This window comes from Mustela putorius, unplaced genomic scaffold (genome assembly GCF_011764305.1).
Source record: "Mustela putorius furo isolate JIRA1106 unplaced genomic scaffold, ASM1176430v1.1 tig00003913_pilon_pilon_pilon, whole genome shotgun sequence".
NCBI classification, from domain to species: domain Eukaryota; kingdom Metazoa; phylum Chordata; class Mammalia; order Carnivora; family Mustelidae; genus Mustela; species Mustela putorius.
The window spans coordinates 6,203,485-6,475,718 of NW_025422060.1; the positions used below are offsets into that span (position 1 = coordinate 6,203,485).

At 39.6% G+C, this 272,234-nt stretch overlaps 1 protein-coding gene, 1 long non-coding RNA gene and 1 other non-coding gene across 12 annotated transcripts; 1 reads left to right on the forward strand and 2 right to left on the reverse strand.

The window, feature by feature from the left end:
• Window positions 1–21,433: 21,433 nt before the first annotated feature.
• On the forward strand, window positions 21,434–206,489 carry ZNF438 (zinc finger protein 438). 8 transcript variants are annotated; one of them, XM_004777855.3, is made up of 8 exons: window positions 21,446–21,533; window positions 30,472–30,520; window positions 57,550–57,608; window positions 63,947–64,119; window positions 96,298–96,375; window positions 178,688–178,755; window positions 202,088–203,918; window positions 205,294–206,488. In XM_004777855.3, exons 6-8 carry the CDS (start codon window positions 178,719–178,721, stop codon window positions 205,910–205,912), a joined length of 2,487 nt encoding a protein of 828 aa, XP_004777912.1. In that variant the 5' UTR covers window positions 21,446–21,533; window positions 30,472–30,520; window positions 57,550–57,608; window positions 63,947–64,119; window positions 96,298–96,375; window positions 178,688–178,718; the 3' UTR covers window positions 205,913–206,488. The 8 variants fall into 8 exon arrangements, with proteins under 8 accessions (XP_004777916.1, XP_004777912.1, XP_044925151.1 ...); XM_045069217.1 differs by lacking the exon at window positions 30,472–30,520 and adding an exon at window positions 191,728–191,813 and having other exon boundaries at window positions 21,452–21,533; XM_045069216.1 differs by lacking the exon at window positions 63,947–64,119.
• A 22,605-nt stretch (window positions 206,490–229,094) lies between these two features.
• Window positions 229,095–257,899, reverse strand: LOC101693205. Of its 3 annotated transcripts, XR_006603349.1 has the most exons (6): window positions 257,736–257,899; window positions 256,775–256,889; window positions 237,720–237,908; window positions 236,955–237,184; window positions 233,281–233,390; window positions 229,095–229,902 (listed from the first exon to the last, which is right to left on the reverse strand). It is a non-coding gene; the product is annotated as an uncharacterized LOC101693205 (long non-coding RNA). The 3 variants fall into 3 exon arrangements; XR_006603348.1 differs by lacking the exon at window positions 257,736–257,899 and having other exon boundaries at window positions 256,775–257,063; XR_006603350.1 differs by lacking the exons at window positions 237,720–237,908; window positions 257,736–257,899 and having other exon boundaries at window positions 256,775–257,061.
• On the reverse strand, window positions 234,590–234,693 carry LOC123388862. Its single transcript, XR_006603384.1, has one exon. It is a non-coding gene; the product is annotated as a U6 spliceosomal RNA (small nuclear RNA).
• Window positions 257,900–272,234: the final 14,335 nt, after the last annotated feature.

Sequence of the window (272,234 nt, forward strand, 5' to 3'; positions counted from 1 at the left end):
ACAGTGTGACACTATCAGCAGTGATTTTTTTTCTGGATATTTCCATTCCACTCATGGGTGCGAAATGCATCAGGGTCCTCCACAAATATTCTCACACTATTAGAGAACTTCGCAATGAGGACACAGTCTCCCCGAAAAGTGTTGCTCACTAGGAAAGCCCACAGAGATCAAATGGGTGTTTCTATACAATTCCCACATCATCCTGTACCTGTCCACTGACCTGTTTGTCAAGACAGCTTGTTCTCCACAGGTTTCCATGCTTCCTGTGATGGGAGTAAAGCAGAAGTTGTTGGACAAATTCAGCCCAAGACTATGTTTCTAGCCTAAGTTAAGACTTTAAATTACCCCTTGCCAATATTAGAAAATTGGAAGATTCTGTATTCAACTTCTAGCTTTTCTTTAAAAAAAAATGATCATATTAGTTCAAAATTCGCACATGAGAAGAGTCTATAAAAGCCTCCGAATGGCTCCCCCTTTAGATGAGGTATGTACCTCTGGTTTACTACAGTTCCCACGGCTCCCCATTTGCCTTAAACCTCATATTTCTTTGTCTCTTTTCTTGATACTCTTCTCTCCATCCTTCCTTTTCTTTCTTTCTTTTCTATTTTTTTTAAGATGTATTTATTTATTTGTGACAGAGAGCAGGAAGAGGAGAAAGGAAGAGGGAGGGAGAGAGAGAAGCAGACTCCCCCCTAAGTGCAGAGCCCATTGTGGGGCTTGATCTCAAGACCCTAAGATCAGGACCTGAGAACGTGACCTGAGCTGAAATCACGAATCAATTCGGACCCTTAACTGATGGAGACACCCAGGCACTCCCCCATCCCCTTCTATATATGCTGTTTCCGTGCCTGAGATTCTCTCCCCAAAGGCTCCTGTCAACTTACCCCTCTGTACAGCGTACCCTGTTCAGTTTTAGAATCCTGTTTGGTTTCACCCCTTCTTGCAGCCTTTCCTGACTGCCCACTAGCACCACTACCTAGTAAACCATTAACTCCTCTCCATACTCTCTGTGATGGGTATACCCAGGTGTATTTATCTATTAATACCGGGCAACCAGTGTATATTGAGAACCTAGCATGCAACAGACCCTCTACGAGGGGCTGCCCATAGAAAATCAACTCAAATATGGTGGTGGGAAGCATGGAGGACCCAGTTTATGGAAACTGCTAGAAGAAAAGTTTGAGCACAGGGTTGTGAAGAATATAGGAAAGGCTACTCCTTTGCAATTCAGCTTTCTGGAGCAAGTGAATTTGAATTACTTGATCTGACATTTGAAGGACAAGGAGGAATTAGCTTAGCTAATAAGCTGAGGAAAAGTGAATTTCAGGGAAAGAAAGCATAATCTGTGGAGACACATAAGCATAAAATACACAGTGTAGACAGGGAGTGGTAATTAGCCCTGTATTGCCACAGATGACAGCGCACCCCTGACGTAGCAAAAAATGAGACAAGAATCACTTTAACGTATTTCCTTTGTTTGAGACCATGGTTTCTTTAGATTCCATTTTAAATGGGGGAATGAATTAAACATCACAACTAAAATAAATAAAAACCATTTTCTTTTAGAAGAAAAATTTAATTTTTAGCATGAAGCCTACATTTGAATTCTTTGTTGTGTGATTTTATGTGCATATTGAGCCTGCTGTTGAACTTTCTTTAGAAATAAGACTTTGGAAGCAAGACCACAACATAGGCCATTTTTTTTTTTTAAAGATTTTATTTATTTATCAGAGGGGGCCGAGAGAGCGAGCACAGGCAGACAGAATGGCAGGCAGAGGCAGAGGGAAAAGTAGGCTCTCCGCCGAGCAAGGAACCTGATATGGGACTCGATCCCAGGCACTGGGATCATGACCTGAGCCGAAGGCAGCTGCTTAACTAACTGAGCCACCCAGGCGTCCCAACATAGGCCATTTTTAACACCAAGGTTCTCATACTACTTTGTTTTCATAGCCAGAAATATAAAAATTAAAGAAAAATGTTTCACAACTAGAGTGAATGAAAATTGGATTTGGGCATGCAAGGTCTGCTTACTTATTTTGGGTAAAAAAAGAATGTATTTTATCCAAAAGTTTTCCAAATTACTTTCTGGAAGTTACAGCTAGATCAAATTTGATTCCCCAAATCCCTTGGGGATCGTTTGGCAAATACAATATGTTAGCGAGTAAAAATTCCCTTCTAAACTTCCAAATGGATTTTTCTGTCACAATATCAGAAAAATATTACCTGAATTTATCTTGCAGGCAGACTAAATGACATCTTACCTTTTTCCTTTGAAATCACTTTCAAGAACTAAGTCAGAAAAGAAGAGACCATTTTTTAACGATTTGGTTATAACTGCCTGAAGTATATTTAACACACATTAATATTGGTGTTTACCTCTTAAAATGTCAGGTTCTATAAACAAAACTCTAAATGTACCTGCCAAATATGCCAAGTACCAATGGAAATTATTACTTCTGAAAGTTTTAAGTAATTGGTAGTTTCCTTGATGTTCTAAAAATAAGGCCCCTACATTCTTCAGCCAAATATCTTTCCTTTTGATAACTAATAAACGTCAGGATAGAACATAAGAACTTTGTCATGAACATCCAAATAATCACAAAGTAAAACATAACTCTAGTACTTTTCATGGGGCCAATTCAATATTTTCATGGGGTCTATGAAAATTTTCCATGAATTTTCCATGCAAATTTTCATGGGGTCCTTGAATAATTCTCATAGTTTGCTGGGTAGAGTTTTATGTGGTTAGCAGCGAATAATTCTCATTTTCTTTCCCCCCTGTGGAATTCTTCACTATGAACCCTGTGTTGCTGGAGCAACATCAATGCACATTCCTATCAATTTTTTTTTAAAGCTCATTTGTTCAGAAGAATTTTGACAGGGCTTCAAAGATATTATTAGGCTGAGTTGTAGCCCAAAAGGTTTGAGAAACAGCTTCTTTTCTTCTTTGCCATCCTTAACCACAAGTCATGCATTAACACATGATCCTGGCCATAGTTTTGAGGGGGCAGTCATAAGATCCATGAAACTAATACTAAGCAAAGGCAATGATTGGATCTTCTGCAAAATTTAATGTTGTGATATCATCAAGCTAGACATTCTAAAACCTGACTATAACAAGGACAATTCTGGAAAAGCTTCAAAAAATCCTCTCAGATGAACTTCAGGCAGTGTTCAGAAACCATAGTTCTTGAAAATTTCTTCAGCATTGTATAGTTTGGTCCTCCAGTGATTAAAAAGGTACTTTGTACAAACTCTTAGCAGTTATTATCGTTTTTTCTTTAAATCTTTTCTGATATTATTTAATAGTAAATACTGCAGAGAACTGCACTCTAATAATAAAGGCTACCCATATAAAAATGAGCTTTGTGTGAATTTGATTTAAATATCATTAAAGCTAGGATAGATGCAATATGGTTGCTTTGATTCGTGTTTTTAGGTATAAAACACACCAGGGAATTTACACATTTGTTTGCAATAAACCTAGCCTTGATATATCTGTGTTCTTGCTGCTATCTTCAGCTGCCTTATAGAAAAAAACAATTTTTTTTTAACAAAACATATTTTCAAGACTACCAAGCTAATGTGGAAGACTTAAGTGATGTTGATAGCAGAAGATGGCTGCCTTCCTAAGCCCAAAGAGCAAAGTATTTGTTCATTCTATACATAAACTTAAGTCAACATCCTAAAACATGCCACCGTTTAATGGAGACCTAGACAAGATTTAAAATATTTTCATGAATTTCTGATTTTCCTGATTTGCTGTTGGAATAAACTCCATTGTCAAACATACTGAGATACATGAAGAGAAAAGTCATTCCCCTAGTCTCCTTACAAACACATCCCTCTGATGTAAATCAAGCTATCTATCCACCCTATTCTTCATACTCCTACAAACATACATATTCATATTTATGTTAACACACATTTAGTGTTTTTATTTTCTAGTAGTACTATCTTGCACATTTTCTTGCAACTTGTTTTATCACTTAAGGATTTCTCATGGATGATCCAGCTGGTCCATCCACAGACATATAACTCATTTTAAGGAATTCACTTTGAACTAAAATGTATTAGAATGGAGAAAGAATTTTTAATCGTACTATATTTTCATCTAGTTACATGGCACAAGTTTTCATTTATCAAGTTTTTATGTCTTCCAAGAGAAAAAGTTTTTCATACAGCTATTATAATTTTTTGTTAAATTTATATTGTTTTTGGTTTTGTTATGAAAAGGTGTGTTTTATTTTCTATTTATAGTTAACTGTTATTGCTAATATGGTGAGTTTTATTGATGGTCATTAGCTATTCCCTCTATGGTAAAGAAGATTATACATCCATGCTTATTAGGTATAATTTGCAATACCTTCTTAGAGATGAAGCACACTTCCTTCTCCCAATTGGGCTGGCCATATGACTTCCTTTGGCCAATGAATGTGAGTGAACATGATATAAACACATCCAAACAGAAGTTCTAAATTCAGTTGTGTGATTTCACTTGGCCTCTTGAGCTTCTGGTTTTTGGCATAAAAATGACCAAGTAGGAGCTCTTCAGCCTAGATCCTGGAATGAGAATTCTTGTGAAGAAGACCTGCAGCCAACCCATAGCTCAGAGTAGAATAGCAGCCAACTGTCAAGAACTGTGAAAAGTCTCATATTTTATCTACTTTGAGGCTAAGAAGGTACCTTACTAATTTCATGGATACTTCCTGGGTCAGAGACAAAAGCTATTATAACAAAAGAAGCATCCAAATGTCAGCATGATGTTTTTCTTCCCTGAGTCTCCATTCTCACATTGGTGATGTGAAGGGGTTCAGATGGATGCCTAAATGCACAGTAAGTTACATTACAGAAGAACACTGAACTTGGAAGTCCATCATTTCATGGCAAGCAGTAAGCAAGCTTACTTTTTACCCCAGAGGTAGAAATTATCTCTTCCCTCAAGGCTGTCTACTGCAAACACCCCTATGAAATGGCTGGGTTAAAAAGTGATCAGGCTAAAAAAGGTCTTAAAAAAAAAAAAGTGATCAGGGATTTTCAGATCCAAAAGCATGTAGGAACTTGAGACTTATAGAGCAGTGTTTCCCAACACCAAACCTCAGCCCCCAGGTAATGTCAGTGAGAAATAAATGTTTGCTATTGTATGCCTCTGCAATATTAAGTTTATTTTGTTGCACAGTAAAGTGAACCAAAGCAAAATGCACAGAGAAAAATCCATTGATGTTTGTATATTTATCTTATATCCTGCCACCTTACCTAATTCTCTTACTTAGAAAAATAATTTACTGTAGTTTCTTGGGTTTTCTAGGTATAACATCTTCTGCACGTAAAGTGATTTCTCCCTTTTTTCACCCAGTATTTATACTGATCATTATTAGTTTTCTTATCTTCAGTATTAGCCTAAATCTCCAAAACCAGTTTTGAATAATAATGATGACAGTAAATATGCCACTTATTAAGCTATTTTTTCTCTTAGTTCTAGACCTATCCTTTGATGCTTCATTTTTGATGCCCGAACTGGAACTCTACAAACCATGTTTTGCTTTGCAAGGTGGTTCCCTGTTAATCTCTGCTGATAAAGGTACTGCTGGGAGATCTCAGGCTGGAGAAGAAAGACTTGTTTCTTCCTATTTGTTTTCTGGGAGCTTCTTATTTGCTCCCCATTCTTATGGCTGTCATCTCACCAATGCCTCTTCATCACAGTAGCAGATTTCCTTCCAATAGCAGCAGGAGAATCTCATAAATGATTTTCCAATATGTGCAGAAGCCATCTTATTGCACTCCCCTCCCTTCACTCAGAGGTACCAGAGGTCAGAGTTTCATTGCCACAAGGGCCTTTCTTCAAGCTTCTAAGTTTTCATAAATCCAACCTCTCTTCTTGATACCATTCAATCATAGGATGGTAGGTTCTCTCTGTAATTGCTACCTCTGATTCCAAGTTTTCTCTCTTTTTAAAACTACCTTATAAATAATTTGACACCTAGTTAATAATTCCTCCTATTAAGTTTTTTCTGCAAAGATAACTGGTGTGATTTCTGCCTCCTGACAACCTCTGATTGATAGTCAGGCATTTCTATTTATTTTCTGATTTTAATAATGATAACTGAAACCACTCACCTTTTAGCACGTGGTTGTTGGGTTTTGGCTAATTGCTGCTGAATTTTATCAAATGTGTCTATTATATATTGACATATTGACAAATACATTTTTCTTTAATTGTTAATGTAATAAGCTAGGTCTTTTTCACAATGTTGAATCTTCTTTATATTTCTGGAATAAATAGCTAACGCTTTTGTAGCACTTCCTATGTAAGAACTTCCAATGTATAGATTCACTTAACAAACCTACTTGACCATGGCTTATAATTACATTGCCAAATATGAATTGCCAAATGTTTATTTAGGACTTATATTCATAGCTGAAATTGAGCAAAACTTAGAGTTGTATATAATGTATGGTTATTGTTTCCTACCACCTTATTGTCTCTATTAAACTGAAGATCCTTGAAAATCATGCTTTACTGATATTTTTCTCCTATTCAGTCAATATCACACAAGACCATAAGACTGATAAGTGCTACATGAATAAACACATTTAAAAGATTTTAAAGTAAGTCTTCTCTTTGGAATATCAGTATTTATTCTGTAATAAATTTTAATTTTACATATTCAAAGTATAAGAAATTAAGACATATAACAATAGATATATTTAATATTAATTCAACTAGATCTTTCAGGGCATATATGTTCATATTAGAACACTGAAATTTTGTAAATTTTTGCTGATGCTCTCTCCTTAAACATGTTTTCAGAGAGTTTTTAAATTTTCAAACACTTAATAGCAATAATTACTTTTGCATACTTTTTAGTTACTGCATTATGTTATGTAGATTATATCAACATTATTTTTCTTTCCAGAAGATTAAAGACAAATTAGTAAAAGATATGCATCAAAGATTCTTAATGTATGAAACCATTTTAAACAAAATGCTTTTTGTTAAGGTCAAAATTGGATTTCCATGGTTTGGGGCTTCAGGGCTTCTCCTGCTTTGCTCCCACAGATTCAAAACTTGAAATAGACATCAAAGGTTATCGTGTTGCTCCTGTAAGGTACTAGCTAAAGGATTTGGCAACTATTTCTATGACTTAGTTTTGCTTGGATTTTTCCCAACAAAACATCCATTAATATGTCTTTGTAATTAAGTTTTAGGACAAGATATGTTATTATTTATTTGTGTCTTTTAAAAATTGCATTTTAATGCAATTTTAAAATTGCATTTTAATTTTGATGTGTGTACATCAAAATCTTGGTGGACAGATAAGTAAAAATGTATCCTCTATCACTAAAGATCTTGAAATATAAGGGAGAAATCATATACAGACTCAAATTTTATATAGAAATATTAGTGTAGGACAAACTTTTTTTTTTCAATCTCAATAGCAATAGGAAGAAAAACCTATCAAAATTAGAGGAGCACATAGCAAAAGTGGTAGTCTGAGGGTTTTTTTCCTATTTGTTTTTGTTGTTTTAATTCTAGGTTCTAATTTTATGTGGTTTGGGAGAGGATTGGGCATTTTGTAATAATAATCCAGAAGACTCTTTTTTTCATGTTGTCATGTCATGTTTAGGTGTAGTAATACAAAGATTATAATCAGAACTTTTTTTTTTTTAAAGATTTTATTTATTTATTTGACAGAGATCACAAGTAGGCAGAGAAGCAGGCAGAGAGAGAGGAGGAAGCAGGCTCCCTGCTGAGCAGAGAGCCTGATGTGGGGCTTGATCCCAGGACCCTGGGATCATGACCTGAGCCGAAGGCAGAGGCTTTAACCCACTGGGCCACCCAGGCGCCCCCAGAACTTTTTTTTTTACCACTATTTTTGTTTTTACCTTCTCTACTTTTTGAAAGTTTATAACTCAAATTTTCATTGTAAGGAATGAATAATATGTACCTTTTTACGAAAATACAGTGTTATAAAGTTTGGGCTGGATTTATTTAAGAAAAGACTATTTTATTTTATTATATAGTCTGAAAATGACCTCAAATACCTCGTACCAGTTTAATTCTGTTTGTATACCTCAGCTTCGGTGGTGTGTGTGTGTGTGTGTTTGTGTGTGTGTGTGTGTGTGTGTATCATACTCCCAATGATGGCAAAAACCTACACAAAATTTTTGAAAACGACAAACATGGGGAACTATTTTGATGATATTCATCTAATCTTAAAATGAAATTATGTCAAAGAATTATAGTTTGATTATATTAAATACAGTCTATATTACTATCCTATATTTTTATCTCAGTTTTCTGGAATTATGATTTAAAGACAAGGAAATAAGAAATACATATAGTTTATAGGGTGTTAAGTGACAGACATGGAAATCTACTTCAGGAAATTAAAATGGCAACTTGGAGGAATTAGTGTTTCTTTTAAACTAGGTTTATTAAGAAATATAAATTGTCTCATTCACATCAATTACGTGATATTTAAAAACATTAGAAAGTTTGTAGTTTAAAATTGACTTATAGAAAAGGTTTGTTCAGTTTTTCACCAACAGTCTGGAATGCTAACCAGAGGATAAAATATAAAACCCATTATCTATTTTTAATATAATGTTATCAGCCCCTTTATTGTATTGCTTACTTATTATACAGTTTTTTTTTTAATTTTTTTGTTTGTTTGGTTGATTTTTTGCTTTGGTCCTTTAAAAAATGTTGATGCCATTTTCACAGGGAGGAAAAAAAAAAAGCATAGACCAGAGGGAGCAAAATGATGTTGAACAAATGTTAGTGGAAAATTACTTAGGACACTTTCTTGGTTTTAAAATTGAAGTTGACATCTTTGAGTTGTAAAGTTTTTTTGTTTGTTTTGTTCTGTTTTTTGTTTTGTGTTATTTAAATTGAAATCTCTAAGATTTTAGGAAAACAATTGAAGTCAGGAAATGATCCTGAATGTGTAAAGATAAAATATGGGGAAAAGGATGAAAAGAGAATAGTGGAGAAATTTCAACAAATGTCTTTGTTCCACAGCAACATCTTTTCTGTTTTGCAAATGTCTTTGCAGGTGTGTTTCCTATCTTCCTTTTTTGGTGAAGGAAGAATGTTTATCATTTTCTGAATTTACCAGCAATTGGTGTGTGCTGAGGGCTCATTTATTTCTTACAAAATGTCGCTAACCCACTCCTGTCCTCTTAAATTTAAAACAGCTGCTACCCACTGGCAGGATCTAAATCTTAACAGAGACAGAATTCCAGATTCTCTGTATGCCTGTATTACACTATTGTTAATAATAATCTCTGTCCGTCAAGGTAACAAGAGCACAATGTGTGTCTATGCACATCATTTCTCTCTTAAGTATATAAAAAGCTAAGGCTTTTATTTTGTTAATAAAAACTCATGATTTAATTAAAAAAGAAACCTCTGATTGTTGCTGACATTTAAAGTCCTATAATTTAGTTTTGCTTGAAGCACCGTATCTTTCAATGTTGTTTCCTTTCTCTGCAGTTATTATTTTTTAATATTATCTATCAACTAGAGTGGCTTATTTACTGAGAGAAAAGAGGAGAGGGGTCCCAGCTAAAGGTTAAAAGGTAAAGCAAATTTGGAAAAAGAAACATATTTTTAAATTTTTTATTTATAAATTTATAATTTTATTTTTAGAAGACATTTCATAATTTAGAATTTGTAATCCTCTCCACATTTATTTGTAAAGACAGCTCCAACTTTTTCAATGAATGCTTCACTGTTGAAAATATGAATTTTGTCATAATCATTAAATACCTGGATTTTCAATGATACACAACTTTTTTTTTCATTTTTTTACTTGTTTTTACATTATCTTACCGAAAAGAATAATTTTGTTTTTTCCTCCTAGATTTTTCCTGCAGAAGAACTGTTCAATTTCTATAAAGGTAGGTTCATCTGTTTTGAAAAATGCTAAAGCTTATTTTCATTTATAAGATAAATCACTGAAAGAGACAGTGAAGAATTCAAAAGGTACTTCATGTTCTACCAGAGTGAAATCCAAATCATTCTTCTCCACAGTGGATTCATGGTTTCCTGCAAGATAAGATCTCATCCTGTTAAAGACTTCATCTCTGAAGAAAAAAGAACATAATTTCTCAAGGGAACTCTAGTATCATAATTCATAAAATCAAATATATCAATAAGCACAGCTCTTACTTTAAAATAGTCATCCAAGTCTCTGGAAACTAGAGTTTAATGCATTGATGTTACATTGTAATATTCTATAATAATATAAATATGTAAAACAGAACAAATAGTTGTTTAATTATTAAAAAGTTTTCATTCTCATGAATAAAATTAAAATGCCAGTAATCCTTAATTAATACATTTAGAATCCCTTCCTTAGTGATGAGAATTAACTTTGCAATTTAATTTGACACTTCACGGTGTGAAAAAGAAAGATAAAAAATAAGCCTCTTGGGAAAGGGAGGAAAATTTCCAGTCTCTAACCAGCCAATCCAATTTAATCAGCTCTTTCTCCACCCTTCTCTCTTTCTTTCTCTTCCCTCCTCCCACCCAATGAAAGCATTGGTGTTTCCACCTCAAGCGTTTCCCAGTACCCCCTCTCCTTTTTTTAATAAACAGAACTAACTTTAAAGATCTGTGGTTTGAATTTTATTTCATCTTGAAGTGTTTGCCTGGATTTGTTTCCAGCCAGTATGGTAGTCCAGAATCTTAAAAAGATTGAAAAAATATATAGCCTCTATTAAAGATGATACATGGCCTTCTAGATATAAGACACATGAACCAAATATGGCAAAAATTTCCAAATATTTAATACCTTTTTACAGTGCCTCACTTAAAAAAATGTATTGAAAATCTATCCATGATGGCATGAGACCCCGGATTCAGTCTCTGCCTAGAGAAGTTCACAATTTAGTACAAGAGTCAGATAGGCAAACATTGTAAGATAACAAATTCTTACATAAAGAGTTTTATGGTGTTGTGAGGAAAAAATATGAAGGCTTCCCAGAGGAGGTGACATCTGATCCAATCTGATCCAAGGCAGAACAGAAGGATAAGCAGGAGGTGGGAAATTTATCGTTGGCAGAGAGAAGTCCACATGCAAAGAAGTGAGCAATGGGGAATTGGGGGATATAAATATATAAATCTTTCTGAAGGACAGAGTCAATGGTGGCAGAGGAAGTTGAGGAGAGAAAGATAAATTGGAGCCAACCTATGGAAGCCTTTGTATGTATTGTAGGCTAAGGACTTTAAGCAGAGAAATGACATAATCAACTTTAAGATGCTAAGAGTTCAGGCTCTCTGAGAAATTGTCACACAAGGCCTGAGATTTGCATGCAGCAATTTATATAGGGAATAATTTTGGGAACAGTTTTGGGAACTCTCTTTTACAGAGTAAAAGGGAAGAGTACCAGGAAAAGGGGAAGTTGGGCCTTGATGCAGATGCATCAGAGGCTGCAAAGGATTCCATGGAGCCACAGTGGCTATTCAGAGTTGTCCTACCTGAAGCCAAGGCCTCCACTGAGAATCACTGAGCACAAACTGACCCCAGGGACGAGGGATAGCCTTGGGCAAGGCTGATTCCTGCAGATGATAGCCATTCCTGGAGAGGGACACAGCTGTGAGCCATCACCAACCAACATGTCCAGAAGCTGGAACAAATGTCTCCATTCAGAGGAGGGATCTGAGCAATGTGTCATAGAATCCACGACAGAGAGAGACTTTATGGTTTTTTGCTGTTCTTGGTGGTGGTGGTGGTTTTTTTTTTTTTTTTTAGCCTAAACCTGACCATAGTGAGAAGGTTGGCCTTGAGTGAGTGAGTTAGGAAGAGTTCAGATTGAATTTTGTGGGGGAAAAGAAGATAATGTCAGAGATGATGCCAAAGGTACTATGGTAATTCAGTTGGGGAAAGATAGCTGTCACATAAATGGCAAACCTGAAACAAAAGCAAAAATGAACTATTGGGACTTGATCAAGATAAAAAGATAAAAACCTTCTGCACAGGGGCGCCTGGGTGGCTTAGTGGGTTGAAGCCTCTGTCTTCGGCTCAGGCCATGATCCCAGGGTCCTGGGATCGAGCCCCGCATCCGGCTTTCTGCTCAGCGGGGAGCCTGCTTTCTCCTCTCTCTCTCTCTCTGCCTGCCTCTCTGCCCACTTGTGATTTCTGTCTGTCAAATAAATAAATAAAAATCTTAAAAAACAAAACAAAAAAATAAACCTTCTGCACAGCAAAAGAAACAACCAACAGAACTAAAAGGCAGCCTATGGAATGGGAGATGATATTTGTAAACGACATATCTGATAAAGGGTTAGTATCCAAAATCTATAAAGAACTTATCGAACTCACTAGGTAAGCAATCCAGTTAAGAAATGGGACAAGGCATGAATAGATACTTTTCCAAAGAAGGAATCCAAATGGCTAACAGACATATAAAAAGATGCTCATCATCACTCATCATCAGGAAAATACAAATCAAAACCATGATGAGATACTATCTCACACCAACTGGAATACCTAAAATTAACAACACAAGAAACAACAGGTGTTGGTGAGGATGTGAAGAAAGGGGGAACCTCTGGCAATGTTTTTGGGAATGCAAACTCGTGCAGCCACTCTGGAGAATAGTATGGAGATTCCTCAAAAAGTTAAAAATACAACTACTCTATGATTCACCAATTGTAGTACTAGGTATTTACCCAAAGGATACAAACACAGTGATTCAAAGGGATGGATGCACCCCAATGCTTATAGAAACATTATTTGCAATAACCAAACTATAGACAGAGCCCAAATGTCCATCAACTGATGAATGGATAAAGAAGATGTGCTCTCTATTTATATATATATATATATATATATATATATATATATATGTATATATATATATATATATGATGGACTATTACTCAGCCATCAAAAAAGAATGAAATCTTGCCATCTGCAATGATGAGGATGGAGCTAGAGAGTATTATGTTAAGCGAAATAAGTTAGTCAGAGAAAGACAAATACCATATGATCTCACTCATATGTGGAATTTAAAGAACAAAACAAATGAACATTGGGGAAGGGGAAAAGAGAAAAAGGAAAGAGGAAAACAAACTGTAAGAGACTTACAGAGAACAAACTGAGGGTTGATGAAGGGTGGTGGGTGGGGGATGCGCCCAATGGGTGATGCATATTAAGGAGCGCATTTGTGCTGAGCACTTGGTGTTTTATGTAACTGATGAATCGCTGAATTCTACTCCAGAAACTAACACTGCACTCTACGCTAACTAAAATTTAAATAATAGTAAAAAAGAAACTGGTCTGGGGGGCCTGGGTGGCTCAGTGGGTTAAGCCTCTGCCTTCCGCTCAGGTCATGATCCCAGGGTGCTGGGATCAAGCCCCACATCAGGCTCTCTGCTTAGCGGGGAGCCTGTTTCCTCCTCTCTCTCTGCCTGCCTCTCTGCCTACTTGTGATCTCTCTGTCCAATAAATAAATAAAAATCTATTTAAAAAATTAAAAAAAAAAGAAACTGGTCTACTTTACATGACAAGAGTAATATATTTCCAATTTAAAAAGAAGTAATATATACTTTAGAGGTAATATATGAAAGGAAAATTCAAAGCAACTTAGTGTAGAATGGATGTCTCTTTTCCTGCATGTTTTTGGTGTGTATATAAGTAAAAATGTGGTTAGGTACCCATTCAATCAGATAGATATAGCAGGAATGAAAATTTTAAAGTGAAAAAATTATTTTTGCTTCTATAAGTAAGAAGATACTGATAGCAAGGAAAATCTCTAGTTAGGAGTATACTTGACATTTTTGTCAACTGTAAGAGTCAGAAACCACAAATATTTTTCTGAGTTTCACCATCTTTATCTGGGGTTCTTCAGGTATTATCCTAAATTTCTACTGATATCACCTCTCTGTTCTGTATTCACTCTAAAGGGTGGCTTTGTAGTTATAATCAGATAATAATTAGAGCATGGAACAATATAAGACAATAAACTATTGTTTAAATATAAGGTATTTTCCTGCACATATTATCAGCTTTTGTCACATCTACAATTTTGGTCCATAAGATTTGAGTCATAAGAACCATCATATGTCTTTAATTCTTCTAAATTAAATCCAATCTGATTTAGCTTCCATACTAGAGAGGTTGAAAATGCTTGCTATCTCTCTCTGTCTGTCTGTCTTCCTGGCTCCTATTCCTTCTCTCGGGGTTGTACACAAACCCAGAAATGATGGCGAAGAGCCTCAAATCCTCAGTGCCTGGTGGCTGCCACTTCTGGTCATCCTGGCCCAGGGGTTTCTGTCATCCATTCACAGTTATGAAGCCTCATGCCTCTGCATCATGCTTGGCCTCAGGACCCTCTATATAGAACCCTAGGCTGATATTTAGCTTCCCTGGCACACATACTCCTAAGTGAGCCCCTGACAGAACCTACAACTGGTGTGAATCCCCTCTCAACAACCCCATTCTCAAAGGTGGTCTTCTTCCACCTTTGCAGATGTTTTCCAAGTATAGATCCTGGACCAGTGGCACCTGAGGACTGTTTTTCATTTTACAGTTTGTCAGGCAACTCTAATGTGTAACCAGGGTTTAGAATCATTGTTAAAGATTTAAGAACGATGATGACGACAGAGATGTTGAGAATATTCATAATATAAATACATTTTAAGTATTTAAACAGTTACAGTCCAGTACAAATAGGTTTTAAGGGAATTTAGAAGAGAAATCAATTGATCAGTCTCTTCATTTGCTGAGAAAAGCTTCTTTGAAAAAGTGGGATTTGAGGAGTACTAGCTGCAGAATATTCTGGAGCTTCTCCTTCCTGCATGCTGAGGGATTATTGGAGTTAGGCTGCCATCTTGGACTGTGAGATGACTGGGAATCTAGGTCATACATGACTGAACACAAGATAGAAAGAACCTGAGTTGCTGACATTTGACATGGGCAAACTGGCCCTTGGATCACATATATCCAGACATTTTTTACACATGAAATAAATAAGCCAATCCCGTTGAAGCCTGTTATCTTGGGGTTTTTCTGTCATTTGCAACCAAGGTCAATAGCTGTACCTACTACATATCTAAACAAGAGAGCCAAAATAACAAACTGATGAATTACTCATATTCTATATAACCTCAGAGCTTGAAGTATAATGTAAAAGTGACTGTGACTACCGTTTGTGGTATAGAACAAAACATAAACCTGATAATTTTTTTTTTAATTTATTTATTTGACAGAGAGAAATCACAAGTAGACAGAGAGGCAGCCAGAGAGAGAGAGAGAGGGAAGCAGGCTCCCTGCTGAGCAGAGAGCCCAATGCAGGACTCGATCCCAGGACCCTGAGATCATGACCTGAGCCGAATGCAGCGGCTTAATCCACTGAGCCACCCAGGCGCCCCAGACAAACCTGATAATTAACAGATATGCACTTCCCTTCTCCCATGTGTCACAAGAGAACTGTGAGGCCCGGGAAAGCTGCATGCTGGGTAACTGTATTCTGTGAGTCAATCAATACAACAGTCACACATGCCATGCCATATTGTGAACCCGACTGTGTATTTTGCATTTCAATTTCTCTTAAATATTTTTCTCTTTTGTTTACACACCAAAAAGCAATACAGTATTGGAAAATCCCTAATGCACAAGAATATTTCTTCTCTAGAAGAAAGATATAAAAATTGTGAAAACTCTATTTATAAAGGAAAATGTGACTATTGACTATCATTAATTCGCTTACAGCATTACCGAATTTCTGGGCAAAGCTGTTCATTTTTAGGTTTTATGATCCTTCTTAAGCTAGAAACTTAAATGGTCAAGCCCTTTACTTTCAAGATCCGTCATAAACTCAAGTGCCTTTAGGGGCCAAGTGGGTAGGTTAAATAGTCCCCAGGTGGGGTAATGGGAAAATGGGGAACATCTGTGCCTCTGAACCAGGCAGCTTCACTCCAGTGATGAATGCCCTGGGTGAATGGGCAGCCAACATCATCAGAGCTTCTGACTTTTTGGAAGAAGTCAAATGCTTGCTTTTAAAATGTGTTATCTTCTGACAGTTAAGTCAAAAACGTAAAAACATAAATCAAAGAATTTGGTGAGCTGAATATCATCTCCAGTTTAAAGTCTAAACACAACTGGATCTGTGTTTGCTGAATCAGATTTTAAAACATTGTTTTGATTTGGCCTTAGTATAACTGCTTTAATTGGTTAAAAATTGTGTAAGCCCAACATAAAGGGTAAGTAATAAATGGCAATTTGTCAAGTGGAGAAGAGACATGCTGAATTAATTGCCCAGGGGGACTGTCACATACCTTTAATGCCAGATAGAACTTAACTAGGACAAAACTCAGAGGAAGTTGTGACTTCATTTTCCCAGGCTAGTGAGGTCTTAGGGATAACCACAAATTTTGGTGATAAAAGTCTATGACTTTTGTCTTCTAGATTGCACCTACCTGTCAGTCCATCAGGGAGATGACATTCCCTCTTCAACTGATTGCGAGAAGTCTGTCAAATGTTTTTTATGTGCCAGGAGCTACATTAGGTGCTAAGGACGCAAAGTTGAATAAATCCCTCTCGTCTTCAAAGAATTCACAGCTTCGTGGGATAGAAGGAAGCACATACAAATGTAATACAACACACTATTTGTTACTAAACTGAATATGCCAGCAACTATAAGATGCACTATTAGTTTTTGTACATCTAAGAAAAAATTAATAGTTGTCAAGATTAAAGTTTTCATTGGAGAGTACACCGCTTTAGATCCAAGCAAGCGCTCAGTTAATGTTGGCAGTTATTAGCAGAGGTAATTAATGATAGAACTTGAACTTGAAGAAAGAGTAGGTCTTTTCCAAGAGATAAGGGAGAAAATAGATTCCAGGGAGGAAGAACAGAATACACAAAGACCCAGAGGCCTGTTTCTGGAACATTCTGCCTGCTGGTTATGCCGTAGTAGGTGAGGTTTTTTCCTTGAGTAATTGTAAATCTTTTTGACATCCTCTTCTTTCTCCTGCATCTTGCTCCCCTACCCTTCAATCGCAACACACACACACACACACACACACACACACACACATGCAGCTTGATTTTTTCAACTTTATACTCAAAAAGCATGCACCTGGCCCTGTACTCAATCATGAACTTGGCTCCTGAGAGCAATGACACTAGTTACTTGTCTTCCATTTCCCTCCTCACTCCCCCATTCCACCCTCTTGTTGTTGGGGGAAGCCTTTGTCCAACATCTTTTGTTTAAGAGGATTAATTGCCAGCTCCCAGTGCCTGTCAGTTTCTTTCAGAGAACTTCATGCAAATAAGGCTCCAGGTGGCCTGCCCTGATTTCCCAGAGTTCCCCCAGGGTAACACTCTATTAGGACATTCACTACAAATAACATTTATTGAGCCCATTAAAGACTCAGAAAGTTATTGGACTTGCACAAAGCTACCCATTTAACAACAGAGCTGACCCTGATCAGTGTTTTGCTATGATATGCTTGCATCATCATTCTGAATGTTTTTTCTGCTTAAGCATTTTTCTTCTCAGTACTATTTCTATTAACACAATGCCTTCTTTTAAAAAAAGAAACAACTAGCATCTTGAGTAAGAAATCTAGCCAGTCTTAAAATTTGAGTTCATCTGTCCATTCACTCCTCCCTCCACACACAGTTCCTGAGTCTCAACTTATGGTATGTTCAGCTTCAAGCAGAGGATTCGACTTTGAACAAGACCAACATTGTCCCTACCCTCACAGAGCTTACAGTCTAGCAGAGAAGGAAATGAAAATAATTTTCAAGGCCAGGAGCAAAGAGCACTTAGGGAAATCTTCTCAGAGGGAGTTCCTGCTAAGAAGAGACTGAAAGAATGGAGAGAGTTAGCTAAATAAAGGGGTTGGCAGGGAGAACTGATAAAATGAAATACTTTGCAAACTCTGTGCCAGCAGACCTGTGAAAGATTATGTGGTTCTTAATCACACATACTTCTATAGCTCTCCAATCTTTGTCTCAGGTCTTCCTTCCACCAAGCTCCTTATCTCTGCCCCCTTTTCTGAACGACCTCTCTTTAATTCTGTGTAACTCTTGGCTTCTCGATGCTTACTATACCGTCAAGTTATTAGTATACTTTTGTGCTTGTGCTGGAGACTGCAGCCTTTCTGGATGTAAGAATGACCTCATCATTTGTCTTGATTGCCTGGAGAGAGACCTCTCAGACCAGATCTTGGAGCTGAGACTGATGCAAGGGGGTTATAGAGTTGGATTTGGTTTCTCTTGGTCTTGATTCTGAAGGAAGAAATATGCATAGAAGTCAGGCAAGGGGTGGTTGTAATAGCGTTTTTCACACTTTTTTTTCACTGAGACCCACAGGAAGAACTACATCAGCACAGCAACAAATGTGTGTGTGTTCTGAAACAATGGTTTCTCCTAATTTATGCTTTTGGAAAAATTACACTTATCACATGCAATACAGTTTGATATTTTATATTTTGGATTCTAATGAGTGTTTCTCAGGGTGGTAATCTATTAATGGTTACAAAATCAACTCAGTGGGTTATGATGAGCACCTTAAACAATGATATAGAAGTATCCATGCAAAGACAGGCTGAGGAATAGTGAAGAAGATACCCATGGTATCAGTCTTTGTGAGCTAGAATTTATGTATCTTGGACCTTCTCAGTCTCTGTTTCTTACGTTGTTACATGAAACTTCATATAGATCAGTGGTTATGGCTGTCGATTCTGGAGTATGGATTTAAATCTTGACTTTGCTACTTAGAGGCTGCAGGATGTGACATACTTAGCATTGGGAACCATGCTTGTCTTCTGTGTCAAATGGAGATAATGGCAGCATTTATCTCATCCAGTTGCAAGGATTAATCAGATAATGCAGGGTTGGGTATGTATAAAACCCAGTAAATAGTAGCCATTGTATTTCCACCTTTTATTTTTCCCTAGTAGTACAGTTAAGGTTTTCTCAGTTTGCAGTGTAGGACCAAGGGAAGAGTTCTGAAGTAGAGTGCTCTGGGGGCTAACTTGCTTAGGGGCAGCAGATTTTAAAGTGAAAGAACCACCAGTGGAGAGTGAAGGGCCGGAGTGGAAGCCCTTAGTCCCTCCGGTGCTAACCACTGAATGTCTAGGGTTTTATTTTCTTAAAGTAAGAAGTTCTTCTCAGAGTTCCTCTCTCTAATATCAACACACTTTTTTTTTAAAGATTTTATTTATTTATTTGACAGAGATCACAGGTAGGCAGAGAGGCAGGCAGAGAGAGAGGAGGAAGCAGGCTCCCTGCTGAGCAGAGAGCCCAATGCGGGGCTGGATCCCAGGACCCTGGGATCATGACCTGAGCCGAAGGCAGAGGCTTTAACCCACTGAGCCACCCAGGCACCTCTATCAACACACTTTTGACCCTACCTCCTGGCTACTTTTTTTTTTTTTTCTGGCTACTTATTTAGATCAGATTCCAGTTTGTCACGGAACTTGACAGAATCTGAATGTGTATATTTCCACAAATTTGACATTCCCTGAAGTTCCTCTTTGTTTGGGTACCCTTTCTGCTTGTCATTCTTTTCTTGAACACGTTACTTCTTTCCTGCATCTAGCAATATAGGAAGTGGGAAGTGTTTGTTTTTGTTTTAAATCTTGGGGTAGCAAGGGAAAAAACATACTAAATAATAAGACATTTGTCTTCTTTCCCCCCACCCATCTTATTGAAGATATTTGTCTTCTTTCTTGTGTTCCTGTCTCCAGCACAAGCTCAAAAGTATACTAATAACTTACCAGTATAGTAAACATCCAGAAGCCAAACCATCTTAGAGAAGCAAATGTACTCTGTGTTAAAAATGTTTAATGGACTTGATGTGTACTTCTTAAAAACGAGAGATGGCATTTACTTGTGAAATACTCCCATAGGTTTATCTAGAATCTCAAGAGAATTACAACTTTTGGCATGATACACATAAAACATTTTATAGGTATGTTAACAAACGTACAATTTAAAGTTGTCTAAAAGTTGTTGTTTTACAAAGAAAAATATAAATATCATTTTTAAAAAAATGTAGCACTTTTAAAACGTGCTAACTTTTCTATAACTCTGCTCCACAGAAAAATACTTTACTCTTAAATTATTTACACATTTCTTACATCATTTGATAATAAAGATCTTGTATAATATTATATTAACTAAAAATATATTACCCAAATCAGAAACTTTTCAAAACTTTAGATTTTTCCTGAACAATACACATACTTATTTTTAACCCGCTTAGATGTCAAGAGTTAAAGACTAATATTCTCCTGTAATCACTCGTTCCTATGAAAATACTACAATATTTTCAATGGGAGTGTAAACAAACCATTGTTTCAGGTTTTATTTATATTGGAGCTGCCTGGCAAAATCCCATGCCTGATCTAACAATTTGTCGTGATTCCAAATACGTTTTTAAAAGAGATTATTGGCATCTTCAACATTTCCTCCTTAGGGTCTATTTCCAAGGCCTGTTTTTCCTATTATTTCCCCCCCAAGAATGATTTGCCTGAGCCACTTTTAACCAAAGCGTTTATTTTTTCCCCCTGCTTCTGTGTGTAATGTAAGAATCCTATAAGCCAGAAATAATCTCTTACTATATCGGCGTTAGTTCTTCGAGCCTTCATTTTCCCTTCTGCTGAGCTATCTTTTAACACCAGAATTCGCCGTCGGTAAGAGCATAAAGAAGAGCAGAGACCCAGGGCACAGGAAGGCATCATCACGTGAGTGGGAGGTGGTGGAAAGTTCACACTGGCCAAAAAGTGTACGTATTTGTTTGTTAAATTTAATAGAGGTGAACGGTAGCCTGTAAGTAGCTTCACTGAGCCCAAACGGGAAATCCAGTAGGAAGAACACACTAAAATTTCCTAGCGAGCGCCGGGACAGGGCGGGGCAGGGGGAGCCTGCTGGAGCTCCGAGCGGGAGCCGGAAGGGCGGACTCGAGGGGAGGGGTCTAGCCGGCGTGGGCGGGGCGAGCCGAGGCAGGTCCGGTTGGGGCGGAACCGGGGGCGGACCCAAGGGCGGGGCCGGGTGGGAGCGAGGACCCGTGGGAGAGCCGACTCCTCCCGCCCGAGGGCTTGCCCGCACCTGGTGGGGAGCAATGGTTGTTTCCACACGTGGAGAACTTTTAATGAACACGTGAGGGAAAGGAGGCAATGTCTGCGGAAAATCTACCTCACAACCCTGGTGTCCGACTCCAGCTCCCTGGGCGACAGCTTGTTTGCTGCGCTCCCGAGGGTGGGGGAGATGGTGGGGAAGGGGTGTATGTCCACGCCCCCTTCCATTGGCGCCCCCGCCACAGGCTTTCGGCGAAAGTCTCTCAAACAGTCCCCGCTCTAAAAGGCGGCCACGCAGGCCGTGTGCGCCTGCGCCTAGCGCTACAAGGTGGAGGGCGGGGCCGCTGAGGAAAGGGGCGTCTCTCCCGCCGTCGCGCACGGGGCGGAGCCGTGGGGGTGGTGCGGCCCGGCGCCCAGCGGCCTGACCTCCCTGAACGCCGGGTCCCGTGACGTCACCTCGCCGTGACGCGCACGCTGTAGGAAAACTGTAAGTTTCTGAGGATTCCTGCAGCTCTCTGGGCCTGCGGGTCTCGCCCTGCTGCTCACATTCCCGGTGTCGGTGGTGGCTGCGGGCGTTTGATTCTTGGGCGATCGGGGAGCCGCCGAACGTGGTGAAGGGACAGGTGCCCGCCCAGAGTGGGAGCGCGCCCTCTGGGGCGGGCGGGACCGGGAGTGCGAGGAGGCGAGGCCGCGCCCCGCGGGGGCAGGCCCGCACTTCTCCCCTGGGGCCGAGAGGGCTCTAGGGGCTGGCGAATGAGGACAGGGAAGGAACGGGGAAAGTCCAAAGGGGAGCGACCCCCTTTTTTCTTCTTCCTTGATGAAGGGGCTTAGTTTCCCCCTCAGCCCTGGAGTTTGACATGAAGTCTGGAATGGAGGGTTTCTTCAGACACTCCACATCTAGGCTTTCTTTGGGATCCTGCAAGTGACCAGATCGCTGAGGACAAGCTGTAAAGATAACCACCTGCTGCCTCAGTTTCCTTTTTGTGTAAAATGGAGGTGACGCAACCTCTGGCCTAGTTAACATTCTCACAGAACCGGGAACATTGTGAGAGCATATGAGGTAACACAAGCATGTAAACTTGCTAAGTGAAGGTTCAGAAAGATAGTCGTTATTCTGAGAATGTGCCGGCCAATGGCCATTTAACCAAGGTCTTGTAGGTAGGGATCTTCACGATTTGCCCCCTCAACCCCCTCGCACCCACCTCCCATCTGATCATGGACAACATTTGAGTCTGATGGGCGACCTGAACTGTTGTCACTGAACTTTGTGGAACAGGGATCAGGAAATGACTGCTGCCCTTATCACAGTGTTTTTGACGAGTATGCAGTCTCCTTGGCTGGGTTTTTCAGAGAAAGGTTTTATCCTGTTGGAACTAGTACATTATAGTCAACATGGATACACTTAATTTTAGAGGTTGTTTCTGTGTGGACTTGGAATATCCCATTGTCATATCGGACTTTGAATGTTTTGGCTTGCCAAGGGTTAGTACATTTATAGAGGAGTGAGTACTCTAATACTTCTCAAATGTAGAGGTAAGTATTTGTTAGGAAGTTTGAAGGGAAGACTGTTGTACACATCTCAGAGAGTATTTATTCCAAGGATTGAGAGGTCACATTTCTGTAAAGTCAGTTTATCCTTCTTTGAGAAGCCTTAGAATTAGAAAGCGGAGGTGCTAATTTTGGTTCTACCAGCTAATAGTTTTGTGTCCAAAGACAAGTCACCCAAATTTGGGATTTCCTTTTTTGTTCTAAATTGGGAGATGATGGTGTATTTGCTGTTGCTTTTTCAAGGATCAAAGGAGATGATAAGTTTAAGAACAAAAGACTAAGTATGGTCTTGTTATTAAGAAATTCCCATAGGTCTTCTAGCCTGGATAAGAGGTATGTTTATTCAGAAGTCAGGTTCTGAGTCAGAACCAGAAATAGAGCAGCAAACAAGATAGTCCCCAACCTGGTGGAGCTCATTTTCCAGTGACTGGGCTACAAAGATTAAGTACATAATATTATTTCAGAGAGTGACTAAGTATAGTGAGGTAAAGGAAGATAAGGGAATGACAGTGGGGGAAAAAGGTAGGTTGTTTTAGATATGATCTATAAGGGAAGGCCTTTCAAAAAAGGTGACAGCTGAATCAACTGAAGTGAGAGGAAGAGCCTGAGGTAACATTTCAGGCAAGGATCATAAGAGCAGTCAGCACTTACGTGGAGCTTAAATACGTGAGGCAGTCTTCTAAACACTAAATTTTTATACCGACCTTATGCTGTAAGTACTAATACCTCCATTTTTATAGAAGAAGAAACTGACACACAGGAAGCATTGCTCAAAGATTGTACAGCTAAAATGTGATAGAGACAGTATACAAATTTGGGCAATCTGGCTTCAGAGTCTCTGCTCCAGATGACAGTCCTGTAGAACAGGAGCAACAAAGAAGCGGTGGTCTGAGGGGGAAGGTAGCCTGAGGTGGCCAAGGCAACGCAAGGTGAGTGTTTAGATCACTGCAAGGGAGAGGGAAAGTGGTGGCAGATGATGTTGGAAAACCAGGCCAGATTATGGCGGCTATGGTGAAGTAAAGGTGTGATTCTAGGTGTGATAGAAAACCACTGGAAGTTTTATATCAAGGAAATCGCATTTGATTTTACTTTTATTGGTTGCAGAATTAACTTGAAGGTCATGGAGTGGGGGAGGGTATCAAAAGTGGGGAAGTAGGAGGTGTGGCTCTACCCTGGAGGAGAGCTGCTGCTGTCTTGGCCTTGAAGAAGTAGTTGCAGAGATGATAGTAAATGATCAAATTCATGACAAAATTTGAGGGTAGAGCTACTGGTGTGGATTTACTAAACTGGAGAGTGAGGAAAAGGAAAAATCATGACTAACTAGGTTTTAGGCTGGAACACCTGGGAGAACAGTAGTGCAATTGACTGAGCAGGTAGAAAGGGATTTGGTGAGAAAATCATAAATTCTGTTTTGGACGAGTTTTAGATGCCTTGTAGACATAGTAATACTAGAGCTAGTAGTAATAGTAAGCACTTTGTAGGCATAAACTGTACTGGGCAGGGTTTTAAGCATTCTTAGGTGTGTTAATTAATTTAATCCTTAAAACGGTTGTATGTGCCAGGGACCATTGTAATCCCCATTTTGCAAATGAGAACACAGAGGCACAGAGAGGTTGAAAGTGACCCAGCTTGAGAGTGACAGAACCAGGATTCAAAACCCAGCAGTCTGGCTTCGGAGTCCCCACAATCAATGTCTATAAAGACCTGTAAGTCAACTTGTTGAGTAGGCGGTTGGATATATGAATATGGAACTCAGGGGAATGGTCAGAGCTGGGGACTCACATGTATATTTCTGAAGAGAAAGCCTGGTTTTATTCCTCACCTAAACCTTGGTTAGCCATGGAGAAAAAGAAATGGGCAGTTGGGCTGTGCTGACTGGGCTTTAATTCAGTTCACACAACCAATATTCAATATCCCCCTTCCATGAAGTTCTGTGAAGGTGAGGTCTGTATCTTTTTTACTTCTCTGTCTCTAGTTCTTAATCCAGTGCCTGCCGTGTAGTAGCTGTTAGGGATGACTTTATATGTGGGACATTTGGTTAAGTTTTGGGAGTTTAGGGATGAATAATACATAGCACTCTCCTTGGAGGAGCAGTCTGAGGAAAAACCTGTGGGAATAAAACCAGAGTAGACCAAATGCATAAAAGCATGCTGATCATTTCATTTTGACCTTTGCAGCCCCCTCCATCCTATATACTGGAGGGGCATGAAGGGGTCAAAGGAGCAAAAGAATGCCTAACCAATTTCACAGTGAATTTGAGGCTCCCCAAGAGTCCTCTTTAAGAATTACTCATAATCTTGCATATTTTACTGTATTTGCATTAGCTTTATTTGGCAACGATATAATTTTTACCAAATGAAATAAATTCTGATATTTTAGTATCATTGTGGAGTGATGAGATTTTCCAGTTCTATTACCTCAGTGTTGACAGGATTTACTAGTGAAATAAGGGAGTTGGCTTGAAATGTTGCAGCTTGCATAATACAGAGTGATGGAGGGGCTGTGTGAGGTATTTAGGCAGGTTTCCATTGGTTTAAGTGTATCACGCCAAAGTTCCATATGTTGGAGTAGGCTTCAGTTTCTCTGCTGCTCATCTCTCTAACACTGAACTATTTTTTTTGTCATAGAAAGGGGATCTTGTCGTATATGTCATAGGTGGAGTTATAGATGACCTCTCCCATCTGGAACATTGTAGAACATGGAAACTAGAACAATATGCACAAAAATTTGGGTCTTACTTCTGTACATCTCTTTAAGAGTATACTCTAATGTCAATATATTTGTCATAATTTTATTACTTCCTACCATATTTCAAATTTGAACCATTAAAACATTTTATAGAATTACACCATTGTAGATTTTGTGATTAATTTCAGAGTTTTTTTTTCTTACAATATATAAAATATCTTGTTTAGCTTTTTTAGCTGTCAGTGGGATAGCTGATATGAATAACCAAATCCACCATCACTCTAAATTGGAACCCTCCGCAAATAGAAATGCAGAAATGTGCCATTTCATTTTGCAGTTCACAGAACCTTAAGTCCCCTACCATGGCTTCCCTAAGTTTAGTAGGGTTGAAATGGATTATTATTCTTTATCTACAGTTGCAGCTAGCTTTCCCAGGAATATCAGATATTCATATATAGTATAAAGTATCTTGAAGGGGCTCCTGATTGCTCAGGCTTTGTCATTTTTTAAGTTCAGGCTTAGTGAGGGCATTGTTTGATCATTGTTTAATTGTGCTACCCGCTCCCAGCAGGGTGGGCATAATGGTTAAGTCTTCCTGTTTGAAGACAGGAACCCCTTTTTCTAACACTGACCGTTCTAGATAACTTGTAAAATCCAAATTATTTTAAAAATCTATATTTACATGAACAAATTTAGAATCTACTAGTTAAGAATAAAAATGCAAGTGTCTGGAAATTGTTTCTTTTAGAAAATTATTTATCTCGCCCACTGATAACATGTAGTGGGCACTAAATATTTTTTAATATTTAAATGTCTTATAGTTTCTTTTTTTTTTTCATCTTGTAGTTTCTATTAGTCAATTCTGTTATTACCTTTAAGTCATATATGTATGTGTGTATATATGTGTGTATATAGTGTGTATGTATATATACACATTATATGTATATATACATATATATACACACAGAGTGTACTTGCAGTAAGAGCTAAATATACTAGTTTGTGTACTTTTCTTTAGCATTGTAAATGTTTAAATATATTTAAATAATGTAAACACTTAAGTGTCACTTAAATTTGATTCATTTGATACATGGTTACTTAGAAATTAAGATCTTGAAGCTTGATTTTTTCCCCCACATAAATAATGACTATTAATTAGAAGGACTGGGTGGAGACTGAGCTTTAATGACAGATTAACCAAATTATTATCCCAAAAGAACATGCAAGAAGAAAATACTTAGAGAGTTTAAGCAAAAACTACATGGTGATGGAAGGGATATGTTAACCATAACTCCCTACCATAGCTATAATTGTTAAATATTACTAAATATTACTATCCTACAGATAGCATTCTTTTCTTTGGTCCTAGCAAAGGTGCTAGCTTGAAGCTGCATTCTACATAAATGTGATATAAATACTGGAATATATGGAACTATGGATTTACCTCAGTGGTTCTCTACTGGGGATGATTTTGTTCCTTCCCCCAAGTCACTCTGGAGATATTTGGCAAATGTCTAGAGACATTTTTGGTTATTACAACTATGTGTTGGGGGCACTGTACCTGTCATGTAGTCAGTGGAGGCCAGGGATATTCTTAAATACCCTGTAACGCACAAGACAACCCAACAAAAAAAATTATCCAGTTCAAAATGTCAGTACTGCTGATACTGAGAAACCCTGCAATATGTAACTTTTTTCTTTCTTCCTTACTATTTTTTTTTTTTTTTTTACAACTACTGCCTCAGCCTTTAGAGGTTGAGGCAGTAGTTTTAAGTGGCAAATACCTGACTTGAACAAAAGATTGTGTTCAACTGCTTTTAGTTTGTTGAAGAGCTGAGCCAATTTGGTTCATTTATTGCAAGGAAAATAGTTTTTGTACCTAATAGCCTTGAATTTTTTTGGTTGTCAATATGTCTAGTGTTTTGGGTTTGGTATTTAGCTATGAATATTTTTTCTTAATAAAGTTAATTTAATTTGGGCATTATACAATTCTGGGTTGTAACAGGTTTGCTAATATAAATCTCATTCATATATTGAATTAACTATCTCACAGTTACATGGTGGTTTATATATTTCAGAAATACTTTCACATTAATTTTTATATGTGATTTTCATGAACACCCCATGGAATGTGTAGGACATGCATTATCCTCACTACTTGCCAGATGGGGAAACAGACTTAGATCAAAATGACTTGCTATATATATTATAGCAAGTTAGGGACAAAAGCAAATCTAGGAGTCTGCGAGGTTTTGATGCTTAGGACATTTTTAAAGTTACTAGTTGTTTCATTTGATCTTCCTGTCTTATAAAAACTAGGAATTTACTTAAGATCACCTAACTCATAATAAAGTTTTGACTATTTTTACTATCCTGTGCTGCCTGTCTGGATACCCTCTAATAAAGAAATTTGACAATTTCTGGATAAATTCACCAAATCCATTCTTAACCTAACTAAGTAGGTCTCTTGACACCGTAAGGGAGGAAAAAGTCTCCATCATCTTTGGGTCTCAGTCTGGGCCTCAGTAGTAAACTGATACAAGACAGATTAGCAGTAGAAAAACATACAAACTTTATTAAACTTATACAGGGGAACCTTCATCAAGACCCAAAGAAGTAACCAGAACAGGAAGCTTTTACACATTTTAGGCAAAGAAACAATAAATTTGTGAAGAACTGACAGGATCCAGAAGAGTCTGGGCTAGGGGTAGTAAATAGTGAAGAAGTAAGGAGGAAGATAAGGATTAGTTTAATAAGATTTTTTTGTACAGGTTTCTCTGCTCCCAGATCCCTATCTCTGGTGGTAAGAATGTCTTCCTCCTGGTACAAGGGAGGATACCTTTCACAGGGGAGTTTATCTTTTACTTTCAGGACAAAAAAAAAAAAGGAGAGTCAGAGTATCCTTGCACCTGCTGTTTCTTAAGTACCTTTGATTCAAAATAATCAAAAGGTCAAAGTGGCATATTTGGGGGTGACTACAACACCTAGTCAGATGTTCATGTTGTCACTTGAATCAGTTGGTAATTCAGTGTTTGTACTGTTCTTGGAGTTGAGTGGGATCTTTACTGAGTTTTGATAAAGCATAAGGTAGTGCTGCTTGCTATGTAGAATTTATTTTTTTGAGCACACTCAGGTCCAAAAGCAGTGTGAAGAGATGGCTCTCAGCTGTATTTGAGTATACTTGGGTGAAGTAACCTACTTGGCATGATTCTCTTTGCCATTCTGATAGAGGGATTTAGATTTAGAATAGGATTTCCATTCATTCTAATTTTTAAATTAGAAACCGTATTATTCTCTTTAGCCCTTACCATCTTTTAGTCACATTTGAGGCTCTCTTACTTTCCAAAAGAATATCTACTTAAATTTTTGATGAGTTATTATTTCGTTTGAAGATTATTTGATGATACTCAGTTCTCGGTGTGAGTTTCAGTGATTGGAAGAAAAATTTTAATACCCAGAAGTGGAATTGCTGGGGCATATGGGAGTTTTAGTTTTCTTTTTTGGAGGGATCGCCACACTGTTTTCCACAGTGTTTTCTTTGGAAAAATGTTTATTCTGATCCTCTGCCCATTTTTAAAATCAGGCTGTTTGTTTTAATGAAGTATAGTTGACACACAGTGTTAAATTAGTTCAGGTATACAAAGATAGTGATTCCTCAGCTCTGAATATTGTGCTGTGCTCACAGCAAGTGTCACCATATAAAGCTATTATAATATCTTGACAATATTCCTCATGCTGTCCCTTTCATCCCTGAGATTTACTCATCCCATAACTGGAAGCTTATACTTTCCATTCCCCTTCACCCATTTTTACCTATCCCCGCACCTCCTGCCCTTGTGGCATAAAACAGTTCTGTGTTTTTAGGTCTGTAATTGGAAATTTTAATGTTTTCTGTAGAATAGAATAGAATAGAATAGAATAGGCTGGATGTGGACAATTGATAGTATGAAACTGTGGGTCTGGGATTAAGAAGGGAAGGAAAAAGACCTTTGTTAGTGCATTTGTATATTGGGCCATGAAGGATTATAATTATATATATATATATATATATATATATATATATATAATTACATTTAAAAAGTGAAGATTTTCAACTTTCCATACAACTGACTTAGCATAAAAATATTTTTCTTACCTCCTTGAAGAAAAATGCTATATCCAGGTTAACATAATATTTATAGTATTATTGAGGGGAGAGACCACCATTAAGTGTAACTGAAACAGAGCTGGATTTCATACTTGCTAAGGAAGGGAGAGCTATGCTTGTAGAGTAGAATCCTCGAAACAGGCAGAGATGTACTTAGATAGGGTTTTGAAGAAGCATGGAATTTTAAGATTGGCTTACTTTCAGTGAGACAATTTAGGCATTGGCCAACTTTAAACTTGGACTTTAGGAACTGGCTGGCATTGAGAAGCAAGGGTACAGAAGCAAGGCAGTTACTGACCGGCTGACTTTCTCAGCTGAGGGTTTAAGTGGAAATGTTGACTAGAGTTTAAGGATTGATAGATTGGGGCATATTTAAAACTGGTTCTGTGGTTACTTGTTTCCAGCTTGGAATAGAGCCAAAGAATAATCTTTTCCTTTCTTGAAACTGGAGAATAGGTACTTTTATTTTCCATTGAAATTTATGTCAAATATTTATATTAGCAGTTGAGCTAATATACACTTCTGATTTTGCTTTTCTTCTGAAACTTTTAAAAAAAGAAATGAGTGCTGTGAATATCATTTGTTTTCTATCTACCAGTCACAGGATTATATGTTATTTGGGACCCAGGCTGCTTCAAGGATTATTTTTATATATAGTTAAAAGGTAATATGTTATTTATGGAAATACTTTAATGTTTTAAACACTGTGGTAAAAGCTGTTACTTTTATGTCTGTTTTTCTCTCTTGTGGGAGTGTGTTGTATCATATGCTGCCAAAAGCAGTCTTGATGGATGTTGAATTATAGATCTAAAAGTTTATTGTTTTTGCTGTTGTTAGAGATACATCTATAAGTGATGACTTTTTGAAAGTTAATTAAGGATTTTTCTTATCAGCATTTTAGAAGGTTCATGATTATAGTGTATGTCTTTTGTATAAGGTAGGCTGAATTATTTTAGTATCTTTGAATCATTTTACCACAATTATAGTACCATTTTTATAAAGTATTTTGTTTTAATTCTTATTTTACAATATTTTTATTCAGAATGAAATAAAGAGGTATTTACGACGGTTTACTGGAACTCTGACAAAAAGTATGTATTTTTCTAAAGTGATCTCTCACATGATATTTTAGTTTTAAAAATGTTTTCCTTTGAGATGCTAAGATAAACTCAGAGGGCATTCTTTATATTAGAAGTTAGAGAAGGCGAAATTAGTTTTTGGTATATTTTCTTTGTTGTATTGAAGTCTTATTAAAAATACCCTGTGTACTGTATTTACATATGAAATAAGCTCATAGTACTTAAAAAAAAGAATGGGTAACGGGTATTGTCATGTTGATATGCAGCCGGTTTCCTTTTGTAACCTATAGCTGTGCTATCCCTCTCTGCCCTCTAGACAAGTATTATCCAGAGATAAAGCTATATTTATGACTTAGATAAGTCATAAATGTTTGGGAAAAAGAAATTTTTATGTGAAAGCTCTTTGCAAATGTGAAGCCTAATTCTTGTATTTGTTCACAGTCCAAATTTCTGACCTGCTATGATAGTTAACCTTAAGAGCTTAATCTCAATCCAGTACTAAAATTAATATTGTTTATGAATCACTGTTGTTTAATTACTAAATGATACTCAAACATTTTTATCCTCAACATTTACATTTTATAAATTTATACTAAATAGGTACTTAGATTTTCTAGGAAAAAGATGTCTTTGATACCTGAATGTGGTTACTGGGATTACTTATGTGCTATTATTTATGTGTATGAAATAATGCATTTGAAATATGGTTTTTCTCTGTGCATATGCAGTAAATAGTTAGGCTTTTATTGCCCAGTGATATGATCAAAAAAAGAATCCTGAGTTAAGTGATCTTCTGTCGTAACAGGAAAAAAACATCATCTGTTAATATAATGGGTATAAAATGGTATCTCATAGTTTTATTTTGCATTTCTTTCATAAGCAGAGAGGTTGAGTTTCTCTTCATTTACTTGTTAGCCATATGGATTTCACTGTTAATTGTCAGATTTAACAAATAAAAATACAGGACAACCTGTTAAATTTGAATATTAGATAAACAAATAAATATTGATTATAAGTATATACCCTTGCATCAGTTGGGATATACTTATACTAAATATCTTTATTGCTTATCTTTAGTTCAAATTTAATGGGGCATTCTGTATTTTATTTTTACCTTCTGTAAATTATCTGCTGCTGTCTCTTACCAAATTTTTAATTTCAGTTCCTATCTTCTTGTTATCTTAAAGAGTTCTTGGCATATACTGGATATTAAATACTTAAAAAAATTTTTTTTTTGAGGTTGCAAACATATTTTTCCAGTCTTCTGTATAGCTGTTAACTTTATAATGTTTTTTGTTGATTAACAGCCCTTAATTTTGATGGAGTTAATTCTTTCAGTTCCATCAGAATTTTCCCATATTGTTAATACTTTTGGGATCTAAAGAAATCTTTTATCACTCCAAGATCCTAGATATATCATCCTACTTTTTACTTCATTAGCTTCATAGTTTTACCTTTCACATTTAGGTCTTTTATACATTTGGTGTTTATTTTAAGGGAAGAGTATTAGGAAATGAAATTAGAGAGGTAATGGAGGGAGCAGATTGCATGGGGATTGTAGGCCATTGTAAGGACTTTGGTTTTTATGCTTAGTGAAAGAGGAAGCCAGTGGAGGTTTTAAACAGAGGGTACCACTGTCTGAAATCTGAAATATGCTTTTAAAAAAATTTCCTGATGACTCTTGAGAATAGATTGTGTGAGGTGTGGCAGAGACTATTGTTACTTCTTTGCTGGTATCTAGGATATCCTTTTCTCTATTCGTATCTGAATCTCTCTTAGAGACTATATTTTCCAGCTTCCTCTGACTATGGGAGATTGTCTATGTGATTAGGTTTGGGCCAATTAAATGTGAGCAAAAGTGATATGTGCAACTTCTGGGTTACTTTATTAAAGATGAGGTGCTAGTCCTGTTCTCTCTGTGCCATACCCCCAGCCCCACCCTGACTAGAAAAAAAACAACTAGAATGACAACAGCTGCCTTGAACCCAGAGGTAGACCTCCTGTGATGAGGATGGGAGAGCCATCGCTAGTTGGCCTAGGTCCCCAGATGGCCTTGTGGGACAGAACCAACTACTGCTCACCTTCCCCTAAGCACCGGCCTATCTCTGTACTATTTCCAGGAAGAGAATAAACTTTCTTGTTTGAGCCACTGTATTTGTCATTGTTTTATCACAACAGCTTTCCCAATACCCAATTTAGTGCCAAAATGGGTATCTGCAGTGGGGTGTTTCTGTAATAGCTAAAATGCATGGCACTGGCTGCGTGGTTGGCCAGCAGACAGTAGACATCATGTTAGAGGCTGGAAAACTAGCGACCCTTGTTACGCTATAGCAGAACCCTTGCTGAAGCTGTCACTTCTGATAACTTGGAAGAGCATGGGTGTGTCTCTCCAGTTTGTAGCTCCAGGAGAGTGGTTAGACTGCTAATGTGAGAAGGCTCACATGAGTTGATTAGCTGCTTTAGCAAGGAAATGCAGGAGGGTATCAAGTAAGAGAACAGTTAGCTAGTTTGCACTTAGAGGTGGGAGGGGATATAAATTTGCTAATGGAGTTCTGTGTGCCCATAGCCTATGCCTCCAGCTGACTAAAAGGACAGTAATATGCGGTATTGCAGGGCCGGAAAAAGTAGTTTCTTTTTCCCAAACAGCAAGAGGTTAGATTTGTTTTTAGGAAACTTTGTCATATTTTCTTGGCCAGAGAAAAGTGGAAGCCAGGCTAGGCAAGGATCGTATTAAGGATTTATCTTGCCACCTGAACTAGTCACATAAGCTAGGTAAAGCTCCAGTTACAAATACAAAGTCTCCGTAGGACAACAAAGGTTTATTTCTTACTTAGGACATGTCTATGGCTCTGTTCCACCATCCTCTACCACTCGAAGCCAAAGGAATAGGCATTTTGGGGACATTGCTGTTCTGTTTCAGAGGGAAGGGAGACATGGCAGAAGCAGCTGCTTGTAAGCCGCATGTGTTACTTTTGTTCATCTTTTATTGGCCAGAGCTAATCGAGTGGCTGAGCCTGAAATCATTCAGGCAGAAAGAACATTTTAGGTCACATGGCTTGTCCCGATGTGAGTGGGGTGAGGTGGTGGTATCATCCCACCGTGTGAATCAGATGCTCTCAAGTTAGCTAACCTGAAATCAAGGGAGAGAGGGATGCATCTGCCTCAGAGGTCAGCTAATAATAGGAGGACAGAACTGACAAGCTTAGCATCTACCATCAGACTAAATTTTGAGTTGTGGTCCCTTTCACGTGGCACTGGCCTAAGACAAGAGACTTGTGGAGGTTTTGAGTGGATTATATTGCCAAAGATGCCACAAGTTTAGCTTGCCAAAACCTGTGATAGTTTGCCATTGTTTGACAACTAAAGCAATCTTTGACCCCCAAACATGTGCCCCCAGGAAATAGGCTGTTAATTCTTTCCGACCTCTTTGGGAGCACATACTTTCTTGTGTTCACTTCATATATTGCTGGAAAGGATAACAGAAGAAAGTATCTTCCAGAGACAAAGCTGGTTTCCAGCAGGCAAATGGACAAGGGAGTCTGTCTTCTCCCTAAGGTCCCCCTGTCCCCCTGCCCCCCACTCCCACCCCAGCACAGAACCTGAGTTTAACCAAGAATCTTGTTTCCCTGGTAGAGTGGGGACTCTCTGCCATTCCTGTCCAGCAGTATTTCATCATTGGTAAGAATAGTATTTGCCATTCTTTTCAGAATGGAAAACTTAATTGCATTAATCTTATTTGTCTTCTGTTGTACTTTGGGTGTAATTGTGGTGGTAGAGAGCAAAGTTACTTGTCTGTTAGCTTGTAGGTCACTGGACAGGGGACAGGGACACAACTGGTATCTCTTGAAAAGTTGTGTATCACCCAGAGATCTTAGACTTTGAGCTGAATCCAATAACTGGGTGAGACTTCAGGTTATCCCTTTAGAAAAAGAGGAATGTTTCAGAGTGGGAAGAAGGATACACTCCCACCTCTGATATTTGCTGCCACATAGCTCCGATTTCTGAGGCTCCTCGTAGCCAGAGGAGACCACATATCTTAAGTTTTGGCTATGGATGGGAGTGGAAGTGATATGTGCACATTGCATTTGTATTAAAAATCAGCTGTCTGTCATATTCTTTTTGCCCCGCCCCCATGGATGACTTGTGGTTGAGCCAGCTACCATCCTACAGACAAGGGCAGTCCTCCAGGGAGAGTGGCAGGACAGGAGAGAAGGGACCTCAGTCCCCATGACCACTACATGAGAGAGAAGTGAACTCCTTTTTTGTTGGTGTCGCTACATTCCTGGTCTTGTTACAGCAGTTTAGCCTATATCTTGGCTAATACAGATGGTGGTGATGGAAACAGGAAACAAACATGGAGAATACAATTTGGAATTGTTCTTAGTGGTTTTTTTCTCACATGACACTTTTTGTTTATATATTCTTTCTGTGAAAGTTTATCTATCAAATTGTCTAATAAAGAGTTTAGAAATAAACTCCTTTATTTGAACATCATTCCTGTTGTGATTTTCTTTTTATTTCATATGCATAACATATTCTTGTAAAAATTTTGTATCCTGGTATATCCATGTGCTGTCCATTTTCTTTGTTGCTGTGGAGTTCTTTCACTTGTATAGTTATTGTTGTCATTTAACATTTGGTTTTTACCATTCTTGTCTTACTGTTGGCTATTATGGACAGTATTGTGTCCTCCCAATTCATATTTTGAAGCCTTAATCACCCACCTGACTATATTTGGAGATGGGGATTTTAGGGAGGTGATTAAGGTTAAATGAGGTCATAAGGGTGATCCATTAGGTCCAATGGAACTGGTGTTCTTATACAAAGAGGAAGAGACACCAGAGCTCTCTGCCATGTGAGGATACAGTGAGAAGGCAGCTATCTGCAACTCAGGAGGAGGGTTTTCACCAGACCCATACTATACAGGCACCTTGATCTTGGACTTCCAGCCTCCAGACTGTGAGAAAAATACATTTTATTCTTTAAGCCACCCACTCACAGTATTTTGTTATGGCAGCCCAGGTTTTTAACTGCCATACCACATGCAAGGGGCTTTTCTCAGATCACAGTCAACAGTAAAGCAAACTGCAAAAAAGAGTCCAAAAGAGAACACCAAGAAAGAGTAATGTTACTGAAGCCAAGAGATAAGCATTTTAAAATTGAGACTGTCAATATTAAATTGACAAGTGTAATAAATTTGGAGTGAATTTTCAGTTAAGAAGTCATTCGTATTTTGGAGAGAGTGTTGTGTTTGCACAAAATCCAGATTGCAAAGGTTGAGTAGTGAATTGGTGATGGTGGTGGGAGCAGTAGAAATAATGAGTTTAAGCCCTTTTTTCAAGACATTTGGCTGTGAAAGGGAAGGCACAATTAGGACAGTGGCAAGAGAGAGAGACATCACATCTGGGGAGTTTGTTAGGTTTGTTTGTTCATTTGCTTTATAATGAGAGAACTTTAAGCATTTCTGTACAGTGGTACAGTGGGGGGAAAGTTGTAAAGGAGAAGTGGAAGGTTTGGAAGAGGGAGGTGGGTAAGTGATGGCTTTGGATCCCTTAGGAGGTTGGATGGCTTGAGTTCTGGAGCCTGGTTGAAGGTTACCTTTGGGAAGGATGAGGGACATCCTTCCTCCACTTTCTCAGGAAGGAGGAAGAGTGTGGTTGTTGGTCACCAGGGGTGGAGGAAACCAAAGGAGTCTGACCTAATAACCTCTCTTGGTTCTGTGGAGGTAATGTCATTTGCTGAGTAGAGGGAAGAATAGGAAGTATAAGAAAGTAATGGAAGTTTGGAATTGATTCTGTGAGATGTGAGAGAGGGAGTTGATAGGGAGCCCACAAAGAGACTGATGGGCAGTAGCAAGCAAGGGCCCTGTCTAGATGTCTAGATGATCTGAGACCATGCATTTGCAGAGTCTCTGCTCCACTTGGTTGGGGCTTCAACAGTAGCAATCTCTAGTATAAGTGTGGGAGTGGAGAAGATTGGTTTAGGGGAAGGACAAGCTAGCCAGAAAGCGAAGTATAGGCAAGACAGTGGGCAACGCTGGATGATCAGATCCTACGTTTATAGTGCGTAGGAAGTGAAGCTTGGAGCATGGCTGATGGATCAGGAAGAGAATAGAGAGTGTATGGGGAGAAACTGAAATCTCGAACATATTAAGACCAAATATGATTCATTCATTCATTCATTCATTCAATAAATATTGAGCATTTATCTTCCAAACACTGTTCTCAAAACAAGGTCCCTGCCCTGCTGGAGCTGGCTTCTAGAGGGGAGGTAGATAAACATATATATACATGAAAATGTTAAAAAGAAAAATGAAGGATAAGGGGGTAGAAAGTGATGCAGATGCTATTTTAGATGATGTGAACAAGAAAAGGCTCTTGGAAGAGATGCCCTCTGAGCTGAGACTGGCATGTGGTTAAGACACAGCTGTGGGAAGAGCACCCCAGGGTATGCCAGAGCCCTGGCCCAGAACTTGCCTGAGCAGTGGCGGGGTAGCCGGGGAGCGTGAGTGAGGAGGAGAGGTAATTACCCAGGGACTGCATGCTGCAGGGCTGCAGTAGGATCTGGGATTTTTTCATTCAAGTGTCCTGAGAAAGCTGTTGGAAGGTTTGAATCAGAGAAGTGACATGATCTGCTTTACTTTTCTGAAGGCTCACGTTGGCTGTGCTGTGGGGTTTTGATTGGCAATGGCAGGTAAGGGATTGAGAGAGCTAGAAGGGTAGGGGATTGTAGCCTCTAAGTAGCAGACTGGAGTTTAAGATTTCAGCAGTTGAATCCTTCTGGGTGAAGGATCCCATTGCTGCTCTTTTCAGCAGGCACACCCACTCCACAATAGGCATTATTTTCAGTGGATAAAGGTCTGACCCTGACCCTTGGCTTCTGCTGCACCCTTTCCTGTTTTTAACTCTGCCCCTCACCAGCTTCATTATTCATTCTCCCATTTTGTCCCTGCCAGTCTTTCAGATGTGATGCGCCCTGTTGTCTGCCGAGCCAAGACTTCCTCTAGATTTAGATTTACAGACCTTTTTGTCAGAGTCTGATTTTAGTCTTTGGATAACTTCCCTGGAAGCCCAGGATATAAGATAGGTGAAAGTAGGGGAAATGGAAGGCTGCGTGCTGTGTTCTGCCCTCTTAGGGCGGTTCCCTGGCTCCCTGAAGCAAAGCCCAAGCCTTTCAGTTCACCGTGTGGAAGAGCCCTGCGCTGGTCTGTGGCTGCTGCCTCCCTTGTAACATGCCATCTCCAGGATCACCTTGGGTACCCCTCTCCAGGCTCAGCCTGTGCTGCCTTAATCTGCAGGCACTTAGCTGGAGGAGGGCACTATGCATGCCCTCCGATTACAAAGTGGTGTGCAGTGCCATTCAGAGCTACCAGTAGGCGTGGTACTCTTTTCCCCAGTGGTAGTTTTACTAGCTGTTACTTGATTTACTGAGCCTGCACAGCAAAACTGAATGTAGTTCTAATTATAAACCATCTTTCTCAACAAATTCTTTTATTGACTCTAATTAAATATGCTAACATTTTTTAAAAAAGAAAATAGGTATATTATAGTTTGGAATAACAATTCTTTGGACAAAACACAAGGCCAAGAAATGTCAAGTTGGTGAGGGCCATTTAGTGCTATGCCTTCAGTCTCCGGGGGCTATTTAGTCCCTCTGCTTTGCCTTAAGGATACTTTGGTAGGCCAGGTTTGAACTACCTTTTTAGATGGTTGGATTTATAATTTCTGTATTTTTGTTTTTATGTTTAATGGAGCTATTATAACATTTTTATTCACATGGGGTACGAACTGGCTATGATATAGATTTTGAGCCTTTAGGCTTCTGGTTAAGGTTAAAAATATGAGTATTTTCCTCTTCTACTTGGATTTCCTTTTGACAGATGCCATTAAAGTAAACATGGCTGCATTAGAAAAAGGATTTATGAGAACCAAGTGATGGCCTAGTAAGGTCAGTACTCAAACAAAGTCATTTTGGGCCACAAAATAAGTTTGACACTATGGATTTTTAAAAAAAATAGGATATTCCTTGCATTAAAATCTATAATGTTTCTTCATGAGAGTTGAGGGTAGATTTCTGAGCACTAGGATTTTTTTTTTTTTTTTTTGGGTGTTTTGCCATCAGGAAATTGATTTAGCACTTGGGATTTTGTATAACACTGCCAAATTATAAGGTTAATGAAGGACTTGGTCGTGTTCACTGATGCATCCTGAGCACAGCACCTGCTACATTAACACATAACTATTTTTTGAGTGAATGAATGAATCATCTCTGATATAACTGTGGAAATAATACTGTCTGGTTATTGATACAGGCAGCATCAGGATTGAATGAGGGCGCCTTTCTGGGTATGCTGTCAACACTGTAGCCATGAATATATGGCCCCTTTAAATTAATAAAAACAGGAGCGGAGCTATAAACATTTTTTTTTTTGAGTCTGTCAGTTGTCAAGTCTATTTAATCATATAAAAATGCCAATTCTACCAGTAAAACGGGGATAGCAACACAGACTTTGTTTATTGAGTATAAGTAGCTCCACTAAGATTAGATGAGGTACATAGAGTGGAAGAAAATACATACATGCAAATCAGTTATCTGACAATGGACTTGTATCCAGAATTTATAAAGAACTCTTAACAACCTGGTAATAAAAAGAACAACACAATTAAAAAATGGACAGAGGACCTGAATAGACATTTCTCCAAAGAAGATTGGTAAATCGTACATAAGCTTATGAAAAGATGCTCAACTTCATTAGTCATAGGGGTAAGCAAGTCAGAATCACAAAAGATAGCACAGAGTCCAAGACAGATAATAATGTGTTGGTAAGAATGTGGTGAAATTGGAATGAATGCTCATACATTGCTGGTGGGAGAAAAGGAGGCAGCCCCTTTGGAAAACAGCTTAACAGTTCTTTAAAAGCTTAAAACATAGAGTTATCATAGGTTACCCAGCAATTCCACTCCTAGGTCTATACCCAAGAGAACTCAAAACACACATCCACATAAACGTTTATACGCTAATGCTCATAGCAGCATTGTTCCAGATAGTTAAAACACAGAAACAATGCAAATGTCCATCTGCTGATGAATGGATAAGCAAAATGTGGTATATTAGTCACACAATCCAATGGGATATAATTTAGCATGAAAAAGGAAGTGCTGACACATGCTATAACATGGACAAATCTCAAACGTGTTAAGAAGTCAGACCCACAGGGACGCCTGGGTGGCTCAGTTGGTTGGACGGCTGCCTTTGGCTCAGGTCATGGTCTCGGAGTCCCGGGATCAAGTCCCGCATCGGGCTCCCAGCTTCGCCCTCTGACCTTCTCCTCGCTCATGCTCTCTCACTGTCTCTCTCTCAAATAAATAAATAAAATATTTAAAAAAAAAAAAAAAGAAGTCAGACCCACAAATTGCCCTGTGTTGTAGGACTCCATTTATATGAAATGTCCAAAATAGGACAATCGTAGGGGACAGAAAGTAGATTAGTGGCCAGGAAGGGTCATAGAAGGGAGATGGGGGAAAGACTGCTAATGCATAGAGAGTTTCTTTTTAGGATAATGGAAATGGTCTAAAAAATTATTTGCGGTGATGGTTTTACAACTCTCTGAATGTACCAAAATCAGAGAATCATCTACGGTGAAAGGGTTAATTGCATAGTATGTGAATTATATCTCAATAGAGCTATTATAAAAAAGAATAAATTAGGTAATGTGTGGGAATATACTTTGAGCTACTTGAGAAGATATTATTGTAGTTTGACTGTGAGTCCTTTAAATAGTAGCAGGATGACTTAGATATTTTCCCTTGCTTGCAGGTCTATGATTTTTATGCCATGACTCAACTTTATAAGGCTATAACTCAGCAATATAAAATATTGAAAATGTTGAAACATTAAATGAAAACTGCTTGGCTTACTGTTTTTATTTAATAGGATTTTCTGAATCTGTTAATTAGCAATAAGTAGAATGTCATTAAGGAATTAGGTTTTTGAATCATAAAATTTTAGAGCTGGAAGAAACTTTAGAAGTCATGTATTCTAGGCCCCCTCATTTTGTTTTATAAGTGTGAAAATGAGTCCTATAGGGTAACTAAGTTTAGCTAAGATGTCTTAGGTCATAGCACTGTGTAAATTCTAGAACTGAATTAGTGTTCTTTCTCTTGACTACCACTGGTTTTGGTGCTATGATGGTATTAGCACTAATAATACTAATAATACTAATAACAGCTATTTAAACATTCCCCATATCCTAGGCATTCTTTTTGGTATTTTATACGTATATTTTCTTGGTTATACAGATAAAGAAGTTGATTCATTTTTCCTGGTGTTAGTTTCCTATTCTTCTGTAACAAATTAAGAGAAACTTCATGGCTTAAAACAACACAAACTTATTATCCTATAGTTCTGGAGGTCAGAAGCCCAAAATGGTTGTTACTGAGGTCAGAAGCCCAAAATGGGTGTTACTGAGTGTTGGCAGGACTGCATTCCTTCCTGGAGGTTTTAGGGGAGATCAGTTTTCTTGTCTTTTCCAGCTTTTAGAGGCTGCCCACATTCTGTGGCTTGTGGCACTCCCTCGATGTACAGATCAGCAGTGGTGGGACAAGTCTCACAGGCAGTCTTTTTGGTTCTGACTTTTAACGCTTCTCTCTTTCCCTTTAAGACCCTTGTGGTTCCTGTGGGTCCACCTGGGTATTCCAGGATAGTCTCCTTATTTTAAGGTCGTTTGATTAGCAACCTTCCTGGTTGCCATGTAACATAACATATTCACAGGTTCCAGGGATTAGGATGTGGATATTGTTGAAGGGGATTTTATGTGCCTTCTGGTGCCTACCACATTCTGTTAAGTAAAGAAATTTAGGATCAGAGAGGTTAAGTCAGTCATCCAAAGTTGCAGGGCACCTGGGTAGCTCAGTGGGTTAAAGCCTCTGCCTTCATCTTAGGTCATGATCCCAGGGTCCCGGGATCGAGTCCCGCATTGGGCTCTCTGCTCAGCGGGGAGCCTGCTTCACTTCCTCTCTCTCTGCCTACTTGTGATCTCTGTCTGTCAAATAAATAAATGAAAATCTTAAAAAAAAAAATGGTTGCAACATGAGCAATGAAAACACCAGTATTTTAACCCATGACTCTTATTTAGCATATCTTTCATGATTACATGGTCTTTTCCACAAATGCTCTTTCCTCCTGGTCTGGTAAAGTAAATAGGACCCTGAGCAGTGTTCAGATAGTAAATAGCTCTTTCTTGTTAAAGTAAAATCACATTTACTTTAATGTATTAAGAGAGATTATATTAATATGGAACAATTAAAAGCACGGTAGAGGAGTATATTTATTGATAGGGAAACATGGTTATGACTCATCAAGAATTTCAGTTCAGGGGCTCCTGGGTAGCTCAGTGAGTTAAAGCTTCTGCCTTCAGCTCAGGTCATGATCTCAGGGTCCTGGGATAAAGCCCTGCATCTGGCTGTCTGCTCAGTGGGGAGCCTGCTTCCTCCTCTTTCTCTGTCTGCCTCTCTGCCTACTTGTGATCTCTGTCTGTCAAATAAATAAATTAAATCTTAAAAAAAAAAAAAGAATTTCAGTTCATTAACCCCCTCCCCCCACTCTTTATTCATTAGTTCCCTTCTCTCATCAGTTCTTCCTTATCCAGTCCTAGCTGCCCCAATTCAAATTGCTGTCCTGCAGATTCCCTTATGCACCTCTTTGATCTCTCCCATCTGGCAAAGCCAGAGGGCTGGAGGAGCCGGACTGCCTGCCTGTTGGTTTCACTTGAATGATAAACCCTGCAGCCTCATTTGCCTGGCAGCCTTCCCGTGTGCCTCTGTTCTCTTTCACCCACAGCACACCTCCTCTATTCTTTCAGATCTTACCCAGACTGGTGTCACTTGCCACCTTAGCTGTTTATCCTGGAATGGACAACTGTTGAGCATTGCTTCCTTTCAGGAACACTCTTCTCTGGCCTTTGGCCTACCACCCTTTCCTGCATTGCCTTTTCCCATTCTGGCTGACCCTTTTCAGTCTTCTGTGTTGGTCCTTCCACTTTTACCTGAGTGCTGGAAGAGGAGCACCTCAGGGTCTCTCATTTTTCTCACTTTGCGCTTTGGGTTTTAAATATGATCTATTTGAATAGTTCTCCCTTACTTATTTCTCTGGCATAGGTTTTCTCAGCCTTAGCACCTAGTAACATTTTATATAGGGTCCATTTTTGTCAGGGGGCTGTCTTGTACACTGTAGGGTGTATAGCAACAGCATCTCTGGCCTCTACCTACTAGATGCCAGTAGAACCCCCTCTATCCCACAAGTGGCAACCAAAACTATGTCACACATTGCAGAGTGTCTCCTGGGGTGTCAGAATCACCCCCAGGTGAAAACCATTTAGCCTGAAGCTCTTGTCTGAAGATCTAAGAATAACACCTTTCTGGCAGCTCCAGTGGAATGTCTCCTAGGCATCTCGTACTTAACATGACCAAAGTGGACTCTTGTTTTTTCTTTCTGGTACACTCTTCCTCCAGATTTCCTCATTTCATTTATGGCCTTGAAGACCATTGGAAATACTTGGCTTTTATTCTGAGTGAATTAGGGAGCTATCAGAGGGCTTGGGGCTAAGAAATGATAGATCACTGTTGAGAAGAGACTACCAATTATATATAAGGTTGAAGCAGGAAGACTTGCTAAGAAAATGCTGTGGTGGTGCAGGTAGAAAGATGGACCAGGGTGGTAATAGAGGAGATGGTAAGAAGTGGTTTTGGATTAAGTTTTCAATACGGATATCCCTGGGAAAAAGAGTGTACTATATTGTCATAAGATTTCATATTTTTTTTTCATAGTGTGATTTGTTTATCAGGTATTTGCTGAAAATTTGTAGGAAACATGTTTGGGTGGATCAGAGCAAGAACAGTGTAGCTAAAGCCCAGGAACTTCTAGGGATGTTACTTGAATGACTTCAGGCCAGAAAGGGTGGTAAAGTGAGAGTCCCCATAGGTGGAGTAAGGAGGACATCCAGTAAAGCCAGGTACACTTCACAGTCTTCCTGGGGCAGACCCCATCACTGTGAAACAAGTACCTAAGGCAGTCAGGAGAAGTCAGTACGGAAGTCAGGAGAGATACCTTGACTAGATATTGGAAGCAAGTCACCTTGGGCTATAAGCTAAAGTGAGGTAGCCATTGGCATATGGGGTGGACATTTTTGTTGTACAAGATTGCCTTATATGTAGTGGAATACTTCAGATCTCTGGTTTCTCACTGATAGCAATGTTTGCTCCCTCATTGTGACATCTAGAATGTGCCCTTTCCCCTCCAATTTCCAAACTCCCATGGGAGTCAGAGGTGCTCAATGGCAAACCGCTTGACCAAGCCCCTCCTTTCTAATTTTAAAAGTGCTTGCCATAACATCAAGTCAAAAGGCTATGGCATGCCAAGCCCTCAAAGAAAATGCTGGTTGTTTCTAGTTTTGGGGATGTAGAAGGTATAGAAATTAAATGTTGCCAGCAGTACTTCAAAATTAGCACTGGTTTTAAGGGAATTTGAATTAAAAGGAATGAAGAGTTTGTATACAAATGAATTCCCTAGCTGTATTTTGGCAAAGGGAGTGGGAGTAGGATAGAAGGAGGGAGATTAATGGCTATGTGTGAATGTTTTTGTACATCATGTCTTTATCAGGTCTAGATAGTATCAAGAGCTAAATATTTTAAAAATCACCCTTTAGAAAATTCAGTAGAAGATAGAATGTAGGTGCACCTGAGGGGCTTCGTTGTTTAAGCATCTGACTCTTGATTTTGGCTCAGGTCATTATCTCAGGGGCGTGAGCCTCACATGAGGCTCTGTGCACAGTGGGGAGTCAGCTTCTCTCTCTCTCCCTCTCCTGCTGCTGCTCCCCCCATGCTTGTTCTCTCTCTCTCTCTCTCAAATAAATAAATAAATCTTAAAAGAAGAAAATAGAATGTTACATTTATCAGATTTGGGATAACTCAGTAATTCAGTACAATAATTCAATATTGGAGCAATGAAAACCTCACTAAAGAATTGGTCAACAGTGTGAATATATAACATTTAAGACTTACTCACAATGGAAAAGTCATGTAACAGATTGGGGAAAATGCTCGTATCAAGTGTGACTAAGGGTTTATATCTGTAATACCTTAAGAGTTCTCTTAAACTTAATGAGGAAAAAAGTATCAAGACTTAGTACATAAATGGACAGAGAATTTTAATGGATGAGTAATACAGTTAGTAATCAAAAAGTAGGAATATGTTCATCATCATAGGTAATCAAAGAAATGCATTTTAAATCTACCTTGAGTCACCCTTTCTATTCTCTTGAAAGTACTGGAAATCAAAACAACTTCCAGTTCTGGTGAGATATTAATGAAGTGGGCACCATTCATGTTTGTTTCTTGTGCTATACTCTCAGCCACTTCCTGTCTCTGAATGTGTGTGATTTTAGGTTCTTATGCCTTGTCCATATTACATTTCTCTCCCTCTTCCTTCTGACCTCGTGTTGACTTCTCATCCTTTGAGAGTGGCAGTCAGATGGGAGAGTCATCCCACCCCACTTAGCACTGCTGGTGAGCCATACTTGATTTGCATTTAGCACACCACTGCAGTGCAGGGTATATGGGTCAACGCCTGCCACTTGGGTAGGGGATCCTGAGGTTGGGGTGGTCAGCTATCTCAGGGCCTGGCACACAGCAGTTGTTCAATAAATTTAGAACTAAATTAATGAAATTTGATGAATGTTTTAATGAACTACAGATATGTCAAGATGATAAAATAATGTGGTCACCAAAAGTGTAATTATGAGTGTAATTTATGGCAGAATTTTATAACTGAATACAAAATGGTATGTTTAGTGTGATTTAACCACCTTTGAAAAGTAATATGCAAAGCTGAAATGTTAATGATTTTAAATTACAGATAATAATTTTCTTTGTTACATAAAGATAACTTTTTAATCTTTATGATAAAATATGTAATTTTTCAAGTAAACTGCCAGGATTATCTCTCTCTCTCCTATCAAAAGCTAAACTTTTCTTCTTGTCCAATTATCTGGTTTAACTATCAGGAAGAAGGGTAGACCTACCCAGGTTGTGGACTCACAAGGGTAGCTGCATCTATGTGACTGTGAATTAAGTCTCTAAGCATATTTAAACTTTTACTATACTTGGATTTATATAGCTTGAAAGGTATTTTTCTTTTTCATTTTATTTTCTAAATGATTCCATCTTATAGATATATGGTACTTAGTATTTATAGTTTATAAAAGCATTCACGTTATCAGTGAGAAGTTCTACAGCTTTTGATGATGTCAGATATAAATGGTAATTGACTTCTTTTACATTTTTTGAGTATCTACCATCTGTCAGTGACTGAGATACAGAGTGCCTTCAGGGAAGTCCTTGTCTGGCAGGGAAGATAGGCAGCCGCGATCACGTGATGAACATATGGTGAGGAACAGGGGGAGGGGGAAAGCAGTTATTTACCAAGAAAATTGGCAGGGTAAGATGACTTTTTTTTTTCCCCCCAGTGAGTTGATTCTTGAACAGGACTTTAGAAGATGAGCAAGATTTTTGCCAAAAGGAGAAAAAAAGGAAAACATGAACAGAAAGGGGGAGGTGTGGAAGTACATGATGTGTGCAGAAGCCACTGAAAGACTTTAGAGAGTGATTTGATATGATCATATTTGTATTTTGGAGAGAAAACTGAGGTCAGTATGGAGAATGAGTGTTTTGAGGAGACACAAGACGAGTGGTTCTCAGTCTTCTGCTTTTTATTTTTGCATGCTTTCCCATAAGTAAGCATCCCTAGATTTTGATTGCAACATAGGAAAGATGAGTTTTATATTATGCACAGTTCTGGTCAGCCAACCATATGGCTTTTCTTAAATTCATAGCTTTATAACAGAGTGTTTCTTATAAACTTCTGGGTGAGAACCAGTGGATTAGAGGAATGAGATCAACAAAGAGGTCATTGCAATGTTTCAGGCAAGAGGTGATGGGTTAAGTCAGGACAATAACAGAAATGGATGGGAAGGAATGTATATGATACGTTTTCCTGTGTAGACTCAGTTCTTGATGTGTGGGATAGGTAGAAAAAGGAATTAGAGATTAGTGTTTCTCAGATTTTAATATGTATATGAATTCCCCGGGGATTTTGTTAAAAGGTAAATTTTAATTTACCAGGTCTAGGGTGGGGTACAATGTTGTGTTTCTAAAAAGGTTCGAGGTGATGAACAACAAACACTGTTGGTCCATGGGCCAATCTTTAAATAACAAGAGTGAGAGCACTCGAGTATCACGTTCTAGTATTCAGATGGTAATGTCATTATCTGAAATGGAGAACATAGGAGAAATATTAGAGTGAAGTCCTTATGGGACATTCAGGTATAAAATTATGGACACCTGGAAATTTGGATTTTTAAGGCAAGAGACAAATCAGACCTAGAGATACAAATTGGGGAATTAGCATTTCATCGATTGTAGTAAAAGCCATAAAAATGAATGAAATTACCTTAGTCTAGTACCCTCTAGTTTCATCCAGGTTGTTGTAAATGGAAAGATTTCATTCTTTTTGATGGCTAAGTAATATTCCATTGTGTATCTATACTACATCTTTATCTATTCATCTGTTGATGGACTTAAACAAGTCATTCAAAGACAAATACCATATAATTTTACTCATATGTGGAATTTAAGAAACAAAACAGATGACAGGGAAAGGGAATGAAAAATAAAATAAGATGAAAACAGAGGGAGGCAAATCATAGGAGACTCTAACTTAAAAGAAATAAATTGAGGGTGGCTGGAGAAAAGATGGATGGGGAGATGGGGTAACTGGGTGATGGATGTTAAGGAGGGCACATGAAGTAATGAACACTGGGTGTTGTATGCAACTGATGAATCACTAAATTCTTCCTCTGAAACTAATAATATAATATATGGTAATTAAATTGAATAAAATATTTAAAAATTTAAAAAACCAAAACAAACACAAAAGTGAATGACATTACCTATAGGAAAGAGATAAAGATAATATTAGAATACATACTTCTGTTTGCTAGAATTTTAATGCTCTATTTAAGTTACTTTATGCAATGGGGAAGAAATTGGATAGGTAGCCTCCTCTCTGTGAACAAATTGTAGGTATAAATTCAAGAGTGAAGAAATCTTTGGAAAACTGCTTCATCTGTTGGTAGTGACCATAGATCAGGTTAAATATTCCATGGGTTAGGTTAAAAACAAATTGAAACACCTGGTTATGTAAATTCATTCATACAAACAAATATGTATTAAACATCTTCAAAATACCAGCTACTCATCTATGTTTAAAAGAGTAGCAAGTAAGATGTATCCTCCAAATATGGAGGCTAAGCAAAGTAATTACAGTACAGTGGAAGAAATACTGTGGTGAGGGGTTCAGCAGGGACAAGTGACTCAGTGTGGAGAGGAGGAACTGTCTTCTTGAGGAAGTATCATTTAAGCCCCAGAAGGCTGAGGGAGGGTGACCTGGAAGAGGTCGAGGAGGGTATGACAGCAGCGACTACAAGGAAAAAAGACCTTGCAGGTTGAAGGAGAGCAATTCAGAGAACATGCAGTGTGGAGAGTAATGATGAGGTTGGAGAGGTGAACGGAGTCCATGGCTAGGCCCACTCTCCTGGGACTTGGTAGAGGGCGGAGGGAGAAAATGGTGTATTTTCCAAAGGAAAAAGTATTATTCTGTCTGGGTGTAATTCAAACAATAGTCTTCTGTGTATAGTTTTATAAGGGTTTTATAAACTGGCCCAGTAATGGAATGACTCACAGTAGCATTGTTTCTATAGGAAAAATGTTTGGGGCTTCAAAAACTCTTAAAATTCAACTTCCAATTTTGTTTTTCACCATTTGGGGACTGGTTGGATAGACATACAGTTCTATTGCTTTTTGTTATTTGTGCTCAAATTGCATTTTCTCTAGTGTTTATCTACATGGCCACAATGTTGATTTTCCACCCCTTGATATGAATCAAAGGTATCATTCCATAGATGCAGTTGAAATGTTTTCTTTCCTTGAACAGATTCAGAAAATATATGGAAATAAAAATAGAAATCTTTTTAATATATTTTTTGGTTTTCAGAGTTTCTTTCAAATTAAGGGTTCCCTCTGTAAACTATATTGTGTTATATACCAAGAAAGTTTGAAAAATGAAACTGACCTGAAAATTGTTATAAACAGAAAGTAGATGATTTTGGTATGATTTCACTGTGGAAGTCAAATAGAATGCAGAAGCCAAACAATACAAGGACAAAATGCCTAGCTCTTAAAAATATTTTAATGGCCATGAGCTTATCACCATTATCTTCTTCATGACTATTGTTATCATTAGAAATACTAGATATTTTAAAGTAGAAAAGAGACGTTAAGGCAGTCCCTTTATAAAATAGATCTATATGAGCTTCATTTTGTCTAATAAATGAAACCTTAGTCTGAAACTCCCTCAAATTCCCATGTCTCCAGTAGGCAAAGTTAATTTCATTTACACCCATCTCAGTGAAAATGTCTTTCTGTATCAGAATGCCTTTCGGCTGGCAAGTAGTGGAAGACCCAACTATAACTGAAAATAATAAATAAATTTTATGATTTCATCTAACTAGAAATTTGGAAGAAAGATGGTTTTATAGTTGGTTCATGTAGCAGCTCACTGCTGTCATTAAGCTCTCAGGATCTGTCTTTCCATTCTAACATCCTGCATGAGTTAGCTTTTGTCCTCAGGCTTGTCCCTTGGTCTGAAGATGACAGACAGCTTTAGCTCCAAGATTATACCCAAGTACTCAAGATTGTAAGAAAGGAACGTGTTTCTTGTCTTGAGCAGCAACAGCTGCTATCATAAAATACTATAGACTGGGTAGCTTAAACAACAAATATTTATTTTGCACAGTTCTGGAGTTTGGGAAATCTGAGATAAAGTTGCCTGTTTCTGGCTTGAGGTCAACCACCTTTGTGCTGTTTCCTCACATGGCAAAGAGAGCGTTTTCTAGTCTCTTTCTCATTTTGTAAGAACACTTAATTTGGGGCTCCACCTTCATGAACTAATGTAACCTTAATTACCTCCCAAAAGCCCCACCTTTAAATACTATCACACTGCAGATTAGGGCTTCAACCTGTGCATTTTGTGGGATGGGAAGCACAAAAATGCAGACCATAGCATTTCTTTTATGTCTTTTTGTAGAGTCAAAAAAACTTAGCAGACTTCACTGCCTGAATCTGCATCATATAACCCATTTCTAAACCAATCCATGGCAGGGGGTATAGAAGTCCTGTGATTGGCTTAGATTAGTCAAGATTCATGGCCCTCCAACCCTCCCAGAGAAGAACTAAATCAGGATTCTGTTTTCCAGGAAGGAGAGTGGACTGGGAAGGCAGCCACTGGTGTCTGCCTTACCTCCCAAAGCCAGTTGCTCTGCATGGGCTGTGAATCATTTTCTTCCTTTTGGAGGACTTTTTTCTGTTAATTATTTTTTGTTTAATCACCTCTTCCTCTTCTCTTAAGGCTGTATTGAAAGAAGAGTCTACATGTGCTCTCTCTTCTTATAGTGTATCCCTGAATTCTTCTGTGATTGGGATTCTGCTCCTTCTACTAATAACCTTTCCCTTCTGTCATCATCAGTGCCTACCCGATTGCTTGATTCTTTGCCGGTATTACCAGTAATGTTTGGCAAGACTAGTGGTTCTGCAGGTTTAGCAAACACCAGAATCATTTGGAGGGTGATTAAAAATACAGATTGCTGGGCTCCATCCGTAGAGTTTCTAATTCAGTAAATCTGAGCTGGGGCTTGTAGATTAGAGCTTATTTTTTGGGTACTATTGATTTTACTGATTACTGCCTTCTTCCTTAGTTTCAAAATTCCCAAAATTACCTCTCAAACCTACCTTCTTGTTCTTCCTATATTCTGTTCTATTGATGAATACCAGTGTCCGTTTTCTCAAGTAAGGAACTGGAGCTCACCCTGTTTTTTTTTAATTCTTTCTTATCTCCATATACAGTCAATTCATGTTTCATATTCTAAATACCCCACAAATGCATAATTTTGTCACCATCTCTATTGCCTCTCCTTGAGTTTGAGCACTTACTTCTTTTCACTTACACTACTAGAATGGTCTCTGATGTGCTCGTCCTATATTCCATCTCTGATTTTCTCTTATTTATACTTCCTATTGTTGCAGACTGATTTTTTTTTTATGTAAATCTGATCACGTTATTCCTGAGCTCAGAATTCTTTGGGCTCCTGCATCTTCCAGATAAAATCCAGTCTTCTCGATGCAAGCAAAGAGCTTCAGGGTAGAGTCTCTACCACTTGTCTAGTGCTCTTTTCTGCTCTCTTCTTTACTGTATTTCAGTATTGAACTTGTCTCAATTCTGAGTTCTTTTGGGTTTTTGAGCCTTTGCTTGTTTTTTGAGCCTTTACTTGTTTTGAGTCTTTACTTGTTTGAGCCTTTACTTGTTTGAAACACTTCTCTTTCCTCCTTGACTGCTTCGGTAAGTCCTGCTTATCTTCTAAGACTTTGCTTAGGGATGCCTCTGCTATTGCCTCACTTCCCTGATACTTTTTCCTTTCTATTCCTGGGAACTAGGTGTTCCTTTTCTCTGCTACCATATAGGTATACAAATGGTACTCATTTGGCCCTTAATCATTGTTCAGTTCTGCTGGTTTATTGAGTGCTTGCTCTCTCTAGACTATAATTTCTTTAAGGACAAAGATTATACTTTTCACCTGTTTCCTAATGTAGCCCCTAACATGATAAGAAACGTTTGGAAAGTGACTGAAAGTTAAGGACCGTTTTTAGTGATAAAAACTGGCTGTAAAAATCAAATCTGAAGAATTTAGGACTGGGGAACAAATAGGGTGACAGAAATACCTTATACTTTCACTGGATTTGTTTAAGATTCTGGTAAAATTCACAGTTCTTACAGTTTTTGACTGAGTAGGGTTAGCGATTGTTGATAGATTATGGAAAAACACTTGAGTGCTATTCCCATTAGGTTGACTTTTTCCTTTCCTTGAGAGTTTGGATGAAATCTAGAAATAGGACTGCTGTTAAGAGTTCTTCAGCCCATTAAGAACTCTATCCGGGAAGATGAGCACAACTGATTCCAAAATTTTCTGATATATATATTTACATATATACACACACATATACATTATATACATACATGTATGTATATTTTATACATATATACACACACACACACACACACATATATATATATATATATATATATATATACACTCCCTATTTCATTGCTTTTTGAGAAACCTTTTTTTTTTTTTTAATTTTTTTTTTTGGTGTTCCAAGATTCATTGTTTCTGTACCACACCCAGTGCTCCATACAATACGTGAGCCTGGTGGTGAATATTAAGGAAGACTTTTTGAGAAATTTATGCAAACTTAAAAAGGGTTATATTTACTTATTTATTTAAATTATTATAAAGCTGCCATCTCTGTGATATATAAATTTTATTTTTAATATTTTAAAGGTTAGCTTATTTATCCATTTTTTAAAAAATACATATCTGCCAAAAATTTCATAGTGGTTGTATGCTCTAAGCCTGCATTGTCTGGGTGGTAGCCATCGACCACATGTGGCTATTTAAATTTGAATTAAAACTTGTTAGAATAAAATTTAATTCAGTTCCCAAATGATGGTAGCCACATTTCAGGTGCTCAATAATTGTATTGGACAAGACAGATATAGGATTAAAACAGTGAATTTGTATGCCATTTTCAACCAGATGAGCTTAACAGATACATATACAAAACATACATATTCAGGTGCACTGGAACACTCTCTAGGATAGAGCACATGTTAGGCCACAAAATTAGCTTCAAATTTAAGAAGACTGAATTCACATTGAGCACTTTTTTTTTCCAACCACAGAAGTATGAAATGAGAAATTATAAGAAGAAAACTGGGAAAAAAACCACAAATACATGGAAGCTGAACAGCATGTTACTAAACAATTAGTGGGTTAATGAAGAAATCAAAGACGAATTTAAAAAGTGCATGTAGACAAATGAAAATGGAAACACAACAGTACAAAATCTTTGGGACCTACCAAAAGCAGTTCTAAGAGGAAAGTTTGTAGTAATAAAGTCCTAGATAAATAAGCAAGGAAAATCTCTAATAAACAATCTAACTTTACACTTAAGGGGACTGAAAAAAACCAAAGCCCAAAATTAATAGAAGGAAGGAAATAAAGATCAGAACAGAAATAAATGAAATAGAGGTTAAAAAAGAAATAGACCCATGAAATCAAGAGCTGGTTCTTTGAAAAGATGAATAAAATTGATAAACCTTTAGCCAGATTCAACAAGAAAAAAAGAGAGGACTCAAATAAAATTAGAAATGAAAGAGGAGAAATAACTGACACCATATCAAGGTCATGACATCATGAAATAATAATAAAATATATATTATATATGTTATAATATATAATATACTATGTATTATATATTATATAAAGGATCGTAAGGACTACTATGAAAAATTATATGCCAAGAAGTTGGATAACATAGAAGAAATGGGTGAATTCCTAGAAACCTATAATCTTCCAAAACTGAATCAGAAGAAATAGAAAATTTGAACAGATTGATTACTAGTAATGAATTGGTAATCAAAAATGTACCAACAAACAAAAGTTCAGGACCAGGTGGATTCACAGGTGAGTTCTACCAAACATTTAACGAAAAGTTAATACTGATTCTTCCTAAACTATTTCAAGAAATAGAAGAAGAAGGAAAACTACCAAATTAATTTTATGAGGCCAGCCACTACCCTAATGCCAAAACTTGACAAAGACACTGCAAAAAAAGAAAACTACAGGCCTGTAATCTCTGATAACCATAGATGCAAAAATCTTCAACAAAATATTAACAAACTATGTTCAGTAATATATTAAAAGGATCATTCACGATGATGATATAGGATTTATTCCTGGGATGCAGGGAGGGTTCAGTATCTGCAAATCATACAACATGATTCATCACATTAACAAGACAAAGGGTAAAAACCACATGATCATCTCAGTAGAGCATTTGACAACATTCAACATTCCTTCATGGTAAAAACTCCACAAAGAGAGGTTTAGAGGGGACATACCTCAATGTAATTAAGACTATATATGACAAACCCACGGCTAACATTATCTCAGTTACAAAAACTGAAAGGGTTTCCTGTAAGATCAGGAGTAAGACAAGGATGTCTGCATTCACCACTTCATTCAACATATACTGGATTCCTAGCTGCAGCAATCAGACAAGAAAAAGATGTAAAAGCCATCCAAATTAGTAAGGAGGAAGTAAAATGCACCAGTTGCAGATGACACGATACTATATATAGAAAGCCCTAAAAAATTATTAGAACTGATAAAAGAATTCAGTGAAGTTGCACAATACAAATTAACATACAAAAATCTGTTGCATTTCCATACACTAATAACAAACTAGCACAAAAAGATATTAAGGGAAAAAATCCAATTTAAAATTGCAGCAAAAATAATAAGATAACTAGGAATAAATTTAACCAAAGAGAGAAAAGACCTATATTCTGAAAACTGAAAACACTGATAAAAGAATTTGAAGATGACTCAGACAAATGGAAAGGTATACCATACTCTTGGATTGAAAGAATTGATATTGTTAAAATGTCTATATTACCCAAAACAATCTACAGATTTGATGCAGTTCCTATCAAAATACCAGCAATATTTTTCACAGAATAAGAACAAACAATTATAAAATCTCCATCTCTTATAATTACAAATTTTTTTTCTTCATTATGTACTGCTGATATTTTGAGTGATTTTTTTTTTTCAGATTCCTTAAGTACTAAGTAATACACCAGTAGTATATAATGGTAATTAAAACAGATTTACTTCCTGTCCTCAGGGACATTATAGTGTAATGGAGGAGGCAAGACAGACAGTGAACACATCAATAAACTATATAATTACAAAAAAAAAATCTAAAACTTGTGTAGAACTGCTAAAGACCTCAAATAGCCAAAAAAAAGAAAAAAAAAAAAAAAAACCAAAACAAAAAACTTAAGAAAAATCTTGTTTTTTTTTTTAAACCAAGCTTATGATGAAGCTTTGTGTTTGGAAGTTAGAAGATGGTGGTTGTACATTATTTCACTTAGAAAATATAAAAACTCATTTTGTTTTGAAGCTAGGTGTTAAACTGGAATAGCTCTGATACCCCAGAGAATAGTTCCCTTGACATTCCTTTGTTGTTTAATTCTTTAGAACCTTAATTAATTTTTTTTTAATCCTGAGAGATTAAACAGTAGACTTGTTAAGAAAACAAAAATGAAACTGAAACCAAAAAGTTTTTTTTTTTTTTAAATCTTGAGCAAGAAGAACAAAGGTAGAAACTTCAAAATCCCAGATTTCAGGGTACCTGCATGGCTCAGTCAGTTAAGCCTCTGCCTTCAGCTCAGGTCATGATCTCAAGGTCCTGGGATCTTGCCCTATGTAATGCTCCCTGCCTGGCAGGGAATCTGCCTCTTCCTCTTCCTTTGCCCTGCTCCCCTGCTCATGCTCTCTCTGTCTCTTAAATAAATAAATAAATAAATAAATAAATAAATAAATAAAACCTTTTAAAAAGAAAATACTAAGGAAAGGAAAATATATTTACAGTACTGTATTTATTTTAAAAATCCACATTAAATGGACTTGTGCAACTCAAACCATGTTGTTCAAGGGCTAAGTGTCACTGGTTTTTTAAGAAATATAATCTGATGATCTCTCCTTTTTGACTGGGTTAGTATGTTTATGTTTAATATTATTGACATGATTGGATTTACATCTGCTCTTTTGCTTTTTGTTTTCTGTAGGCCTCATGCTTTTTAAAAAATTTCTCTTGAATTCTTTTAAATTTAAGTGAATTCTTTTGAATTAAGTGAATATTTTCCACTCTGATATTTTGAGTCCCTTAATCATTTTTAAATTATACAACTTGAGTTTTCTTAGTGTTTGCTCTAGGTTTTAAAATACGCATTTTAACTTAGAAGAATCTACTTCTCATTTTTACTTAAATTCAGCAAAATAAACTTTTCTCCTGTATAGCTCCATTTTTCTCTTTCCCCACTTTTTGCTACCATTATTATATGTATTATGTCTTTGTGTTGTAAAAACCCAACCATATATTGTTATAATTTTTATTTTATGTAATTTCATGTCTTTTATTATTTATTTATTTATTTATTTTCTTATTTGAGAGAGAGAGAGCACACAAGTGAGGAGAGGTGCACAGGGGGAGGAAAAGGGACAGGCACACTCCCAGCCGAGAATGGAACCTGCCAAACTGAGCTCGATTCCAGGATCCTGAGATCATGATCTGAGCAGAATTCAGATACTTAACTGACTGAGCCACCCAAGTGCCCCTAATCTTATGTCTTTCAAAGAAGCTGAGAGAAGAAAGGAGAACAAATACATATTTATAGAGTTGATTATATTAGCCTTTCTATTTTGCATTCTCCTCTTAGATTTCTGTGGATTTGAGTTTCCATTTGTTGTTATTTCCTTACCCCAATACAGCTTTCCTCTCATTTGCTTCATCTATGTGGTTATTGCAAATATATAAAATTTATGGTATTAGGTCATCAGTACATTTGTATATGTATTGTTTTATTGAATTACTTTCTAAATCAGTTAAGAAAAAGGAATTAACTGAGTTTTCTTTTTTTTCTTTTTTTCTAAAGATTTTTATTTTTTTATTTATTTGACAGAGATCACAAGTAGGCAGAGAGGCAGGCAGAGAGAGAGGAAGGGAAACAAACTCCCCGCTGAGCAGAGAGCCCGATGCGGGGCTCGATCCCAGGACCCTGGGATCATGACTTCAGCTGAAGGCAGAGGCTTAACCCACTGAGCCACCCAGGTGCCCCTTAACTGAATTTTCTGTTTGATGTATCTCCTTACACCAGTAGAAAGCGGACATCATTTAAGTGTGAATTTCTTCTGTTAACAGAACCAGGAAAGTAACAGCTGTCCCTTAACTTTGATTGTATAAACAAGATAAATTTTAATTAGAATTGAGAGATAAATTTAAAGAATAGTCATTTGATCTAAATGAAAAGTCATGCTTTATAGAGTAATACGTAAAACCTCTCCATCTGTTTTTCTTAAATTGATCTTTGAGCTAGTCATAAGCAGTGGCAGCAGCATTCAGTACTTCCACCTCCATCTGAGACTGAAGGAGTTAATTATCTCTAGCTAGTCCTGTCTGAGTGAGCTTTTTTTTTCCCCCCCCTTCCAATGGCTTTGAGTATTGTCTTTGAGAATGAGGTATCAGCTACAGCACATCAAAAGAGATGGGTTACTGCTCAGGGTCTTTCAGATTTAACCAGGTTAGATTGGTAGCTGGGTTCTCTGCACTGCATCTCATACTGCTTGACAAGATAATGGCAGAGCCTAAAAGTGAAAATTCAGGCTTATTAATACTGCTACCATTAACAACAACAAAAAAAGGGCACCAGAATAAGAAAAATACAAGAGAAATAATAAATTTAGTGGGACACTGTGACAACAGGCATAAGCTGGTACTGTCTCAGGCAAACTGACACATGCGGACACTTAACTGGACATGTATTTTTTCAAAAGCCTCCTAACTCCAAACTCTGGATTACTATTGTTCCATCAAAAGGCTATGCCCTCAATATGATTCACTTGTTTGTGACTATTCAGTAATTTCTACCGCAATTATGTACATGGAAAAGAATGTGAAGAATTCTTCCTAGTCAGTTTCATTCATTTGGCATTTCTTTTTTTTTTTTTTTTTGTAGAACATTTTCTGTACATCTCAAAACTTTTATTAAGTTTTGCATGCCTTCACTTTTAAACTAAAGACATGTAACAGATTTCCCAAATTATTCTCCCTTAAATTAGTTCCTTTGTTATCTTAAAAAAGAATATAGTAATTAAAAAATTTGGGAATGAAAGGAAGGCAGTTTCTTTATGTTTATTAAAAATGGGTTATTTGAATATGAGTATAATAATACTTTACATTCTATTACAGAATTAATTAAAAGGATTTACTGTATATCTATGGCTCTTTACCAGAACCTTGGGAGACAGGTAAGTGACAAGTATTTTTTGCAGAGATATCTCTGACACATTAAATAATTTGATCTCATAGCTTCCTGACAAAGTGACTTACCTCTTTTTCTCTTCAGTAAAACATTAGTAGAAATATATATTTATATGAGTCTTAATGGACCATTTCTCTAGGATCTGATAAGTCATATTTCCAGGGAGGGAAGGGTTATTTTCTGTCATATTTATAAGGAAGACATTTAATAAGACACACAAGTTTGGCACATTCCAAAACTTAAAGCACTATAAACAAATAAATTAAATAAATAAAATCAGTAAATGCTATGTGGTATCTGGATTATATCTTGCAACTGCAAAAAGCCATTAGTGGAAAAGCAGGTGAAATACAGATAAAATGTGCAGCTTAATTGGTATCAGTAAAACAAGATTAATTCCTTTGTCTTGCCAAAACCATGATTATGTAAGATGTTAAAATTGAGTGAGGGGTATACAGGAGCTCTATGGTATTCTTGCAACTTTTCTGTAAATCTAAAATTTAAATTTATAATAAATAATATTTATAAAAAATATTTTAAATATATATATTTATAAATAAATATATGATAAGTATAATAATCTAAAATTATTCCCAAATAAAAATTCACTTAAAACAGTTGATTTATTTGAAAATTATAGTTTAGAAGTAGCTTTTCTCTGTAATTGTTTGAAAAATCAAAATTGTTGCGTTTTATTTATTTTTTTTAAATTTTAAATTTTTTATTTTTTATAAACATATATTTTTATCCCCAGGGGTACAGGTCTGTGAATCGTCAGGTTTACACGCTTCACAGCACTCACCAAAGCATATACCCTCCCCAATGTCCATAACCCCACCCCGCTTCTCCCAACCCCTCCTCCCCCCAGCAACCCTCTGTTTTGTGAGATTAAGAGTCACTTATGGTTTGTCTCCCTCCCAATCCCATCTTGTTTCATTGATTCTTCTCCTACCCACTTAAGCCCCCATGTTGCATCACCACTTCCTCATATCAGGCAGATCATATGATAGTTGTCTTTCTCCGCTTGACTTATTTCGCTAAGCATGATCGCTCTAGTTCCATCCACATTGTTGCAAATGGCAAGATTTCATTTCTTTTGATGGCTGCACAGTATTCCATTGTGTATATATACCATATCTTCTTGATCCATTCATCTGTTGATGGACATCTAGGTTCTTTCCATAGTTTGGCTATTGTGGATATTGCTGCTATAAACATTCGGGTGCACGTGCCCCTTCGGATCACTACGTTTGTGTCTTTAGGGTAAATACCCAGTAGTGCAATTGCTGGGTCATAGGGCAGTTCTATTTTCAACATTTTGAGGAACCTCCATGCTGTTTTCCAGAGTGGTTGCACCAGCTTGCATTCCCACCAAGCGGAGGAGGGTTCCCCTTTCTCCGCATCCTCGCCAGCATCTGTCATTTCCTGACTTGTTGATTTTAGCCATTCTGACTGGTGTGAGGTGATATCTCATTGTGGTTTTGATTTGTATTTCCCTGATGGCGAGTGATATGGAGCACTTTTTCATGTGTCTGTTGGCCATCTGGATGTCTTAAAATTGTTGCCTTTTAAAAAAATCCAAATTCTATTAATAAAGATGCAAGGAAATGTGTGACTATGGGTTTCATTTTTCAGTTTGTAGGAGGCATGGGATTTCAGTTTTTGGATATTGGCATGGTGTTTGTGGCCATCTCCTTACACCTGAGTATAGACTTGCTCTTTGATTCTATGCTTTTTGGTAGTTTAGTACAGCACTTTGTATTAACATAAGCACTTTCCCTATGCCCTGCTTTTTTCTTTTTCTTCTTTTTACTTTGATGTACTATTGGAGGCCAAAGGCCAGTGATGGGCCTTCATTTTGGAGTTGAGACTCTCTCAGTGTATGTTCAGTTACACCTCTGTGAGCTTCTAGGTCAAGTACAAGACACAGTTGACCTATTGTTAAGGAGTATGAATAAAGATGAACATAACTCTTAAATAGCCATTTCTGTAATTGAGCTAAAATAATTGATCGCTGTCAGATAATAGAAATTCTCAGTTTCAAAAATGAACTCTAACTGTATAACTCTTTTAAATTTCTATAAATATTAAAAGACTACAAGAATGGAACTCTGTAGTTTGCTGAAACTATTACATAAGTTTTCATTAATAAAAGTAAAATAGCCATGCTGGTCTTATAAATGGTTTCCTGCTTCTGTTGCCAACTTTAATGATTTTAGTTAAACTTAAATTTCATAAAGGGAAATAGAAATATATTGTACTTAAAGGATATAGACATTTAAAATAACAACAGACCTGAGTGGCTATTGTAGAATAATTATTAGGCTCCGAGATTTCTGTTTTGCTTGATGGTATTTATTCATCGATCTCATAGTGGAATTGACTTCTTTATTTCTTGGTCGTGTAACATAATTTCACCAGATCTTGGTAGGGAAGTTCAGAAAAATGGAAGACCGTTTTCTCAGGAGAAGTTTAAATTCCTTTGATCATGTAATAGTTCATATATAAACAAACAAAAACCCTCTTTTATCAATCCTCTGTACTGGAAAGCCTAAACGTGTTGTTTTTAGAGACATACTTTATCATTCAGCTGTCATTTTGTGGTCATCTAATGTATAAATGAGAATACCTAATAGGTATTGAACACTCTATGTACCAGGTACTTAGAGTGATCTCATTTAATCTTCACAAATACAAAAATAGTTTGAAATCCCCTTTATAGATGTAGCGGGGGAAGTAACTCATGTCTCCAGGCTAACCCTGAGGCTTTGGTGCAGAAAGAGCAGGTCCCCATTGTGTGCAGTACCTGCTGTTTGGTTCATAATGTTACCAGTGTCCAGGAAATCCTTAATCCATAGACACTTGGTAAACTTGAGAGAATTTTAATTCTTCTGGGGAAAAGGGTGTCTGATCACACTGGGTGACCTAGAGCAGATTGCCCTGGGGTGACTAGCCTGGAGTACAATCTCTTGTTCCCTGTTCCAGCCTTGATTTGGCTCATTCTGTGATTCCCTAACATGTCATTTGTTCTCTGTCACCTGATTAACTGCTAAACACTCACTCATTGTGTGCTTCATTGATCATAAGCCAAGAACTTTTGGCAGCTCTGGGGAACATGATCTCAGCGTGCTTCCTGGTCAGTGTTGGGCAACTAGGAGTTGTTAGTTGGGGTGAAAATTTGGATCCAGAAGCCAGGGCACACGCCAGAGGCCAGAGATGTGGTAATTGAGCAGCTGACATGTGAAATGCAGCTATCCAGACTCAGCCAATAGGGCAGGAGTTAGAAATAGAATAGGCACATGACTTTGAAAGATTATGATTGGTAACTTTGAACTTTGTGCATATAAAATACAGTTAACATTTGAACAATGTGGCTTCAGGGGTTCTGGTCCATCCCACAGTCAAATCCACATATAACTTTTGACTCCCCTAAAACTTAACTACAAATAGCCTATTATTGACAGGAAGATTTTCTAATAATGTAAACAGTTGATTAACACATATTTTGTACACTATTATATACTATAGACTTAAAATAAGTTGGATAAAAAATGTTATTAAGACAATTATAAGAAAAATACATTTAGAGTATAGTATTGTATCCAAAAAATCCATGCAGTTCTTTTTTTTTTTTTAAGATTTTATTTATGCATTTGACAGAGCACAAGCAGGAGGAGAGGAGGGAGAGGCAGAGGGAGAGGCAGAGGGAGAGGCAACCTCCCCTCAGAAAAGGAGGCTGATGTGGGATTCCATCCCAGAACCCTGAGATCATGACCTGAACCCAAGGCAGACACTTAACCAACTGAGCCACCCAAGCATCCCAAAATCCGTGCAGTTCAAATCCGTGTTTTTCAAGGGTTAACTGTAATTCTGTTTTGCTGAGAGGATAAGAGTTATCAACTTATTCATCAAAGTGCTCACTACACCATGCAGAAATCTCCCCGTAACTTCTCCCTATTGGTTCTAGCCATATCTTTTTGCATAAAATACACCTAAAATTACATTCTCCTTTGCTATATTGTCTTCTCCATGGTCTCCAAAAGCTGACGTTCTTCAGGGCTTGGTCCTTGGCTACCTTCTACATTTATTTCCTATGTGGTCTTACGTGACTCCTTGCTTTAAATGCCTCCTGTTCTCCCAGATTTATTTTTAATTTGTATCTCTCCTATGAGCTCCAGGCTCATATCTATGGCTGCCTATTCAACATTTATTTGAAAGTCTAATAAACATTTCAAACTTACCATGGCTGAAATAGAACTCTTGGACTCTCCTCCCCAAATGTGTTCCTGCCCTCCTTCTTCTTCAGCTCAGTAAATGGTCCACACAGTTGCTTAGGCCAAAAATTAGAGGCCATCTTGAGTTTTCTCTTTCCTTCTGAACCCATTTCCAGCCCATCAATAAGGATTATTATATATCCTCCTTTCAACATAATCCTTAAATACCCCTGTATTGCCGCTACCCACTACTTCCTGATATACTACAACCTATCATCATTACAAGTTACCTGGATGATAGCAACAGACTTGTAACTGACCTTCCTTATCTCCTCCTTGCACCTCTCCAGTCAGTTCTCCATACAGGAACAAAAGTGTTTTTTGAAAACTGTTTAACAGTTCCTGTCACTTTCCTATTCAGAACCCTTGAGTGACTACCCATCACACTCAGGATAAAACCCCAAGTCTTACCATGTTCTACCAGACCCTGTGTGTTCTGCCTGCTGACTTTATCTCCTACCATTCTCTGTCTTGCTCACACTGCTCCAGCCACAGTTGCCCTTTTGCAATTCCTTAAATTCTCCAAGGCCCCTGGAATCAACTAAATCCCTCTTACTCCCTACCCTGCACCCTCATTCCAACCAGCTCAGACTCCAGTCTGATAGCAGCGGAGGTGGATTTAGAGAGAACAAATGTACATCCCCAAGGCTCTCTAGCGTATGTAGTAAGTGAGGTTACACTAGAAATTTTGCAACTTTATTATTCCAAGTTTCTGTCATTTGCATTGCTTTCAAGTGGAAGAGGACTTGGAGATTCAGAGCAACAGAAAGACATAGATAGTATCAGTGGGAGAAGTCACAGAATTTCTGCTTAGTGTAATGAGCACTATAATGAATAAGCTGGCAACAGTTACATTTACTTGCGGATAAACTGGGCTCCTTCACTGGACAGTGAGTTCTCCAGCACTGGCAGCGTATGTATCTTTGAGGCTGATCAGGTTGGGGCTCCACAAGTTGTGGAGGAAAAATGTGCTGGAGTGAAGGGTCAGAGAATTGATTTTTAGATCTAACTCAGATTATATAAGTTTTTAGAATCTTTTTTTTTTTTTTCTTCAGGGCACTCTTTCCAAGTCTTCCTCAGATTTATTCTCCTGTATTTGTATTGGAATCTTTCACCAATAAAGGGTAAAAGTTTCCAATATTTGAAGAGAAAGAAGAGCTGCTTTTAGGGTTGACTCCAATGAGATTGCTCAAGTCCCCATCTAAAGGAAATTACTTTGAGAAGTTTTTCTTTCTTCCATTTTTTATTTAGATTTTATTTTGATTAATTTTTACAATCAAAATTAATTAAATTATTAATTAATTAATTAATAAGCAATACATATATACACAAATTCCCTGGTAGGTTTTACTTGTTAAACGAAAAGTTCACTGAATTGCAGAAGTAGAGAGAATAATATGTGGTAATGTCTTTTTTTTTTTTTTTGTGGAAATAGCCTTTTGATTAAAGTTTACTAGAAATGGAATATTCACCTCATAGTTTCCCTTACATCAGAAGCCTTTGAGAATTAGTGATCATGTTTGAATGTTTCCTTGAGGGTGATGTAGCCATTCCCTTATCTTCTCTTACAAAGGCAGAAGTAGGATTTTGTAGTAGAGAACTTTGTTATAAGTGCTTTTAGTTAGACCTGGATAATGCTATTCATGCAAATCCCAGTTGCTTATAACCCCTGAACTGTGGAATTTGGAATCAGTGATATAAGAAAGAATAATTTTCAGGATCTCTGGATACTGAAGTACTTTATATTTGATTGCTTCTGGTAGCTAGGACCCAAATAATAGGATAGCACTAGAAGTTGCCTCCAGCCTGGCAGCTTCGTGTAGCACCAGGGCCTGCCCCAACCAGCATGGTGCTTGGCAGATCAATATGAAATCAGCAGTGTGATCAATATGAAATCAATATGAAATCAGCAGTATACGAATATACGGTTCTAAGGAAGGCCTGAACTCCTTACCCTGCTTTCACCTTGAATCTCCTCTTATTTCTCAATTTTTTCTGGGTTTCTGACTTTGCTGCCTCCTTTCCCATTATATATATCTCTGTCTTTTAGGTTTGACTGCTCCTTCTTCATGATTACTATGTCGACTTTGCCCAAACAAAACTGCTCCTCTGATTCAAAACATACAGTTCGGATTATCTCCTGTATTGATATTCCTGTCTTGACTCGAGCCAGGGATTCTCCTGGAGGAGAGAACTGATAGCAGTACCTCCTCAACTATAAAGGTAACATGAGCATTACATACGTGTCATGGTTCTTGACCACTTGCACCTGGCAATTAAGATTAATTTTTGTATCTGGCCTTAGCAGAAGACTGACATATCCACATTTCTTTTAAAACTAATAATGAAGTACTAAAGAAAGAAAAGGAAGAAGCAGTTCTTAAATGTAATGCACTTTTTTCTGTCAAACTCATCTACTTAGGACAGATCCAAGAATCAAGGATAAGAAGAAAGAGGCTTTTAAACTACATATAGATGATGTTTGAAAATTCAGACCTTAAAAATACATCAGGTTCACTTAGAGCCTCTTTATTTACTAATTTTTCCTCTTAATTGCAAACACATATGTTTTCTAAATGCTTTATCTGTCTTTACTTAACTTATCCTCATAGCAATCCTGTGAGGCTATTATAACCCCCATTTAACATCTGAGGAAATTGTCTTGGACAGGTTACATCATTGCCCATAGTTACATGGCTAGTTTTGTCAGAGCTGGGATTCAAGTTCATGTGTATAGCCACTTTTTATCTTGATCTGTGAATTTTCTTAACTCATAATTCTAGGAAGCCCAGTTAAGTGGTTTCTCAGACCAAGCAGCTTAGAAGTTTCAAATTTGAAAGAAAACATAATGACCTAGGATTCCCAATTTAATGTATTCCTTTTAATAAGATAATTACTCAAGAACACAAATACATGTACAGTGGATTTCTATGATAATGTTATCATAGAAAAATAGTTATTATGGCAGAATAATTGAAAATAATACAGAACTTCAATAATAGAAGAAATAGATAAACTAGGGCACTGCTTTTGAAACTTTAATGTATATATGAATCACATGGAGACCTTATTAAAATGAAATTTTGATTAAGTCTGGGGAGGACAAGATTTTACATTTCTAACAAGTTTCCAGAGAATGCTGATACTGATTTATGGACCCCACTCTGTGTAGCAAGGAATTTCAGTACCTTCCTATTATGTTTGTTAAGAACAGGCCTGGGACTAAAGAGAGGTAGGTGCCTCACTCATCTCTCCTTAGTTCCATCCCTGGATAAGGATCATGTTTTTAAAGACTATTCAATGACTCTTAGTTATTCTTATAACATAATGAGAGAAAATTCAAAAATGAAATTTGCACTATTACTCAATTTGACTTAAAAAAGATATAAACTGGGTTTATGACAGCCTAGCTTTGGAGGAAACATTTGCTTCCTGCCACCCACATGTCTGTCTTCAGTCTCCCCCCAAAATCTCATTTTTTCCCTCAGTAAACATGTAAAGTATTTAATGGTATAGTGGGGGCTTTAGTCAGGGCATCTTCCAAAACAAATAGTAAAGGGCAAATATTTTTAAGAAAAAGGGTAGAGAAATAAATACGTTTTTTATGCAGAATTACGGTTTAGAGTAGAGAATCCTACTTTTTAATATTTATTGATTTGCTGCTTTTTAAGCGTAAGTTTACTGAGAAGCAAAATCTGTGCTTTTTCTGTATTCTAAACAATGTATGTGTGTGTGTGTGTGTGTGTGTGTGTGTTTATATAAATAAACACCCTTTACATTGCTGCCTCCTTTTTAGTAAGGTAGGCCAAGCAGGTTTTTAAAGGGAGGATGGTTTTCCTTTCAACCTTTAAAATTCAGTAACCTGAATCTAGAAATGAAGTGTCTTTCACTATGGAGCAGGGAAGGAAGTAAAAAGGAGGCAAGATAGGAAAGTCTGATATATTTAAAATTTCATTCTCCTGGAGAAGGGGGTGTTCGGCACAGAAAGAATTCCTGAAATCTGCATAGGGGTGTTCGTGAGGATTTGGCTGAACATCACACTGTGCATTTAATTTGAAACCCCTAGAAGTTGGCAAGGATAACTTGTAAAGAATGAAAACTTATCAGTTCTTCCTGAGAATGAGCCCTAGAATAAAGGTTCCTCTACATAAGTTCTAAAAGGGCTTAAAATCAAGCCTCAAAAGAATCTTGTTAATCTGCAGGTAACTTTACTTTCTGGCAGTTTAACACTCTTTAAATTAATACAAAAAAATCTAGCACTCAGCAACATAAAATTCAAGTAAATTCTATCTAGTTAAGCCTTACTTGATAAACAAAGGAGCAAGAGAAAAGTCTCAGAACAAGGACACAATAAAAATAGATCCTCAAATGGCAGAGATGGTACAATTAGCAGACAAGTACAGTGAAGCAGCTATTGGAAATATGGCCCATATAAATAAACATAATGAGAATTTGAATATCTAGAGATTTAAAAATGCAGTAACTGGGTGGGATTAAGTGCAGATTAGATCCTTTGGGAGAAAAGGCCTGTGAACTTGAAAATGGCGAGAATTCATCCACAGGATAGAAAAAGGACTGAAAAAGATGAAAGTAATTTGGTGCCCTATAAGATAAATAACTATGAATCTAACATAAGTGTAAGTGGAGTCTCAGAATTTTGGGGGGAGGGCAAGAGAGAAAAAAAATTTAAATAAATAATGGCTGAAATTACCCCAATTTGAAGTAAGCTCTAAACCCATAGGTCCAAAAAATTAAACAGACCCCAGGCAAGATACATACATCCCAAGGCGCAGCATAAGAAAATCGCTGAAAATCAGTGATAATGAAAAAATTTTAAAAGCTGTCAGAGGGGGAAAGAAATACATTGCATACAAAGGAATACAGTTAAGAATTTAGACAGCAGACTTAAAGGAAACTATTCAAACCAGAATGCAGTTTAATAGCATTTTTTAAGTGCTAAGAGATTGTCAACCTAGTATTCCATAGCTAACAAAAATATTTTAGGACGTTAAGGAGGAAAAAACATAAGAGAGGAAGAGCTTTTTTAGACAAAAATTAAGACAACTTATGGCCAGCAGACTTATGTTATAAGAAATATTAAAGGAATTTCTTTAAGCAAAGGGAAATGGTAGCAGATGGAAATTTGGACTAATCAAAGGAATAAAGATTCCTTAAAATGTCTCATATGTCAATAAACATAAAAATTTTTTTCTTTGTATTTTAGTTTTTTTTTTTTAAATGTAACCCTTTGAAGCAAAAAATAATAACAGTGTCTGTCTAGTGGAGTTATAACATGTAAAAGTAAAGTGTGTGACGACAATAGCTCAAAGAATTGGATGGGGAAAGGAATCATATTATTGTAATAGTCTTAGACATGAAGGTGTAATGTGTTTTGAAGGTAGAGAGCATCCCCTTAAAAGGTTGGAAAAACAGAGTTTTAACTAATAAGAAACCATTGGTGAATATGAAATGAACTCCTAGAAAAAAAAAATCCAAAAGAAGATGAAAAAAAAAAAAAGGGAAAAAGGAACAAAGAACAGAAGGGACAAATAGAAAACCTGCAACAAGATGGTAGAGCTATATACAACCATGTCAGTAATCACATTAAATGTAGATGATGTACTCTAATTAGAAGGCAAAGATAGTCAGATTGAATAAAAAAGGAAGAGTAAACTCTATGTTGTTCTCAAGAAATTCTTGAAATAAGTTAGAAAAAAGTTGGAAAAATATATACAATGTGAGTCCTAGGTAACAGAAAACTGGAGTGGCTATATTAATATCAGAGTGGGCTTCAGAACAAATGATGTTAATAAGGTTAAAAAAGGACACTTCATAATGATAAATAGATCAGTATTTCAAGATGAAATAATAACTTTAAATGCAGCCAATATGCTACATTGTCAAAATACATGAAGCAGAAACCAATAGAGCTGAAAGAATACATTGAGAAATCTATTATAATTGGACATTTTAGCACTGATAAAAGTAATTGATGGGACAAGTACAAAGAATATCAGGAAAGATATAGATTTGTGTATAACAACACTAAACTAATGTAATTTGATTAGTATTTATGAAACATTTCACTCAAGAAGAGCAGAGTTTATATTCTTTTCAAGTGCATGTGGAACGTTCATCAACATAGACCACCACATGCTAATATATAAAACAAGTCTCATTAACTTTAAAGTACTGGAAGTTATGCATAGTATGTCCCCTGACCCCAACAATTAAGTTAGAAATGAGTATCAGAAAGGTATCTGAAAAATCCTCAATATTTGTAATTACACCAAATGCTTCTAACACATTGGTTAAAAAAATAATAATAAAACAGGGAAATTAAAAGTTGTCTTGAAGTGAATCAGAATGAAAACACATAAAAATCCGTGAGGTTTAGCTGAAGCAGTGCTCAAATATTTAACTTTAAATACGTGTATTAGAAAAGAAGAAAGGGATAAAATAAGTGATCTAAATATCCACCTTAAGAAGCCAGAAAAAGAAGAGCAAATTAAAGCCAAAGTAAGTAGAAGGAAGGAACTAATCAACAAGAACAGAAATCGAAGAAATGATCAAGGAAACCAAAAGCAGGCTTTTTGAAAAGATGAATAAACCTGTAGGTAGTCTAATCAAGAAAAATAAAGAAGGAGGAAAACACATGTTAGTAAGTAAAATATCAGGATTGAAAGAAGGGATGTCATTACATATTCTACAGAAATTAATAGCATATAGAAGAAATATCATTTAGAAATAAGTTTGACAACAGTGATGAAACAGATAAATTCCTTGGAAGACACACATTACTGAAATTTGACTCTAGAAGAAATAAAATTAGGGTAGTACCATATCTTAAAGAAGTTACATCCTTAGTTAAAACCCTTTCCATACAAACAAAGCAAACCAGAAACAAAAACCGAAAGAATTCCAGTCCTATAACTGGATGTTATAATGTTGTAACTGATGAATTCCATCAAACATTTAAAGGAGAAATAATTCAGAAAATAGAGAAAGAAGGAACACATCCCAACTCATTTTAGGACATCAGCATTATGTTGATATCAATCAAGGTACAGATATTACAAGAAAACTATGAATAAATATCCTCATGAACATACAAGAAAAGTTTTTTAAAGATTAGTAAATTAAATCCAGCAGTATATAAAAACATGGGTTTTTCCTGGGTGTGCAAGCTTGGTTTAAATTTAGGATATCCCCCAGTGTAAGTAATCACTTTAACAGGAAAAATGGGAAAAAGCTATACAGTACTGTAAATAGTTGTAGAGAAAACAATGGACTAAATTCAAGAGCCATTCATAAAAGGAATCTCTTGGGAAACTAAAAACAGGAGGGAACTTTCTCAACTTGAGAAAAGACATCTACGTATAATCTCTAGCTAAAATCTCATTAATATCACAAGTTAGAATGCTTTCCCCCTAAGATAAGAAACAAGGCAAGTATGCCTACTCCCCTCCTTATGTCTGTCTAGCACTGTGATGGAGACCCCAGCCAGTGTAATAGGCAATAAAAAGAAAGAAATGGCATACAGATTGCCAAGGTATACATAAAACATCTTCATTTGCACGTGACATGGTCATGTATAGAGAAAATGCTGAGCAATCTCTCAAAAGCCACTAGAATTTGTAATTGAATTTTAGCAAGATTATAGGACACAAAGTAGATCTACAAAATCAGTTGTATGTGTATATACTAGCAATGAAAAATTGGAAATTGAGATTTTAAATCTGTATGGAAATACAAAGGACCTAGAAAAGTTAAAAAAAAAAAAGACTAACAAGAACAGAATTGGAACTTTCAAAACTTCCTCTACTTTTTAAAAAATTTATTTATTTGAGAGAGAGAGAATCTCAAGCATATTCCCTGCTGAGTGCAGATCCTGATACAGGGCTCAATCCCATGACCCATGAGATCATGACCTTATCCAAAATCAAGAGTTGGATGCTCAACAGATCAAGCCACCCAGGTGCCTCAAGACTTTCTCTACATTTTAAAGCTTCCTCTTTAAAGCCACAGTGATCAAAGCAGTGTTGGTTTAAAGTAGACATGTTGGGACGCCTGGGTGGCTCAGTTGGTTCAGCAGCTGCCTTCGGCTCAGGTCATGATCCCAGCGTCCTGGGATCGAGTCCCACATCGGGCTCCTTGCTCAGCAGGGAGCCTGCTTCTCCCTCTGCCTCTGCTGCCATTCCGTCTGCCTGTGCTCGCTCTCTCCCTCTCTCTCTCTGACAAATAAATAAAATCTTTAAAAAAAAAAAAAGATTAAAAAAAAATAAATAAAGTAGACATGTTTATCAATGGGATAGAATAGAGAATCCAGAAACAAACCCACACTATATAGTCAATTGATTTTTGATAATTATGCCAAGGTAATTAAATGGAGAAAAGATAGTCTTTTCAACATGTACTAGAACACCTGGATATCCAAATTTTTTTAAAAAATTAACCTCAACTGTTATTCTTCATATATAAAAATATCTTGAAAAGAATCATGGATCTTAAACTGACTGAAACTGATTGAAACTGAAACTATAAAACTTTAAGAAAAAATTTACAGAAAATATTCGTGAAGTTGGGATAGGCAGAGATATCTTAGGATACAAAAAGCATGAATGATAAAAGAAAAATTGACAAATGGGACTCTATCAAAATTTAAAACTTCTATTCTTTGAAAGATATCATTAAGAAAATGGAAAGGTAGCTTTTAAACAGCGAGAACGTATGCACTATATATATATACATATATATGTATATATATATCTGACAAATGACTTGTGACCAGAATATATAAAGAACTTTTATAACCCATTAATAATAAGGCAACCCAGTTAAAAAAATATGCACAAGAAAATAATGAATGGCTGGTGCAGCACAGGAAAAGAGATTCAATATCATTAAACCGCAGAAAAAAACCCAAATCAATACAATGAGATACCACTATGTATTTGTCATAATAGCTAAAATTAAAAATTAAAAAAGAGCACCTGTTAGCTGAGATGTAGACCAGTTGGACTTTTCATGTATTTTGCCATGGGGAAAGTGAAATGATAAAACTATTTTAGAAAACACTTAGGTAGTACAAGGTAAATATTATTGCCATAAGATGCAACAATTTTACTCCTAAATATTTACCCCAAAGAAATGAAAGTCGGTTTACATACACACCTGCACATGAATGTTCATAGCAGCTTTATTCATAATAGCTACAAGCTAGGACCATCAACTAGTGACTAGATAAACATACTGTGGTATATCCATGCAGTGGAACATTTCTTGGCAATAAAAGGGGCTAAAGAACACACAGCATGAATGACTCTCAGAAACATTATGCTGAGTTAAATAAGCCGGACACAAAAGAATCCAAATTCTATGATTCCATTTACTGCCTTGGATTACTACATCAGAAATGTTAGAAAAGGCAAATTTAATCATTAGTGATAATAAGCAGACAAGTTGTTGCCTGCAGCTGAGAGTTCAGTGTAATTGACTTGGATTGGGTATGAGAAAACTTTTGGTACGAGTGTGTTCTGATGGTGATTATAGGGACATATGGATATACATTTGTAAAATGCATTGAAATATGCATGAAAATGCACACATTTTACTGTATATAAACTGTAGTTTAATAATGTTTTATTTTTTTAAGATTATTTATTTATATGAGAGAGAGTGTGAGCAGGGAGAGGGACTAGAAGGGGAGGGAGAGGAGGGGGGAAGAATCCCAAGCAGACTCTGTGCTGAGTGCAGAGCCCTTTGCTGGCTTGATTTCATGACCCTGAGATCATGGCCTGAGCTGAAACCAAGAGTCAGATGCTTAACTGACTGAGCCACCCAGGCAGCCCTAGTAATGTTGTCTTAAAAAGCATTCCACAAATATTGAAAGTTATTTAACTAGCAAAAGATTAACTCTGTCTAATAGTAGAAGACCTCTGTATAAGACTGATACTGAGTCAACCTGAAAAGTCTGTTCAGGTTGTTTCTATACAATAGAAACAATAATACATGAATTAAATATCCTTAAGCAAGGAAAGAGAATAAATGAATTCTCGGTATACTTTCTAGCCTGTGATTTGATATTGGAATAGGACCCGAGCATCCTTCGATTTCACTGATGTACTTTTCTCTCTTCTTAAATTGATATTTGGTAGTGTCCTTGGCACTAAGATGAATCCAGCTAAAATGAAGTGATTACACAGAATTCATTCTGGGTTTTGTTTTATTATTCTTTTGCATTTTTCTAATCAGAATATGTACATAATAACTCCAGTGTCTCTTAGAATCTATTCTTCATTTTAGAAACAGGACCTCTAGATTTTACCTGAGCATATATATGGCCGTCCACCTAGACACTACATTGTTCTGCTTTTCTTGCAGCAGGGTATGACTTTGTGGCTAATAATAGTTAAAAGATGATTGTATAAGGTAAACCCCTTCAAAACAAGCCACATGTCCTAGACTTTCTCTTTTCCCTTTCTGCTTGGCTGGCATGTTATATCAGGTGTAGCAACCATCTTAGGTCCAGAGCTGGAGGTCCTGTACAGGATAATAGAGCCAGTGTAGGTCCATGGTGATCTTGTACAGCATACCTTTCCATGTCACCCAATATTATAACATGAGAAAGAAGAATTTCTAATGAGCTACTGTATTTTTTTAATTTTTTTTTCAAAGATTTATGTATTTTAGAGAGAAAGTGAGCACGAGCAGGAGGGGCAGTGGGAAAAGGAGAGAGATTCTCAAGCAGACTCTGCGCTGAGCACAGAGCCCCACACAAGGCTTGATTTCATGTGACCCTGAGATCACAACCTGAACCAAAACCAAGAGTTGGACACTTAACTGACTGTGCTACCCTAGGCGCCCCTGAATCTCTTTGTTATAGCAGAAAGTTTGTACACTAATTCAAAGGAAAGCATTTAAGAATTCTATTTTTCTCTGTGTACTTTTGGATATATCCAGTATATTTTAGGGGGCAGTCTCAATTAAAATAATTGTTTAAGAGAGTGTTTCTCAAAGTTTAAGTTACTTTTAAACTTTACGTACTAATTATTATTAAATTGATATACAGGTTTTCTTCAACTTACAGTGGGGCTATATCCTGATAAACCCATTGTACATTGAAAGTATCTTAAGTTGACAATGCATTTAGTACATCTAAGCTACCAAACATCATAGTTAGCTCAGCCTACCTTAAACATGTGTGACATTCATATTAGCCTTCTGGGCAAAATCCTCTAACATAAAGACTGTGTTATAATAAAATGTTGAATATCTCATGTAATAAATTGAATGCTCTATTGAAAGTGAAAAACAGAATGGTTGTATGTGTTTTAAGCCTATTGGTCATTTACCCTCATGATTGTGTGGCTGACTGGGAGCTGTGCCTGCTCGGCATCGTGAGAGTTCAGTGTTACTGTTACCAATTTTTCAGTGTTATTTTGTTATCCTGGGAAAAGTCAAAACTCAAAATTTGAGGTACAGTTTCAGCTAGAATTATTTATCTGTTACCAACTTTTCTATAATTTTTTTGTCTAGTCTGTCAGGCTTAAAGATATAAATCATTAATTTATTAATTTTTCCTTATATTTGTATCAGCTTTTGGTTTAGAATGTGTGTTAATGTATTAGTTGCTTTAAACATCTCAATTGATAATTATACTTTTGTCAGAATAATATGCTATGTGCTTTGTATTTTAGCTGACATGAATATTGCTACCTTAGTTTATATTTCCTTATATGTCTTTATACTTATTATATTTGCTCTTTCTTTGTCATGTCTTTTAGATATTTCCTAAAAGTAGAGTATAGCTAGATTTCATTTTTTAACCTAGTGAGAACCTTTTCTTTTAAGGATATTTTAAATCATTTATATTTATTGTCAGAATTGATCTAGTTGGTTTTACTTCATTGATCTTGTTTGAAGATTTCTGTTTTAAATTCTTTTTTGTTTCCATTGTGTTCTGGACTTCTTGTTCTTTGATTTAAAGTTTATCTTCATTTAATTTGGTTCTTATTTTTTCAATTTTTGGGAATATCTCCAGTTATTTACTAGTCAGCTTGTTTCTGAGATGTCCCTGTCATTACCATGTAAGTAACACAGGGCATGCAGTCACATTCTCATTGATGTTAGCGTCGTGAGAGAAGCTGTCCTTTCAGTGCTTTGAGTCTCTAATAGACTGTTAGCCTATCTTGAACATTCCTTGTCATGAGAGGGTACCAGCTCCATTCCCTTTCTATAATAAGGAAGCTTGAATATGGAGCTTTCCCATTTTTTTCACATTATGCTTAAAGACTGTTTAGGGGAGTAGGGGCTTAGCACTCAGTCTTATCTTGGAAACAGTGTGGAAGAAGAAGCCTGTGGCAGTTGCTAGGGGTAATATCTTTAAGAAAATAGTGATGTTGCAAAGTTATTTTTAGAGTTATTTTAATTATTTTCATTCATGTATACATATATATGAATGAATGACAAGACTTCCATTTTGTCATATATATAGATAGATAGATATCCATATCTATCTACCTATCTATCTATCCATCTATCTATTTTTAAAGCAGGTAATTATGTGACTGGACTACCAAGATGTAGGGAGTGAAGTGAAGCTGAGAACCGCTTCTCCGGGATTGCGGGTTATAGTGAAGTCTCTTGCCAAGAGACTCATCTTAGTGTGGTATGTGGATGGCATAAGGGCTGAGGAGGCAGGAAGGCCTTTTCCCCCCAGCTTTAGTTCTCTGTTTTTCTTTGTGACCATGGCAAAACACTCAGCTTTTCTGGGCCTCAGGCTACATCTATGAAATGAGGAAGATGACTCTCTGAGATCCTTTCTAACTTTAAAATTCCATGACTGGCCAGAACCCCAAGGATAGCAAAAAAGTTTCCATTTGACAGCAGTTTTATTTTTAATTTCATTAAGCAAAGAAATCAGCTTAATTTCATCTTGCAGAGTCAAGAGGATTAAATCACTTATCTGATTGCTTTGAGTGCAGAGAGTTAGAAGAAGGGATCATATATGACTTGTTTATGTTCTGACCTAATATTAGGTAAATGACACATGCTGTGCTGGAGATCCCAGTTATAACACGTGGAAGTAGTCTTCTCATAGAATGACTTAGAGGAATGTGAAATCACTCCTTTTCCCTGAGAAAATGTGGAAAGATATTTATCTAGACTCCCAGAAGGTGATTCTAGGATATGTGCTTGTCTTGAGATTGAGGGTGCTGGGACTTGGGCCCACTGGGTGATAATAGTCAGACATGAGACTAAAGGTCACACTGAAGGTCTTTCATTGATGAGCTGAAATCAAAAGTGGTCAAAAGGCCACTGAGTGGTCAAAAGGCCGCTGGCACTGAATTCATGTTTCACAACATCAGCGAGAGGATGCTTCCCAAGCTGGCTTTTTGTCATAAGCTAAGCTGGACATGGTCACAAGCAGGGTGGGCAGATAGAATTTTGAAATAATGAACATGTCACAATGGTAAGAGAGCGAGGAAACAGTGCTGACTGAATAAAATCTATATAGCAGTCAAAGGGTGATTCTTTTTTGAAGAAAGGCTTTGTTCTGGCTCGGTTCTGGAGGCTGAGCCACTGACAAAGGCTTCATCTGGGGCAGCCTGGAAAAGATCATGCAAGCAGACATTAGTTGCTTCTCTTCTCTAGTCATCACTTTGCGGACTTTCATTTCTCTCTCTACCAAGAGCTTCTGGGGAAAAAGGAGAATTGTTTCATTTCAGAAAAGTGTTTTATTCTAGTAAATAAAGACATGTCATGAATAAAGCAAGTAAAATACAAATAAGTTAGAAGCTTGGATAAAAAATGCAAGCGATAGGCTTTTATGAAGCGCCGTTGTATGGTAGGCCCATCTAGGGATGTGGAGGTCAACATTCAGTGGTTTCTGTCCTTAAGAACCTAACTGGAGTAAGGCAGACGGATAAATGGTTAGTACATTTTTTTTTTTTGGTAGAGGAAGACCTTTGTTATTGGTAGTAACAACCAGAATTCTAGACTCTTCTGTGGGACACAGGATTCCTCTTCTCTTCAGCCTATACATAGAAGGGTACTGTATGTCATTATCATATAGAAGGTTATTCACCTTCTGCTGGACTACCTGGGTAAAGAGTTGCAAAACACAGCTTTTCCACAAAGGAATTAATGTCATGGCCATGGACTTTCAAGGTTAAATTGCTAAGACTATGTTTCATTGTTTTTGTAGAGCATCTGCTCTATGCAAGGCTCTGTGCTAGATGTTGAGACTACAAGGTTAGATAGAATCCCTGTTCTTAAGACGTTTATAGTCCAGAAGGAGATGAGTAAATGGATAAGTAGAGCCCAGGGTACATGGAGACATACAGGAAGGAATAAATCATTAGAATGCACAGAAGAGAATGATGCAGGGAACTTTCCATGTGTTCTAATAGAACTAAACAGTCTCAAAGAACCTATTTCTTTAATGGTTGTAGTGAGCTGTGCTAAACGTTCTTTTTTTTTCTAAGAGCTATACATTTCTGATGTTAGGGATAATAATAACAGCCAAAAAAATTTCACAATGTTTTACTCTGTGTCAGGCACAGTTCTGGTGCTTTATGTATAACCAGTTAAGTAATCCTAACAGTCGTCCTATAAGGTAGGTATTAGTATTAACCTAGAAACTGAGGCACAGAGCACCTGAGTAACTTGACCGATGACAATTGTTATGAAGTAGATCTAGGCCTTGTTTCCAAAGCTGATGTTCTTAACTACTATGTGAAGTTAAGCTGTCTAAAATTAAGAGAGTTGACTACTGGGGGAACCATTGTACATTTTTGTAGGTCCAGCAGCTTAATATTAATGAGTCCACAGCTGAGCATCTAGGAGGAAAAAAAAATGTCAGTACATGTGCTGCTTATTTTCTAGAAATAAAGCTGTACATTATTATTATTATTATTGTTGTTGGAATTGCCCTGTGGCAGCTACAAATGATAACTAGAATACTTTATTTGAAATTATAGGAAAATACCTTTTGATCAAATACTGTTCCCCATTAATTTACAGAAAGGGGCTTTCTTGAATTTTGAATATATCTAAAGAGATTGCATAGCTTCCCACAATTCCTGAATCTCACAGCTCTTTGAGATGGGGATTTCCTATTAAGCCCAGTGTCTCCTGGACAAGGAAGAGGCTACTTTCTCTAGTGTTCATCTATTGAAATGTCGGTCTCTTTTTTACAGCAGTGGAGGCCTTTAATTTATAAGCTGGATTTGTAAATTGAAGGGCCCAGGCTGGCTGGGTCTGTGGTGCATGTGGGTTACCTCCGTGCCTAAACCACAGGAGGCCCACTATTTGCTGCACTGAGGGAGTTAATAAGAGCTTTTGTGACCCACTTTGCCCACAGTTTATGGGCTCAAATCTAGATGATCTGAAAGAAAAAAGAATGGGATGAAAAAGTCAAAGTTATGGTTGTAAACTAGAAGGAAAGTTAGAATTTTAAAACCAGCATTGGTATGGCACAGAAAAGAATTACAAGTTAAGAAGAACCTAGAAAGAAAGATTTTTAATTAGAGCAGCAGTCAAGACATTTGAGATTGTTATGATGATTTTAAATAGGCAACCCTTTGGCTTTAAAAAGAATCAAGGACTTGACTTTCTGTCTGTAGTTTATTAAATGTAAACAGAAAATTTAAAGAGAAAAGGTAATCTTTTTATTTAAAACTGTTTTGATTTATGGCTTCCTGGACTTTGAAAGACTCCTTACATTGAGTTCTAAAACTTAATAAATATATTTTTTGTGCACCAGCTGGTATTTTTAATATACCAATTAGGAGTATCATTAGGAAGATTATTGAAAGCAGTATGTAATATAAAACTTAGATGGTAATCCTAAAGAAAATGAGGTTTCAGACATCGTTTGGATACATTTCCTAAAAATAGAAGTAAGCTTTTCATGTACTACTGAAATCAACTATAGGAATGAAGATAAGATTTTATGTAAAGATATTTTCTATTTTGCTTTTTAAAAAATTAATTTTATTACCTATCAAAGTTCCCTTTGACCACCCCCCATCCTCCCAGAGGTCATCATTTTGTCATTCATTCATCCAAAAAGTTTTTTTGAATATTTATAGGCATATGTTTGTATACATAGAACGGATGTTTATGTTTTGCGTAGATTTTAAAAAAAACAACCCGCGGAATATATTGTTTGCTTGTTCATTTTAAATATGGCCTTCTGTCATGTTTTGTTTTTAGTTCTTCAGTTTTTTAATTCTTTTAATTCTTCAGTTTCTTAATTCTTCAATGTTACTAATTATAGCTGACATTTATTGAGTAGTTACTCTGTGCTAGATGAGATATTTAGCATTTTTCATATAATTTAGCTTAATAATCTTTATAATAAGCTTCAGAAGTGAGTAAAAATAGTTGGTTTTGTAGGAATACATTTTTACCTTCATTATACCTCACATTTACATTAAATTACTAATGCCAGTAGTTTATCAGTCTTTAATAAGGCTTCAGAAATAAACGTGAGGAATATTCTGTACAAGTTGGTAAGAAAATAACTTTTAGTTTTGTTAGTTTTGTTACTCTTGCGCAGTCAGCCTTTCACTACCAAGTCCCCAGAGGGGGTGTTTTTGCTAAGCCAGAAGGAGGGAAATGTGAGGGGAACTCCTGCTCACCTTTTAGGAATGCAGAGGTAATTTTTGTCATATTTGACTCATTCTCAGTAAAGAACAGACAACCCCAGACATTCCTCACTAGTTAATGGTTTTAAAAGTCCTTGCCTGTGACGATATCCTTATTTTGGGGAAAGTTGTAGGTTACAAGACCTAAGTGACAGGAGGTTTGTTTTTGGAAGATGCTTCTTTCTGTGCCCTTAGTCATTCTGGTATGAGGAACAGAGAGAGGCTGCTGCAGTGGGAGCTTGGACAATTTTTTTTTTTTTTTAAATGGGAATTGGTAGAAAGGGAGTGATAGTGAGTGGATTGAAAGGGAAAAAAAGTTTGTGTTTATTATGTCTTTTCTGATTTTGGAGTTTGGAGGAAATTTTCAGAATTTCATGACAAAATAAAGCCTTTAATGAATGAGATAGCTTTTTAGAAAGATTTGAATCTCATCTCTGCTATTTAACTAGCTGGGTGATCTCGAAAAAGCCACTTTCTGCTGTTTGAATCAAATGATAATAACATCTGCTTTATAAAGTTGTAGGGTTGAAATTATATAAAATGTTTTATATATTGGGAAGTACTGTACAAATGTGCAGATATTAGGTGACAGTCTATTTTTATTATCATAACTCTTGTCAAGGCTGTCTACAGTTTGCCTCTTTTAACTATATTGCCTCTGTACTGAAGATTTAACCTCCTTGTTGCTTCTATCCTTTATTACTTGCAAGAGAGTACTATATTAGGGCTCTCTTATTTTACAGATAGAAGAAGCGGCCTTACTGCTGAATCATTTAACAAATATCGAAGGCCTAATATGTATCAGTCAGCATTTCTTTAGGCCCAGTTTAAGAACTGAAAAGATCATTGACAGTAACTCAAAAGAGGAGATATGCTGCAGGTCCCAGTAATCTTCATTTCATTGTCATTATACATTCATGTTCACAGACATTTTTGATCTTTTGTCTTCAAGATAAAAGTAAGCAAATATAAATTAACATCTGTGTATTTTAAAAAGTGTAATTCTGTTGTAGTGCAACATTGTTTGAAAACAGTCAAATTATCTTGCTGTGGTTTCTTTTTGGTTATAATACTTAAATTATTTTGAGATCCCAAAGAACATTCAGTGGGGGATATGAAGTGTTTATGTTTATCAGAACAAGACTTGGGTGAATGGTGGTTAAGAAGTGCTAAGAGTAAGTTCTTGTTTCCAGATGGGGAGGTGGTTACACTGAGTTTCTATTTGGTGCCCTTCAGGGTCCTCATTTAATGGGGAACTGATCTTTGTGTGAAAGCCCCCTTAGTTGTGTGGTTTTTTATTCAGAATTTGTTTATTATTTTGCTCCCTGTCATCCCCCTAATGCTTCTCCTAACATAAAGGTTACCATAAACTCAGAGTCCATGGAAAGAACAAGCACCTTTAACTTATTGAAGAGTTATCAGATTGCCTCTCTGGGAGCTTTAAGAAATCAGTTGTTTAAGGCAACTAGGAAGTCTGCAGTTTAAATCTCATTTGCCATTTGACTGATGTGCATTTATTGTACAAAAACACTACTGGTATAGGCTGTTTCCTGAAGAAGATATGTGTACTTTGGAGGAGGCACTTTTCTGGAAGAAATAAAATCCTTTGATTTTATTATTCCTTTTCTGGATAGTTCTAAAAAGCTTTTGACTTTTACCTGTGGTTTGCTTTGTCATCTCTGTTTACTTTCATTTATTTCTTAACCTACTCTTTGTGGCAAGCCACCTCTATCTATCCCGAAGTTATACCAATGAAAAAAGTTAAACCTTATTTCAAAGTGATCTGTGAAATTCCATTCCATATTTTAAGCTTAGCCCATTGGAAATATCACTTTTTTCTTTATTTATTTTTCTGCCCCACCCATGCCCTCACTGTCTGAGGACCATGGATAGGGTTTGTTTGTTTGTTTGTTTGTTTTTAATTAATCTCTTTTAAACTAACCTGTCTATGGAAACTAAATATTTCCTCTTTTCTGAAAGGAAGGCAGTTGTGTAAGAATAGCTTGTTTTCTTGAGATCCCAAGCCAGGGGGCTCAAGAGGAGTCTAGGATTGCACGTTTGTTTTTCCAGATTAGAAACAAGAAATATTTAATTTGCCTTGACTCCACCTAAACTTTTTAAATAGAATTCAAAATTAGTTGACTTCTCTGAGCTTCTGGTTTGAAATGCTGAAGAACTTCTACATAGAGCAGATAAAGGATGGAGTAAGAATTTCTGATTCGGTTGCGTATTATTTATTGTGGAAAGAATGTTTTCCCTACAGACTGACTAGGAACAAGATGTTTAAACATAAGCCAGGGTGGAGACCTATTTGTTTGGTCAGCTTCAGAGGAGCCACGTTTCCCTACTTGTGATGCGTCTGCCAACTATTCTGTCCCCCCACCCCTGCCTGATTCTTCAAGTTTCTTTGGAATTTTTACTTAAGGCTCCGTTGGATAAGGCTGTGATACAGTGCATACGTGGCAATTAGAAAGGCTAAAGGCAGTTTTCTGGAGCAACATGATTTTAGTATGGCAGAAAGCTGGGCTGAGAGAGAGAGAGAGTGTGTGTGTGTGTGTGTGTGTGTGTGTGTGTATGTTTATAAAATGGCTTCTTTCCTTTTTCCCAGTCCCCCTCTGCTGTTGGTCTGTGTATTCACATGGCTGGATGGCTGCAGGAGTCCATTTATCACAGGCAGTAGGAGGGGGTGTGGAGATATGAAAGGGTTACTGTTCACATTTCCTGTGTAATTCCCTCTGATCTTACTGAGCTGTAATTTCTTTCTTGATGTTAAACATTCCCAGGCTCCTATAACCTTCTAGCCTGCTTGCTCTGGCCAAGTTTGTCCCAGGTGATCATGTAGGCGAACCTCCTGTTTTAAAAGGCTAGAAATCTCTCCTTCCTTCGTGAGATAGGCTACATGCTCATTCCTTTACAATCCCAGAAGAAATCCCTGTGATTTAACACAAGAACAGAGCATAACCTACTAGTTTTAAAAATCAAATTTAGTATCCAAGTATGTTGTCCAGTTAACTGTGTAGGTTTTAAAATCTCCTGATTCCTGGTTTAGTGAATTTCTAGTTAAATGAAAGCCCATCCATCTGTTAAAGATTGCATTCTTTCTTCTTAACACACTTGAAAAATGGGTTCTGATTCTAAAAGTAAAATTTGTCTCTACCATGTTACTTTCAGCTTGCTTAATTGCTAGATCATTTTAAGTTGCCTCAAATGCAAAGCTGCTTAACTGAAACTGCCACATTTCTGCTTCGGTTCTGTTCAGGTTGTAGTTGTGCATAGGGAGGCTACTGGTACTTGTAATTTTCTCCTTTTGCTCTGGTTTTAAAAGTATATAGCAGCTCATTTTTATTCCACAATTTTTTAAATATACATTTTAGTGGTTGCCAAAAGGTTTTCTATTTTTGCCTTTCCCCTTAAGTTTTAGAAGAAAATGCTGTGCTCCTGTGAAGCCTAAGACTATGTCAGCAGCTGCTGGCGAACTGGTAGGGGCAGGGGGTCCCTGGGCTAGCACTGCCCTCATTGTTAGGTAAGGAGTGTTTCTTTAGACAGGGCTCTGGGGTCAGTTTGCTTGTGTTGCTAATAGCACATCTCTGTGTCTTCATTCAACAACTTGGGAACCTTAGGGTTTGGGGACAGACTAGAAATGAAACAACATCTCTTGGAAGGAGCTTCTAGGATAATTTAAGCTTGCTGGTGTTTAGGCTGAAAAACTATTTGTATTGCTTAAAACAGTGAGATAAAATACTCTTTATGCATCTTAACCATGTGTAATACGGTTTTACACAGAGGTGGGTAGATGAATTTTTAGATTGATTGTGTTTGGATTTGCCTTAGAGAGCTTACAGGAAAGGTTGATATTTCTCATTCACCTTCAGTTCCCCTAAACGAAAAACAGAGCCTGCCACGCCATGGGCTTTCAATAATGGTTTTTTGAATGAGTGAATTAAACTGGCAGATTATGTTTGTGGATCCTTACTTGTTCTGTATATGCATTATTATGTGTATGTCTAATGTTTCTCTCACCCTTTTTGTTAGTCTCTAATGAAAGATCTTGTTCGAAGTCCTTTGTTATTAAACATTTAATTCTCTCAAAGCATTTTGTGCCCAAGTCCATAAAAGTGTTGTACTCCTGGCTGGTCTAACCACGCCACTGCTGTGTCATAGAAAACAATGAGATTTAGTTGTAAGTTACTTAAATTATAGATAGTCTGTTAACATCTCCTAAAACTGATAAACCTGTTCACTGTTCTCATAATGGAAAAACACTTACATTTTCTCCCAAGGACTCTCTATTCCTAAGACCATCGTAAAGCACTGAATAGTAATGTCAGTCATCAACAAATACTTACTAAATAAATCTGAAGTTTTTTAGACATTTCAGTGAATAGAATACGTACACTAGTCAAGTTGAACAGCAACTTATGGTACATTAAATATGGGGATGTGCTAAGTGAGCGGCCTGAATGAGACTCATGTAGCTTAGTGGAAGGAAATATCATTTTGACTTTAACTAGAGAGTGTGCGAGATTTCATAAAGGAAGTGTGAATTGGGTATTAGACAAATAGTTGGGTTTTAACTATAAAGGAATGAGGCTGTTTTACATTTATAAATACTGGTATTAGTTATCACACTTCCTGTTCCCAACAGCAATGAAGAAACAACAAAAACAAAAAAGCTGAAGTATATGATGGAGCCTTTTCTCCATTGGTGATCTATTTATTCCTTATTTTTTAGTGAAATACAATTTCAGAATAGCTTCCACTAAGGACATACAACTCTCTTAGTTATCGTAAGGATCCACTTCAATAAAAAGTTTTCCCTAATTAAAATTTCAGTGGGAAGACAGGATATATATTGAAAAGTTATCATTCATGATTATACTTTGGTGTTAAAGGCTTCATCCAATCTCAGTGGCAAGTTTTTAAGAGATTTCACTGCTGATTTATACCTTGATTTGAAGTCTGATGTTTAAGGAGATAGATCCAAATTTACTGTTTTTTTTTGTTGCACAGATATAGGTAGCTATAGTAACTTTGTAAAAATACAACCTCTCTGCAATTTTTTATTAACCTCTTAAAGATTCTTCTACAATAAAGCAAATACTGTAATACTATCCCAAACAAATCAGTTTTGTGAAGCAAATTAAAGTATGGCTAGAATTTACATTGAAACCCTTTGATTGTATTTACTTGTTACTACTCACTATTAAAAGCAAACACTTTAGGGGCACCTGGGTGGCTCAGTGGATTAAAGCCTCTGCCTTTGGCTCAGGTCTTGATCCCAAGGTCCTGGGATGGAACTCCACATGGTGCTCTCTGCTCTGTGGGGAGCCTGCTTCCTCCTCTCTCTCTCTCTGCCTGCCTCTCTGCATACTTGTGATCTCTGTCTGTCAAATAAATAAATAAAATCTTAAAAAAAAAAGAAAAGCAAATACTTTAATCCATTTAATTTTAGAGCCAAGCTTTTATCTCTAGTTTTATTCTTTTATTTCATAAACAAAGGAAAAACAATACAACAAAGAAATGAAATCAGTTTCTTTAACATAGTAAAGATAGAATTTTAAGACAGTTGCCTGACTTTACTGTTTAGTCTTTTGGCCTTAGCACATTTTTGTGACTGCATGCACATCTCTCCATATCCTTATTTGTTCACTTGGTGCTGCCAGTGTGGTGATGAATGGAAACTATAACCTATGGTTATTTCCCACATTGTATTTTTGCCTCAGTCTTTCAGGGCATCGCAAAGTGATCTATGATTAAAGAGTTTGGTGGTCAGCTAATTTTATGAAAGGTAGGAGCATCTCAGTGAATATTGATATTTCATTTAAGCCAGTATTTCCCAAATATATTTAACTTTGGAAATGCCCACTGCTTGCCTGCTTGCCTTCCTTTCTGCCCTTCTTCTTTCCTTTCTTTTAGCTTCCTTCTTTCCTTTTTTAAGAATATCTGTTAAAATCTCCTGTAGAACAAGTTTCAGGAATCATTACTATGAAGGTTATACACACAGACACAGACAGACACACATAGACATGACACATACACACGCAATTTAGGTCTGTTGCTTATGTCCATTTTTCTCTTAATCTCTACCTTTTCTAGAGCATAGGAAGGGATATAGAAGGAAAAAGAATAATAATGCTTAGTCTTGCTAGCTGTTCTGGTATTGTGTGAGTGGGAAAGAGGCTCCTTTATAAAACAAGATTTGAGATTGGTGTGAGGATTTCAAGAGTTCTTACTCTCTGCATTTTATATAGCTCTGAACAAACAGGAGTTGATCAAGCATAACAGAGGTTATTTCTGGGGAGAGGAGAGGATGGATTGAAGGTAAAATGGGGCTTACACTTCCTACTATACATATTTCTGTTTTATTTGAATTTTTTCCTTAGTGTAAATTTTTTTGGTAAAAATTATAAGTTTCTTAAAAATAAGGAGTGAAGTAAAAGACCTTACTAGTTGAGAGAAACTCTATAAAAATAATTTCTTACTCTAAGCTTTTGTAAGTAGTAGTCTCTGATGCTTTCAAACTCACTTTGTTTAAAAAAAATACCAAAAATCATAAGCCATTTTTTTTTCCAGAAACAAGATTATATGAAGTAAGGTAAATCTGTTGGATGAAATTAATATACCTTTCCCTTCCTACCCCTGTTTCTTTCAATTGTTGCTATAATTCACTATACCATCATTCTCTATTTTTGTGCCAAGTTAGGGACTGTGTCTTGTCTTTGTATCTTTAGTGCTTAACTCTGCATCATGCCTAATAACTTAGTAAGCATTTGATTAGTGTGGATGTGGGTGTTTGTTGCAGGAGACTTAATACCATAATTATTCCTAGGAAAATGCATTAGTGCTTGTAACTTTCAGATCTTTTTTTTTTTTTTTAAGATTTTATTTATTTATTTATTTGACACAGGGAGAGAGATCACAAATAGGCAGAGAGGCAGACAGAGAGAGAGGGGGAAGCAGGCTCCCTGCTGAGCTTGGAGCCCAATGTGGGACTTGATCCCAGGACCCTGAGATCATGACCTCTGCTGAAGGCAGAGGCTTAACCCACTGAGCCACCCAGGTACCCCTCTTTCAGATCTTAAGAGGAGTATACTTTTTTAAAAACATCCTTAAAATATACTCTATTTTGTTTTTATATTATATCTGTCTTCCCTCAGAAAGAATTTAAGATAGTATTCATTAGTACACATAAAATAAAATAATGTTTTAAATAAATGAATAAAATAACAAAGTTGGAGGACTTTGTTACTTCCCAGATTAAAAATTCAATATCAGGTGACGGTAACCAAAACAGTATATCATTGGCGTGATGATAAATTTGCAGATCAATAGAGTGGAATTGAGAGTCCAAGAATAAACCCTTACATTTTTGGTTCATTGATTTTTTTTTCTTTTTTCTTTTTTTAAAAACTGCTAAAGACTATTCAATAAACAAAGGGTCATCTTTTAAACACATGGTTCTGAAAAAACTGGCATCCATATGTGAAAAAATGTACTTTCTCACAAAAACAATGGTACAAAAAATTAGCTCAAAATTAATTATGAACCTAAATGTAAGAGCTAAAACTATAAAAATCTGAAAGAAAGCATAGAAGAAACTTCATGACCTTGGATTGGGCAAAGAGTTAGTAGATATAACACCAAAAGCACGAGACATAGAGAAAAAAAGGGATAAATCTGACTTCATTAAAATTACAAACTTGCCTCAAAAGACACTGTTAAAAAACTGAAAAGACAAGCCACAGAGAAAATACTTGCAGATCATATCTGATCATACCAAGAACGGTTTCCAGAACATATAAAGAACTCCAACAGATGAATGATGAGAAGACAGACAACCCAGTTAAAAAATAAGCAAAAGAACTGAAAAGGCATTTCATAAAAAAAAGACTTAAATGACTAATAAGCACCTGAAAATGTGCTCATCGTCATTAGTTATTAGGAAAACCCACATTAAAAAAAAAAAAAACAAAACACAGTAAGATACTACTCCATGCCCACTGGTAAGGCCTCTTGTCAAAAAAGACACATAATATCTCCTATCTAGGATGTGGGGAAATAGGAAGGCCCATACATTGTTGGTGAGAATATAGAATGGTATACCCACCTTGGAAGACAGTTTAACCATTTCTTTAAAAATTAACCAACATGGGGAGCCTGGGTGGCTCAGTTATTAAGGATCTGCCTTAGGCTCAGGGCATGGTCCCAGGATCCTGGGATCAAGCCCTTCATCAGGTTCCCTGCTCAGCAGGAAGCCTGCTTCTCCCTCTCTTACTCTCCCTGCTTGTGTTCCCTCTCTCTCTGTGTCTCTCTCTGTCAAATAAATAAATAAAATCTTTTAAATGAATAAATAAAATTAAATTAAAATAAAAATGAAACCAACCTAACATATGCATTAGTCAGGTTTCCAGAGAAATACTCAATAGGATTTGTCTATGTATAGAGAGAGATTTATTTTAAGGAATTAGTTCATGTAACTGTGGAGGTTTGGTGGGTCCAAAATGTGATAGGGGAGCTTGACAGGCTGAGGACTCAACAAATAATTGCAGTTTGAGTTCAAAGCTAGTCTGCTGGAAAACTAGGAAGAGCTGATGTTGCAGATGAAGTGTGAAGGCAGTCTTCTGGGGAATTTCCTCTCCATTTGAGAGGTTAGCCTTTTGTTCTATTCAGGCCTCCCACTAATTGGAAGAGACCCACCTACAAAATGGAGGCCAATCTGCTTTACTCAAAGTCTACCAATTTAAATGTAAATTTCATGCAAAAACACTCTTCAGTATAATGTTTGACCAAATATCTGGGCATTGTGCCCAATCAGGTTGACACGTAAAATTAACTATCATACCATAAAACCCAGCAATTTTACTTCTCAGAATCTACCCAAGACAAATGAAAACATATCTACCCAAAGACTTGTTTGCAATTGTTCATAGTACCTTTTTTCATCATAGACAAAAATGAGAAACAATTCAAATGTCCAACTAATAAATGGATAAACAAAACATGGTATGTCCATATATTAGAATACTCTTCAGTAACTGATAAATGAAAATACTGATATATGCTATAATATGGATGAACCTCAAAAATATTATGCTAAGTGAAAGATGCCAAATTCAAAAGAATGAAATATCTGTTTCTCTTAAAGCTTCCTTCAGTAAAGTCTAGTGGCCTTACATCAAAGGCACTTCACTGAATACTGGGTGAATGGTAATGCTGGGTGAATAAGAAGGAGAGTAGTAAAAGGACAAAGCCAAGAATGCTGCTCTTTGGTGATATGTCTTAGTCCAGACATGCGGTTTTAGAAAAATGAATGGGTGTACCAATAGATATGCAGCAGTTCCGCAGAAACTTTTTTGTAAGAACTGAGTAATGGTTAAGTTTAGCATTTTACTCCCTGGCAAGTATCTAGAATGTAGTAATTCTCAGTTACGGATTAGATATGGAGCCATTTGCTTTAATAGCTAGATTGAGAGTACGGTTGGCATCCTCTGGGGATGCTGGGGAGCCTGAGGAGGAAAAGTATCAGAATAGACTGTCTACTGTATATGAATAGGGGTAACCTGGAGAAATATGTGCTGATGGGTTATGATTCTCCCTGAGAAATCATTCTGGCTGTTCTCCAGTGTTTAGACCAAGGGATCATTCAGGCTCTGAAGATAGTATAACATGGCCATAGACACTAAACTTGGAATAGTGTGGTGTCCATTATAAATTTTCAAAACTGATACATAGGTGTTGTAAAGCATTTCTAACAATTCAATTCATATATGAAGTATAGACTATATAGAATAAAAAATTAGACTTCTTTCTTTTCTCTATTCCCTTATTTTCCTGTTAATATATATTTAAATTAGTTTTTAGCTGTAATAAGGCTGTAGTAAACATACTGGCATAGGGCACTCCTCCATTTAAGTAAAGATTTGAGTGCACACATACATACTTACACAATTACATATACATACATGCATGTATATGTGTCTGTGTGGGTGTGTGTATATATTATCACTTTAGTAACAGCTATTACTTGTTCTGTATTTCATAATTTATTTTAATATAGCAGTATTTCTTCATTTTATATTTTAAAATCACTGCTTTAGACCACTACCAGTATTTGATTTTATATTTGTAATTCTGGTCTTGCTCTAATCATGAGAAAGTATCTAAATAACCATTTGTTAAATTAACTAACGGATAACCTGAGCATGAATCTTTTGGCTTGATTATATATGTACAATAGTTTATTTAGTAAGAAGAAAATGTTAATTGCAATAACTTAGTTGAAGTTTATGTTTAGAAAATTGTTTATTTTATAATATTCCAGAAAATGTTGGCTTTTTTTTTTTATCTTCAAAGAATAATTTCACCTTGTAATTATCTTTGTACATTACTTCTGAATAATATCTAAGTTTAGGCTTTTGCTTCCAGTTGGGTTCTAGAAGGTGGTGACAGGACATTGTGGCCCCTGTAACAACTTAAATAAATTACAAAAGTCATTGTTGTGATGATCTGTTATTACATAATAACTTGCCCCAATACTTAGTGATTTAAAACAATAATTGTTTTATATAGCTTATGATTCTGTGGATTGGCAGTTAAGGTCGATCTTAGCTGGGTGATTTTTCTGTTCCATGTTGCATTGAATGAGATCACTATATAGTATTTAGCTCATGGGTGAATTGCTTTAGAGGGTCTAAGATATCTTTATGCATGGATATGGTACCTGGGCAGAGGTGGAATTCTGGCTTTACCTGATCTTTCTAAAAGCATGGTAGTCTTAGAATGGTCAGACTTCCAACATTTGAGACATTTTATACCAGAAGTAAACTGATTAGATTGAAGAGATCGTTTCCTCACTCTACTTGTCTAATAATGGAAAAGATGGGTCCTATATGGGAAAAAATATCCACTGCAGTTTTATGTTTGTCACATTCACAGTATTAAGAATACACTAAAAAGTTATATAAGATATAAAAAGGAAAAATCAATCCAAGGAAGAAGTAAAAGTATACTTAGATACATCAATGACACTCTAAGTAGGAGTTAATCAGACAAGGATTTTATCAGTTATAAATATATTAAAGGAAATAAAGGAAGTGGTTAAATATGGAGGAAAAGACAAAGAACAATAACAGAAAGTTGAGATATATAAAAAAATACTCTAGAGCTAAAAAATACAATATCTGAAATTAATATTTGATTTTAATAGTAAAGTAGACACAGCAAAAAATAAACTAGAATTAGTAATCTCAAAGAGAGTTCAGTGGGAAAATGTACAAGCTGAATCACAGGGAAAAAAAGAATGTAAAGAACAATATAGGATAAGAGATATATGGACTGTCATTTCATTTAATATACATATAATTGGAGTCATAGGAGATGCAAAGAAGCAAAAACAATACTTGAAAGGATAATAACCAAAGATTTTCCAAGCTGATGAAAGATAGCAATCTACAGAGTCAAGCAATACAGAAATCTTTTGGACCTCAGGCAAGATTAATATAAAGAAAACCACACGTAGGTACAACATAATGAAACTTGAAGAAACCAGACTGAAAATCTTAAAATAACCCAAGGGAAGAAACCACAGTAACTTCAAAAGAGCAATGATAAGATTTATGGCAAACTGTTCTATAGAAATTTTTAAAATTAGAACACAGTGGAATGACATCTTTAATTTTAAGCACAGAAAGGAAAACTATTGCCAAAAAAACTTCATGTCCAGTAAAAGTATTTTTTAAATGAAGGCAAAATAAAGATATTTTTAGACAAAAGATGGGAGACTTTATTACAGGTAGCACCAGAGTACAATAATGCTAAAGGAAGGTATTCAGTCTGAAGAAAAATGATCCCAGTTGGGACCATAGAACTTTGGAAAAAATGAAAAGCATAAATATGTGAGTAAATAGAAAATATTTTTGCCTATTTAAAGCAATAACAGTATCTTTCAGGCTTAAAACATATGTAGAAATAAAATAAAACAATAGAACAAAGGGCAGAAAAGTGTAAATGGAGTAAAACCAATATTTTTGTCTTGTATATGAAGTGGTTAAAAGGTAGTAACTCAAGGAAGTATTTGTAATGTCTAGGATAATTGCTTTAACAAAGTACAAAGGTATTTGAACAAAAAGCTAACAGAAACAATCCTAAAATCTATATAGAACCACAAAGGCCCAGAAGAATGAAAGCAGCCTTGAAAAAGAAAAGCAAAGCTGAAGGTATCACAATTCCAGAATTCAAGTTAGATTATAAAGGTGTTGTTATCAAAACAGTATGGTAATGGCACAAAAATAAACACATAGATAAATGGAACAGAATAGAAAATCCAGAAATAAACCCACAACTATATGGTCAGTCTTTAACAAAGCAGGAAAGAATATCCAGTGGGAAAAAAATAATTTCTTCAACAAATTATATTCAGAAAACTGGTCAGCAAAAGAATGAAACTGGACCATTTTCTTACACCACACACACAAAAAATTCAAAATAGGTGAAAGAACTAAAAGTGAGACCTGAAACTATAAAGTCCTAGAAGAGAGCATAGGCAGTGATGTCTCCATTGACCGTGGAACATTTCTCAGATATGTCTCCTAAAGCAGGGGAAATAAAAACAAAAAAATTAACTATTGGGACTATGTCAAAATAAAAATCTTCTGCGCAGTGAAGGAAACAATCAATTAAACTAAAAGGCAACCCACTGAATGGGAAGAGGTATTCACAAATGACATAACTGATGGAGAGTTAGTATCCAAAATATATAAAGGACTTAATACAACTCAACACCGAAAAAACAAGTAATACAGTTAAAGAATGGGCAGAAGACAAGAACAGACATTTCTCCAAGGAAGATATCCAAAAGAAACTTGAAAACATGCTCAACATAACTCATTATCAAATGTACATCAGAACTACTTTGAGATATCAACTCACACTGGCCCTATTGACTAAAATCAAAAACAAAAAATAACATATGTTGGCAATAATATATAGAAAAAGGAACCCTTGTGCACTGTTGGTGAGAAAGCAAACTGGTGCAGCCACTGCAGAAAACTATATTGTATACCTGAATCTAATACAACACTATATGTTAACTATATTGGAATTTTTAAAAAGCTAACAGGAAATAAAATGCAATAATAACCATTTATTAATTAAAAGAAAAGAAATTAAAAGAAAAGATTAGATGGAATGAATTGAAACAAGTTCTACACTAAACTCACTTTCCATATAATTTCCTTCAGATTGATTTCCATTTATTCAGTTTACATACCTTTTGTTGGAGTTTGAGTAGGCCAATTAAATACACCATCTATTCCTTCTTCCAATTTCTGAACCCTTTGAGAAGTAGACATCGCTCAGAATAAAAAATACCAACTTTATTTTGGAGAAACTGGATAAAAGAGTGTGCTTAGGTCTCTGTGGAGTCTTCCTGCATATTCAAATTGGATTGACTTGACTTGCCCTGTTGAGTTTGCTATACGAATGAGAAGAGAATATATATAGTTTTGGGCTTGCAATGTCTAAGAGGGAGTGAGAGATTGGTGACATATGTGGCCCATCTTTTACCCTATCTCACCAAACAGATAAAGCAGAAAGAGAACGAGTGGTGTTTTGTCACCTGTCATCCTGGGCGAAGCCCTACTCTTAATCATGTTCTTTTTTCCAAGGAGTCAGACCTGTCTTATTCTCATGGAACCCACAGTTCCACTACTGGCCTACTTCCAGTTCTTCATGTCATCTGGACCCTCTGCTCTATTTTGAAAAAGTTTTATAACTTTGATCTTTCCCTAGAACTCTTCTTCCCCGTCCTCCTTAGAAATTTAAACTTGGCTTTTATGGACAGTCCCCCATTTGTTTTGTGGGTTTTTTGTTTGTTTGTTTGTTTGTTTTTTGGGGTTTTTTTGCATGGCCATTTGAAGAAAATGTATTGAATTTTTCTCATTCTAGATATTTAATGTACAGTGTTAAATTAATTCCAGGTGTACAATATGATCCAGCACTTCCATACATTATTCAGTATTCATCAAGATATTTCTGCTCTTAATCCACTTTATCTATTTCACCTCTCATTGCTCCACCCACCTCCCATCTCGTAACTGTCTGTTTGTTCTCTGTATTTTAGAGTCTGGTTTCTTGGTTTTTTGTTTTTATTTGCTTGTCTCATTTTTCCTTCTGTTTTCCTTTCCTTTCCTTTCCTTTCCTTTCCTTTCCTTTCCTTTCCTTTCCCTCCCTTTCCCTTTCTTTTCCTTCCCCTCTCCATTTCCCTTTTCTCCACACCCAGCATGCAGCCCAACACTGGGCTTGAACTTACAACCCTGAGATCAAGACTTGAGCAGAGACCAAGAGTCAGATACTTAAATGACTGACCCACCCAGGCACTCCAACTTGTCTCCTTTTTTCTGTTTGTTTTGTTTTTAAATTCCACCTGTGAGTGAAATCATGTGGTATTTTTCTTTTTCTCATTGGCTTATTTCACTTAGCAATAACTCCTAGATCCATCCAATGGCAACATTTAATTTTTTATGCCTGAGTAATATTCCTGTGTGTGTGTGAGTGTGTGTAGTACATCATCTTTATCTAGTCACCTATCGATAGATCTAAATTTATTTTTTAAAATTTTTTAAGATTTTATTTATTTATGAAAGAGAGTGAGAAAGCGAGCATGAGTAGGGTGAGGGGCAGAGGGAGAGGGAGAAGCAGATTCCCTGATGAGCAGGGAGCCCAACATGGGGCTTGATTGTAGGACCCTGGAATCTCTACCTGAGCTGAAGGCAGACGCTTAACTGACTGAGTGACTCAGGTACCCCTCAATAGATCTAATTTTAGATTTAAAGGACAGTTGATGTGTTCCTTTGCTGTCCACTGTCAATTCAGTCATTAGTGTGCCACCTTTGTGCATCAGTTCCTTCTCTCTTAACACTGCCACCTCCCCTTTCTAAGTCTTGGTATTGGTTCATTTAGAGGACATTGCTCCAACTTCCTCAATTATGTCAGCATCAGACCCGGAACTGTCCTCTCCACCCCACACTATGTGATTTATAATCTCTTCTTAATTCATGTTTTTGAATTTCTGATACTCAGAACTCATTATTTTTTAACTTGCTCATCTCTGTCAACCAGAAGCTTTCATAGATCTCAAATACTGAAAGCCCTCTCTTTTCCTTACTCCTCTGGCAATTTTTTTTTCTCTCTTAAATTCTTAAATTCTAATATTCCTTCATTCATATACTGTCTCTGTTTTTATCCTTCTTCCCCTCCCTCTTTGAACCTCTCTATGTTAATAGATGGTCTTGCCATTGGATCTTAACTACCTCAACTTTACCTCCTTATACACGACAGTTTTTCTTTATATTTATCACCCATCCTTTCCTTCATTTCTAATCATAGGGAAGAAACTGTCTTCTCTCTTTAACAAGGCTAACTCTACCAGAGTTTTATTCCCTTTTTCTCTTGTATTTGCCACTCTTCTTCTCCATGTCCTCCTTCTACTAACATTAAAAATGGAAAACAAAGCAGTAACAACAGCAAAAATCCTTGTTTTTTAAAGACTTTATTTATTTATTTAACAGAGAGAGAGAGAGATCACAAATAGGCAGAGAGAGAAGGGGAAGCAGGCTCCCTGCTGAGCATAGAACCCGATGTGGGGCTAGATTTCCGGACCCTGGGGTCATGACCTGAATCGAAGGCAGAGGCTTAATCCACTGAGCCACACAAGTGCCCCAGCAAACATCCTTGTTAAAGATTCACCTTCACTTTTAAACTATGCCAGCCTTCTTAAAAGAATAAAATTTGCTAGTTAATGTCACTTGTCCTTACTGGAAGTTTTTGCTTTCTTCTATTGCCTTCCTGAAATTTCTTTCTAAGGTCATCAGTGACTGTTAAGTGCTTAATTTTCCTTCTGCCCTTAAAAGGTAGGACAGGGCTCTCCCTCCTTTTTCTTTTCTTCCTTGACTTCACTGATGGACATCCATCTTTTGTGGAAACCCCCTTCTCAAATAAATACACCTTTTAGGGGATAGGCAGACTGTTTTATTGACTTGCTGTAGCAGGAGAGACCACACAGATCATTCTGAAGTGGTGCCTCCTTTGAGGAAATGAGTTTAAGGTTTTTACTGACGATAGGTTGAGCTCTGAAGTTCTAGGATCAGATATTAGAAGTGGGGCAAGTCTTTGGATTGGTTGATTTTTTAAGGTAATAGTTGATGCACACAATATATGGTTGTGATTGAGAAGAAAGGCCTGTTGAGGGCCAAGACACTGCATTTGTAACTATAACTGAATGGTGTTAGTTGTTCCAGTTCTCAGTCATGCATAAGTGATGGAGTGGTTATTCTGGTTTTCGTTTTCAAGCACATCTTCAGTGAATTTTTAACTTTTAATTTCCATTACAATTGCCCTGGTTTCTTATTTTGACTATGGCAGTAGCAAAACAGGTCTCACTGCCTTGGGGATCTTTTCATAGTAACTCGTATTCCAAAACTAGAGCCATCATTCCAAAAATACAAATTCAAACGTGTTTTCTACTGAAAAACCACTGATGCTTCCTTTTATGTCTAAAATAAAAGCTCATATACTAAATACAGCATTCAGCTCCTTTTACAATTTGACCTGAACTCCAAATTCTAGTCCTTATCTATCTGTTGACCTATCGGTTCCTATCTTTTCTTCCCTCTCTCCTCCCCTTCCCCTCCATTCTCACTTTTCTCTTCCTTGTCCCCAAGCTATACTCATATTATGGAAGTATAGTGATTTATTTCACACTGTACATGTTGGCCCGTTTGCCTAAAATAATTTTTGTTTCTTAGAATGTTGTTTCCAACCCTTACCTTTATCTGATTATTACCTTTACAGAGTATGTTAGGCAAAACAAAAAACTACAGACTGCATGATTCAACAGAAATGTATTTGCTGTTTTAGAAACTAGACATCTAAGATCAAGGTGTCCACAAGTTTGATTTCTTCTGAGGCTTTTCTCTGGGCTTGTAGATGAACATCTTCTTGCTGTGTCTTCACATGGTCTTTCTGCTGTGTGTGCACATCCCTGGTGCCTTTCTGTGTGTCCTAATCTCTTCTTATAAGACACCAGTCAGATTGTATTAGGACCCACTTTAGCAGCCTGATTTTAACTTAATTACCTTCCTAAGAGTCCTGTCTTCAAATAAGTCATGTTCTGAGGTACTGGAGATCAAGGAGTTACTACATGAACTTCCGAGTTGCAATTCAGTCTGTAATACAACCTTCCCACATATTCCCTATAGTAATTAACCTTCTCCACAATCCCATATACCTTGTACCACTTGCACACTTATTATTATCTGCCTTGATATGGAGTTTTTCATGTTTGTCTCCTTCTGTAGTGTGTGGGTTTCTTGAGGACAGAAACTGTCTCTTACGCAACTTCATCTTTCCCTGCTCTCCATGATATTAGAACTGAAGAGGGTTTGATTATTGGCTAAATGAAAGAATTCAGTGTGAATCAGGCTTGAATATCTAATAATATATTTTTCAGAATTTTGAGGAGATTGACATAAAAATATATGAAAGAAATATATCTCCTATTTTAGAAGCCTTTGGGCATAGCTTGAGATTTTTGTCTTACATTCTTAAATTATACATAGTCTAAGTAATGTCAGTTTTATAGGACTTTATATAACTCTTTAATGGTCTTTAAGTTGTAATCATATAATTGGCTTCTATAAACTACCTATCAATTCTTTCAATTTCATTACTTCCATTACATTTTTTTCAGATAAAGATGAACGCTGTGTTTCATCCAGTACTAAAAATTTGAAGTTTTGAAGATACTTGCTAAGTCAGATCACTTCAAGTAAGTCTGCTCGTATCCATTTTAACGCCAGCTTAAGATTGATTTAACATGTAAAGAATTAAGTCCAGTACCTTTGACACTTTTTCAACTGTCAAATTACCTCTAATGGTCTTCTGTCTCCATTTACTCTTCCTCTATCCTGTATTCCAGTGCTAGATAGATCGGCATATAGAACTCTAATACTTTTAAAATACTTTAATGGCTCCCCACTCATCACTGGATAAATTCCATGTTTCATTGCCTGGTATTCAAAGCCCTCTACCCAGTTCCTAAAAATATGCCTCATCTTAGCCAACTGGACTCTTTCCTCTTCTCTGAATTCTCATCATTTTTCATGCTTCTGTGGCTTGATGTGTTCTGTATTTCTTGTTTTTTTCTGTGATGTTCTCTTCTTCACCCTGACTGTGCTTGTTGAAATCTTGTGCAAACCCTGAAGGCTCAGCCCAGGTGCACGGTCATCTGTGGAGCTTTCCTTGATTGCTCCAGATAAAACACTAGCTCTCTCTGCTGACTTTATCCAGTATTTTGTTTTTATCACTGTCATAGCACATTTTACCAGGCAGCTTTATTATTTGTGTTTACTTATCTCACATCTTAGGTTGTAAGGACTATAGAATAGAATCAGACTTCTTGTCTGAGTAATTTTGGTCTATCTCAGCATTCAACATAGTCTCAATAGTGCTCAGTAAATACTTGCTTAATAAATTAGTAATGTGCCTGGATTTTTTTTTTCATCATCCTTTCTGTCTTTCATCCTTATAGCCACATATGGTCCATATTCATGCAACTTTTCATTCCTGGTACACACTTCTGGCAAGCCTCCACACTGCCATTTTATCCTAGGAAAATACTAACCATAGTGTAATTAACAAGATGCAGTCAGTTCTTAATCTGTGAAATAAACTGGATTCCAAAAGTTCATATCTAATTCTGTTGTTTGGAATGCAGAAGACATTTTCCTACAAAAACAATGTTATAAATAGTGGTTCGGTTCTCAGCAAGTCCTCCCAAGACTATTTAACTTGTAAGTACCAGTGCTACTTGAACTACAGGAAGTCATCGCATGACACCGTTTTGTAGAGAAATTGTAGCTCTGAGAGTGAAATCACATCTCCTGTGCTGTAGAAGCAGAACAGTACCTTTCTGGCCAGCTGGAGCAATAGGAAAGCCTGAGTTGGACCTCTGGCAGTGGCTCAGCATATTGGATGCTCTTGGGCCAGTTGTTTTTGGTTTTCAGTATTTGCATAAGAGACATTTACTGTAGGTTACTGGTACTCTCATGTCTTCTAAATTGAGGGCAAGGGAACACTTGCTCTTGTGGTCCTATTGCAGTAGATAAGGATAGTCATCAGCTATCCTGATTCTATCCTGAGTCTTCAACTGTTTTATCACATGGGTGGGTCACTCTAAGTCAGGTATTGGCAGATTCAAACTGTTTTACTACTTCTTCCTTTCCTGTGAACTTATGAGAATTAAATATATAAATATGGAAAATACTTCTGTCTGTAGGAGGAACATGTTTATTAGGGATCAACCAACCCTGTGTTTCCCATCATATCAGGTTTTATGGATAAGAGATTCTCATTTCTGCATGGGAATACTGATGCTTCCCATGAAAAACTCATCAGTGTGTGCATAAACAGTCCGGAAAGTTGATAACTTACGTTTTCAGGCTATAAGAATACACATCATAAATTTTAGAGACTTTAATTTGCTTAGTCATTATAAGGTTTGAGCATATGAGTGAATGTCTGCTTTATGTTTAATGCTTTCATAGGTGCAAGGGGCTAGGGAATGAGAACCAAAGATATCATGAAAAGTTTACTTTCCCTCCAGGAGCCAGGAATACAGGGAGTGAAGTATGAAAAAAACAAAACAAAACAAAAAACTCACTCACGGTACAAACAGTGTGTTATTAATTGCCATACAGTACTTCATTAAGCTAACAAACACTCTTGGGGTTATCAAATGGCAATATTATTAAGATTCACAATAGTTGTAAAGATGGTGGTGGGAATTCAGTTAATCTTAGAGGAATGGTAAAGATTTAAATTTAAATAAAGAGCTAGGAGAGGAACTGACATTCCAGGTTGGATTAACAGCATGAATGGAGAACTAGAGATACAAACAAACAAATCAGCATTACTGGCTGGAACAGAAGGTTCCTTCATGTTGGGTGAAATAATAGGTGGTAAAATTACACCAGTGGTTCAACACTGGCAGTGAATAAAAGTCATCTAGAGATATTTTTAAAAATACAGGTCCCTGGATCTTACCCCAGAACTAATAAATAGAATTTCTGGGACACAAGATGTAAACCTGTTTATCTTTCAAAGTTCCCCTAGCGGTTGAGAACCACTCCATTAGAAGGATGGGCCAAGTTTAGTAGAGCCATGAATGCCTTGCTGAGGAGTTGGGCCTTTGTGTGTCAAGCAGTGGGAAGCCCTCAGAGGTTTCTGGGCCTGGTGACATGATGGAATTCGAGTTTGCCAAGATAAATGATTCACCAACTGCATGTGAATGGAAAAGAAATAAGAAACAGCTTGAATTAGAGCAGTAGTGGCAGCGAAAACAGAGAAGGTCACATTTTTAAGGGTACTTAGATGAGTGGGAGTTGGCGATGTCAGCCTTGACCTCGGCATGATTTGTTTTATAAACTGATTATACAACTTCACCCTCATTAATTTGATCTCTTCTCTCTTACAACCTGGCAACTTAAGCAGTAATTTCAGCCAGTTTGCATTTAATGGAAGGAGACCATTGTCTACTCATGTACACATCTAACTCATAATAGTAAGTGAAGTTATGTGGATGAGGAATATGACCTTTAACATAATCATTATAAAGCATTTAATAACCACCCACGTATGCAATAACACAACCCCAGTTCTGCAGGATTGTGCCAAGAGCTGAGGTCACAAATATAAGACAGCTATTGGCACATAATTCCCTAGCATTAAGTTGAAATTTGAAGATACATTCTAAATTGTGTTATGCATTTTAATATTTTTAGCATCATATTTGCTAATTGCTTAATTTTTGTGGTAGTAGGTAGGCCTGTGAATACCTCCTGATCCTAGCAGCTCTGAGCTTATGTTTCTCGGCTGCCCACATCCACAATTAGTGGTTCTATCCAGGCCCATACCTTCCTAGTGTCGGTCACGCATGCCCCTACCTCGTCCTCACCCAAGTGAGCCAGCAGACAGGAGGTGTAAAGGAGTCAGCATTGTAGTTCTTTGTGGCACCGACAAGCTACATGATCCTGAGGACTGTTACTCCTGGCTGCCGTGGGACATGACAGCTTTTGGGAGTCTCAAACAATGCCATGGGTTGAAAGCATTTCATACCTCTTGGAAATGTTTTGAATATTTTGTATTTGGAAACAACGAACCATGTTTATTATATGGCAGAGAATAAGTTCAAGGTGTGACGTTTTGATGTGACCTGTTTGTTTCCTTTAAGAAAAGACTCCACATCGTGGATTTTTTTTTTTTTTTTTTTAAACCACTCTTTTTGGCTCTTCTGTGGTAACAACCTCTCCTGTGGTCTTTGCCCGTGATAGTGAATTTATTGTTGTTTCTTCAGTGTCTTGAATTACTTTTCTTTTCTTTTTTTTTTTTTTTTAAGATTTATTTATTTATTTGACAGAGAGAGACACAGGAAAAGAGGGAACACAAGCAGGGGGAGCGGGAGAAAGAGAAGCAGGCTTCCCGCCGAGCAGGGAGCCCGATGCGGGCCTTGATTCCAGGACCCTGGTATCATGACCTGAGCTGAAGGCAGATGCTTAACGGCTAAGCCACCCAGGCATCCCTTGAGTTACTTTTCTGTGGCTACTTAGGTTTTCACTAATCATTCAAGTGTTTAACTAGAGAATGGGTGGTCTGCTTAGATCTAAGGGATCTTGTCGGAGGAAGTGAGGGAAGGGGATGGACATCGGCTGAGTGCCCGCTCTGCGCCATGGAGTTTGCATGTATTTTATAATTTTAACTCCCCTTTACAAGTGAGAAGTTTCCAATCTACAGAGGGTTGAACAGTTTCTCTCACATCACAAGTTAAGGGTGGTTTTGATCGCAGCTCTGGCTATCCTAATGGCTCAGCAGTCTGGTCTTCCAATCCTGCATGCCTTATTTGTGGGAAAGGTCACTGAACTCAGCATCAGGCGCTGTGCGTGCAAGCTTCTCCCTCCATCACAAACAACCCTGAACAAGTTACTTAAGGCTTTCAACTTCAGTTTCTTCATCTGCTATGGGGGGACAAAACTGGCTTTACTGACCCTTTGAGGTTTTGTGAGAAACCTGTTAGTGACTTTCAGTATGACTTTACAGGTTTGGAAAGAAGATTGAGATATTTTTAATTCAAGCAAAAAATAAACTTAAAAAACCCAAACCATTAAATGAGATGAACTTGGACGGATTTTGTGGTATTTCACTTCTTGACACGCTCTGCAGACTTTCCAAAATAATGTTTGTCGATTTTGCAGGCCCCAAACACCACAGTGTGCCAAACTGCATCACTGACTTTAATATCTCAATGTAGCAGAGAGAGTCCTGGCAACCTGTCAGGTACTTATTTTCTCTCACCAGCAATCAGTAGTTTCTGTACCACATCAAATAGGTCTGAGCTCTGGTAGATACTGAATGAAGACAGATTCGTAGCCAATGAGGACTCAGAAGAGTCTCAGGCTACCACATAGTAATAGACTTACTGGGCTAGAGTGGATGTTCACATTATCAGAACAATTCTTTATATTTTAGGAGGTTTTTTTGTTTTTTGTTTTTTAAATAAGCCTGAGTAGTAAAGTCACGTTTTATAAAACTGATTTCACAGAACTTCTTTTCAAAAATGTTTCCAGATCTCTGGACAACTTTCATAGGTTATAGGATGGTGAATACTGAAAGGCAGCTGTGAGCTTACAACCCACTCAGCGCTTCTTTCAAGTGTACATGTGAGAGATAAGAAATTTAGGGTACTCATTAAAGTGTAAGTACAGCTCCAGCCAGGAGCCTGGAAGTACCAAGGTCGTGTCCTAGACTTACCCAAAACCTGTACCCGCTAAAGCTCTAAGTCTCTTATACATCAGACTAACAAAGACCAAAAAAAAAAAAAAAGAAGAAGAAGAAGAAAAAGAAACAAAAAAAGAAAGGAAAGCTTTCAGAAGACTAACTGACAAAATAAGAGGAGTAGCGTTAGACTCCAGATCCAGATCCAGAGGAATGTACCCATTCTGTCTTGTATTCAGAAGTGTGGAGAACTCTTCTGTATCTTGAAGAGAGTTCCCTAGTTCTAGGGTGCTGACTTCCACATGGCTTCTCATGCACCCATGCTCTGCCTACATCCTAGGTCTGGTGGCTGGATGGCCCCAGTTAGGTCCTGGTCAAGGGGAGTGAAAGGGAGAGTGGACACAGGAAGTCAAGCAAACATGCAAAGCAGAGATTGTGGTCAGATTTGGTCTGCAGATGTGCCATGTTTGCCCAGTATTTGTTTTAAATGCGAATTTGTTATTAACTAGTGTTATTTTAACTAGTCACCAGTTTAATTTGTTGTTGACTGATTTAATGTACAAATCCACATTTCTGGGTTCCCATGCAAACTGGAGACCTGGCAACTTTAGTCCTACCTTTCCATGTGACAGTACTCTGCTGGAGTGGAAAAGCAGCTGCTTGTACTAGATGGGAGGCTTTACTTTCCCATTCTCACGGTCCCACCCCTGGCTATTGATTTTCTTTACATAGAATTAAGAAGAAAGCTAAATGGTACTATTTCTGCCATCTATATGAAAATTGGAAATAACAGGTTGATAGGTTGGTATATTTCGGTGTAAGTGAAAGACAGTGTGTTAGTTTCCTAGGGCTGTCATGACAAAGTACCATAAACTGGGTAGCTGTAATCAACAGAAATATATCATCTCACTGCTCTAGAGGCCAGAAATCTGCAATCAAGGTGTTGGCAGGGCCATGCTCCCTCAGAGACCTCTAGGAGATGCTCCTTCCTGCCTGTTCAAGCTTCTGAACAATCTCCGCCCACCCCATCGTCTCATGGATGTTTTTCCTCTGTGTCCAGGTTTTCCTCTTCTTATAAGGACAGTAGTCATATTGCATTGGCGCCCACCCTAAAGCCAGTATAACATCATATTAACCTAATTACATCTACATAGACCCTGTTTCCAAATAAGATTACATTCACAGGTATGAGAGGTTAATACTTCAACATAACATTTTGTGGGACACAATTCAACCCATAATAATAGGATGGCATATTTCTTTGGATGGTGCAGAGTAATAGTTTAAGAACAGAGATCCTTGAGACAGAATGCCTGTTTTCCTATTTACAACTTACTTTCTGTGTGCTCTTGGATAGGCTGCTTACCCATCTCAGTGTCTCCATGGTCTCATCTGTGAAGTGAGGATCATGGTACCTACCACATAGGGTTAAAATGAGGACAGAATAACTTAATATGTGGGAATCATTTAGAACAGTACATGACACATCCTAAGTGCTCAATAAACTGAACTATTATTATCATTTATTATTATTAGTTCTTATTCATACATGATCTCTTTGCATACAAAGAATATCAGTGCCAGAAATCTGTTATTTATGATAGCACTGTGAAACAAACCATGGATGAAAGAGGAACAGTAGATAGAAATGATGCATGAAAAAAAATACTTGAACCAATCAAAAAAGAGAAGTGAGAGACACTAGAATTTTAAAAGGATATACTTTTTAGTGCAGATAAAAGAATGTAATACATTAAAATTCCTCAGCTTCTTCCTTCTTTGAGATTATCTGCCTGGCCTGTAAATGTTCTTGAAACCAATAAAAACCCAGGCAATATCTTCAAACCCAGAATGGACATTGACCATTGGATTGGAGAGCACACGGCATTTACATAATAAGAAGAAAGTTACTCCAGGGAGAGCGTCCAAGGAACACATGACTTCTAAGCATTCCTACCTATCTCCTTGGAAGCATGTTATTACTGTCTACCTCCTTCCCACAAATACTTGGGTTGAAAATATCCTTGTTTCCAGTCCCTGGGTCAGAGATTGAGGCTGAATAATTTTTTTAATGTAAACCAAATTTTTCCTCCTAAGGGAATGAATATTTTGAGATATATTATTTTCTTTTTCCACATAGCCTTTAGGTAAGATAACCATGCAACTTGAGTTTTATTAAAAACTGAGAGCTCTGATAGAGAAGGTTTTAAGAAATGACCAGACTTTCTGAAGTACCTGGAAGAAAATTATTTTGTAGGTCAGTGGCTATAAGATATTTACTATCTTACATATCTTATCAGAGTATATATTCCTCATTCTCAAAGATACTGTTATCCCGAAAACATGAGAATATGCAAATAAAAGAGACATATGTGTGTATTATTTATGATTGTGATTTTATTTTAATAAAAAGTTGGGCTATTTAATTTTTGGCAAAGAAGTAGTGTTTTATAGTTCAAGTATTAGTAATTTGGAACATTTTGATGAAATGATGAATTCATCAGGACCTGTTCAGTTCTAAGTGAAAGAAAGCCAGCTCAAGCCAGCTTATGAAAATAAAAGGAACTTAATTATTTATATGACTATGGTTTCCAGAGGTGCATCTGGTTTCAGGCATGGTTGCAGCCAAGAACTCAGATGATCTCATCTGGACCCTTTCTCAGCTTTGCTAGTTTCTTTATTCATCATTATGCAGACAGGTATATGATCAGTAAAGTGAACACCAGCATCTTGAGACTGTTGTCTTCCTGGTTTACCAAAGCCAACAGGAAGAGAACTTGTCGGGCCACCTCTCTAGCTATCAGCCTCAGAGAAGATACGGAACAGCTCTGGCCACATGTGTGATGAATAATCACTGTGGCCCAGGGAATTGATTATTCTGGTGGACCAGCCTAGTGCTGCAACAGAGGTGCATTGTCCAGTGACTGAGGGCCCCTCTGGGATCTCAGGGTGTGAGAGAGTCTTTCTCCAAAGGAATGAGAAGAAGGGATATGGGAATGTGTGCTGAGCAGACTAAAACTGTAGTAAATTCAACCATTACAAATGGTATGTGTGAACTAGCTTAGAAACTGTACTTTTGCTCTTAAGATGGCATATAAAGAATTTTCTGCCTTCTCCTATTAAAATATCTATCCAAAACAAAAGAAATGGGAAATAAAAATTCCAGCTCTCTCTTTGATAAGAAGTAGATGACATCAGTAATTCTCATAAATGCAAACACAGAAAGTGTTTGGTACTATGACCTAGTAGAGAATGTGAAACCTTAATTATTGTCTTTGAAAATGTGAGAAGATTTTACACAGAAAATAGTCTTTTTTTAAAAAGGAGAATTAAAATAAAAGTAAAAAACAGGAAATAACTCTCAAAAATTAGAAATATAAAGGCTGAAAGAAACTCACTGAGCTGTTCAAGGCTAAATTTCAGGGAGAAATCATTAGCGGCGCACCCCAGCAGGTCCAATAGCAGCTCCCTGATGCAAGAGAAAATAGGAGAGAATCATTCAAGAAATAATAGAAGACTGTTTTCTAGAACAGAAGGAAAGATAAGCCTGAAAGTTTCCAGAGAAGAAAAAAAAATTGTCATATGCAAAGTGTTTTGGATAAAACCAAACAAGAGACTTCTCAACATCAGTGCTGCTATGGAAACATCAAAATTTGTGAAAAAATTTTAAAGGTTTATTTATTTATTTGAGAGAGAGAATAGTGGGGGAGAGGGAGAGAGAATCTCAAGCAGACCGCCCCCCACAAAATCATGACCTGAGCCAAAATCACAAGTCAGACACTTAACTAACTGAGCTACCCAGGCATTCTGTGAAATGTCTTAAAGGGGTAATTTTTATTATAACAAAAGCATGTCTTTGAGAGTTGTTGTCAAATATCTCTAAATAGTTCTCTTAAATGGTTTTTAAAAAATATTTCTCTTATAACTTTCCATCATTTAGACTTACTGAAATTTTTATATAATCAGAGGTATACCTGTAAATTTTCCATTCAGAGATTTGAGGCATGTTCATGGTCCTTACTCTTGTTTTTCTTTTTGATTCATTCACTAATTCACCCAAGAGTATGAGTGTGAACTTTTTTCTAGATACAATGGAGTTGATGTTTCTTGTTTTATATAGTAGTCCAACATCTATCCATAATTGTATAATCAGTAACAATAACTGTGATTGCGTTAGAAACTCACTGATAATACTAGGGTATGTGATAGCAGGACTTGCAAAATATTTGCCATTTTTCCTTTGTGCCATCATCTAGTGATTTCAAGTGACAAAGTTTGGGCCTTACTCTCTTAAAATGTTTGGCATATATATATATATATATATATATATATATATATATAGTTTATGAGTAACAACGTATCATATAGAATATTAGTTTTTGTCTTCTCTCAATAAGGAAGACAAAGTCCTGAATGGAATTTCTTTTGAAAATTAGAAGGTGCGGGGTGCCTGGGTTGCTCAGTGGGTTAAGCCTCTGCCTTCAGCTCAGGTCATGATCCTGGGATCCTGTGATCGAGGTCCGCATCAGGCTCCCTGCTCAGGCGGGGAGCCTGCTTCCCCCTCTCTCTCTGCCTGCCTCTCTGCCTACTTGTGATCTCTGTCAAATAAATAAATAATATCTTTTTTTTAAAAAAAAAAAAAAAAGAAAATTAGAAGGGGCTTCAAAAGTTGAAATTTAGCAGATATATTTTCAAAATTTTAATTATTTGAAAAAATAATATTTTTAGGATTCTGCAAATATTATTGTTGACTATGTAACTTATATTTTGTTATGGTATCTTTAGATTAAAAGTACTTCAAATTGCATTTTTGTTTTTAAAATATTCTAACTTTTAGTCTGTACGTACTATAAAAAAATTGAAATTTTTAGGTGCAGTGCAGTTTTCCCTTTCTTTTTGGATTAGTTTCTAAAACCTAATGAAATGGAAGGTAATTGTCTTTTCCAGTTTTAAAAAAAGTTCTATTTTATTCCTTAATGTACTATAATGAAACTAAAATAATATAGAAAAATCAAGAAATGAAAGAGTGCCAGGATTTTTCTTGCCAATATAACTTTTTAGAATTGTGCTGAGTTGCTTTTGCTATAAAACCACACCAACTAGTTTATTATGTATTCTCTAGGTAATGACATTTTATAGAGGATTTTTGTAGTTCTTTTGGCTCAGTGAGGTCAGGAACTTTAAATTAGAATTATTAGAGTTGGAAGGCATCCTCTTACTCACTTTCTAAGTGAAGGAACTGAAGTCCTGAGAAATCATGATTTATCCAGGGTCACACAGCTAATAGTGAAGGTTAGAAGAGAATCATGGCCTCTTGGCAGTTAGTTCAGTGATCTTTGTGAAAGACTTTTTGGACTTATTCTTACCACCATCACATTATGTGCAATGCCCATAATTTATTGCACTGGGCCCAGTTATCAAATTACAAGTTTATGTTTAATTTCCTAAAGCTGAAGGAACATTTAGAATTAGGAATATTGACAGTGACAAAAACAGGAGATGGCAAGGATTTTTGCCCAGGATAGAAGCTATCTCTTGATTAGACTCTGGTCCCCCTCCTCTCTAGAAGGAATTCCATTATTCATTATTCTATAGGACATAATTCTGCCTTCCGGAAGGTTCTTCCTTGTTTATTTTCCTCCAAGGTCAACTTGTGTGAACATTGGGAAATATGTCTTCCTTGAAGGTTATGTAACCTTTATATCTTTCTTTTTGTCCCTGCAATTTTGACTGTGTGAGCATTGTTTGAAGTGTGAAAGGCTTATAGGCAAGGCTTATGGGTTTTTTCTCAATGTTATTCCCTCAGAAACTTAATTGGCCCTGATCTATCATTTTGTAATTAATTTCCTGTACTAGTAATAGAGTGACTTACATGTCCCAGTCTGGCAGAGGAAGTTATTAGTTTATACATATCTCTCGTGCATGGTAAGTAATAATTCCTCCTTTCATTCTCAAAACTATCCCAGTTTGGACAATAAATTATATGGTTACTCTAACCAAAAAAACACACCAAAAAATCCCAGTATCTTTAATTTCTTTGCTTCCTTACTTCTGTTCTTACCTCTCTTATCTTTCAAAGGATGCTCTCATGTGGCCATCTGAAATAGGTTTCATGGGAAGTAACGTACTTAACCTGATTTGTAACAAGACTGACTTCACACTGGTTCCATGAGAAAAACTAATGGCCATTTTTGCTCAAAGCTTTTTGGCCTTCTCTCTTACTGAAATCCAGAAACAATCAGTGTTTCTAATCCTTGGGGCCCCCAAATTTCTGGGTTCTCTATTCCCTGCCATTTCTGCTGTCCATTCAGTTAGTTGTTGCCTGTGTACATTCCTTGCTTATAAATTCTCAAGAAAAGCAGCAAGTAATACTGTTATTCTAGTGTTCTGTTTTCCTTCTCATTTACGCTACAGCTGTACTCTTGGTAGACACCATTGTGTCTTTGAAGCTATCTCAGGCATTCTAAAAAATTGAGATATAATTTATACACAGTAAACACACAGTAAAAACCACTACCCCCAATAAGATATAGAACACTTCCATTACCCCAGATGTATGCTCTTTCCCAGTTAATCCCCTGCTTTGCTCCCCTGGAGGCAACCACTTTTTTTTATTTCTATAACAGTTTCCTTTTGACAAACAATATTTTTACTAAGTTTTTGTGACTGTGTGACATAACTATCTTCCCATCCTTTACTCAGTTTATCTCATGCTGCCTGACTGCTAAGCAGTTGCCATGTCTTTTATATTTTCTGTTTGGTCTGTACCCACTTGAAAACTACCTGCGACAATAAATGGACTCCAAAAAATATGATAGATTAAACCTGAGTGAAGTGTATTTATCACCAATAACCAGTATATTGAAGGCATTCCTTATTGGTAGGTAACTTTCTGTAATGTGGGCCTTTGAGTCCTCCAGGAGTTGGGGAAAGAGCAGGAACACACAACACATGCTCTGAAAAGTTCAGCTTGAACCTGAGAACTGACACTACACTACTTGCTGCACTGACATCCTTCTGGGGAATACTATTCACAAAGCCACACCTGGTGTAATGGGGTGGGAGGCAAGGTTTGAAAATGTAGGCTCTACATGTAGGCTAGGCAGCCGCTTCTCAGTGACAGCTCCACACTGTGTCACAGGGGAAGGTAAAGTTTGGGCAATGAATTGTCCACGGGTTAACATGGTTAATGGCACAGCTTTTATTTTGTGCTAGTAACATAATACCATATTGTTTTCCTTTTTTGTCTTTGTGTTACTTCCTTTTCTTTGTGTTACACTCTTTTATGCACTTTGAACAAACATTTCAATATTTAAAACTAAAAAAACCACAGTGATACTGCTATCTCTGTGGGAATGTTTGAAGTAAAAGCAACTAACTGCTTTTTATATTATTCTGATGAAATTAATATTATCTCTGGCCATCAACAGAGATAATTAAATCTTTTTTTAAAGATTTTTATTTTAATTCCAGTATAGTTAATATACAGTGTTATATTAATGTTTCAGGTATACAGTACAGTGATTCAGCAAGTCTATATACATGACTCAGTGCTCATCAAAATAAGTGTACCCTTTAATCCCTATCACCTATTTCATCCATCTTGCCCATTCATCTCCCCTCTGGAACCCATCAGCTCTCTATAGCTAAAAGTCCGTTTCTTGGTTTGTCTCTTTTATTTCTATATTTGTTTTGTTTCTTAAATTCCACATTTAAGTGAAATCACGTGTATTTGTTTCTCTGACTGACTGACTTTGCTTAGCTTTGTATTGTCTGGCTCCATCTATGTTATTGCAAATGGCAAGATTTCATTCCCTTCGATGGCCGAATAATATTCCATTATGTGTGTATGCGATATGTGATAGGTAAATAGATATATCTATATATAAATAGATATATAGAAATGTGTGTGTATATATATATATATACACACACACACAACACAACATTTTTATCCACTCTTCTATCAATGGACACTTGGGTTGCTTCCATAACTTGGCTCTTGTTAATAATGCTGCAATAAACATAGGGGTACATATGTCCTTTCAAATTAGTGTTTTTGTATTTTGGGGGTAAATACCCAGTAGTGCAATAATTGGATTGTAGGGTAGTTCTATTTTTAATTTTTTGAGGAACCTCCATACTGTTTTCCACAGTGGCTGCACCAGTTTGTTTTCCCACCAACAGTGCACGAGGGTTCCTTTTTCTCTACATCCTCACTAACACATGTTACTTCTTGTGTTTTTGATTTTAGCTATTATGACAGGTGTAAAGTGGTACCTCATTGTAGTTCTGACTTGCATTTCCCCAATAATGAGTGATGTTGAGCATCTTTTCATGTTTCTCTTAGCTACATCTGTCTGTCTTCTTTGGAGAAATGTCCTTCATGTCTTCTGCCCATTTTTTAATTAGGTTATTTGGGTTTGGGGTGTTGAGTTATGTAAGTTACTTATATATTTTGGATACTAACCTATTGTTGGGTATATCATTTGCAAATATCTTCTCCCATTTAGTAACTTGTCTTTAACTTTTGTTGATTGTTTCCTTCACTGCACAGAAGCTTTTTATTTTGATATAGTCTCAATAATTCATTTTTGCTTTTATTTCCCTTGCCATAGGAGACATATATAGAAAAAAAATGTTGCTACAGTGATGTCAGAGGAGATAATTTAAGTATTAAAATATAAAGATCCCTGATATCACCATTTGTATTCAATATAGATTAGAATAGAGATCTTAACCAGCGATGCTAGCCTGCAGAATAAGATGGGCGGTGATGGGAGGGGGAAGACGATTATGAAAGAAAAGGTATAAGAATGGAAAGGAAGAAAAAAACACTGTCATTGTTGGCAAATTGGTGTAATTATCTGTGTAGAAAATTTCCAAAACTCTACAGCTGAATTCCTAGAATTGACTAGAGAATTTAGCAAGGTCTTTGGATACAGAAGCAGTATAGGTAAGCCAATTACATTTCTATGGACTGGCAGTGACAACAAAAAAAGAGAGTATAATTTTAAGAACATTTTATTCTGAAATTATTAACATCCCATGTGGCCATGCTATATTTTTTTCAAAACTAAGAAATTGACTTTGGTACAATAATGTTACTAAACTATGCCTTTATTCAGACTTTCCCAGTTTTTCTACTGATACCCTTTTTCTGTTTCAGAATCAAGTCTGGGTAGCTATATGTCTGTAGTCTGCCCCAATTTACAGCTATTCCTTGCTCTTTTCTTTTCAGAACCCTGACACTTTTGAAGCGTAGTGGTGAGGTCATTGTTAAAATGGGCCCCATGATGTTATCATATCATATAACATAACATTATTCTTAATGTTAACCTTGACCACTTGGTTAAGGTGGTATCTGCCAGGTTTCTTTATAGTGAAGTTACTATAGTAAATGTAATTTTAAAACTACAAAATTTACAATATAGTATGAAATATAGAACACAGTATAGATGACATTTGGGTAAATCTAACAAATAATGTTTATGACCTTTATTGAGAAAGTTATAAACTTCTGTTGAACATTAACTATGATCCAATTAAATGGAGAGAAATGCTGTATTAATATATTGGGAGGCTAAATGTTACAAAGACATTAATTCTCTTAATGCACTTAGAATCAAATTCCTAACAGACTTGGGGAGTTTTAATGTTACTACTACTACTTTTGATTATTATTACTGTTATTGTAGTTGTTATTTTGGTGATGACTGACATATTCTGGACTTATATGGAAGAGGAATGGTCCAACATACATATGAAAAGATGTGCAACATTACTTATTATTAGGGAAATGCACATCAAAACTACAATGAGATATTACCCCAAACCTGTCAGAATGGCTAAAATCAACAACACAAGAAACAACAACTGCTAGCAAGGATGTGAAAAATAGGAACGCTCATGCACTGTTGGTGGGAGTACAAACTGGTACAGCCACTGTGGAAAACAGTATGGAGGTTCCTCAAAAAGTTAAAGATAGAACCACCCTATTATCCAGTATTTGCACTACTGGGTATTTACCCAAAAAATCAGAAAACACTAATTCCAAAGGATATATGCACTCATATGTTTGTTGCAGCATTATTTACAATAGCCAGATTATAGAAGCAACCATCAATAGATAAATGGTAGTTTATGTATAGAATAATCTACTATATGCATATACATGGATGTGATATATATATAATTATAAATTTTATAAATTTTATTTTTTATAAAAATAAACTTTTATTTTTTTAATTTTTAATTTTTTATAAACATCTATTTTTATCCCCAGGGGTACAGGTCTGTGAATCGCCAGGTTTACACACTTCACAGCACTCACCATAGCACATACCCTCCCCAATGTCCATAACCCCACTCCCCTTCTCCCAACCTCCCTCCCCCCTGCAACCCTCAGTTTGTTTTGTAAGATGAAGAGTGACTTAAGGTTTTTCTCCCGCCCAATCTCATCTTGTTTCATTCATTCTTCTCCTACCCCCTTAACCACCCATGTTGCATCTCCACTTCCTCATATCAGGGAGATCATATGATAGTTGTCTTTCTCTGGTTGACTTATTTCGCTAAGCATGATACCCTCTGGTTCCATCCACGTTGTCGCAAATGGCAAGACTTCATTTCTTTTGATGGCTGCATAGTATTCTATTGTGTATATATACCACATCTTCTTTATCCATTCATCTGTTGATGGGCATCTAGGTTCTTTCCACAGTTTGGCTATTGTGGACATTGCTGCTATAAACATGTGGATGCACGTGCCTCTTCGGATCACTACGTTTGTATCTTTAGGGTAAATATCCAGTAGTGCAATTGCTGGGTCATAGGGTAGTTCTATTTTCACCTTTTTGAGGAACCTCCATGCTGTTTTCCAGAGTGGTTGCACCAGCTTGTGTTCCCACCAACAGTGTAGGAGGGTTCCCCTTTCTCCGCATCCTCGCCAGCATCTGTCATTTCCTGACTGGTGTGAGGTGATATCTCATTGTGGTTTTGATTTGTATTTCCCTGATGCCGAGTGATATGGAGCACTTTTTCATGTGTCTTCTTTGCAGAAATGTCTGTTCATGTCCTCTGCCCATTTCTTGATTGGATTATTTGTTCTTTGGGTGTTGAGTGTGCTAAGTTATTTTGGACACTAGCCCTTTATCTGATATGTCGTTTGCAAATATCTTCTCCCATTCTGTCAGTTGTCTTTTGGTTTTGCTAACTGTTTCCTTTGCTGTGCAAAAGCTATTGATCTTGATAAAATCCCAATAGTTCATTTTTGCCCTTTCTTCCCTTGCCTTTGGCGATGTTCCTAGGAAATGTTGCTGTGGCTGAGGTTGAAGAGGTTGCTGCCTGTGTTCTCCTCAAGGATTTTGATGGATTCCTTTCTCACATTGAGGTCCTTCATCCATTTTGAATCTATTTTCGTGTGTGGTGTAAGGAAATGGTCCAATTTCATTTTTCTGCATGTGGCTGTCCAATTTTCCCAACACCATTTATTGAAGAGGCTGTCTTTTTTCCATTGGACATTCTTTCCTGCTTTGTCGAAGATGAGTTGACCATAGAGTTGAGGGTCTATTTCTGGGCTCTCTTTTCTGTTCCATTGATCTATGTGTCTGTTTATGTGCCAGTACCATGCTGTCTTGATGACAATTTTGTAATAGAGCTTGAGGTCCGGAATTTTGATGCCATCAACTTTGGCTTTCTTTTTCAATATTCCTTTGGCTATTTGAGGTCTTTTCTGGTTCCATATAAATGTTAGGGTTATTTGTTCCATTTCTTTGAAAAAGATGGATGATACTTTGATAGGAATTGCATTAAGTGTTTAGATTGCTTTAGGTAACATAGACATTTTCACAATATTTGTTTTTCCAATCCAGGAGCATGGAACATTTTCCCATTTCTTTGTGTCTTCCTCAGTTTCTTTCATGAGTACTTTATAGTTTTCTGAGTATAGATTCTTTGCCTCTTTGGTTAGGTTTATTCCTAGGTATCTTATGGTTTGGGGTACAATTCTAAATGGGATTGACTCCTTAATTTCTCTTTCTTCTGTCTTATTGTTGGTGTAGAGAAATGCAACTGATTTCTGTGCATTGATTTTATATCCTGACACTTTACTGAATTCCTATATGAGTTCTAGCAGTTTTGGAGTGGAGCCTTTTGGGTTTTCCACATGTAGTATCATATCATCTGCGAAGAGTGAGAGATTGGCTTCTTCTTTGCTGATTTGGATGCCTTTAATTTCCTTTTGTTGTCTGATTGCTGAGGCTAGGACTTCTAGTACTATGTTGAATAGCAGTGGTGATAATGGACATCCCTGCCGTGTTCCTGACCTTAACGGAAAAGCTTTCAGTTTTTCTCCATTGAGAATGATATTTGCGGTGGGTTTTTCATAGATGGCTTTGATGATATTGAGGTATGTGCCCTCCATCCCTACACTTTGAAGAGTTTTGATCAGGAAGGGATGCTGTACTTTGTCAAATGCTTTTTCAGCATCTATTGAGAGTATCATATGGTTCTTGTTCTTTCTTTTATTGATGTGTTGTATCACACTGATTGATTTGCAGATGTTGAACCAACCTTTCAGCCCTGGAATAAATCCCACTTGGTCGTGGTGAATAATCCTTTTAATGTACTGTTGAATCCTATTGGCTAGTATTTTGTTGAGAATTTTCAATCTGTGTTCATCAAGGATATTGGTCTTTAGTTCTCTTTTTTGATGGGATCCTTGTCGGTTTTGGGATCAAGGTGATGCTGGCCTCATAAAATGAGTTTGGAAGTTTTCCTTCCATTTCTATTTTTTGGAACAGTTTCAGGAGAATAGGAATTAGTTCTTCTTTAAATGTTTGGTAGAATTCCCCCGGGAAGCGGTCTGTCCCTGGGCTTTTGTTTGTTTGGAGATTTTTAATGACTGTTTTAATCTCCTTACTGGTTATGGGTCTGTTCAGGCTTTCTATTTCTTCCTGGTTCAGTTGTGGTAGTTTATATGTTTCTAGGAATGCATCCATTTCTTCCAGATTGTCAAATTTGTTGGCGTAGACTTGCTCATAATATGTTCTTATAATTGTCTGTATTTCTTTGGTGTTAGTTGTGATCTCTCCTCTTTCATTCATGATTTTATTTATTTGGGTCCTTTCTCTTTTCTTTTTGATAAGTCGGGCCAGGGGTTTATCAATCTTATTAATTCTTTCAAAGAACCAGCTCCTAGTTCTTTTGATTAGTTCTAATGTTTTTTTGTTGTTGTTGTTTCTATTTCATTGATTTCTGCTCTCATCTTTATGATTTCTCTTCTCCTGCTGGGCTTAGGGTTTCTTTCTTGTTCTTTCTCCAGCTCCTTTAGGTGTAAGGCTAGGTTGTGTACCTGAGACCTTTCTTGTTTATTGAGAAAGGCTTTTACCGCTATATATTTTCCTCTCAGGAGGAAAGTTTTTTGTGCCCCACAGATTTTGAACCGTTGTGTTTTCATTATCATTTGTTTCCATGAATTTTTTCAATTCTTCTTTAATTTCCTGGTTGACCCATTCATTCTTTAGAAGGATGCTGTTTAGTCTCCATGTATTTGGGTTCTTTCCAAATTTCCTCTTGTGATTGAGTTCTAGCTTCAGAGCATTGTGGTCTGAAAATATGCAGGGAATGATCCCAATCTTTTGATACCAGTTGAGACCTGATTTAGGACCGAGGATGTGATCTATTCTGGAGAATGTTCCATGTGCACTAGAGAAGAATGTGTATTCTGTTGCTTTGGGATGAAATGTTCTGAATATATCTGTGATGTCCATCTGGTCCAGTGTGTCATTTAAGGCCTTTATTTCCTTGTTGATCTTTTCTTGGATGATCTGTCCATTTCAGTGAGGGGAGTGTTAAAGTCCCCCTTGTATTATTGTTGATGTGTCTCTTTGATTTTGTTATTAATTGGTTTATATAGTTGGCTGCTCCCACGTTGGGGGCATAGATATTTAAAATTGTTAGATCTTCTTGTTGGACAGACCCTTTGAGTATGATATAGTGTCCTTCCTCATCTCTTATTATAGTCTTTGGCTTAAAATCTAATTGATATGATGTAAGGATTGCCACCTGCTTTCTTCTGATGTCCATTAGCATGGTAAATTCTTTTCCACCCCCTCACTTTAAATCTGGAGGTGTCTTCGGGCTTAAAATTAGTTTCTTGGAGGCAACATATAGATGGGTTTTGTTTTTTTATCCATTCTGATACCCTGTGTCTTTTGACAGGGGCATTTAGCCCATTAACATTCAGGGTAACTATTGAGAGATATGAATTTAGTGCCATTGTATTGCCTGTAAGGTGAGTGTTCCTGTATATGGTCTCTGTTCCTTTCTGATCTACCACTTGTAGGCTCTCTCTTTGCTTAGAGGACCCCTTTCAATATTTCCTGTAGAGCTGGTTTGGTGTTTGCAAATTCTTTCAGTTTTTGTTTGTCCTGGAAGCTTTTAATCTCTTCTTCTTTTTCAATGATAGCCTAGCTGGATATAGTATTCTTGGCCGCATGTTTTTCTCGTTTAGTGCTCTGAATATATCATGCCAGCTCTTTCTGGCCTGCCAGGTCTCTGTGGATAAGTTTGCTGCCAGTCTAATATTTTTCCATTGTATGTTACAGACTTCTTTTCCCGGGCTGCTTTCAGGATTTTCTCACTGTCACTGAGACTTGTGAATTTTATTATTAGGTGACGGGGTGTGAACCTATTCTTGTTGATTTTGAGGGGGGTTCTCTGCACCTCCTGGATTTTGATGCTTGTTCCCTTTGCCATATTGGGGAAATTCTCTCCAATAATTCTCTCAGGTATACCTTCTGCTCCCCTCTCTCTTCTTCTTCTGATATCCCAATTATTCTAATGTTGTTTCATCTTATGGTGTCACTTATCTCTCGAATTCTCCCCTTGTGGTCCAGTAGCTGTTTGTCCCTCTTTTGCTCAGCTTCTTTATTCTCTGTCATTTGGTCTTCTATATCACAAATTCTTTCTTCTGCCTCATTTATCCTAGGAGTGAGAGCCTCCATTTTTTATTGCACCTCATTAATAGCTTTTTTTATTTCAACTTTGTTAGATTTTAGTTCTTTTATTTCTCCAGGAAGGACTTTTATATCTCCCGAGAAGGTTTCTCTAATATCTTCCATGCCTTTTTCGAGCCCGGCTAGAACCTTGAGAATTGTCATTCTGAACTCTAGATCAGACATATTACCAATGTCTGTATGATTAGGTCCCTAGCCTTCGGTACTGTCTCTTGTTCTTTCTTTTGTGGTGAATTTTTCCGCCTTGTCATTTTGTCCAGATAAGAGTATATGAAGGAGCAAGTAAAATACTAAAAGGGTGGCAACAACCCCAGGAAAATATGCTTTAACCAAAACAGAAGAGATCCCAAATCGTGCGGGAGGAGAAAGGGGATAAAAAGATGTTCAGAAAGAAAAAAAGAAAAGAAAAGAAAAGAAACAATTTAAAAAAAAAGAATAAAGAAAAAGTATAAAAATATATATATTAGATAAACTAGTTAAAAAACGTTAAAAAAAGAAAAGGATAAACGTTAACAATTTAGCAGAAGATGAGAAAAAAAATTGAAAAAGAAAAAGAAAATTAAGTTAACTGCAAGACTAAAGAATCATGGGGAGAAAGCCATGAGTTCCGTGCTTTGCTTTCTCCTCCTCTGGAATTCTGCTGCTCTCCTTGGTCTTGAAACTGCACTCCTTGGTAGGTGAACTTGGTCCTGGCTGTATTTCTTGTTGATTTTTCAGAAAGTGGTTGATTTTCTGTTTTTAGAATTGCTGTTCTTCTCTTCGATCTGCCGTTGGATTTGTAGGTGTTTGCCATCTTTAGATCTAAACTTTTATTTTTTATAAAATTTATAAATTTTATAAATCATATGTATATAATGGTAAATTATACTAATAATTATATATAATTATAAATTTTATAATTTATTTGTAAGTATGTATAATTTATATATATAAATTTTATAATTTAAAAAATATAAAATGCTTATATATAAGATATTCCCTATTATATATATTATACATTACAGTATTTTATTGTATGTATTATATATATATATAAATATATATACTATATAAGGGAACATTATTCAGCTATTAAATCTGAAATGTGAAATCTTGCCATTGCAACAGCATGATTGGAACTGGAGAGTATAATTCTAAATGAAATAAGAGAAAGACAAATACCACGTGATTTCACTCATATGTAATTTAAGGAAAAAAAACAAATGAGCTAAGGAAAAAGAGAGGGACAAATCAAGAAACAGACTCTAAGCTATAGATAACAAACCGATGATTACCAGAAGGGTAATGGGTGATGATAGGTTGTAGGTGGTGGAGATTAAGGAGACCACTTGTTGTGATGAGCACTGGGTGATAAATGGAATTGTTGAATCACTATATTGTACAACTGAAATTAATATAATGCTATGCCAACTATACTGAAATTAAAATTAAAACTTAAAAAAAATAAATGAAGAGAAAATGTCATGTGATTATGTTCACAGATTTGAAAAAAGACATTAGAATAATTCTATAGAACATGTTTATTTTAATATAATTTCCATATGGTTGAAGTTAATAGAATATAATTTCATATATATAATATAATTTATAAATATAAATATAATTTCATATATAATATAATATAATTGAATATAATTTCAATACCAGTAAGATACTGGTGTAATTTATTTTGAAAGATGGTCCAAAAATTACAGAGACACTCCTAAAGAACAAAGTGTTTTTCCTGCCTTATTTATTTAATATTTAATATAAAACAAATTTAAACCAGTGTAAGGATATACATGTTGGTCAGTGGGAAGAAGAAAGAATTCAGAAACATCCATTTATACTCAGAAGTTAGATTTTTCAGTGTAAGGTGCTGAGGCAAGAGATTGCTCAGATGAAAGGAAATAATACTGGATTCCTGTCTCACATCACACACAAAATGGGAAATGGTTAAACTATAATTTATAAATTAATTATAAGTAAACTTAATTATAAAATTAGAAGCAGAGGGATGCCTGGGTGGCTCCATCAGTTAAGCTGCTGCCTTCGGCTCAGGTCGTGATCCCAGGGTCCTGGGATGGAGTCCCACATCAGGCTTCTTGCTCAGTGGCGAGCCTGCTTCTCTCTCTGCCTCTTCTTGCCATTCTTTCTGCTTGTGCTCTCTCTCTCTTTCTCTGATAAATAAATAAATAAATAAAATCTTTAAAGATTAGAAGCAGAACTCAGAAAAGAAGTTGAAGAAAAAAATACAAAACTACCAAAGAAATGAAAACAAAATTTGAAGGAGTTGGTGTAGAAAAGAGAAGAGAAGAGTTGGTATAGAAAAATAGTGAAGTCATGGAGATTAGAAATGAGAGAAGTAAGGGCACCTGAATGGCTCAGTTGATTAAGTGTCAGACACTTGATCTCAGTTCAGTTCTTGATCTCATCCACACTGGGTGTGGAGCCTACTTTATGAAAAAAAAAAAAAAAAATAGAAATGAGAGAAGTGAGCCACGTCAAATATATATTTAAAAGGTGATGTAACACTTTTAGTTTTAAAATATTAGTGTTTGCAATATGCCAGAACTGCATCATTCATTAACTTCTCTCATTCTGCTGAGTTAGGTGCCAGAAATCATAAAATAATCTATAAATTATTATAATGATCTATCTACTGGCAAACTCAATTGCTCAATCACTTATAGAAAGCAAAGAATTGGAAACCACCTGACTTGCAGAGGGATTCATTATCACTTTGTCAGTTTGGGGAAGTTTATCAAAAAGGGTTAATTAAGACTTATCAAAAGAATATTAAAACGTATTACTCTTTTACTTACAGGTAACTTGTTTAACTCAAAATACTTAGGAAGGACTGTTTAGAGATATTATGAATTTTAAAACACATTTTTCCATTATACAGTGAGTTTTTGGGAGTAATTTTTGTCTTAACATACATCTGAAATGTATTTCTTTAATCCAGAACCTTGCAGTTATAAATGTAGATCACTCAATTTAAGGAAAATTGTTGTCATTTAATTGACAAAGCTAGTCTTCAGTTACAAGTTTATCTTTCAAATCAGACTTCCTCTGTGGGTAAAAGTCCAACTTGATTTTTCAGCTCAAATAAATATGTTAATATATGTCTCCATGACAACCATCACACAGCTGAATTCTAATTCTAATATAGATAAATAGATAAGGTGCAGAGCCTTACTATGCGTTGCCTGGATACAGTAAGATACTGCTGCCTTCAATATTTCTTTGCTTTGTATTCACTAGTCTTCTAAAGTTGAGATGATTCTTTTGCTGTAATAAGGATATGGAAGATGTAAGGTCCTTAAGTAAAAATACCCTCCTTATTGCTTCATTCTGCTACATATCTGAACTTATAATATACTAACGTAGGCCCACATAGTCCGTTTCTTAATAAAATATATGATATATGTATCTACATATGTATAGATATATATATGATGGGAGATAAACAAACCCTTACTGTACTGGTTTGATTAAACAGAGGATTTACAGGTTTGACATCCTGGAGTGTTTATATTCCAGGGAAATACACTAGTTGGGATTAATGGGTGGGATGCATTTCTTTGGAAAGTGAGAAAAGTGATTGTGAAGGAGAGGGGAAGGAAATGCGAAAGAGGTTGGCTTGATACCTTAGATACAGGTGTATTTGCCAAAAGATCAGTAGTAGAAAAGATGGAAGCTGATGATCTGGAATTTGATTACCTTAAAACTGTACCAGCATATCTCTTGGAAAGTCTTCATGTAGCCCCAGTGTACCTCAATTTATAGACCACTGATACAGAAGACAGGCAGAGAAGATCCATCATATGTATAATTGCAGACATGATAACCAAGCTAGTGTGGTAAAATTAATGCTTAGAGATTAAACTTAGAGATAAAAGACAACTAGCATCTGAAGATTGAGAGGGCATACTGAGTGACTGGGTTTTTATAGTAAAGTGCTGGACTTCAGAGGTCAAGAAAGATTTTGGTAGGAAGAGCCAGGCAAATAGGTTTGAGTTATTTATAAATAGAGAAATTATGTTGGCTTCAGATTTCATTCAGTGCAAGATTTCAAACAATGGAATATACGTAAAAGATTTTCAAGAAAAGAATACTTAAGAAAGAACTGATCTATTTCTCAAGCCTTTGGGTTTTTCAAGAACTAAGGAAGAATCACTTTTCAGCAATCTCATCCATAGGACGGATCTAAGACAAGAAGTTTGAGAAAATCAACATGTAAATATACTTGTTTTGCTGCCAGTTTGACTTCTTAAACATAAAGATGAACCAATAAGTTTACATGATACCAATCTCCAAAGATTAACTCATGATGAAGTAGAATCTTGGGCATAGACTTTGCTGGTAACTGTGCTCTGAGTGCTTTATCAAAAATCTTCCCCAGAAACATTTACTTTATTTTTTTCTAGGCAAAACAAATGAAATCTGTAAAAGACCTTTTATGTTTAAGTTAGAAAAAGTCTGAATATGTTTGGGTTGGTGAGAATATAAAAAATATACCACCCCTGTCAATTTGGAACAAAAACTACGTGGTTTGTGAGCCTGTGGTAACAGAGTGTCCTACATTCCTTTTTGAAAAGCCATCTTAAGAAGTGTGTTATATAATGTGATTTGGTGAGTGCTGTGAAGTGTGTAAGCCTGGTGATTCACAGACCTGTACCCCAGGGGATAAAAATATATGTTTATAAAAAATAAAAAATTAAAAAAAAAATAAAAAAAAAATTAACAAAAAAAAAAAAAAAAGAAGTGTGTTATATATATTTTTTCAGTTGTAAAAAGGTTCAGGGTCTAGATCAAGTGTTCTACTGCCTATACACTCTAATATTTCTGTTCTTGACTTTTATGGTTGACAGCAACATATAAGAAAAATGGAAGACTGCAGTAAGTTTATCTGTAAGAGAGCTAATAGTGCTCTCTGCTTTTTGTACTTCAGCCAGTGTGTTGGATATCCAGGCCATGAATTGGATTCTTTGGTTTGATTATCTGGAGGCTGCCAATTCATATTTACAGAACAGATAGGCCTGTCAAATAGATGATGAAGCTTTCTTAATTTTGCTTCTTCCAGAAGGGAAAAAAAAAAAAAAAAAAAAAAAAGATGGTATAGTGACTTCTTGAGAGAAAGTGCCTATGAAGGAAATAAAAATCTGGATATCTAGAAGGAAAAAAAATATGGAGTCATTTTTAGCCCAAGATCAACAATTAGAAGAATGGGCTTGCAGGTGTTTTGTTTTCTACATGTGTTAGTATATATGATGAATGATGAAGAAACAATTGATTTGAATAAGTTACCTTTACCCAGATGTGTAATCTTTCGGTCTTGCTGTGACACCAGGGATAAGATTTCTTCAGAAAATGTAGAAAGAACTAACTAAAGAATTAATGAGCCTAGCGCTCTGTCTCTTACTAATGACTAAGTAGAATTTAGAGCTTATTTTGGTGAGAAAATGTCCATTCTTCAGGCAGGTAGAAAGAGACCAGAAGCAGAAGAGTTCAGGCTGGCCAGTGGAATTAATAATAAAGGAAAGAGGAAGAGAGGCAGATGAGGGGCAAACCGGAAGAAAAAATGATAAAAACAAAATGGTCCCCTAATACTGATGAGGCACAGAAAATCAAAGAAATCACAGAAACAACGTAATGAAAACACTTCAAGTGAATAATGTTTACTAATGAAAGGAAGTTGGCTCACCAGTGACCACCAATGTAGAAATGCATGTGAAAGATACCAAGGAAGAGGATTATACCAGTAACAGCCTTAATAAAGCAGAAGAAAGGCCTTTAGGAAGAGGACAAATTTGAGAAGAGAATATGAAGAAAGTTAAGGGAAAGCATATGGAGAAAGACTTAAATAGAGAAGCCAAGAAGATAACAGAGTGAGAGAACCCTGAGTTTATTACCCTGTTCCACATTTACAACTAGATATCATCCACATCCAAGGCAGTAAAGCAGAGAGTAATCCGAAGATTGGTGGAACAAACTCCACATAAATATAGAGAAGAGGCTGCATCTGAAAGGTTAGGAAGGTTAGAAAGATAGAGGGGGAGGCTGCCTGCAAGGGGGAGGGAGCTATGTGCATGGATAAGGCAGAGAAATGGGCTCTTGAAACAGGAAGCTCACAAAAGGAAGACTAAACCCATAGCATTTGACCAGAGAGGCTGAATTGGAATTTGTAAAATGAGTGGGACTTGGAGCCTGGAGCTTTAAAAGTCAGTGGACTTAGTGTGTGAGCCAAGAGGCTGAGTGATAGCTGGGTCTTTGTCCTTGAAGACATAGCAGCCTACATGGAGAGGCAACATAAAAACAGCAGTTTACACAAAGCCAGGGACAACCAGGAGACAAATCTGTTTATATTGAGTTCAAAGCGTATTGGGGGACTTCTCTGAAAACAAGGGAGTTGGCATGTGCCTTTTTCCTCCACAGTCCCTCAGCATAAAAAAGCCACCTGTAGGAGGCAGCACTACACAGACCCTAGCTTCCTAACCTGCCAGCAGGTAAGGGTGGTTCAGTATTAGCAAATCAAGCAATGTGATACATCCCATCAAGAAGAGAAAGGATAAAAAACATCATTTCAATGGATGCAAAAAAGGCATTTAACAAAACACAACTTCAATTCATAGTAAAAACCCTTAACAGAGTAGGTTTAGAGGGAACATATTTCAACATAATAAAGGTTATGTATTAAAACATCAACTTCAGTGGGGAAAAACTGAGAGCCTTTCCCCTAAGATCAGAAACAAGACAAGGATGGCAACTCTCACCATTCTTATTCAACATGGTAGTGGAAGTCCTAGCCACAGCAGTCAGTAGAAAGAAATAAAAAGCATCCAAATTGGTAAGGAATATGTAAAACTTTCACGACTTGCAGATGACATGAGAGTATATGTAGAAAACCCAAAAGACGTAACAAAAAAAAAAGCTAGAAGTGATACACAAACTCAGTAAAACTGCAGGATGCAAAATTAAATTACAGAAGTTCTATACACCAATAATGAAGCAGCAGAAAGAGAAATTAAGAAAACAGTCGCAATTTCAGTTTTATCTAAAACAATAAGGTAGCTAGGAATAGACCTAACCAAAAAGGTGAAAGAACTGTACTTGGAAAACTATAAAATATTGATGAAAGAGATTGAAGATGACACAAAGAAAGACATTCCATGCTTGTGGAGTGAAAGAACAAATATTATTAAAATGTCTGTACTACCCAAGCAGTCCACACATTTAATGCAATCCCTTTTAAAATACCAAAAACATTTGTCACAGAACTAGAATAAACAGTCCTAAAATTTATATGGACCACAAAAGACCACAAATAGCCAAAGCAGTCTTGAAAAAGAAAAGCTGAAATCATAATTCCAGACTTTTATATTATCAAGCTATAATAATCAAAACAGTATGATACTAGCCAAAAATAAACACCTAGATCAAAAGAACCAAATAGAAAACCCACAAATAAACCCACAACTTTATGGCCAACTAATTAATCTTCAAGAAAGCAGGAAAGAATATCTAGTGGGGGGGAGGAGTCAAGATGGCAGAGAAGTAGCAGGCTAGCCAGAGATCAGCTAGATCAGCTAGATAGCTTATCTAAAGATTGCAAACACCTGAAAATCCATCGGCAGATCGAAGAGAAGAAGAACAGCAATTCTGGAAACAGAAAAACAACCACTTTCTGAAAGGTAGGACCGGCGGAGAAGTGAATCCAAAGCGACGGGAAGATAGACCCCGGGAGGAGGGGCCGGCTCCCGGCAAGCGACGGAGCAACGGCGCACAAAATCAGGACTTTTAAAAGTCTGTTCCGCTGAGGGACATCGCTCCAGAGGCTAAACCGGGGCGAAGCCCACGCGGGGTCAGCGTGGCCTCAGGTCCCGCAGGGTCACAGAAGGATCGGGGTGTCTGAGTGTCGCAGAGCTTGCGGGTATTGGAACGGGAAAGCCGGCTACAGAGACAGAGCCGACAGTAAGCTCACAGCTCGGTGTTACCTTGAACCGGTCACAGGCTCGGTGAGCTCGGAGCGGGGCCGGAGGTCAGGCAGACGGGAGTAACTGGGCGCTGTTCTCTGAGGACGCACTGAGGAGTGGGGCCCTGGGCTCTCGGCTCCTCCGGGCCGGAGACCAGGAGGCCGCCATTTGTATTCCCCATCCTCTGGAACTCTACAGAAAGCGCTGAGGGAACAAAAGCTCCTGAAAGCAAAGCCAAGCAGATTACTCACCCCGGCCCCTGATAAGGGTGGTGCAATTCCGCCTGGGGCAAAGACACTTGAGAATCACTACACCAGGCCCCTCCCCCAGAAGATCAATAAGAAATCCAGCCGAGACCAAGTTCACCTACCAAGGAGTGCGGTTTCAATACCAAGGAGAGCAGCAGAATTCCAGAGGAGGAGAAAGCAAAGCACGGAACTCATGGCTTTTTCCCTGTGATTTTTTTTCTTTTTCATTTTTTGTTTTTTTTCTCGCCTTCTGATAAAATTTTTTTTAACTTTTACCTTTTTTTTTAATTTTTTTAACTAGTTTATCTAATATATATATTTTTTCTTTTTTATATTTTTCTTATTTGTTTTCTTTTTTTAAATTCTTTTCTTTTGTTTTTTTTCTTATCTCTTCCTTTTTGAACCTCTTTTTATCCCCTTTCTCCCCAGTCACGATTTGGGATCTCTTCTGTTTTGGTTAAAGCATATTTTCCTGGGGTTGTTGCCACCCTTTTAGTATTTTACTTGCTCCTTCATATACTCTTATCTGGACAAAATGACAAGACGGAAAAATTCAACACAAAAAAAAAAAAGAACAAGAGGCAGTACCGAAGGCTAGGGACCTAATCAATACAGACATTGGTAATATGTCAGATCTAGAGTTCAGAATGACAATTCTCAAGGTTCTAGCCGGGCTCGAAAAAGGCATGGAAGATATTAGAGAAACCCTCTCGAGAGACATAAAAGCCCTTTCTGTAGAAATAAAAGGACTAATATCTAACCAAGTTGAAATCAAAAAAGCTATTAATGAGGTGCAATCAAAAATGGAGGCTCTCACTGCTAGGATAAATGTGGCAGAAAAAAGAATTAGTGATATAGAAGACCAAATGATAGAGAATAAAGAAGCTGAGCAAAAGAGGGACAAACAGCTACTGGACAACGAGGAGAGAATTCGAGAGATAAGTGACACCATAAGATGAAACAACATTAGAATAATTGGGATATCAGAAGAAGAAGAGAGAGGGGAGCAGAAGATATACTGAAGAGAATTATTGGGGAGAATTTCCCCAATATGGCAAAGGGAACAAACATCAAAATTCAGGAGGTTCAGAGAATGCCCCTCAAAATCAACAAGAATAGGCCCACACCCCGTCACCTAATAATAAAATTCACAAGTCTCAGTGACAGTGAGAAAATCCTGAAAGCAGCCCGGGAAAAGAAGTCTGTAACATAAAATGGAAAAATATTAGACTGGCAGCTGACTTATCCACAGAGACCTGGCAGGCCAGAAAGAGCTGGCATGATATATTCAGAGCACTAAACGAGAAAAACATGCGGCCAAGAATACTATATCCAGCTAGGCTATCATTGAAAAAGAAGAAGAGATTAAAAGCTTCCAGGACAAACAAAAACTGAAAGAATTTGCAAACACCAAACCAGCTCTACAGGAAATATTGAAAGGGGTCCTCTAAGCAAAGAGAGAGCCTACAAGTGGTAGATCAGAAAGGAACAGAGACCATATACAGGAACACTCACCTTACAGGCAATACAATGGCACTAAATTCATATCTCTCAATAGTTACCCTGAATGTTAATGGGCTAAATGCCCCTGTCAAAAGACACAGGGTATCAGAATGGATAAAAAAAACAAAACCCATCTATATGTTGCCTCCAAGAAACTAATTTTAAACCCGAAGACACCTCCAGATTTAAAGTGAGGGGGTGGAAAAGAATTTACCATTCTAATGGACATCAGAAGAAAGCAGGAGTGGCAATCCTTATATCAGATCCATTAGATTTTAAGCCAAAGACTATAATAAGAGATGAGGAAAGACACTATATCATACTCAAAGGGTCTGTCCAGCAAGAAGATTTAACAATTTTAAATATCTATGCCCCCAACGTGGGAGCAGCCAACTATATAAACCAATTAATAACAAAATCAAAGAAACACATCAACAATAGTACGATAATAGTAGGGGACTTTAACACTCCCCTCACTGAAATGGACAGATCATCCAAGCAAAAGATCAGCAAGGAAATAACGGCCTTAAACGACACACTGGACCAGATGGACATCACAGATATATTCAGAACATTTCATCCCAAAGCAACAGAATACACATTCTTCTCTAGTGCACATGGAACATTCTCCAGAATAGATCACATCCTTGGTCCTAAATCAGGTCTCAACTGGTATCAAAAGATTGGGATCATTCCCTGCATATTTTCAGACCACAATGCTCTAAAGCTAGAACTCAACCACAAAAGGAAGTTTGGAAAGAACCCAAATACATGGAGATTAAACAGCATCCTTCTAAAGAATGAATGGGTCAACTGGGAAATTAAAGAAGAATTGAAAAAAATCATGGAAACAAATGATAATGAAAATACAATGGTTCAAAATCTGTGGGACACAACAAAGGCAGTCCTGAGAGGAAAATATATAGTGGTACAAGCCTTTCTCAAGAAACAAGAAAGGTCTCAGGTACACAACCTAACCCTACACCTAAAGGAGCTGGAGAAAGAACAAGAAAGAAACCCTAAGCCCAGCAGGAGAAGAGAAATCATAAAGATAAGAGCAGAAATCAATGAAATAGAAACCAAAAAAACAATAGAACAAATCAACGAAACTAGGAGTTTCTAGTTTCTAGTTCTTTGAAAGAATTAATAAGAATGATAAACCCCTGGCCCGACTTATCAAAAAGAAAAGAGAAAGGACCCAAATAAATAAAATCATGAATGAAAGAGGAGAGATCACAACTAACACCAAAGAAATACAGACAATTATAAGAACATATTATGAGCAAGTCTACGCCAACAAATTTGACAATCTGGAAGAAATGGATGCATTCCTAGAAACATATAAACTACCACAACTGAACCAGGAAGAAATAGAAAGCCTGAACAGACCCATAACCAGTAAGGAGATTAAAACAGTCATTAAAAATCTCCAAACAAACAAAAGCCCAGGGACAGACCGCTTCCCGGGGGAATTCTACCAAACATTTAAAGAAGAACTAATTCCTATTCTCCTGAAACTGTTCCAAAAAATAGAAATGGAAGGAAAACTTCCAAACTCATTTTATGAGGCCAGCATCACCTTGATCCCAAAACCAGACAAGGATCCCATCAAAAAAGAGAGCTATAGACCAATATCCTTGATGAACACAGATGCGAAAATACTCAACAAAATACTAGCCAATAGGATTCAACAGTACATTAAAAGGATTATTCACCACGACCAAGTGGGATTTATTCCAGGGCTGCAAGGTTGGTTCAACATCCGCAAATCAGTCAATGTGATACAACACATCAATAAAAGAAAGAACAAGAACCATATGATACTCTCAATAGATGCTGAAAAAGCATTTGACAAAGTACAGCATCCCTTCCTGATCAAAACTCTTCAAAGTGTAGGGATGGAGGGCACATACCTCAATATCATCAAAGCCATCTATGAAAAACCCACCACAAATATCATTCTCAATGGAGAAAAACTGAAAGCTTTTCCGTTAAGGTCAGGAACACGGGAGGGATGTCCATTATCACCACTGCTATTCAACATAGTACTAGAAGTCCTAGCCTCAGCAATCAGACAACAAAAGGAAATTAAAGGCATCCAAATCAGCAAAGAAGAAGCCAATCTCTCACTCTTCGCAGATGATATGATACTACATGTGGAAAACCCAAAAGACTCCACTCCAAAACTGCTAGAACTCATATAGGAATTCAGTAAAGTGTCAGGATATAAAATCAATGCACAGAAATCAGTTGCATTTCTCTACACCAACAATAAGACAGAAGAAAGAGAAATTAAGGAGTCAATCCCATTTACAATTGCACCCAAAACTATAAAATACCTAGGAATAAACCTAGCCAAAGAGGCACAGAATCTATACTCAGAAAACTATAAAGTACTCATGAAAGAAATTGAGGAAGACACAAAGAAATGGAAAAATGTTCCATGCTCCTGGATTGGAAGAATAAATATTGTGAAAATGTCTATGCTACCTAAAGCAATCTACACATTTAATGCAATTCCTATCAAAGTACCATCCATCTTTTTCAAAGAAATGGAACAAATAATTCTAAAACTTATATGGAACCAGAAAAGACCTCAAATAGCCAAAGGGATATTGAAAAAGAAAGCCAACGTTGGTGGCATCACAATTCCGGACTTCAAGCTCTATTACAAAGCTGTCATCATCAAGACAGCATAGTACTGGCACATAAACAGACACATAGATCAAAGGAACAGAATAGAGCCCAGAAATAGACCCTCAACTCTACAGTCAACTAATCTTTGACAAAGCAGGAAAGAATGTCCAATGGAAAAAAGACAGCCTCTTCAATAAATGGTGCTGGGAAAATTGGACAGCCACATGCAGAAAAATGAAATTGGACCATTTCCTTACACCACACACAAAAATAGACTCAAAATGGATGAAGGACCTCAATGTACGAAAGGAATCCATCAAAATCCTTGAGGAGAACACAGGCAGCAACCTCTCCGACCTCAGCCGCAGCAACATCTTCCTAGGAACAACGCCAAAGGCAAGGGAAGCAAGGGCAAAAATGAGCTATTGGGATTTTATCAAGATTGAAAGCTTTTGCACAGCACAAAATCAAAAGACAACTGACAGAATGGGAGAAGATATTTGCAAATGACATATCAGATAAAGGACTAGTGTCCAGAATCTATAAAGAACTTAGCAAACTCAACACCCAAAGAACAAATAATCCAATCAAGAAATGGGCAGAGGACATGAACAGACATTTCTGCAAAGAAGACATCCAGATGGCCAACAGACACATGAAAAAGTGCTCCATATCACTCGGCATCAGGGAAATACAAATCAAAACCACAATGAGATATTACCTCACACCAGTCAGAATGGCTAAAATCAACAAGTCAGGAAATGACAGATGCTGGCGAGGATGCGGAGAAAGGGGAACCCTCCTACACTGTTGGTGGGAATGCAAGCTGGTGCAGCCACTCTGGAAAACAGCATGGAGGTTCTTCAAAATGTTGAAAATAGAACTGCCCTATGATCCAGCAATTGCACTATTGGGCATTTACCCTAAAGATACAAACGTGGTGATCCAAAGGGGCACGTGCACCCAAATGTTTATAGCAGCAATGTCCACAATAGCCAAACTATGGAAAGAACCTAGATGTCCATCAACAGATGAATGGATCAAGAAGAGGTGGTATATATACACAATGGAATACTATGCAGCCTTCAGAAGAAATGAAATCTTGCCATTTGCGACAACATGGATGGAACTAGAGCGTATCATGCTTAGCGAAATAAGTCAAGCGGAGAAAGACAACTATCATATGATCTCCCTGATATGAGGAAGTGGTGATGCAACATGGGGGCTTAAGTGGGTAGAAGAAGAATCAATGAAACAAGATGGGATTGGGAGGGAGACAAACCATAAGTGACTCTTAATCTCACAAAACAAACTGAGGGTTGCTGGGAGGAGGGGGTTTGGGAGAAGGGGGTGGGATTATGGACATTGGGGAGGATATGTGCTTTGGTGAGTGCTGTGAAGTTGTAAACCTGGCGATTCACAGACCTGTACCCCTGGGGATAAAAATATATGTTTATAAAAAATAAAAATTAAAAAAAAATCTAGTTGGAAACGGACAGTCTTTTTAATAAATGATGTTGGAAAAACTAGACAGCTACATGCAAAAAAAAAAAAAAACCACTTTCTTATACTATATACAAAAATAAATTCAAAATGGATTGAAGATGTAGGTATGCAGCCTGAAACCATAAAAACCCAGAAGAGAACACAGGCAGTAAATTCTTTGACATTAGCAATTTTTTTTGATATAGCAACTTTTTTCTAGATATGTCTCCTGAGGCAAGGGAAACAAAAAGCAAAAATAAACTATTAGGTTTAGATCAAAATAAAAAGTTTTTTTTGAAGAAGGGAACAATCACCAAAAGTAAAGGGCATCCTACAGAGTCGGGGAAGATATTTGCAAATGACATATTCAGTAAAGGGTATCATATTCATTCTCATCATATTCAATAAGGTATCTAGAACATAATAAAGAACTGATACAGCTCAACACCCAAAAACCAATAATTCAATTAAAAAATGGCCAGAAGTCATGAACAGAGAGATACATGAAAAGATGTTCATCATTACTCACCATTATGGAAATGCAAATCAAAACTGCAATGAAATACCATCTCAAACTTGTCAGAATGGTTAAAATCAATAATACAGAAAACAACAGGTGTTGGCAAAGATGTGACGGAAAAGGAAGCCTCGTACATTGTTGATAGGATGCAAACTGATGCAGCCACTGTGGAAAACAGTATGGAGGTTCATCAAAAAGTTAAAAATAAAACTACCCTATAATCCAGTATTCACACTAGTAGCTATTTACCCAAGTAATACAAAACTAATTCTAAGGGATGCATACCTGTGTACCTGTGTATTTATAGCAGCATTGGGTACAAGAGCCAAATTACAGAAACAATCCAAGTGTCCACTGATAGATGAAAGGATAAAGAAGACATGAGGTATATGTACAATGGAATATTATTCAGCCATCAAAGGGAATGAAATCTTGCCATTTGTAACAAGATGGATGGAGGTAGGGAGTATAATGCTAAGCAAAATAAGTCAGAGAAAGATAAATACCTTATGATTTTACTCATGTGGAATTTAAGAAACAAAACAAATGAACAAAGGGGAAAAGGGGGGTGCCTGGGTGGCACAGTTGGTTAAGCATCTACCTCTTGGTTTGGCTCAGATCATGATCTCAGGGTCATGAGACTGAACCCTGCATCAGGCTCTTTGCTCAACATAGAGTCAGCTGAGATTCTCTGTCCCTCTCCCTCTTCCCTTCCTGCTCACTCTCTCTCTCTTTTCCAAATAAATAAATAAATCTTAAAGAGAGAGAGAGAAACCAAGAAACAGACTCTTAATTATAGAGAACAAATTGATGATTACTGGTGAGGAGGAGGATGAGGGATGGGTTAAGTAGGATGATGAGCATTAAGGAGGGCGCTTGTCTCGATGATGCCTGGGTGATGTATGGAATTACTGAATCACTATGTTGTATACCTGAAACTAATATGACACTATATTAACTGACTGGATTCAAAATTAATAAAACGAAAGGAAAGCCAAGAGGGATACCTTTTACGGTTGGTGTTATGATGGTGAGAAATTTGATCTATTCATTCTTAGATCCTGATAAATACAGATGTCTGAAGAATCAGATAGTGAAGGTATGGAAGATGACATTAGTGATGGCAGGAAGAAGCAGAGAATGAGGAAAGGGGTAATAGTGAAGTGAAAGAAGTGAAACAAACAGGTTGCAATAGAAAGAAGGCCTAGTGGGAAACCTAAGAGCCTTTGGATACAGGTCTGTCTTTACCAAAGACCACAGAGATGTTACATCTACTCAAAACTCAAAGCTAACTACTACTTACTTTACTCTTTTTGAAATGCTTTGTCATGATTATATGGGCCACCAGTCAAAAAAAAAGAGTTGGCTTTGGAATAGTTAACAAAGAGTCCACGCTTCAAGGATCTAGATTCTAAAGAACTCTATACAGAGGTCATCATATAGCTAACCACCTTCTTGACCCATCAGAGAATATACTTCAAATGAGAGTGGATTAAAGAAATTTCCTGATCCTATTTCCAGCATGTATGCTCTTAGACTATATCTACTTCTTTATTTTACTGCCAAGTTGTAGAGTTCTTGTCCCATTTTTAGAAATTCTTATCTTACTATACAGAATGTACTACTGTTAAACAAAATTGCTCAGAATTTGATGTATTTAATATTTACAAAGCTAGAGTATGTGATGGAGTGGCCCTAATAAGTAATGAGTATTTTTGAATTGAGATTATCAATAATAATCCTGTTTCCCAATTTTAATTAAATTATACAGTATTTAAGAAAACATTAAATAGGGCTCTTGGATGGCTCAGTCAGTTGGGCATCTGCCTTCTGCTTGGGTCATGATCTCAGGGTTCTTGGATTGAGCCCCTATCAGGCTCCCTGCTCAGTGAGTCTGCTTCTCCCTCTCCCTCTGCTTCTTCTCCCTGTTTGTGTTCTCTCTCTCTCAAATGAATAAATAAAATCTTTTTAAAACTGCATTAAACAAAAGACCTGTAGGATCTCTACATGGGAAACAATAAAACATTACTGAAAAATTAAAGAATACTTGCATAAATGATGAAATATGACATATTCATGGATTGGAATACTCAATTAGAGGACAATTATCTGCAAATTGATCTATAGATTGAACATAATCCCTACCATATTCACATAGGCCTTTTTTTTCCCATGCAGGCTTTTTATTTATTTATTCATTTTTCATTATATTCATGCAGGCTTTTTAAATAAAATTGATGAGGTGATTCTACAAGTTATGTATAAATGTTAAAGATTGAGCATTTCTAAAACAATCATAAAATCATAGTTGGAGACCTTGACTTCACAACATAACTGTACAGGAAAATAACCAAAAAACAGTGTGGTGCTGCTGTAAGGATCAACAAAAAGATAAATACAGTTGAATAGAGAGGCAAGAACAGACCCATATTTATTTGGTCATTTGATTTCAAACAAAATTCAAAGGAACCCAAGGGGGAAAGGTAAGTTTTTCAGTACATACTGCTGGAACAACTGGATATCCATATGGGGAAAAAAAAATTCAACTCCTACATTCTACCAAGCACAGAAATTAATTGAGATGGATTATATTACTAAATTAAAAAGCTGCAACCATAAGGTTTGGGGGCAAAAAAAAAAAAAAATCAGAGACTATCTTCATGACTTTGGGGGTCAAATGATACTACTCGGCAAGAAATTGAAACACAGTACTAATACCTACAACAGCTTGGATGAATCTCATTATATTAGCTGAAAGAAATCTTATACAAAAGAATATGTATGGTACAGTATTACATTTTTATGAAGTTCTGGTATAAGCAACTTTTATGAGGGAAAAGAATGGAGTGGTTTGTCTAGGGAATAGGCAGGAATTGACTGGGAAGGATTACGAAGGAACGTTCTTTGAGGTGATGGTAATGGTTTGGGTTACAAGGTGTATGAATTTGTAAAAACTGATGGAATGGTACACTCAAGATTGGTACATTTTATTTTATGTAAATCTTACTTCAAAAGAAAGGAAAAAAGAACTTTAAAAACATCACAAGGAGATACTATTTTATGTCTGCCAGATAGGCAAGTGTTGGCAAGGGAATATCCTGACCTCTCTCACCCTTGCTAGCGGTAGTGTAAATTAGATCAACCATATAAAACAGTTAGTCATTATCTAATAACTAGTGCATATGCCAACAAAGTGATTCCATGTTGAGGCATAGAAACTTCTGTAAATGTACACAGAGAGACATATATAACAATATTCCAGTAAAGTAAAAAGAACTGAGAATACCCATCAACAGGAGAAGGCATAATTGTGCTATATTCAAATACACTATTACAGATGAATCTTGTGAACATATAAGAATGCTCCCAATATGATTCCAATCAATATAATTTCATTCAAAATCTTGAAAAATTGCAAACTATGTTGATTAAGGATACATTTCTTGTAAAGGAAAGCAGAGAAAATAAATTCAGTGTATGGGATGAAGGCATGGCAAGGAGAATTAGAATTGGAATGAAAAGCCCATAAAGGCAACTTCAAAATTACTAGTAAGGTTTTATTCCCTAAAATGGCTAATGGGAAGAGTGTTTATTATTTTTCTTTATAGCTTGCACATGTTAAAATATTCCTTGATATAATTGAATATTTGATAATTCCATGAGTAACAAAATATACATTTTAAAATTAAATCTAAGAATTTTTCATTAGCAGTAAGATGAAAAGTTAAGCCATTTATTCAGATATTTATCAAATGCTTGTACACAGCCTGATAGGGGTGCAACATTAGTTAAGCCCTTATTGGGAGGCTATCACTTTGGTAGCTGTATCTTAAAAATTAATTTAAAAACCAGTGAGATCTAAAATGATGACAGTCATATATAGGTCCAGCTTTGACCTCACTCCCCTAATGCTACTCCAGGGGACTTCTGAAGGTATACTTTTATGAATTGGAGTGTCAGGTATATTGATCATTGACCAATCATAAAGGTACCTTATAATCAGGTCATGGAGAATGTGTCCTGTAATTTATTTTCTTGAAACTTAACTATGATAAAAATTCTTAGGATGCTGTGGCTAACACACATATCTTACTGTTCTTTTGTTGAATATTAAACATTTTTGAGGTATTTATAGATTTTTCATTTCAACATTTCCTGCAAAATCCGTGATTATTTTTCATTACATCAGCTTGCCAGAAAACAAAGGTTGAACTCTGTAGCTCTAATGTGGTCCTGAATTTGTAGCTTAAAATTAAAAGGGCTTACCCCAACCCTTTACTCTTTATAAGTATTCAGACATTCCTTTGATGCCAAATAATAAATTCATAGTGCTACATATCCATCAGGATGACAGTCCGCTTGCCTATATGAAGTACTTAAATATACCCAATTGCAATTCCAAAGCCTTATTGCTTCATTTATCACAGGAAGTGCCAGAGTTCTGAAATATTTTGTAAGAAAAGCTACTCTACTTGCATGAATTCTCATAGGAATAACCAAGAATATTATGCCAATTCAATCCTAAGTATTGAAGTTAAGGTTCTAAATGACGTTTAATATTATGATTTATTTTCTATCCTAAACTTTATAAGGCACAAAACAAGATCCTATCCTTTCATATTGCTTTTTATTTTTAAAGCATCTGAGTGATGATAAAAATCCAAGCTTAAGAACTGTCAGATGATTTATGATATTTCATTTATTTTTCAAAGGATTGGGGTGTCACCAGTAAGCCTATTAGAATTGTAGGTTTAAAGTTCCTCAATTTTAAAAAAGACCAGCTGCATAAACAAATGTGTTAGCTTTGTAACTTAATTCTGTGTGATTTTTTTTTTTTTTAATTCTTCAAAGTACCAAAGGAGGCAGTTCTTCTTAGGTCATAAATACTTGTTTATGTCATTATGATCTCAAACCTTCAAATACATTTCAAGATCTACTTTTTAAAATATTAATATGGTTTTATTGCATTCTTTACAACCTCAAGACATTTCTTCCTTTGTCTGCTGAAATCTGCCTTTCTTCATGGGCTGACACCAACTAAAGTGAAATGTAGATAAACTGAAGGAAAATTACTTTAGGAAATTGGAATTCTGTAGTCATGGATAGATTCAATATCTATTGAATTGTCATAGACAATTCAATAATTGTCTTTGAGAATGCTCTGAGTATCTTGAAGCTATTTTTTTTTTTTTTACTAAACTTTTAAGTTTGGGATAGTTATAAATTCCCTTGTAGTTATAAGAAATAATAGGCACCCAATGCTATCTTTATGCATTTTCCCCCAAAAAGGTAACAACATCTAGAATACCATACAGATGATAGAGCGATACAATTTGGATTTCCCTAGCTTTACTTGAACTCATATGCATATGTATACATTTAGTTTCTGTGAAGTTATCACATGAGTAGCTTTCTTTATCTACCACAGTCAAGAAGAGAACAGTTCGATCACAAGGATTCTTCATATTGCCCCTTTTATAACCATGCTCACCTACCCCATTTTCCCATCCCTAACCCCTGGGAACCACTAATTTGTTCTCTATCTCTATAATTTTTTCATTTCAATGATGTTACATAAATGGAATCTTTGGGATTGATTATTTAGCATAATTCCCTTAATATTGATTCAAATAATTGCATTCATCATCAGTAGTTTTTTATTGATGAGTGGTATTTCATCAAAATGTACTTTGATTTTTAGCATTCACATAAATACACATAAAATAATAGATAATTGAAATATCAACTAACAAGTTTTTTTAGATGTTACAATTAACCTGTTTAAAGTTATAGGTAAGTTTTTAGTGTCCTTTTAGTTATTTAGATTGGATTAGCCTCTGTCTTGTCATACCAAGACCAGATGAATTGCTACCTGTGTACTGAAGATATATTTGCAGTAGGGGAAAAAAAAGATAATTCCATGTCCTACAAATAAGTCATTTGAATAAAAACTGACAAGATTGGAGAAAATACACTTACAGGAAATCCTGTCATTTGTGGCAACAAATGAATGGATAGATCTGGGGAGCATTATGCTAAGTGAAGTAAGCCAGAGAGAGAAAGACAAATGTGGAATCTAAGGAAATAAAAGTTGAACTGATGGACAAAGTTGAAAGTAGAAAAATGGCTGCCAGGGGTTGGGGTGTCTGGAAAATAGGGAGAGGTTGGTAAAAGGGTACAAACTTTCAGCTGTAAAATGAATAAAGTCTGAGGATCTAATATATGGCATGATGTATCATTCTGAAATTTACTGAACGACTTGAACTTAAATGTTCTTGGCAAAAAAAGGGGGAGATTACATGTATGAGATGACATGTTACTTAACTTGATGGGGGTATCCTTTCACAGTGTATTCATGTATCAATCATTACTTGGTATACTTTAAATATCTTGCAGCTTTGTCAGTTGTACCTTAAATCTGAAAAAAACAACATTTGTGGTGGTTTAAATTGCTTTCAGGAAAGAATCTTCTGGTAATTCACATGTTATACATTTTATTTCTCCTACAAGACCTTTTTTCCACCAACAAGATTTAACTAGTTTTTTAAGGGCAGAACCTGTATATATCTAAGCAAGCTGTTCACTGTGTATACCTCAGAGGTAGTCACTAAGTAAATAGTGAAAAAGTGCTGGATATTGCAGTTCTAATGGTACTATGGGACACATTTTATTTGATCAGGGATTTTTAATAAAATTTTATACTTTTTTACAAACATTTACTAAATAGATAAATGTTCTTATTTGAAGTAACAGTGACTCCCATCTTTGTGACCTACCAAGAGAATTACTTTCTCTTACCCAGTTAAACTTTATATTTATTTAGGGTGCCTGGGTGGCTCAGTTGGTTAAGCAACTGCCTTCGGCTCAGGTCATGCCAGGATTGAGTCCCATATCAGTCTCCCTGCTAGGCAAGGAGTCTGCTTCTTTCTCTGACCCTCCCTCTTCTCATGCTCTGTCTCTCTCTCTCTCAAATAAAATAAATAAAATCTTTTTTAAAAATCTTTATTTAAAGTAGCTGAGAAGTATGGATCATAGTTGATATATTTATTCCTTAGTTCAGATTTTTAAAATTATGAAGATTTCTGTTTACGGGAACCAAATTACCTTAAGATTTTGATACTTTTTGTAGTGATTCCCCTGGATATTTTCAATTCTAGAATATATGAAATTTTAGCCTTGATTTTTTATATGAAAGAAAATTGAATATAATAGCTTCAGTTTTAATGCTATTAATTTAGAATTGGCTTAACAAAAACAGTGTTTATACAAAATTTCTTTAAAAGGTACTTTAAAACTATATATATGTATATATAAAGATTTATTTTAGAGAGAGAATGCATGCTAGTGGGGGGTGGGGCAGAGAGAGAGGGAAAGAGAATCTCAGGCAGACTCCTTGCTGAATATGGAGCCACATGCAGGGCTCCAGCCTATGACCCTGAGATCATGACCTGAGCTGAAACCAAGAGTTGGCTGCCTGACTGACTGAGCCATCCAGGTACTCCTAAAAATATATATTTATATTATCATTTTTATCAAGAATAGTCTGGATGAAAGGATAATACGTTTCTGTAGGTCTAAGTATATTTTACAAAAACACAACTAAAGACTTGGTTTAAATCAGTGATTTTCAAAGAAGAGTCCTGTATTAGTACTAAAAGATAAAGTTCCTCTCTGCTCCCTTTATAAGATACAGTTCTCCATCCAATATGCTACCAGATCCCTGCTGAGAGTCTTTTGTACTGAATAGATTTTTTCTTTTTTTATTTTCAGTCTGATCAGATGTGGAAGTGCCTGCTACTGTTTTCACTATATTTTTGCCTGTTTTCCCACTTGTGTCTGTAGGAGGCTTTTTCCTGAAAGGGGATAAAAGAATGTTTTGATATTACCAGATTCTTCTAGAGGTGTACAGAACTAGAGGAATGTGGACATTTGCTGAAGCACAGTCCTCTTTTCTCTTCTTAAGCACCCATCAGCTCTTGCCTTCCTTAACACTAAGATTCTTCATCTTTCTCTCTAGAGATTCATGCTGCCTGCTATCTGTAACCACTTTAATTATGACTTTTCCTCTTTTCTGTGCTTATAGCCTCTTTTTTGCTGTTGAACATGGTAAGCATGTTCTAGGAAAGCCTTAAGTCTTTCTGCATCCAGTGTGTCCCAGGCATGGGTAGAATATGGAGTGTTCTAGGACCTTGCTTCTTCAGAAGTGCTTAGTTGAACCTAGGGAGCCTCAATAACTAATGTGAAGAAGACACAGCCAGGCAGACTGTGCATAAGAGTAAGTGTGCCTGCCATGACCTTTATTTTGGTCATAGCGACAGTTTCAAAAATCTCTTCGCATCCCTGTTGTTATCACTGCCTTTTACATGCACCATAGCTGTGTGGATATATTGTGCTGTGGCTATCAAAATTGGAAGAAGGCGTGATGTAACAGCATGGCAAATATAATATTAGATTCAGGCCTGTGGTCTGTGATGATTACTATGACTGCATAAGCCACAGTTCCTTCTATAATACCTTTGCTGTACTTGAATTTGTTCACCTAGTTAAATCATACAGTCAGTGTCATTAATTTGGGATGGAAAGCACCCTCTTATCATTAACACTACCTCTTACAAGTTTGAAAATGATTCAGTATGTAGTATTAAGAAGAGAAGTGTTTTGGGAACACCTAGGGCGTTCAGTTGTTTAAGCATCTAACTCTTGGTTTCAGCTGAGGTCATGATCTCAGAGTCATGAGATGGAGCCCACGTTAGGCTTCATGCTCAGTGTGGAATCTGCTTGAGAGTCTCTCTCTCCCTTTCCTTCCCCCTCTGCCCCTCCCACTGTGCTCACTCACTCTCTCCCTGAAAAAAAAAAAAAAATCTTTTTTAAAAAAGGAAAAGAAGTGTTTTTATTACTTTCAAATAAGAGGATATGTGATGTAAGGCTAGGTATAAGGTAAAAGTGAAGAGGAGTGAGTAGAAATAAGGACTAGGAAAAGAAAATTAAAGGAAAAGTTATTTTCTGACATTCATCATTTCAGTTATTGGCTTGGACTTTGAATTCTGTTTTTTGGAAATAGAAAATATCAGCCCAGAACCATGAGTTCAGTTAAAAAATTTTTATGTACTTTGGAGTTTGATTTTTCTGTTACCAAGTAAAAATAAAGATGGCAGTGATTTAGTAGCAGCTCATGGATAGTAACTGTGAGGTGCTGAGTGTATGTTACATAAATAAATAAAATCTTAAAAAAAATCCTCAAATCAGTGACTGAACCGTCTACCTTAAGAACCTAGAAAAAGAAGAGCAAACCAAAGCAAATAAAAAGAAAATAATAAATAAAGGTGAAAGCATAAATTTAAGGACTAGAGAATAAAAAAAAATAGAGAAAATCAATGAAAGCAAAGGTTGATTCTTTAAAAGATCTTAATAAAACTGACAAATCTTTAGACTGACCAAGAAAAAAAAGAGAGAGAACATTCAAGTTAGTAAGATCAGCAATGAAAGAGGGTGCATTACTACGGATCTTACAGAAATAAGAAAGGATTTTAAAGGAACATTAGAAATAATCGTATGCCATCACTTCTTGGCCTTTTGGCTAAAATCAAGTGTAGAAATAATTGTATGCCAAAATATTATCAGGTGACTTAGATGAAATAGACAAACTCCTAAAAGACAAAAACTACCAAAACTAACTCAAGAAAGAAAATCTGAACTGACAAGTGATTGAATTATTTTAAAAGTTCCCACAGAGTAAAAAAAGCCCAAACCCAGATGTGAAGTCTATCAAAGCTATAAAGAAAAATTAATATCTGTACTTTACAAAGTCTTCTAAAAATTAGAGGAGAAAATACTTTCCAATTCATTCGATTAGGCTAGTATATCCTGATGCTGAAACCAGACAAAGAACACAAGGAAAACTACAGACCAATATTCCTTAAAAATGTAAAAATTGCCAACAAAATACTAGCAAACCAAATCTAGTAACTATAAAGAAGATTAGAAACAAAGGCCACATGGGATGATTTTATCAGAAATGCAAGATTATTTTTAATCAATGTAATACATTAATAAAATGAAGAAAAGCTATGTGATCATCATTTAATAAACACAGAAAAAGCATTTGACAAAATTGATATTCCTTTTATGATGAAAACACTCAATAATGTAGAAATAGGTGGGAACTACAAAATTTCCACAACTCACATCATACTTACCAGTGACAGGTTGAAAGCTCTCTTCCTAAGATCAAGGTGAACATGAGGATGTCTTCTCTTGCCACTTCTATTCAGGGCATTTAGGCAAGGAAAGGGTAAAAAAGGATCCAAAACCAAAAAAGAAAACTTTTGGTATTTATAGATAGTATGATCTTGAATATGGAAAACCTTAAGGAACCAACTGAAAAAACTTAGAATTAATAAACAAGTTTTAGCAGGGCTAAAAAATACACAAGTATGAAAATCAGTTGTATTTATGTACACTAGCAGTGAATCCTTCAAAAGTGAAGTTAAGAAAACAGTTGCATTTATAATAGCATCAAAAAGAATAAATACTTAACAATAAGTTTAACAAAAGAAGTACAAGACTTATGCGCTAAAGTTTAAAAATGTTGTTAGAAAGTAAAGACAAATAAATCGAAAGACATCTTACAGTTTTTTAATTGAAGTGTAGTTGATATGCAGTATTCTATGGATTCCATTGTACAACATGGTGATTTGACAATTATATACATTATGAAATGCTCACCACAATAAGCATAGTTACGATGTGTCACCGTAAAAGTTCTTATAGTATTATTGGCCATATTCCCTATGCTGTACTTTTCATCCCTGTGACTTACTGATTTTACAATTGGAAGTTTATACCTCTTAATCCCCTTGAATTGGGAGACTTAACCTCATTAAGATGGCAATACACCCAAATGGATCAGCAGATTCAAAGCAATCTCGGTGAAAATCCCAGTTGCCATTTTTTGTAGAAGTTGACATGCTGATCCTAAAATTCATATGGAGATTCAAGGGACTTATAATATAATAGGCAAACCAATCTTAAAAAAAGAAAACAGAGGAAGACTCGCACTTCTCAATTTGAGAACTTACTGTAAATATACAATAAACAAGATAGGGTAGTACTGACAAAAGGCTAGACATAGAGGTCAATGGAATAGGATTGAAAGTTGTGAATAAACCCTCACATGTATGGTAAATTGATTTTCAACCAGCATGTGAAGACATTTCAGGGGGGAAAAGAACAGTCTTATCAACCAGTGGCTTGGAACAACTGGGTATCCACATGAAAGCAAATGAAAGGGGATCTGTACCTCACATGATATTCAAAAATTAACTCAAAATGGATAAAAGATCTAAATGCAAGAGCTAAAACTGAAACTATATAAAACTCTGAAAGGAAAACAAAGTTTGAAATCTTTATACCTTGGATTAGGCTATCATTTCTTAGTTTGACATGAAAAGCATGAGCAATAAAAGAAAAGTTCAAAATGAAAACTTTTGTGCTTTAGATGATAGCAAAAAGGCATCTTTCAGAATGGGACACCATCATATATCTGCTAAGGGACTTGGACTGAGAATATAAAATATTTTACCTCAGTAACAAAAAGGAACTACAATTTTAAAGTGATCAAAGGGTTTACATAGCTCTTTCTCCTAAGAGAAGATATACAAATCATCCGCGAGCACCTGGCAACCTTGCCAACATTAGAGTGATTAGAGCCACAGTGATATACAACTTCACACCCAGTAGGATGGCCATAATTTTTTAAATGGACAAAAAAGATTCAGTAAGAATATGTGGAAATTGGAAACCTCCTATATTACTGATGGGAATGTAAATGGACAGCTGCTTCTGACCATTCTTCAGAAGATGAAGCATAGAGTTACCCTGTGACCCAGCCTGTAATACCTGTTCTTTTCCTAAGTATATATCCAGGAGAAGTGAATATGGCCACACAAAAAACTTGTGCACAAATGTTCATAGCAGCATTATTCATAATGGCCAAAAAGTGGAAAGAACCCAAATGTCTATCAGTTGATGACTAAACAGAAGTGGTATATCCATACAATGGCTTATTATCTGGCAACAAAAAGGAACAAAGTACTGGTACATTCTGTAACACTCATGAATCTTGAAAACATTATGCCAAGTGAAAGAAATCAGACACTAAAAGGCTACATATTACATGATACCACTAACATGAAATTTTCAGAATAAGTGAATCTACAGAGACAGAAAGTAGATTAATGATTTCCAGGGCCAAGCAGGTAGTAGGGTGACTGCTGATGGGTATGAGGTTTCTCTTTAGGGTGATGGGATATTCTGGAATTAGATGGTGTGGTGGTTCTATAACTTTGTGAATATACTATAAATCATCGAATTGTATACTTCAGAAGGGTGAATTTTATCACAAATATAAGTAAATGGGTATTAACTGAGCTCCTCCTAGGTATTCTGTTATTGTGCCAGATGTTTAGGGTGCCAGATGAACACAAAGGGATATGACCACTGCCTTCTGGAGCTTCTTATGTATTGAAGACACCAGGTATTATCTAAGTAAAATTACAATTGTGGTAAATGCTCTAAGGAAAATGGTCTAGGGTTCAGTGAGATTATTAATAGGAGTATCTGAGCAGACTAGGTCAGACAGTTCTCCTAAAGAGCTTATCCTGCATTGAGAACTGAAGGATGAAGCCACGTTATCCAGAAGACAAGCAGCATTACAGGGAAAGGGAACCAGGATGTGTAAAGACTCTGCCAACAGAGCCATGCTGTGTTCAGGAAACTGCTGCAAAGCTTGTGTGGCTGGGACACAGAAGGTGAGGGTATAGATAGGGTGCAGGTTGAAACTGAGGAGCAGGCTGAGATGAGACTATGCAAAAATTCACGGACTTGCTATGGCGTCCAATGGTTTTCATTCTGGGATGGCGCATTCTAATTGATGTTTTGAAAACGGGACTGTGGCCATGTTGGTTAGAGAAGGAACAAGAGAGGAAGCTATTAGAATATTCAGTGGTCTCTGCAGAGAATGACAGAGCAACTGGCACCAGGTAGTTTGCAATAGAAATGAGAAGATACGGATGTATCTGAGGGCTGTTTTGGAGTTAAAATTGACGGGATTTGGTAAAAACCTAGAACTAGGAAGTGAGGGAGATGTTGGACTTTTCCCCGTGAATGGGTTGGAGGGTCATTGCTAAGCCAGAGATTCCTTCAATATGTACTTTGCTATGAACAACTTCAAGTACTGTAAAGGGATTTTTTTTTTCTGTTAAGCAATAGCTCTTTCTTGCCGAAGTAGTCACATCGTATAGAAGTATGCAATTTACTGGTAGCAAATATTTGGGGAAAGCTCACAAATATTTGAGAAATTAGACAAATAATTTTTATATATTTTCCAGACAGGTTTTTCCTCTGGGAGTCTCTCTCTCTCTCTCTCTCTCTTTTTAAGATTTTATTTGACAGAGAGAGAGAGATTACAAGTAGGCAGAGAAGCAGGGAGAGAGAGAGGGGGGAGCAGACTCTCTGCCAAGCAGAGAGCCTGATGCGGGGCTCGATCACAGGACCCTGGGCTCATGACCTGAGCCAAAGGCAGAGGCTTAACCCATTGAGCCACTCAGGCACCCCATCTGGGAGTCTCTTTTGTCCTAGTCTACATCCTCAGTGTCTTATTTTAATGTACTTGGCCTTGCTGATGATCCTCCCAATGCTGTAGAGATCATCTGGTTTCTTCAGTTTGATGTAAGTAATAGAAATAGACTTTGAAATAATTTTTTGGCAAGTGACTACCTTCCAGTGAGGAATAATTGGAATGAATTCAGTTTTAGCAATTCTTATTTCCTTGGCCAGCCAAAGTCTTAAAATGTCAGGTTCTTCAAAGATGTTTTTATTCTGCAGTTATGTAGAGTGGTAGTGTTTTATTATAATTTCTAAAAGCCACTTAGGCAATTTAAGACTACACTGAAATAAATACTAGTCTGTACCTTAAAATTGTTTTTCAAATGACCCTTGAAGAGTTAGTCATTGGGCATTCACTCGGGTTTGGAATGTCAGCACACAGAACAAACTGACAAGTAAAGATCTGGAAAGAAAAGAGATCATACAAATGACTTGTGATTTAAATTGTTATACTCTAACTGCTACAAGAAAGACATGTCCCTTTTCATTAGTATTTTACTGCTAATGTACAAGTGATAAGAGAAACATTATAAATCTGTAAAGGCCATTGTTTATAGCAAACCTTGAGGCACATTTAAATTGGGAGAATCAAGGGTCATTTAGAGAAAATCATAATGACCTGCCTTTTGCAAACCTCTTCTTGGACATTCTCACCAATGTCTGTTCTCATCAGCCAGCATACACAGGAGGGAGTCAGGAGCCATTTCTGCTAATTTTTCCATGAAAACACCAAAGCTTGAATCCACTTGTCTGAAGTTTCCATTTTTCTTGCTGTCAGTATAGGCTAGACCTTAGGATTAGTGCTTTATTTATCAGCATTAACTATGTTACTTGTTTTCCATACGTGCTTATTTCATTGTGAGTTTTAATTTCTGAAAATTGTCGTTTATTTTTCATATATGCTTTTTCCATTGCATGTCTTAATTTCTGAAAGTTGTCATTTGAAATGGGAACTTTAAGAAAAGAATGGGGAAATATCTGAGGTTAGGACATTTGTGGTTAAGAGCAGAACCCAAGGCCTGTCTTGAACTTCAGCTTTACCAGATACTAGTTGTGTGACTTAGATAAATTAATTAACCTCTTTGTGCCTAGTTTCTCATTTGTAATATGATGGTCATAAAATATCTATCCCAAGACTATGATTAGAATTAAATGAATTAGCACACATTTAAAATGCTTAGGGTCACCTGGGTGGCTCAGTCAGTTAAGCATTGACTTGATTTTGGCTCAGATCATGATCTAGGGTTCCTGGGATGGAGTCCCCAGTTGGGCTGTGTGCTGGGTTGGAGAGTTTGCTTGGATTCTCTCTCTCTCTCTCTCTCTTCTTCTGCCCCTCCCCTGTTTGTGCACTGTCTCTCTCTCTCCCTCTCTCTCTCTCTCACTCTCTCAATTAAATCTCCTAAAAAATGTTAAGAACACTATTTGGGACATAGTAAGCTCAAGATAAATGTTAGCTGTCACCACTGTTGCTACTAACTCCCACCTGCAAATTAAGATATTATAATTCAGTTGTGGTTGTTGTTTTTGCTGGTTTTGTTTGTTATCTGGGCTTATTTTGGTGGAGTAAGGACAAGGTTACATGGCTAGCAATTGGTATAAACCAGGTTTATTAAAGAGTTGGTTTCGGTCAGGAGTTAGTAGACTGTGGCTAAGCGGCCACATTGGGCCTATTTTTATATGGCTTGCAAACTGAGGATAGTTTTTACATTTCCAAATTATTGAAAAAAAGCAAAAGAAGATAATGCTTTGTGACAAATGAGAATATTATAAAGTTCCAATATCCATAAATAAAGTTTTATTGGTACATACCCACCCTTACTCAATTACATTCTCTGTGGTCGCTTTCATGCTACAACAGCAGGAAGGAGTAGTTGTGACAGAGCCTGTAGGGCCCACAAAACTGCAAATATGACCTATATAGCCCTTATTCAGAAAAAATTTTCTGATGGCTGGCTTGTGGGGTTGTTAGTTATATTGATATGATGAATGAACTGCCTTTTATACTGTCCTGCTTTGACAAAAGATGTAAGCTTGTGTAAGAAAGCATATGACTTTGATTAGTTATCCTTGTGGCTAGGGAAGTTTTGTTTTGTTTGCTTAGATTTTTTTGATTTAGAAAAAGTATAACCTTCCATTTTGGTTAAAATTCTGCTGAAAGTGGACTTAATTCAGCTTTAGTAGATGACATAAGTATGGACATGCCAAAAACCATACATATTCATGAAGAGTATTAAGATTTGGATTTCTGTCAAGAATGGTTAGAATGGAAGTCTGGTTCTGTGTGTGTGTGTGTGTGTGTGTGTGTGTGTGTGTGTGTGTGTTAGGATATTCGGCATCTCGTGATTCTTACTTAAAGATAATTGAGGGGCGCCTGGGTGGCTCAGTGGGTTAAAGCCTTTGCCTTTGGCTCAGGGGTCCTGGGATTGAGCCCCACATCGGATTCTCTGCTCTGCAGGGAGCCTGTCCCCCCCCCCCTCTCTGCCTGCCTCTCTGCCTACTTGTGATCTCTGTCTGTCAAATAAATAAATAAAATCTTTAAAAAAAAAAAAGATAATTGAAACAAAATGAATTCCGAGAGAATCTTCTAATAAGATCACATTTCCTGTGATAACATACCTTAAAACTGTATAATATTGTAATCCCATTTCAGAAGTTACTTGTGGTTTTTTTTTTTTTTTTTTTTTTTTTTTAAGGCTTTGGTTTTGTGACTCAGAGCCTAATATTCATAAGATAGCCAAGCTCTGGAGGCTTTGGCAATTGTGCTTAGAGAACATATGCTTTGATTTTGTTGGACTGATTGTTTAGGCAAATAACTTTTTCTTCTATCCTTATGCTATTTTTTAACTATGATGTGGATCTTTTTTGGTTGGTTGGTTATATAATCTTTATCTAGGATCTGTGTTGCCCTTGAATATCTGTAAATCTCACAACTCCTTTTATTTAGGTTTATATCTTTCAAAGTCTGTTCCTCAGATACTTCTGGAAGACTTTTCCCCCTCCAAGGCTCTGGGTCTAATGGGAACAAGACAAACCTGGACCCTGCCCTCGAGAGTTTTGAGTCTGTCCGGGAAGAGACATGGAATCAGTAGACATGTAGTCAGTTCAGTGTTGGAGAATTAAATTGTGCATTAGGAAATAGGCTAATTGAACCTAAAATGTAAAACAAGTCAGAGAATATTGCTTCTTTATAGAAATTTTTTTGTTTTGTGCTGATTTTGAAAATCCATCCTGAAGTACATGTCTTGTTACTAAGCTGAAATCATCTTAAGTTGAGCCAAAAGTATCAAAACAAGAATTTTGAGAAGTTACATCTAGTATCCCTCCAATTGATATAGGCACAATCTACTAATTGCTATTTGTTACAGATATTAGATGGTTGATTGGTAAATCTTGTGCATTTGTTCTTGACAAAAAAATAATTTATTGATAGTAATGGTCATTCTGAATTTGGAATGAGGAAAATACAGAAAGTGAAAAAAAGACTATCATTTCGTTTGTTAATTTACTACTTGAAAATCAAAATATCAGGGCACCTGGGTGACTCAGTCATTTAGGTGTCAACTCCCTCAGCTCATGATCTCAGGGTTCTGGGATCAAGCCCAATGTCAGACTCCATGCTCAGTGGGGAGTCTACTTGAGATTCTCTCTCCCTCTCCCTCTGCCATCCCCTGCCCTGCGCACATGCATTCTCTCTCAAAAATCAATCAATCGATCTAAAAAAATATATATTTTTTTCAAAATATCCATTTGTCTTTCTTAAACAGGTGTTTTTAAAGTGGAATCTGGGGTTCTTTCCTCTCTTTCAGGATAGTTGTTTATTGTTTTTATTATTAAAAAGATGGTAATGTGGTTATATGCACTGTGTATCTATCTGCATGCATACACACATGCATCCTCCCCCCCAAACACACACACAATGTACAAAGGAAAAAGGAAAGTTCTACTAATCCAAAGTCCCCAGGGCAATGGCTATTGACAGTTTGAAGTTTCTGTAGGAATACACCTTTTCTTTTTCTAACAAGTGGGATCAGAGTATACCTATTGTTCGACAATTTGCTTCACTTAGAATTACTTCATGGACATTTTTCCCTGCCAGTATTTCTTGAGAACCACCTCTCTCTCTAAATCTACTCATCCTTCTCATTGTTCTTATTGTTGATAATGTTGTCTTAAGTAGTGTATCCAACAAGGTAAAATTTTGACAAGATTTACAAAGGAGCCCATGATGGGAAGTCATTCTCCCCCACCAAGTGTGCCTATCTCCCAGTACTCTTCTTTCCAGAAGTAGCTGCCCTTAGCAGTTCCTTCTCCTTTGATATCATCCTTTTATTTTTATATGCCTTTACTTAGACTAAAATTAACTCCCTGTCCAGTCCTTTACAGGGAAACTGAATGCTCAGTGAATTTACAGCAGCAACCAATTGATTTTATAATACCAGTGTTAGAGATTGTATGCCAAAATGAGAAAATATTTCTGATTAGTGGTGTTTCATTTTTGGATTTCATGCAGTGTGGTTGTTGGAGGATATAATCTGTAGGTGTACAGTCGTTGCCAGCATTTTAGATCCTTCAAATGTAACTGAATATCCCCGGGAGAAGGCCCTTCATGCGGATGGGAGAATACTGCCTCGTGTTGTGAATACAGCCACAAAGTCTTGGGGTGCCCAAGCATCAATGGCCTTGCTGCTTTAATCTCAAAACTAATTGAAGGGTTTATAGCTAAACTGTGATATACCTGTGGCTATTTTAATCTAGAACCACTTTCGTTAACTTAATTCTCTCAACTCAACTTTGGTAATACCAGAGCCTGGGGAGTGGGAAGGAGGTAACTGTGCATTGAAGGAGGAAGAATAGACTCACCCCTGCCAGAGCCAATCTGGAGCTGAGAAGATATTATTATTTATTGAGGCACTTTCCCTGTACCACTAGGTCTTTTGTCAGCTGCTAATATTAAGGTAGCCTCATTAACAAATGTTACCTAGAAACCCCCTGCCTCTCTGATATACTCACAAGAGTACATGGAGTGATATGTGTTTGGGTAAATAGAAATAAACCAGATCATGGGGTACCTGGGGGACTCAGTTAAGTGTCTGCCTTCAGTTCAGGTTGTGACCCCAGGATCCTAGGATCAAGCCCCATGTCAGGCTCCCTGCTCAACAGGGAGTCTGCTTCTGCCTTTTCCATTGCCCCTCCCGTCTCCCTGCTCATGCTGTCTCTCTCTCAAATAAAAATAAAAAGTAAAGTAAAAATCTTTAGAAATGAACCAGATCCAGTCTTCAGAGTAGCTTTGTTCATAGCCCATGGCCTGAGGAGCCCTAGACTAGTACTTCCTGTTTATAGATAGTATTTAATTTTGTATAAATTATGTTCCTCAAAAAAATACACAAAGTGTGTAATGCTGTATAAGAAGATATTCTGTCACCAGCAAACTACTAAAACATTATCTAATTCCTTAATGCATCATTTTTTTACACAGATATATGTCTAGTATAAATAATGTGTATTCCATAAATATTCTTTATTTTTTTAAAGATTTTTATGTATTTTATGTATTTATGTATTTATCTGAGAGAGAGAAGGAGAGGGGGAGAGAGAGCACACAAGCAGGGGAAGCAGCAGGCAGAGAGAGAAGCAGACTTCCTGCTGAGCAAGGAGCCCTGTGTGGGACTCAATCCCAGGACCCAAAGGCAGACGCTTAATCTACTGAGCCACCCGGGTGTCCCTGTTAATATTCTTTCGTTTTATTTTATTTTTTCTCACAACTGGACACATATGTGCCTGGGCAAAGTCCAGCATGCTTCCAATAAAGACTAAAGATTTGCCCATGTAAAACACTCTGAATGATTGCCACTTTTGTGTAAATTTATGTTGCCTTTAAGATTTATTCTTTTTTGTTGTTGTTTAGAGAGAGATAGCATAAGCGGGGTGGGGGGTATGATGAGGGGCAGAGGGACAGAGAATCTTGAGCCAGCTCCACAGTCAAGTGTGGAGCCTGATGCGGAACTCGATTTCAGGACCCTGAGATCATGACTTGAACCGAAATCAAGAGTGGGAGGCCTAGCCAACGGAGTACCCAAACTTATTATTCTTAATACTAGTATAATGACACTTAATTTTTTAAAAATTATAGTAAAAAAACATATAACATAAAATTCATCGTCTTAAGCACTTCTGACTGTACTCTTCAGTAGTGTTAAGTATATTCACATTGTTGTGCAACCAATCTATAACTTTTGTCATCTTGCAAAACTGAAACTGTATACCTGTTAGACAACAAATCCCTCTCTCCCCACATCCCTCCAGCCTTTGGCAACCACCATTCTACTTCCTGTTTGTATGAATTTCACCACTCTAGATATATCTTTAAGTAGAATCACATAGTATTTGTCTTTGAGACTGGCTTATTTCACTTAGCACAATGTCCTCCAGGTTCATCATGTTGTAGCAAGTGTCAAACTTCTTTTTTAAGGCTGAATAATAGTCCATTGTATATATACTCTGTGTTTTATTTATCTATTCATCCATCAATGGATACTCACGTTGCTTCCTGGCTATTGTGAATTGTGCTGCTAATGCACGTGGGTGTGCATATGTCTCTTCCAAGATCTTGCTTTCATATCTTTTGGATATTTATCCAGAAAGGAAGTTGTTGGATCAGATGATCATTCTGTTTTTAATTTTTTGAGAACCCACCATACTGTTTTCTAAAGCAGTTGTACCAGTTTTCATTCCCACCAACAGTGTGCAAAGGCTCAAATTTCTCCACATCCTCATCAACACTTGTTCTTTTCTTTTTTTTTCCTTTTGATAGTAGCCATCTTAATGGGTGTATAGTGACATCTCATTGGGTTTTATTTGCATTTCTCTAATGGTAAGTGGTATTGAGCACCTTCTCATATACTTGTTGACCATTTATATAACCTCTTCGGAGAAGTGTCTCTTCAAGTTCTTTGCCCAGTTTTTAAACTGGTCATTTGTTGAGTTGTAGGAATTCTTTTTATATTCTGGATATTATTCCCTTATCAGATATATGATTTATGATTATTTTCTACTGTGTTGTAGGCTGCCTTTTCATTCTCTTATTTACTTCGATGCACAGTTGTTCTTAATTCTGATGCAGTACAAATTGTCTATGTATACTTTTATTGTCTGTGCTTTTGGTGTCATATTAATCACTTTTACTTTTCATGTTTTGAGTTCTACTAATTTTTCTAAAACAGTAACTGCAAAATGCAATGAAACATTGAAATGATTATAAAATGGAGATGACTGCCTCGAGGCAGTCAAGTAATGCTATCACGCACTAGCTGGAAAAGTTATTTCATCAGTTCCTGTGAAAATATACATGTTTTGTAAAAGGGCAGTTTGACTGTGGGTCTCTAAACTGTAAAATGATAGGTTGTGGGAACATGGTCAAATACATAAAAACAAAAGATCAGGGAAACACTCCTAATCATATCCTTTGAATTGGAATTCGTGCATGTCCGCAGTCAGCCATTGTCGAAACCCTTCCGAGAGAAAATAGTTCTCTGTTGGCCTTCTGCATTCTGATTTTTCTCAAGTCTTTCCAGCATGGTACTTCCCCATAGTCCCTTAACACTAAATAAAGACAATTAGAAAATCTTATTTTATTTTTTTTTTAATTTTTTATTTTTTAGAAAATCTTATTTTAAAACTAATTTCAAATTTAGAGAAATGAAGATGCTATTAAAGTATTTAGTTTTAGGGGTACCTGGGTGGCTCAGTCAGTTAAGCATCTGATCCTCGATTTCGAATCAGATCATGATCTGAGGATCCTGGGCTGGATCCCTGCATCAGGCTCCCCACTTAGCAGGGAGCTGCTTGTCTCCCTCTCCCTCTGTTCACTTTCTCTGTCTCTCTCTCTCTCAAATAAATAAATCTTAAAAAAAAAATAGACACGTAAAGTATTTAATTTTAGTCACCTTAAGTTAGTATTCTGTTGCCGTTGATCAGCAGCAAAAATTTAACAGTGAGTCGGTAGTCAGAGACTGACTATTAGGACTATTGCCAGAGTACAGAAGGTCCTGAAAGTGTCTTTACTAATTGCCAAGAGAGTGTACGAAGAACTAGCTCTTAAATGGTTTTCTGTATCTTCTGAGATATTTAAGGAAACTGGAATTAAAGTGATTTTTTTTCCTTTCGCATGCCATTTCTCCTTTTAAAATAATGTTGCCATTGTTCCTTTTCCCTCCCACTTCCTTTTTCTTTCTTTTGTGATTGCTATTTATTCACCTTTCCCCTGCTCTTTAGTCTCACGCAAATGTTGAGAGTCCTTCTTCTTGCCTAACTTTTCTTCCCACCCACTCCAACTCATCATTCACTGCCTTTGGCCCTCATCTCTCCTCGAACTTTTGTAAGAATTAAAAGAGCCTAACAGAGTCTGCATGGGTAATCATTCCCATGTCAGGGCGCTCGAGGACACACACAGCAAACACTTCCTACTTGCCAGGTCAAGCAGCTTCCTCTCCCACCTGGAGCCCAGGCCAGCTGTTGGTAATGAGGTGGGAACATGAACTCTCAGGAAACTCAAACTTACATGTTGCCTCTGAACCATGTTGTCCTCCAAACACCTAAAGCAGTTTGAGTTTCGGAAATTTCAGCAGGAAAAGAAGGTACTGAGATAACTGCCCACCCACCCCACCCCCACCCCCGACACACACACACTTTATTTTCTCTTAGGTTTAAATAAATAGTAATAGGAGCAAATCCCTAGTTCACAAAAGTATTAGACCACAGAAAACAGTGGAGATAAACTCTCTGTGACAGATATGACTATTCTGCCCATGTAAAGTTTTTACTTTTTAAATAAAGCTTTGTAAGAGCATTTTATGCAAAAAGATTCCATGTATGCTTTTTAAACTTTTTAGTCAACTTTAAATGAGTGAAAATTCAGGTTTTGCAGGGGTTACTTTGTTCTACTAGTCCTCTGGTGAATAAGTTTGCTATATGAGAGGATGCAGTAATCTTATTTGGGAAGTTTTATTCATTAACAGAAGGTACCACGATAAATTTAGCTTGGGTCACAGTGTTTAATTTAATAGTATTACAATAATAACTACCATAATTAGTTTCAGATTTGCCTTCCTTCCCAGAGGACAAGATTTTTTTTTAGTTTTCTGATGCCTATTTAAAGCATGAGAATGACAGGAAAATTAATGTCATGACCTTTATAGCCTGTTTATGGTTTTCTATGTTGTACCCTAAAGGATTTAGGGAGTAGTATACATCTAAAATAAACCACTTAGTACGGACAAGTAAAAATTGGGTTAATTGGGTTCACCTGATCCTCAGCTGGTAACACCTCAGTCAAGACACCATTTCATATTAGACAAAGGAGCACCATTTTTATGCTATAAAATTATCCTTTAAACTACACCTATACATTCTGTGGTGTCTTGTAATGAAAAGCATTTTTAAAAGGCTCTTTTTCATATATGTAGGATTTTTTCCTGCTATTATTTTATCTGGTTTGTCTTTTTCAATTAGGAAATCACTTTGTCTTCTCGTTTCATGGCAAGAATGTACTGACACCAACTAATGGGTGATGGACCATGACATTAATACCCACTTCCTTTGGGTGATACTGGGCAGCAGCACTTTCTCTTACAACTGACTCTTTTTTCCTCTTTAGTCTGTCAGGGATTTTCCATAAACAATCAGCTTTCTAAATCCTTGAGCTTTGAAACTTGATTTTCATTTTATTGTCAGTGTTTGTATATCTCAACAAAGAGCAGTGTTTTTATATTCAACTAGAGCTGAGAAAAATATCTAGGCATGCTGGACACTTTGAAACTTTTGGATAGCTGACTGAAAAATTCCTGTGGCAATTTTTGCAAATAGTGCTTAAGAAGCATTCTCATATGTTGTTGGCTAAGTCAGTATAACTTCTTTGAGTGACGATTTGGTAATATCCATAAAAATTTTAAATCAACCTAAGAAACTCCTTACTGTGCTTTCATCCCACAGATGGACTTACATGGTGTAAGAATGCACACAGTAGCTTTGTTTTTTGAGAGCAAAAGACTGAGAACAATCTCATTGTCAGTCAGTGGGTAAATGGTTAAGAAGTTGTGGGTCTATGCAATGAAATACTAGACAGCCTTTAGAAAGAATGAAGAGGAGGCACCTGGCTGGCTCAGTCAGTGGAGCGTCCAACTCTTGATTTCAGCTCAGGTCATGATCTCAGAGTCATGGGATCAAGCCCCGCTTTTGGCTCCATGTTCAGCATGGAGTCTGCTTGTCCCTCTGCCTCTGCTCCCCCATTCCTAAAATAAATGAATAAATAAAATCTTTAAAAAGCTGAATCTTAAAAAAAAGGGGGGGATGAAGAGGATCCATAAGTGCTGATATGGAGAGCTCTTGAAAATATATTAAATGAAAAAAGAGTAGCATATATCATCTGCCCTGATTTGGGGAGAGGAGAAAGTCATACACAGACTATTTCTGAAAGGAGACCCACACTGGTGCTAAGAGCTGTTGCCTCTGAGGAAGGAATACAGGTTTATAGAATGAGAGGGAGGCTTGTTCATTTTTGTTTCACTTTTTCCATTTTGGAGATAATCATTTTCTGATAACCTAAGTATTAGACAAATGCCATGGGGGGCATAAAATAACAAAAATTTAGCTGATGCTGAAAAGGTAAATCTGTGACTAGAGTGCTCCAGGGAAAGGATGAAAGTTTGAATTATTTGAGAAGAGGAAGAAAAATCACAGAATCATTTGTTAGCAGCCGCTCACACACCCACAAGAACATAAAAAATATGGATGAAGTTAGCAGGAAATAGAGCAGTGATGTGGGTTTTTTTCTTTAATTGAAACAGTCATTGTAAAGCTAATTGATGGGATTTTAATTTAATGCAGACACTGTAGAGGAGGAAGGCTGAGATGGGAGCAGGGCTGAGAGAGAAATGGCCTTTCCTGGCAGTGCTGCAAGCAGGTGAGAAAGGAAGAGACACACAAGGTAGAACTAGAGTCTGTTGAAATCACACCAGTGGGTCCATGGTGATGAAACCAAAACACAGTGGAGCTTGGCCACAGGTAAGATTTAGGAGAGAAAAAGAATCTGAGGAACCTAAAATGATTTTGAAATTATACTAATTTGCTGTAAACCTGCTTCATTTAAAGATGATTGCATCACTGAATGTAGACAGAAGAGCACTAATGGCGGAGATACGATTATTTCTAAGTAATGAATTAAATCTAAACTGATTGAAGCACCACCAGCCTGAATGATCCAAGGGAGTGAAATAATGAACAGTTTCACAATATGTATCTATATCATGAATGTGTAAATGACAGCATCTTTATTTTATGCATTTCTTTTACTGATGAGTGTCATTTATTACCAGATGGTGCAGTTCTTTTCACGTTGCTTTCATCTTCTTCATAATACTAACTTCACTGGCCTGAACATCTTCATTCTTTGAGCATTGAGAATCCAGGCGGGAAATTCTAAGGATGCTCTCATTGGTGTAGAAACACCCAAATATTTTTCTTTTATCTGTATCTTTTACGTTTGAAGAAATAAGAAATGGAAGGATGCCTGTTTGTTAAAACTTGCCAAAACTTGAGTGTCTTTAAATTGGACTAAAAAGCACTAAGACCGAGGCACCTGGGTGGCTCAGTGGGTTAAAGCCTCTGCCTTCGGCTCAGGTCATGATCCCAGAGTCCTGGGATCGAGCCCCACATCAGGCTCTCTGCTCGGCAGGGAGCCTGCTTCCTCCTCTCTCTCTGCCTGCCTCTCTGCCTACTTGTGATCTCTGTCTGTCAAATAAATAAATAAACAAAATCTTTAAAAAAAAAAAAAAAAGCACTAAGACCTTTTAACAAGGGGCACCTGGGTGGCTCAGCGGGTTAAAGCCTCTGCCTTCGGCTCAGGTCATGATCCCAGAGTTCCGGCTCTCTGCTCAGCGGGGAGCTTGCTTCCTGCTCTCTCTCTGCCTGCCTTTCCGCCTGCCTGTAATTTCTGTCAAATAAATAAATAAAATCTTTGGAAAAAAAAAAAAAGACCTTTTAACAAAAAAGCTGCAGCATCAGCAAATTGCACTTAGAGATAAGGCTGGGAATCATTTTTTCCTGGGACTTTTTATTGGTAGGTGATGACACGTAGAACAGTGTTGATCTGTCTGAAAGGCCCCAGCCTGGTACTAGAGAAATTGAAAGTGGGACTTTTTTCTTTTTTCACAGTTATGTAAGATAATTTTTAAGTCATTTTAGGAGTGTTTCAGTCCTTCTAAAAACACAACCAGGCAATCTGTCATGATCAAAGAAAATTTACTACTGAAAAAATTAATTTAGTCAATTATCTGTCACTTTAAGTTATGGAAAAGTATAATAATGGCAAAATTAAAAGATACTGCTTCAGATTTTAGAAATCACTATTCATGAAAAGATTACTCAGAATTTTAGGAACTTACTATTGCAAACTGAAAGATTTAAATGGTATGAAAAGCACTAGATAAAACTGTGCATGTATTATTAAATAATTTTTAGCACTATTGTTTTTATAGGACTAGTGACTTTTATTCATTCAGTAAATATTTACTAAACCTTCTTAAGGACCAGTCACTTCTAGATTCTGGAAATACAGAGATAAATATGACATTGTCCCTGCTGTCAAGAAAATTACAAAATTAAGGGGAAAATAGACAGGTTTAAACAGATGCTGTATGCTATGAGAGAGCCAAAGTGTGTTGGAAGATAATGGACAGAGCAATAAAAATAACTTGAATTGGCCAGGTGGACATTGCAGAGGAAGATAAATAGGAATTATGTAACAAGACAGGGGAGAGAAGGCCTTTCCATGAAGAATTGTGGAGACCTATGAGTGAGTCGACCCGTTTGGTTGCCTTGGAGATGCAGCTCTTAATAATGTAGCATCAGTGACCCCACAAGCCAGTGTGTGGAAGGCTTCATGTGCTGTGCAAAAGAGGTTGGACTTTATCTTGTGAACAACAGGGAGCCACTGAAGGAGTTGAGGGCTAGGAAAAGCAGGATTTGCATTAAAAAGACCATTCATGGTGGGTGCCTGGCTGCCTCAGTAGATGGAGCATGGGATCCTTGATCCTTGGGGTTATAAGTTTGAGCTTCAGACTGGGTATGGAGATTACTTTAAAAAAAAAAAATTGTGGACCACTGGGTAAAGATGACAGTTGGAACTCTGTTGAAACACTGGAAGATATATTTTTCCAGGAAGAGAAAAAATAAAAGAGAGAAAACATAGGAAGAAGGGGAAACAAAGTGTAGCTGTCCAGGGAGGGTGGACATCTGAATAATAAGAGTTTGGGGCGATGGGCTGGGGGAGGGGGAGAGACAGAGAAAAGTAAGTTAAGAAATCTCAAAAAACAATTGGATAACCAAGGATCTGAATATAAGAGTTTCCAGATTGAAAAGGCCCACCAAGCACTTGGCAAATGGATGAAAATATGCTGAGATACAAAATTGTGAAATTTCTAAACATTGTTTCCACAGAGAAAAAATAAAAACAGACTGCATAAAAAGGACCACAAATAACTTTGGATTTGTTAACACCAACATTGGAAACCGAAAGATGGTGAAACAATGCCTTTAAATTTCAACCTGCAATTCTATACTCAGAAAAATGATTAAGCAGGATTTTTGTTGATGGGGAGAGAAAAATACAGATAGTCCTCCCTACTCCACAGTGGAGCAACAGTAGATACTGCCTAAAACTGGCCAGTCAAGAAGTAAAATCATAAGCATGTTATCCACAGATACAGAGATACAAATGCCAGAAAAATCAGCTCTGAGAATTGAAAAGTGCTTGTCTCTGGGGATCTAACGTACAACATGGCAGCTATAGTTGGTAATACTGTGTTGCTTCCTTGAAATTGCTAAAAGAAGACCTTAAATGTTGACAGTGCACGCGCATGTAACTATGTGAGATGATGGGATATGTTAATTACCCTGATTGTGGTAACCATTTCACAAAGTATATACATGTCATGTCATCATATTGTACACTCTATGTACAGTTCTATCATACCTCAACAAATCTAAATAAAATAAAAATTGTTTTCATTAAAAAGGAGGAGGGAGATTTCTAGCTATATCACAAAGAATAGTTGAAAAGATGGAAGCCAGGAAGCAAGGAGACAATTGAGGAAGCTATTATAATAGCAACAAATCCTGACCTAAGGCAGTAATGGGTTTGGAGTAGAGGCGATAATTTTGAAGAACATTTTCAGAGGAAGCAGGAGCTACATTCAGTCTTCAGGTAGGCAAGTGGAGATACGTAGTAAGCAGAGAACATTTCACCCTGGCACCTGGAAACTGGAAATCTAAATGTAGAGTTGTACTTAGAGCCATAGGAGTTGGAAGAAATTGTATAGAAATCCTGTGAAGGGAAAAGAAATGAAGGTCTCAGGCTAGAACATATTTTCCTGAATAGATTTTGATTGAGACAGAAAAATGCCCTCCTCAACATCCTGCATTGTTCAGTCATATGTACAGCACGTGGTAAGGAACCTGAGTATTCTATATCTACGTGCACTTTATGAGAGCAAATGGTTAGATCTTAGAGTTGAAAATAACATTGTTGGGATGCCTGGATGGTGCAGTGGGTTAAGCCTCTGCCTTCGGCTCAGGTCATGATCTCAGGGTCCTGGGATCAAGCCCTGCATTGGGCTCTCTGCTCAGCAGGGAGCCTGCTTCCTCCCCTTTCCCTGCCTGCCTCTCTGCCTATTTGTGATCTCTCTCTCTCTCTCTGTCAAATAAATAAATTAAATCTAAAAAAAAAAAAAAGAAAGAAAGAAAGAAAAGAACGTTGTTTGTGTTTCTAAATATATTCTACTGTATCTCCTTTTTTCCCTTGGAAATGCCAAAGATAGTATAACCATTTCTTTACTTTTGGAAGAAATCCTGGAGAACTTGGTTAACATAGAACGCACTGTTTTTTGGAATAGTTGTTTTGTTTTATTTTGTTTTGTTTTGTTTTACAGTGTATTTTCAACATAAGATCTAGTTTAGTGTTTTCTTTTTTTGTTTGTTTTCTAATCCATATTTCATGTTTTTCTTTGGTTTTATACATACAATATGTAGTTTTTTTTAATTAAATTTTTTTTAATTTTTTATTTTTTATAATCATATATTTTTATCCCCAGGGGTACAGGTCTGTGAATCACCAGGTTTACACACTTCACAGCACTTACCAAAGCATATACCCTCCCCAATGTCCATAACTCCAACCCCCTTCTCCCAGCCCCCCTCCCCCCAGCAACCCTCAGTTTGTTTTGTGAGATTAAGAGTCACTTATGGTTTGTCTCCCTCCCAATCCCATCTTGTTTCATTGATTCTTCTCCTACCCACTTAAGCCCCCATGTTGCATCACCACTTCCTCATATCAGGGAGATCATCTGATAGTTGTCTTTCTCCGCTTGACTTATTTCGCTAAGCATGATACACTCTAGTTCCATCCATGTTGTCGCAAATGGCAAGATTTCATTTCTTTTGATGGCTGCATAGTATTCCATTGTGTATATATACCACATCTTCTTGATCCATTCATCTGTTGATGGACATCTAGGTTCTTTCCATAGTTTGGCTATTGTGGACATTGCTGCTATAAACATTCGGGTGCACGTGCCCCTTCGGATCACTACATTTGTGTCTGTAGGGTAAATACCCAGTAGTGCAATTGCTGGGTCATAGGGCAGTTCTATTTTCAACATTTTGAGGACATGAAAAGACATTTCTGCAAAGAAGACATCCAGATGGCCAACAGACACATGAAAAAGTGCTCCATATCACTCAGCATCAGGGAAATACAAATCAAAACCACAATGAGATATCACCTCACACCAGTCAGAATGGCTAAAATCAACAAGTCAGGAAACGACAGATGCTGGCGAGGATTCGGAGAAAGGGAAACCCTCCTACACTGTTGGTGGGAATGCAAGTTGGTGCAACCACTCTAGTTTAGTGTTTTCTAATCAGTCAGTCCTGTTATGTATTATCGTCTCTCCCTTCCTAATTTGGGGAAACTGAAACAGGAAAAAGGATAAAATGACGTCTCCAAGGCCACACAATAAGAAGTTTCCATTTAAAACATTCATCTTCTTACTCAGTTTGCTGATCCTTTTACAGCCTTTAGCTCATTACATTGGACTTAACTCATTGAGATTGGGCTGGGACATGGTCCTGATAATCAAGGGTCAATCTAGTCTTGTAGGGTTTTTTGGTTTGGAGAGCAGTAGTGAGCATCTGGTGAGACCACCTTAACAACACATCTAAAAAATTGGGGGAAATGGGACTTTGTACTTCAAAAGTTTCCCCAACTCTAAGTAGAAAAGAAGTTACCTTGAGGGGTCTTAAACAAATTAGTTCCCCCAGGATGACTCTGTAAAGCACTTGATTCTGTCAGTGGCTGACATTCAGAAATATCTGAATTTAAAGAGAGGCTTTCTTACTGAACTCATTAGCAGTATGCAGTCATTTAGGGAAGGAAGGAGATTGTCAAATATTAATACATTATATTAATGAAGCATTAAGAATTTTCTAAGTGGATCAAAATTTATAGATTCTCTTTCAGCTTTCCTTTATCCTTTAGTACCAATTTGAGAATTTTATTATTTGTTTCTTAAGTAGGACAGAGATAGGAATAAGCTCTTATTACAATTGAGCAAATGCAAATGATGAATACTGCTATTAGTCAAAATTTATGTACTGTAAGCTTATATTATTTTAACAAAATGGAACCTTAAGGGATTCAGTTCCTCTTACTTATGTAAAGATCTCAAAAAACATGAATTCGATCATTGCCTACAAGAGGTAGTTTTTTAAATCAATGGAATTGATAACTATTTTGGAAAACAAGCAATTGATTACTTATAAAGTTAAATATACAGTTAATATACCACCCTCAGCTAAATTCTACTCATAGGCTTTCATCTGAGATGCGAACACATTTATCTACACACAGACTTGGACACAAATATCTGTAACAATATTTACATGAGAGCCCAAAATTGGCAACAAGAAAAATGCCCATCAGTGTTTATGGATAAACAAGTAGTGGTACAGACATAGGATGGAATACTGTTCAACAAGAGAAAAGAATGATTAGCTGTGTACAAGAAGAGAATTCCTACTGTTTGATTGATATGAAGTGATATAAAATCCTTGAACAAGCAAAGCTAATTATAGTGACAGAAAGCATCAGTGATTGCCTGGGTCTAGTGATGAGGAGTGTGGAGATTGACTACAAAGAACACAAGGGAACGTCTTCAGGTAATGAGGGAACTTTCCAAACTGATATTCCCATTCTGTTTTTTCTTAAAATATATCTGGGATTTGTTTCAGATATGGTGGGGTGAAAGACACAGGGAAAACCACCTTTGAAAAAGGAATTTCTCTCTTAACAGCTCCTAAGAGGAGAGGGCACAGGTTGGGAAGTTCCAGGGTTGGACAGGAGGCAGAAGGAGCTATGGGAAGGCATGGCTTAGAGCCTTTATTGTGGTTTTCCTGGGAGAGGTAAGGCAGATAAAACAGTTTACGATTGGCTAGTTTGAATTATTTCAGCAGCTCCAGGCTGTAAGGTTGTCTGGTACCTGGCTGTCTGGTACCTGGCCCTGGTGTGATTTAGGCCAGGGAAAATGTTGGCAAGTTGGGTGACAGTAAAGTAATAGAGTTGTTTGGGGATATGAACTCTGGATTGATTTGTTTGCATATGAAATGAGTGTTCACAGGGGAGTTGTTTGCTGTCTGCAGGATTAGCGAGTCCTGGAAGGGGCACTCTGTCCTACCAGCTGGGTCCCTAATATGAATAAAGAATGTGATTAGTACACAGGAGTATATGTTTGTTCTATGTAAATTATATCTCAATAAAATTGATTTGAAAGCTAAAAAAAATAGAGATATGTGGTAGACACATGAAATTACTTAAGTCAAGCTAGGAAAATTCATCCTCAGGTGCATTTCATTTGTTCAAACAAGACCTGCGCATATAAAGGACAGGAACAGCATTGAATACTTCACAAGTATGAGTTCAGTCCAGCAGTTCCTTTTTTTCCTCCTCTGTAGCATGATCAGTTTCATTTCCTTAATACATAAAAGAAGGTGGCATTTTCAGTTATGTGTTGTTTGGGGTTATACAACCTTTCTCAGTCCTTCGCTGCTATGTTCCTAAGGTATAGTGTATGTATTCTTAGGGTGGAAAACCAAAGCTTCAGTCAGCTTCTCCCTGAACTTCTTGGGTAACAGAATTTAATATGTCTCATAGCACGCCTTGCGCTAGGTTCCAGAGTTGAATATCAGTAGTCATGAGGAATTTCTTCCTTATATGCAGGCTAAATTTGCCCTCTTATGTGTTTCCCTCACTGGTCTTTGCTGGAGCTCCAGAGGATCCCTCCAATCCTTCTTCCAAGTAACTTCTCTTCATATTATCGAAGATGACTATCATTTCTCTCTGAATTTTTTTATTCCGCAAGTTCACTCCTTTCCCAGCTTCCCTAAATCACATTTCCCCATTACTTTGTTCCCATTCTTTGTTTCCCTGATTTTTCGTTGATTCTAGTATCTAGCACAAAAAGGTTCTCTGCATATTTCCATTGACTTGGTGCATACTTGTGTGTGCATTCATGTGTGCATCAGAAAAAAAGGGAGGAAGGGTGGAGAGGGAGGGAGAAACTGCATGTAGGAGAGCAGGAACATGTATAAGAATTTAGGAATCAGGGGCACCTGGGTGGCTCAGTGGGTTAAGCCTCTGCCTTCGGCTCAGGTCATAATCTCAGGGTCCTGGGATCAAGGCCCGCATCGGCTCTCTGCTCATCAGGGAGTCTGCTTCCCCCCACCCCTCTGCCTGCCTCTCTGCTGACTTGCGATCTCTCTCTGTCAAATAAATAAATAAAATCTTTAAAAAAAAAAAAAGGAATTTAAGAATCAGACACACACCTGAGGACATTAATTCTGGCTCATCCTAGTGACCTGGCACATGTCACTTCATTTCTTTGAGCCTGCGTTTCTTACTTGAAAGATGCTAACTGCTGATCCTCAGGTGAGGCTAAGAGGTATGTGTGAATACCTGGTAGGTCACAGCATAATAGGCACTCAGTGCAGAACAGTTAGTGTTGGTGAAGCTCTCACCTGTGGACTTACCCACTCCAGTTCTAGCATCAAACCTAGCATGTAATATTATTTTTTCAGTGTTCCAAGATTCATTGTTTATGCACCACACCTAGTGTTCCATGAAATGCGTGCCCTCCTTAATACCCACCACCAGGCTCACTCCTCTCCCCTCCAAAACCTTCAGTTTGTTTCTCACAATCCACAGTCTCTCATGCTTCACCTCTCCCTCCAATTTACCCCAATTTACTTTGCCTTTCCTTCTTCTAATGTCCGCAGTGTTATTCCTAATGCTCCACAAGTAAGTGAAACCATATGATAATTGACTTTTTCTGCTTGACTTATATCACTCAGCATAATCTCCTCCAGTCCTGTCCATGTTGATACAAAAGTTGGGTATTCATCTTTTCTGATGGCTGCTTAATATTCCCTTGTATATTATCAACTGTATTTTCTTTATCCAGTCGTCTTTGAAGGGCATCTTAGCTCTTTGCATAGTTTGGCTATTGTGGACATTGCTGCTATGAACATTTGGGTGCATGTGCCCCTTCAGATCAACATTCGTGTCTTTAGGGTAAATACCCAGTAGTGCAATTGCTAGGTCGTAGGGTAGCTCTATTTTCAACTTTCTGAGGAACCTCCATGCCATTTTCCAGAGTGACTGCACCAGCTTGCATTCCCACGAACAGTGTAGGAGGGTTCCCCTTTCTACACATACTTGCCAACATCTGTCGTTTCCTGACTTGTTAGTTTTAGCCATTCTGACTGGTGCGAGGTGGTATTTCATTGTGGTTTAGATTTGTATTTCTCTGATGCCAAGTGATGCTGAACACTTTTTCATTTGTCTGTTGGTCATTTGGATGTTTTCTCTGTAGAAATGTCTGTTCATGTTCTCTGCCCATTTCTTGATTGGATTATTTGCTCTTTGGGTATTGAGTTTGTTAAATTCTTAATAGATTTTGGATACTAGCCCTTTATCTGATATGTCATTTGTGAATATCTTCTCCCATTCTGTCAGTTGTCTTTTGGTTTTGTTGATTGTTTCCTTTGCTGTGCAAAAGCCTTTTTCTTGATGAAGTCCCAATCGTTGATTTTTGCCCTTGCTTTCCTTGCCTTTGGCGATGTTTCTAGGAAGAAGTTGCTGCAGCTTAGCTCGAAGAGGTTTGCCTGTGTTCTCCTCAAGGATTTTGTTAGATTCCTATCTCACATTGAGGTCTTTCATCCATTTTGAGTCCATTGTTCTGTGTGGTATAAGGAAATGGTCCACTTTCATTTTTCTGCATGGGGCTGTCAAATTTTCCCAACACCATTTGTTGAAGAGGCTGTCTTTTTTCCATTGGACATTCTTTCCTGCTTTGTCAAAGATTAGCTGACCCTAGGGTTGAGGGTCTATTTCTGGGCTCTCTATTCTGTTCCATTAATCTATGTGTCTTTGTGTTTTGTGCCAGTACCATGCTGTCTTGATGATAACAACTTTGTGATAGAGCTTGAAGTCTGGAATTGTGATGCCACCAACTTTGGCTTTCTTTTTCAACATTCCTCTGGCTATTCGGGGTCTTTTCTGGTTCCATATAAATTTTAGGATTATTTGTTACATTTATGTGAAAAAAATTGATGGTATTTTGATAGGGATTGCATTAAATGTATAGATTGCTTTGGGTAGCATAGACATTTTCACAATATTTGTTCTTCCAGTCCATGAGCATGGAACGTTTTTCATTTCTTTGTGTCTTCCTCAATTTCTCTCATGAGTACATTATAGTTTTCTGAGTACAGATTCTTTGCCTCTTTGGTTAGATTTATTCCTGGGTATCTTCTGGGTTTTGGTGCACTTGTAAATGGAATTGGCTCCTTAATGTCTCTTTCTTCTGTCTTGCTGTTGGTGTATAGAAATGCAAGTGATTTCTGTGCATTGATTTTATATCCTGCCACTTTACTGAATTCCTGTATGAGTTCCAGCAGTTTTGGAGTGGAATCTTTTGGCTTGTCCACATAAAGTATCATATCATCTGCAGGAGTTTGACTTCTTTGCCGATTCAGATGGCTTTTGTTTTTGTTGTCTGATGGCTGAAGCTAGGACTTCTTGTACTATGTTGAATATCAGTGGTGATGGTGGACAGTCCTGTCGTGTTCCTGACCTCGGGGGAAAAGGTCTCAGTTTTTCCCCATTGAGAATGATATTCGTTATAGGTTTTTCATAGATGGCTTTGATGATATTGAGGTTTACACCCTCTGTCCCTACGCTTGAAAGGGTTTTGATCAAGAAAGGATGTTGTACTTTTTCAAATGCTTTTTAAGCATCTATTGAGAGTATTACACATTTCTTGTTCTTTCTTTTATTAATATATTCTATCTCATTGATTTGCGGATGTTGTACCAACCTTGCAGCCCAGGAATAAATCCCACTTGGTTGTGGTGAATAATCCTTTTAATGTACTGTTGGATCCTATGGGCTAGTATTTTGGTGAGAATTTTTGCATCTGTTCATGAAGGATATTAGTCTGTAATTCTCCTTTTTGATGGGGTCTTTGTCTGGTTTTAGGATCAGGGTAATGCTGGCCTCATAAAATGAGTTTGGAAGTTTTCCTTCCATTTCTATTTTTTGGAAGAATTTCATAAGAATAGGTGTTAATTCTTCTTTAAATGTTTGGTAGAATTTCCCTGGGAAGTTGTCTGGCCCTGGGCCCATGTTTGTTGGGAGATTTTTGATGATTGCTTTCATCGCCTTACAAGTTATGGGTCTGTTCAGGTTTTCTGTTTCTTCCTGGTTCACTTTTGGTAGATTATATGTCTCCAGGAATGCATCCATTTCTTCCAGATTGTCAAATTTGCTGGCATATAGTTGCTCCTAATATGTTCTTATAATTTTTTGTATTTCTTTGGTACTGGTTGTGATCTCTCCTCTTTCATTCATGATTTTATTTATTTGGGTCCTTTCTCTTTTCTTTTTGATAAGTATGGCCAGGGTTTATCAATCTTATTAATTCTTTCAAAGAACCAGCTCCTATGTTTGTTGATTTGTTCTACTGTTCTTTTGGTTTCTATTTCATTGATTTCTGCTCTTATCTTTCTTATTTATCTTCTTCTGCTGGGTTTAGGCTTTCTTTGCTGTTCTTTCTTCAGCTCCTTTGCTGTAGGGTTAGGTTGTGTACTTGAGACCTTTTTTGTTTCTTGAGAAAGGCTTGTATCACTATATACTTTCCTCTCAGGACCGCCTTTGCTGTGTCCCACAGGTTTTGAACAGTTGTGTTTTCATTTTCATTTGTTTCCCCGAATTTTTTTTAATTCTTCTTTAATTTTCTGCTTGACCCATTCATTCAATTCTTTAATAGGATGCTCTTTAGCCTCCATATATTTGAGTTCTTTCCTACTTTACTCTTGTGATTGAGTACTAGCTTCAGAGCATTGTGGTCTGAGTATATGCAAGGAATGATCCCAGTCTTTTGGTACTGGCTGAGACCTGATTTGTGACCCAGGATGTGATCTATTCTGGAGAATGTTCCATGTGCACTAGAGAAGAATGTGTATTCTTTTGCTTTGGGATGGAATGTTCTGAATATATCTGTGATGTCCATCTTATCCAGTGTGTCATTTAAGGCCTTTATTTCCTTGTTGATCTTTTGCTTAGATGATCTGGCCATTTCAGTGAGGGGATTGTTAAAGCCCCCTACTTTTATTGTATTAATGTCAATATGTTTCTTTGATTTTGTTATCAATTGGTTTATATAATTGGCTCCTTCCATGTTAGGGGCATAGATATTTAAAGTTGTTAGATCTTCTTGTTGGACAGACCCTTCAGGTATGATATAGTGTCCTTCTTCATCTCTTATTATAGTCTTTGGTTTAAAATCTAATTGATATGGTATAAGGATTGCCACTCCAGCTTTCTTTTGATGTCCACTAGCATGGTAAATTATTTTCCATCCCCCCCCTTTAAATCAGGAGGTGGAGGTGTCTTTGGGTCTAAAATGAGTTTCCTATAGACAACATATCAATGGGTCTTTTTTTTATATCCATTTTGATACCCTGTCTCTTTTGATTGGGGCATTTAACCCATTTACATTCAGGGTAACAATTGAAAGACATGAATTTAGTGCCATTGTATTGCCTATAAGGTGACTATTAGTGTATATTGTCTCTGTATAGGCTCTCTCTTTGCTTAAAGGACCCCTTTCAATATTTCCTGTAAGGCTGGCTTGGTGTTTGCAAATTCTTTAGTTTCTGTTTGTCCTGGAAGCTTTTTATCTATCCTGTTTTCGGTGATAGGCTAGCTGGATATAGTATTCTTGGCTGCATAGGTTTCTCATTTAGTGCTCTGAATATATCGTGCCAGTTCTTTCTGACCTGCCAGGTCTCTGTGGTTACGTCAGCTGCCAATCTAATATTTCTAGTATTGTATGTTACAGACTTCTTGTCCCAAGCTGCTTTTAGGATTTTCTCTTTGTCACTAAGACTTGTAAGTTTTACTATTAGATGAGGGTTTTGGACCTATTTTTATTGATTTTGAGGGGGGGGTTCTCTGTGCCTCCTTGATTTTGATGCTTGTTCCCGTTGCAAATTAGGGAAATACTCTGCTATAATTTGCTCCAATATACCTCCTGCTCTTCTCTCTCTTTCTTCTTCCTCTGAGATCCCGATTATTTTAATATCATTTCTTCTTATGATATCACTTATCTCTTAAATTCTACTCTCATGGTCCAGTAGTTGTTTATCTCTCTTTTTCTCAGCTTTTTTATTATCTGTCATCTTCTATATCACTAATTCTCTCTTCTGCCTCATTTATGCTAGCAGTAAGAACCTCCATTTTTTATTGCACCTCCTTAATAGCTTCTTTTATTTCAACTTGATTTCAATTTTATTTCAACTTGATTAGTTCTTTCACTTCTCCAGAAAGGTTTTCTCTAATATCTTCCATGCCTTTTTCAGGCCCAGCTAGCACCTTGGTAATCGTCATTCTGAACTCTAGCTCTGACATATTACCAATGTCCGTATTGATTAGGTCCCTAGCTAGCAGTACTGCTTCTTGTTCTCTTTTTTGTGGTGAGTTTTTCCACCTTGTCATTTTATCCAGATAAGAATATATGAACCAGAGAATAAAATACGAAAAGGGCAACAAAGACCCCAGAAAAATATATGCTAACCAAATCAGAAGAAACCCACAACTAGGGGAGAAGAATGAGGGAAAAAATAAAAATTAAAAAAAGAATTTTTAATAATAAATAGACTGGTGAATAGAAGAGAACTACCTTCTTGATTCTGGGTGTATTCTGGTCTTTTAGAAGGTACCAGCTCCCAAAATTTTAAAGAAAGAAAAATTATACATATACAAAAATAAGGGTAAACACGTTGAAGGTATGGAATGTGACTGTAAAGATGAAAATTTTTTTAAAAGTCCTAAAAAAGTAATTGATAAGTTGCTTGGAAAAAGAAAAAAAAGAAGAGAGAATGTGATCAGGCTGGAGACTAGAACAAAGCCATGTGCTAGATTTAGGGTATATTTTGATCTGTTAGAAGAAATTGTATCCCATAATTTTAAAGAAAAAAACTCTATATGTATATAAAAAACAAGGTTAAATACAATGAAGGGATAAAATATGACTATAACAATGAAAATTTTAAAAGATTTTTTTAAAAAGGTATTGTTAAGATAAACTAGTTAACAAACGTTAAAAGAGGAAAGAGGAAAAGTTTAAAAAATAGAATAAGAAAAAATTTTTTGTTTAATTTAACTTTGCAAGACTAAAGTATCATGGGGGAAAAGCCATGAATTCTATGCGTTGCTTTCCCCTAACTCTGGAGTTCTGCTGTTCTTGTTAATGGTAAACTTTGTCTTGGCTGATGTTCTTGCTGATCTTCTTGGGGAGGAGCCTATTGCAGGGATTCTCAAATGTCTTTTTCTGAGCTGGAATTGCATTGCCCTTTCAGGGGCCAGGCTAAGTAATCTGCCCAGGTTTGCTCTCAGTAGCTTTTGTCCCTGAATGCTTTTCATAGAGCTTTGGAGGATGTGAATGAAAATGGCAGCCTCCCAATCTCCAGCATGGAGGAGCTGAGAGCTCAGGGCCCGACTCTTCAGTGTGCCCTCAGAGAAAAGCAGTCAATCCCTCCCGTCTCCCTGGTCTCTGGCCTCACTCCATGCTCAGCCAGCCTGTGACTGAGTGTTTCTTTCTCTGGCACACAGCCCTGTTTGGAGTCTCCAAACCCAGCAGATTCCTGCTGTTCACTCCTGTGCCACTTCTCCTAGAGGAGGAATGAGGGGGGTCTCTCCAGATCTGCCACTTGTGGGGTACCTGCTTGAAAAGCATGGCCCAGCTGTGCCTTGGATCACAGTTAAAGTCACTGTGAGCTATGAACTCACTGCTAGCCAGGTTCCCTGCTCCGATACCTGGGAGCTCTGCCACACTCAGAAACTCTGGTCTTTCTGTGACCCTGCAGGTCTTGAGACCACATTGTCCTCCCAAGGGCTTCACCCCTGCTTAGCCTCTGGAGCCATGTCCCTCAATGGAGTAGACTTCTAAAAATTTTGATTTTGCAATCCACTGTTCTACCGCTTGCCAGGAGCCTGTCCCTGCCCCTCCCCCCGCCCCCGTGGTCATTCCTCCTGTATATTGCTTCAGATTCACTTCTCTGCACATCCTACCTTCCAGAAGGTGGTCACTTTTCTCTTCCTAGAATTGCTGCTCTTCTCTTCTATCTCCTGTTGAGTTTGTAGGTGTCCAGAATGGTTTGATGACTACCTAGCTGAACTCCTGGAACCTGATATCATTTCAGTCTGCTACTCCTCCACCATCTTACTTCTAACTCTAGGAGTTCTTTATAGATCTTGGATATCAGCCCTTTGTTTATAGTGTCATTTGTGAATATCTTCTCCCATTCTGTGGATTGTCTCTTTGTTTTGTTGACTGGTTTGTTTTTTTGTTTTTTTGCTATGCAGAAGCTTTTTATCTTTATGAAGTCCCAAAAGTTCATTTTCACTTTTGTTTCCTTTGCCTTTGGAGACATGTCTTGAAAGAAGTTGCTGTGACCGATGTCACAGAAGTTACTGCCCCTGTTCTCCTCTAGGATTTTGATAGATTCCTGCCTCACGTTGAGGTCTTTCATCCATTTTTAATTTATTTTTGTGTGTGGTGTAAGAGAATGGTTGAGTTTCATTCTTTTATACAATAGCTGTCCAATTTTCCCAGCCCCATTTATTGAAGAGACTGTCTTTTTTCCACTGGCTATTTTTTCTTGCTTTGTGGAAGATTATTTGATCATAGAGTTGAGGACCCATATCTAGGCTCTCTACTCTGTTCCATTGGTCCATGTGTCTGTTTTTGTACCAGTACCATGCTGTCTTAGTGATCACAGCTTTGTAGTAAAGCTTGAAGTTGGGTAATGTGATGCCCCCAGCTTGTTTTTTCTTTTTCAACATTTCCCTAGCAATTCGCAGTTTTTTCTAGTTCCATACAAATTTTTAAAATCAAAAGTTACCCTAGAATCAAAACAGGAAGGCCTGTAGGAGGAGCACCTGCCCAATCACATTATTTTAACATACGAAGAAGAGCCTTTCATAAATTACCAATGGTAAGGCACCCAAAAATTTTTAAATATTTCACATTTCAGGTTCTCCTGGCCACTTTTCTGCATTATGGCATTTATCTAAACGACAGTGTATCAGGCAGGCATGTTTCTTCTCTAGGAAATGGTTCCCTAGAAATAATAATCTATATGAACAGCCACATTGCAGCTCTGGTTGGTGCCATATGCACACAAAAAAGTATGCACTTAGTCACATACTCACACCGGGGTTAATGTTAATGAGTTCACTGAGCATGGAGCCAGTGATTTTCATGTATTGTGTATGGTTCTTTATCTAAATTAATTTTTAAGGCAAGCTAGCATAACGAAGACAAGGCAACGTCTGCCTTAGCTTTCCTTAACAAGTATATATGGGAGATTTCCATTTCTAGAACCATCAAGCTGTCACTTCTCAAGTAACCAATTCACCTAATCTTCATTTTTAATCAACCCTTAAAAAATGACATATTAACTGAGATTAAGAGTACTCATATGAGTCATTTAGAAAGTGTATTATATTAAATCTTGCTGTAATTTATGGCATTCACTGTTTGCATTTGTTAATATTTTTTCCTCTCAGGTAGATTTTTCTATTTACTGTATCTTTCAGCATTCAAGTGAGAAAGTTGGGTTATAATTATCCGAAATTGTACTTACTGTGAAGGACCCACTGACTGCTAGTCCTGTGTCATGGTGCCTTGAGTAAAGATGCATATTGACTTTGCTTATATGATATTTGAAAATTACTTGGATCTTATGTGACTTTTTATGCCACTTTTCCTCTAGCACATTTATATAATGCACTTTTATTTCCAGCCCAATCAGAAGATGCAAGATTATGATTATTCATAAGTTTTCTATAATAAGCATAGGTGCATTTATTACATAATTTGTTCATTTTTCATAATTACAGTAGAATTCAATACAACAGTGCTTTATATGGTAGAGGAAGAAATTAGATTCCATTTGAGCAAATTTTCTACTTTAAATACCAAAATATTGGAGATACAGGTATAATTATTTTAATAGCACTCCTTATCTCATATAGCATTCCATAGCAACAATATAAAGAATTGGCTTTTTTTTTTTTCTGATGGTAAAGACAGTATTTGTTCATTTGGGAAACTTAGTCATATATCCATAAGCATAAAAAGGAAAGAAAAAAACAGTAATTTAATCCCCCATTCAGAAATAGCCCCTTTTAGAGGTGCCTGGATGGCTCAGTTTGTTGAATATCTGACTCTGGATTTCAGCTCAGATCATGGTCCTGGGGTCCTGGGATTGAGCCCTGTGTCAGGCTCCATATGGGGAGTCTGATTGAGATTCTCTCTCCTTTTCACACACACTCTCTCTCTAAAATAAATAAATCTTTAAAAAAAAAAAAAGGTAAGAAATATTCCCCTTTAATATTTGGTAGTTTTTCTCATACATACATGGGGAAAAGTATTGAGCCATACCTCTCCATAACCAGCCCCTTTCATACAAAAATGTATGATAAGCATTTTTCATATTTTAAATACTTTAAGAAACATTATTGATAATAGCTTTATTGTAAAATTGTATGTTAATTTACTTAGGGTTTTACTTTTGGTGTGTATTTTAAATGGCACCCTGAAGAATTTTAAAAGGGTACTAAAGATGATGATAATTAAGATTGATGGCAGTATAGCTTTGCACATTATAATGATAATTTTCCAAGTGGAAGGAAGGTCCGAATCAAAAGGAATGTGGAACTTTAAGGCTCAGGATGCATATTGCAAAAATAACCCCCAAAGAGTCTTCACGCAAATATCTCCCATTAAGTAGGCTGCCTTGTTCTGTTGGTTTCTTTTGCTGTGCAAAAAGCAAAATTTTGGTGTACTTTCTTGTTTGTTTTTGCTTTTGTTTCCCTTGACTGAGGGAAAAAATGCTGCTCAGGCCGATGTCAAAGAAATTACTACCTATGTTTTCTTCTAGGAGTTTTATGGTTTCACAATTATTTCTTTAATCCATTTTGAGTTTATTTTTTTGTATGATGTAAGAAAGTGACCCAGTTCCATGTAGTGGTCCAGTTTTCTCAACATTATTTATTCCCTATTGTATATTTTTGCCTCCTCTGGCATAGATTAATTGACCCTATAATAATGGGTTTACTTCTAGCGTAGTTTGTTCTTTTGATCTGTTTGTCTGTTTTTGTGCTGCTGCCATACTGTTTTGATTATCGTAACCTTGTAATATAGTTTGAAATCTGGAATTGCAATACCTTTAGCTTTGTGCTTTTTTCTCAAGATTGCTTTGGCTATTTGGGGTCTTTTGTCACTCCATACAAATTTTAGTATTATCTTTTCTAATTCTGTGAAAAAATGCTATTGATATTTTGATACAGATTACATTGAAACTGTGATTGCTTTGGGTACTGTAGACATTTCAGTAATACTCTTCTAGTTCATGACCATGGAAAATCTTCTCATTTGTTTGTGTTGTCCTTAGTATCTTTCATCATTGTTATAGTTTTCAGAGTATAGGTCTTCCAACTCCTTGATTGAATTTATTCCTAGGCATCGTGTTCTTTTTGGTGCAATTGTAAATAGATTGTTTTCTTAATTTATTTTTCTGCTACTTCATTATTAAGGCACAGACATGTAACAGATTTCTGCATATTAATTTTGTATCCTTTGACTTTATTGAATCCATTTATAAATTCTACTAGTGGAATCTTTTTTATTTATTTATTTTTTGGTTGGAGTCTTTAGGTTTTCTATATATCATATCATGTCATCTGCAAATAGTGAAAGTTTTACTTCTTCCTCACCAGTTTGGATGCCTCCTATTTCTTTTTCTTACCTAATGGCTGCAGCTAGAACTTCCAATACTATGTTGGACAAAAGTGGTGAGAGCGGATATCCTTGTCTTGCTTCTGATCTTGGGGGAGAAGCTCTCAGTTTTTCCTTTTGAGTATGATGTTAGCTGTAGGTTTCTCAAATATGGCCTTTATTATGTTGAAATATGTTCCCTCTAATCCACTTTGTTGAGGGTTTTTATTAGGAATGGATGTGGTATTTTGTCAAATGCTTTTTCTACATCTATTGAGATGATAATGTGGTTTTTATCCTTTCTCTGGTTAATGTGATGTATCATATTGATTGATTTGCAAATATTGAACCACCCTTGTATCCCTGGAATATATCTTACATGATCATGGTGAAAATTTTTTTTAATGTATTGTTGAATTCAGTTTGTTAGTATTTTATTGAGGATTTATTGCATCTGTGTTCAACGGGGATAGGACCTGTAGTTTTCTCTTTTTGTATTTTCTTTGGTCTAAAATTTAGTTAGTAATTTTTGCATTTATGTTTTGAGGGAGGTTGGTCTGGAGGTTTCTTGCCTTCTAGTGACTTACCTGGTTTTAATATTGTGTAGTTCCTGTATAATATTGACCTCATAGAATTAGACTGTTAGAATTCCCCCTCTTTTTCAATTTTCTAGAAGAATTTGTATATAATTGATAGTGTTTCTTCTTTTAATATTCAGTACATTCCAGCAAACCAACCACTGCAGACTAGAGTTTTCTTCAAGGGAAGATTTTTAACTAGAAATTCAGTTTTTTTAAAAATATAAGGTAACTTCTTGAATGAACTTTGGTAATTTGTCTTTCAGGAGAATTGTTCATTTAGTTTAAATTATCAAATTTATTGCCAAAATGTGTTTGTAATGATCCCTGTTATCTTTTTAATAGCAGTAGTATCTATAATGAGGTCACTTCTCCCATTCCTGATACTGGTCATTTGTGTTTTCTTTCTTTTGATTAATTAAGCTAAAGGTTTATCATATTTATTGATATTCTTGAAGAGTCTGCTTTTGATTTAATTTATTTTTACTTATTTTTCTGTTGTTCCTTTCATTTATTTACTCCAGTCTCTTATTTCTTTTCTTCCACTTGATTTGGGTTAAGTTTGCTTTTTCTGGGTTTTAAGGTAGAAGTCAAGTCATTGACTTGAGGCCTACTTTCTTTACTAAAAGAGATGCTTAGTACTCTAAATTTCTGTGTACTGCTTTTTGACATGTTGTTTTTGCATTTCATTCAGTTCAAAAACTTTATTATTTTCATTTTGATTTCTTCTTTGAATCCATAGGTTAGTGTGTGATTTAATTAACAAATATTTGAAGATTTCCCAGGAAATATTTGTGTTTTTTTTAATTCCACTGTGGTCAGAGAACACACATTATATGACTTGAATCCTCTTTAGTGTATAGAGACTTTCTTTATGACCCCAAATATGGTCTGTCTTGATAAATATTTCATGTGCACTTGAAAACCATGTGTATTCTGTGATATTGGGTGGAATGTTTTATAAATGTTGGGTCAAGTTGACCTCTAATATCTTTAGTGATTTTCTATCTCTTACTGAGTATTGATTATGAATTATTTTCTACTTTTCCTTACAGTTCTATTAGTTCTTGCTTTATGTATTTTGAAGCTCAATTATTTGGAACATAAACATTTGGGATTAGTACATCTTTTTGATGAGTTGACTTTGTTTAATTATGAAATGACCTTCTTTATGCCTGGTAATATTCATTATTATATAATCTACTTTTGCTGATACTAATATAACCACTTAACTTTCTTTTATCTAGTGCTAACATGATATATCTTTTTCCATTCTTTTACTTATAACCTATTTGTATCTCCATATTTAAAGTGCCTTTCTTATAGGCAACATATAGTTGGTTCTTGTATTTTTATCCAAACTTTATCTTTCATTGAGATATTTGTATCACTTATAATTAATGTGATTATTGATATGATTAGGTTTTAGTCATCTTGATATCCCATCTATTTTATTCTCTTCTATTCCCTTGAAAAACAGTATTTTTGTGATTCCATTTTTTTAATTCTTGGTTTTTAGCTGAAATTCTTTTTTGTATGTGATTTTAGTTGTTGACTTGAGATGTATAATATACATGTTCAACTTTGCATAATGTACCATGCAGTTATATTATACCAATTCACTGATAATAAAAGAACTTTACAATTGTATACTTACATTTTTCCCTTCTCAACTTTTGTCTGATTGTTATCATATATCATTTTACATATGTTATAAACCCCACATTGCATCCTTAATTCTTTTAATTCAAATAGTTATATTTTTAGGAGATTCAACTATTAAGGGAAAAAAAGCCTTGTATGTTTACTGTACAGTTCCACTTTCTATTATTTTTCCTTCCTATTTATAGATCCATATTCTAATCTAACATTCCTTCTGCCTAAAAGACATTGTTCACATTTTTATAGTGTGAGTGAACTTGTAATCTATTTTTCAGCTTATATATTTATAAAATATCTTCATTTCTCCTTTATTTTTTAAAGATGCTGTCTGTGAACATAGAATTCTACATTACAGGGTATTTTTTTTTTTTCAGTATTTTAAAAGATGTGGCTCCACTATCTTCTCACTTGCATTGTTTCCAACAGGATATCCTCTGTATGTAATGTATCTTTGGAATGCCTTTAAAAATATTTTATTTTTAGCAGTTTTGAGCAATTTGGTCATGATATGCTTTGGTATAGTTTTCACTGTTTTTTTAATGCTTTGGGTAGTTTTGAGCTTTTTGGGTCTGTGTGTTTATATAGTTCTACTCAAGTTTGGAAACATTTCTGCCCATTATTTCTAAAATGATTTTTTTGTCCTTCCATTTTTCTTCTCTCCAAATATATATTGGGCTGTTTGCTTTGAATTGTCCTATAGCCCTCACTAATCATTTCTTCCTTTCTTCTCTTTCTTTTTTACTCTCTTCTCCCTGAGTTTCATTTTGAAAAATCTATAATTACTGTGTTTTCAAGTTTGCTAACATTTTCTTTTGACATGGATAATATGCTGTTAACCCCATCCAGTGTATTTTCTTTTTATATGTTAGAGTTTTCATCTCTGGAAATTTTATGTGGGTCTTTTTTATATCTTTCCTGTCTGTATTTAACTTTTTGAACATATGAAATACAGTCCTCACTTAATTACAGTTAGAACTTAATGTTCTTGACTGCTTATTCTAATGAATGTCAGTTCAGGGTCAGTTTTGATTGTTTTCTGCATTATGGCTCATGTTTTCCTGCTTCTTTATATGCTTGATAATTTTTAATTCTATGTCAGATATGAAGTTTATGTTGTTGGGTGGTGGATGTTTTTGTAGGTCTGTTCTAAATGTACAGTTAAGGCACTTGGAAATAGTTTGTTCCTTTTCAGTCTCGCTTTACAATTTGTTACATGAAATCAGAGAAATGCTTGGTGTGGGGCTTGATTATTTCCTCTGCTAAGGCAAGACCTTCTTTATCCTCTACTCAACGTCCTGTGAATTAGGAGTGTCTTCAGTCTGGCTGGTAGGAAGGGGTGATATCCCTGTGTTTCTGTGAGTGTAGAGCAGCTTGGATCTTCCCCTGACCTCAGGTAGTTTATTTGCATGTACTGATCTGTTACATGTGCGAATACCTGATAGAGACCCTCTTCTTTGCTCTTTCTTTCTCTTTCCACAGCTCTCTTTTCTCCATTACTCTGGGAATCTCCACCAAGTTTCTCCTTTCCTACAACGTTATCATATGGCTCTTCTCATTTGTTTCCTCTCCCCCAGGAGAACAGTCTCTTATGATCTGATGTCCAATTTTTTGAAATATTGTTTCACATATTTTGTCTATATTTTGGGTTTTTTCAGGCAGGAGGATAAATCTGGCCTCTGTTACTCAGTCTTGGCTGTCGTAGAAGTCAAGCCTCTTAACTTTGGCTAATTTTCTATTTTAAAACACTTAAAATTTTAAATAGAAGAATTCATCCATCTTTACCTTAATGGCTTCTGTCTTTGTTGTCATGCTTGAAACACTTCTGTGTTTGACGGCTTATAAAATATTTACCTATATTTTTTTCAATGTCTTTGACTGCCTTATTTTTATATTCAGATGTTTTGAATATACATTATATTGTAGACAATTCAGAAAATAGCTAATTTGGAGGCAGAAAGCCCTGAAGTGCCTCAACAGACACATGGCCAGTCCCCATCTTAACCTATTTCCTGTCCTGCATTTTGCTATCCCTTTTATTTTTTATATAGTTGTAATCCTAGGGTGTATGTCATTTACCATGTTCATTCAGTACATTTTCCATCTTCCTACATAATCTTTATAATTGTATCTTAATGACTGAATTATATTTCATCCAATGAATACACTGCAATTAGTGCAATTATGCTAGCTTTACCTATATTGCTAAACATTTGAGTTATTTCTTCTTAAATAGAGTATATGAAACATAATAATCTGGCAGGCATTTTTAGGGAATCTTAATTTTGCCTACTTTTTTTTTTTTTTTTTTTTTTTTTGCTACGGTGGACAGAGATGCAGGTACAGTTCCTCTCTCGCAGTGTCATTGCTTCCACCTCCAGGCCTACACCAGTACCCTCCGGGCATCCCTTTCTGTGTGCAAATGAGAAGGAAATAAAAACATGAGTTTCTTAATAGTACAGTCCATTTCTTATTACTCAGATCATTAAAACTAGGAAGAGTTTTTAAAGAGCTATAATGTACATTGTTTGTATGTATTAACAAGGCATGTGAATTGGTTTCTAATTATTATTTGTGCTTGGTTCTTTCTAGGAAAGTTGCTATTCACGTCCAGCATATCATAATGCAGAATTCTCTCTCAGTACCACCGAAAGATCAAGGTAAGATAAACCATGCTGAGGAAAGTGGTAATGCGTGTGTTATAAATAGTGGAAATTGACACATTCAGTGCCACTGTCCCCCAACCAGAGGTAATTTATTTCCTGGAACTGAGAACAAAATTCTAATTATATAAGAAAGTTGATTTCCTTTGGTAAATTATTGAAGTGTATGAAGGACATGTATGTTTGACTGAGAATTCCCCGAGAGCAGGACCATCTCATCCCCACACAAAGCTCACAGAACCCACGCCATGAGTTAGCAGTTAGTTGGCACCCATTGAAGTCAACGGCAATTATCAGGTATTGATTTTGGTGAAACAGAATGACATGTTTTAATGAGAAGACTATATATGTGTATATATATATTCTTACACACATGCACACGTACAACACACATGTAGAGAGAGGGGATATTCACTAATATATTTCTTTGACTTGTTTCTTCTCATAGTCATTTAGAAAGAAACAGGAATTACTTTATTCAGATCCAGCCCCACGTGATTTGTAAAGAAAGTCATGGCTTTTTTAAAAGGAACTCTTGGAGGTTTCAGAAAAGCAGTTTATAGGTGGAGATAGAGTTTTTTCTGAATAAAGAGTAATTAAATTTCCGTCACTGTCAAGGGCAAACTCTAACCTTTAGGAAGAATTCAAGTCTTTCACCTGCCCCTACATGTTCTCTTCTACACAGAAGAGAAGTTTTGATATGTATGTGAGAAAAATAATGTCTTTAATAATGTGAATTTGGGCTTCCTACAAGGAAGACATAACTTTTTTTTTTTTTTTTTTTTTAAAGATTTTTTATTTATTTATTTGACAGAGAGAGATCACAAGTAGGCAGAGCTTTTAATGAATGAGGGAATTCGCTATAAAGAACCCTTAACCGTAGCAAACACTCTTTGATCTCTCTACCAAAAGGAAGCATCATAACTGTTAAGAGCATAGAGTTCAGGTCTGACATTCAGTTCTACCACTGAATTGCATACCTTAGTTATGTCACTTGACTCCAATTTCTCCTCTATAAATCTGTAAAATGAACATAGTAAGTACTACCCTATGGTCACATGGAGATGAAAGGAGATATGCACATGAATCAGCCAGCATATTCCTACTTGTGTACAAGGCACTGTAAGATGATAGTGGCTATCCTCTTAATGGTCATTATTGATATCTGGGCTCTCTCCATCTGAGGAGGCTGATGCAATGAGATGAACATGGCTGCCTCCTGCTTCAGGTACCTTCAGGTACCAGGTACCTTAAAACACCAAGCATGATCCATGGGGACCCAAAGGAAGTAAATACAGAGTGGACCTCAGACTTACTTCTGGTCCAGACATTTGACCAAAGGAAGATTAAGTGTCCTTAAGACTCACATGAGATCCAGTCCTGAGCACAAGGGCAAGAAAGGGCATGGGGTGAGAGAGAAAGGAGAGAACCCTAACTAGAAACAGAAAGTATGCATTTCCTATGAGTGTTTTCTGGTGTATATCCTTTGGAAGATATCTGTAGTAGTACGTAGCTGATCAAGGAGTTGGAAACTTAGTGTCCTAGCTGATATCACCTTGTTCATCTGGGCTAGTGGTGTGACTGCTTAGAAGGAAGAGCACAGGACCGAATGTCCGGAAAACTGTCCTCCTTTCCCACATCTACTGCCAACTAGCTGTGGAACTTCAGACAACTTATTTTGTTTGTAAGCCTCGGTTTCCCCATTAGTAAAGCCAGGATTACTAGATATTCTTCTCCATCTCTAAAAGGTGGTAAATCTGTGTAATGAAGCAATGAGCTGCTTGGTTTCCATCTAATATGGGAGAGTCATTCATGTCACCTCTCATGCCTCCTGCCTCCTTTGTTTCTCATCAGGCCTTATTCTGGTTTTTTGTGTGTGTGTCTACTTCTTGAGCCTCATGAGCTTAGTTACCTCCATGGCCCTAGCCAAAAAATAAGATACCTTCAAGCCTAGCAAGGAGTTCAGTAGCACTCATAAATACTTTGTCAGTCTTTTCTGGGACCAGAGATGCTTGAGCCCCAAGCCCAGAATTTAAAGAGAAAAAGAAAAAAATAACTAAAAGAGCTCAATTGATCGAGTGCCTCCAGTGTGGTAGTCACTCTGCCCACAACTTTGTTTTCTTTAATCCTCACCATAAATTAGGTATAATCTTTGACAGGTTCAGGGAGATTGGTTACTTTTACCAAGATCACCAATCAAGGAAGTGACAGCTAAAACTTGAACACAGAACTATCAAAATCCAAAACTCACTATGTGTTCCCTGTGTCACAGGGTAAATCTATAAAGAGCATTTCTAGTTCTATTTTTAGATCATTCCCCTTTTTCTTCTTTGATCAGCCATATGAATTTATGTTTCTATCATCAAATGTAATCAGTTATGTGACAAGAGACATGTGCTAAGCACATGTCATTTGTTAATTAAATGCTGAGTAATTTATTTAATACATCATTGATGGCTATCTAAAATTATGGTACTTAAACATTTCAGACTTATAAACACACATGAACATATATTATACATATTAATATATGAAATTCAGGTTAAGATATTACTAGCAGAGTTGTGGAGCTTAAGAAAATCCAATGTGTCACATAGTGTCTCCTAACAAAATTTCCATGGTGGAAGCAGATTTAATATCACCAGTATAATAGTTAACCAGTCAGATCCAAAGATCTGAGGGATCTTTGTGCTTTTACAAAACACAAAATCCTATTAGAAGAGCAGACATGTATGTAATTAACTAAACTCATGGCAAATGCTGTATTGAAAGTATGACATCCTTTGTGAACCTGGATGAAGGGATCATTGGTTAGGCCAGAAGTTTTGAGGCTGATGTTTTGGGGGGGAAACACACCAGAGGAGATGACATTTGTTCAGGACATTAATCCGTGTGTAGAACACTAAGAAGTGGACTTTAGGGGTCAAGGGATATGGGCTTAATGCTGAGAAAGAACTGGAGGAAACTAATTAGAAATTCTAGTGCCTTCTATTTAAATGTTTTCTAATTTTGGATAAGGGGATTTAATATCATAGTATCACTCTAATGATAATCTGTAGTATATTAAAAGCTTTCCAGTATAATTTAGTGTCATCATTATTCCTTTTTGTGTGAAAGTATTACGTATCAAATCTCCAGAAGTTCATTAGACTTACTTCATTACAATATTCTGTCTTCTCATGCATTTGGGATTTGGAAATAGGATTTATGGTTTTCCCATAGCTTTCTGGTTTTTTGCTTGATATTTTCAAATGGTAAGATAATAGAACTATAAGGGTGGATATTTCATGTTGGAAAATAGCAAATTGTAGCAAGTAATAGACCATGTTTTGAAAAAAAAAAAAGGTATGAAAACAATGGAATAAAGCCAAATACAGCTGTTGTAATGTCTACTTTAAATTTGTTGAAGGAAATCAAAACCACCACAGTGATTGAAAATGCACATGAATTTTTTACTTGCCAGATAAGGAACACACAAATGAGCAGCTCTGCCCCATGGTTCTTTGACAGGACAGTTTATGCTTTCCATGTGCCAGAAAGTTCACTGTGGTGATGCCAATGAAGGATTGAAGTTTGCTCCTCAGAGAAGACAGGATGAATTGTTGGTCTCCAGGTAGTTGGTTGAAACAAGTCCTACTGTTCAATGGATAGGAAAGAATCTTCATTTAAGCCCAGGGAGGGTCTGTTTTACTGGAGTCGTTCGAAAATTCACAATTCAGTTTTGCCACTAAGGAGGCAAATGTGCTGCAGGTAGAGGGTCTTCTTACGCAGATCTTCCAACATTCTTCTCAGCTCTGTCATAACATTTGCATTGTTCAAAGGTAGTTTTCCAATTGTGGGTGCTATTTTTAGTCAATGAGACTAATAATAAGTGGGAGTGAGGACACAGCAGAGGGAAGAGGCAAGAGGGTCTTAATGACCCCCTTTGGAACCACAGCAGTTAGCTAAATATGCAGTCAACCCCGACTCATTTCCAAAACCTGTACAGTGTTTAACACTGCAGTCATGGCCATTACCATTTATCATGTGAATTCAGATTTAGATCTAAAAAAAAAAAAAAAAAAATACAAAAAAACATGGATTTTCTGATTTAATAAAATACTTTTAAAATAATTATGGTATGGCTTAAAAATGTAGACTTAAAATATATATATACTTACATTCAACATAAACATTTTAGTATTTGTGAGTATAGCATATTAGAACTAAGGGAACAGTTAGGGAAAGTAGTGAATTTTTTTTTTTTAAGTTAAGCAAAATTTTCTTCTAGGCTCCTAGAATCAGGTTCTTCATAAACTTCTTGATGAATTTTTTTATCTCTGGCAGGCTTTCAAGCACTTTGGCATGTAATGGCTTCTCATATATACATTAACTTTTGTTGAAAATGTTTTAAACTCAAACTTCAAAAAAATTCTTAGACTTAGATGCTGTGAAAACATTTTAATCTGTGCTTCTTGACAAAACACCAAGATGGAGTTCCCAAGTCTGCGTGTTCACTTAACAAATACGTACTGCCTTTGGAGAGACCGTGAGGAAGGAGCACAGAAGGAAAAAGGAAATCCAAATGAAGCTCTACAATTTCGGCTCAGTTTCAGTAAAGCTGTGCTGCCTATGAGAATAGTTTACTTTCTGTGAGGACTTAACCTAAAAATGGTTTATTGTCTTATCTAACTACAGTTTGACTCTTTACATCATGGTATTAAGCCGCTTCTTAAGTTCGGCCTATCTTCTCTTCTCCTCTCCCCTCTCCTTCCTTCCCCCTCTCTTCCTGCTCCCTCAGTCTGGGGAAAGAAAACCGAACTAAGAGCTGACAAGCTGAGCTCTCTTGACCCCTCCACCCTTCTTTTCAGGCTCTTTGATCTTGGCCAAATCAGTGAGCCTTTCTCTTCATCTCTCAACTGGGAACAGTAATTCTTGCTCTGGACCAGCCAGATGAGATAAGATACAGTTGATGCTCCTCATTCATGAGAGCCCCGCGCTATAAGGTCGTAGCTAATACGGAACTGCTGCCCCACACCATTAGGTTCCTCTGAGGCTCTGGTCTCAGCACAATATTTTCATCAACTATCAGTACAGAACCTAGCTTTCTGTGGAGTCCTTAACCCTGAGCTCACAGACACAGCATGATCGCTCATGCCTTAAACAAAGCTTATCTAACACATGTCTTTTTTCTATAAAGCACATCCGTGTTTTCTCACACTTAGGAACACTGGACAGCATAGCAGCCCTGTGCTTGACAGTGAAATCACCAACCAAAAAGGGAAAAAAATAAGAAAAAGGTGACACTAAATAGAGCACGAAAATGACACTTGTTTGTAATAGAAGAGCTGCAAGAAGGCAGAGAGCATCAGCCACGGCTGAGAATGTGTGTGGCGTGACTCGTGTGTTTTGCTTGTACGTGTCCACAGATGACCATGCAGGCATCACCAGTATGCATTTGGGGACTGTAAAGAAATTTTAGCAAGCAGGCGAAATTTGTACCTCTAGAATCTGAAAATAATGAGGATCAACTATAATTTACCTTGTAAATTCTTTTAAAATGCAATGTAAATCTCAGAATAATGTGCCAAATAAGTTACTTTGGGTAACATTTAGCTCAAATACAAGAATTTTGTGCAAAGTTGATTTTTGGTATTTATGAGTATAGCATATTAAAACTTCGGGAACTGGGACGCCTGGGTCCTCTGCCTTCGGCTCAGGTCATGATCTCAGGGTCCTGGGATCGAGCCCCACATCAGGCCCTCTGCTCGGTGGGGAGCCTGCTTCCCCCTCTCTCTCTTCCTGCCTCTCTGCCTACTTGTGATCTCTGTCAAATAAATAAATAAAATCTTTAAAAAAAAACAATAAATAAAATTCAGGGAACACTTTGATGTTATCAATACACTGATAACTGATATCATCAATGTCAATTTCATAAAGTAATAAATATAAGGCACCTGTGTGGCTCAGTCTGTTAAGTGTCTGGCTTCAGGTCAGATCCTGATCTCAGGGTCCTGGGATCAGGCCCCAAGTTGGGCTGCTGGCTCAGTGGGAAGTCTGTTTCTCCCTCTCCCTCTGTCCCTTCCCACCACTTGTGCTCTCATGCATTTTCTCTCTCAAATAAAATCCTTTAAAAAAATAAAAATAAAGTAATAAATATATTATTTGAAAGAGACCACAAGTCTTTAGCTCAGTAAAGCTTTGAATACAATTAATGCAAATTCTTTAGCTCTTCAGCCCTCACATTTAATGCACAGTAGCAAGGAGAACCACTATAATCTGATGCTTTGTGTTTAGTGGTTAACATGGCTTTGTCACCTCATTATTGGGGGGTGGGGAATCATTCCCTATGTATTACCAACATATTAAGTTTTTAAATATGTAACATTCATATGGAAACATTTTGATCATTAACTAGTGGTATAAATGCTGTTCTTGGACTTCTGGTACCATTTTATGTCGTAGACCATCTACAAATTGACATTTTCAAGCTGGTTTTGGTTAACTTACTTAATGTTGGAAATTGGAACTTTCCAGTGTAATAACCTCTGCAAAATACCACTATAGACTATTGGTATGTTATGCTGTTGACAGCATTACAAATGGAAAACACACAAATACCCATAGAAATTTCCTTATAGAACAAAATGGAAATGACCTGGGTGGCCTGCAGCTTATCAGGTAGACGTTATATTGGAAGTTATTTTCCTATTTTGAGCTATCATGCTAGGGTTTAGAATATTCTTACTAGTAAATTCAGATTATGAGTTTGTTGTTTGAAATAACCGTATTTCCCTGCTTAAAAAACAGGCTACTAATCAGATAGTCCGCTTGGGCATGTATCAATGTCATTGCGGCCATTTGGCAGCAGAGTCTCTCAGAAGCTCCAATTAACCATGCAAATATATTTCATAGCATCACATTCCACTTTGTCAGAACCCCCGCTGCCTTTATATTATTAACATAAATGCAGGTGCAAATAGCATTTATGTTCTTTGATAGAAAGCAGTTGGAGACATTTCACTGAGGGACACAACACTTTCAGATTGTGTACATCTGTTCAAATAATGTATCTAGCCCCAGTGACATGAACACAAGGATGGAAACATCTGCCCCTGAGACCATTTGCCATATAGCAGATGCTTACATCTTTATTTATGCAGATGGTTGGTATGATGAGTTGAGCCGAGATAAAAGCAAAGAAGTTTGACAGAGGTATTTAGGATGCTTTGCAAGCCAGAAAGGTAGGCTAGGCATTTCATGTTTGTAAAAGTCTAATACTAATAAGAACAGAAATACATAAGTCTTACAGTGCTTTAATGGATAAACATACTGTCCTATCTGTAAAGTAATTGGCACCAAAATTATTAAGATCCTTACAGAAATTCCAACATGCAACTTATACTAGAAACAAAAACGTACTAGTTTTGTTTGATAAAATAGTTTAAAATGATTGGGAATGCATTTTGTTACAAGTTCTTTAAAAACAGTGCTTTATGTTGTAAAAGATTTTATACTACCAAGAGAACCTTGTGATGGCATTTCTTTAAACTGGGGGAAAGTACAAACATCGTTAGTTTAAATGTAATTTATGAGCTATTCCTTGAATATAAATTCACACTAAGTAAAATAAATTTCTGAAGCATTACACCCTTGTAAGATTTTTGTCAAGCATTTCATTACTTAATCTTCATTCTAACATTTCCAACTACTGAAGTCTTAATTATAGTTGATATTTTTATTAGGATAAATTACCTTTAGATGCTTTATTTTCAAAACCCTGTCCTATGGATCTGCCATATTATATTCTCACAGGACACCACAGTGAAAGAAATAGAAACTTTTCAACCAATAGCAAGACATTTCCAGATTTTCTTTTCTCATTCACAAACCCAACAAAAAAAAAATCATAGACTCTCAGAAGAGCTGGGACATTAGATTTTATCTAAGTTTGCAGTTCTCAAACTTTTTAGTTTTTTTAGTTTTATACTCCTAAAAATTTGAGGACTTTAAAGAACATTTGTGTATATCCATTGTATCTATTGGTATTTATCATATTTGAGATTATAAGCTGAAAAATATATATATATATATATATATATTTGTGAGTTCATTTTAGAATAAGAAGCTCATTACAGCTTAATATAAGTAACCTGTTTTATGTAATCGAAACATTTAATGAGAAGACTGGCATTGACTTTTGTTCTTTGCAAATATGTTTTACAAGTCTGGCTTCATTAAAAATGGCGGAGTCACACATCTGGTCTTACATACAGCATGTTGTGATATGTCATTTATGTTGAGGTGTTTGTAGGAAATCCAGCTTTCCAGTAGCTGGAAACAGAGGGAGTATATTAATAGCCTTTTCAGGTAATTGTGCCTCTTCTTCTTTGATACAACACTAAAATATGTCCTATAACTGTAACTGACTTCAAATAAGTCAGGTCACTTCTTAAAGTTTAGTTGTGATGAGAAATTTGAAACCACGTCAAGGTAATTCTCTTCTTCTACTTTTTGGTCTTACTCTTGAGTGAGTCTTTTAACCAGACATGTAACATCAGGTATTGGTTTTTTGGGGGGGAAAAGTTCATTGAGTTTGCAGATCTTCTATGTAACATTTTACTCAGTATTTGAAAGATTTGTTAATGTAACTGCCAGTCTCATTTCAAAAATCACTGAGTATTGGGAAACTTCAAGCTCCCAGTGATGGAGTCATGTTTTCCAAAATTCTGCCGCTTTTTTTTTTTAATTAATTTTTTATTTTTTATAAACATATATTTTTATCCCCAGGGGTACAGGTCTGTGAATCACCAGGTTTACACACTTCACAGCACTCACCAAAGCACATACCCTCCCCAATGTCCATAATCCCACCCCCTTCTCCCAAACCCCCTCCCCCCAGCGACCCTCAGTTTGTTTTGTGAGATTAAGAGTCACTTATGCGATTGGGAGGGAGACAAACCATAAGTGACTCTTAATTCTGCTGCTTTTAAGAATGAGTTTTATCACTGGCAACGGTTATCATCAGATGTTTTTTCTTTTCTTTTTTTCTTTTTTTTTTTTTAAAGATTTTATTTATTTATTTGACAGAGAGAGATCACAAGTAGGCAGAGAGGCAGGCAGAGAGAGAGAGGAGGAAGCAGACTCCCCACTGAGCAGAGAGCCCGATGCGGGACTCGATCCCAGGACCCTGAGATCATGACCTGAGCTGAAGGCAGCGGCTTAACCCACTGAGCCACGCAGGTGCCCTCAGATGTTTTTTCTTGTAGTGATAAGCTCTGTTCATTCACTTTTGAGATAATGTCTGCCAAGTACCTAAATTTGACCATGCTCTTTCAATATGTGTCTGTCAGCTGTAGTGTCAGGTAGAAGTGGCATTCCGTGACAAAAGCCACTAGTTCAGCTTTGCAACTACGTGGCTCAAGTGCTTGGCCTCAAGTCATCCTTCGGTGTGCAGCAGGAGGTTCTATGAGTATGAACCATTCCATCACACAGCGTTTTTAAAAGGCATGGTTTTTATAAAACTAAAAATTTGTGCTGCCTCTGTGTTACTGTACTGAGAGAGTGTGTTGGTAAAGAATATGGCTGTGTGGACAGTTTGCTGTCACTGCCTGAATTCAGGCTAAGGTGTCAGAGCAGTTTTACCCAGTTCTCCCTTTTGTCCCATTAATGCAACAGATGCAGAGACCAACGCACTGGGAAAGGCAAACGGCATCTTGTTATTAGTATGAGAAGACAGTGTCGGGACTCTTCCCAGGGCTGGTAGGCCACACTTTGAGACGTGATGATCCACTGTAATCCTCTCTTGTTAAAGGAGGCAACTGAAGTCCAATAAGGATTATTATCTTGCTCAGACCCATTCCAGTAGCAAAAGGAAAAACCAAAGCTAGACCCCTGCCCTCCTTTTAATATGTGATGTAATTTGTTTCTTTTCCCTGAGGAACTCCCTCTCCCCTGCAACCACCAAAAAAGGAAATCCCCCAGATCCAAACCATAGGCCATAGCACTGAAGCCCTAATGTTTGATCAAATTTATTAAAGAGGCAGGACTTGCCACATGAGGAATCCAGAAGTTCTTTCAGCATTTTTAGACTTTTTTGTTCAGTCCTAGTGTTCTTCAGTGACTTCATTTCAAAAGCAAGTGGTATAGGATTACAAAACCTATATTATCTCTAAAATTATAAAACACCTTTATAATAATTTTTTTCTTCATTCACATCATAAAAAAATACATCAGTATTTGGAAGTGCCATTAAATTTATTGTGTAATTGTTGCTTTTTAAAAAATGCCATTTTGGTGTGAACTTGATTTGCTCACTAGAAGCTCTGTAAAAGAAGGCCACCCAGGCAAGAATGGCCCAGGACACTGAAGGGGATCACTCTGTGTATTAACTCTCTCTCCAGCAATGATGCTGTGGCTTCCTATTACATGGCACTCACCAGCCACCAGAGGAGACTGACATGTAAATAAATAAGTTGTGAAACAATTTAGTAATAAGTTCAGTGTGTTGGAATATAAGGGAGAACAGCTTTAGTGCCAGACAGACCTGGGTTCAAATTTTACTCTCACTTACCAGCCTTGTGCCCTTTCAAGAAATACTCTGTTTCCCTAGCTGTAGTCTGGAGATGTTAATAGTAAGAGTTGGTGGAGGATTAAATGAGATATAATAAATTAAGCACAAAATCTGACTCCTGACAGAAGGGCATTTTAGGATTACACAATGGAATTTAAGGTATAGGGGATTGAGGAATGAATAGAAGCTGGTGAGTAGAGACAGGGACCATATACACTAACTACTATTTAATTTTCTCATGAAGAACAGAAAGGAGATAGGACAGTAGCCTGAGGAGGAGATAGATCCCAAATACACTCCTAATTGGTGTCTTGCACTTTATATTTTTGTGTTCAGCAAAAGCAAAGGAGAAAGCAAGACAATATAGTTGAGAGTTAATAGTTCACTCATTTAGTGAATAACATACTGTGTGATGGCTGTGTATCAGATACTGATCTGGAGACTGAGGTCTTGGCAGTGAATAAAATAAGCTCCTCTTGCTTAGAGCTTGTATTCCAACAGGAGGAAACAGATAATATAGTATCATTATAATGAAGGACAGTAAGAGCAGAGAAAGAAACAGCAGGTGATCACATGGGGCTAAGCAGGTACTTTTAGACAGGATGGTCAGGGAAGGCTGGGAGCTCACTGATGGTAGAGGATCCCTGAAACACCAGGAGGGGCCTAGAGAGAAGCATAAGGTACAGAACAGGATTGGAAATACTCCCACTTCCTTATTCTAAAATGCATTTTTTTTTTTACATTTACATTTACTACCTCAAGTCTCAGGACTTGAGGTAGATGGAATTGTACATTTAGAGTAACAGTGCTTCTGCCTCCTTTCCCCTCACCCCATAATAGGAAATTTATTTGTGTTATTTAATTGCATATAAGAATTAAGAAATAGAAATAAGGAACAGTAAGTGATTTTCTACTTGATGACTTCTCTTTTGTCCATGAGGTCTTAGTCAATCCAGGCTGTTTATAGCCACGTATTCCACAGTGGAATACGTGGCTATAAACAACAGAAATTTATTTCTCATAATTCTGGAGGTTGAAAGTACAAGATCAGGGTACCAACATGGTCAGATTCTGGAGATAGCTGTTGGGGAGGAAAAATTTCTCCTCTACCCTTTTTTGTTGTTGTTGTTCTTTGGCTAACCTAATCATAAAATTAACACAGGACAGGAGAAAAACAAATTCAATTTTGTCTGAATGCAAGCCCCACAAAGACAGTGTGACCCAAAGACAAGTTGGGGAATTGATTTTTATAGGTCATCCTGAGCTAAGGAATGGGAGAGGGGCCTGGGGCTCTAAAGAAGAGGAGGATAATTCATAAGATGATAAGAAGAGCAGATGTTTGGTAATTAGATGTTTGTCCTGTCATAGAGATGGGACATTCAGATAAAACGTGTCTCTGGTAATACCCCTCTCTCTGAGCCAGGCTCCCTAGCAAAATTCTTTCAGGTAGTTGGGAAGAGGTAAAAGTTTTTCTTGAGTCTTCTATGTCTGGTTGCCTTTAGCTCAAAATAATCCTCATGCCAAAGTAGCATATTTGGTGTCATGTATTCTGCTCCCCTTCAGAGCCCTCTTCTGGGTTGCAAACTGCTATATTTTCATTGTGTTCTGTGGGGTCTCTTTTATGAAGACATTAATCCTATTCATAAGGGTTCTACCCTCATGGTCTAATGATCTCCTAGTGGCCCCACCTTTAAATACCATTATGCTGGGGCATTAGGATTTCAATATATGAATTTGGGGGGAACACAAACATTTTGTCCATTGCAGAGTCAATGCCAGAAATCATTGGCAAGAGAGAGAGAGTGAGATGGGCATAAAGGCGGAGGAGAGAGAGTGTGCCTCAGAAAAGCAATGAGAGAAACCTGAACTAACCCCTGTGAAGAACTGAAGGGAGTCTCCTAGAGATAAAAGATTGTGGAACAGGTCTACAGTTCGACACTGGGAACTTTAAATTTGTAATGTTGTCCGTTGTTCACAGAGGTTGGATTCCTCAGCGCCAGGCAGCAAGCAGTGGGAGTGGAGAGCACAGTGTGGGACCAGGTAGGGTAGGTGCATAGCAATGGGGTGAACCCAGTATATGCTAGCAGTGTCCACGGATGGTCAGCCATTAGGTCAGCTCCAGAACCAGGGGTCATGTACCTCAGTACACACACGTACCACTGAGCAGAGCCTTGAGAAAAAGGGAACGCAGGTGGACTGCATAATCACTGCATCTCTTCAGGGAAGATGGAGGGTTAACTCTGACGCGTTTCTCATGTAGATGAGAGAACATATTCCTTCAACCAGACTTTATCATTGCCATCCAAATTACAGTAAAGGTGTTGATAGAGAAGAAGCCGGGCAGAATCGAGGAAAGGGTAACAGAGTGGTCCCACAGCTTTCCGGCTCTAATGATTTCTCTCTCTATGGTGACTCAGGTTGGCATCTGATTACCTCAGCTGCACCTCAGAATCAGTATCTGCCGATTAACTCCTACACAACCAGTCTGGTCCATTTCACAAAGGTAACCACCGCTCATGCAGTTACCTCAGTACCAGCGAGTGTCTGCTGTTTCGTTGTCTTTCTTTTTTTTTTTCCAGTGTGTCTGTATTCTAGGTGATCTCTCTATATTAATCAAGGTGTGTCTTGACTAAGAAATAATTCAGTCAAGACTTTGCCAAGCACAAGTTTAGGGAATAATTATCCCCATGACAAAGGGATACACAGCTGAGGTAGAGAAAAACTTGCAGCAAAAAGGGTTGTAAATCACTGTGAGTTGAAGATAAATCAGAAGTGAAAACAAAACATCTGTAAAACCGTACGATAAAGCAGTGGAACAATTACTTCATTTTTAAAAATGCCGTTTGGATGCTTCTTAAAATTTACCCATTCTATAAAGTAAATCTACTCTTGAAATCACAGTATAAAACTGTCTTTGTGTTTCCAGTCCCTTGCTTTTAACCATACTGTGATCTTTGCCACTTTGGGTTCGTAAAAATGGTACTTTGAACCAAAGGCAAGAGCCTTCTGCATGTGTCCCGGTTTAATTGTTCCAACTGACTGTACATTCTCATGTTGAAACCTTATCTTTCTGTTTATCCCACTAAGGAAAAGGTTTTCTTCACTAACTGCCATCTTGTTACTCATCCCAGATTCCTAACTATTCCAACTGATATTAAAATATGATTAAAAGGGGCCCATTTTTAATTTGCTGGTCGAAGAGTTCTTGCCCTGAGACATCCGTGTGGCTTACGAAAGTTCGTCTGCGGGAGGGAGAGGTTTCCCTGCCCACCCATTGTGTTGAAAAACCACTGACTCAGAAAATGTCAGAATCTCCTGGAAAGATGGTGTGCACAGGTATTTGCTAGGAGGGGAAGGACATCAAATGAAGTGATGTGATGTTTTTACCTGGATCACATTCAGTTTCAAACTGTTCTGAATTTCAGCTGTGTGACCGAACTGAGTCTTAATAATTCTAGTTAATATTAACAGTAAGAATAAGAAATGGAGAATGGAATTAATAAAGCATTTCTCGAGTTTCTATTTGTCTTCTTTGTGTCCCCCATAGATCATAAACTGTTACGTTTTCATCCTACTCAGTCATTCTTAGATTTGGGTAAAGATACAAAATTGACTGTTTTGTAATAATTAATACAGTCTTGTGCATGTTATAATTTTTTGGCCAAAAAGATTAATAACTTTATCTTTTTAACTGTATTAAAATTAAAAGATTTCGTAGTTCTCAACTGCTTTTCATCAGAAGCACTTGAAATCCAGAATTCCTCCCAGAAATAAGGACTGATAAAAGGACTGATAATTAAAATGAAGGAAAAATTCATTGAAATGGAGGATTATTAAAATGTATTTTAAATGATAAAGCTTTTTATATTTTCATTTGGGACATGAAATATGTGGTCCAAAAAGAATAATTAGTTACTTAAACTTAACAAACCCTGTCATATTAGTTTTCCTTTTATTGCCATTAACATTTTAGGTAATGGGATTTCAAATTCTTTCATAAAGAATGCTTATTTCTTCTTGCTTCCTGATATATTTACATGTCTAATTTATTTAATTTTATGGGCTCCTCTTTCTGCACCCACCTTTTCCTTGTATCTTTTTTTAAGCTATCTTAAATTTTCTTCTTAATGACTTCCTCACCCAAAACACTGAAATCTACAAGAAAATGGTTTCAAATTATGGTTGACCTGTCCCTGTCCTCTGTGAGAGGATATTTTCCCTCCTAAATGGCAAAATCACCATGGCTCTTTGCTTTTAGGTCCTGCAGAGCTGTGGCCAGCATCCCTAGTTCTGCTCTAGGCTCCTTCCCTTCCAGGGCCACTGAGACCTGGGCTCACCCCCACTCCCAGTCTACTAAGGGGAGTGACTTTCTTCCTGGCCAGGGCTGAGAACATCAATTAGCCTCTATACTCAATATAAACAAAATCAGGGAAGAGTGTCCCAGTAAACAACTCTTTAAAATGCACATATGTTAATTCCTTTTCACTATAATGGTTCCTCTGATTAGCACTTTTGTCAATAGGCATGGGAAACTTGGGGGCAGGGAGGAGGAGGGGTTGATAGGATAGCTGAGATGTGGGGACGGTGGAGTTGCCCTAAGAGGTGGCTGGAGAGAGGTGTGAAGGAAAAAATGCTTTACAGTTTTATTGGGACCATTATTCACAAATAATAGCCATTCCTTCCCTCTTTCCATATTTATTTACTTTTCAAAAAAGAAATATCAGTTTAAGGATTCAGTACTATTTCCATATGATTAGCATTCAAGATTTGTGCTTTTTTTTTTTTTTTTCTCACCAAAAATAACTGTTGGGAACCTAACCTCATAGACTTCTTGTCAAGAGAAAGCGAAAGGTTAATGTCTGCTGAGCATCTAACTGTCATAGGCACTATCCTGGCCCCTTCATGGGTACTTTTTTCATTTAATCCTGACCGTGACCTTAGCAGCAAGATACTCTTATGCCCATTTTGTAAATAGGACAGTTAAGCTCAGAGAGTGACTTTCCCAAGCCGTGAGATAAAGCCAAGAGCTGAAACCATACCTTTCTGAACCCCAAGCCCCATGTTTTCACTGGTGACCATGATAGAGGCCATCACTGTGCTCCGTAAGGTCAGTCAGCATGTCCGCCAGGCCTGGGTTTTGAGTCCTAGCACCGGTACTGAACCATCTTCAAAGTCTTGATCTATAAAAAGTCCTTCGCAATAATCGCTCTTGCTCTCTCTTTTTTTTTAAGATTTTTAATTAATTTATTTGAGAGCGATGGGGAGGCACATGCACAAGTTGGGGAAAGGGCAGAGGGAGAGAATATCCAGGCAAATTCGTGCTGAGCACAGAGCCTGATATGGAGCTCCAGCTCCCGACCCATGAGGTCAGGACCTGAGCTAAAATCAAGAGTTGGACGCTTAACCGACTGCACCACCCAGGCACCCCTTAATGGAAATTTCTAACTCAGGTTTTTGTGACAATTAAATGACATAGTGTATGTAAAGTGTTGATAAGTATTAGGAAGTGAAGAAACTGGTGCTCAGCAAGCATTGCCTTTCTTGCGAATCAAGGGAATGAATTCACTCTGGCAGGATGGCTCTCACAGTCCCTTGCTGCAGGGAGTGTACCTGGCTGTCACTTGCGGGTGCCATTACAGGAGGGAAGGAGAAGGCGTTAGCTGAGAGCGTGGCTCTACTGAGCAGGGAGGGAAGTGTGTGAGCAGAATGGACAAAACTGGACTCTGGATACAAGATAACCGATTGGGGAAGTGCCTATTTGAATGGTATCAGATTGCCTGAAATCTGGGTCCTAGATGTACTGACTTTAGGAGGTCTTAGTGCTCCACATAAGTGGACTAGAAATTATATTTGGCATCCTGAGTCCTTAGACACAAAACAACAGTGTGCCTGTTGCCAGCGCATTTTACAGTGCACTCTGTAGTTAGTGCTGAAGGAATTTCTTGTTGACTCTGTTGCTGCAGAGGCTGGGTGGTGCCTTGGAAACAGGGTAGGCAATGGCTCAGTGTGTTTATAGGTTTTTCAAAGAAAATGAAGTTGAGCTCCTTTGTGTTATGAGCTGTTTCTTTTACCTCCTACTTATCCAGGGTTTAACCAAATGTGTTTTAACCAGAGACCATCTTGGGAAACAGTTTGAACCCCAACTGGAATTTATCATTTAAAAGCCAAGTGAGAGGAAGAACAGGGATGCCAGCAAATAAAATTAAAAATAGGGTTTTACAGTTTAAGAAAATTAAAACCTAAACAACATCTGAAAGTTTTGGCTCTTTTGTGGCTAAGACTTTGGCAACTTGTGTTCTGAGCCCAAGTCAGGGAGCCTGTTTCAAGAGCGGGGACTCTCCTCCCTCTGCCCATTTACTACTCCATGTTCAGCAGAAGGCCAGAGGGGTCGCAAACAGATGGGGTCATGGAACTGTGCCCAAACCAACAAAGGGACGAGCAGGACCTATCTCACTCAGAAGTCACAGAGCATGCCTTGGTTCTTCCAGGGGACATGAGGGAGTGAATTGATCATTACAGTCATTGACAGAATCGCAAACCCTTGTGCTTGTCTCTTAGTCTCTTGTGCTTGTGAGACTGTGATCAAGCTGACTTCCATGCTGGCACTTAGCACCATCAAGCCCTCATTCCTCCCTCTGCTGTCTCTGCCTGCAGCCAACACATGTCAGACCAGTCCTTTGGTGGTGTTGGAGGAGGAGGACACACATTGTACCTTCTCCAAACAAGTAGGTCTGGTAATATTATTGGACTTCTCAGATCCCTATGGATAGTAAGGGCAAAGTCAACTTTAAAAAATCTGCTTTAAACTTTAATGACTATTTTTCATGAATTCTCTCTAGTGAGTGAGCTTTCAGAAAGTCTCATTTAATGGTAAATAGAAGTTTTGGAATATGACAAGTCATTCCTATTTCAAGTTTCCCCTTTTTTCCTCTTTTTAAAATTCAGAGACAACATTATATCTTGTAGTTAAATAGGACAACTTTGTTTATAATGTAGCCCCTTTGAGGGGAGAACGAAGGAGAGGAAGTTCATTGCTTCAAATCAGAATGGGACAGATCTGCGTGGTTTGGACTTTGGCAATTGCTTAACTTCCTCAAATTTCATTTTTCTCGGTCCGTGAAAAGGGGACAATAAGTTACGTGCAACGTTTGTGTGAGGGCTCAGTGAAAAGATCGAGCACAGATCCCAGCCCACAGTAAGGACTCCATACCTCCATGTTTTCCTTTAATCCATAGTTCCGTCAATTTTTCACCAACTGTAAATGTCACTTTGCAAAATAGTTATTTTTAATATGCTTAATGTAGTAAAAACAGCCCATATTTAAAATCCTAATATTCAGTTTCACGTTGTATAATTGCACAAAATTAATTTTACTGAGTGAGCCTTTTATGTTTTCAGTTAATAAAAGTCCATGTTTAGTGCCTGTGAGTCCTGTGAGTCTCTTTAACTGTGTTATGGGAAATTTTGCAGGATTTCCAGAAATTATGAATGTCACTGGAAATTTCTACTTCTCGTTATTTAGTGCACAGTTCTTTGAGATCTATAATTCAGTAGGTGACGGGGAGGGTTTTCAGATCACACCATCTGGGGAGGCCTTGTAAATGCTTGTGGAGCAAACCACTGTTGCAGCTGCATTGCCAGGAAAGACTTCCTGCAGTCACGCTGTCCTCGTGTTTTAGAGTTTTAAAAAGCTAACAGCATTTTCAGCTTCTCTAACAACTTCTATTGTTCAAACTACTTTAAAAAAAAAAAAAAAAACCTGTAGTTACTCTAGCATAACTGACCTTTATTGCAAATTGCCTCGTTTTATCCTAAAGAGCCCACTGTTTGTGGGAACAATTCTCAGGACTCCCATTGTCCTTGGGAAGTAATGAGCTCTCGTACTTCTCAGTGTTTAACTTTGGGGGGTGGTTATGCACGGCCTGTCAGATGATTAGATTACTTCCCTCATTGTTAGCAATTCTTGTCCTTAAACAGGCAAGGAAAACAGAAGACATACCATGTGGAATCTAGACACACACATTTATGTAGATACACACTTACCCACTGTGACTTACACCCAAAGGTACCCATTTTAAAAACAGATTCAAAAGGGAAACTTCATTGTCCCTGAGTTCCTCCAACAGATATTTGCAGGCACCTCCTGTGCGCCAGGCACAGGGAATGCTCAGTGGAAGAGAAGCGCGTATCCCATCCTGACTGCTCTGTTTTCCGTGTCCCCCAAACCCAAGGCCACCATGAGTGCCAGTTTCTTTTGCTTCCCTTCAGAGATATTCTCTGCATAAAAGGAATATATTTGTGTGTGTACCTCACTATTTTTTTTAATCCAAGTGATAGCATACTATACATCTCATATCTTGGAGAATATTCTAGATGGATCTAGCTCACCCGTCTTTCTTACTGTTGCATGGCATTACATTGGATGGTTGGAGGGTTATTTTATGATGTCCCTATTGCTGGACATATTTAAGTAATTTCTAGGGTTTACTTTTCTTCCTTTTGGGGACCTTGTCCTCTTTCTCCTGCCTTATATTTCTTCTAATGAATCACTGCATTCTGTGTCGCTCCATCATTAATGATTCTGGAATAAGGGACATATCACCACCTTCATGGACACCCTCACCCTTGTCCACGCTTCCTGATAGATCCAGGCCCACATGCTGAGTTTACATTTATCTAGTAAGGTCCTATATTTCACCCGACAGATTTCTTATGATTACCCTGTAATTGTTGCTCACGAAGACAACTGATCAACAGTTCTACTCCCAGGTCTACTTCTTTGAACTGCAGCAGACTAGAGAGTTGGCTCTGTCTGGGAGACATCGTACATGGCACCTCGGACTGTTGTTTCAGGCTGCCTGGGCTGCTCACTGCTCAGTGTTCTCCCACACTGGGGCAGCCAGGGACCCCAAAGGCTTCCCTCTGCTCCCAGATCACAGCCGGCCTCCTTTTCCTTTGAATGGCCTTGTTCTTCCTGTGTGATTTTATTTCCACCGTAATGTAGAAACTTTTGAAGATCAATCAAAGCACATTAACTTTAAATGCATCATAATTAGCTCGCTCCTTTTTTGGATGGCTCTCTAAAGTATATCTAGTTTCATTTCTGGAAACCTTCACTGTCAGAAGCTTGCTTTCTTATACTTGGTCATAAAAAATAGGAAGCCCCTTCTCAACTTAAATCTTTAGAGACTTTGAAGTGACCTTGACCACAGGTTGTTGCTTCAGCTGTACCTTCTGGTCTTTGTTATTTCTGCTCTTCTTCACGTTGACATCACCATTCTCTGCCTTTGAGGTTCAGTTTTTCCATTTCCAGTTGTTTTTTTCCCTCTTCAGTTCCCACTTTACTCTTCGGTGGATGTCCTTTTTTGAAAAGAAAAGAAAAAAAAGAAAAACAGTTTCTTCTTCAGAGCTTGTTTGTTGCTCTGTGTTATCTTGTACCCAAGCAGCATAATTTACTTTTCTCTCTTCCTCCCTCAGATGGTTAATCAGCAGGCCTCACCAATCCCCTTTGTATTAAAGGGTTTTATCGTGATGCTAACCCAGTTTCATATTCTGGCAGTGAAATTAAGTTGAAAAAAAATTTTTTCTGGACATAGATCCTCTCCTCTTAATTTTGAAAATCTGGAAAAGTTAAAGTTTACTTTTAAACTGTGACCCCCCTTTCTTTTTTTTTAAAGACGGTTTTTTAAGCTGAATCTATAAAGTCTTTATTTCAGCCATGAGTCACTTAATTGTCACTTACAACTTCAACAAGTAATTACAATTATGACATTTCTGCCACATACCCAACACTGTCCTAGATCCTGGAGACATAGATAGACTCTGCCTTAAAGAAGTCCACTTCTGTGAGGGAAGGCAGTGGCCCATAATGTAGTCCAGGAGATGGAGCCAATGTGCTCAAGAAAATTACAACAGGAAAGGAGGTGGGGAGTTCAGAATGGGGGTAGTTTCAATTAAGGTAGAGAAGGCTCACCGGGAAAAAGCCATTTGACCAGACTTGAAGGAAATGCTGCAGCAAATACGGGGATTTATGTGGGGTTGAAGGGGCTTCCTGGCAGTGAGCAGAGCAAATGCAAAGGCTAAGGAAGCAGATATGTGGCACCTGGAAGGAACAGCAAAGAGGCCACCATGGCTGGAGGGTAGTAAACAGAGGAAGTCAGTCAGAGAGGTTCCCATGCCATAAGGCCTTCACGCCATGGCAAGGACTTTGGCTCAGGCTCTGAGATGAAGAGCCATTGGACAGTTTTTAGCAAAGGAGTGAGGTAATATGTCTTATTCTGTGATGTAGTATTGTCACATGTTATTCAAGAGGATTTATGACTGATGAAGAACAGAGTAGCCTTTCTTCCACCACTTCTGTGCTTAGTCAGTTGCAAGTATGAAGCAGATCTGAACGACCCCATGTTTCCTCTCCTTTTCCTCCCTCTTCAATTTGTTGTGTAGATGCCAAGACCATTATTATCACTAACGTAATTATTTAATAAGCCTTGTCTTTAAGCAAACAAGAGCTTTCAATAACATTAAGCTTTTTGTAAATTCAATCCTGATTTAACATATTTCTTTACAACTTATTTCTGTACTTTTTCCACAAACAGAAGATAAGGCTTAAAATGAAAGACATTTAAATTTAAAAGCCATAAATATAGAACCAGAAAATAGATCAACGTATTCAGGAAGAAGCCAATGTGGCAGACCCATTTGGGAGAATGTTGTGAGGTGATCGGCTTGTTTATTTACCCATGAACTTTACGGAAACAAAGCTGAGAAGGATCTCAGCAGATCGCACAGTTATCCCAACCTGAGTTTTTCCAGACCATCGTGCTTCTCTTTTTCTTCTTACTCTAATGCAAGCTGCCACATGAAATGTGTTTTTAACATACTTTTTCATCACCAGAGAGTGATTACTTTCTAAAACAAGTTGGTCAGTATACATTTCACCCTTATTCCTACTGCGCTACTTAAATGTGAGGAGTGTCATTTTTGCCAAAAGAAACAGCTTTCTGCTAAAATTGTTAGTTTTGGTAACTGTAGACATTAAAATCTAGGCCTATTTAAAAAAAAAAAAATTTAAGATTTTATTTATGTATTTGACAGAGAGAGAGATATCACAAACAGGCAGAGAGGCAGGCAGAGAGGTAGGGGAAGCAGGCTCCCCGCTGAGCAGAGAGCCCTATGAGGGGCTCCATCCCAAGACCCTGGGATCAGGGCTAGAGCCAAAGGCAGAGGCTTTAACCCACTGAGCCACCCAGGTGCCCCAACAATGTTTTAATTATCAGCTTCTGAAGGCAGAGATTGTGTCGTTCATCTTTGTGTCCTTGGTATCCCCCAGTCTGCCCTTGGAATCTTCATCCACAACTTCGAAATCTCAAAAGCACAGAAAACAAAATCTCATCAATAGCTGGGAAGCCAAACTTGTTCAGAGGCAAAACCTGAACCGAGTGAGACTATTTTAAAAATCTTCAGTTGTCCCAGTGTTTTGTGAATACTCATCTGTTTTATGATAGAAGTGGCAAGAGGTTTAATTTGGGTGCTCTGCAGACCCTACTGGGTGTTTCCATAACATTTGGTTTGTGCATCTTATTACTTCCCTAAAATTTAAGTGTAAGTCGCAGAATACATCTGGCCTCAAAGGTTTCAGAAAGGGGATGTGGGCCTGTCATAGCCAGTCCCTAGGGTGGCGTGGGTACCCCATAAGCGTGAGTGGGAGTGAAGTTTGGCTAACGTGAGGCACCTAGGAAAGGGGAGCTTTTCCACAGCCAGGCCTGATGACCTTGAGATCTTGGGGGAATAAAAAAAAAGATGATTCAGTTCTTAGAAGCGGTGCATTGAAATGTAGCGTTAATATTCTCTTGGCTTATAAGTTGTAATTAGTCTTCCATTAACCTAATAAATCCCAGGAGTAGGAAGTGTTATTGTTAAAATTTAGAAGTATTCCTATTAGTGTCCCAGCAGGTACTTTTTATGTGATTCATGTATTTTTTTATGTTGTCTCCATATCTTATCATTTTGTATCATTTTGTTTTCCTTCAACATTTTTTAAGGTGTCACATCAGCCTTTTTCATGCTGGTGATTTAATTGCAAAAGCACACATAAACAGTTTGAAAGGTGTGAGAAGAAATTCACAAGTCACCTGGGGAACAGCAACAAAGCTAGCATTCAGTCAGGAATTCCTCTGCTGTGCAAACAGCCCACTGCCAGTGGGTCAAATGGTGTGTCCTGAAAGTGAGAGAGAAGCAAGCTTGATGTAAGACACGTTTGTTTCACACTGAAGATGGGGTGAAATAGGGCTAGGGGAGATAGGGAAATATGGATATGAATTAAACATAAGCTTTCCTTTCTCCAAGCTTAATGAGGAGAATAAGACGTGTCCATAAAATAAATGAAATACACAGCAGAACATACCAGAGGAGAGTCTTCATGGCTCGGGAGGTCAGGAACGAGAACTAGGTACATAGAGAAGGTGAACTTGTGGAATACAGTTTGGGAAAGACAGAGGCCAGCTCTTGAGAAGCCCTGTGTTGAGTAGTAGGGATATACAAAGAGATAAATTATCATGGAAAGTGGTCAATGGTATCCTGGGGGCTTTGGAACCACAGCAGAGACTAATCAGCCCCTGGGAAGGTGTGTAAGAGTTGATTTTAGGTCTGGGTCTTGAGAAACACAGGAGTTTGCCCAGAAGGGTCACAGTGGGTCTGAGAGCTTACTGCAGGTAAATAAACTCTCCACAGGAGGACAGCGACACTAGGGTGACTTTTTATATTGTACTGTCATTGCAGGCGAATCACACATCTCTTCCGGACCGATTCAGAGTGGGAAAGGTTTACAGAATAAAAGTCAGTTTAGGACCATTGCACCAAAAATCGTGCCCAAGGTCCTAACATCCAGAGTGCTATCGTGCCATTCCCCATCACTCTCTGATCAGGTGAATCCAGGACCCTCCATCAACGCCAAGCCACTGGGAGTACCTGCCCAGAATTATGCCCTGATGCAGGTTGCTGGACAGGAAGGGACGTTTTCTCTCGTTGCTCTGCCACACGTTGCCTCAGCTCAGTCAATCCAGAAGCCCAGATTACCGCTGCCTGAAAACATTAAACTGCCTATTCCTCGATACCAACCTCCAAGATGTAACAAAGGATCAAGAAAGAAACCCATTCAGAGCTCCTCTGAGACTGGTGCTGGCATACCTCCTGCCCAAACCCATGCGTCCCCCTCCCCGCTTGACCATCCCGAACCCCCGCACAAAGCTGGTCTGTTGGAACAAGTGACGTCACGAGACCAAGCCCCAGCCGGCATTAGCACAGCGGCACCAACCGACCAAGGTGGCCCCGGGGACTCTCCACCTCTAGTGACCAGTGACCGTGGAGATACGAGCCCTCCTGCCACCCCACCATCGTCGACACCAGAGGAGCTTTCTGGCAAGCAGGATCTCGCAAAGCCTTCAGGCAAAGCTAACTTGGTGACCAAGAAAACCTGCAGTAAGCCTTCTTCCATTGCTGGTGAAAAGCTTAAAGAACAAGTTGATCTTGCAAAAGCCATGACCATTTTATCACCCGCTGTTTTTGGCAACACGGTTCAGCTGATCTCTCCAGTCCCCAGAGGTAAACTGCCAATCCTCCCCTATGCCCGGATGAAAACAGCGGAGGTGTGCAAAGGTCCGTCGGATATTAACACAGCAAACAGTTCTCTGTCCGGACTCAGGGCCGTCTGTGATCAGACAGCTTCCATCACGGAGGGCTTTCATGCAGCCACCAAAACAGTTGGCAAGGCACCTGCTCCACAATCATCAAAGCAGAGTCCCTGTGAGAGCACTTTTTGTCCCGCCACCAGACTGGATCTAGGCCACAAAGCCAAACTGAACAGTGGGGCAGCGAAGAGAAGAGTACGGAAACGGAAGGTATCAGAGGAAATGTTGGCATTTCAGGGGAAAAGGAGAAAGTGTCTCATTAATAAGTGTAAAGATAGTAAAGAAAGAGTGAAAACCGATCCCCAGGAATCCAGGGACCAAAAACCCGGGGCTCTGAAGAAATACCGCAGCATTATGCCAAAGCCGGTGATCATGGTGCCTGCCCTGGCTCCCCTGGCTTCTCCGGCAGGCGTGCTTCAGCCCCATGCCCCCAGCAGCCTGGGACATGACGTTTTGTTCAGTAATCCACTCACTCCTAAGTACCTAGGCTGGAAGCAGGACGGTGGCACGTCCCCAAAGCCCAACTCCACCCTGCGGAATGGCTTCCCCAGCCTCAAGAAGCCCTGGCACAGGTGTCACGTGTGCGACCACCACTTCCAGTTCAAGCAGCACCTCCGAGACCACATGAACACACACACCAACAGACGGCCATACAGCTGTCGCCTGTGCCGCAAGGCGTACGTGCGCTCGGGCAGCCTGAGCGCACACATGAGGCTCCAGCACGGCGAGAACCGTCTGAAGAAACTCATGTGCTGTGAGTTCTGCGCCAAGGTGTTCGGTCACGTCAGAGTCTACTTCGGCCACCTGAAAGAAGTGCACCGGGTGGTCATCAGCACGGAGCCCTCCCCCGGAGAGAGGCAGCCGGGGGACTCGCCGAGGAACAGAGGCCTGGGTGCGCGAGGAACTGAGGGATCCGAGGAGAGGTGAGTGACCCTCAGATGCAGGCATGGAGCGGGGGAGGGGGCTCGGTTTGGGTTTGGAGAACAGAGCGGGATTTCACATTCAGAAAGGTGACTTCATAAAAACATCCCCCAGATTAAGATCTCGACAGGGAGCTGCCTCTTCCTTCTTGTTCTGTAAAGAATGGCCTCATCTCTCTTGGGTTTGCGAGCAGTGCGGTGGCCCATTACGCTCGCCCCGGAGGGCAGGGCGCACGTGCCAGGTCGGGCTCTGCCGGCCACAGCAGAGTGAGGGAGGATTTGGGCCTCTGAGACAGGAATCCGTAAGGTGCTGCCTGTTGTTCCTGGTGCTTTCTGCACACTAATTTTCCCCAACCTGTGGCCACAGAATTTACATCTAAACATTGTCCTTTGCCCCGGAATACAATCTGACCCATGGTGGGGACTCCGCATGCCCCACGCTGACCACAGCCTCAGGTGCCCAGACCCAGCCCGCGAAGTTGGCCCAGTTTTTCCTGTCAGGCCTGATTAACGTTTCCCGTGTCACACTGCTGTCCTGTGCAGGTCCTGGCTCTGGGCTTTCGGAACCAGCAGTAAGCCATGGAGTTCCACAGTCTGGCCTCAGGGCTGCGAGCAGTGGCTACGCCAGGTGGTCCCCCTCCGTTTGCCCACTTTCCACCAGGTGACGGGGGGCGTTTCACTGAAATCCATTCTCATTGCACCTGGAAAATTAAACATTTTCTAACCTTAGATGCTCTGCCCCTCATCATTCTTAATTGTCCTAATTGTTCCAGATACTTTCTATCCAGTTGTGTCTTCCTCCGTTACATTTGTTAGAATCTTCCATCTGGCCTGTTTCTTCCCGCCTTTTCTATAGTTTCTCTGCTTTTCTTCGGGCATTCCTGTCCACTTGGGGGCATCTGGGCCTTCCATTGATGCACATAGAGGACTCCCTCACGAAACCCCGCCTTCTTCATAGTCTTCTATGCTACAATTTGATTTTTAGGTAAAATGTCCAAACTGCTTTGCACACTCAAGGTTAGTGAGGAAGGGCAACAGTATGGCTGAACCAACGGGGTCCCTGCCAGGCTTCACTTGATGCTACCTGCCTCTTGAGTCAATGACACCTCATTGGTCACCAAAGAGCCATTAGCCCCTCTCAGGATAGGAAATACCCCCTCCTTCCGTGGACGCTGGGAGCTTGAGAACCAGGTGGCCCCAAGCAGGAGTGACGGCCGGTATTCCCCACGGCCTCTGCTTCCTGGGTGCTGTTCCCCCCATTCCTGGAACTTCTCCTCAGCGGGCGTGTTCTGGATCCCCGAAGGTGAGCGTCTGAGAGGAAAAGCTCCAGGGGTGCTTTTCGTGAAATCTTCTCTTGGCTATTTTTCCCCCTTTCCAGGGAAAACAAGTCAAGCCTGGAAGAGGACCTCCTCCTTACCCAGGCAGATGAAGTCAAGTTACAGATCAAATGTGGCCGCTGTCAGATCACTGCCCAGTCTTTCGCCGAAATCAAGTTTCACTTACTTTACGTCCACGGAGAGGAAATTCAGGGCCGGCTGCAAGAGGAGATCCTACCAGGAAGCAGAGGCACTCCGGAGGAGCTGATGAAATACGCTGCTCCCTTCTGGAAACAGCATCCTGAGAGAAGAAAGCTGCTTCACAAGCACAGTCCCCCTGAGGAGGAGTTTCCCGCATTTCCCAAACTGAAACGGCAGCTCTGCCTTTATCCCCAGAAGGATATGGAAATCCTCAGAAAGGCTGAAGGAGCCCAGGCAGGACCCAGCGAGGCAGGTGTGGCCCCCTGGGCCCCTGCGGGTCCCAACCCCCACGTCCCCCTGCTTCGGTCCCACTCGGGCTTGAACTGCATCCTGTGCACACAGACATTGCCAAGGAAGGAAGAACTCCTCCTGCATTGGGAGCAGCAGCACAATTGTGAGAACCCTTCCAAGCTGTGGACCATCTTACACACGGTCTGCCCCCAGGGAGTGATCGGACTTTCCGACAAACCTGAACAATGAAATACTGGGGTGGGAAAGGGGGTTGACGAGAGTGTTGCTCACGGGCTTTCTCTTTCTCTCAAAGCTTTGTGTTCCTAGGGTGGTGCTTCATTATAAAAGTCAAACAAGTTAGGATTAGCATGAATGAGCACAAGTGATTTTGTACATAGTTTTATTTTCTTATGAAATAAGTAAATATATATATGTATGTGTATATATATATATATTTATATATACACACACATACACATGCACACAAACCCTTGATGTATATTTTTCTAACTACATTCAGTTTTATCCCAAAATTCTATATACTAACTGTTAATGGCCTAGACTTTATTTGAGAATGAATAAAAAGATGAAAATTTGGAGATTGAAATGTAAAAGATGAGAGATGTTTTTTTTCAAATACAGTTTGCGGTGTTTCTGAATGTGTGCATATGTCATTTGGTTCAGCTGGTGTCTAAGTAGACCGACAAATGTGATACGTTTCCAGGTGGCAAAACCAGTTCAGTCTCAAGTGTAGTATAGTGTTGATATTTATCAGATTTGCTGGGGTAGTAGGAGAGGCTATAGGGCAGTACATTTAATAAGGTTCGCGTCTACTGTAATTGAAAATCCATGTTTCCAGGACTCAGGTTTTTTTTTTTTTTTTTTTTTAATTTTGCTGTTTTCTTAAACGTATGTTTTCTTGAAGATCAGATGTTGGCCAAGCCTTACAGCTGTAGTGTTCCATATCAAAGTAATCAAAACTTTTTTAGTACTTCAGCTAATAAAAAACCACTTTTTTGGTTAAAAGTTCTTTTCAAATAGTCTTTCAGGCCTGGAAATTTACAACCTGGAAAGTGCACTAGGTGTGCAGTCCAGATGTCGAGGTGTCTGAAGAGCTTGCCCTCCCCCCCAAGGAACTTCACAGGGTTGTCCCTAACTCATTGGCTCTCCAAGCCTCTGTGCCTTTCAAGCCCAGGGTTCACTTTGAAAGTCAAAGAGTAAATGGTTGCCTCTTAAATTCCTGGGAAGTGACCTCTCATCAGAAAAGTTGCCATTTGGAGCTCTGGGCCATCCTTGGCTGCAGAATCATTTTCTTAGAACAGGGGAGTGTGAGCGGCCGGCCAACTGGAATTTCAGCCTATGGGCAGAGGTACTGTGCATGTGGCCCATTTTTCCAAGCTGCAGGAAGTTGCCTAAGCAGGAGAAACTGAATTAGAATTGATAAGCTTGTGGATCTTAAGTCATCTGTTTTTAATGTCTCATTTTTAAAGCAAATGTTCATAAGCAGGATTTGGCTCGAATCGTCCAGAAAGGTAAAACTCACCTCTTGCATTTTTGCTAATTGTTCTAGAAATTTGAGAAAAGGAGGGTAAGGGTGGAAACCTCTGGAAGATTTTGCCATAGTTTACTGATTGATCGGGCTCTACCCAGTTTGAAAGGGATCCTATCAGATCTTTACTGTTTGATACTTGGAGAACAGGGTTAGTAATGAAACCGCTTTGCCATTCAGTGCAGCACCCAGTTTGTTTGGGGAAGATGGGTCTGGAGACACTTAAAAAGGAGGTCAACTAAAAATCCTACTTGAATTCAGACCATGAAAGGTGGATTCCAACTCGAATTCAGACTCCTTGGTGCTCAGGTATTAAGCAGCATTTCTGAAATACAGGTCAGTTGGCTAAGGCAGAGGAGTGGGTATGAATGAAGTATGAATGAAGCAGAGGGGTGGGGACAGGAGACACCCACCCAGCATGGAAAGGAAAGTCTGAGTCCCCAAGGTTGTGGTAACACCCGCCTAGGGCCAGTGTTTAATCACAGATTCTTACAGCAAGGGCACAACACTGAGGGTGTAGTTGACCTCTGAAAAGAAGAGATTTAGGAATGGGGCACCAGCCCGGATAGAGAGGTGTGACCAGCTCATGCCTGGCTGGATCCCCATCTCAGCAAGGCCCCAAACCCTAGGTTTGGGGGGGTTGGCACTCATCTTTAAGAAGACTCTTGTTAGGAGAGGAAGTGTGCAGTGCAGAGGGACCCCATTGGATGCCTATGCGTGTGGGTTCACTTGGAATAGAATGTTCTAGTTCTCAGCTTCTAGAGACACTCCCCTACATTTAGTGGGAATGGCCCAATGCCACCTAAGATAAGGGGATTCTGGCCCTTAAGACTAGCCCTTCTTCAGCAAGAATGGCTGGGCGAAGGACTCCTACTGATGGTGTGGGGACGGGGAGGGCCAGGAAGAAAAAGGAGCCCTCTAGCTAAAGTGACTCGGGGAATGGCTCATTTTGATGGCCCAGTGGATCTTCACTGATGAGCCTTCTTTTTTTTTTTTTTTTTTTAAAGATTTTTTTATTTCTTCATGTAACAGAGAGAGAGATCACAAGTAGGCAGAGAGGCAGGCAGAGAGAGAGAGGGGGAAGCAGACTCCCTGCTATGCAGAGAGCCGGATATAGGGCTCAATCCCAGGACCCTGAGATCCTGACCTGAGCCAAAGGCAGAGGATTAACCCACTGAGCCACCGCAGCACCCCTCTTCACTGATAAGCCTTCTTTGGGCACAGACGTGTTATTGGCACAGTCCCAACCCACATCCTTGACCCAAAGGCAGGGAGAGGTAGAAATGTGCTGTGTCCTCCATGTGACCATGAGAGGGCGACCTGTCCGAGGCTCCATTTCCTCACCTATAGAATGGAAAGGATGCTCCTGCGGTGAAGGCCCAAGGAGACCCAAAGGAAGTATCTGGCACACTTGGGCCTAGGAACCAGGGGCCGATACTATGCTTCTAGCCAGCCTTGAATAAGAGGTATGTTGCACCATAGAAAGACCATGTCAAAGAACTCAGGTAAGCCTCAGGTCCAGAATTCAAAAATGAAAACTTAGAACCATAGAAATACACATCTTTGCACAAAATGGGTATTTTCATTTTTTCAGTAATCAAACCAGGACCTGGATTGCATGGAGGCTCGCCAAGGGTTTACTTAATCGATACAGAAAGCAGAATTCATGGAATTATTTTCACTCCAGGCTCTACTTTGGGCCTCGTATGTCTCCCTGGGGCTACTGTCCCCCAATCTCCCCCCGCCCCCAATCCTGATTTAGGGGGTACCAGCAGTTTCTTGAACTTGACAATGGTCTTGTCCACTTCCAATGCCAGACCACGAGCCTCTTGAAGGCAGGGATTGTGTCTGTTCAGCATGTAACCCCAAAGGATCCAGCACGTGACATTGGAATAATGTACAATCAATATTTGTTGAAAAAAATAGATACATTAGCTAAATACCAACAGAACTGCCACTTGCCTTTTCATGAATAAAGCCAGCTTTAGCAGCAACCAAACTCATAGGAAGGAAGGTATTAGAGGCAAATCTGGTCTTAAATTCAGCACACACATTTTGCTTAATGTCTTTGCCTCTTGGAAAATTGTCCCAGAGCCAGCAAAATGAGACTTTTTTCTTTTCTTTTGGCCCTAAATTATTTCTGAAAGTTACAGCATTTTAGATTTGTATTGTTTTATTAGCTGTCATTTTTATTCATGTCCTCTTTTGTTTCGCTCTCTTTCTCTGGACCTCTTCCTGGTTTAGTTTGACGGTTCCTCCGTTAAGCTGTTCCTCATATGGAAAGTTGTCTCTTCATCAGCACGCCATAAATAATCAAACCTGGGTGCGTTCCATTACCTTCTCTGGCTCCACACTCCTGCCTCCCAGCTGCACGGCTCCAGCTTTCTGTGGCCCCAGTGACAGGATTGTTGGCAATAAATGCTCAACTTCATTTATTTATTAGAATTCTCAGATCTGGACTGGTTTGCCCCATTCAAGCTGCTGACATGCTTTGTTAGGTACATATTTTATGGAGTCTCCTCTTTTCGCTGAGCTCCTGAGAAACAGTGCCCCGATAGAGATGAACTGGGGTTTAACGGAACAGGCTTTTAGCTTCAACTATATACTGACTTGCCCGACATTAGACCATCAGCAGCTTATCTAGGCTTGTGGTGCAATCCAATAGCTATTTTAACTATATCCACCTCTCCGGGAATGCTCCTTTTGAGGTGAAATGTTTATTGTATCTCCTGTTTGGTCATGGTCATGGTCATCCCCATCATAAAACTACAGCCACGGTTTTGTGAGCATATTTTAAAGTTGGTTTCAGTATGCAGACATTAGCTTAGCAGTACATCACATTTTCCATACTCCAAAGTGTGAAAACGTTTCAACATGTTGCCTAAGCCTAGAAAAAAAAATCGCTATCTGTGGAAGGAAACCAAATGGGACAGCTAAAGAGAAATAAAGATGATCTGTTCTAATTTTGATGTGAAGCTCATCAGGGTTTCGTTTTTATGAAACTTGTTCTCATCTTCAGAACTGCTCCTCATGCCTGGGTTAGCTTAGCAGCAAAGACTTCACCTAGAATAGGAAGGCTACATAGCGTCTCTTTCGGTAGGCTCCAAAATCAAAATCGCAAGCAATTAACATGATAGATCGTTTCTGATAAGTCAAACAGCCACTAAGCACTACTCCAAAATAAATAAATAAATAAATGAAAGCTTTCACCTTCTATCATTAAATATGAATTTAATCTCCAACTCCGGAGTTGTAAAGAGACCACCCGATCTTCTAGAGGCTTTTGCAGAAACAGCAATGAATCTGACCTGACTACTGCCTGAGTTGCAATGCAGATCTGAGTAAAAAAATGTGGCCATGGACGAGATCCAGGTGGCTCAAACATATGCGTGCATAACCGTCCCGGAGCTCTGGCTATATCTGGAAGCAATATTTAAGAATATGTTCTTAGGTCACTAAAACACTGCCTTTTCCTAGTGTAATCCGAATTAAAGCACAGTTCAGTTTTTCATCAGACATTCATGGAGCCAAGCCTTTTGAACCATAGTTACACCCAAAGAAAGTTAAAATATCCAAGACAACGAAGTCTTTTGAATGGTGTTTATTCTTTCTTGAACTAAAGGGTGGGGTTAGGGGAGCAAAAGGGCAGTAGTCCTATGTCAGGATGTGGTGGGAGGAGTTTTTTGATGATGAAAATCCCCAAGGGGGCACTCTCAAGGTAGCGGCGCTCCTGGATCTCGTGTCCCCCACAGCCAAGTGCCAGTAGTATTCAGGTACAGTCATAGTGGGGCGAATGAAATCAGACACAAAGCAGAATCGAAACCGCACCAACCTCTTGGATCCAGGATCTCCGGGCTCCCGGCACTGTCCTCAAGATATCAATGCGCATGTGCGCAGATGGATGTGTGAGGAAGGTCATGGCAGCGCAGGTGATAACGCGTGGAAAACTTACGCAATTTATGTGTCCATCCATTCTGGTTTAAAAAAACGTTACCGCATACCATATAATAGAACACCGCGCTAGAGCGTAGGACACTGAAGTAGCTCTTTGCGAGCTGGACTGTCACGTGTGAAGGCAGCAGCAAGCTCCAGAACAATGTATAGTGTGCTCTTGTTTGCTTTTTTTTTTTAAGATTTTATTTATTTATTTGACAGACAGAGATCACAAGTAGGCAGAGAGGCAGGCAGAGAGAGAGAGGAAGGGAAGCAGGCTCCCTGCTGAGCAGAGAGCCCGATGCGGGGCTCAGTCCCAGGACCCTGAGACCATAACCTGAGCGGAAGGCAGAGGCTTAACCCACTGAGCCACCCAGGCGCCCCACTCTCCTTTGCTTTTTAAACAGAGGAGGAAAGGGAGAAGGAGAAGGGATAAATGTATTATAGATGCCTGTGTATGCACAGAACATTTCCAGAGGGTCATTTCAGGAAAGGAGTACTGGGAGATGTGAAGGAGGGACCCACTTTGCCCCGTTGAAATGTTTTGCTGCATTTTGTTTTCTCAGTTGAAAAAAAAATGGCTTTACCAGATTAAGTGGTAGCTCTTTCAGGAAGGCCTCAGCCAAATCATGAAGGAAGGAAAATTCGCATCACCCCTCAGCTTTGGGGCCCACGCACATTTCCCCATCTGCACCCTTGCTGCCTAATATTACCGCATAGACAGTGAGCCATGGTGACAGAGACATCTTGTCGGCCCAGTACGCACATGGATATACACACACAGAGACACAGACACCTACAATCCAGACTGAAGCTTGACTTTGTGAAAACATACGTAATAATGCACACTGCATTTTGATATGTCCTCTTCTCCCTTGGATTTTAGAGGCTGGCTACTTCACACTAAATTGACTTCATGACCCACTAAGAAGAAAATGCAATCTGAAATACACCACTGTAAACTTTAGACTTTGTGACCCCTCCCTATCCCCTCATAGCCTTTCTGGGCTGTTCCCCAGTTTCTCAGGTCCCTGATGCCAGAGGCTTGATGAGGAACTCTCCTCTCTCTGCACAAAGATGCATTTGATAGACCTTTGAAGGGTGGCCTCGGGCCAAATGCATGACTAAAGCTGGGCGTTTTGGACACCCTGGGACCACTAGGAAGGCCTTTGGTGCCTCTCCAGCAACGTCCTGGTGGATCTTGAGTGCCCCTTCAGAAATGGGCAAGGGGAAACATCGCTGCCTCACTGAGGCTCTGGGATTTGAAACCTTTCTCAAAGTTTCGCTTGACTAGATTTACCGACTCTTTGGGTTTGGGTTGATTTTGCAATCATCTCTGACTTCTCACCCAAAGTCACATAAAACGCTGAGGCAGCAATCTCGTGGACTGAACAAGAAGCAAAGTCCGACAACATTCAAACCCACAGCCTTCCTCTACCCTCCACAGGCTCCCCTTCTGTCCTGTGCGAAGAAGCCCCCGCTGGCCAGTTTTCTGAAGACAGGGATATGACCACTCCCTCTCCTCCACCCAGCCTCACTTCCTGGAGAACCTTCTGCCATTTGCCGGGCCTGCAGAACGATGGGGGGATGGGGTCACGAGGGTAGACCAGAGTCAAAGAAAACGCCTCTGGGGCTTCAAAGTGATCTTCATCCTCCCATTGTCTCTTCAAGGAGAGATTCTGAAATTAGGCCAAGTCTCTCACTGACGCAAACAAAGGCTACCACCCCCCACCCCATGGCAGAGACCCAGCGCTTTTGCTTAGCTGTTGCTTGGTCCAGACCATTCAGAGGTAACACTTGGTTAATTCGTTCTCCTGTGTGTATTCCTCAGGGGTCCCTCTTTTTCAGTTTCAGTATGTTGGCTTGGAGAAAACCGGTCCGGTTCCCCTTTTTATAGCAGCTTTAATCTGTCCCCAAGTTGCGAGAAAAGTGTTTATGGAACTACTCACCGGTCCACCGGGGATATTCTAAATCAACACACAGCTCCTGAGTGCCCGTGCTCGAGGGCAGAGGCACACCCCCAGCATGCCTGCCCCAGGGGTCACTGGCCTGCAGAGCCAGCCTGGCTTGGGGAAGGGCTTCTGGACTTTCAGCCAGGTGAGTATACCTCGGAGGTGCCACTGCTGGACTGTACTTTTCCGCTTGCACACGGAGCAGACGGGAGAAGAGAATCTGGCCCGCTCACTGATAATAAAAGGCACGAGGACAGAAGAAGATTGGCAGGGATTAGCCAATGATTGGATGTTTTTGCTTTGCTTTGGTTTTCCTCAGTGCGCTGAAATACTACTTCAAACATGTCCGCCATCTTACATGGAAAATAATAATTAGAGCAATAATTGGTGTAACTCTAAGGGCCTTTATTGTTGAAGAGGGGAAGCTTATACCAGTTTCACAAAAAACTCCTGCTCTTCTGGGTCCTGTGGGATTAATTGGGGATTTCAGTCCATTTACAATCGGGAAAATTTCCACATCACAAAATCCATTGCTATAATGGACACTAATTGGCCTCATTGTTGACAATCCCAGAAAAGAAAGCTCTGAGCCCCAATACTGAACAATGTGCTAAAAAGTTGAGATGGTAGGTAGGAAGGAAATCATGCTGTTTTGACCCAAGGTTTGCTCTCTTCCAGGGATAAGGAGTGTTTAGGGCTGCAAGGTCGCAGTCAAGCCATTCAGAAATAGCGAAAGACCTTCTGGTACAGCAAGGAACTTAAAAATAGGTTCAGTGAGACCTCCAGCACACTCTGGCATTCACAGTCTTTGGACTTGGGGAAGAAGCCACTGAATTTCGGTTGGTGGTGGAGCCGATGGAGGGGGCAGAAGAAAGAGCTAATTCTCCTGAAGGAAGAGCGTTTGACCATATTTCAGGAAAACAGGCTAACTGCTCTCTGTTGACTCACTGTGGCTGGGAGATGCTATTTGCAGGGACCACAGGAAGCTCGGGGAACGTGAACAGGCTGTGAGGTTTGAATGGAACCTTTCACACTGACCAGAATGGCATCCGATTGTTAGCGAAGATCTGCCAATGTCCCGCTGAGTGCCAGACCCGGGTGGCAGTATTTTCTGTCAGGTTCGTCACCAACATCCTTGAGAAAACGTGGGCAATTCTTTTAAAAGACCATGAAAGTAAGCCACAGAAAAGATCAAGAGCCACTGAGAAGTCTGTTGACTCTGCAGCACACAGGACCTTTGCCCTCCCCAGCCTCCACAGAGTGCCTTCACTCTCCCCTTTCAAGCCAAGATTCACCATGTCCCATGGTTTATGGGCCTGGCCATGTACCTGCCAGCCAAGGAATATGGACCCAACTCCTCTCTGGCTCTGGCTCGGAGATCATCGCCTTGGAGCTGCCCAGAGTTCCCGCCCCCGGCTGGCCCTCCCTGCTCTCTACTGTGGTGATGGGCACTGGCCTTGCCCTGGCTCTGCCACCTCACCCTCTCTGGGCTCACCTGACCCCTCGCCCATGGTCATGAACCAAGGAGCCCAGCTGAGCGTCCACGCCACCCACACGAGGCTGTGCCCTCCACCTCAACAGTGACACCGCGTTTTATTGGGACCCAAGGTGGGAGGCAGTCCTCAAGTTTTCTTCTGATGACCTTTGAGCCTGTGTTTACCCTCTTTCCACCCACCCTGGAGCAGGCCCGATGGGAGGTCGGGTTGATTTCAACCGTCAGTCCCTGGGCCCCTGGTTGTCATGACCAGTAGGGCGGAGGCACGGCGCTCAGCGGGTACCCTGACGCCTCGCTCCCCCGGTGGCCCAGCCCCTTCACTCTCGGACCACCGTCTGGCTCTTGGAAATTAGATATAGGCACAATGCCTTCCGGTCGCCTTGTCCACATCATCTCTCTCTGGACCTTGAGGGCCTTGTGCTGTGTCTGCCACTGAGCTTGATCCACAGCTAGTTAAAGGAAGGACTGGACCTGTAGGCCACACAGGTGTCCCCCAGGGTTTCTGCTCCCAACCAGTGAGAGCAATGAAACACGTGTGCAATCCTGGGCAGGAGCACTCATGGCCGGCCCCACCATGGAAGCCACCTCCCTCAAACACGAACACTGAGGCAGGGCCTTGCTCTTCTGCAAACCGGACGGATGTTCCCTTCTCCCAAGTCAAAAATGTCACCGTCCCAGGCTGGCCCAGGCCAGGTTTCTCCCAGGCCTGTCAAGGCCCGAAGTGGGGAGCAGGGCACACAGGCCCCCCAGGAACTGCTGATTGTGATTTATTAGTGCAGGGAAATTTGGAATTGAACTTCACCGCCGGGATTCACTTGCATTTCAAAGCAATGCAGTTAGTAGTTCATCTTTCAACACTGAATGTATTTTCTCCCCTTTTATATCTTTCTGATGGATTAAGGGCTTATGTAAGGTGAGGGCTTGAAAGCATTAACAGCTGAATCTCTTAGTGGATCTGCTTGCCAGATATGGCTGGATGGAAAAACACAGGGACCAATTTTATATTGTTTCTTCACCAATTCATATCAGCCCTGAACTGTGATGCTTTCCCCGTTCTACAATGGGTGGATAATTTGAGTTCCTGGCCCTCCGGTTCTCCAGGCCATTTTGAACAAGGTCTGCTAATTGAATTCAGTTGTTTGCAGTTTTAAATGCTCTGTGTTTTCCACGGAGCAAGAATATATTAAACTCATTTCATCTGTCATCCAAGAAGAATTGGAGCCTGAATTTTATTACCAACTGACTCATGTTCACCTTTATCCTAGATTGTTTTTTTTTAAATGTTTACAATGTAATTAAAAACAATCGAGTCAAATTATCTATTTGAATTGGTCCCTTTTGGGAAAGATTGAAGAGAAGAAAAGGTGCCTACAATTACTTCATTTTTGCTGAGCGTTTCTGCTTTCTCACACAGAGACATGGTGCAGCTGGTCACCAAGAGCATTTCGTAATGTCACTGGTCGCTCAACAATTACAAAATATTGTAATTAAATGTTTGAATGCTCTCTTTCGTTTTCCCATTACAAATGATCCTGCAACTTGATTGACTTCAACGGTGTAGAAAGAACCTGGCTTTGGTAATATTGTTTCCTGCAGTGTACACACCTCCAGGGAAAACTATGATCTGAATTCTGAAGTCAGAACCAATTAAAGTCTTGCATTTTTCCCACCACGGCTGTAAGACGAGCCACATTTTTCAGGCATGGCTCAAGCAGTCCTGTCATGTCTCTGGGGCTCAGTGCCTCGGGCGCCGTGTGCCTACTGCCAGCTGCGAAAAGGCAGTCCCTGGGAACAGTTGCAAAATAGGGAAGAGAAATGATAAATCCACAGAGGCAGGAGCCACGGTGGGCCTTTCTGGATATTTTTCTAGCATCAGGGCAGCCCCGGACCTGCTAAGGGAGCCTTGCCACCAGGCAGGAGAGTTTGGTACATTGATGTACACAGAGGGGTGGATAGTTCAGTTGGGGAGCAGAAAATGGAACCTCCATATTAAACATCAGAGGGGAGGAAGGCTTCCAACAGAACTGGCTGATTGAATGCAGGAGCAAATCCTTGGATAAGCTGTCAAATAAGAAATTAGCAAACAGGGGCCACTGATCAAGTCTCCTTATTTTCGAAGTTAGTTTTAATGATTCCCCAGGCGATTTATAGAAACAGCTTTAATGTCCTGAGTCTCTCCGCTAGAGATTCGAACATTGTGTAATTTTGCTCCATCTGACTTTCCCCTTGACTTTGGTATTAAATAAACAAACAACAACAACGAAAACCTCCTCTAATTAAGATGGAGCAAATGAGTTGTCAGAGGAAAACTGCCTCCTCTTCCCCAGAGGATTGTTGCCAGCCTGTTTGCTTTGGTGGATTTAAACAGCTCTGCCCTGCTGAGCAAGAAATGCAAACCCCAAATCTGCAACCCAGAATGTTTATTTTGCAAAAGAGATTGTTTTTTGCATGTTTCTCCCTGGCCTGAAATGGATCTTTGACATGTCATGTCCAGGCCAATGTCTTTTATCACAATTAATTTATAAAGCCAGCCCACATCAGGGTTAGGCATGGAGACACCACAGAGGGTGAGGTTATGTAATGAAGCCTAAAGGATCCTTTCTGCCAGCAACTCCCACCCCCTTCCAGCCTGGGTCTCCTGACATCCCAGACTTCTCTCCTGCTCCAAGGCTTCCTTCCTGCTATCAATTCTGCTCGGTCTGCTCCTTCTCTTTCCTCCTTTTGCTCCTCCCATCAGAATATCTCCATGTATTAATCAGTTTTTAACACCGACCCAGATTCTTCTAGACATTTCCCCAGAGTTCAGCAAAGGTAGCGGTTTTTTTAAAAGTGTGACGTGAGCAATAATGAGCTCATTCTTTCTCACAAATGCTGTCTCATCTGTAGCCACGTGGAACTCGGCCGTGCATCCTTTGTATTGTATTTTTACAAAGAGATGTGACGTGTGATTTCATGATTCTTCTCAAGGCAGCCGCCTTCCAGATGTGCCCCAGCACCACCCCAGGGGCAGAAGGGAGATCTTGGCTGGCCTCCTGGGCTAAGTGGAGATAGCCCACCCTGGCCAGCCTGAGGGGCTGGTCAGACCTTGCCATCATCCCCCATATCTGAGCTGTGGTGAAGAAATGTTCCAGAGTGGCAGCTTCAGCAGGGCGGTCCCCTTGTGCCCCTGGAGTCTGAACAAAGCCGCAATACCACCTAATAGCCTGGGGCAAGAGGAAGACAGACCATGACCCATCCACCAGGAAGGCACACATGTGTGAAGGATGCTAGAAGGAAAGACTGCTAAGGCCCTCAGTACTGCCCCAGGCATGCACAGAGCACTTGGTCTTGCTGAATATGTCCCCAGACTACGACATTTGCCAAAGGAGAGGCATCCCCAGGTGTCCCCGAGCCTGGGGAGCCAGACCAACACGACACAGGAGACCCAAGGGTCTCCGGAAGTCAGCTCAGGGATCAGCAAGCCAAGGCTGTGGGGCTTGGGAGCCCCCGCAGGAATTACAGCATGCAGAGCCCTGTGGGGGAGGAACGGAAGGAATCAGAGAATGTGGAAGAAAAGAAAAAGCAGGTGGACAAGTTGCAGGTCTCTGGAAATGGTCGGGATGGCCTGGCAGAAAGAGCCAGTTTGGAAGGAAGCCAGCCCACGCAGAGCCCTTCCCAAGCCCTGCAGCCAGCTCAGCCCAGGAGACCTGGGCCAGGCAGGGTGCAGCCCCAGATCGGGGAGTCGTGGGGCCTGGACCACCACCTCCCGCCGTCCCTCGGCCCACTGGAAGCAACAAACGCCAACTCAGCCGGACTCAGCACTGTTTCCTAAAATGAGGGATGCTTACGCTAAACCAGATTCTCCATCTTGGTGCTTAGGGGAAAAATCCCATTATAACTTCTGAAGCCCAGTCGGATTTATGGCTGGAGAGGGCTGGCTAGGCGGGAATTGAGCTGTTTGTTATGGCCACGCTGCCTCCCCCTGACCCCAGCCATTACTCAGCAAGGGGCCAGTTCATTCTCAAAAACCCTGAGCCCGGGCTGAAATGCACCTCGCTCCAGACCCGGGAGAGAAAACGGGATTTAAAGGCAATGCATTTTCTACCTGGCAACCTTATCTGGATTGACTGCTCTGGGTTTTCAGCTGAGTGTGAACGTGCAGCATAATTACCATCGGGTGTTACCTGAGATTACAGGGTTGTGTTCCAACTAATGACGCCGCGAGAACCAAGCAGTTGTTAATATTTAATCAGTCTCTTGGCTTAACAATTGGATAAATGAGGTGTGTAATTACACAATTATAAAAGACATTTCAGATAGGAATTGTACTGGTATTGATACTGAAGGCGAGGGCTGCTGGAAGGACACCCCTAGATCATTTCAGAAATATTTACCAAAGAAGACCCTTCAGGAGGCTGCAGGGGATGGGGTGCAGAGTTCTCCCTTATGAAATCATAAGCCCAGATCCCACATGCTTTTTCTAGTACAGACTTTCGCTCTTCCTTTGGGGCCATCGATACTGAACATCAGGTCAGACGTTCTGTTGATATCACAAATGACTATCACTAGAGTATTTAAACAGGTCCCAAGAGACAAGCTCTGGAGTTTTCTCCATTGCATCTAAAGGCGAGTCACGTGTAGTGCCCATACGTGCTGGTGGGGTTTTGCTTGCTTGTTTCTGAGTTTTGGTTGACATGTGGGAGAGACTAAGTCCAAACCCAAGATGGTGAACTCTTCTTTTGGGGCTGTTTCTACAACCCCTCTTCCTGCTCCCCACCTGGGGTGGGCACCTCTCTCCAGAGGGAGCAGCCCGGGTGCGTCGGCTAGAGGGTGCCTGTGACAACCAGTGTGTGATCTAACAGGGTGTCCACTTATTCCCAGGGGCTCACAGCTCCTTGGCGGAAATGAGGGGCCCAGGCAACCACTTAGCCCTTAGCTGAGCATTCTCCCACAGCCAACATCTGAAAAACACAGTCGGGAGCCCTTTAAAAGTACCGGGCACATTTTAGCACCCAAGCTAGAGCAGTTATTGACCTGGGATGATGGCAGTTCCAAGGCATGAGTCTGAACGATGTGTGCAGAATTTATTACGGTGAGATCCTCATCCCTCAAGGGTCGTTTGTCAATGCTGCAAAACAAGCCCTCGCCCCTTTGTGCATCATTTTAAGAATCACCTGTGTTCCTCTCTGCCCTGTGACCCGTGGCACACTATTAGCCCTGTCTGGTGGCCCAGCCTTGATCCCCTTCCTCCTGGGTGTGGTTCCCCAGGGATCCTGGGCCTTCCTTTCTTTCTGTGGCAAAGAGAAAGATTCATTCATATGTCCCAGCACTAGCAGGAAGCAGAGCCCCCCCCCCCCGCACCCCAGCCTTCTTGGAGGGCTACCCCCATGGTTCTCCGAGATGGGCAATGAAGGGGAAGAGGTCTTTGCTCATTCTATGGTTCAGAAGTCACCCTCCCTCTGAGGCCTTTCTCAGCTTCTCTGGATAGAGCCCACCTCCCCTTGCTCTAGAACCCCAGTAGACTTGGCGAGGCCAAATATGCCACTGGAAAATTACAGACCCCAGAACGCAGAGGGATCTGGGTTTGAATTCTCACTCTACCTCTTACCCTCAGTGGGAATCGGGGATGAAGTCACCTTTCCACACCTCCGTGTCCTCAGCTGTCGGTTGTAGGCAGTCCTGCCTCCTCAGAGAGTTGTTAGGGGAGCCAGAGAAGCCCAGCCCCTTGGGAGGCACTCTGAAGATGTTGGTTTTCATCCACTCGTTCTGGCAAAGGCTATTTGCTGGTGCCACAGACTATGAGTCCCTTAAAAGCAAGCATCTGGAGCTAGTTCATCTTAGGTCTTCAGCTCTTAATACCACTGGAGCCCACAGTTAAGCACTCAACGAGTACTGGTAACAATTTTCAGCTCCTTAGCTTTCTATGATGGCTCCTATATCATTCCGAAAAATCAAAGCTTCATGTTTTACCCTCTATTCTTAAAAGCAGAGAGGAAATACGAAAACATCTGACATAAACTCCTACACTTGACTGTTTGGGGAATAAACTGAATGCTGGGCCCCTCTCACTGGGGCAGCGTCACTGGTGTAAACGCCCCCTGTGGGCACACAACACACACCAGCGGGACAGGCACGTCCCTGGGAAAGCAGCTCCCACCACAAAGACCCCCAGCCTGGCTCACCGCCGACATGCATCATAAGCAAGTCCACCCAGAACAGACAGATTATCAACATTTAGTTAGAACCTTCCAGGTCCATAGATTTTGGTTTCACATATGCAAAGAGGCACATTAAACAGAAAGCCAGGGATGTGGCATGAGAACATCTCTTAACACCTTGCACTTCAGTTGTCAGGGATGCTAGGGGAGAGGGATTTAAATCATAATACAGTGGTGCCCCTTGTCTGCAGTTCCCCTTCCCGGGGCTTCAGTTACTCATGGGCAACCAGGGTCCGGGAGCAGGTGATCCTTGTTCTGGGTTGTTGTGAGAAGGTCAGTGGTAGCCTGACGCCACGTTGAGGTGCTTAAGTCATTGACAACCCTCCATATCTTCACTTAGGCATTCTATTATCTCACATCAGCACGAGAAGGGGGAGTACCAGACAGTCATGTCTTGGGAGGGAGACCACATTCCCGTAATGTTTATTACGGTATATTTTTATAATTGTTCTGTTTTGTTATTGTCGTCAATCTCACTGTGCTTAATTTATAAATTAAACTCTATCATAGGTGTATACAGATAAGAGAAAATATCAGATTTGTAGGGTTCCATACTATCTATGGTTTCAGGCATCCACTGGGGGTCCTGGAACGTATCCCTCACATACAAAGCCGGGGAGGGGGTTGGGCGGGGACCACCGTCATCACGATTAACGACTGGGAAAAAGTAAGCAGGTGAAAGCTAGCCCTCCCTAGCCGAGACTTCAGTTGCTGATTATGAGCCTGATTATGCAGTCCTTTCTGGAACACAAAAAGTAAAATGCTCCAGTGTCTCTGTGCCTCAATTAGATGTCTGGCCAAGCAAGAAACCCAGCAGAGAGGGGCGCCAATGTCTTTGTAACCTGCCCGCGTCATCCCCTCTCCGCCCATCACACCTCCCCCAGGGCTCAGACTTCCTGGTCTTTCTCACCAGGCTGGTGTTGAAAGGCAGTTCTCAGCTAAGTAAATAATGTTGGGATGGAGCCAGGGCACTTGGAAGTGAGTTAATCCTTTCCCCATCAAAATCCCCAGCAACAATCTGGGTTTGTTTAGCCATTTGGTACTGGTATTTCAGGGCTTTTTTATAAGCACTGAGGGAATGGCTCACTTTAGCAGTTGCCAGCGTGGCCGTCACACCCGGGCACAGAGTCCTTCTTCCTCCTGAGGGACGGCCGCATCGTTCCCTTCCAGTTAGGAGATGGTCTCACCTCTGCTCAGTCTGCCGGGGCCTCAGGGGTGAGTATAGCGACATCTGTAGCAGCTGACGTGTGCCGAGCACTGGGCTAAGCCCTCGCGTTTGTTTGCTCCTTTAAACCTCACTGTGTCCCTCTGAGGTAGGTATTTTTATGACACCCATTTTACAGATGAGGGGACGGAGTCCCTGGGCAGTTAAGTAACTTGCTGTCAAGTAGCAGTTACTAGATTGGAACCCAAGAGCCTATCGTACAGACATGCCCATTCTACTCAAGCTTCCTGAAGAACACCCTCTCTCCTGAGGTCACACACGTCAGGTGTTTCCAGAGCCTTGGTGTCTGAGCAGACAGAGGCCCAGAGAGGCGACTGGGGAAGAGTAATTGGTGAGGCTTCTGTCACTCTGTGCCCTGGAGCACGGTCATCTGACCTGAGGTAACAGCACATGACAGACCCACTACCGGCCTTTACCTCTGCCCCGGGTAGTTGCACATCTGTGCACCTGCCTGAGATAAGACACCCCCACCGCACCCCCCCCCCCCCCCCCGCTCAGGGCCTGCCAGGAGGGAAAGAGGGAAGGAAAAGGAGGTGGTTTGCAGACCAGCGTGCAAGCTTTCTCTTCCAGTCTTGAGAGGATAGGGACGATAGGAATGGTTTCTCGTTTGGATCATGGAGCTTTGCCACATTCTTTTCCTGCTCATTCTGGAGAATGAACTCCCTGTTCATTCTCCCTGTGTTCGTTGGGGTCATTTGTCATGTTTGCTCATGTTTGTTGTCGTTGCTGATCGTAAGAGCATGAGCCCCTTAAGGAGGCATGTTTTACATCTCTGGGGCCCAGTTTTGAACTTGGCACATGGCAATGCCCCCAAATTGTCCATTGGCCAGGTGATTGGATTCGTGGGATGTCTCAGATTGGAGCGGCAGAATGGGAGAGGGGAGAGTGGGAGCTACTGACAAGCATTTTGTAGAGACACGTTCTCTCCTAGAATCCCGGCCCTAAGCCATCCTCCCCAGAGCTCTGCGTGATGAACAAATTGAAAAGTCAGGCGGAGTTGGAATCTCTTTACTCCCTCTCTTTCGCCCCCACCCCTTTTCTTGCCCACACCTTCACTCCCACATCAATGTCACACCATTCCTCCCATCCAGCTTTGGCCTCAGGGTGCTGACCCTACCCTAGAAGCCTGCACTGGCCAATGTCATGTACAGTCATTTATCTCAGCTCTTCCCAGTTGTCCGTTTTCGTGTTTTGAGGGTTTGACATTATTTGCCAACAGCTAGGAATAAAGTCTCTGCAGTGAGCTTCCTAATGATCAGCATATGGTAGCCAGTGACAGAAACTCAGCTCAAACCGCGTTGACTCAAAAATGAGGCAGGGGTGGGCCAGGTGCTGAAAAGTTTAGACACTACCCAGAGGTGCCCAGAGGATGTTATCAGGGCTCCGTGGCTTGGTCTGCTCTCGCCTTTGTTGGGTCTATTCTCCAGACTCTGTATGTGGAGACAAGATGGACACTGGCAGCCCCAAACCTACCAAGCCGTACATCTCCCGACTACAAGAAGAGGAAACAGCTTTCCCCAGTCTGCCGGCAGAAGTCCTGGTCATGGGTTTGGGTCCTTTGCCTGTCACTGCCAAAGCCTTGGTCACATGCCCACTCTTGGCCTGGGGTGGGATGATGTCCATAGAGAGATCCCCAACCACTCAGTTGGTTGAGAGTCCAACTCTTGGTTTCATCTTGGGACATGATGTCAGGGTCATGAAATCGAGCCCTGCGTCAGGCTCCACACTCAGCTGGACTCTGCTTGAGGATTCTCTGTCTCTCTCTAGAATAGGTAACTAAATCTTTTAAAAAAAAAAAAAAGAAGAAGAAGAAGAAGAAGAAGAAAAGACCCCCCCAAAGCAAACACGAGTGCATGCACTCTGGAGAGAGGGTTCTGTGAGAAAGGCATGCAGGGAGGAAAAATCAGAAGTCTGTTCCAATAATGCAGACGCCTAAGCTTCTGTCTCCAATAGTTGTTCTACAGGATTTCATAGTGGCCAACCAAAGAGAAGCCAGAGACTCCTGTTGGAAGGGGCTGGGGGGTCTCTGTGTGCTTAGGGGGGCACTCAGAGAGGGGCTGAAAACATGAATCTTCCCTTATGAGGGGCACAGCTTTGATGTCTCTGCTATTCCCAGTGACACATGGCTGGAATGACAGGCTCCACGGAGAGAAAAGGCTTGATGTGGGGCACTGGGCACCAGTTCCAAGGCCCAGCTCCAGCCTGGCCGCAGTGTTTCAGCAAGACCCAGCTCCCCTCTGGAGTATTTATTAGGCTTTTTCAAAGGCCACTAGGACTTTGGAAATCCTCTCCAGTACCTTTATATGGAGCCAAAATCACTCACTCACAGAGCCTTGCTCCGGACGGGTCATCTGTGGGGCTTGGGCGCTGCCCCCCAGGCCAGAGCTCATGCCGGGCTTGTTTATCTGGCCTGGAGATGCCCCCGCTGAGAAAGCAGAGGCCTGGCAAGCCCAGCAGGGCCAGCATGGAACCTGTGCCCGACCCTGAACCCACCCGAGCCCCACACAGCAGTCAGAGGCACGCACCGTGGTCACCCTGCCCACACGCGAGGGGCTCGCAGAAGTGAAGGGCCACACCTCTGGTAGGTGAGGAGGCAGCCCCGGGCTTCCTGCTCACTTTCTTCTTGCTGCACTTCCGCTGCCCATGGCAGTCACACTGTTCTCTGAATTCACTCATTCGGTTCATCTGCAAAGCCCGCAGGGCCCCGCCTGCCCTCCGAATCCAGCTTGGTCTCGAGATTGGACCTCATGCTGGCGTTAGGTTGTGACTCGCCAGCAGCAGAGGAAGGTGGGGCAGGCGTCCCAGGGTCCACGGGTGAGTCTCTGTTGCCACACTTACCGCTCTTCTCTCTAGTTCTCAGCACGTGCGTACCCACACTCACACACACATGCATGTGAACTCACATGCACATTCGCACTTACACTTGTGCACATGCACACCCCCCCACACACACATACATGCTTGCAAAGTGCACACCCGCAAACGTGTACACATACACGTACATGCATGTACACACTCACACATGCATACAAAGCACACACTCGTGTGTTTGCATATATACTCTCATAGCACACACATTTGCATTCACGTGTATACACATGCATGTGCACACTCACAACCACACATGCACTTGCACACAAACCTGTACACACTCCTATGTGTGCATATTCACACACACATTCACATGTGCCTATGCATAACATACATTCACATGAGCATGCACACATGTGCCATTTCTTTGTCCTACTGGGAGACACCAGAGTCATCCAGGTCCACTTGGCCCCAGTGTCCAATCATGTCCCATCAGCCCCCCCTCTATAACAATGTCCAGTGGTACAATGATGCTCCGAACCTTTGCCTCTTTAGAGTGAGAAAAGGGTGTAGAGAGAACTTGCACAACTTGGGGACACAATCTGTCCTCCGTCACACGGCCCGGTGTGGGATCTCAGGTTCCATTCTGCAGTACTCCCCTCCTCTGTCCCACACTGTGGGACATGCATAAGAACCTACATTCACCGTGTGTGATCCTCATAGATCTCTGGTCACAAGGCAGCCGTGGCATCCCCTGAGTTCAACAGAAGGTCGGCGGAAGTGGAAAGCAAGCTGGCCTTGCTTCCTGCCCAGAGCTCCCCAGCTCTGGTGGTGCCTGAAATCTCAGAGGGAACCTTCAAATCACCCAGGCCATTCCCACCCAGAGACTCACACTCACCTGACCTGCAGGTGATCCAAAAGACCAACTGGGCTGACAGCCACTGCCTCTGGCGCTGCCGACTGGCCCATCAAGGTAAGAGCCCCAGCCAAGGTGGACTGGGTGTTCCCCATCTGTCACTGCGTCCCTTCCCTCCCTTGTGGTCAGCCCTCTCTCGACAGCCCCTGGACCTTCCCACATCCCAGGCAGGGCTCACAGCTGGATTGGAGGACAACCATGAATGTGGCCCCTCCAGGACCAAATAACAGCCTGTGTGTGGGAGAGCAGAGGAAGGATGAGGGACTGCCTGGAAGACTTGTCGCCTGGCCAGAGGGGGCGACACTGAGGGGGCCTGGAGGAACAAGCTTGGAGGGCGTAGTGCTGCAGGGCTGGTAGGCAGGATGCTCAGAACCTAGAGCCCCCCAGGAAGTATGCAGTGAGGACACTTCTGCCGGGCAGCATGCTAACCCTCAGGGTCAAGTTGAGGTATCTAGGAGACTATAACATTAGTCCTGGCCAGAAATGGTGAAACTCTGGGCTGAGGGAGGCTGTCACTTCCTCAAGTAGCAATGCCTGGGTTCAGTGAGAGAGCCACAGACAGGACAGTTGGGCTTCACACCAACTGTGCTCCCTTGGGACACAGTCCCTTGTTCTGCCCAACAGAACCGGCTGCGAGGGGAAAGGGCTCTCTCTGTGCACTGCCCCATATGGTAGCCATTGGCCACATGTGGCTCTTGGGCCCTTGAGATGATGTGAATGTGACCAAGGAACTGAATCTTTTATTTCATTTAATTTGTAATAATTGAAATAGCCACAGTTGACTTGTGGCTGCCATATTAGATTGGCCAGCACAGGTTGGAGGGGTTGAAGGTGAATTGGGTAGGGCTGGGTGACAGACTGGACTGGGAGAGCTGAATGGATGGATCCCGTTAACAAAGCTAAGCTGTCCTAGAGGCTGAGGGCTGAGGAGGCGGCTGAAAGGATGCGGTTGAGGGAGCGCGACTGTGGGCCATCCATGTGGCAAGGCCATCCCTTTCCTTGGCTTTCTCTTTCCTCCCCCAACCCCCACCTCAATCAATGCCTTCTTGGAGGAATTCAGAAAGTATGGTAGATGTTCAGAGTAAGGATGACCCTTCTCTTTGGCTTGGCAGAGTCCCGAGACCTTCCTAGTGTGAGCCCACACAGCTGTCTTCTCCCCGTCTCCTGTTCGTCTCTGGTCCTGGGAAGCCAAACTGGGCAGCAGCGGTTTAAGTCAGCACCATCAAATATGTGCTCAGCTAAAAATGTAAAATGCTCCAAGGATGCAGCTTAAGAAATCTCAGGAGGTAGGGCACTGGGGTAACCGACGTGCTGCTGATTTTACATGGCCTTCATATTTCCTTTCGTATTCCATTGACACATGCACCGTGATAACCCCTGTGTGATTTTTTTGTGTGTTTTTTTAAAGATTATTTTATTAATTAGAGAGAGAGAGCACATGCAAGGGGCAGGGGCAGATGGAGAGGGAGAAGCAGACTCCCTACTGAGCAGGGAACCCGATATAAGGCTTGATCCCAAGACCCTGAGATCATGACTTGAGTCGAAGGCAGCTGCTCAACCGACTGAGCCACCCTGGTGCCCGACCCCTGCGTTATATATGCTCCAGACCCAGGACTCTTCCTGCAAATCCTGCCCTTCTTCAGGGCAGGGACAAAGGGAAGAGCTTAGGAAGAGAAAGAGCTGGAATAAGCCACATCATCCTTGAAACTCGCCACAAAGAAGCCAGGTCTGTCCCACTGATTGAAGAGGATGGAAGCCAGCTCTGTCCTTTCCAGTTAACGGGTAGGATGTGGTTCGGTGCCCGAAGTCCCGCACAAGCTACTCCCCACACTACTTCTTCCCTTTTCCTCCCCTCTGATCCTCATTCTCCCTTATCATGTCACTGTCCCCATCTTCCTTCCTCTGTCTTCTTGAGAGAATGTGAGACGACACAGGCGGTGGTGGTCCCTCCCACGTGTGCCATGACTGCAAGCCTGTTTAGTCCAAATCCTTGGACTAGATTCTTTCTAGATAGCTCCCCACTGCCATCCGGCCCCACTGCCAGGGCCGTTGCCCCTTTACCAGCCCCAGTGCTGGCCGCTAGCTGTTGAAATGTGTTTTACGGGCACAATTTCCTAAGAATTCTAGAAAAATAGCGAACTGCTAGTCCCCAGAGAAACTAGAAATTTTCTTCGGCTCTTCAAGAGAAAAATTTCACTGCCATAGGCAAATCGTTTATGGGTTAATCATTTTTCACCCCGTGCTAGAATGTAAGGTTTTTGTTCTGCTTCACCACTATGTTCCTGGGGCTCAGAAACTGCCCAGCATAAAACAGAACTCAATACATAGCTCCTGAGGAATGAATGGGTCAAGCTCATCAGCCTCACGCGTTTGAATCAATGTTGCATATTTGAGATGTGGTTCTCCCTACAAAATGCTGCAGTGGAATCCTACTTCCGAACTTGCATAAACCTGAGAGAATTAAAGGGAAGTTGTCCCCTTCATCTCCTATAACAATCCACCATTGGTGTTGCTGTCCCCTTCTCCTGGGCAGGAGCAGATAAAATGGACATGGCAGAAAAGGATGTGTGTCTGTAGAACATGGGCGGAACTTCCAGCAGGAGTTAATAAGCCACACTAACAAACTTCGTTCTGGGACTTTTGCTTTAAAGCTTCATTAAGCTTTCAGTACAGAAGACCCCGAACAGGAGGCAAGTACTCAAATGGGGGATTCCTTTTGAAACTGACCGGGAGCTGGTAAATGAGAAGCACAGCTCTAGTCGGTGTTCAAGGGACAGTCTCTCTCTATTGGCTTTGAATGTTTCTGCTCTCGTCGCTTGGAGTATGTTCCTAAAAAATAGCCCAAAACATATTAACGGAGGCAAGTCTCTGAATAAAAAGGTCACTCCAAATTGCATTTAATCCAGTGCAGTCACTTTCTAGGCTGGAGACTGAGGGCATACCCAGAGAGGAGGCAATGGGAAAAGTGAACTAAACTGGCAGGAACAACCCATTACTAACCCCAGCTCGTTTCAGTAAAAACAGGCATGAGAGCGATGGCAAGTTTTAAAACTGAATTCTCTCAACATGACTCAGGGGTCGTCTTTCTCATGCCAATTTTCAATTTGTTTTTATAGACAGATGAATGGGGGCTCACAACAAGATTCTCAGGATGAAATGTAGAATGCGCACGTCTGCCCTATCATCTGAGCCCAAACTTGAAAGGGGCTCTTCACCAAAACCTAGACAAATATTTGAATGCCTCTCTTGGAAAGGGAGATGATGTCCAAGTGGTCTCTTTTATAATGCATTTGTGCACGGGCGGGGTTGGGGGGGAAGCGGGATTTAAAAATAAAACCGGCTACGTCAGAGGCTTGGATTATAAAAGCATAGGTTTCTCTTTCAGGACTCTCTGAAGTTGGAAAGTATGAATTACATACGCTCATTAAAACTTTTATGTTAAATTCAAAGGGTAAAATTAGAAGCCACGTTAATGATCCAACCATGCGACAACTGGCCAGCAGATGTTGGAGCCTTCTGGTTAAGAGATTACATGGTTCGAGCTGACAATTTACTGTATGTGTCCCTGGCACAGAAGAGGGGTAACAAACATATTGTCCGACGCAGGAAATATGCAGCCCCGGAAAAAGGGAACGTGCAAATCTGATGGCCTGTGACACTTTGAGAGCTGCACATTTTTCCACCAAACTGTGATTTCAGAGAGGTGGGTTTTTTTTTTTTCCCTCCTTTTTTTCCTTCAGAACGAAGAGTTAATCTTGTCCAAGTTCAGAGCCAGAAATCTGTCATATTAAATCCCAGCAAAGACCGACATTCTTTCCAACTTCTTTACTCCCAGTGTCGCTGAGTTTTCCACTGATCCTCAAGCGAGCTAGCTGTCACGCGAAATGGAGCCGTTCCTCCCCGCTCTGGGGGTTTCGGGGATTCCGAGCTGGGGACAGGTCTCTTGGTGTGGTTGGCGGCCTCCCTTTGGTGGTGAAAGCTGCGTGGAGACCTCAAGGATAGATCTGAAAGGGTGGGAGGGACTTGGGGGTTGTCCTGGTTTATGCAGAACAGGTAGGGCACAGTTTCGGTTCCCTGCAAAAGCGTGAGCCCCCAGGTAGAAAATCTCCCAGGCTTCAGGAATCACACTAGATTCCTACCGCCTCAAAGCGGCAAACCATCCTGGAGAAGGAAAGCGACAAGGGAGCTGTAAAGGAGACTGTGTTCCCCCCGTGGGAGAGAAGATGCAACCATTAGGGGACGGGTGTAGGGAAACCAGGTGAATCCCGCCCTTTCCCTCGTGTCCTCTATGATGGGCAGAAGGAGGAAAATGTAGGAGATGATTCTTTATGGTCTGATCTTCCAGGCTCCTTTCTCTTTTCAAAAGGGCTTGTAGAAATGTCATTCTGTCTCTCGGGGCTCAGGAGGGCTCCGTTTTTCTGGTTTTCGGGGTATGCCCTGGGGGTAACCCAGGGTGAGTGGAGAGCGGAGGCCACTCTGAAACATCCTGGAGCAGACACAGCTGCCTTACCTCAAAGGAAACTGGTTGATCCCAAGAAACCAACCGGGAGGCAAAACTGGGGGGAACCATATCTTCCATATGTGCACCCCTCCAGGGTTTTGCCCATGCTAAGAATGTGCAAACAAAGGCAGTGACCCCAGAGGTCACTTGGTGACTGCTTAGCTCACCTCATGAGCCTCTGACGAATACCTACTGTGTATCAAGTTCTGAGGCAGCCGCTGCGCAGAGGAAAAGGGCCAAGGCCAGGCCCTGCCCTCCAGAAGCTTGCAGTTTGGTGAAGAGACAGCACATAGCACTGGGGGGTCCCGCCTGCCCTGCGTCTTGGTGAGGCCACGGGCTCCTTGTCTGCCTGCCTGAATTTAGTGCCTCAGCCTGTCGCCAGCCAGCCTATGGTTAGCAAACCTCCAACTATTCCTGTTACCTGACTGCCTCTGGGGCAGCTCCTGGTCCCCAGGTTTCCCTAGGGTCCCAGCAAGAAGAGGACAAAGTCTCTGTCCCGCAGCTCAGATGTCCCCAGGGACCACCTTGCTCCCTCCCTTGATGGCTGAGATCCAGAGAGCCGGGCCTGAGTGAGCTCCCTGGGCATGTGGGCAACAGGGGAGGCCAGAAAGCTGAAGGTCTTCGGTTTAAGGATTATAAATCCTAACAGTGAGCATCTCCTCTGTTTGAAGAGGGCTCTTGGTCTTTATGCTGCGGATAGGTGGGGTTTTGGGTAACAAACCAGCATCAGCACCTACTGGTGCCTGGTGCTCAGATACAGCAGCAGCCAATGTGGGTGAAGATCCTGCATCTGTGGCCCCTGCCTCCCCGGGGAAGGGAGCAGACAGTGAATGCATAGAAGGGGAAACTGTTATGGAGGAAAGGAATCAGGAAAGGGAGGGAGGAAATGTCATGGGCCTGGGAGGGGGCAGTTGTTGTCAGTAGAGTGACCCAAGTAGGCCCCACTGGGAGGGTGGCGACTGGAAGAATTTGGAGGCAAGGAAGCAAGTCATTCAGATATCTGGGAAGCATGCTTTGAGGAAGGACGAGGGCCCGCTGGGATGGGCAAGGGGCCCAGAGTGGCTGGAGGGGGAGGGGGAGTGCAACAGCACAGGAGGACAGAGGAGCTCCAAGGCCAGGTCAGAGGGCCCGTGCTCTGGTCAAGGTGGGATCTTAGAGGGCTCTGAGCAGGGGGCCATGGCCTGACTCCCATGACAAGGGCTCTCTCAGCAGCCAGGTGGGAAGTCAGAGGAGAGTCCAGAAAGCTGTGCAGAGGCCAAGGCAAAGGTCCAGGTGGGAAGCAGGGGTCTTGATCAAGACACAGGCCCAGGAGTGAGGAGTATATGTTGTGAGCAGACAACCTAATACAGAACATGCTGGTGTGAGGGGTGAAAAACAAAAAGAAATCAAGGATCATTTCAAGAGTTGCTGGCCTAGTACCTGGGAGGATGGAGTTGGCACTAGCCAAGGTGAAGAGAAGGTCTGGTGCAGAGGCGATCAGAGTGAAATCTGGGATACGCATGAAATACCCAAGTGAGGATGTCAGGTGGGCAGTTGTGTATTCCGTCAGGAGTTGAGAAGGGAGGTACTGGCTGGAGACTGAAGGCTGGGACCACCAACAGAGAGATGGTACAGCACAGCTCTCAGGGGCAGTAGGTGTGGCTAGAAGGAGCTTGGGGGGTTGGGCGTGGCCAAGTGAGCCTAAGCTTGGGCATAGCTAGAATGCTTTTGTGGGTGGGCGTGGCTAGAACGAGCGTGGGGGGGTGTGTGGGAGTGTGGGGGTGTGGGGGTGTGGGGGCGTGGCTAGAAGAATCCTGAGGCTGAGCTCCCAGGCCCAGGACCTTAAACCCAGTTTACCCTCCAAAGCCTGGAGAAGTCCCTGGTTGGTGGCTGCATTGGCTTGTCTGCTTGACCTTTTACCGGCTCCCATGGCCTAAGTATGCCTACTTTGTCCTGTCTATAGGGCTTTTTCCTGCTGGGAGCATCACTGATGGCCTAGCAACCAGGTACTACCCAGGGCCAGGGTGGGCAGGAAACTGTACATGGACCCACACGGACCCGTGGGGTGCCAACCAGGCAGACACCAACATGCTGAGTGTAGCCCCCAGGGCCCACCTGGATTCCAGGTCCAAGGCCATGTGGCTAACAGTGCAACATTTGCCATTCTGTACAAAACTGATTCCTATTCCCCCGATAAGCTGGGCTGATAAGCAGCAGGTGAGATCAGCTTCCCACTGAACCCCCTGTACCCACTGATGGGTTTCCCAGGATGCTCCCCATGGAAGAACTGAACGGGTTCTCTCCCCTGCACCAAACCCTGGGACAGAGGTTCCAGAAGGGGTTCTCCACTCCCTGTTTTCTCCTTCCTTCTCTCCTGGCGTCTCCCCACTGGGTAGCTTGGACTGCCCAGCTGGTGCCAGCCTCAGGTTTTTTCCTCGCCTGCAGTCACATTTCAAAACCCAGCTACCTGGAGATTTTTTTGAGATTCTTAAATTCTCATGTTGTTCTAGAGGAAGCTTTCAGTGTCCTCAATCCACAGCGAAAATTGCTGACTTGCAATCCACATATCTGGTGTTTGGTTTTTGTTTTGTTTTGTTTGAGCCTATGACTAGAAAGATGTAGGCCTGGAAGCTTTTCTCTAGGGAGGGCACCTTCCCGTTAAGTGTTCGAAAGCCCTGCCCTGTGATTTACCCGGCCATGCGACCCTGGGCGCTAACCTCTTTGTGCTTTACTTGCCTCATCTTTAAAATGGGAATAATAACTGTCCCTGGCTCATGGAGTTAAGTGAGTTAATAAATGTCAAGTTCCTAGAATAGCTCCTCACACAGAACAGGCCCTCACTAACCCCCCGTGGTTATTAATATTCCCGGCAGGAGAGTGATGAATGGGCAGAGCCCTCCTGCCGGAGCCAGGTTGGAACCAGAGTCAGAAAATAGAAAGTTTTACATTATTTAAGCCCGGCCATTTGCTTTGCAGAGAAGCCTGTGTCACATTAAACTGCAGCATTAAGGGGTCAGCTGGAGACCTAGTTGGAATTAACTCAGGGAGCACTCTCTTACCTTTCAGTTTAAACAGAGCTTCGCAAGGTATACTTGGGAGCAGCGTGAATTAAGGTAATCTCATGCTGTGCATGCAGTCCAAGTCTCGGAATCCAAAGACTGTAAGGCAGCTGGAAAGACAGGAAATGGGGCATTTTCTGGCATTTTGTTTTCATCTGCAGACAGTAGATATCTTCAGGCGTCTGTCCCTTCCGGGGACAAACGGCACAGCTGGGAGAGAAGCACTCCGTGACTTGGGATCTGGGTACCAAAGACACTGGAGAGCAGACGAGCGAAGGCCTCAGTAAAGGGAACACATGACAGTTACTGCTGTTTTGAGAAGCAGCTGAGCTTGGGTACTGCCCAGCCCTCTCCTGGCTGCTGGTTGGAGGGGGTTTGGGGTACAGGGGGGCATGCCAAGCCTGTGACCTCATGGTCATACCTCCCCTGGCCCTAGGAACCTGCTCCCTCCCATAGTCAGGAAGCCTACTTCCCTGGAGGGAATTCTGAATTTTCCTGGGCATCCATAACTACAGCTCCCTTTGCCTGCTCTCATTTTTGTCATGTCTGTTCCCTACTGTGTAGAATTCAGGAGCTGAGCAAAGCTGGAGGCCCAGGGGCTCCCTCTTTTTTAAGCCTCCATTGATGCAGGAATGCTGGGGAGAGCATTAGCAGGAGGTTCTAGTTCACATTTTTTTCTAATAAATGTTAAAACAAAAACATCACTATTAAAATAAAAAATTGTTTGTGTACCTCCTAGGCTCACTCAACTTGCTTCCAATGAACCACCATATTTAGGGACGTGCCAGACCGGGAGGATTTTTTGTTTTGTTTTGTTTTGTTTAACATATAATATATTATTTGTTGCAGGGGTACAGGTCTGTGATTCATCAGTCTTACACAATTCACAGCGCTCACCATAGCACATACCCTCCCCAATGTCCATACCCCACCCCCATGTCCCACCCCCCTCCCCTCCAGCAACCCTCGGCTTGTTTCCTGAGATGAAGAGTCTCTTATGGTCTCTCTTCCTTTCTGGTTTCATCTTGTTTCCTTTTTCCCTCCCTTCTGCTATGATCTTCTGTCTTGTTTCTCAAATTCCACATATCAGTGAGGTCATATGATAATTGTCTTTCTCTGACTTATTTCGCTCAGCATAATACCCTCTAGTTCCATCCATGTCATTGCAAATGGCAAGATCTTTGTTTTTTGATGGCTGCATAGTATTCTGTTGTATATATATATATATATATATATATATATATATATATATATATATCACATCTTCTTTATCCATTAATGTTGATGGACATCTAGGCTCTCCATAGCTACAAATATGGAACGTTTTATGAATCTGTATGTCGTCCTTGCACAGGAGCCATACTACTCTTCTCTGTATTATTCCAATTTTAGTATATGTGCTGCCAAAACGACTATTGGGCGGGTCTTTAGAACCATCAATCTTCCCTGTTTGAGAAATGAGTAAGCTGAGGCCCAGGACAGCAGAAGGGTACTCTTGCAAAACAGGGCCCCACCCAATATTGGCCCGAATGGAATCTTAGTGACCTGCTGATTTCCCACTGCACTGGCCCAGGCCCACCTGAAATTTGTACTTTCTGTCCAGGTTCCCAACTCTCATACCCAGAGGCCTCTCTCCTACTCTCCCCAGTCTCCTGAACGCTGTGCATATCTACTGGCTTGGGTACCTCCTCCTTCATGTCCCTCTGACCATCTTCCTGTGATCTCCTTCTGTCCTACCCCACCCACATTTACAGATGGCTCTCTGAGGCAACCCCGGAGACCCAAAGGAGGAATAAAACCCAGCCCCAGTCTTGCAGCAGCAGCCCTTGGCCACTAGGGTGGCCCTCTGACCTCAGCCTCTGACATCACTCTCCCAGGGCTGGCCCAGAATCTTAGGCAGGAAGAATTGGAATTCCAGATGTGAAAGGTCTTGGTGTCTTCTTATGTTGAGAACCAGACAGCAAGGGCAGATGTCCTCCAGCTTTAGGGATTTTGTTAGAATCTCTGAAGCTGGGGCTCTTTCAGCTGGTCTCAGAAATTGGGATCCATGGAATTCTATAAGTGTTCCTTGAGATGTTCAATAAAAAGCAGGCTCTGTCTGTGCTCAAGGAAATTTAAGAAACACTGCAGACAATTTTAAACCTGTCTATCGTCTATCTATCTATCTATCTATCTATCTATCATCTATCTATCATCTATCTATCTATCTATCTATCTATCTATCTATCTATCATCTATCTATCTTATTGAGATAGAGAATGCATATGCAAGTGGGGAAAGGGGCAGAAGGAGAGGGAGAGAATATCCAGGCAGACTCCTGCTGAGCACTGAGCTTGAAGTGGGCCTTTATCCTACAACCTGTGAGATCATGATCTGAGCCAAAACCAAGAGTCAGACACTTAACCAACTGAGCCACTGGGACCCCCCAGCATGGCAGATTATTGGTGACTATTGGAGCATTACAGCTTTATTAGCTTACGTCGACTCTAGGAAATCCTATAGTAGACAAATTCGTGTAGCCCAGCATTTCCTTGACTTCTCTGATCACAGAATCCTATCCTTGAAGAATGCAGCTAGAGATGGTGGAAGACCCTGGATTCTATTAAGGTCCTTCAGCCCCCCCATATCTTGTCTCCTCTGGTCTGGTGGTGAGCTCTCAGTCAACATTTGGGACAAATTGAGTGATTTTGTTGGTGAAGGGTAACAATTTCTGATAATTGCATGTTAGAGGCCTTCCTTCCCCCTCTCCCATAAGAAAGTTAACCACAGGGGGAAAAATAAGTTTCTGGCCTCAAATGGAAGTAAACAGCTGGAGCTGATGAATTCCAGAAGTGAATATTCTTTTCTCCTACAAGCATCTGTGAAAGAGAGAGAGAGAGAGAGACCACAGAGGCTATGTAAATATAATTATTTCTAAGTAGAGTACCTTAAACATTTTCCATTAGGTAGCAGGGAGGTCACTGTGAGGCCAGCTGTCCAAATATGGCTGCTGATTCCCCTGAGTCAGCAAAGTCTATAAAAAAATGATCTTTGGGACAGAAATTTCTTACCACACATTCTAGTAAGTATCTCCAAATGTATGGGATATTAAATTTAGGGCTGTGGTTTTCAAACTTTTTTTCAAAGCATGAAAACCTCTTTTTCAAAGGAAATCTTACTCAAAACTCTTCACACAATCCCAGGCTAGTCCCTGGAATCTAGTCTGGAAAACTGTGGTCTCGAGCCATGCTACTCAAAGCCTGGTGTTCAGACTAGAAACTTCTGCGTCACCTGGCCACTTGTGAGGAAGGAGTCCAGCATCCAGCCCACTTCAGACCTGCCACTCCGAATCTGCATTTTCATACCCTCTCCAGGGGATTTGTGTGCACATTAAAATTTGGGGGGCAGATCTAAAAGGATTTACTCCCAGATATTCTTTCTCTCTTGGGTCATCCCAAATACCTGGGTGAGGCTTTTGACAATGAGTCTTCAACGAACTGAGCCCAGCTATAGCTTCCAGGAGGGCAAGCACAGTGTGGTCAGGTCATCTGCACAATTGAATCTGTGCCCCTCTCCCCCACAGAAACGTTGAGAAAAGCGAGGGCTGCTTAGAAAGAGACCGCAGAAGAGAGCAAAGTGGTGAAATGCAGAGACTATGGACTAGATTTCCTGGGCTTGAGCCAACACTACCTTACCTCTGCGGAGGACTCTGGCTGGTGAATTAAGATTCTGTGCCTCTTTGTCCAGTGTCGGACAGGGGTAAGGGATGATGATCATGGTGAGGGTGATGAGAGTATCCATTGAATGAGCTGATGGGCTGGAAGCACCTAGAATCTCTAGATGCTTGGTTGGGGCTTTCATTCCCAAGTCCGTGGGAGCTCACCCCAGCAAGGGGCTTCCCTTTAAGGAATGTGCAAAGGAGCACCTGCATAGATCAAGCAGATTAAATATGGGTCACACAAGAGTCACCATCAGGTTCTCTCAAATAATCCCACCACTTAAGTATGATTGAAAGAACAAACACTACAATCTAAACCTTTTGATATATGGGTAACTTCTTTTTAGTCTTAGATTCAGAAAAACTTATGTTTCTATTGGGACTTTTCCATTTATTATCTCAGAGATCTTGGGCAAGCTCCGATAGCATTTTTCTCATTTTCTGGGCCCAGGGTCAGGGAAGTAATCCTACCGTATCAAGCACACAGGAACCCTGGAGTCTCAGGGGTGTGAACTGACACGCCAGGCTGTAAGTCTCAGGAGCTCCCAGCAGAAGAAAATGCAAGAGTCATCTACGCCCTATTCTAGTGTGCACCCCTCCCTCTGCCGTGAACACTTTCTCTTTCTTCTACAGGACACCAGTGCAAGTCACCTGCACCCCAGCTTTGAAGGTAAAAGCGATGCCCCCCCCCAGAGCTGAGGGCAGTTTGCTGATGGAGCCCAGAGTGGTGGTTGTCGTGCACCTGAGCTGTGAGCCCTGGTGAGCCGGGGTGCAGGACCGACACCAGCGGTCCCATGGATCTGCATGCCAGGCCACCGCTCAGTGGGGTGATGCTGCCCCTGAAGGCCCTTCTGCAGCGCCCTTGGAGCCTCAGCAGCTTCCCTGGTTTTTTGGCACCATGAACCGCTTGATCTCAGTCCAGCAATTCGCTCTTATAAACAAGAGAGGGGGAAAAAAATAGAAAAGTCGTGAAAAACAGACACAAGGAATTAGGTCACCCTAGAAATTCTAAGACATCAGCAAAACTCTTGTTGGGCATGATTTTAATGCAGCGACCTCTGACCACAGCAGGGTCTGGGATGGATAGGGTAGAGAGAAAAAGTCAAGAGAGAATGGTGGGCAGAAAAGGAGGTCAAGGTGATCCCTGGCTCTGGAGATCTGCTGAGGACTTTTTCTGCAGCCTGGGGCATGCCACAGGGCCTTCTGCAGCGGTGAGTGCCTTTGACTTTCCCTTCAATCTGGGAGTTTGGGATCCAGACACAGTAACTGAACCTTTTCATACTCAACATTGAGCTGCCCACTCCCTTCCTTGTGAACTTCCTCCTCATACTCCTGCTTCTTTGCTTTTGATGCCTATTTGGTGTTTGCGTAGAGGGTGGACAGACACTAGTGTCGCCCCACAGAGCCACCTCTCATGATAAAGCTGGCCTTGCACTCGACAGTAAGGCTTTAAGCCACTTAGAAGACAAGTCTTCCTCTAAATGCATCTTTCCATAGACAGTCACCAACCATGGGGACACACGTGCACCTTAACGCAGCAGAATGCATTTTAACTCAGTGAGTAAGAGTGGAATAGGAGGGCATACAAAAGGTCCACTCCTGTGACATGAAAGGTGGCTGGAAGAGCCGAGGGCAGCAGACAGCCTATCCCCCAGGAGCCGAGGACAGCAAGAACCAGGACACTGCTATGGATCCTGAGTGAGAAGGAAGTTGCCTGTCGTCTGGCTGCTGGAGCTTGCCAGGGAAGGGGGCTCATTGGGGGTATTTGGGTTTAACCAAAAAGGGAACAAGAACAAAAGAAAACAGAGTCTTGGTGCAATGGAATGAGCCCTAGTCTGGAGACTGGATTTGCAGCAGGTTCTTTTTTTTTTAAATCTTGCAATGGTTATCAATTTTTAATGGTTTTCTATATACGATTCTACTTGCAGTTAACACTGACAAAGTGGTGTGTCAGAAATTTGGTTGAGTAGCAGGACAGGTTGCCCAAAGCCGTCCTTTTTTCTTTTCTTAAAATTAATTAATTTATTTTTATTTGCATATAATGCATTATTTGCCCCAGGGGTACAGGTCTGTGAATTATCAGACTTATTCACAGCACTCACCGTAACACATACTCTCCCTATGTCCATACCCCAGCCACCCCATCCCTCCCAGTCCCAGCAACCCTCAGCTTGTTTTCTGAGATTAAAAGTCTCTAATGGTTTGTCTCCCTCCCTGGTCCCATCTTGTCTCATTTGGTACCTCCCTACCCACAGCAACCCCCCTCCGTGCCTCTCAAATTCCTCATATCAAGGATATCATATGATAATTGTCTTTCTCTGATTGACTTATTTTACTTAACATAATACCCTCTAGTTCCATCCACATCATTGCAAATGGCAAGATTTCGTTTTTTTGACCGTGGCATAGTATACCATTGTGTATATATACCACATCTTCTTTATCCATCCATCTGTTGGTGGACATCTAGGTTCTTTCCATAGTTTGGCTATTGTGGACATTGCTTCTATAAACATTTGGGTGCACATGCCCCTTTGGATCACTACATTTGTATCTTTCGGGTAAATACCCAGTAGTGTGATTGCTGGGTCATAGGGTAGCTCTACTTTCAACTTTTTGAGGGACCTCCATGCTGTTTTCCAGAGTGGCTGCACCAGCCTGCATTCCTACCAACACTGTAGGAGGGTTCCCTTTTCTCTGCATCCTTGCCAACACCTGTCATTTCCTGACTTGTTAATTTTAGCCATTCTGACTGGTGTGAGGTGGTATCTCATTGTGGTTTTAAATTGTGTTTCCCTGATGCCAAGTGATATTGAGCACTTTTTCATGTGACTATGGCCATTTGGACGTCTTCTTTGCAGAAATGTCTGTTCATGTCTTCTGCCCATTTCTTGATTGGATTATTTGTTCTTTGGGTGTTGAGTTTGATAAGTTCTTTATAGATTTTGTATACTAGCCCTTTATCTGATATGTCATTTGCAATTATCTTCTATAGTGTCCGTTTTCTCTTGGCTTTGTTGACTGTTTCCTTTGCTGTGCGAAAGCTTTTGATCTTGAAGCCCCAATAGTTCACTGTTGCCCTTGATGCTCTTGCCTTTGGCGATGTTTCTAGGAAGAAGTTGCTGTGGCTGAGGTCAAATAGGTAGCTTCCTGTATTCTCCTCAAGGATTTTGATGGATTCCTGTATCACATTGAGGTCTTTCAACCATTTTGCTCTGTCTTCCTTAATTTCTTTCATGAGTATTCTATGGTTTTCTGAGTATGGATTCTTGTTTATTCCTAGGTATCTTATGGTTTTGGGTACAATTGTAAATGGGATCAACTTCTTAATGTCTCTTTTTTCTGTCTTGCTGTTGGTGTATAGAAATGCAAGTGATTTCTGTGCATTGATTTTATATCCTGCCCCTTTACTGAATTCCTGTATGAGTTCCAGCAGTTTTGGAGTGGAATTTTTTGTCTTGTCCACATAAAGTATCATATCATCTGCAAAGAATGAGGAGTTTGACTTCTTCTTTGCCGATTCAGATGCCTTTTGTTTCTTTTTGTTGTCTGATTGCTGAGGCTAGGACTTCTAGGACTATGTTGATTAGCAGTGGTGATAGTGGACAGCCCTGCTGTGTTCCTGAGCTTTATGGAAAAGGTCTCAGTTTTTCCCCATTGAGAATGATATTTGCCATGGGTTTTTCATATATGGCTTTGATGATATTGAGGTATGTACTTTCCATCCCTACATTTTGAAGAGTTTTGATCAAGAAAAAATGCTGTAATTTGTCGAATGCTTTTTCAGCATCTGTTGAGAGTTTCATATGACTCTTCGTAGTTTCTTTTTTTAATGTATTGTGTCACAATGATTGATTTGCAGATGTTGAACCAAACTTGCAGCCCAGGAATAAAACCATCTTGGTTGTGGTGAGTAACCCTTTTAATGTACTGTTGGATCCTACTGGCTAGTACTTTGGTGGGAATTTTTGCATTCATGTCCATTAAGGATATTGGTCTGTAATTCTCCTTTTTGATGGGATCTTTTTCTGGTTTGGGGATCAAGGTAATGCTGGCCTCATAAAATGAGTTTTGGAAGTTTTCCTTCCATTTCTATTTTTTTGAACAATTTCTTCTTTAAGTGTTTTGTAGAATTCCCCTGGGAAGCCATCTGGCCCTAGGCTCTTGTTTGCTGGAAGATTTTTGATAACTGCTTCAATCTCCTCACTGGTTATGGGTCTGTTTGGTTTTCTGTTTCTTCCTGGTTCAGTTTTGGTAGTTTATATGTCTCTAGGAATCCCTTTCTTCCATATTGTCAAATTTGCTGGTATATAGTTGCTCCTAATATGTTCTTATAATTGTATTTCTTTGGTGTTGGTTGTAATCTCTCTGCTTTCATTCATGATTTTATTTATTTGGGTTCTTATTTGGGTTCTTATCTTATTTGGGTTCTTCTTTCATTCTTATTTATTTATTTGGGTTCTCTCTCTTTTCTTTTTGATAAATCTGGCCAATCTTATTAATTCTTTCAAAGAACCAGCTCCTAAGTTTGTTGATTTGTTCTACTGTTCTTTTGGTTTCTATTTCAGTGATTTCTGCTCTGGTCTTTCTTTCTTTCTTTCTTTCTTTTTTTTTTTTTTTTTTAGTTTCCATAAATTGACATTAATTATTTTGTAAACCATATGTATGAGTCATTTAGATTTTATTCCATATTTACATTCTCTTCTCCTGCTGGGTTTAGGTTTCCTTTGCTGTACTTTTTCCAGCTCCTTGAGGTGTAGGTTAGGTTGTGTAGAGACCTTTCTTGTTTCTTGAGAAAGGCTTGTATCGCCATATACTTTCCTCTCAGGACCGCCTTTGCTGTGTCCCACATATTTTGAACAGTTGTGTTTTCATTTTCATTAGTTTCCATGAATTTTTAAAATTCTTTAATTTCCTGGTTGACCCATTCATTCTTTACTAGGATGCTCTTTAGCCTCCATATATTTGAGTTCTTTCCAACTTTACTCTTGTGATTGAGTACTAGCTCCAGAGCATTGTGGTCTGAAAATATGCAGGGAATGATCCTAATCTTTTGGTACCAGTTGAGACCTGATTTGTGACCCAGGATGTGATCTATTCTGGAAACTGTTCCCTGTACACTAGAGAAGAATGTGTATTCTTTTGCTTTGAGATGGAATGTTCTGAATATATCTGTGATGTCCATCTTTTTTTTTTCTTTTTTTTTAAACAAATTATAGCAGAGTATTTCCCTAATTTGTGAAGGGAACAAGCATCAGAATCCAGGAGGCACAGAGAAACCCCCTCAAAATCACTAAAAGGAAGTCCACACCCTTTCATCTAATAGTAAAACTTACAAGTCTCAGTGACAAAGAGAAAATCCTGAAAGCAGTTCAGGAGAAGAGACTTGTAACATACAACTAGAAATTTTAGACTGACAGCAGACCTATACACAGAGACCAGAAAGGACTGGCATGATATATTCAGAACACTAAATGAGGAAACTATGCAGCCAAGAATACCATATCCAACTAGGCTGTTATTGAAAAGAGAAGGAGAGATAAAAAGTTTCCAGGACAAACAAAAATTACAAGAATTTGCAAACATCAAATCAGCCTTACTGGAAATAGTGAAAGGGGTTCTCTAAGCAAAAAGAGAGCCTAAAGGTAACAGACCAGAAAGGAACAGAGACTGTATACAGTAATAGACACCTTTAGTATCTTCCATGCTTTTTTTGAGCCCAGCTAACATCTTGATAATTGTTATTCTGACCTCTAGTTCCAATATCTTATTAATGTCCATATTGATTACATCCCTAGCCATTGGTACTGCCTCTTGTTCTTTTTTTTTTTTTTTTTGAGGTGAGTTTTTCTGCCTTGTTAATTTGTCCAGATAAGAAGATGATGAGAGAATAAAATACTGAAAGTGTAGCAATGACCCTAGAAAAATATACTAACCAAGGCAGAAGAGACCCAAAAACAGAGGAAGAAGAAAGGAGAACAAAACAAAGAAACAAAGACTATATACATATATTAGATGGGTGAATAAAACAGAGCCACACACTTTGGTTGTATTTTGGTCTGTTAGAAGAAACTGACTCCCACAATTTTAAAGAAAGAAAAATGTATATATACAAAAATAGGATTAAATACAATGAAAGGATGGAATGTGACATAGAGATGAAAATTTTAAAAGATTCTAAAAAAGGAATTGATAAGAAGTTGGTTGAAAAAAGAAAAAAAAAAGGAGGAAAGAGTATGATCAGGCTGGAGACTAAAACAAAGCCATGAGCTAGTGTTAGTGTATATTTTGATCTGTTAGAAGAAACTGTGTCCCAAAATTGTAAAGAAAGAAAAACCTATATGTATATAAAAAATAAGATTAAATACAATGAAAGGATAGAATATGAGTATAACAATGAAAATTTAAAAAGATTTTTAAAAAGATATTGATAGGATGAAATAGTTTAAAAAAAGTTAAAGTAGGAAATAGGAAAAGCTAAAAGAAATAGAACAAGAAAAAATAAAATAAAAAGAAATTAACTTTGCAAGACTAAAGGATCATGGAGGGGAAAGCCATGAATTCTATGCATTGCTTTCCCCTAGCTCTAGAGTTCTGCAGTTCTCGTTGATTGGTGAACTTGGTCTTGGCTGGCTGGATATTCTTGTTGATCTTCTGGGGGAGTGGCCTGTTGCAGGGATTCTCAAATGTCTTTGCTCAAGGTGGAATTGCACCACCCTTTCCAGGGGCCAGGCTAAGTAATCTGCTCAGGTTCACTCTCAGTAGCTTTTGTTCCCTGAATGCTTTTCATAGAGCTTTGGAGGATGGGAATGAAAATGGCAGCCTCCCAATCTCTGGCGTGGAGGAGCCAAGAGCTTGGGGCCCCACTCTTCAGTGCACCCTCAGAGAAAAGCAGTCAATCCCTCCCATCACCCTGGTCTCTGGCACTTCGTGCTCACCTGCCCTGTGACCGAGCATTTCTATCTCTGGTGCACAGCCCTTTTTAAAGTCTCCAAACCCAGCAGATTCCTGCAGTGTGCTCCTGCTCTGCTCCTTCCAGAGGAGGAAGGTGAGTCTCCCTAGATCTGTCACTTGTGGGGTCCCCACTCAAAGAACAGTGGCCTATGACTTGGATCACAGTTTAAAGTAACCCTGAGCTGAGAGCCCATTGCTCGGCTCTGTCTCTGTATCCAGCTTCCCCTGTTCCAATACCTGGGAGCTCTACCACACTCAGATACCCCAAGTCTTTCTGTGACCCCACACGTACTGAGACCACACTGTCCCTGTGAGGGCTCCACCCCTTGCTTAACCTCTGGAGCAATGTCCCTCAGTGGAGCAGACTTCAAAAAGTTCCGATTTTATGCTCTGCTGCTCCATTGCTGCTGGGAGCTGGCCCCTCCTGCTATAGTCTATCTTCCCGTCACTTCAGATTCACTTCTTCACAGGTTCTACCTTCCAGAAAGTGGTCACCTTTCTGTTCCTAGAATTGCTGCTCTTCATCTCTTTGACCTCCTGTTGAGTTTGTAGGTGTTCAGAATGGTTTGATAACTATCTAACTGAACTCCTGGGACCCGATGATATTTAAGTCTCCTACTCCTCTGGCATCTTGCTCCTCCACATGAAGCAGGTTCTTTAACCTCTCTACTTGCTCATCTGTAAAATGGGTGTCATGGTCTCCATCTCCAAATGTTGTGAAGAAGAAAAAGGGAGAGGGGGTTTCAGAATTGGTAAAATACTCTGTGGCATGATCTCATTCTATAAAGGCTGCTGCCGCTGGTGCCCTGGCTCAGAGCCAGCATGGTACCAGTACCTGCAGGGTATTGTCTCTCTTCATGTTTACAGCAAGCCTGAAAGGTTGTCACCCTGTTCTACAGTTGAGGAAGGCAGAAGTTAGTGAACTTGCCTGGGGTTCATGGCTTGGAGGTGCTGGTGCTAAATCTGAAGGTGGGGCTGCCCGGTGACATTCTCACCTGTAGGGGAGGGTGTGTGCCTCTCTGCTTTCACAGTGACCATGTAAAGGGACATGCCCATAGGCCATAGCAATGGTGGCCCATGTCCATGACGCAGCCCCCTCCTCTCTGTGGCTACATGCCCACCCCCTGCCCTCCCTCTAGTTCCCACCACCTGGCAATGGCATGGGCCCTGGGCTCACTCCTTGTCTAGCCCTGAGCCAGGGAAGCACTGGGCTTCACTTGCAAAAGTCCTTCTTCCTTCTAGAATCATGCTCCTGGCTTGGTTAGACTTCACATGGTATCAGAGCTCAGAGTAACTCTGAGAGCCAGCAGGAAGTCTCATCCAGTCCCTGGAACCCAGCTAGCTCCTCTGTGGTCCACACTTCCCAAGACAAGAATGCAAACCCCCCTCACATCCATTCCAGGAGTGGAACAACTCTTTGTCCCAGTGACTTCAGTCATTCCTAAAGTACCCATGAAATCTACTTCTTCTAAAGGGACTTAGTAGGAAGAAACTCTCATCCCCATTTCTGTGCAAGGACATTGGGAAGTCACCTCCATCTTTTCTCTAAGTGCAACAACCCTGTCTCCTTATCTGTGGGGCTCATGGGGCCTGGTTCTCAAAAAGCAAAGCTAGTAAATTAACACAAAGGCCACTTTCAGCTTCCTGCACCCAGAGTCCCTCTCCTTACCCTGTCTACTCCCAATCTACTGTCTATCCTTACCACCCGCCTGCTTGAGTGACATCAACAACTTCTCTAAGCTTCAACCACCTCTTCTGTAAAATAAGGATATTCACATATGGAAGGAAGGTGGGAGAACTGGGGAGACAGTGGGCAAAGTACCTGCCACAGTGCCTAGCTCTAGGTGAGTTAGGAGATCCTGTCATTGTCATGTTCATTCTTGTATTATTCATTATTATGTCGCCAGTGATGGAGATGGGTTTTTCTATAACTATCCACTTTCTATTGATTCTAGATGGTTCTTCATCTGTATTTGCAGACTCCCAAATTCCTGGAAAGTCTGGACATCCTAAAAATCTGAACTAGAAATGGGTCAGCCATTCCCTTTCCAGGGCCCATGAGCATGGAAGAACAAAGCCACTGGCTGGTCCCCATGCTCCAGGACTGTGTGGGAGGTATGATTCTTGATTGATTGTCTTTTATGGGAAGGGGAAGATGCTGGGCAAGAGGCAGACAGAGAGAGAGAGAATCAGAGACAGACAGAGAGACAGAAAGATTTGCCCATGAACATGTGAATGATGTGGACTCAAATCCAGTGGGACTCAAAAGCCCAAGCCATTTGATCCCTTCTCAGCCCATCTGGCCTGTGCAATCTGCCCATCTAACCAGGGGTCTCAAGCCCATTTCAGGTCAGAGAGGTGAAGGCTCTCCCCACCCCTTCCTCTCCACCACCTTTTTCTTCATGTTTTGTGAAAGTACAATTATATAATTAACATACAATAAATTTCACACATTTAAATTGTTCAGTTTGGTAAGTCCGGTGTAGCACCCAAGGGCCCTCTCCTGGACCATCCAGGTGGCAGGCTTGGTACTGGTTTGGTGTCTGCCCTCTTAGAGCTGTCCTCATGGAGCCTGAGGTCCTGGAGGGAGCTCATGAAGGGCTAAGGCCTGGCTGGGACTCTTTGGGAACAGTTTCAGGGAATGCTCCAGAAGCAACCATATTTTTGCCCTATGTTCATTTTTCTAAGGTTTCTGAAGGAAACCACTCTCAAAATGGAAGCCAAAAGTCAGGGGTCAAGAAGAGACGAAAGCAGAAACCAAGAGAAGGCCAACAAGAAAGCAAGCAAGTGGACATAATGTGGATTCAATTAAACTCGAGCTTTAGTTTTGGTCAAATTGTAAGTTAATTCCTGCCTCCTAGACTATTTAATTAAAGGCAAGTCCCACAGGCCGCCTGTTATTTTAACCGTTTTTCTTCTCTGGTGGAGACCCTGGGACTATGCAGAGGGAGCAGGGAGCAGTAACCTGTGATTGGATTCTCCTGGGGGAAATGAGGGAGAAAATGAATGATAAACATCTTGTCTTCAGAACATCATAAATTTTTCAATAGCAGCCCCCCAAAAGCATTAGATTTTCATCCTTAATTTGAATGCAGGCTACTTGGTAATAGCACACGCTAGTTTACATTCCCCACATGTGTGTTTTATTTTCTTTATGGGGTCAAGAAGGAAAAAGGAAGACAGACCTATCCCTCATTCTGTTTGTGTCTGCACAGTGTTACTGCCGAGCTGACTTCCTTTGATTCCGTCGCAATCTCCCCTCTTTTTGGTCCTCAGCAGGGAGGGCCACGGGTCTGGTGTTTCCTGCTCACCTCTATGACGTCCCAGTGACAGTTTGAATGTCTATTCTGCTGTTTGTCCTCCAGCAGCTGGAGGCCTGGAAGGCAGGTCACCAAACCAGGATGTCCAGGAACAGGCTCGTGGGCTGATGCCCATCCGGCCTCCCTGGGACTTGGGGACCAGGACAAGTGGCCACAACATTGGTGTTTGCACTACTTCGCTTTGGGTTGTTTGTATTATCATGTTAGGAATGAGCAGCTACTGAAAACCCCAAGTGGTAGAAGTTCTGATCCCAAATGACAGGGACTTACCAGTCCAGGTGTGTCCAGGCGGGGCAGCCTGTTGGGCCATTTTACAAAGGCAGCCCTCCTGGTCAGCAACCACAGTGAGCTATAAGACCAGCCAGTCAGGTCCTCTGTCCTGGCCTCTCTGGAAGGAGCTGGGCCAGCCCCTCGACTTAGACTCTGGGACTCCCCGTCCACCAGAAGCTTTGCGCCCTCTGCTCCTTCGTGGATGATTCTTTGCGCCATGGCCCCACACCACGATGTACTCTCTTAATCATGTTTGCCATAACCACATACCTCCTGTAGTCTGCTATTTGCTCCATCTTGTTTCCCTCAATGGACTCAGTTTTACTTCTGTTAATGAGTTTATAAGGAAATGTCTTAGTGCAATCCTAAATGTGAAAAATAGTATCATTCATGAGACATAGAAGATAACCATACTACGGGAACCTGGGTGGCTCAGTGGTTTAAGCATCCGACTTTTGATTTCAGCTCAGGGCATGATTGCAGGGTTGTGAGATCAAGCCCCGTGCTGGGCTCTACCCTGGACGTGGCACCTGTTTCAGTGTCTCTCTCTCCCTCTGCCCCTCCCCGTCACAAGTTCGCTCACTCTCTAAAGAAAAAGAAAAGGAAGAAGAAATAGAAGAGGAAGAGGAAGGAGAAGGAGAAGACCATACTAATGCAATGAAAACAAAACAGGGTCATCCAAATTTAGCTGTTGCCTGCGTATGTCTGTAAGACTGGGCCCGCTCTCTATTCCAAAGGGAAGATCAGCCAGCAAGGAAGGGGCGCTGGGGGCCCATGGGTGTGAGACAGAAGTGCTCTCTGGAATCACCAGGTGGAATGGAAGGGAATGGAGAAGGGAACTGTTTCTTACCGGGAACTCAGGGTTACAGGGGGGCAGCTGGTCTTTCTGGATGGCTAGTGCTGGGACACTGTCTGTGGGTCCTCCTCCCGGGCCTTCCTGTCCTCCTCAGATCAGCTTCTGTCCCTTCCCGCCACCAAGACCTCTGTGTCATCCAGTTCTGTGGCCTCATCATGGTCCTCATCATACTGTACCTCCTCACAGCATTCAACTCCTCTCTCCCCTAGAAATCCCTTTTCTTGGTTCTGGCCTTGTTTCCCTGCCTTCCAGACTGTTCCTCCCATTCACATACACTTAGAATTCCTCTCTCTCCTCTTCATCTGTGTGTTGGTGCAGCAAAGGGTTCAGAGCCAGTTAGACACCTCTAGTCGCAAGAGACTTCCTGACCTCTGTCCTTGGATGTCACCTGTAGGTCTGTGCTCCATGTAGACAAGCTGGATCAGAGACCGCAGAAGTGGTGTCACTTTGCTGGGATCTGCTCCCTGGTGTCAGTCAGTGGCCTTTCCTCTCAGACAAGTAGGAAAGCCCAAACCCATGTCCTGTGTCTTTCAGGGTGGGAGATTTGCAAAAGTAAAGCTCCCCAAGGACCCCTGTGAAGGACACTGGAGTGATTGTCAGACCACAGATAGACGGTCCCATGGTGCTGTGCCCTGAGCCCCCGACCTGCATCCCCTCACCGCTATCCCATGAGGGAGCCTCATCCCACTTGGTGTGAAGACAGTGGGCCCCAGGTCACCCCACATGACTCTGCAGGCCTGGCTGTGTCACTGTGGTACACATAGATGAGCTCAACACGGAGGTCCTGTTGTCACACCTACTTAAATGTGAACACCTGAGATTAGCTTACAATGCTAAGGATTAGCTGAACTCCATTGTTCCTAGGCCAGCGGGTTCTTGGGTGAGGCTCTCCTTGGCTCACGGGGCTCAGGCTTCCCTCACAAAAGAGAAGAACAAAGGCCAGGCCTAGAGACGCAACTCTCCTCTTTGAAATTGAGACTTGGAAAAAAGCAAAAACCAAAAAGATAATGACTTCTCCCACCAGATGTAGGTCAACCACAGGCAGAGAGCTGGTGTGGGGGGTCAGGGGGCTCCGGGAAATGTCGGCGTCCGGACATCTAGCAGACAGCTGTAGGGCCCTATAGAAGGGCCATTGTGGTCACCCCTGCCCTCTGTGCGCTCACCTCCGCCTCAGCAGTGTGTGCCCTCAGTTTACCCCAGAGTGACTCCAGGGGCACCCTGTGCCACCCCTAGCCCCTGAGGCTTGACTGTGTCCCCCTGGCACACAGACAGGGGAGGGAAGACGTGCTGTGGGAGAGCCTGATTTACCCTGGTAAGACTTGAACGAAGCAGCCCTTTGACACAAAACACAGTCATGGTTCCTTGGATCTGTTTCAATCTATCGTGTCACTCTCTGCTCTTGGAGATGTTACAAAGCTGTTGTGGATGGGGTCCAGAGTCTAGTTTTACTAGTTTGTTGCTTAGAAATGCAACTGTGTGTTGGCTCAGCTAATGCTCAAATCTTTGGAGGAGTTTCGGGGGAAAAAAAGATTAAAGCGACTATAAAACCACGAACTATGTTAAAAATGTATTATGAACTTTAATTTGTGGGTTGTTCCTCTTCTTCTTCTTCTTCTTTTTTCTTCTTTTCCTTTCTTTCCTTTTCTTGTTTTGCCTCATACAGCTTGAGGCAGTGGTTTCCAGAAGGGTTTCTTGTTTGTGTTTAAAGCTGCTTTGTGGAAATACTCCATTTTCAAAGGTTCTGTGGGTCATAAAACAATTAGTGTTCATCTTGCCTGGGCCCCCAGAGGCTGGCTCCCTGGGTGATCCAGGCAGGGCCGGAGGCTGGACTGGGGGCTGGCAGACTCGGGCCTGGGTGGGGACAGGTCTGTCAGTGTCAGCCAGGAGGCGGAAAACCTGTAGAGCCCCAAATCCTCATGCATGCCTCACCTGCCTCCCTAACTTGCAGTTAGGGAAACTGAGTCCTAGGGGCTTACTGACGGCCTTGTTTCATCCTAAAGAGTTGGCATTTCGCTATGGCCTTCAGGCACAAACCTCATCAACTACCCGCCTCTTCTGAGTCTCCAGGTGGTTCTGAGCGTGGACTGGAGTGTTGTCAGGGTAGACAAGGACGGGGGTCTCCGTCGTCTGCTGTTGGTGACAACAACTCACGCTTCTCGATGTATTGTCCTCTGTGTTTCGTGGGTGGCGAGACCACTGTTGCCCACCTTCCTGGGAATACGTCATGCTCTATGCACAGAGGGTAACCTCTACCAAGCCAGACACCAGCCTGTACAGCTCCTCTCTTTGCCCTAAGCATACTCGGTACATAATCTGGATTGAATTAAAAGTCCCGGACTCTGTGTTCTGGCCTCAGACATCTGTGCCTGGAGGAGGAATGTATGAAGAGCCGCCAAGCGCCTGGGATAAAGGTGCTCGTCCCAAACTTGCCATTTTAGTCTTAATTAGACACTCATATAGTCGAGGACAACACAAAGCCTTTCAAGCCTGCATCCTGTGGTCCAGGTTCTGCCATCTGTCAGGCCTCACACTCGGGTAAGGGGATCTTCAGCACCCCTTTCCAGCCACATGTGGACCCCAGAGGTATAAGGTCCTCATGACCCTTCAAGTTCAGCTCAACTTCCAACCTCAAAGCGTGGAATTCAAAACAAGTTCCGTCCTGAGCATGAAGATCGGAAAACCCTCCACACAAGAGAGGGTCCAAGAGTTCACTGAGTCGGGAAACTTCTCCTAGATACGATGCAGTATGTTTAAAAGCTTCGCACTGGGCTGGGAGTTAGCACTCCTGAGTTCTAGGCCTGCCTCCCACCTGCAGTAGTTCACTAAGGCTGCTCTAACCGAGTAGCTAACGTAACAGCTATGGATTGTCTTGCAGATCTGGAGGCTACAGTCCAATATGGCGGTGTGGGCGCAGGATTTTTTCCTTCCATGGGCTGTGAGAAAGACTCTGGCTCAGGCCTCTCCTCCAGCTTTGGGTGGTTTGCTGGCAATCTTTGGTCAATCCTTGGCAAGAATCCTTGGCTTCTGGAAGCATTATGCCAATCTCTACCTTTCATACTTACGTGGTTTTTCTCTGTGCACATGTCTGTGTTCACGTTTAAGATTTCTTTCTTTTCTTTTTAAGATTTCTTTTCTTTCAAGATTTTATTTTTAGGTAATCCCTGTACCCAATGTGGAGTTCAAACTCACAACCCAGAGATCAGGAGTCACATGCCCCACCAACTGAGCCAGCCAGGTGCCCTCAATTTCCCTTTTTAATAAGAACATCAGCCACATTGGACGAGGGCCCAACTGAATAACCTCATCTTCACTTAATCAATTATATCTACAATGACCTTATTTCCGAATAAGGCCATGTCCTGTGGAACCAGAGGTTAGGAATTCAATATATGAATTTGGGTAAGGAGACACAATTCAACCGTAATACTACCCTGACTTTTGGACCTTAGGTGAGTGGTTGAATACTTCTGAACCTTATTTTCTCCATCTGTGATATTGCTAATCTCTAAGATTCTTTTCAGACTTAAGCTCAGTGATTGCAAGCATCTATCAAATATGATGGCCTATTTCCTTTCTTTTGTTAACAGTTTTCAAGTAATTCTTTTCAAAGCACTTTACATAGACTTTAAAAAATGTGTCACTTTCTGCCTTTGACCATAGTTATTTGCATGATATTAAATATTTTATTTTAAAGGATATTAAATATTTTTAATGATCCATATATCAAGGCCCTAACCAATCAAAAGGCCATGAGGCATAATAGCTGCACATACTGGAGTGTACTGGTGTGTACTGGTGTGTAATGACTGTACAGCCCTGGGCCTTCCTGTATGTGTCTTCATGCTCCTCTTAAATTTAATATTCTTCTTCCAATTATTTTTTTCTGATTTTGAAATAAACTTGTAATCATTATTAAAAATTTTAAGGGATAAAATTTTTGAAACCGAAGTAACCCTTCTTAGTGATACACCGTAGTATTAAAACAGGTTTTCGTGAGTATTCTCCTTTTCTCGTATTTTATCCTAGATACTTCCAGTACCTTAAATGTGTTTTGAAAACATGATTTTTATTTTTGCAAAATATTCTGTTCTGTGGATGTGCTATTTCCTTATAAATCACCCTGTCTCTAACATAATGATGTTAAGTTACAGTAATATGTAATCTTGGTGTGTGTCCTAATTGCTTCCTTAGGTGAAACTCCTTAGCAGGGAATTCCTTAGTGTGGAATTACTGAACCAAAGGTGATACATATTTTAAATGTGTTTTGTTAAACTGTGCCCCGGAACAGTGGTGACTGGCTATTCTCAGCAACAGCATCTGAAATTACCTTCGTTTCCTATAGGGATGTTCATTCTTTTCTCATTGATCTGTAAGAGCTCTCATTATGCTTAAGATATTAGATCTCTTTCTACCACACATATTGAGAGTATGGACTTGAAACTTCTTAACGTCAAGATCTATGCCTTATTAAATCTGAATCTCATAATATTGAGTTCTGTGACTTGTGCACAGTATGACCCAATCAATATCCAAAGGACATAGAAGAATGATATCTGCCATCAGGAAGCATCTATTATAGGCTAAGGAATATAAACAAATACAAAAGCCAAAATGAAATAAATGCTAGAATGGAGGCACTAGATAACTACTGGGGAATCAAAGAAGAACATGTGATCAATTCCAATCAGGAGAACCGGGAGGCCCAATGTCATTTAGATTTTGAGTGTGAGTTCTTTACCAGAGAAGACATTCTAGGCTGAAGAATCAGCATAAATGCAACACATGGCATGAAAATGGCTGGCTTGTTTGAGAAAAGGATGCGTTTACAGCCTACCGATGCTAAGAGCGCCCTGAAGGCTACAGGGCTTTATATGGACAATAGAGCCAAATGGAAAACTTGTGACTCTTTCTTGTGTTTAGGGAAGATGGTGCCAGTAGCCGTAGGAGTGAGAGATGGGAGAAGAGAGAGACTGCTAACTTGCTTTATTTATTTTTAAAGATTTTATTTATTTATTTATTTGAGGAAGAGATAGGGAGAAAGAGAGAAAGAACATGAGAGTGGGGAGGGGCAGAGAGAGAGGGAGAAACAGGCCCCCCACTGAGCAGGGAGCCCCATGGAGGGCTCAACGCCAGGACCCTGAGATCATGACCTGAGCTGACAACAGACGCTTAACTGACTGAGCCACCAAGGTGCCCCTGCTAACTTGCTTTAAAAGAGGGTTTGTGGGACTAGCCAGGATGGTGAAACAGTAGACTCCTGAATTCCCCTCCTCCCATGGATTCATCAAATTTATAGCTACACAGGAAGCAATTCACTCTGAGAGAGATCCAGAAACTAGTTGAGTGACTCCTACATATTGGGCAATTGAGAAAATACCCATATTAAAATGAACATAAAGTGGAGTTTTCCTTGGACAGGGCTTTTTCCTACTGCATACTTTATAAGCTGCTGCCAGGGAGTCCCAAGTAGCATGCATCTAGGTGTTTACTGTGATCATCCCTGGAGCCTGACAGACCCAATAAGAACTTCCCATGCCTTCTTTTTCTGCCTCACTTCAAAATAAAACCAAGTCACCAATATCTCCCTGGAAAGAGCTTTTCTATACATCTAGCACCCCCAACTTTTATGGCTACTATCCAAAGGATGGGCCTCCAAATCACCTAGTTTGATGGGTGATTTACTTACATTCATGAGTCCCATAGGGTTATAGAAAACAAAGAAACAGTTGCTATTGTTGTTGTTTTTTTTAAAGATTTTATTTGTTTATTTGTCAGAGAGAGAGAGAGAGAGCACACAAGCAGAGGTGGCAGGCAGAGGGAGAAGCATGCTCCCTCCTGAGCAAGGAGTCTGATGTGGGACTTGATCCCAGGGCCCTGGGATCATGACCTGAGCTGAAGACTGACACTTAACTGACTGAGCCACCCAGGTGTCTCCAGAGAAGCAGTTTTTAAATGGACACAGGAAGACCCCCTCTGGCTATACACCCAGACTCAACACAGATGGTGCAGGCAAAAAATGTCCATCTTGTGGTATCTCCCTGAAATGGGTTTGCATTCACAGTTTTTCAGCTGTTACCTGAGAGTCCAGTCTGTAATCATCTTGCCTCTAGGTTGGATGACTGTGATCCTCCCCTTCAGGGTCACTAACAAGTCTTGGTACACTCTCAACTACTAGAAGCAACTAGGAACAAAGTCAGCAACTTGAACAATCACAAAGATTTGATAGGCAATCAGGAGCTCAAGCCAAGTGGACTGATAAGATTCTTTCCCTACGTGAGACCAGTCTGTCAAGACTGGGATAGAAGGCTGTTTTACCTACTGCACAAAAACAAACGCAGGGAGTCAAGGAAAATGAAGAAATGGAGGAATACATTTAAAAAAAAATGACATGATAAATGTTCAGAAACTGATCTTAAAGAAGTGAAGATAAGTGATTAACCTCAAAGACAAGGCAGTAGAACTCATCAAATCAGAGGACAAAAGAAACAAGAGTGAAAGGAATAAAGATATCTTAAGGACTTACACAGCACTGTGAACAGACAAATATATACATTACAGAGTAAGAAAATGAGAGATAGAAAGGCACAGACAGGTTATTTAAATATAATAATGGCTGGGGTGACTAGGTGGCTCAGTTGTTTAAGCATCTGGCTTTTGATTTCAGCTCAGGTTATGATCTCATGGTTGTGAAATCGAGCCCCGCCATGGGCTTTAAGCTTGGCATAGTGTCTGCTTGAGATTCTCTCTCTCCCTCTTCCTCTCCCCCCCCCCTAAACTCTCTCTCTCAAAATGAATAAATAAAATCTTAAAAAAAAAATTCCCCCTAGTCTGGGGGGAAGAAACAAACATCCAGATCCAGAAACCCTAGAGATTTTCAAATAAAGGGAATTCAAACAGAGGCATATCAAGACACATTATAATTAAACTGTCAAAAGTTAAAGACAAATAATCTTAAAAGCAGCAAAAGAAAAGCAACTTGTTACATACGAGGGGAAACCCTATAAAGAATATCAATGGATTTTTTTTTTTTTTTTTTTTTAGCAGAAATCTTCAGGCCAGAGGAAGTGGGATGATATAGTCAAAGTTTTGAAAGGAAAAAAAAAATAAGCATGCCAGCCAAGAATCTTTATCTAACAAAGTTTTTCTTTACAACTGAAGGAGAGATAAAGAGCTTCTCAAACAAAAATTGAAGGAGTCCATCACCACTAGATTGACCTAAAGAAATGCAAAAGGGAGTTCTTCAATATGAATTAAAAACACTTATTGGTAACATAAAAATATATGAAAGTATAAAACTGGTAAATTCAGAATACTCTAATATTATAATAGAGATGGATAAATCACTTATAACTCTAATATAAAGATTAAAAGACAAAAGAATTAAAAGTAACTCTAATTACAATAATTCATTAATGGATATACAATATAAAGATGTAAATCATGACACCAAAAACACAAAATGTGGGTGGGGAGTATATAAAAATGTAAAGCTTCAAATATATATATATATATATTTGAAGTTAACTTGTTATCAACTTAAAATATACTGTTATAAATATAAGATGCTACATGTAAGCCTTCTGGTGAGAAAAAAGCAAAAAATTATAGTAACTACAGTTGAAGAGATAAAGAGGTAAGAATCAAAGCACACACTACAGAAAATCAACAAATTACAAAGGAAGAGAAAAAGAGAGGAAGAAAAGAACAAAGGAATTATAAAACAGCCAAAACCAAAAGCAACAACAATTAGTATCTGAATGCATAAAAGAAAAACAAGACCCAATTATATGCTGCCTACAAGAGATTCACTTTAGCTTTAAGGACAATATAGGTTCAAAATAATAGATGGGGAAAAAAATATCCCATGCAAAAGAAACAAAAGAAAGCAGGGGAAGCTGTATTTATAGCAGACAAAATACACCACAAACTAAAAACTGTAACAAGAGGCAAAGAAAGGGTCCCTGGATGGCTCAGATGGTTAGGTGTCTGCCTTTGGCTGGTTATGATCTCCAGGTCCTGGGATCAAGCCCATGTCAGGCTCCCAGCTTGGCAGGGAGTCTTCTTCTCCTTCTCCCTCTGCCTCTCCCCCTGCTTCCTCTCTCTCTCTCTCCCCCAAATGAATAAATTTAAAAAATTAAAACAAAAGAAGCAAAGAAAATCATTAAATAATGTTAAAGTGGTCAATTCATTTGGTGGATATAACATTTGTACTATTTATGCACCCAACATCAGAGCACCTACACATAGAAAGAAAATATTAACAGAGCTGAAGGGAGAAATGGACAGCAATACACTAATACTTCAATACCCCACTTTCAACAATGGATAGATGATCCAGACAAAAAATCAATAAAGAAACATTGGATTTAAAGTACACATTAGGCCAGATATACTTACAGACATATCGGACATTCCATCCAAAAGCAGCAGAATACACATTCTTTTCAAGTGCAACGTGGGACATTCTCCAAGGTAGATCAGATGTTAGGCCACAGAACAATTCTTAATAAACCTAAGAAGACTGAAATCTCATCAATATCCTTTCAGAGCACAATGGTAGGATACCAGAGATCAATTAAGAAAGAAAACTGGAGGGGCGCCTGGGTGGCTCAGTGGGTTAAACCTCTGCCTTCAGCTCAGGTCATGATCTCAGGGTCCTGGGATCAAGCCCCGCATGGGCTCTCTGCTCAGCAGGGAGCATGCTTCCCTGCCCTCTCTCTCTGCCTGCCTCTCTGCCTGCTTGTGATCTCTGTGTGTCAAATAAATAAATAAAATCTTTAAAAAAAAAAAAAAGAAAGAAATAAAACTGGAAAATTTGCAAATATGTGGAGATTAAACCACACGCTCCTGAATAACCACTATATGAAAGAAGAAATCAAGAATAAAATAAAGTAAAATCTTGAAGCAAATGAAAAATGGAAACACGAGACATCAAAACTTACCATATGCAGCCAAAACGAGTTTAAGAGGGAAGTTTATAATAATAAATACATTAAGAAAAAAAGAGATATTTTAAATAAACAACCTAACTTTACACAGCAAAGGACTAGAAATACAAGAACAAACTAAGCCTAAATTAGTAGGAGGAAGGAAATAACAAATATCAGAATAGAGATAAATGAACTAGATACTAGAAAGACAATCGAAGAGATCAATGAAATTAAGTTCTGGAAAGATAAACAACATTCACAATCCTCTAGCTAGACTAAGGAAAAAAGAGAGAAGACAAATCAGAAATGAAAGAGAAGGCATTACAAATGATAACACAGAAATACTAAGTACAAAAGAAATTACAATGAACAATCACATGCCCTAAGATAACTTAGAAGAAATGGATAAATTCTCAGAAACAACTTACCAAGACTGAAACATGAAGACTGAATATCTGAATAGACCAAATTGCTAAGAAGACTGAATCAGTAATCAAGACCTGCCAACAACGTCCAGGACCAGATGACTTCACTAGTGAAGTCTACCAAACTTGTAAAGAAGAATTATTCCCAATCCTTTTCAAATGCTTCCAAAAAACTGAAGAGGTGGAAACACTTCCAAACTCATTTAACAAGGCCAGCATTATCCTGATATCAAAACCAAACAAGGACACTACAGAAGAGAATATTAAAGGCCAATACCCCTGATGAAAAACAAAGTATTAGCAAAGAAAATTCAATAGTACATTAAAAGGATGAAACACCATGATCAAGTGGGATTTATTCCAGGGATGCAAGGATGATTCAACATCCACAGATCAATGAATTTGATGCACCACATTAACAAAGAAAAGTATAAAAATTGTACGTGCAGCCCAGCATGTGCAGAAAAAGCTTTTGATAGAACTCAACACCCTTTCATAATAAAAAGCTCTCAGCAAATTGAGTATAGAAGGAATGTACCTCAACATTTCAAGCCCACATTAACATCATCCTCTAAGGTCAGGAACAAGACAAGGATGCTGAGTTCTTGCCACTTTTATTCAACATAGTATGAAAGTCCTGGCCAGAGCAATTAGGCAAGAAAAAGAAATAAAAGTCATCCAAATTATAAAGGAATAAATAAAATTGTCTCTGTTTGCAGAGGACATGCTATAACATGTAGAAAACCCTAAAGACTTCACCAAAAAACCTGTTAGAACTAGTAAATCCACTAAAGTTACAGTATAAAAAATCAATATAGAAAAGTCAGTTACGTTTCTATGTATTAATAACATATTATCAGATAGATATTAAGAAAACAATCCCATTTATAATTGCATCAAAAGAATAAAATCCTTAGAAATAAATTTAACCAAAGAGGTGGAAGATCTGTACAATAAAAGCTACTGAATCTTGATCCAAGAAATTGAAGAAGACACAAATAGAAAGACAATCTGTGTCCACTGATTAGAAGAATTAACACTATAAAAATATTCACAGTACACAAGATGATCTACAAATTCTATAATATCCCTATCAAATTCCAGTGGCATTTTTCATAAAAATATGAGAAACAATCCTAAAATTCCTGTGAAACAACAAAGGACCTATATAGCCAAAGAAATCTTGAGAAGGAAGAACAATGTGGAAGGCATCATGCCTCCTGATTTCAAACTATATTACAAATCTACAGTGATCAAAACAGTATGGTATCAGCATAAAGATAGACAATAAATCAGTAGAACAGAATAGAAAGCCCAGAAATATAACCATGCATATATGATCAATTAATTTTCAACAACAGAGCCAAGAATATACAATGGAGAAAAGATAGTTTCTTCAATAATGGTGTTAGGAAAGCTTAAGAAGGAAGTTGGACCCCTGTCTTAACCATATAAAAAATCAACTCAAAATGGATTAATGAGTTGAATGTAAGATATGAAACTACAAAACTCCTAGAAGAAAACATAGGGTTGAAGTTCCTTAACATTGGTCTTGGCAATGATTTTTTGAATTTTACACCAAAAGCAAAGGTAATAAGAGCAAAAATAAACAAGTGTGACTAAGCCAAACTAAACTAAACTAAACTAAACTAAACTAAACTAAACTAAACTCCTTCTGCATAGCTAAGGAAATCATGAATGACAGAAAATGCAAACTACAGAATGGGGGAAAGTATTTGCAAGCCATATATATATATACATATTTTTAAAGATTTTATTTTTTTATTTGACAGAGAGATATGGAACACAAGCACGAGGAGGGGCAGAAGGAGAGGGAGAAGCAGGCTTCCCGCCCAAGCAGGGAGCCTGATGCAGGGCTCGATCCCAGGACTATGGGATCATGACCTGAGCCAAAGGCAGAGCTTAACAACTGACCCACCCAGGAACCCCAAAAAGCCATATATTTGATAAAGGTTAACTATCCAAAATATACAATTAACTCATATAACGCAATAGAAAAAAAAAAAAAACCCAAGTAATCCAATGTAAAAATGGGCAGAGGATCTGAATAGATATTTTTCCAGAGAAGACATACAAATGGCCAACAGGTGCATGAAAAGTTGCTCAACATCATTCATCATCAGGAAAATGCAAATTGAAACTACAATGAGCTATTACCTCACAGCTGCTAGGATGGCTGTTATCACAGGAGATGACAAATGCTGTCAAGGATATAAAAAAATGGGAACCAGGGTACATTGTTGGTGGAAATGTAAGCTGGTATAGCCACTATGAAAACAGTATGAAGGTTCCTGAAGAAGTTAAAAATAGAACTAACATATGATTCAGCAAGCTACATTCTGAGTATATACATCCAAAGGAAAGAAATCATTATCTTAAAGAGGTGTCTTCACTCCCATGTTCACTGAAGTATTCTTCACAGTAGCCAATGTATGGAAACAACCCAAGAGTTCATTGGTGGATGCATGGAGAAAGAAAATATTATATCTATAATAGAATGTCATTGCACCTTGAGAAAGAAAGAAATCCTGACATTTGTGACAACACAGATGAACCTGGCGGACATTGTACTAAGTGAAATAAGACAGACAGAAAAAGACAAATACTGCATGGTATCACTTAGATGTAGAATCTAAACAAACAAACAAACAAACAAACAAAAAAAACCATTAAACTCATAGAAACAGAGAATGGCCTGGTGGTAGCCAGGGAGGGGAATAGGGAGAGATGGCTTAAAGGATATGAATCTTCAGTTACAAGAGCAATGTGGTCTGAGGATCTAATGTATAACGTGGTGACTACAGTTGATAATGCAGGTGATGTCGTTGAAATTTGCTAAGAAAGTAAAACCTAAGTGTCCTCCCCAAAACCAGATCATCTGTGAGGTGATGGATGTGTTAATTAACTGTATAGGGGAAGTCCTCTCGTAATATATATGTATATATGTATATCCAATCACCACACTGTGCCCTTCAGATAAACTACATTTTTTATCTGTCAATTGTACCTCAGTAGAGCTGCTGGAAAAAATCGAAAGAAGCTTTGTGACATCCAGGGCTTGCCTCAGTCACCTGCTGTAGCACTTACTCATAAGCCCCGTGCTTCTGGATGCGAGAATGCGTGGGTCTACCATCATGGCTCCTCGGCTCAGACCTAAAGGTGGATTTCCTGTGCACAGCGCTAATAAGACCTCCATGGATTTGCAGTCCAATCTCCAAAGCTCATCTCAAACATCTTCTCCTTTAAAAAAAAAAAAAAAAGTTTCATTGAGATTGAAATCACCATACAATTCTCCTGCTCAAAGTAGATCATTCAGTCCCACGATTCAGAGCTGGGCAACCATCACCATGATCTATTTTAGAACACTTCCATCACGGCCCACGAGGAACCCGGCCCTTAGCCATCACCCCTCTCCAACCTCCCCACCTCTCCTGGTCCTACACAACCTCCACTCGAGTTTCTGTCTCAAAGGATTTGCCAATTTTAGACCTATTGTATAACCGGGTCATACAATATGTGGTCTTTTGCGAATGGTTTCTTTCACTTATTGTGCTGTCTTCAAGGCTCACCCCTGTTGTAGCACGTGTCAACACTTCATTCCTATTCATGGCTGAGTAATATTCTGCTGTGTGACTATGCCACATTTTACTTCTCCATTCATCAGTTGATGGACACATGGGCTGTTTGCACCTTGGGCTCTTCTGAATAGTGCTGCTATAAAACATTCAAAACTCCATCTCCTTTTGAGGGTTTTTTGGGCTTTTTACCCTTCAACCAAATGTGATTCTCCATTATGTGTCCCCCATGGCCCGGTCCCTCTCCCATGATGCTTAGCACCGCCATACTTACACCACAGTTATTCGTGGGCTCTTTCTAAGCCTGTGCTGGAGGCTCAGTCCCATGAAAGAATGCATTGTATCTCACTCCTCTTGTCTCTTAGCTTGTCTTACTCCCTTTGCCCACTTAGCTTGGCAGCTGGGGATTATCAGAGGATCCTTTCTCAGGGGCTATGGGAGGGCAGCGTTGTCTCTCTAGCTTTGTCTTTGGGAGAGGCAAGTGGCAATGTCTATATGGAAAAACAAAAGCGAGCTGTGTTGCAAGTTACTCTATTCATTATTTCAAGTTCTTTCCACATTCAAGGAAAAGAGAATCATCCAAATTAAAATCAATGCCATCGAATGTAAAAGATGAGCATTCAAAGAATAGGCAAATATGGTATCCCCTGGCTCCCTGATGAACTGGGTTAAAATAACCATGACATTAAAAGTAGTTCTATTATTAATCACACAGTCCATAATGCTCAGAAAAATACTGGTTTTAGGCTTAATCAAAATTTTAATGAAGACTTTCAATGTTTAGGTTCTTAAGAAAATCCTCTTTTTTTTGGGATATGATGTAATTGAAATGAGTAAGTTGTGAATTATGAATTTTAAACAAGGGCACTTCTGTCCTAGCCTCTGATGATCACTCCAGAATATGCATAGGTCAGAAAAATGTGCTTTTATGGACTTCAGATTTCTCCTTAGTTACCCTTACTCTAAACCTCAGCGACCTTTGCCCCTAGTGGCTTCTTGTGCCTCTGTCTCCCTCCCCCCTTCCCAAAGGGGCTGAGAAATAAAGTCACAGTAAGATGTAACTGACACTCAAGGCCATGGTGTCACCACCCTAGGGAGCTGGCTTTTTTATAGAGTTGGGATCCCTTGTCACTAGGAAGACGCCCACCCCCTGCTGCAGTCTCAGCTGTCCTTTCTTTGCCAGGAGCCATCTTATCCCTCTCCTTCCTTTAGGTTGTGTCTTCATTCTAATCTTCTTCTGCCCCCTCCCAGCCCAAAATATAGTGGACAGGGGACAGGGGAGTAGATGTGAGGTCAGAGGGCTGAGATTTGGATCTGCCATTTTCCAGCCATGTGATCCTGAGCCAACTGAATGGCTCTGGGCTTTGGCACCTTTCGCTGCAAAGCGGGATAACAATGCGCCTGACCAAGTCCTGCTTACACCTGGCAGTGGGTGCGGGGCCAGGCACAAAAGAGGCAGGCACGCTGGGTGTCCCCCCTTCCCTGTATTTCTCCCAAATGTGTAATAACCTGTCATTGAAGCTTCCAGGAGACATTTAGTTTATACCCTCTTGCGTTATTGACGATTGTCCCTGTGGGCACAAACCCCTCCTGTGCTGATTACCTGTCTCCCCCCACTCCCGGCAGAGGTCTGAGCACCCGGAGGATATACAGGGCCCCTGTGCACACTGGATGACAGATGACTCTCTTTTCCTCTGTCCCAGGGAGGGGAACCACTGCTCAGTGTTACCAAACGTGAAGAGTATTGGTGCGTAATGACCAAAGCCACTGCCTGAATCAATTATTTGAACAGGATCTAACGTCTATGCATTCTTTCCCACCCTCCTATTATAGCTAGGAGAGGGAAAATTTCCTAATTCATCTGTGTGCCGTTTTGTGCCGCTTCGAGGAGAATGAAATTGATAAACGCACTGCGGTTCCTGTAGAATAAATAGTTCTTATAAAGCCAAACTAAGTAAGGTGATTTGCAATATGGATTTTTCCCTCCGAGTTATTAGAATATGTTCAGTCAGCACATTCGGCCTCTTGTCTCCAGCGATACATTAAATTAACAGCCCTCACCTCCACCCCCGTCTCAGGTTGTGGATGGCGCCTTGCGTTTGTCTTGGCAGGTCGGGCTGAGGGAAGCAGGGACGAGTAGAGCAGGTTCTGCATGTGTGTACTCACGGAGATGCTCATTGGCTTACTGCTCTCTCGAGGGCATGTCCACCAAGAGCTCTGGAAGCCCCTGCAAGGTGCACCCAGGGGCCACTGTGCCTCCCTCTAACCTACATCTCCCATGGGTGCTGCTCCCATGGGGCCCTACAGGGCCTTTATGGTGCCTTGCACACAGTAGGTGCAACTGCCCAACTCCCTCAGTCTAGCAGGTCTTCCCAAAGGACCAAGTGACTGCGGGAGAACTCTTACGGGACCTGGCCCAGCTTGGAGGGACACCAACACACTAGAGTCAGGCTGGGCATCTAAAGCGGTGGGGGTGAACGAGGTGGGCAAGGGGTCAAGTACAGTTTGCAAATGCTTAAACAAGAAAACCTGATGTAGTAGTTCTGCTTAACTCGAAGATAAACCTCTCTGTAGCGAATTATGGAATCTGTAAGATATAAGGAGTCCAGATGCTAAACAAGGGGGTGGGGCGGGGAGGACATGGGAGCTTCTCTCTGGGGTGATTACCCACCCAGCTCCTCATCTCCTGCCTCTCTGAGCGGCCCGAGCTTGGGCTCTGATCCCAATGCATTGATTCACCTAGCTCTTGCCACCTTCTAGCATTACTGTGTTCTGTAATAAAGTTTTGGTTCCCCTGGCCAGTCAGGTGCCTTCCTTTGCTTTCGGTGAAATGAGACAACAGTGATACACTGTGTGACACATCCCGCTGGAAAAACCAGCTCTTACTTGAAGGGCCCAGGTTTGAGGTATCCCATTTATTAAAGGATTCAGGGAGCCCAGCTCGTACCTCCTGGGTCCGTGTGGGTTATACTGTGCTCCTGTCCTCAGGATCTAAGAACATGAGAGCGCCCTATAAGCAAGGATATTTTCAGAGTCTCTGGATGTGGTAGTGGGGACCTTTTCCCCCTTGCACCACATCCCCCATTATCACAGCCACTGACTCAACACCCCTGAGCCTTCCAATCGCTTCCTCAATAATATGCAAGGACATAATCCCAAATCTTTCCCTCATTTATGAAATTCTACCATTTACACCCAAACTTCAAGAAGCCTTCTTAGCACTGTGCGGACTGATTCCAAGTGTCCTTGCCAGGCACTAAAACCCCAGTCCTGAGTGATAGCCCCATATCAATAAATCCTCTCCTTTTCAAGCCATTCTGCCCACGACAGGTGAGAACCGTCTTCTTCAATGCCGTTATAGAGGCCCCTCTGTCCTTCACCATGTGCCTTGAGCTGCTACCTGGCTGTCCCGAGCCTATCAGGTAACACCTGGCCAGCTCTGGCGTCTTCACTGTGACCACTGCCTCCAGGCTGATCAGATGCCACAGCTTCACGTATCCCCATGCTTCCCTTCCACGCACTTCAGCCAAAGGGAACGATCAGAGTAAGTAGGATGCGATTGCATATCAGACGTTAACACCATCCACTTGCCACATGGCCACATGGCCACCAGTACAGGCCACTGGTCCTCATTCCTGAGAGAACTGTAGCATTTATGAGTGGTAAGGCAGAACCACATGGCCACCAGTACAGGCCACTGGTCCTCATTCCTGAGAGAACTGTAGCATTTATGAGTGGTAAGGCAGAACTCTCTGCTCGGAGACAAAGGGTAGAAGGCTTTACCCATCAATTCCTGTCCCCTGCTGGGTGAGGATGGATCCGTGGGCATTAAGCCCCGACACTTCCAAGTTGCACAAGTGTAAGAGCCAAGCACTTTTCTGCAGGCAGAGGAGACACCAGAATCGGGAATTGAGAGGTGGGCACGCTAGAGGAGCCTGAGGCAAGATAGGGTCTCACTGTACCCGTCAAGGTCAGTAGGCCTCCATGGAACAGGTCTCTGCAGCAGGGGCTGGATCCCAAGGTCGGGGTTGAGAGTATATGAAGTGAGGCTTGAGGGTGTCCTGCACAGCTGCCTGTGCTAATGGAGGAGGAAAAAACAGACCACACAACATGTTTGATTTGAGAATATCTTTAATCTTTCTACAGATTCTACCTTTCACATTTTGTTTAGCTCAAGTTAATGTTGACATTGCTTTCCCTAAGCACCCCTAAAGCCCAAACTGTTCCTTGAAATGCCCTGCATGGAAAATCCACATGTGACTCATTTGTTCAGGGGGGGAAAAACTGTTCTAGGCACTAGACTTACAGTAGTAAACACAACAAAAGAAAAATCTCTCAGGTAGCTTCCAATATGACGGAGGGGAATAAGGCAAGAGGAAGGTAGGGCATGCAGGTGGCAGGGAAGGGTTTGCTATTTTAAACACGGTGCTCAGAGAGGACCTCCTGGCCAGGCAAAGCGTGAGCAGAAACTCAAAGGAGGGAGATGCATGGATATCCAGACGCAGCATTCCAGGCAGGAGGACTAGCAAACGCAGAGGCCTGGTGGGACCATGTCTGCCCACTGGAGAAGGGCCTGGTGGCCAGTGGGCTGGCATGGAGTGGGGGAGTGAGCCGGAGGGCTGGCAGGATGCCTGGGGCTTTTACTTGGAGAGAGGAAGGAGGGGAGTCTTCGGAGGGGTTTTTGAGCAGAGGAGCAAGTGATGCTGATTATATTGCAATTGTGTACAAACTGTCACAGTGATGGGAACACATCCCAGCCTCACCACGGTTCAGGCTGGTATTCTCAGGAAAGGCAGCCAGCAGGTGCGGCGGGTGAGTGGAGTTGCAGGGAAGGCAATACTGAATGTCACTATCCAGGCACAGAGACAACGGCGGGGCTTTGGTCATAGATGAGACAGGACTGGTGGTGGAGATCAACTTCCAAACTGTAGAGGTGGTCCAGGCTGGAGGACCCAGACCCCTAGAGGTACACGCCAGGGGGAGCCCTGGCAGCACTTCGCATGGGGCTGACGCAGGGGGATGCCTGTCCTCCCGGGCAGGAGGCTCCTCTGTCTTCCACTGTCCTGTACAGTGAGTCCACTCGTAAACCGCGCCATTGACAAGCATGGCAATAAAACTTCAATGTTCCTGATGGCAGTAGTCTATTTTCTTAACCTTTGGCTTCCCTTTTTCCTGGTACTTTTATACATCTGGTTCTGGTAAAATAAAAAGATTCACTCCATTTACAACTGGACTTCCTGCTCAGGCTTGGGCTTCCCTCCCCAGCTGAGGTGCAAATAGGGGTGCTCCTCCTGGAGGGAACCATCTCTGGGCTGGACAGTGGCACAAACCTCCCCACGGCGATCAGAGGCAGCTTCTCCCAGGGCCTGCTGGAGAGCCTTCTGGAAGTTACCGTCTGGGAAGAGACTCTCTAGGAGACTACCCCGATGCACTCCCAGCGCCCCAGATGGGACTCAGTACCGAGTGGTGGTCCACAGGACAATGACACCTCCTAATTATTTGGATCCTTGGTCCTGGGTGGGTTTTACTTACTACTTTCTACCTCAGCTGTTTTTGCTTGTGTTCAAGCAGGATGCAAACTCTTCAGGGTGAGGGTAGCCTCTTACCTGCACATGTGCCAGTCTGTTGGAGAGAAGGAGGAAGACAGCTGACAGAAGAACGGGGGGCCCCTTTGAGGCCCCTGGTGAAAGCTGCTCAGTGGGGCAGGGCAAGGAAGAGAGAAGTTGAACACGGGTCCTTGTCACCTGACGAGGGGCTCGATTTCAGTCCCTCTAACTGCGAGTGAGCACAACTTCTCCTCTGGACCGTGAGGAAGGCAGGACAAAGACAAACTCGCCCCCAGCCAGGCCTCGGGTTGTTCTTCAAATCTCACCATGCAACAGGAAATCTCACAGCCAGCGGACACCAGACATGCGCCCGAGAAGACTCTTGGGGACACCACTACGGAGTACGACCCACGACCAAATATTCACCCTGCCCACAGCAAGCCTCACTGTGAGCAACACTCCGGGCACGGGCTTTGTGTCATCTGCCCTCATCCTCTGTCAACACGAAAAAGGCTATTTCATTATCTCCAATTTATGGAGGGAGAAAACACCTCAGAATTTGCTCAAGTTTCCAAAGTTCCTCATGACTCCAGACCCCTATGACTTCGTGGGTGTAGGTGGGCAATGGACACAGACCTCCTCACACACCCACACTCCACTCCATAACCCCCCACCCGCATACTGCCCATGGGCACAGACACACACACCGCTCACACACACTCCACACACACTCAGACACGCATGTCTACTCACCACACGCACCCACACACACATGCAGACACCACACACCTAAACACACAACCCACGTGACACTGCGCACTGAACACTCCGCACACTTCGCCACACACGCACGATACGCACGTCCAAAAATGTGACAGAAAAGAAAAAAAAAAAGATTAAAATATTCAGACTTACTAGTGTTCAAGGAAATACTGATTTTAGAAAAATCTGAACTCGGCCACATGAGACCAAACACTGGTCTGGGAGCTGCGAGTTCAGACTTCCTGGGTGGCCATGTCGTCAGTACTGCTTCTGTGCTGGGTGACAGCAGGTGGGTCACTACACCTATGTCTCCTCCAGCTCCATGACACTCTGGAGATAATGACGCCTACTTCAGAGTGCTGTTGAGAGAATTTAATAAGTACAGCACGGGAAGTGCTTAGAACAGTGCCCACCGTGTCAGGAGAGCCACGAGCGTTCCACTGTTACTACTGTTGTCACTGTCACTGCTGCCTTTCAGGTGGGAACGCCTCTTTGGAAGGTGGTTTGGTCAAAATCCTTAAAAACTGTCCCAGCAATTTCTTGACCCTGAGAACGTGAACAGAGAAGCTCACACAATCTTCTGGGGAAGGGTGTTCACTGCAGCATTATTCATAGCCAAAGGGGGAAAAATGGAGACAATCTGAAGTTCTGACACCAGGAGGTTGGTCACGGTGCCCTCTGCCTGGCCACTCTAGAAAGAAGCCTTGAAGCCATCCTTTGTTCCTCCCTCCCATCGAGTGTTGTCACCACCTCCTCCCTCAGGAATCTGACCACTTCCTGCTTACACCCCTCAGAGAAGGCCTGCCACCGCTCTGCCCACCACGGACCACCCCCACTGCTCCCGTGCTGACCTGATGCTCTGTCCTTTCCTATGGCGCTCATCACCCCTGTACTGGCCAGCTCCCCACTTCTGCCTCTCCCACCAGATGGTGAGTCTCCTGAGGGCTCCATGTGGCTGTCTTGTTTCCTAAGAAATCCCCAAAGCCTACAACAGTGCCTGGTACACATGATGCTTCCTGACCCAGGAATAAGCAAGTGAAAGAAGGAATGTGAAATGTGATTCAGTCTCTTTTTTTTTTGGAGAGAGAGAGAGAGAGTGCAAGGGGCAGAAGGAGAAGCAGGGAGAGTCTTAAGCAGGCTCCATACCCAGCGTGGAGCCCAACACAGGGCTCCATCTCATGACCGTGAGATCATGACCTGAGCCGAAATCAAGAGTGAGATGCCTAACTGACTGGGCCAGCCAGACGCCTCAAGAATGTGATTCAGTCTTAAGGCTGAATTCCCAATGAATCCATATATCCATATGATACAATATTCAATGAGAAAAAAAGTCTACAAAACTGTATATATTACATGACATTAACATTATTACATAAAAATATATGTGTAAAGACCCAGGCACTAAATTGTTAGCTATGGTTATTCTTAGGCATTTTAATTTTTTCTTTATATTTGCATGTATTTTCAAGATATTTTATAATAAACATCCATTCCCTTTATAATTAGGAAAACAAGGGGTAAGACAGATATTGCAAAGGATCCAGAACTTTTGAAATAAACCATTATAGCAAGCAAGATCTGAATGGTTGAGGTTTCCTGGGAAATACCCACATTTGAACTTGCCCACAGCAATTGTCTATTACAGCTGTCATTTTCAGAGCAGCTCTGCCCGGTCACCAGTGACTCCTCTAATAATGGGCTCCTTCCTTTCTTGTGGGGACACATTAGGCCAAGTCCAGCAGAGATGACAGGTAGTGGTTTCAGTAACATGACATACATTTCTTTCTTCTTCCAAACAGAAAAAGTCAGGGTAAACGAGTTTGTGGTTTGTTTTTTTTTTTTTTTTTTTTTCTGAGTTATCCTACTCACACATTCACAGTAACGTTGTAGAAGCTCTCATAGAGAACTTGTTTCTATGTTCCCATGGCTGTGTCTTTTACTGATTGTAGGAACTGTTGAAAGGTACCGATGTGACAGCCATCACATGGGGACATCAGAGGGCCACTAGACCAGACCTCCTCCAGCTTGGGAATCCAAGTGAGCCCAGCGTGCCAGCACACAGAGAAGGAGCTGTTGGATGGAACTAGGGAGGCTGTGACCTGTGGAATTCAGGACAGTGGTTTCAAGTGCTGATCTAGACCCTGGATTTCTTCTATCGCCTGATTTCTCGGTGCCTTAGTTTTCCCATAGGTTAAACTGGAATGTTTATGCACCTCTCTGAGATAGTTGGAAGGACTAGTGAAATTTACAGCACTACCACTGGGGATGCGTCATCCCAACCTTCTGCCCACAGGCCTCTGTTAAGCAGATAGCCACATGAGGAACCGACTGGAAAGAAGTAGGGCTGCGCAACCTGGAGCAGAGTAAAGAAATTATGGGATGGTGGAACATAAAAATTGCAGCATGCTCAGAAGACAGATTTGTTCCAAGTGGCTTCTCAGTAGCAAAAGTTCTAGAAAACCAGATTTCTGCATCACGTAAAAAAAGCTTCTAAGAACAAAAGGTGACCGAAAAGGCTACCTTATAAATACTGAGTTATCCATCACTGTGACTATTTCAGTGGGGCTGAGTGATTGTGGGCAGTTTCGGTAGAAGGGATTTGGAATAAAGTTGAAGACCAGACAGATAAGCTCTCATATCACTCCCAATTCCCAGAACCTATGTTTCTGCCACTTGGCCTTTTTTGCTTTTGGAGCTATTTGAAAATAATTTACAATTCATCCTCAACACCATTTTATCAAGGTCCAGCCAGAGCACAATCGCCAGGAGGCCTCCCTCCCTTTGCTCCTCTGATGGTGGAGATCTGTCTCCTTCGCGGCTATCTCCTTGTTACAGGAAGAGCTCACAATAGGAGTCCAGCCTTCCGAATGAGAGCCAGAACTCAAATTCCCAGCATCCCTTGAAAGAAGGATGAAGTCTTGGCCCTTCAAATGCTCCCATTCAAGACTTGAATTTGGAAGTCAATAACCTGAAGGGGAAAAACCCGGAGGAGGAAGTTCCACTTCCTTAGACTGGGGTCTAAGGCTGGGTCTCTGGGACCTTCCTGGAAGGTCAGCCTCAGCTCTGACTCCCACCTGCCTGTGACTCTCCATGCTTCCTAACATTACTTAAAGAACGGCTAGATATCAACTATTTTCTTTGTCCTTGGACACACACAGAGCTGGACCCGCTTTCCCACTCTTCCTTGCTCTTGCATGAGGCAACATGGCTGAATTCTGAGTAATGGAAAGTGGGCGTAAGTGACAGACTTCCGTGCCTGATCCCTAAAACCTATGGCACAATGTTCCATCTCTTACCTTCCAGCGTAGTGCAGAGGATCAAATGCAGGACAAGATCTCTAGAAACACCGTGGAGCCACTGGAAGGAAGAAGTCTGGGCCCTTGAATTCCCCAGCTAGACTGTGATGCAAATGAAAAATAAGCTTCTTATTGCTTAAGTCACTTTGATTCGGGGTTGTTAAAGTGTTAGCCTTCCCTAATACACTTATTTTTTCCCCCTGAACTAGCCAAAGTTAAATTGATAGTCATATACACAGTAGGCTCCCCTTCCCTCAGAGCTGGAGGCACTGTGCTCCAAATACACCTCTCCCCCTCAAGCAGGATGGAGGGCACGCGCCAGTGCCATAGTCCAGAAATCCCATCCTTCCTCAGGCCCAGGCCACAGAAGTTTCTCTAAGGAGAGTTGGCTTCTCCTCTTATCTGGGATGGCAGGGCTCCTCACACCCTACTAGATGCTGGGAGAAGTCATGTTCTTCCTAGTGACCCTGAACTCACTTTAAGGAATCCTACCCTTCCTCTTTATTAAAAGGTGAAGCCAGCTTCGGGTCTGGAGCCCAAGAGCTATCGCTAAGGAAATTAACTTGTGCCTAGCAGAAACCAGACTTTGAGTTAGTGCAGTAGCCTCTGGCAGGTCAGGCCGGCTCGCCCCCTAACTCCCGTCCCCTCTCCAGGTGGAATCCTCTGGCCGCCATGTTGTGGCATGCGACCGACCCTCCGCTCACATTTTATTGGACTAAGGCTCGGCACGTGACCCAAGCTGGACCAATCGGAGATTGTGTCTCTGAAATCTGGAAAGGCTCTCAGACCAGCGGCCCTTAGCTCATCTCTCAGTTGAATGGGGCTCTTGTAAACTGATAGAACAGTGTGGGTGGGACCATCTTCTATGCTGCGTGGATAGAGGAACAGGCCTAGGGGAAGCCAGTCGGCTAACAAAACCAAAACAGCAGAAAAAGAGAAAAGGTGAGTGAAGGAGAAAGCAGGAGCTTTTTGAATCTGGCTGCATTCTGTGTTGTGGGTCCATGGGTCTATCCATAAAAGAAAATTTCTCATGTGGCCTTAAGCTAGGTCCAGTTAGTTGGTAACTGGAATCAGAGGTCTGGGCTGCTACAGGAAGGAGTAGGAAATGTCATCCCGCAGACTGCACCTCGGGGAAACCAAGGCACCTCCTAGCTTGTCATGAGCTGGGAAACCTAAAAATACTCTGAGCGGAAAAATATGGTGCCCGGATAGATCTCTTGGGATTTGTTCCTACGTGAAAAGGATGTGACTGTTTCTTCAGTGCGGCAGCCTCACATCAGAGCAGGGCAATGGCAGAGAAGC

What these genes read in the sequence shown, in the direction of transcription:
- ZNF438 (XM_004777859.3), top strand. Translation starts at nt 178,719, where the DNA reads ATGCAGAATTCTCTCTCAGTACCACCGAAAGATCAAG. An exon ending in AGTACCACCGAAAGATCAAG is followed by an intron (nt 178,756 to 202,087) that starts GTAAGATAAACC and finishes CTGTCATTGCAG; the next exon opens with GCGAATCACACATCTCTTCC. An exon ending in ACTGAGGGATCCGAGGAGAG is followed by an intron (nt 203,919 to 205,293) that starts GTGAGTGACCCT and finishes CCCCCTTTCCAG; the next exon opens with GGAAAACAAGTCAAGCCTGG.